The sequence below is a fragment of the Danaus plexippus genome, chromosome 4 (genome assembly GCF_018135715.1).
Source record: "Danaus plexippus chromosome 4, MEX_DaPlex, whole genome shotgun sequence".
NCBI lineage: Eukaryota > Metazoa > Arthropoda > Insecta > Lepidoptera > Nymphalidae > Danaus > Danaus plexippus.
This window is the reverse complement of record NC_083538.1, coordinates 4,040,805-4,329,162: the sequence shown is the minus strand read 5'-3', so window position 1 is coordinate 4,329,162 and position 288,358 is coordinate 4,040,805. Positions and strand designations below refer to the sequence as shown.

General features: G+C 30.8%; 12 protein-coding genes across 14 annotated transcripts; 6 read left to right on the top strand and 6 right to left on the bottom strand.

Moving 5' to 3' along the window:
- Positions 1 to 14,792: 14,792 nt before the first annotated feature.
- Positions 14,793 to 17,482, top strand: LOC116768483 (putative odorant receptor 85d). Its single transcript, XM_061526182.1, has 9 exons — positions 14,793 to 15,049; positions 15,126 to 15,281; positions 15,464 to 15,652; positions 15,724 to 15,901; positions 16,127 to 16,223; positions 16,299 to 16,400; positions 16,576 to 16,664; positions 16,891 to 16,957; positions 17,076 to 17,482. Exons 1-9 carry the CDS (start codon positions 14,794 to 14,796, stop codon positions 17,127 to 17,129), a joined length of 1,188 nt encoding a protein of 395 aa, XP_061382166.1. The 5' UTR covers position 14,793; the 3' UTR covers positions 17,130 to 17,482.
- Positions 17,483 to 71,757: 54,275 nt separating this feature from the next.
- LOC116768570 (leucine-rich repeat and fibronectin type III domain-containing protein 1-like protein) lies at positions 71,758 to 100,472 on the bottom strand. Of its 2 annotated transcripts, XM_061527017.1 has the most exons (5): positions 100,362 to 100,472; positions 78,179 to 78,221; positions 74,884 to 75,987; positions 74,388 to 74,610; positions 71,758 to 72,715 (listed from the first exon to the last, which is right to left on the bottom strand). In XM_061527017.1, the coding sequence occupies exons 3-5, from the start codon at positions 75,911 to 75,913 to the stop codon at positions 71,869 to 71,871; spliced, it is 2,100 nt and encodes a 699-aa protein (XP_061383001.1). In that variant the 5' UTR covers positions 75,914 to 75,987; positions 78,179 to 78,221; positions 100,362 to 100,472; the 3' UTR covers positions 71,758 to 71,868. The 2 variants fall into 2 exon arrangements, with proteins under 2 accessions (XP_061383001.1, XP_032515203.2); XM_032659312.2 differs by having other exon boundaries at positions 74,388 to 75,987.
- Positions 100,473 to 107,482: 7,010 nt separating this feature from the next.
- Positions 107,483 to 112,122, bottom strand: LOC116768628 (phospholipid scramblase-like). The gene is made up of 8 exons (XM_032659388.2): positions 112,035 to 112,122; positions 111,439 to 111,543; positions 111,140 to 111,238; positions 110,947 to 111,006; positions 110,688 to 110,768; positions 109,885 to 110,285; positions 109,395 to 109,522; positions 107,483 to 108,224 (listed from the first exon to the last, which is right to left on the bottom strand). The coding sequence occupies exons 3-8, from the start codon at positions 111,185 to 111,187 to the stop codon at positions 108,187 to 108,189; spliced, it is 756 nt and encodes a 251-aa protein (XP_032515279.2). The 5' UTR covers positions 111,188 to 111,238; positions 111,439 to 111,543; positions 112,035 to 112,122; the 3' UTR covers positions 107,483 to 108,186.
- A 4,661-nt stretch (positions 112,123 to 116,783) lies between these two features.
- LOC116768399 (putative protein FAM10A4) lies at positions 116,784 to 123,562 on the top strand. The gene is made up of 9 exons (XM_032659110.2): positions 116,784 to 116,922; positions 117,031 to 117,233; positions 117,791 to 117,876; positions 119,247 to 119,455; positions 119,992 to 120,101; positions 121,046 to 121,205; positions 121,636 to 121,788; positions 121,963 to 122,101; positions 123,051 to 123,562. Exons 2-9 carry the CDS (start codon positions 117,049 to 117,051, stop codon positions 123,116 to 123,118), a joined length of 1,110 nt encoding a protein of 369 aa, XP_032515001.1. The 5' UTR covers positions 116,784 to 116,922; positions 117,031 to 117,048; the 3' UTR covers positions 123,119 to 123,562.
- A 111-nt stretch (positions 123,563 to 123,673) lies between these two features.
- Positions 123,674 to 125,674, bottom strand: LOC116768398 (large ribosomal subunit protein mL38). The gene is made up of 5 exons (XM_032659109.2): positions 125,551 to 125,674; positions 125,287 to 125,478; positions 124,564 to 125,132; positions 124,069 to 124,227; positions 123,674 to 123,987 (listed from the first exon to the last, which is right to left on the bottom strand). Exons 2-5 carry the CDS (start codon positions 125,466 to 125,468, stop codon positions 123,713 to 123,715), a joined length of 1,185 nt encoding a protein of 394 aa, XP_032515000.2. The 5' UTR covers positions 125,469 to 125,478; positions 125,551 to 125,674; the 3' UTR covers positions 123,674 to 123,712.
- A 1,117-nt stretch (positions 125,675 to 126,791) lies between these two features.
- LOC116768406 (lysine-specific demethylase 5-like) lies at positions 126,792 to 131,227 on the top strand. Its single transcript, XM_032659117.2, has one exon. It carries the CDS (start codon positions 127,240 to 127,242, stop codon positions 129,682 to 129,684), a length of 2,445 nt encoding a protein of 814 aa, XP_032515008.1. The 5' UTR covers positions 126,792 to 127,239; the 3' UTR covers positions 129,685 to 131,227.
- A 98-nt stretch (positions 131,228 to 131,325) lies between these two features.
- On the bottom strand, positions 131,326 to 140,740 carry LOC116768685 (synaptic vesicle 2-related protein). The gene is made up of 13 exons (XM_061524105.1): positions 140,376 to 140,740; positions 139,956 to 140,115; positions 139,776 to 139,872; positions 139,540 to 139,664; positions 139,366 to 139,429; positions 139,007 to 139,132; positions 138,671 to 138,742; positions 136,138 to 136,277; positions 135,729 to 135,883; positions 134,668 to 134,776; positions 134,413 to 134,497; positions 133,999 to 134,088; positions 131,326 to 132,882 (listed from the first exon to the last, which is right to left on the bottom strand). Exons 1-13 carry the CDS (start codon positions 140,494 to 140,496, stop codon positions 132,745 to 132,747), a joined length of 1,482 nt encoding a protein of 493 aa, XP_061380089.1. The 5' UTR covers positions 140,497 to 140,740; the 3' UTR covers positions 131,326 to 132,744.
- A 5,675-nt stretch (positions 140,741 to 146,415) lies between these two features.
- LOC116768723 (uncharacterized) lies at positions 146,416 to 149,425 on the bottom strand. Its single transcript, XM_032659520.2, has 3 exons — positions 149,368 to 149,425; positions 148,414 to 149,179; positions 146,416 to 148,141 (listed from the first exon to the last, which is right to left on the bottom strand). The coding sequence occupies exons 1-3, from the start codon at positions 149,391 to 149,393 to the stop codon at positions 148,043 to 148,045; spliced, it is 891 nt and encodes a 296-aa protein (XP_032515411.1). The 5' UTR covers positions 149,394 to 149,425; the 3' UTR covers positions 146,416 to 148,042.
- A 5,681-nt stretch (positions 149,426 to 155,106) lies between these two features.
- LOC116768595 (cadherin-related tumor suppressor) lies at positions 155,107 to 228,242 on the top strand. The gene is given in 11 exon segments (XM_032659339.2): positions 155,107 to 160,622; positions 213,424 to 213,732; positions 214,218 to 214,451; positions 217,577 to 217,778; positions 217,892 to 218,079; positions 218,486 to 218,908; positions 219,045 to 219,546; positions 219,637 to 220,350; positions 220,353 to 221,024; positions 221,027 to 224,993; positions 225,098 to 228,242. Coding segments are annotated over 11 exon segments (14,967 nt in total). The 5' UTR covers positions 155,107 to 155,468; the 3' UTR covers positions 227,700 to 228,242.
- Positions 228,243 to 229,848: 1,606 nt separating this feature from the next.
- On the top strand, positions 229,849 to 234,430 carry LOC116768835 (inactive pancreatic lipase-related protein 1-like). The gene is made up of 9 exons (XM_032659678.2): positions 229,849 to 229,957; positions 230,168 to 230,275; positions 232,025 to 232,100; positions 232,419 to 232,506; positions 232,651 to 232,799; positions 233,143 to 233,394; positions 233,503 to 233,694; positions 233,978 to 234,149; positions 234,255 to 234,430. The coding sequence occupies exons 3-9, from the start codon at positions 232,058 to 232,060 to the stop codon at positions 234,319 to 234,321; spliced, it is 963 nt and encodes a 320-aa protein (XP_032515569.2). The 5' UTR covers positions 229,849 to 229,957; positions 230,168 to 230,275; positions 232,025 to 232,057; the 3' UTR covers positions 234,322 to 234,430.
- Positions 234,431 to 238,455: 4,025 nt separating this feature from the next.
- Positions 238,456 to 246,929, top strand: LOC116768606 (pancreatic lipase-related protein 2-like). The gene is made up of 7 exons (XM_061527193.1): positions 238,456 to 238,694; positions 242,764 to 242,908; positions 243,139 to 243,364; positions 243,736 to 243,916; positions 244,857 to 245,048; positions 245,543 to 245,711; positions 246,111 to 246,929. Exons 1-7 carry the CDS (start codon positions 238,637 to 238,639, stop codon positions 246,211 to 246,213), a joined length of 1,074 nt encoding a protein of 357 aa, XP_061383177.1. The 5' UTR covers positions 238,456 to 238,636; the 3' UTR covers positions 246,214 to 246,929.
- A 3,192-nt stretch (positions 246,930 to 250,121) lies between these two features.
- LOC116768442 (vesicular glutamate transporter 1) lies at positions 250,122 to 283,128 on the bottom strand. Of its 2 annotated transcripts, none has more exons than XM_032659169.2 (13): positions 282,809 to 283,128; positions 273,956 to 274,124; positions 273,515 to 273,621; positions 255,059 to 255,171; positions 254,667 to 254,806; positions 254,250 to 254,504; positions 253,297 to 253,490; positions 253,023 to 253,185; positions 252,847 to 252,954; positions 252,571 to 252,756; positions 252,185 to 252,370; positions 251,516 to 251,692; positions 250,122 to 251,320 (listed from the first exon to the last, which is right to left on the bottom strand). In XM_032659169.2, exons 3-13 carry the CDS (start codon positions 273,580 to 273,582, stop codon positions 251,132 to 251,134), a joined length of 1,779 nt encoding a protein of 592 aa, XP_032515060.1. In that variant the 5' UTR covers positions 273,583 to 273,621; positions 273,956 to 274,124; positions 282,809 to 283,128; the 3' UTR covers positions 250,122 to 251,131. The 2 variants fall into 2 exon arrangements, with proteins under 2 accessions (XP_032515060.1, XP_032515061.1); XM_032659170.2 differs by having other exon boundaries at positions 282,987 to 283,128.
- Positions 283,129 to 288,358: the final 5,230 nt, after the last annotated feature.

Genomic DNA, 288,358 nt, shown 5'->3' with positions numbered 1-288,358 from the left:
AAATAAAATATTATTCATCAAATACTATTTAAATGGAACGTTACAGTAATATAATAAGATTTATTTGTTTGTTTGTTATGTTATTGTATCGTGAAAAATGTCAAATTTATAATATATGTTTTTTTTTTTTACCAAAATAAGTGAGATTCCAACAGCTTCGTTTGCTATTAAAATTTCAAAGTAATTTTGTAAAACATTTTGTTTGTGTAAAAAAATAATAAAAGTTAGAAATTAATAAACGAGTAAATGTTAAAAGTATTAAAAATTACAATACCTCGATACAAATAAAAAGAACAAAAACTTGCAGAAATATTTTCTACAAGGCACAGTTCAAAGAAGTTTCCTTTGATAGTATGAGTCTCTTATTAACATTCTTTATTTATTTATCTAAAATATGCAATATTTTATTAATGACTTAATGATCTAGAGCTGATTATATGCATCCCGAACGAGAGGACAAAGGGAACTCATTATTCGCAACGCTTACAAGCAATCGTAATGGAAAATGTAAATTTCACAAAAACACATCATCATGTAAAGATATACCAGTATTTATATTTTATTATTTCTATATGATAATAATGAGTATGGAACTAATATAATATGCAAGAAGCATTTTCCTACGTTTTCTATAATTTTAAAGACTTCATACGGACTAACGAACTGAACCTAGGTACAATATTATACTGAAATACTCTTCCTATTTTTATCTTCAGAATCCAATATATCCAAGAGTTGTAATTGAATTTAACTCGCAATTTATTTTAAAAATAATATACAAATTACAAAGACTTATCATTATATAAACATTTAAAATATAAATTTAACTCTTAAATGGGTGTATAAAATCCCAAATAATATATAACGGATTTTCATGACAGAATATTTAGAAATAAGTAGAGCAACATATAAAGATCGGTATTATTTTTAATATAACTAATAATTTCTTAAGCGTTTTCAATATTTATTTTAAATAAAATAATAAATTATAATGCTTGTAAAATTAGTAACAAATCAAAGGAGAATAAACTTAGTGGATAAAAATTACGTTTCTGAATGGATATCATCATTTTGTAAACTATTTTTCTTGGACATGTGACTTAAATGAAAGCAAATTTTTGGATTTAATTTTCGCTTTTTATTTGGATTTAGTTTAATTGAGAGTTTTAAGCCCAATATTTCGATTACTTTTTGTTATTTGTCAAAGTTTTCCTATTTGTCGTCTACCGATAAAAATTTTATGAATTATCTTGCATCTTAAGTTCTTTAAGTATTTGTATTCGTGCGATTATCTCTATATTTTATTTTAAAGTTAGATTTTTTCTATCTTATGTTTGAAAATCTTTGCTATTTATCTGTCCTCGATAGGTTTACCATATCCATTCCATGGTTTTATTCTCTGATAACGATGTTTCTCTTTGTTTGTCGAATGTATGACAAGCCACAGCCACAGCCAAGTTTATGTACACCCGCTTTTTGTAAAGCATGTTATTCTAAATAGGTCTCTAGAATTGGTTCACTTTCTGTATGGTTTATACTTTTGGATAGTTTTAATTGATACACCTTGAATATGTTAAAACTCCATCCATGTGTAGTTAGTTATATGACAGTTTGTGGCTCAACTCTAAGTAGCTTAAAATTGTTAAGAAGTTCTGCCGAGACACAGGGTGATACAGGATGATGTAGTCGGCCTCTAGGTGTTCTGTAGCAGTAGAGTTTTTGAGATTCCAAAACCAAGACTTGGCAATACAGTTATATTACGGTATAATAAGTCATTAAAATCTTATTAACGTTATTTATGTATTTCTTTTTGCTTAAAATATTAAAATATTTCCACCAAATTCGTTAAAATTTTTTCATGTACAAACAATTTTATTTAATCAATAGAAAACCTAGCATAAAGTTCCTTTTAAATCGAACTGTAGAAGGTCTTACCACAGATTTTTATAGTATTGTTGCCCGATAGATAATTCTCACGAAATAGTTATAGCAGCACAAGGGCAGTAAAACTAATTGGCGACTGGCAGTTACTGGCTAAGCGTAACGTGGCGATGAGATTGGGAATATTCACCTCTTTCAGGCGCCATTATTGGTAGGTCATGATTAGTTTGTAATTTGTGACGGGTTTTCGGACATAAAACGTTTATTTGTGCTGAAATCCAATAATATAAATGTTATAATTAAACTACAAAAAAATCAGTAGAGGTTTTTAAATCTTTTAAACATAAAAATACGGAAGAAATTTTATGAGTATTTTTTCTGCTGTTTAATTTCTTTTATGTTTGTTATTGGAATTGAGAGTTTTATTTAGTCTTATGGTATGCTGGAGGGTAAATAGGTCAAAACATTATCATGTTTCTGATTTATACAAACTTTAATTAATCTCTTGAACTGCTTATGCATTGCAGCAATGAAGAAAATATTATGTTATGACGTCTAATATTTCTAGCCGTCGTTGGTTAAATGCCTGATATTTATATATAAGTATATAAAGTATAAAATTATTTAACTCTATGCATAATATGTGTTTGTTTTAATAATTAACATAAGAAACTTAACAATAAAATAGTTTTCTAAACCATAACAAGTTTAATCAACTTTGTCATTAATATTCTATGATGAAGTTTTCCTTCAAAGGTTCGTATTTAATTAGCTATTTTTAACTTTTGGTTATGTAACGGTCAGACGATCACGATCAGACTGAGATTCCAGGAAAACTACGAAAACTACTCAGACGTATAATATATTAAACGTTGTATAACTAAAACTTATCACTTTTAACTAAACCTACTAGATATATATATTTTTTATGCTAAAGGTGGCAACCGAGCAGACGGCCTACCTGATGAAGGCAGAGCCGTCGCCCATAGACATCCACAACACAGTTTTGCGGATGCGCTGCCACCCCTGATTGAGGAAGACGGAGAGGAAAAGGTGGGAAAGGGAGGGAAACGTGAAGGGGTAGGAAAGGGTGGGAAAAAGAAAGAGCAACTGGCTCTTTCACTCACCGGATGAAACACAGCCATTAAAGACTACTTCAAGCCGATTTTCTGTGAGAGAGTGGTGCTTCCCCGGTCGAGCCAGCTCATGTTCGAGCTACAGTAACTTGACCACAGCTAGACTCTACCACTTACAAAACCAGATAACTCGAATAATCAAAATGTTAGGAAAGAAATGACATAAAATTTCTTAATTTCTACGGGGAAAAGGTCTTAGCGTAAAGTCAGTAACGTCTTACGTTTCATAATATTTGTTTAAATTTTTGCTAAGCGTTTAGTTTCCCATTTTAAACTTAAGTTTTTTTTAAATAATATATATATATAATATATATAAAAATATTGTCAATATCTAAGTATGTATTACTGTATTCCTTAATTGTTAACGGTTTGGAGTCTCAACAAATTGGATTCGAAATCAATTATGGAAACATGCGTGGACAGTACCACCTTCATGTTATTTTAATTAATCAGTCTCTGACAATCATTATTATAAAATGGCAACAGACCAGGCGATGATACGATAACTTTTAATATTAATGTTTATATTATAAATAAAAAAAATACTAAACATTTTATAAAGATAGGTTCAAACACGTTTTCTCCATTAAATTATATAAATTAGATAGGAACGTCGAGCACTAAAACAATCCGCCTTAATAGATGCCTATATTTATAATAATTCCAAGTAAAATACTTTATGAGAATTTGTTTAAGAAGTAAGGAAGGATAAAAATATATTAATGTATTGCAATTAAGAGGAACGAATGAATATTAGCTTATTGTTATTGTAGATCAGTTTCGTAAATATCTATTGCTATTGATAGGTCAATAAAATGAGAAAAGCAATCAACGCGTTTATTACGTTGTAAATCTGAACATTTATTGTTTATTCGGTAACGCGATCGTTTTAGCGGTTTTGTTCTCCGCAATTTAGCTTTAGCCTTGCAATATTATTGTTATGTTGTTGATAAAAAATTTCTTATTTGTAAGTATGTTATACGATTAACAATTGATTTTGTTGAAACGATTTTCATAAACCTAAGATCTTAAACAAGCTTACTAGTGACTAGACCGTGGGGTTTTAAAACTTCAAATAGGATTTACGACAAGGCTTACGAAGTTATTCACTAGCAAAGTCTTTTGTTAGTATATTAAAAAAATATATAAAATTTTAATTTTAAAGTACAGCATACGAGGGATCGATTGTTTATGATTGTAATTTAATTCATTTAAATAATCGTCGATTCCGTTAAAGACGATTTTAATTACGGTTGACTATTTAAAAAAAATGCTTGTAAATGTACGAATAATTTGATTAGAAATCAAGCCGAAATTATTGATCATATGATATTTTTATACTTCATATATATTATAGCCAGCAATAAAACAATCTTGCCGACAACGGTTTCGGATCAAATGGCTAGAACTAACTTCGTTTAAATTTCAGACTGTTAACAAAGAAAGGTACACATTAGCTTCAGATGAATTTAAATTACACGTGCATTTAAAGTTATTCATTGGAAATTAAAACGTAAATGAAATAAGAAATAAATAATAATAACCAATTTAAATTTCAAAAAATTAGTTTGGTTTATTGTTTTTTTATCATTATTCGAGTTCTATCATCGATACAACTTCCTTTCACTTATACGATACTTAAAGCTATGAATATAATACTTTCTAAATATCCAAAGATAATATTCGACTAAAACGTCATTAGTTAGTCCCTAATCAATATAAAAATAAAAATCAATTAATATGTTATTAAAACCATTTTGTTAGATTTTTATCAAGTCACATATAGAATTTTCTTTTTCAATACCATGTATGTACATGTCTGGAAAATGAGGTTATAAAGATGTCTTTATAACCTCCGACCAGACATGTACATGACGTGTACATTGTAATAATTACCTTGTAAAAATACAACTTAGAAAAACCACATTTAAGAAAGCAAATACTTCTGTATTTGGTAACATTTGTTATTATATCTAATAAATAAAAAAAGTTAATCTATAATATACATTACACTGTCTTATAAACTATTTACATGTTTATATTTTTTATGTAAATAGAAATTAAACATAAGCAAAGTTACGTTAAAATTCATAAGTGATATTTATATTTCCCTATATAGTATTAATTTACATCATACATCTGCAAAATGTGTATATTAGTCACAGGTTTGTATTGATTATAGTAACATTGAAATAACCAGCCCCTTAGAGTATCGCTATCAAGATTACGAAGTCCATAGATGCTTAAGAACACCTTGTAAAGATACTATCTCAGCTACTCCAAACTCTGGCGGACAATACAACGGAATATTATCAGATAGATATTTAAATTTCAAAGTACCAATGGGTGCTTTCAATAATAATACTCACCTAAATTTAATTAATATTTTCTCATTAAAACCCTTCATATAGAAAAATCAAATTATTTCATAGCATTTGCCATACTCTCACAGACGTACATATACAGCGACAGACACATTTTCCTGTAATTTTTTAAATTATTATTATTATTTCGTAAATGTTATTAAGGAATTTTAGGATATGTGTGAAATTACTAATGCGAACCTGCAGATTACTCTGTGATGTGAAATGTAACATTATAAAAACGTTTTATATATAAAAACTAGATACCAGCCCCGGCTACGCACGGGCTCTTTACAAAAAATATAAAATTTAAGAATTATTAAACTTATATTATGATAACTTTCGAACGGTACGCCCGATTAACATGATTTAAAAGTAATTTACAGATATTAATGTAGGCTTGAAAACGAAGTAATTTATTTTGATAAGAATTAATACCATATTTATGTAAATAACTTTCCAATAGACGCTTTAGGAATGCCAATTTTTAAATGTTGTTAAATAGATATAGTATGTGATCCTTAAGGTATAGATATATACTATCCTGGAGTTTTCTGTTAACCTATATAAGATACAATATTCCACCATATATTATTTTGTTATATCTCAAAGACTTTAGGCAGCGTTTTCGTTAAAAGCTGTGAGATGGCTCATGTTTTTCCGTCACCTTCAACAAATATCGTTAATATACACTCAAGTAAATAGAAAAACTTAAAAAATTTAAATGAAACTAGTATTATTCGGATTTACTACGCGGATTTTATTATTTAAAAACTACATAATCCCGACGTTTCACGACGATCACGGGCAGACGAGGTGTGACACCTCGTCTGCCCGTGATCACGGTTGCTGCAAACTAACCGAAACTTCGGGATTATGTAGTTTTTAAATAATAAAATCCGCGTAGTAAATCCGAATAATACTAGTTTCATTTAAATGAATACCGCGAAAATCTTAGATCTCATAACTTGAAAAATTATATACTAAAACCTTCCTCAAGAAACACGCTATCGAGTGGTGATAATTGTATGTTAATCAGTGCAGTAGTTTTTCCGTTTATCACGAACAGACAGACATACAGACGCGGCGAGGAATTTTTTTATTATATGTTTTGATTCTATTAGAAAAATAAAAAATAAAAAATCAGAATAGTGTTTTTTTTATAATAAACTATATATTTTGTACAAATTAACTTAACTTCAACTTAACGTTAACTGCTACTAAATTTGGTCTATATTCTATATCTGAACTATATTTTTATCTTGGTTTTAAATATTAAAGCTGTCAAATAAGACCACAATAAAAAAATATTATTTCGTTCTATCTACGCTAAAGTTTAAACAACATAAACATGACGCAACAAAAATTATACATTTTATTTTAAGTATCTTATTCTCTTAGTTCAAAATTCAGTGAACAATTAACAAATACGTATACAAACGTGAGTTCATGAGACTGTAATAAATATTGTGATATATTAAAGATACCGAAAAGAACCTAAACCTCGTCCCTTATTATATCATCGCAACGATTTATGACCAATAAAACAGTAGGAGTGCAGCCGTCTGATTCATGTAGTATATATAAATAATATTCGATGTTATTCTTTAGAAAAAGGAAATACAGCCGACGGCCCACTTGTAATTAACTATATGCTTGCTGCTCTCTCTTAAATTTAAACCGTAAAACTGTTTACACAAAAGTTAAAACAACTCCGAAATAAAAGCGAACATTTAAAAGTTATAATTGAATGAGCGACCTGTTTTTAAAAAAGTATTTGTTAAAAATTATTTGATATTTCCAAAACGTATTCCTTCTCAACCAATGTAAGAAATATAAGCGTTATATTAATGAGAATTCTTGTTTAATTACAATTTTATATGTGAATTAATTGCAGCTGGAACTTGGTCCGCGCGAAAAACCTCATTTTAATGTAAATAGTAAGAACATAAATTTTATTTAAATAAAGGTAACCTTATTTCATCCTGATTTCATCGGTCAGTGTAAGTACAAAGAATTGCTCCAGTTGTCTCAGAGATTAGCCGGAACACACAAACGGAGACAATAAATTTTATTTATTTATAAAGTTTAAGAATAATCGCTTACTGTAACTATTAATCATTTTCTTTGTTCTTTTTTTCAATAGTATATTTTTTCCTCATTTAACCCTGTCTGATTTGACATTGACAAAATGTCTTCGCTAGCAAGAAACTAGGTCACAACATCCATTCCTAAATGCTAACACGATACTGAAGATATTTCGTTCTTAGTCAACATCAGAAACGTGTTTGTTTTAGTGGAATCATAAGACAAACGGCCAACGATTTTGGGTGCCCATAAATATAATAACTTCGATCATTTATGAAAATATGTCATTTAAAAATTTTGAAAAGCACATTTAATTTTAGTAAACAAACAATAATTTTTTAATTTATAGAATTTTCTTATCTGTAAAAAACAAACAAAAACTGCGCTGCAGATGTACTGCATCTATATAAATAAAATTTTATTACACATTCTACTTTTCTTTAACCTCACAAAAAAGTTCTAAATATTTATTATTGAATATTCGAAACATAACTTTCTGTTGGTTTTTCTGATCGTAATAATTAATATGTAAAAATTAATATGTAGAAGATATTTTTCGAAAAAGACAGTAAGTTAAAAACGTACAAAATACCTTTAAGATATTATTTTACCATGAAAATAAAGATAATATTATTTTTTTTGTAGGTGGTAGAGCCTAACTATAGTCATGTAACTATAGATCGAACATGGGCTGGCTCGACCAGGGAAGTACCACCCTCTTACAGAAGATCGGCGTGAAGTATCCTCTAATAGCTGCGTTTCGTCCGATGAGTGAGAGAGCCGTTTGCCTATTCCCATCTTTTCCTGCCATTCCCTTATTCTCATCCTCGCCTAATCCTAAAAAACCAAGGTTGGCTACGCATCTCCGTTGCGGATCTCCTTGGGTGACGGTAGCTACTGCCTATCAAGTAGACCGTCTGCTCGTTTGCCATCTTTAACATATACATCATATATATATAATTTAAATAATGGATTTCTAATACCTTACCTTATGCATGGTACCTTTAAGATTTTTAGACACTTATAAGTTTTTCTTTAAGTAATATAATGCTATTATACGAGGGAACTGATTTTTATTATGATTTATTATTTCATTTCTTATTATTTAACTGACGAAATAATGGAGTAAGCCATCATTCATTCATCGCTTTCTTTAAGGATTGTAATTTTGATTTTAATTTTATTTAAATTATATATTTCTAAATTTGTCTCATATAAATTTTGGAAAGAGTGTCCAACCCCAAAGTTAGGAAAACAAAAGATTATTTATTGTTTACTTAAGGATTCTTATGTTTGACCACGCATAACTCTCTATTTATAGTCCGATTTCAATTCTCTCTTTCTCGAGTAATCCGATTACAATTCTCTCATTTAAAAATAAAATCCCTCAAGAAAAAGTGTTGAAAGTACTTATGTTCATACATTTAAAATATTTTAAGAAACTCGTTTCAAAGGTTTAATAAAAACTATCATCATTTTTTCTTTTGTCGGTGGTCCTTTGTTTTTGTAAAAGATGTTTATTCCCAACATAGTCAGATTCAATACTGTATTTTATAGTATAGCATAAAAAAGTTATTTACTATAATTTTTTGTAATTACATAATTATGTTAGTATTTTTGTTCCTAAGGCGTTACTTTCAAGAAGTTCTATGAGCACCCTTAGTGCTTGCATCCACTCTAAAATGTCAAATTCATAAAATCCTTCTATAATGTTCATAGTAAAGAGACGTCTCAAACTATAAAGAGTATTTTCTCTTGGAGTAGTTTCCATACCAATTTAGCACTATTGGATAGAGTAATTCTCAAGAACCTATCATTATGAAGAGCTAACTCTATCCATCCAAAATCTTAGTATGTTTTACCTAGTATGTAACTCGTTAATATTGTAAATTTATTTGGGTAGCTCTATTCAGTAAAAAAATTCTGAAAAACCAGCTCAATTGAGTTTTATATTGTCACAATTTATCGGAAAACCGCAACGTAAACACAAGTTAACGCTATTTTTAATGAGAATATATTTCATCGAAAAGTAATCAACTTCTGAATAATATGAACGTGATTAAAATTTAAATTAAACATGAAAACTCTTAAGTTTATGAAGAAATACTTAAAAATATTACTTTATATTGTTACATGCTCGCATTAATCATAACGACCAAAAAAGCTTAATTTAATCTGTATATCTTTACTAACATTCATAACGATGCAGCAAGACAGTTGGTTATGTTTTAAATGATATAGGATCATATTGAGTTAGATTTTTATATTCAATATGGACTTATAATAACTATGAATATTATTATAAATGTCCTCATCATATATTTAAAACTTCAATTACTAGTAAAAATGATCTTAATTTGTTTTTAAACTCTATAAATTGTTATGTACTTAAATAATATCGTTTATATTACATAGAGAATGTTCAAAAATAGAATACTCATTTTAATTTATAATTATTTTTTAATATTAGGACTCGATAATCCTTGGCTGTCATTCCATCTGAGCGTTAGGTGCTCAAAGCAAAACTATCTTTTAAAAACTGCTTCCTTTTCTGCTAACTAAGGAATTATTTAAATTTTGTATTTTTTCATTTATCATTTTAAGAAAATGATGATATAGATTTTTTTAAATAAAAATAACTGTATTAAAAGATGAAAATGGATTCTATCTATGCGTTACCGGTAACTGCCAAATAATTTCATAATCAGGAACGGAATATTGTTTCATCATTTAACAATAAATTAATATGATTAAATTTATTTTAAATATTCTTCCTAATAATACTTTTTAACAGAATTTCATAAATGTATAACCACGAGAAGCTTTCCATGGATTTTGATTTCCTTGCGGGTATTAGCAGTGGCGTCTTCTGATTGCTTTAAGCTACAATTTTCATTTTCCAACTTATCCAAAAGGAATCAGACAGAAAGTAATTGAGTTTCATTTCATGGCAAGTACTCCAAGCTGTTTTTAATAAAAATATCTTGACAGACTGGAAGAAAAACGAACGGACACATGGTTAAGGAAAAGTCCTAAATGAACCCATTTTTGGTGATTGATGGATTATTGTTACACTTAGAAACCGGAGTCGTGAACATTAAACATACATGTACATATATAAATATATATATAGAGATACACTTATACAAAAAATATTTTTAGATTTATCAGCAGTTGTATAAAAATTATAACAATGAAAGCTTAAAATGTCATTAGTAAAAACAATATAAAATTTCAATCGTATACAATATGATGTTACGAAATTAAAAACAAAGATGAAAGCAACCACTTAGGAGATATATTTCTTTATTAAAATAAAAATAAACAACATGATGCATTACTGAATGAGGCACAAAGAAAAGCTTTAGAGAAACTTCTACTTTACTTTTATAAAGTATGAAAGAAGTCGCAACTTGATTAAAATCTGTTACATCGCTTAAGCCATTCAAGTAATTTATTTACTAAGAAGGTTTTATCTGCACATTTTTTTAATTAATTGCTTATTTTTATTATATCTCTTAAATCATATTGAACATATACGTTGTAAAAGATTTTGTTAATGACATTATATGGGTAATCAAGAGTTTATTTTTATTCACAGTCACAACAGTATCGTTTATTGTCATAAACACTTTAAATTTTCCTTTATTATTAATGTAGAAGAAGATCCAGTAAAGTTGCAACTGTAAAAAAGTTTTTAAGGTATACAACTCACGCATAACCCACGTTAAGTTCTAAATATAAATTGCAAATATTCGAAAATAACTTTAAATATCACTTGTACTGTGTACATATAGTTCTACTGCAAGAAAACTCAAGGATGGGGGTCTGCCAAAACAAGTGTAGATATGATTGCTGACAAGCAACTAACCAATTTAAATAAAGTGAGGTGGTGTAAACGACTCAATTGTAACAACCTGAGATTGGAGTACTAGAAGCATGCTGATAAAAACAAGACTAGGGTTTTATCTGTATTATTTAATTGAGATTCATGCATTATTATTTGCTTATAGGTTATGCTAATAGTAAATGTTAGCAACCCTCTGTTTTAACAGAAAAGCGGCTTCCATCAGTATAAAACATAAAATGAGAAATATAATAGCAGTGTTATACCATGTTATAATGTACGTAACAAATTTAACAAAATATTCATATAGGGATACAAAACACAAATTATCATATATTTATATAACCTTACCCATTCTAATTCATTTTTTAAATGGTTTGATAGCTATGGACTCGTTTCCAATTAAAAATTTATATATGATATAACAACTATGATCCAACTTTAAAGTTAGAGAATACTATGTTGGCCAAGAATCATCATCATCAGCTTATCAGACCCACTGCTGAGCAAAGGCCTCTTCTCACATGGAGAAGGTTAGAGCATTAATCAACCCCGCTTGCTCAAGACGGGTTGGCAATTTCAATCTTATAATTTGAAATTATAAGACCAGGTTTCCTCACGATGTTTTCCTTCACCATCCGTCAGTGGTGTCTAAATACTCTTAGAAAGTACATATGACTCGGAAAAGATCACATTGGTGCTTTCCAGGTTTCGAACCCACGCCCTTACGTATGAGAGGCGGGCCTTTAACCTCCAGGCTACCACGACTATGTAATAAAATAGGCCAAGAATAAACTAATTCATATGATCATGACCCATGATACTGAAGGTCTTAAAAATGATTTAAATATAGATAGTTGGGATAACGCTGGTACGTAAATTTTTTATGTCTAACACTGATTTAAAAAACACAATATCAGCTATCTGAACGATTTTTTTAACTTAAAGAAAGAATGATAGATGAAACATAAAAGATAAAAGGTATACGAAAGATTTATAAATTATGGTTTCATCTTTTAAGACTATAGTCAAACTACAGTATAGTTACTGCTTAAGCGTCCTCTTTTGATTACAGCACTTTTGCAGTCCATTAGGAATATTCGATACGGCCCCTGATTAACACTCATATTGCTTCTAGTTACTGCTGACATTATTGCAATCACATGAAAGAAGATTGCTCGGAAGATACACGAACATTATATTAGGTAATTACCTGTTAATGTTTTTTGCGTATGTCATAAATAACTTCCAAAAAAATTTATTGAAATTAGCTCAAACAGATTGGAAAATCGTTTAAATTTAATTCATTAACAATAACAAGATACACCAGTCAATAAAGCTTAAAATTTCACCACATTTTATAAAAACAATAAAAACCAATCAGTTATTAAAACACATTTTATTTGTGAAGGCATAAGTTGTCTTTTTAAAAAAATTATATGGAGACATAAAATATGCATAGTTTTTATTCCTCCTTATAGAAATTTCATGTACACGTCTGAAAATAATGTTATAAAATGATAAGTGACTATGATTAACTAATACTTACTTTTTTTTCAGGTAAGCAATTGTAAAAAAAACAACTTATTATAAATAGGGCAACCCTATTAATTCACCCTATTTTAGTTAAATTATTATTTATTTCAGGACATCTTAAAACACGTGTAGTGAAAAGGAGGCTTTGTTAGATACTTGACCGCTTTTTGACACGTTTGTAGAAAGAAAAATCCACAAAAAATGGAAAAGTTAAAATAAAAATTGTTTCCGTGATTATAAAATGCATTTTTATCTATAGATGCTTTCGTGAATTATATGGTTTATACTTTATCTTATATATGTGCGACTCCCAAACGGTTTCAGTATTTTCTCATATTCGCTTTCATTAACATAATGACATCTAAGACTTTCGCGAGTATTCAATTGAATGAAACTAATATTTTCGGATTATATCGCGTTTTATTATTATTTTTAAAACTGAATACTCCCGACATTTCAGTTATTTTGCGACTTAGCATGGTTAAAAAGTATAATAAAAGTCAGAAAAAATTGAAATAAAAGAGTCAGGTCACCTGAAAGTGACTACGGTCTGGTGTGGATACCCTTAGATTTAGGGCCAGAGATATTCTCACTAGAATCACTCTCAAAACATAAGCGAAAATATGAAAAGGGGTCTTGTTTTTCAGTTCTGTAATTCATCTAACGAATCATAAAACCCGATCTTTTGTCAGACATCACACAAACTTCGTCGCGCTATTAAAACCAAATCAAAACAAAATATTACTAGTATAATATGTGATATTATTAAATATCTTGTATGTAAGATAAGGAGAAATACATAACATAACTAAATAATATGTTTAAATAAAGTGCGATTGCTGATGGTTTATGATAGAACAAGATTAATAGTTTTGTGGGAGACATGCACATGTCGAACTCGATGACAAAACGTAAAGTGTATATTTAGCTGTAAATTGCAAACACCTCACTGTTTTATATGGTCATTACATAGGAAAGAGACCCGAAGGTTTTATTACACAAAATATTTTGTTTAAATAAGTGTAAATATTTGAAAAAAATTACATTTTCTATGAAGATAGAAAAATAAATTTCATTTAGTTCTTGATAGGTATCAGGACATTTTATTAGATAATTTGTGATTGTGACATATAGTCCGTTAAATATAACGGGCTATATGTCGGAATATAATATATATCTGAATGTTTCCTGAAGGAACAGCAGTCGTTAATAATAAGTATAATAAGTCAGCAAGACGCAGATATGTAAATATTTCTACAGAGATTGCATTATTCCCACATCAAGTTTCGTCACAAACAGTCTTAAAAGTCAATACAGAGCCGACAAATATATTTATTTCATTAAGCGCAAATTATACATTAATTATATAAGGTGGCAACCGGAGGTTCCAGGAAAACTACGAAACTTACTTATATGTATATTATAATAAAAAATTACATATTAAAACTTATAACCTATACCTAGGACTACATGATTGCCCCGATGTTAGGATAGCAATGCCATTCCATAGCTTGTGTGGTATCAGGAATCTTCTGGTTCACACGGCTTGGTGTTGGTTCCGCGGAGTCAGCGGCGTCACTTGTTATATGATATTTTATCTATACAACGATGTTACCCCGGCGATGTTCATTTATTTTATAATATGTAGCGCGTACGTAACACATTAGTGTATGTTATTTTATTTGTATTCTATTAAACTAGAACAGTTTTATTTTAAAATAATAATCGAAACATAAAACATACATAAAATGTGAATTCGACAAGTTAATATTCCTCAGAATTCCACCTATTAAATGTAATGTAAATTAAAATAACGTTCGTTCTTATTGACGTACTGAATTACCACATATATAATTCAAGGAACTATTGCAAAACTATAAAAGACCACTCTACATTTTTATTCAAGTTACACAACACAACTTATTTCACTAACATGGCGGATATGGCTGACATGATTCAGGCTGATTTACATAAATCATATGCAACAGTATTAAAATATTTTATGCTAACAGGAATCAACTTGTTCGATGACAAAAATATATTTATATCAAAATTCAACAACTTATACATTTTCTCATTCATATTATACCTCACAGTTTCCATATCCCATGTGATCTATTCGGTGAGACAATTTTTAGGCGGTGTTGATTTTTTAGAGACCATAATCGACTTATCTTTTTGTTGCAATTGTGTTCAAGGTAAATTCCTTTGCTAGGAATAAATCAATTAAATATGAGCTCCAGTGTACTTTGCCAATAATTTTTTTTGTTCTAGGTATCATCATGTACATTTATATGTGTGTGATTAAACATCGAATTAAAGACTTCGTAATGGACATAGATAAGCAATGGAGGGATGACAGCAGTTTAAAGCCTCGCGTCGCAATGTATAAGCGAAATGAGCTCAAAAAGCTAAATTTTACCAGCAATTGTTTGTATACAATTTTTGTTTATTTCATAGATTTAAAACATATCAATTGCAAAGATTGTAGAAATGCACTGTAACCGTAAGATATAGTGAAAGATCGCTATTTTGATATGAGATTTACGATATATTTTTAGTTAAATTCTTATGGTTTTAGAACAAATATAAATTTATTTATATATTTTCAGTGATATGCGTATTAATTGAATTATATCTACATGTATATATGTGTTATCCAATAACAAAGATACTAGTCAAAAAATATATATTCAATAAAACAGTTCCATACCATAGCCCTTTCCAATTTTGGGTACCGTTCGAATACAAGGACAACATTTTGAAATTCATTGCCCTTTACTTTGTTGATTATTTAATGGGTAAGTGAATTAATCAAATCAGTTTTATAAATTTTAAAGAGAATTTAAACTATTGATTTAATATTTTTCAGTATCTATTTTAGCACATACTATTAACTGCAGTTTATTAGTGCTGACTGTTTCTATCAAACAATTGAATATTCTATTTGTATTGCTGCAAGAAGACTTCAAAGATATAATAGAATTGAAAGAGGAAGGTATGAACATCAAACTGAAGCGAGCGATTCAGAGACATTCTATATTAAACCGGTTCGTTCACTTTATTATAACGCCTGTCACTTATTTCAAAAATAATATTCATATATTTAACCGCAGTCAAAAATAAAACAGAATTAATGTACACATTTTTTTAATTTATAGAATTCTTTAATTTTATAAAGTAGAATCTTGACAGCATGTAAGAACGTTCATTCACTCGCAACCTTTTATTATTATTAAGGTGTGGTTGTTTAATTTAAACATATTAATCATTAGTTTGGTCGTAAAAATTGGGAACACCTATGGCATTCTCTTCGCTATACATATAATCTTTACAAGCGCTACCGTATGTTTTTATAGCGTAACGGCAAAGGTGAGTTGAATTTAATTACTTTGTGATTTTTTTTTTTATTTTAAGCTGACTGATTAGCAATTTTAATATTCACAGATATATGGGAGACGAGAAGATTTTAAAAATTTGATTATATCTATTTTAACCTTCTCAAACGTCTTTTATTGTTGTGCACAAGGACAATTCCTTAATGATGAAGTGAGTTATTTTAAGACAACATTATTTTTGTCTAATTTATGAGCAATTTCAAGAGAAATAAGTTTTTTTTTTATAAAAATATTCATATAATTCCGTTGAAATACGGATGTATATCTTTAAGTACAAAATGCTATATAATTACTTCTCGTGTCTCACAATAACTTATTTATTTTAGGCAGAAAACGTAGCTAATGTTATTTACGAAAATTCGTGGGAAGACCAATCGATTGAGAACAGAAAACTGCTATTATTGATAATTTTAAGGTAAAACACCCTCATCCATACTATTATTCGTTATAGATTTTTAGTCGTCATTCAATTAAGGGACATATTAAAGACCTTTATTACTTGTAGACTCAACTTTTTTCATAAACATATGTATATATTTGCACAAAGAGGGTAAAAAAAGTGTACACATATATGTACATACATATATGTATAAAAATGTTTTTCTTTAAAAACTTTATATAATTATTTATTTATTTTTCAGATCTCAACAGACTTTTTACGTCACGTCTACACAGTTTCTAACCATTTCTTTGAATACATTAATAGCAGTAATTGTGTTTAAATTATTTATATAATGTTCTTGGACATCAAGTTAAATTTTTCCTGTAAGATTAATACATATAATCTGACTTGCCATATTAACTTTATATTTTCCTTATTTTTCAGATAATGAAAATGACGTGGTCTCTAATTTCTTTAATTGCAACGATGTATGACTAAAAATAATAAGACTAAACAAAAATATCTATACTTTTGTTTACCACTACAGCAGCTTCGAAGATGTTCATACACGCGAATAACCAAATTTTATATAGATTTTATAATTTATTAGTGAAAAAAAAGTTAAGGCTTCTTTAAAAACAGTTCTTATGAACTTATTTATAATTTTATAGTACACTAACATGGCCAAGTTAAAACATTGAAATTTACTAGGATTCACACGTATGCTTTACTGTATGTTTTAGTTATGAACCACTTTCTGCATCAAAGTAACAAGTAACATCAGTATGCCATAATTTATTACTACTTAATATTTTCGTTGATTATGTGAAATAAAGTTTTGGTACACTTCATTGTTAAGGAATAATTTAAGTAACCTAACATTTAAATCAAATCCACGTAAATACAATGTGCAAAGAGCAATAACGCAGAGCTTTAAAAACACTGGTTCAACCATAGATGATTACACTGGCGGCGAGCCAGGAACTGTTCTTATCTTACTTCTGCCTTCACAGATCATCATCGAAGATCAATATAAAATAATAACTTATAAGTGACAATCTTAAAAATAAATAATTTAAATAACAAACAAAAAAATATTCAATAAACTTAAAAATGTATTTCACGAAGATAAAATCTCTGTTTTATTATATGTGAAACATTGGATGTCACCTAAGGCTAAGAGGGTAGCAGTAATATTTGTTTTTTAATATGGATACTTTATGTTCATAAACAAAAACAGAAGTAATTTCGTCCTATTTAAAATGCAAATCTCTATCAACGAAACGAGTTCGCTACAGTGAAATATAAGGCATAAGTCGGCGAGATTGGCACTTGCATTCATTGACTTGAATATTTTTTAAAATGACACTTGTATTCCCGGAAGGATTTGTGACGAATTTATATAAAGACTGGAAGAGAAAAAGTCAAACAATAGTCTCCTTGACGCGAATGCTCGTAGAAAATTGAGATATTCAAGAAAAACGATCGACTTGCCCGCTGGAAATTACATTTCACCAACTTCAGCGATGCCACGACCCTTTTTTTGTATAGATTCTTTTATGGCTTCTGTAGTGTGAATTGCTTTTGTGTATGTGTGCGATTTCTATTAGAGTAAAGTTTATTTTTCTGTTTACGTTTATTAACATAGAGTTAAAGTATATGTCATTACATGACCTTGACATTATTTCATCTTTTTTATTAATTTACCTAATTATATAAAAAAAATCATATCTCGCTATCAAAATACTCAATTATTTTAAAAATTATAATACCATAACGCATTGAAATAATAATATTTTATTCTCTACAAAATAGTATCGTTGAATATTATTAAAATTTATTAAATATGCTATTGATATGCTGTTTGTGAAAAAAAAAAAACAAATTTATAACAAATAAATAACTTCTGAAATGAATTTCCAGTTGCAAAATTCATTAATTTCACTTATGCATAATAAACGTAGATTTCTTTTCTGAGCGCAAGTCTTTAATAAAACCCATAACAGATTTATTATTGCCATTGGCAACACTTTATATTACTTTTTTTTTTTTAAATTGCTTTACTCGTTTTTAATTTCCGTTGTCCTTAAGATTGCGTTCAAATGAATTCATATCGAAGATTTAAGATCTCTGTTTATTATGAATTCATCGTATTGTTTTCTTGATTTATACTTAATGACGTTTAGCACACTATATGGTCAATACACAATAAATAATATAGAAATTAAAACAATCTAGTTCTCGGGTGAAGTAAAATAAGGGAAAAAAAATAATTTGTATAAAATTTTTTTTTTGGTTCACAAAGCTATTGTATTTGTAATGAGATTGTTAAATAAACATAAACCTTTGTTTGGTATAATATAGGCCAATAATCAATATTTAAATGGAACCCAACATAAAAGAGAGTTCGAATAATTTTATGAAAGGTTATAAACATGTATAATATAATGGAATCTTTTAGGTCTCAGACCCAATCAAGTAAGGTCCATTTATACTCATTGAATAAACCGGCAATAAAAAATTTTTCCTCGTCGTAAATTTCACAACATATTTCGAAATATGAGTAATAATACAACTGTTGGCAAAATATAGATGTAAATTAAAATGTATTCTTAATAAATTGAAAATATAAATACACTTTAATTACAATAAATTCAATAAAAGCTATTTTAAAAATCTAAACAAAATAAAAAATTATTGAGAACGCTCATGAGTAATGAGCCTTTAAGGAATAAATTTTTATTTTTTTATTAAATTACTGAAATGTTTGGCATTGTTCAACTTATTTTAATAAGGTTAATATTAACTTATTGTTTACTTAACATACATATTTTAACTATAAATTTAGGTTACGAAACACATTGAATAATTCTACAATGCATTAAATGAAATATGATTGTGCTATTTCATAAACAGCCTGATAAAATCAATGATGTTCAGAAATTTTACTTTATTATTGAGAATATCAAACAATCATGTCTCTTATCATGAGTGAAGAAAATACATAAGGAAAAAACGAGTTATACGGCTAATTGTTCGCAGATACATTCCTAGAGAGGTTTTATAATTTAAAAATTGTAGTCTTAAAAATAAAACTTTATATAAGTATTCTGATTTAAATTGGAACACATGTATTGTAAATTTGAAATTGAATGAACGGAAAATGTTGGCAAAAAATACAAAAATGAAAATTGTTGTCGAAAAACATCATGCATTTCCGTAATCTCTATACAACATGCATCTTCCGTTAATTGTCCTCTAATCGTCGCCTTACGTAGCTCTAACTGTCAGGGAACTACATACTGACCCTGCATATTTCCCTAGCCGCTCGTGTAATATGAACAATATGCCTCACGTTTAGACGTAGAAATTATCCCACTGTGTTCGCAGGCGTAAAATTCAAATTTAAGAATTCAAAGTTTCACACGTAAGTAATCATATCTTATAACATTTTGAAGTTTAAACAACATAACCACAAAATTTTACAACCAATAATAATATATATATTCGGAGAAGTTAATTGTAAATCCACATGTGACGGGTTTTTTTGATTTTAGAAGAACATTTAGCTTACTTTCAGAAAAAAGTGAGCATTCTAAAAGTTTCTAATTTCAACTCTAAAAAAAAAATTCTCACCATTAATATAAAGCTAAAACATATTCTATTAAACATTGTGCAATTCAATATCAAGGAGTTGTGGCCTGATTGGTCAGTGTATATTGCATACGGTATTTACAAAACGTTTAGTTTAAATAACATCACTTCTTCATTTCGAACGTGACGTGCGCTCCCGAGAACACAATTTCCTTCTTCCAATTGCGCAATTTTATATATTGAAAATAAATTTAAAGGTACATTTTTTTTTTAATTTAACATTTAACATGCAAAAAATATATAAAAAAAAATACCAATATGAAATCTATCTTTATAAACATCGTACGATAAAAAATATACATTTGGTTGGCAATTTATATTTTATAAATCAGAAATAAAATTTGGTTTATTCTTAATCTTACTAAAATTATTTTGTTTTAAAAAACTAAGTATAAGCTTTTAAATATAATGCAGTACTGTAAATTTTCCCAGAAGAATTTGGTCTTTTCAATACAGATTTTCATAAAAAAAAATTAGCGATTTATCGCATTTTGAACGTTAGTTTTTTTTATGACAAAAAGAGCATTTTTCATAGTGAGTTAAAACGACGTTGTTAAATACTAAAAGTAATTTATTATCCGAGTAGTAAATAATAAAGATATTGCCTAAAGGCCGCCATTGTTCTAACATTGTGGTCTTTTTTATTACATTTTTGCTTGTATTGTGGTGTTCAATAAAGAATAGTTAGTAATAGAAAACTAAAACTAAGGGAAATATTAATCATATAATCAATTTATTGACAGATTTAAAACAATATATAAATACCTTTTACATAAATGACAAATGAAAATATTTAAATATTTTTCTATGTTAGATAAAAAATTAAAAAATTCAGACTTTAGTGAAATTAAAATAAAAAATTTCACGAAACTTGAAGTATTATGTCGGAATCGTGAATTATTTTGTGTCGGAGCCAGGCAGGTGCGCCTTCTCGTATGGTAACTCAATAATAAAGAGCGTAAAACCCCGAACCCTCGTTGTAAGTCACTCAGCTTCACGATTGATACATTGTTGTCGACCCTTAGGCTTTTCCGGTCGGTCATGAATAATTTTGAAATTTTCATTAAAAATAGACGAATACGCACAAATTGCAACGAAATTCTAAAAAGTTTTTTTTATCTTTACCATAATGTTATTTAAAACATTTTGAGCATTTATCAATTCAGTAAGCTAATATATTATAAAAAATACTATAAATGTTGGATAATATTTTTAATATATTTTTGAGAGTTTATAATTTTATAAACATTGTCTACTTCAAGAAATTGTTTTAATCTGCATCTAATAAAAGCGTTTTAACTACTGTTGTTGTCGTTAGCAATAATTAACCTTCCGTAATTTAATTACTGATTCAGCATAGAGTTATTACTTCATTCACATACTAACAAAATATAAAACTAAAAATCTCATAATAACTTCTGAAAAAAATTATGTTAAAAATAAAATATGTACTCTGAACTGAAATTATTAAATAAATTTTACTTTAAAAAACATATATATTATCAGATTTAGAAAGAAGTGAATAAATTTTGATTGAACAAGAATTTAATATAACACATAAAATTCTGAATTTGGCGTCAGAAGCTAATTTTACCGATCCAGTCATCTCGTTATCACTCTATGAGAAGTGTAAACCGCCAATTAGCTTTCCTGCTCCTACGACCCTATAAACTGTCCCCAGAACTTATCCGTGACACGGAAAATATTTGCATAAACAGGAACGGATTTTGTGATTTAGTATTCACATCCTACATTCGTATTTTAAAGGTAGCTAATATTATATAAGGAAACAATTATTGCAGAATTAATTCGTTTTTATATGGTTGACGGTAGAAATAAAAAAAAATATTGTTCTGAAAACAAATTACGAAAGATTGCAAATTATTTTATTAAGTAAATTTATGAAATGCTTCAATGTTGTCTTCGAAAGAACTAAATAAAAATGTACATTTCCGGTTCCAACCTTAAACTGTCAACACTAAAAAGATACATTGGAGTGAATAAAAAATTTTAAACCTCAAAAATCTTAAATCTTCATTAAAGAAAGACTTAACCTGAATAGTAAAACAAATTATACAGAACTAGTTTATGCTTTAGAATACATTTGAAACAGAGAGAAAAATATATGAAATACACCTATAAATAGCAAATGAGTAATAATATAAATAACTAAGATATAAGCTAAATAGCAAAGCTCAGGTATTGGTTCTTAGGCATAAATAGTCTTCAGAAAATGGCGCATAATAGGCAGATAAATAAAAACAACCTGTTTTAATGCTGAATTGTAGGCTATTACCGACAGTTTTTATAAAGCCCGTATTTAGAATTCATCTGAACGTAATTGTAAAATATTATTTGCAATTTTATTTATAACTTTGAGTTATTCAATAGTAAATTGAATAAAAGAGAATGGGCTTCATTTAACTGCCAATTTATAAAACATAAATTTAAATTGCATACATTTTATATAAAAAGTGAGAATCAAATTAAAATATTTGAATATTTAATTTTTATATTTTGTACCTTCATGCATGACCCTTATATTACGACAGAGAAGTTTTAATTTGTCGACTAACCTGTGTTACCACATTTCTTTCTAAATGTCAGTTTTATTTTGATTAATTTAGAAGAGATATAATGTATTGGGTAGTTATTATAATTATATGTTTTGAATACACTGTGATTTGAATCCCTTTCTATTATAAAACCAAAAAAAAATAAGTCATCTCGATAAAATAACTATTCAATTATCAATATTATATCAAGAAATTCCTTTTCTTGCTGTTAAGTATATTATTAGAAATTAAATTTTCAAAAAAATGTAAGAGAAGAACCAAATTATTTAATAAAAAATCAGACATAAAAGCTATTAGGTATTTAAGTACCTAATTGTCTAATAAGGAAATTAATAAAAGGGCGAGATTGATACACAGTGATGATTTTTACGGCATTATATTTTTTATTTGCCATTAAAGTAAATCACGAGTTTAGAATATCAAAATATATCATCTCTCTAAGCATCTTCTGTTAATATTGTTACTATTTAAACAGAATCACGCAATGTAAATCAAAACGAATTAATTTTATTATTTTCAGTATTTTGGTGACTTGAAATTCATTTATAATACATATAATAAGTTAGTTAACAAATTATTAAATTTAATAAATTTTTGTATATTGAGAATTAATTTTCTTTACGGTGTCAGTACAAAGTTAAAAATTTCATTTTTATATCATTTTGTTTCGGTTACATATGGCCAGTCTTTATAGTTGTAATTTTAATATAAATTATTACAACAGACTATACAATTTTTTTTAACATAAATTACAAACCCTGTTAAACAGTTGTGGCTGAGAAGTTCGGGTTTAACGGGTCGCTGCCCGGAGTTTCTACGAAAAGATTAATTTCCCAAATCCAATTCAGACGTTAAGGCACGGCCAGTTAGTGTCAGCCGCCAATTAACTTTAGCGCTTCTGCTTAACATTTTTTTAATACACATGAAACACTCACATCTAATGGAATATTTAACAAAATGACAAATGTTTTCAATCTCACAACAAAGTATGCTTGTTTCCTTTACGTATAGAGTATTCAAATCGAATGAGATGTAGTGTTGTCATTCTGCCTCAGAATTTTGAGATATGCAAATACATTTAGCACAAGTTTGACTTCCTACATAATAATTTACTAGATCAACGCACGCAGAGTATTTACGATTGAGCACTATGAATATGTTCAGCCTACTCTAACGAAGGATCATGCGAATCTATTGATTTTCACTAAAACTAACTTATTACTAAAAACGATATAAATTTCCTTATTAGTTGTTTTTTTATGTTTAGATGTCGTTTTTTTTATGATTTTATAAAATTTTAATTAGGATACTTAATATCTTATCAAAAAATATAATGACATCGATTTACAATTTTATATACAAATTTAAATTAACCAAATATATCATGAAAGTTATTTCGGCATTTAAATTAAATAGTATCCTACGGATATTACGGTCTAAACGGTGATCAATAAAAATTTTAATTACAAAAATAATCTTATTAATAGCCTTTAAATTACACTATATTCCTAAATATTTCCATAATATTATATTTAACTGCACCCTAGGTTCATTAAAATACAATCAAATCGGAGTAAATACAATGTACTGAGAGCAATAACACAACGCTTTGTAAACACTGCTTCATATCCAGCGGCTATTAGGCTGGCGACGCGCCAGCGACTGTTCTTGAAGTCGGCTTTCACGCAGCCCGGTTCCATTTTAACAGACTGTTGTAGGAATAATAGTGATTTAAACGAATACTTATCCTGAAATATTAAAAAATCATCCAGTGTGTTAATAATCATAATCATTATAATTAAAATATTTTTAGTCATCACATAAAAATGTAACTAAAAAGAAGCTATAACTCATTAAAGCAATTTTTAAATGGATTTTCTAATGAAGAGTGTTATATCATTCTAAATGTATAGGAATAATATCAATAGGTAGTCGTTATTTTAATAAAATAATTTTAAAATGCAAAGGTTAATACTTTAAAAAGACTATATGTCTTAGCGGTTCCTGGAACAGTGCAGCGTATTAGATAATATAATAGAATTGGAAACCAATCAAATTAATTCCATCTGTAGCAGTAACACGTTTAATGGAGTACCGATCCTCTTTGTGGTGTGTATATAACGTGCTTTAAACTGATCATCAGTAATATTAATTACCGATACTAAATCTTTTATTTCTATAATGCTAATTAAAGAATTGTGGACAATTGTATGGGAAGCAAAAACGCAAAAATAGTCCATCGGGGAACAGGGCACAGTAGTAGCAGTTTGCATTAAATCATTTTCACATATATATCTCTAAGGGTACTCTTACCCTCTAGATTTCTTACTTTATAATATTCTATATTAGGCCCAATTTTGAAGTAATTGCGAAAGATGTGGTGATTCGCCGCTGTAACACAATAAAATCTCTTTTCTTTTAAAGGTACAGATTATTTAAACTCCGTGTCGTTTTTCTGCCATCTTCACATTTGGATTGGTCTTCTTTTATACCTTGTACATGAATGAACTTCGTCGAAATATCATAAAAATGCTCTTTGAAAAAGTTTCACGTCTTTTTCTCATCACCAATAAAATCTCAACATTGAACTTCAATGTATAGCGGACCAATATTTGTATCCTCCGAGTATAGTATGGCAAATCGGTTCTGTAACCCGAGCCGAGAACTTTTCCCCTATAAGTGTCTGGCTTTGTGGATGCAACCGGTATCGTCGATCACTGAGGAGATCATCTAGTTGTGTCATGATTCGACAATTCAATATTGTTTCATAATTTTATGGAGGTAATTAAAAAGGGTCCCTAATAAGCTCCACGTTGACAAGTTTCGTGGCTTAAGCAATATCCCAGGGAGCACAGCCGAGTCAGAGGAGGAGACAATTAGATTGTATATATTTTTTAACACTGAGGTTGGTATATATTCCTGGCCACTAGCTTTTTTCATATGAAGAATCACAGAAATGAAGACAGAGCGGACGGTAAACACCGAAATAAACATGTGTTTAAACTATTGCCTACTATCATTCAAAGCATCGAGAATTTAAAGTCTCCCAGGTGACGAAAATGCGAACAGCAGATGTCACTGCAAGTATCCACACATCCCCTGGCCTAATGATGGAAATTATGCTCAAAAGTCTATTCTCATGTGGCTTATAGATTGTAAATCTCTAAAGTTAGCAACATGCATTTTGAGTGAGAGAAAGTGCAACCGTTTTAAAAACTTTCTTCTTATATTTAGATTTTTCTTTTTTAGGAGATTAGAATAAGATTTAAAGATGAACGAGGGCTTGAAATGAATACCCAACAAAACAACCAGACTCACTGCAACTTGGGTGCTTGATCTGAAATTCGTAGAGACACCCAAACTTACGTTTTAATTTTGCAATTGCCGTGTTTTATTACTATATAATATACTACATAATAAACTAATTGAACATTTAATTTTAGTATATTATATAAATAACTATATAATATACTAATATAAAATGTTCATAATATACTCGTATTAAATGTACTGCTTATTAAATACCCATTAGTTCAGTGACAAAAATTCATAAAATAAAACCACAAAATTAATTCTTATTTAATTAAATAACTTAAAAAACTATCTAGATGATGTAAAAATTAATTACTTTAAGAAAAAAAAATGTTTTAGTTCTTATCAAGAAGCAAGAACTGGTGATACTTAAATACTGGTGATAAAACATACAACACAAAAAATTTCAAAAGACAAATTTTTATTTACCATTTCACACATTTTTTACATTATAAAGTAGAATTAGAATACTTTTATACGAGCTCCCATAATGTATATCAGGAGGAAAATAATGAATGGAAAATTTTAATTGCCCTGGAGTCAACGGAGCATTAAGCCAAAGTGAGACAGCTTTGATATTATACAACTAAATAAGGGAACAATCATTCCTAATTTCTTATTTAAAAATTGTTTATAACAAATTCAATATAACATACATATTATACCAGGCGATGTCGGTCATAACACCGAATTAAGCAATGTTTAATTACTATAGAAGTATTCATTAAAAACAATTCTTTGGCTTGAAAAATATTTGTATTTATTCTTCACTACATCAGGTAAGATTTTAAGAGTGTACTCTATTTCTTAGAGTACTCTATTTCTTTATAATGCATGTATGATATCATGAACATGTACTGTTACTGTGTAGCAATAGACAAACAGATTCGAGAAATAAAATTATTAAAATTTTTGCGTAACCTTGAAATGATTTAATATAAAAATCAAGAAAAACGTTTCATTTATTGAAATACAAATGGAAAATTAATCATAGTTATGCGCATCTGCGTTGCACGACTCAGTCTTCTTTATCCCAATTTCAGCAGTAAATTTAATAAAAATATGTATTTCAACATTATTCAAACAACAAAATTTGTAAAGACAGTTGAAAAATTAGAACCTCTTATTCTGATAATAAAAGGGGACTTTTTGAATGTAGATTGTAAGTTTTATGTAACAAATTTTTGCTGTACCGAGTTTTATAATCTATATATAACTAATTTATTGTATTTCAGGAACGTAATACGTAGGTACAAATTCATTAACATTAAAAGCATATTATATATAGAAATAGAAATAAGATTTTTGTTTTCAATTAGTTCAATTCATAATATGTCATAAGTAAAAGGTATTTAAAAACGTGAAACATTTTATAAAGCACTTGATTGAAATGAATAATAATAACAGATAACAGGTCATTTTTCTGACGTAATGAAAAGTATATCTCGTTTATGCTCTAACTGGGACTAAAGTTTTGTTTATAAGTATAGTTAAAAAATCAGATAACATTATTCTAAAATCAAAAACTAAGCTCATCATCAGTTAAATTACTAGCATGGGTCTTGTCATTTTTTTAGTACTGATCATAAAACGCTAAGGACAAAGACAAGGAAATATATTGCTAAATTACATTTTTACAATATGCAATTCATCAAAGGCGTCATCCATCCTTTGAGGGAGGCAGACTGTACTTTGTCTGTCTTGATCTATCAGTGGTCTAATTCATTAATGTCTAATAGTTTAATCCGCTGTCAATGGTTAATCCTCGAGTCTTTAGTGGGATAGTAGACCATATCAAGCCATTATAAGGATGAAGCAGTAGAAAACGATAAGATATCGTTTGTCTATAAAGTATTCAAGAAATGTTCTTAATAGGAATTTTTTAATTTTGTATCAGTTTTTATAAGGAGAAAAAAAAACATCCAATAGATTTCTTATTCTCTCAGAATTGCATTCTTCGCGTATTGCAACTAAAGTGGTTTCTGCAAGACTATTGTGAGAGATTCTATTCATAATTGACATTCATTCAGTCGTATATAATCTTACATAGTTTGAAACAATCTCAATATGTTCCTTTATATCGGTATAACTTTTGCACATCTAATACTTTGCATTATAATAACAAAGGTGTGTATCTTTCTTTTCTATTTATTAAAACAAGTTTGATAAGTTCCTTAAATATATTCTTATACATTTATTATAGCAAAGGTGACAAATTTAAGGCGTATATCAATTCGTTATATTTTCAAATCTTTTGTCTTTTTCCAGCTGGATAATATAGAAAATAAACATTTAAATTATTTACGAATCATACATGTTTTGTTTTGTATTTCAAAACACAATTAAAATAACAACACTGTAAATTCATTTCAATTTACACATTTTATTATAAAACTCTTAAACCGATATTTAGGTGCTTAAATATATGCAATACTTTTAGCTTAAAGGAATCTTTTAAAAAAAAACAACTGGTGATTTTTCAAAGCTCACTGAAATTTCTTACTTTAAGATACTTTATTCTGAATGTTTGTAATTTGACTTTCCGTTTGCAATTTGTATGCACAAGCACAATATGTACTATTACATTTATAGCATTTTAAAGGACCATCTTAAACCAATTTAGATAGACCAACATAATGTTGGAGAGTCAATTTCAAACGTCTAGAGTCCTCATTTACGCTAGTATTCAAAACTGAATGACTTTAACACGTCGTTTGATTCTTTAGAATGATTGTAAAGCATTTGATACCCGGACCATTTCTTTTCAACTAATCTTAACTTTAATTTAAATTATATAATTATTTCGATATTCACAACAAATCTTTTCCATATTTCTTTTCGTTTCTCGGAAATTTGCTTCAAAATGCTCACTGGATCAGAATAAATTTCACGTTTTATCATACATGTCTTTTTCTTTGTCTTATCTTTGAATAGGTCTGAACTAGATGAGATTATTATTTAAAAAATTAATATTTAAAAACGCCTTTACTTCAAAAGAATTTATAAACCAAGGTATGACAAGTTCATCCTTTTCAGGTGCCATCAGAAAACCACACATATAAAGTCTTCTATCACATTTTCACATTTTTGTGACTTATATAACAGTCCTATTAGTTCTAGATAATTTCATCCTTGGGCTCATATAAATAAGTTTAATTTTGTTTACTTACAAATCCATAACATATTACCATAGTAACTTTAACCATTCGTTTATAATACAGTAATTGTGTAGAATTTTTAACTTTGGAGACAAAGCATGACAACAAATTAGGCCTTTTTACTACTTTTGCTGTCCAATTACTTTATATCATGAATGAATATCTTTTCAAACCTTCTACTTTTTCTGTTGATGGTATCGACTTAATATAAAATATGACTTAATTTAATATTTTATAATAATATAATATTATGAATGTATTTAGATTTTTAGTCTTTTGTGGCTGTTATAATCAAATTTAACTTTAGTTTTCTGCGATATGGTGGAACAACAAATGTTAAAAAACTAAGAAACCAAAAAATATGTAATTAATTAATAACATCGTAGTTCATTAGCCCACGTAAAGTTTTACAACAATTTTCAGCTCTCACATTGTACTGTTATGCTACAGTCAGGTTTTTTAATGTTAATCTAAAAAATGTTTTTCTAAGTTTCGTTTTATTTTTTTATAAGTAACATTAGAGAACTTTCGAAACAACGAGAAATTCATGATAATTCAAATACATGTTTCAAATACATAGTTGCATACCATAACATTTTTAATTACTTTACAACATCACGACTCAGTATTTCAATTTGTATTAAATGTAGTACATATCAGAATTCGGAATTATGAAGTATTTCGGCAAGCGTTGTACTTCGTCTCACAAATAGTACTAAAAGAGGATGAAAGTAACTGAACAGGCAAATATCCTCTTTTCAATCAAATATAAACATTCCTTTTCCAATACTTTAAGTTGGTAATATTTTTCTTGTAATTTTTGATATAATTTGTTATATACGGGAACTAGTTGAATTAAACTTATACATTTAATAAAAATGGTAAATATCTGTATGGAAATCTATATTATTTATAAAAGTAAACAACAAATATTCCACCTGGTCAATAAACATGAGTTCCCTACACAAGAAATGAGATAAATACTCGTAAAATATATCTTAGATTTAGTTTCATAACAAAAAATATTATAAAAATGTAAGTGTTACGTAAATGGTTTCTGTGATATCTTGCAAGCAGTGACTTAATCTTTATCTTAATCTTAAAGACATTCTCTGTTGTTTTTTTAATAGACCACACATAATTTTGAACTAAATATTGCTTAGTTACGATGAGTTGAACGGTTGTTAATTAGCTAGTATTTGATTTATTTAAAAAATACGTAAAAATATTTGCTCATTAAATAAATTTTTTATACAAAAGTGATGAAATATATGTATAAAAACTCAAAAGTGACGAAGATTATAGATTAGCTATTCGTATAGTGAAATCAGAATGTTATTTTCATTATAGCAATACCAGGTAACTGGAAAACTTCCACATTAATATACAGGACCTCACATCAAGTGTTCCATTTCATACATAATATATATACATATATACATATATACATTTTTCAATATAACATCATCAGTAACCATAGAACCGGCATAGCAATAATAAAAAGCAGTGAGACGACAAAATACAAAAATAAAATAGTAGATAATGTTCTTCTAATATCAATAAAAAAAAATTAAAAGAACAAATCTACGCAAATCTCCAAAATATATTTACCAATATATGAGATTATTCTGCTGGCAAAAACTGATAAAAGGGATCGAATGCATATAAAGGAACGATGACACATCCAAAATTATAATTAAAAATACAGCATTACTGAAAAGAAAAGAGCTGAATGAGTCAGAAACTATTAATGTAAACATCAATAAGAAAGTATAACATTTTAAGAACAGCTGTAATAAACATTCCAATCGAATATAAGAAGACAATCCATGCAGCTGAAACTATTGACTACAAACAAGGAATATACAAAATAAAAGATATTACAGTTTTTATATTATCAGAAAGATGAGAAGTCACACACAGTTTAATTAATTTAAAACTCATTTCACAAATGCAAAGCAAACTATGATGGAATTACAAAAAAAAACTTTCGACTTGTGCATGAAAAACATATTAACACTTCAAGAGAAGAGTATTATACTTTTCTTTGATTTAAAAAAAAAGGTTTGCTAAAGTCGTAAACACTATTTAAAAAGTAAACAATCTCGATCCAGAGCGAATAGAATTCTTTACATATTATATACCGCTATCATTTTTTGTAGAAATAAAGGTATATATACTTAAGTATTACATACACTACAAGATAACCTACTACTGTTCTCATAGACGATGAAAAACTTAAAACCACATACAAACAAACCAAACAACTAGCTTTAGTATATTAATAGCTTTCTCTTCAATAAAACCATTGAATACATAATAAATGCTTTTATGGAGAACTGCAGAGGGACTTAGATTTTATTATGTAGTTTTAATAATTTAATATTTCTGTCTTATCCCGGAATATTTCATCTTACAGTCGATGTAAACTTCTTAATTATTTACAGGCAATATAATGTTCATGTTCTTACAGCATAACTTTTCCGACTTTGATTTATGGCTTAGTTGTTATGAAAAATAATAATGGAAAAATGGGATGATAAAATTTGTACATAGCACCTGATGATCTTTTATACTGCGAAGTATTTTATTAAACCAACTTAAATTAAACATATAGAACCTTATAAAATATGTATTTGAAATTAATTGGCAACAGACTTATTCAATTAACATTATATGATCTAATGAAATGAAATATTTTTAAAAGCTTATATACAGATTTATTAACACATGTACGTGGAAAATATTTCGTATTTTTGAATTTTTAAAAAAAAGCGTTTTTCAATATTCATATGTGAAGAATTCAAAAACATTTATTACTACAATAACTATAAAAATCATTGTGAATAAATATTCAAATATAAATCATGATGTGTTTGTAAACAATTTATTTTAATAAAAATGTATAGTATTTATTACCTTTTCCACGTCTTTAAACTTGGCTTCGTCTGCGATCGTTATAAATCTACCTTCTGTCCAATTTACTGCATTTTACCATGGGGAAATATTTTTTAGGAACATGTCCATGAAGTAGTGACCTACATATAAATAAAAGCTGCTCTTGGTTTATTTCTTTTCACTCTAAACCCATGTCACTTTTTCTACCTGTTCTTAAAGTAAAAAAAATTTACTTTATTTAATTTTACATTATTTGGCTTAATACAAGTTTTCATCAAAATTAATTTGGAGATCTATTTTTTGTGTATTGAAAAATAAGAAGAGTAACTTTAGTTTGAAAATAGTAATATATAAATATTAATCCTATAAAGTTATTTAAGTTATTTGTTTTCTTACAGAAGTAAATATCTAGACAAACTTTTATGTTGTTAAAAAATTAATGATATTAATATTTTAACAACATCATAAGTCTATAATGGTGTAAAAATAAAAAATAATAAATGTAAGTATATGTATACACATGTACACGCCATGTTTAATAAAAACTCATGAAATACATCTCTTTATTGAACTCTCTAAAGTGCTATAACTTAAGATGTCATACGTCAAAAAAATATTTTGTTTTACTTAACAGGAAAATATTATATATCAATGGATAGATGACGAATATAAATGTTTACATAATAAACTTGAATCAACATTTGTTTATCAAATAATTGAATTAATTAAGATTGAAATTTTATCATTGGAGGTAACATCTTACTGAATAACCTAACAAAAAGTGCATCTGCACGAACAAGCACATCTTCAGCTGTTTTTTCTTACTTTCATACAGAAGTTAGATGCCAATTAAGCAATTTAATTCAATTTAAAGCAAAAAAGCAAAGTCTTAGTTACTCAAACCAACTTTAAAAATTTTAAATTTCCTAATACCCTGATAAAAATTAAATTAATTATTATAAAGAGTTAATTGTTTCGTGCTTTTGTAAAAGAAATGTAAACAAAACTCGTTTAAATTATGAAATAAAATCCAACATCTTTATAAATACTGAACTTGCGTCAACAATAAACAAGTTGAAGTTGCAATCTGTGTAGTTATTTTTATAATGAAATGATCACTCCTCCTAGAAGTTCTTAAGAGTACTTACTTACTAATAAAAATGAAATGAGAAGTCAACAGGAAAAAGTGAAATCTAGGTCAATTTACTAACCTGGAACCTAGTCGGTGAGCCATCCTTAAAAAACCAAATTAATAATCTAATAATGAGTTACAAATTTGAATGCTCTATTATCAATCTTGTAGGACCGGTTGATCTAATGTGTATCTAATATATAAAATTCTTGTATTTATCGACAAACTAAAAATAAAGTATCAATAGCTCTGATTAATACGTATGATGAATAAACATATAAAATTTTTAATTAATCTACTTAGAAATATTTTAACCCTAAATACTTCTTGACTTTCTTTAGGATTTTAAAAATATTAAAAGTTATTATTGATTGTACTAGAATTGCTACTTCGAAACGAAATATTCGTCTTCTTAATTTCGAACTTATCATTTGAAACAAAACAGGTTTTTGAAATAACTGCAATAAAAACCTTGATTAATATTGATGTAAGCTTATTACCACTATCCATTAATAAATAAAAAGTGTTGGAACAATCTTATAAATATCTGAGCAAGATTAGAAATAAATGCTTACAATCCGATTATTATATTTGAAAGGCTGCATTAATTTTAAGAAATATATGTATGTTTGGACTTATATTTTTTTTTTTTTAAATTGAAACTCGGAATGTAAGCATTTCTGTGTTTCTATTGTATGTAGAGTTGTTAGGAAAGTTCCTGAAATTAAACTTAATTCAACAATTATACATTTTCTTCAACAATGAAATCAGATGTATTTTCTACTTCTTCGCTCTCTTGACTTGGATTTTGAGGCTGTTCTTGTTCTATATATAATAAGGATTATTTGGACCCATCATTGTCTTTAAAATCTTGCGGTTTTTTTTTTATTTTTTGTTAAATATTATTATTAGTGTAGAAAATATGTATAGCATCAATCTTTTTTATATTTCACATTAAACTCTAACACAAGTTTTGTAACTCTTCTTTTTTTAGATAGACGGTAATTTAAGGCTACATGTTTTTCACACATTTCACATATTTAAATTATATTTGTCACAGTTTTCTAGACGTATATCATAGTCGTATAGGTAATATTATTTGACACATATAGAGTTTTCACATGTCCAAACTTCCAGCAAAAAAACCAAAAACGTCCACATCAAATATGAAAATATGAGATGGAATTGCGGAACTGTTAGATTCAATTGCTACTGTCTCTCTTTACTTTACCCAGTCGTTTGGCGTTCGTATCTTACTTATTATCACATTTATAATTCTTAAATTATCCACCCTAAATTTTTAATTTTTCACATGTCATAGATCTCTCATCATATAAAACAGATCTAATCAAAGATTTATTACTAACTTGTTAGGCATTGATAAATTTAATATACTAGGTGACTGTTGAAGTGGTTTAGTAGCTTTAACTTAAATTTATATAAAATACGGTTCCATTTTAATAGGCAGTTATATGAAAGGACTGAACAATATAATTGTAAACAAAATTAGGTCCTTCGTTTGAAGGAAACATAATAAATTGTTGAAAAGTATTTTTAAATTATAAAAAAGTCACATTATTTACAAAATGTATGGGTATTCAGATGACAGGTCAGGGGAGATAGGCGGATATAATACCTGCTATCACTCTTGAGACAGTTATCATTGAGTACTTTCTCATTATTCTTACCTCTCCAAACCGCATCAGAGCTTTCATTTATTGAAAAATTCTTTTGTCACCGTCACTTTTTTATTAACATGTACGGGTAGAGCTATAGTCCCCAGAATTTTATTACCAACAACGTAAACCGATGAATAGAAATAAATAAACATTGTCACATGAGTTAATAGAATATGTACTTGGGATCTAAATAATCTAATCTTATAACACAATAAAAACAGTTCATACAAATAAGTTGGCTTACTTGAAACCAATAATGTTTATAGAAATATATTACTTTATATCTTATGTTGGTAGTTTAGATCTTTGATAAGTTGATTTGATGTAACAATAACTATAAATTTATTATAAAAGCCAGGAAAATATGCATCTTATCAGAGATTGGAAGAACGTCATGAAACAGTTTCAATTTATGCATAATACTTACTTTAAAAATATATCGGATTTTATTACAAATTCATTGTTTTAAAGACAGGACGCCAGCTTCGCTGGCGTCTCTAATTTCACTTGTTTCAGTACGTTCCAGATATTTTAAAATGAAACTTCAATTCTTCTAAATGTTCTTGTATTTCTCGAAGGTTCTTCATAATCACATTCTTTATGATCCGCACTCGCTGAACTCTGCAGTCCCCTGTCGTGCGTCCAGACGTCATATTTAAACCAGAATTCAAACATAGTTCTATTCTCTTTGATTTCGTTTTACTTTTAACAATAGTAACGACGACCAATAAGGTGTTATAATAATTGGTGCCAGTTATTTTCATGTTGCATCCGTCATTGAAGCTGCTTGCGCCGATACGGCCATTCTGGCAGGCGGTGCGTGCTCTGCACCTGCCTGGTGATGTGTTCTCTGTTGCTTAGCTTTCGTTATGTTCTCGTACCCGTTGCAGGTCTCGTAGAGTAGATGGGCCAGGTTCAAGAATTGATGCTTCATCGTCCGAAGTCATGCCGATACGGTTATACTGATGCGTGCTCTGCATTGTTTTCTGTGATAACAGAGAGATACTTATGTAGTCTAGGTACTTCCACAGTAAACCTAGATAACTTTATATTGTTATAGTTATGGTTAACAAATTTGTTGTTGTCGTATGGGTTACGTTGTTTATTACGACTCATCGTGAGACGAAATCATAATATCAGGTCCAATTATTTAATCTACTTATGGCTTTGGGGCGTCACACGAACATTCATAACATATGTCATAGGACGTCTCCATCCGCCTACAACATTTTTTTTTTTTCTTTCTTTATTTGTTTGACGTAAGACGTCTCCACCCGTGTACAATATTTATTTATTTTTTTTTTTTCGTAAGACGTCTCCACCCGTCTACATATTTTTTTTTTTCTTTATTTGTTTGGCGTAAGACGTCTCCACCCGTGTACAATATTTTTTTTTTTTTATTTATTTATTTATTTTTTTTCGTAAGACGTCTCCACCCGTCTACATATTTTTTTTATTTTTTTTTCTTTATTTGTTTGGCGTAAGACGTCTCCACCCGTGTAAATGTTTTTTTTTTTTTTTTTTTCGTAAGACTTCTCACCCGTCTACAATATTTTTTTTTATTAAATATTATTATTATTATTTATTTATTTATTTTTTTTTGTTATGGTTCGGATCCGCACGCCAAATGCATCTTTTATAGTAATATATCTCAAACTAGGTGTTAGACAATCACATTACTAGCAATGATTTATGTAATGCGTTTGAATGAAGTAATTTGAACAACATGAAATACGCTCACCGGATAACTATTAGGTAGGCGAACCGTTCACCTAACTGCTTGCTTAGTAATTCTGTCTCGTCCCTCAGATGCTGTGAAGTCTCATCGTAGCTGGTCATGTGCCACATTTGTAGCTGGTCATGTGCCACATTTCGAAGTCATCCACGGTCTAAAATCACTTTACAAGATATTAATCATTCTCAATTATTTTCTGGATTTTGTATAGTTCACAAAATTTTAAATATAGGGATATCCGATTTCTGGGGTTATATTTTTATTATTACAATATCTCCCTTCTGGAATCTTTTAATCGTAGCTCGACCTCTCAAAAACCTAGCTTTGTATCTTCTCTCCGCCTCGACCATCCTGTTTTGAATGTGTTGGTGCATTACTTCGATTTAAACGGACTAATTGTTGAATTGTAATCTAAACTGTCAAAGCATAATTGACTTGTTCGTATGTTCAAAACATCGACAAGGATACTAAATTTTCCACCTGTATTCTTATCACGTTATAAATCTGCTCCGGTTAATATATCAGTAGTCGTTTCAAAACCTGGAACTATAGAAAATTATTTCTACATTAATAACTATTTAACTATTCATTGAAATAGTAAGGTTCGATCTCAATCCACGCAAATAGTTTATGATTTGTTTTCTACACCCAGAGATATCATTTGCAATTGATTCTTGTATAACGCACCACTGCGATCTTGCATTTTATTTAAGAGTACATTTACCAGTTGGTATTAAATTAAAATTCGGCGTGATCTCCTTATTCCCGTCGGAAACACGATTCAAACGCATGATCACGGTTAGCACAAAAGGAACAGAAATTAGTTATATTCGAGTCGAGTCTGCTTTCGTTTGAATTACAGCATCGTTTTTGTAGAGGCACTGCCGTGTGTTAACCAGACATGTTGCAAATATTACTATGAAGAGTATGTCTATTGTCGTATTTAAATCAAGCAATAGTCTCAGTAGTTTGATATTAAAATCATGTAAGTTCTTATAGATCGAGTGAGTACCTCTCTACTCAAGTCTTCCCAAGGCCTCCCTACGTCATCTCATGGTATTCTTAAGGATACAGCAAGGACCTGTGGTTAGCTCAAGAGTAACACGCGATTAGTTCAGAAGTACGCTCTCCACATCTGTGGTGTAGACTTGTCTTCTCACGGCTCCACAAGGCATCCCTACGGATACGGTTCTCTTATGGATACATCAAGGACCCGTGGTTAGCTCAAGGGTAACACGCGATTAGCTCAGAGGTCACGCTCTCCAGATCTGTGGTGTATAATTGTCTTGTCACGGTACCACAAGCCTTCCATACAGAATCTCATGGTTCTCTTGAGAATACATCATGGACACGAGGTTAGCTCAAAGGATAATAACAAATGTTAGCTATGGTCTCACGTAATGCCTCTTGTGTAGATGTTGTAACTAACCAATCGTCTGCACACATTCTAGCTCGCTCCTTTAAAAGACTAATTCGTCGTAGTTACTGATTTGGTACGTATTTACAGCCGTCAAGATGCGTTTGAATCAATCCCGAACACCCACACTATCACCGGGGTCAAAAGATGATAAAATTAATATGATCTTGTTAGTAATTTTAATCGTATCCCTTGTTTTTTTAGTAGCAAACGTTCGATCACGCTCTGCAATATTGACATCCTTTGCATGAAAGACTGAGGAGCGTTCTTCATTACACAAGTTGTCCGGATGATTATTTTCTTGAGCTGGATCAGGATTTATAAATACACTAAGCCCGGCAGTAACTGATCACAGGAGCGATCCCACTTCTGATATCGGATTTTATTATAAATTCATTATTTTAAAGACAGGACGCCAGCTTCGCTGGCGTCTCTAATGTCACTTGTTTCAGTACGTTCCAGATATTTTAAAATGAAACTTCAATTCTTCTAAATGTTCTTGTATTTCTCGAAGGTTCTTCATAATCACATTCTTTATGATCCGCACTCGCTGAACTCTGCAGTCCCCTGTCGTGCGTCCAGACGTCATATTTAAACCAGAATTCAAACATAGTTCTATCCTCTTTGATTTCGTTTTACTTTTAACAATAGTAACGACGACCAATAAGGTGTTATAATAATTGGTGCCAGTTATTTTCATGTTGCATCCGTCATTGAAGCTGCTTGCGCCGATAAATACTTTTCATTTCTTTCCTACGAATGACTTGTCAATACGTAGACTGACAATTAATCGTATACGTATATTAAACGAAAAATACATATGGCACTCATCAGCATAATAATTAATATATAATCAAAATTGGAGAGAATTTTTAAAATGCTAAAATAATTAACGCTTTCTTGACAATTGTAACGATTTTTGTAAATACAAACCAGATATTTTTTTAATATACTCATTTTAATCCAATATCTCGCACACCACAAATGTGTCTTATTTTGGACTAGATTGGTAGGATTGTAAACTTTGTTTCTTGATTTGTAAAACTTTTCAGCTTTATCCTCAAAGGATTTGTGACGAGTTTATATAAATCCCGGAGAGATAAAAAGTTAAACAATACTCGCACTGATGCGAACGCGTGAGGGAAATTGTAAGTTATTGAGGAAACACGATCCATTCACCGGCTGGAACCATATTCCTCTCGAAACTTACACAACACAGCTTATATTTTCTGAAGAACTTAAGTATGTTCTACCACAATATTATTAAATTACTGTTTCTACAAATATAATAATCAAGACAATTTATAATTTTATAAAGAACGAAATTACACAACAAACTTTAAGACCATAAACGATTAGATACGACAATTTTTTTTTTTAAATCATAACAGAATTTAAAAATGTATGTTGTATCTCTTTTAATAAAGTTATTTTTTAAAGGAAAAATAATTTCAAATAAATACTCTCATTTATATACAATGCTTGTTTTTAGTTTACCTCTGATACATATTGTAAATTTTCATTAATTCTGTCACTCGTCATATCATTTTTATTTATTTTAGTATTAAAAAATAGGCTAATTAAATCTCGGAAACCTGATTTTTTTTAATTTCTCGATATGAATAAATAATATAGGAATTATTTCTTTCAGTAACCTCGGTTAAATCCTATTAAAATTAGACCTTTTTAATGGACGTGGAATCTTACCCGCTAGAATGGCATATCAACTTGAACTCCACTATAACCTTTCTCTGCCTATTATGGAATCACTGGGAGCTCTAAAACTGCATCCAGAACTTTGTTCTGCTATGTCCCAGACTGATAATTCAGACACTTCCCGAAGGTTAATAGATGTGACACCCTGGTGAATCGTAACTCACTTTGCGTGTTCTAGTGGCTATTTTATGGAGAATTTTTCTTCAATCTTCGACATAGGATATTATCCACATTTTCTAATCTATCTGATAGCGGAACAGTACATGTGCCTTGTTCGTTTTTATCGATGCATATTTATGATGCAAAATAAACCTTCTTAAATTCATTAAAATCTGCTTTTTAACATAATATTTGATGAATTCCATTCAATTGTACTGACGTGAAGAAATTGTCTTTTCTGATACCTTAAGTTAAATGTACTTAATTTGTTACAAAATTCGCACGAAAACCATGACTACTCTCCCTTTTTTTGTTTTTTGCTTTTTAGATGGAAATTATCGTAATTTAAACCAAGACCAAAACAATAAACTTAACACTCATCTATATATGGCTATACAATATCTCTGAATTTTGTTTTTTACTCAAAAGGCTCCCTTGACGACCTAATCAGGATTTACACGATCTTTCTCTTCTCTACTCCGTATTATATACTGTGTACATTAAATCCCTTGTTAATTTAAGGCCATATTTGAATTACTGAGGATTAAAATTAACTTTAATCTTTATAAATTATATCAATGACATAAAATCATATTGTGTAAGCAAGCAGTAACCGTCCACTTAAGTGTAAGTATATATTACTACTTTAATTTTAAACTAAGTAGTAAATATTTTGAAACAAGTGTATCTAAACAAAAGCTATATTCAGTACAAGATACAATTAAATATGCTATTGATAGTAAAACATTATAGGACTCAGATAATATTTTATATTCTTTTGTTTGTTTTCATACGTTGCTTTTAATTAATTTAATTATTTGATTATCTTTTAAATATAATGAAAGATACTTATTATAAAGAGGGATATACATCACCAGAATGTTTCTGTTTTATACGTAAAATATAATATAACATGTAAATGCAAATTCGGCGATCTCATCAACAAACATTATAATATTAAAGTTTCTTGGTACGAAATAAAAAATATGAAGTTATTACTGTTCAAAATATAGTAACTAGAGTATAACTAATACAGAGTAAATAGTAAGAAGGTTAAAATAAAATATAAGTTAAAGGGTTTTATTTCAAGTTAAGTGAACTGAAAGCTAAAAAAATATTCAATAAATACAGTCGTGGGCATCAATATGAATACACTGTGTACATTTTTGAAATAAAGTAACTTATAACTTACAAAATTTTTCAGGAATTTACACAAATTCTTGAAAATGCAATGTCTGTGACATATGAAATGATATTTTCGAAATATACATGTTTTAAACGTATGCATTTATTAGACTTATATAAAATCGTAATGCTTGTCAAATATCTGAAATTTTCGATTAAAATGTTAGTTTTGTTATGTGATTCTTAATATGAATCTATTAAGTATTGATCCTGAAGAGCTAATTAGAGTATTGCATTTCTAGCGTAGCGATAACGTGGGAAAGCGGTTGAAAGATTAATCACATCCCATACTATTGATGAAATTCAAATTAGTTAACGACTTTTGTGATTTCTAATAAAATAACAAACTTTGAACCTTTTTTTTTTTTTTTTTTTTTTTTTTTTTTTTTTTTTTTTTTTTTTTTGATGACGCAGGGAAACTCTTTTTACGAGCCGTCTCACCGGCCTTGGTGGGGCCGGAGAGGATGTGTGAGACTCGACCTGGGCAGGTCCCTACTCACTAAAACCACTGCGAAAGCCATCGGCCGCTATGTTGGTGCACCCCGGATCTGTCAGCGACAGGGCACACCAGCGACTGGCCGGTCCTGGCAAAGACCGGACTTACTCCCTCAGAGAAAGGGGGCGATCCCGGCAATTAGGATCGCCCCGACGACGCCGGGCTTTCACAGGAGCCGGGTTACCAGCCCGACCCCAGCCCGGGGCGCAGGGGCGCTATTGGAGGAGGCGTTGATATCGCCCCCGGCGCGCCCCCGTCCGTCGTCTGCGGAGGGAGGGTGCATCAGCCGCAACCTCCCGTTCCCGCTCAGATGCCTCCTTCGTGGACATAACCGTCTCACAGAAGGAGGACACCGCCATCCAGGACCTGTCACTCTCAAGCATCTTCTCCGCGACACTCGAAAGCGACAAGCCCACTCCGCCGAGCGCCGCCACAAGGTCTTGGCGCTGCGCAGCCCATCTCGGGCACACCTCGAGGGTGTGCTGGGCTGAGTCCACCGCAGCGCCGCACTCATGGCAGCCTCCTCCCGGCTCTCTCCTGGCCACCCGACACAAGTAGTCACCGAAACAGCCGTGCCCGGTGAAAACCTGCGTCAGGCGGAAAGTAAGGGGTTTGCGTTTCCGCCTCATCCAACGCTCTAGGACCGGACGGAGCGCAGCCGTTGTACGTTTACCGTACGGCTGGCCCGCCAGGTCCTCCCCCCACTCCCGCATAAGGCGCGACTCCCCCTGCCGGCGAACCGCCTGGATCTCCTCTGACGAAGGGTTCTCTCCGAGAGCCCTCCTACCCGAGACGTAAGAGAACACCTCGGCGAGAACCGACGCCACCAGATCCCAGGGCGGATCGCCAGCAAGAGCCGTCGCTGCGGCCCAGGAGACCGTACGGTACCCCCTAATCACCCTCACCGCGGGTGCCCTTTGCGCCGAGCGCAGTAGGGCCTTGACCCCGCGGCTCATCGGTCGATCAGCCCAAACGGGAGCACCGTACGTGGCTATACTCCGACAGACCCCAGAGTATAGCCGCCTGCAAGCTGCGCTGGGTCCTCCGAGGTTCGGGAGGAATTTCCCCAGCGCACCTGCCGTCCTCATGACCTTCGGCCCCAACTCCCTGAAATGGGGCACGAAGGTCCACCCTCCGTCAAGGGTGAGCCCCAGATATTTCATGGTCGGGCTCACCCTGACCCTCCCTCCTCCTATGAGAAGGGTGGCACCCGGCGGGGGTCCTTTCCGCCCAGTCCCGCGGAAGAGGAGGGCTTCGGTCTTGTCGATTCTGACCCGAAGCCCCAACCTCTCTATGCGGCTGACCACGAGATCAGTACCGACCTCGGCCAGCCGCGCCGCCTCCTTGTAGCTCCGTCCCGGGATAAGACGAGGGTGTCATCTGCATAGCAAATGACACCCATCCCGGGGAGGAGGCGACTCCGCAGGACCCAGTCATACCCGACATTCCACAGGACAGGTCCCAAGACCGAACCCTGTGGAACGCCGTTTTCGACTGTCCACCACTCTATGGACCCCCTCCGGTTCTCGACTGCCACCCTCCTCTGGGAGAGGTAGTCGCCTATCAGCCTCCTCAGATACAGGGGCACTCCGAAGTACTCGAGTGCCACCTGTATCGCGCTGTGTGGGAGGCTGTTGAAGGCGTTGGCGATGTCCAACGACACCGCCAACACTACCTCTCCTCTGCGTTCCGCCTCTTCCGTCACCGCCCTCAGGCGTTTGAGGGCATCGACGGTCGACCGACGGGCTCGGAACCCAAATTGGGACTCTGACAGTCCTGGGCCCGAGCCTTCCTCCAGGTGCCGAACGAGACGGGTGGCCATTATCTTCTCCAGGGCCTTCCCCGCCTCGTTCAGCACAACCACCGGTCGCACCGCCGAAGCCGAGTCCAGAGGCCGGCTGCCTTTTGGGAGTAGGCAAAGCCGGCCTTCCTTCCAGGCCCTCGGAAACTGCCCGGACCTCAGACAGAGGTCGAACAGCTCCCTGAGGGCTTCCCCGAGGTGCACCAGGGAGAGAGCAAGAACTCTCCCGTGCACCCCGTCCGGACCCGGTGCGCTTTTCTTACTCTGGAGGCGAGCCAGAATCGCCTCCATTTCAGACTTCGTGACGGTGGGCGGAACGCGTTCGCCCTCTTCCAACGTCAGCCGGGCCATTCTGGGGGGAGTGAATCCCGCAGGAGCGTCGGGGAAGAGTTCCCCCACGATCCCCCTCAGAACAGCTGGCTGGAGCACTTCCGTTATGGGGGCCGACTGGGCGCAGAGCTTGTTCCGCGCCCGCTTGTATGGTCGGCCCCAAGGGTCTCGATCGAGACCCTCCACCAGCTCCAGCCAGGCTGCCTCCTTGGCCCGGCAGATGGCCTGCTGCAGGATCAACTTTTTCGCGACGTAGATCCTGTACAGCCGGCCATCTCGCTCCTCGTCCTGGGGGCGGCGTCGCCTACTCCGGGTATATGCCCTCCTGGCCCCGTTGCAGGCGACCCGGAGGTTGGAGATATTCTCCGACCACCAGTACACCGCTCCCCGCGGGGGGGGACGTCCTACGGGTGGCATCGCCGCTCTGCAGACGTTTTGGAGAACGTCTCCGAAGCGACTAGCCCCTTCATCCACCCCCAACTCCGCACTCTCCGGGAGACTCCAGCGGCCGACAACGGCCGCTTCTTCAGCCAGTTCCCGGTTGAGCTTTGACAGTGCCCAACGTGGGAACCGACTTCTCTCCCGGGGCGACGAGGAACTCGACGCTGGACTCCGGCGACCTGCAGGAGTGGAAGACACTTCGAACCGTATGTAGCGGTGGTCCGAGAGCGTCTCCACTCCTGCCTCAACCCTCCATCCCTCCACTCTGCGTGCGATGGTCGGAGTGGCGAAAGAGACATCCACCACTGAACCTCCCGACCGTCGCACGCACGTCTGGACTGTCCCCGTGTTGAGAAGGGACAGTCCGGCAGTTAGCGCCCATTCCTCCAGCTCCCTCCCTCTGGGTGTTGTGAGGGGTTTCCCCACGCCGTGGACTTGGCGTTGAGGTCCCCCATCACAACCACCTGGAGAGGCGCTAACTGCCCTACCACCGGCCCGAGAGTGTCGAGAAAACTCTCGAAGGCTGGCAGGTCGCGGTTCGGGGAGAAATATACCCCGACTATGGCAATCTCCCCCCGAACTGCCGCCACATACCCGTGGCCCCTCGCCTTGACTGCGAGAGGGGGCACGGCGCCCGGCCGCGTGACGATCGCCACGGAGCCGCCCGTGTCTCCCGCCCAATGAGGCAGGGCAGGGACATAGTACGGCTCCGCTATGACCGCCACGTCAACGGCCCACTCCACCATGGACTGCAGGAAGAGATCCTGAGCCCCGGCGCAGTGGTTACCGTTGGCCTGCAGGAAACTGAGATGTCCGGCCATTATTCGGACATCTCAGTTCCCGACGCCCGCCTCGAAACCCCCGCCCTTTGTGGCTGGGCCGGGAGTTTCCCACGGGTGGATGGGGGGCGGCACGAATGACCCCCCATCACATGGTCCGCCGGCTTGCTCGCGTCCGCGCACACAGCGCAGCGCGGTGACGCGGAGCACTGGGCGGACTTGTGGCCCTCCTTGCCGCAGCGGTAGCACAAACCGCTGCGGTCTTTTGGACTGGGGCACGCGGCCGCGACGTGCCCCGTTCCCAAGCACTTGAAACAGTGCTTGGGTCGTGCCTCCATGTACGAGAGCCGCACTTGGCTCCACCCGACCGACAGGCTGCCCAGCTGCAGCAGCTTTCTAGCCGCCGCAGCCGGCACCTCCACCAGGGCGGAGCCTGTACCGCGAGGCCCAGGTCGCACGCTACGAACACTGACCTGGGCCTCTGTGCAGCCCCCCTCCTGCGCGACCGCGGCTATCAGCCGGTCCGCAGTCGTCGCGTCGTTGAGGCCCGTTACTCTTACATCCGTGAATTTCACGGGCCTCGACACCTCCACCTCCTCCGCCAGTACGGACCTCAGCTTTGCGGCCAATGCGTCGGCTTTGTCCGCACTGGTGGAGCCGGGCACCTCGATGATGCGGGCCCCTGTAGCCGTCGCTCTGATTTTCAGGGGCCCGATGCCCAGCTCCTTTTTGTCGACCTCTTTCTCGGCCCTGAGGAGGACCGATAAATACGACGCCCCCTTAGCCGCTGCTTCAGGCCGTAACTTCAACATTACGGCCTGTGAGCGTGGGAGCGCCACTTTCTTGGGGCCCTCCTTAGGGCCCGCCTTCTTTTTTGGCTGTGGCGCCGGTGTTTTGGTTACCGGCACAACTTCCTTCTTTTTGGGGGCCTTGCGGCGGACCACCTCCGTCCACCCCGCCGCAACAGCCCCGGCCCCAGCTGCAGCATGTTCGACGCTTCCACTAGAGATGGCTGGGCCAAACGCGGTCCAGGCCACCTCTTTTCCTCTCTTGGGGTCCTTGCCCCTACCCTTTCCCTTGGAGGGTGATGGAGGGAGGGAGGGAAATTCGTCCTCCGACACCACCAGCACCGGCGCCGAAGACGCCGGTGAAGGAGCCGCCTTACCGGCCCCCCTTTGCATCCCCGCACGGCGGATCGCCGCTCTGGCAGCTACGGCGACGGCCGAGTTGTCGCCCGCCAGGGGGGGGCGTGAGACCTCTTCCCGTTTCAGCCGGGACTCCAGTGCTGCAAGCCTTCCATCCACCAGGTTACCCACCATCCTGGCGATGTTGGCCTCCAGCACCTGGAACTGGTCCCGGCTGGTTTGGCCGTCTGAAGCCGCCTGAGCCGCCGTCACCCTCTCCCGTCGCATCTCCTCAAACTGCTGCCGGTGAGCGCGCACTTCCTCCTTCAGACCCGCGTTTTCTCTTTGGAGCCTACCGATGTCGGCTCTAAGACGGCGGGTCTCTTCCGCTTCCGTGCGCGTCACCAGCACGTCGAGGACCTCCTTCAGGAAGACAGATGCCTTCGTTATTTTTGAGGCGTACCCTCCCTTCAAATTGGTACTTTTTCCTACCAAACTTTTGATAAGGTCGAGGCTTTTCTCAGCCTCGACCATTATCATTTCCGCCCCCATGGCCTCCAGCTCAAGCGGGACCTCCTTCCCCTTCGCCCTCATCTTCGCACCGTCCCTCTCTCTCGCAAGACTCCTTTCCATACAGGAGTCGAAGGCAGCCTCCGACTCCTCCTCTTCCCGCTGGCGCAAGAATTTCCTGGCTCTAGCCAGATTTTTACCCCGCCCTCGCCTTCCCGCCAGATCCAGCCCTCTAACTATCCCGCCCCCGGTCTCGGTATCGGAGTCAGACATCTCCGAAAAGAGTCGCTTGGCTCCTAACTCCGATCCCGGACGCGAAGACAGCGAATCATCCGCCGCCACACTCCCTACACTCGGAATACCCGGTATTCCCCCCGGGCACCCCCCCCACCATCATACTCTCTATCACCCATCTCCAAACACTCAACCACACTCAATAAAAACACCTTAAATCAACGAACGCAAGTGAAAACCAGAAACTCCCAATTGAATATTAGACCAACCAACAGTCAAGACATCCGATCAACAAACTTTGAACCTTTTCAATATTTCGTATGGATATAAATCATCATTATCAATTCAGTTTTCGTAATTACTTCAATGATTAACCATGAAAATTAAGTTAATGTAAAATTGTATCATTTATTTCAAGGGTATTTAGTACTTCAAAAATAACCCATTAAGTAGAAATATAAATTTTCTTGCTTATAATAAAATTCCCACAACATTAATTGTTGTGTAGGGCTTTTTCTTATTTTTATTTAAAATATTTGTCAATTATATATTTTTATTACATTACAATCATCGAATCGTTGTTATTAAAGGAAATCGATAAAGAATCGAAAGAAATTGATACTCATAAAGTTTGTATCCCTATGAAAAAATCCTACGAAAGGGCGAGAAAAGTAAGCGTCTTAATAACCATGTATCACTGAGTAGCTTAACCTAGCCGGGGAGTCAGAGTTTCGGACTTTTATATAAAATATGAAAGTCCTTCTAACTCTGAAACGAAACACAAGTATCTCATATTAGTTTTATCCGTGACATCCTTTGTCATATTTTTATCAACGTTTATCACGCCATATAAAATCTCTGTGACTTTGAAATATTTTGATGAAATTTGTCGGAATATTTTTATTTATAAATTCGTCATTTCAAAATAAAATGTTACAACATCATAAAAAAAATTTCTATTAATAAATAAAATACAGATTTTAAATATTAAAATTTTCGAAAAGTAAACGAAATATTATAATTGTCCTCATATTTAAAATATAAAGACTGAAGTAAATACATTAGGGTAATTTAAAATGTTACATTAATTTTGTCGTAAAACTATACTAAATTATGTATTAAGTTATGTACTAAATTATGTATTAAAATTATATGTCAGCAAAACCATTTTGCAGAAGACAAAAGAACCGCAAATCTAAGAAAATTTAAAATATATCTGTAAACAAATAGAATAATAATAATATTTAACAAATTAATTTTTCCAAACTAAAGTTATTTAAAAAGAATTTTATGTAGCATAGATGCACGTTTTAAAATACAACTAGAATTAATTCTTTTGAATAACCTTCTATAGTGACCGCGAGTAGCAGCTGGTGCCATTGTGTGCCAACAATTTTATAGACAACGTATGTATAATTTTACAAAATTCCACAAATTTTTTCCTCTCACATTGATAGAGCGACTAATAAAATATTATTTGCACAAAAGATGTACATTGCATATTTACATTTCAGAAAATATTTATGCAAGGGAATTCATGTTAAAATTTTAAATTATCGATACGATTACACCAAACATTAAATAAAAATGGTTGAAAAGTTTATAATGTAGATTGGAATCTTACATTCTTAATAGAAATATCGAATAATAAATCAGAATTTCCAAAGCTTATCTTCATTACATCTAATGTAGCGACGGCAGAACGAGACATTCTAATCATGACTGACACACGTTCGACGTCCTTAAACCACCACATACTGCATCTGGTGCACTGAATTATACGCCACGTGTTTCTAATTATGATATACATGAGGTTCCGTTGTGTCGTATATTTAAGACTGAAAGGCGTAAAAAATAGGTTTAGTTTTCACCTCCGACACAGTTATAGTTGAAAATCATTTTATGAAAGTTTTAAGAAAGGTATGTGTAATTTGTTTTTATTAATAATATTTGTTTTATACTTATTCTTCACTACCAGTGCAAACCGATATGGCTTGTTGAAATAATTTTGTTGCATTTATTTACATGTCTATAAGCTACCATAATCAAACAAAAAGATATAGTGGTCAATGCAATTTTATTATATTTTGGGAGAAAATATAGACGAATTGTAATTGTCACTATCAATTTATATAATATATGATACTATATAACAACAACGCGGAAAAGAAATCAACCACATTTATTATTAGAAACACTAAAGAAAGTTAAAACCTTTAAGATAATATTTTTTGAAGTTGTAGTCTACTTTCCTAAGAAAGTCTATAAGAGGTTGTATAGCTCTTGACCGAGATTTGTCATGTTAAGATCCTCATTTTGCAAAAAAAATTCAATTCATTGGTAATTCTTATTTAACTCGACTAAGAGTTTTCTTGATGATGATTTCTGTGTTAGTTTAAATTCTCATCTAATTCTGGGTAGAATTTTTAATATTAAGCAAAATGAATGAATTGTTTTAAATATTTATCTTTGGCTATTTACTAAAGCTATTTGCTTCTTTAAAGCTTTAATTGTCATAGCCAAAAAACATGCTACATAAGTATAAATAATTGATACGATTTCACCTCTAAGAACTGCCAGTATTTAAAATTGCATTTGGTCCCAGAGCACACGTTTAAAATTAAAATTATTGTCTGTAAAAAAATTGAACTTTTCAGATTAGACTTCCGCCTCGAAAAATTTATTTACTTGATTTATTTATCCTACATTAATGGCTTCTAAGATAAAAATAGCTGTAGTGTAAACACGGATAATAGACATTTATTTCATCTTATCTACACAGTGCTCAATAAAATCTAAGATTCTTAGCAAATTTTCGTTCTAATTTTCTGAATGTTCATATAAACATGCAAATAATCTACAGTAATAAATGTATGTGCAGTAATAAAAGAAGAAACGAGTATCGGCCAACAGATCTTCAATAGAAATACTCCAAATCCCCTTTGTCGACAAAATACGTGTCCGCTTTAAGTTTCCTGAATCATAGAAAATATTTAGAAATAATACAAATTAATTTATCCTTAATTTACACTTACACGTCAAATTTAATGTTCACATATTTCGTTCTATCCACATAATATATTTGCAAATTCTGTTAAATGCTATCAATATTATATAATTTTTGCGATAACTTTTTCCTCAATTATAAAAGCTCTTTAAACCTAAACAATTTTACTCTAAATGGACACAGTCTTTTGAATAATACATTTAGAGAGGTGACAACTGTGACAGGAAGAAGAGTTAGCCCCGATCAATAAAATTGTGGTTTTGTCTGATAAAAACATTCTATAGTTATCTGATTTAAAATGTTTGCAGACTATAAATAATCCTTGTCTTATACTGTATAGTTTAATGTTACAAAGTAAATTATCAAATTTAAATGAAACTAGTATTATTCGGATTTACTACGCGGATTTTATTATTTAAAAACTACATAATCCCGCCGTTTCTTAGATCTCATTAAATTATCAAGTTTTATCTATTTTCAGTTAAATGTTATTAGACTATTCATTTGTTTTAAAAAAGAAAGTGAAAATTATAAGTAAAGTGAAAATTATAAGTACGAGCAAGCAAGAGTAAAACAACAGCCTATTTTTTTTGTGACCGTACACGTCATGACAGAAATCTGTTATTATTTGAGATATTTTCTCGAAAAATGTGTTTTATTGTTGAAAATATTTTATTTTATTTCATTTGTAATTCTTTTCTTTTTTCAAAGGTTGTTACTGATTAGCGATCTTCCAAAATAAAGCACAAACCGCTGATATTTTAGTCTCTATCTATAAGAGGTCTTATAAATTCTCATTATTTTGAACGAACTCAAAGTTTCTTTTGTAATCATTTGTATATAATTTGCTCGGCCATTTTGAATGAAGTATAGCCCAGCTTGACCTTATCTTATTTAGTTGAATTCAATATATATTCCAGAATAATTTTCAATGATACTTAAATTTATTAATTTGTATTAGATTTTTACTGAATTATCTAAAAGGTCGGTTTCGTGATTATCGCATAAAAAATAACTATAACAAATTTAAATATAAGAAACAATACTTTAAGATAACTAACATTGTAACCGAAATAAGTTGGGATAATTAACGTGATTAGAAAACGTTCCATATCTTAAGTAGATGAATTCAATCTGATGATAAAAAGGATTTGTATAAAATTATTTTAGAATTATATAACACCTTCACATTATTAAGAAAATTACAAAATTATTCAAAACGAACCGCAAGAGCCCAAGGGTCGCGATTGCAATGTCTCAATTATGGAGCTGAGTAAGTTTAAGCGAGGAACCGGGTTTTACGCTCTTTATTACTCAGCTATAAACCTTAAAAGCAACCGCTTTATAAACTCCCAAACAAAACACAATCGGTTCCATACCGCCCTTAATATACTTTCGACAAAATTTCGTACATTGTAAGATAAAATAAAGTGAGATCTTTAGAAAATTACTTAAATCTTTCAAAGATTTGATCAGCGAAATACGGTTAACTTAAAATATAAATTATATAAAGTTGATCTTTACTTTCTTTGCCTGAACTTTAACCAAAATAAAAACCGTTTTTTGTTTAACTGACATTATCTCTCGTACAATTTTAATATTAAATCAAATATATATATATATATATATATAATATCAAAAACAAAATAGTGCGAAACAATTATTGCATTTAACGATAAATACATTAAACATTTTTTGTATTATTATTCAATTTTAATAGGGATCAAGCAGGAGATTTTGCCGACCATACTCAAATCTTCAAGCGTATACTAATTGTATTTTGTTTGGAGGATTAACTTCCGTATGTCAACGGCCTAATAACACATATCAAAAACTTTTAATCCTAAAGAAAGCAACAGTCACCTCTAACGGCAATAGAGTAAAACCTTGCTCCTACTTTATGATAAAGATAAACAATATAAATATTATCATAAAAGTAACTAACTTAACACAATCAGGAATCATAATTTCTCATTACAATAAAACATAAAGAGCACGGAATTAAATAACCAATTATACATCAAAATGTATTTTTCGTACTGTTGTCATATTAACAAGCATCAAAATTTAATCCACTCTTATTTATTTCAGACAGATTTAAATGAGATAAAAATTTAATTAAGACTCTTAGTTTAATGCAATATTGTCGTTCTTAGTTCATTCAACAATATATATATATATATTTTATGTCAAGTAACCTTTTGACCAATTACAGTAATCAATTGAACAGAAAGGTTTTTTTTTTTTTAATATTTTTTAAATTGTAACTATGTATAACAAATGGATTATAAGTTTTTTTGTACTAAAATTAAAGTTTAATGAAATAAAACCATGCTTTTTGAAATTAAGTGCTTAAAAAACATTAGGAACTTTAAATTATTTCTCATCAAGGATTAACAAGTGCACAAAAATAAAATTACATAACATGTTTCAAATCATGTAAGCAACTTGAAATAGAACTTTACCGTAGAATGAGACTGTTTAGAGTAATAATTAACTATTATTTTATTTTGTAATCAACTATTAATACACTTTTATATATGTCTGAAACTGAACCTTAAAATAAGCGATGTTCACTTTATTTTTAGCATATTGTTATTCCCTCAAACAAGCTAAAGGGTTGAGAACTGGGAACTAAAACTTTTAAATGTTAGAGTTTTGGGTTTATCCAAGAGTATATTTGTCGTAGACTACCTCTAATTAATCCATGTAACAGTTTCTCCTTTGCATTTTAAACGTACTGTTATTTATATAACGCCATTGTAATAATAAATCACATATAATTGTAATAAATTATTTATCGAATACTCATTATATTTGATAAACAAGGAAAGATTTCTTGCAGTTTATAGTTGAATAAACGTTTTTTTTTACTTTATTTGCTTATAATCTTTTACTTATCGTCACAACGTTTTAAGAGAAATCGTAAACACTGCAATGATTTGCAATCTAAGTGTGAATAAGGTCGTTTTTTACAAAGAGGAGGAAATATAGCATAAGGACATTTCATTTTATAGCATACTGGAATATATATCATAGCTAGAGCTTACTTTCGGTTCATTAATAATGTTCAAACACTTTGCGAGACTTACCTGGAACGTATGATCCTCAAAGCATTGGCGAATAGTAAGCCAATCCATTAACAATTTCTATTGTAGCACCAGAACCTAGTCGGGAGTAATAATATAGTATTACCTGTGCGGTTAAATAAAAGACAAATATTTTAAATGTTTTCACGATTTATATGAAGTATTTGCAAAGTTTCCTGATCAAATGTTATCTGAAATTAACAGATTGTATAGTAATACTCCTGGGTAGCCATGATACTCATATATGCTGTGGCAAATGCAATACATTACTGACTTGCACCGCTGGGTAACGATATAAATAAAGACGTCTGTTACAAACGTATTTTCGGGTTCGGTCTTGTGCATAACCACATTTCTACGATCCATGAATTGCCATGAATTCGCCTGGCACTTGCTCGTTCATACATTTATATACATACTGATATAGAATAGGTTTCTACGACGATATTGTTTGGTAGTATTTAGAATGCTATCATAATTCACACTTGAGTGATTGTTCTATTTTACATTTATTATGTAATCATGTAACAATTTATACATGGTTACAATATTGTGTAATTCAAGGTTCAATCTGCGGTTTGTAGAATTGCCAGTCGGAATTCCATCTGCGGAATATACCACTTGTAGCTCTCACGCCAGATAGCTGTCGATAAGATAATAAGAATTTACAGCCATTAAGAGCTTTATTCGCTCAGAAAACTGCACCGAACGTGCCAGTGGTTTATCTCAATTTTATCGAAAGTTAACAGAATTCAGTTTATTGTATTATATATGAATAATATTTTTTTATATAGCAATGAATATATAAATAAAAACTAAAATTTTTTATATAGATAAGTAATAATATACCAATCATTATATATAGAAATAAAAATTATTTTTAGTAAATAGAATGAGTCGAAGGCTGGCTACATGTATAGCTACAAAGTCTGTGATAAGTATAACATTCAATTTCCTGTTGGGACCATTCAAGGCAAAAAGAAATATCTGAGTTCGATACACACATTGAAAACAACTATAGAAATATAACGCTAATTCGGCGAAAATAATTGTAACAATCAAGATACTTCTACGGGTTCTGACTGTATAATCTTAACCAAATACAACAAATATCGCCCTATTATAAACAAAGGATTTATCTTAATTACCATACTGTAGGGGTTTTTAAACTACAATCGTTAAAACCAATTCCATTCAGCTATAGTAAAAGACAAACCTAATTAATCTACAAAGTCCAGATCGTTTATATGAGGCACTTACTCTAAAATAATTAATCATTTAATTCAGAAAATATATAACATAAGGACATTTACATTTACTTTCCCCCGAGAACCCTTTAATATACAACTCATTTGATCCAACAGGATTGTGAAACAAATTAACTCAGCCACTTAATATGCTAGACCACGCGCTCTAAATACATTAATAAGACAACATAATTGCTTAAAGAAATACTATATCTCCTCCATCAGTTGTAAGTCAATCGATATTTCTATTTTTAGTTAAATTATATATATGAAAAAAAAATATTTTTAAATTTCACTAATCCTTGCTGTTATTAATGTACGGGTGTGTTTTTAATTTTTCCATTTAACTAAAGAATGATTCTGATATGACAGTCATAAACAGTCAAATATATAAACATACATATGCATATATATATATATATATATACATATGTATATATATATATATATATATATATATATATATATATAATATTACAGTGAATAACCGATGAACCCACACAAAACATAGAAAATAATACTTTAATTAGTATAGGCAATAAATCCAATTGGTGTCACAAGTTAATAGATAGAAGATGTAAATAGATTGTATTAATGTCAAAACTTTTAAGGAATATGTTATTATTAGTATGTTCTTAACGAATATGCTTTTGTGGTGTTTCAGCTATGATGCAGTATATTTTTTTGTTTTTGCGGTGATGCAGCATGTGTTTGATATCAAAAAGATCAAAGTATTTCTGACCATCTCAACATCAAAAAATATTTTGTCAATGTGTTCCCAATATTAATTAAAATTAAGTAATATATTGGATACTTTAAGGAAAAAGAAAGTTCACACTGCAACAAAATCTTTAAGCAAAAAATTTTGTTAATCCAGTTAACGTGTATTACATGTCGTTCAATTTATCTTGTTTAAATGAAAAATATGTCGACATCCTAGCTAAATATAATTAACTATAATTACTACAAACTAACTATTTAATTCCTAAGGAAAAAATGTATCAAATAAACAAATAAATAGAGGTAACAAGTAATTAAGCTTTCACAACATTCAAGCCCACAAACACCTAATGAATTTTTTATGTTATTGTTATCGTTATACCTTATTATTGTTCGATATATATTTTTATATTTTCTGAAACCCTCTTTCCCATTGTTGTATATGTAAATATTATTAGTGCATATTTTTTTTAAGTTTCATACTAATATCTCACCAAGTCACAATACCAGAGACAGGGCTTCCAATAATTTGGAGAATAAAGCTGTTTTCTTAAGCTATTTCATATTTATTTGATGTAAAGAAATAAATAAAAATATTATTAAATAAAAAGTAGAACCGACTTTATATGTCTCAACCAGGTACGATGCCTCATTTATTTTTAAAATTTCTGCCTCCAATATGCTAACTTGGTAAGTTATGGGCATGGGAAAGAAATATTTTGCTTGTTTTTTTTAACCTATCATACACAGAAACTCTTCAATGATATTATATGTGATATGAGGTTACCATATAACAAACCACTAACATTAATTTAAATTGTAATAACATGGAATAGTTTGTAGGTTAATACCTAAATCATTTCTACTACCAACCATAAAATCATTAATACAATTCTGTTTAATTCGTATAAAGTTATAATTTACACCTAGAGTAATTCGATCCCAACAGACCACAAACAAATACTTGAATTTTTCAATTTATTTGAAATTGGCACTCGAAATATAAATTGCATATTTTTGGCTGTGGACATATAAAATTTTTATTACGTTTAACATCATGAAAATTAAAATTTTAGCTTTGCCTTTGGGTAAATAAACTTGGTAAGTTTTAAAGTAATTTAAAATTTCATGATTCAAAAGTTGCTGCGATATATGCTCTCATCATTCATTTATTACTTGCACATAAGAAACAATACCTATTTTTGTTTCTTCTGTGCAAGTTTTGGTGCAACTATAATTTTATATCTAAATGGTTTTAGGACATTTTTTACTGAAAAGCCAATCTCACCTGTGACATAAAGTTCTTTCAAAGTGAGTTACTGAAGCGAAGCAGCTGTCGCAACGAACGAACGCTTCCAGTATTCTAAAAATTGAACAGTGAAGTCATACTTGGCACGGAATTTTATGTGTGACAAAGATAATTTTAGTTCTACGAATGTGCATGTCCAACTTTTCATAGTACTTACTTACTCTACAAAACTTACTTACGTACTCTACAAAACTCTGGTTAATAGTCTTTGTAACATGGTTCTGACCATGAAAAAGAAAAGATTACTGTTTCTATGAACATAAAAATAAATGTCAATCTAACATTAGCTATTCCCAGAAATTGTAAGCACTGACTGGAAAGAAAATATAAAATGTCAATGAAGGCTTTGTAGCCGAATTGTCTTAGCCTTCTATGGGTCATTTGGACTGTCAACGTTTCCTCATTCTATTTTTGATGTTCCATATTAAAATAATTTATTTCGTGAAAGAAAACCTTTTTTAAATCGCAACAGATCAGTTATAATTTGATTTCTTTAAAAGAACTATATAAAAATTTTACGTGTTGAAAACCATTATGCTTTTAATGAAGTTTGTACAATGAAGACCTAGAGTTTATTGTTTGGAGAAATTTCATTATGAGTGACTAAATAGGAATTTAACAAACAAAAGTAATTTCTGGTACATGTTTTGTGGAATCCTCTCAGAATAAGCGTCCTTTGAAAATCTTAACAAAAGTTATATAAATATAAAATGCTTATTTCACAAGATACGTTATAAATAAGTGAAGATGAAGGAAAAGTGTATAAAATGAAATCGTTATTCAAAATGGCTGAATACCGTTCTACCTTGGGCTTTTTAAATCCATTTTTCTACTATTGTTTATGCTACATCCAACATTAACCGAAATTAAATCGGGAATTACGGGAACATTTTATCTAATATTTAATTCAAAACATTATAATAAAAATTCTGTGTTATTTCACAGCACAATTTCCTTTACAAAATTACTTGTTATATGTGACAGTGGCTATAGGCAAACAGTAATGCCAACTTTCCCCAACAAACCGCTGACCGTAACTGCTCGGATATTGGATCATTGTTCCATTAAACTGTCGTGAAACTTGATACTAATAAACATAATAATATACTTAATACTCACTTTCATTTTATGTCCGCTATGCAAATTGAAGGATTATGTTGAAATTTTGCAGGTAAAATTGTTGTCATTTAATACAATATTGTTTATTCCAATATATTAATGCCAATGTAGGGAAATATATAAAAAACAGTTGATATAAAAACTAAATAACTTTATTATTACTTACTAGATTTATTTTTAGCACAGGTAGCATTTAGCCTGGACATTTCACAAATCAAAGTCATTTTCTAAAAGCGGAAATAGATTGTAAACAGATGTGTAATAATTAGAAGATAACAATTTCGCACTAATGGTGTAACCATAATTGGATGATAATATTATTGAAGAGTCCATTTAAATATCAGTTTCCTGCCTAATACCTGATGGAACAAACCGCGGAACTAATCTTGCCCAAACAAACTATAACGTTTACTCCCTTGAGCATTTAGTATAGACAACAGCAAAATGCTTTGTTGTTAATGTTGCAAAGCTTTTATCTTGGTTCCTTATAAAATCTCGTCCTTAATAAGAGTTAATATAAATTTAAGCATTATTTTTATAGATAAATTCTGTGTAGTAGGTAATTTATCACTTTAAACAGCACACTAATTATTTACAGTATACGTTACATTTACTCCAATATACTTATTTAAATAATAAATACTTTTCATATTTTAGACGCCTTCACTTTTTATACTTCTTTATAATTTTCCACTTTTTATTTATATTACATTTCCCTCACTCTCATTTTTTTAAACTACTAATAATCATGAATAATTTATGGAATGAAAAGAATCAAAAACTAATTGAATTTCTTCAAGCGCGTTCAATGAAAATAAAATTTGATTACTTCACCAAATTGCAGATCCTCTGTCCTATTTTAGTTGGATTCTGTCCGTCCCTACTCTGAAATATACATAACTTCAAATAATATATTGCCCTACGAATTCACTGACGTTTAAAAAATGTCACATCATAAACCATAGCCACAGTAAAGAAAATAAACATAAGCCGGAGTCAACCTTACGGTATTTTCGGATAAAATTCTCATGTATCGCGGGCATTACAGGGAGTAGTGTAGGTTCTTTATGGCTGTATCGTCAAGCCTCCCCTCGCGACAGCTTACACATGAATTCGGGGATAGACAAAGAGTATACGATGAAAGAGCTTTTCATTCTGAGCCAGAGCAGTTTGGCTGTTCGCGTTTTGATAACAGTAACTTTACATGAATATGTTTTTTACACGACTCGTGAAGCGTCTTTATCAAAGTTACAACGTACACTAATAAAGACACTTTAGAAATTAATGTGAAGACGAGTTTCTTTAAAAACTTCTAGTTTTTATTATTTGTGAATTACTTTAATTGATGATTTGAATCGACACCATTTTGAGCGACATTAAAGACTTTTTTAAAATGACATTAAAGATTTCTCTGAATGATTTTTCAATTTACCAGATTTCCAATTGCATCATCACATATTTATTTATGAAGAGGTCATCAATAACTCACAATATTTCCTCTCAATTTTAAAAACGTCGCATATTTTTGACAAAAGTTTCCAAGTTCATTCAAATATAAGAATATTATTACAACGATATCGCAATCCGAGCCACTGAAATAAGTACCGGTTATTGTTATAGTGAACAGAAATATTATCATAAAACTTTCCTTAAGAGATTGCTCTTTACAAATCCCCGGAGAGATACAACATTAGGATCTGTATGTATGCAAATTCTATTGCCTCCATTGCTCAATTGATAGTATGGAATGCAAGTCAGGATCGGAATGATATGACTATTTTACATAATCCAGAATAGCAAAGCAATATGAAATGAATGGGATTTATATAGATAGTATTGATGCAGTGTCTGTGTGTTTGTTATTTGCGCCTGCCAGACCGACACTCGTTTAACAAAATGACGTGCCCTTTTTATCTTAGTCGAGCGGTTATTTGTTGCCCAGTATATTTCCCTCCGACCGCAACCAACGATCCTACTTTGAATATAAAATTTAACAAGACTTTTATTTTTATTTATGTAGCCATTAATGGATATTTCCAGATTTTATTTATGTATTTAACAATGAAATATTGCTTGGGGAACATCAAGAAAGAACTCGTTTCAATTAAATCTAATAATTTAATCTTGACTATGAACTCTCAATATTGTCCAAGGAAGGATGTATGAATTCTAAATTATAACTTTAATTTGGTTTGATTAACCGAACTACATTGAAATTTTTATTTTTATGATTAAACGAAATAGAACCAAAGGAAATGAAAAATTCAAAGACTTTTAATCCATTTTTTTCTTCTCCTTATTATAAAATAACGCACAAAAGTCATTCTAGTTTAAGCAAAATTTTTTTTATGTTAAAACCTCCTCGAGTTACTAAAAGCAAAAATAGATATATGTTGAATTGATTCATCCTCAATATAAATATAATTATAATTTGAAAATATAAGTGCAAAAACTCAATCATTTGCTCAATTAAAACATGAAAATTGTTAACTTAAAATAAAATGCGACGAATTTACATTACTGTGGTCTAACTCATTAATAAGTGTTTCAATATACGAAGAAAATTCTGCTTTGACTAAAAGTTACAGACTTGATTATTCATCTGGAAGCGAACGGCGCAAGAACAGCTTTGTCTTGCGCTGGAAAATTAATGAACTTCCTTTACTTTACCCTAAATGTAGCCCGAGAAATGTTTCTAGTTCAACTTACAATATTTCATAAACAGCGCATTAAAAGCATTATTGTTGTCCGTCGGAAAAGTTTATGAATAACATTTTTGTTTGTGCGCTCAATCTGGATACAGGAGGATGGAGTACTTAGTTTGTGGAGATATCTCTCATGAGCACGCTATCTCGCTCGACGCCATGCTATTCAGCCAAAATAGTACCTCAAGGAGTTTGGTAATGAGTTTCTCCGAGGCTCCACTTACTGGTCTACCGGTGAGGCTTAACCGGCGCTATTAATACCCTCATGAAAACCATCGTCATTATTTTAGGTTTGATAAAAGTTTCAAAAGAAAAATGTGTAAACCTTGTCTTAATTTATCCTTCTTGTGTAAACGTAGAATAGTCCTTTGAAAATGTATAATGGAAAATTTTGTTTATAAAAGTTAAACATAAAAAAATATAAACAATTTAAGTAACGATTTCGTGTAATTCTATATTTATAGAACTACAATATAAAATTTTACACTCATTTTTGTTAATAGGGTAGTTGCATAAAAAAATCCTGGTGTTTTTCCGACATCTTACCTATTTCCATACCATATTTCTTTAAAATATCTTAAGACATAAAAATAAAAGTAAAATCATATTTTAATTTAAAAATAGATAGTAGAAAAAATAAAAAATGTTTATTGTATTTCTGTGAATAAATGTCCAACCCAGTACTTTTAAGATTCAGTAAATAAAAACCTCAGTTTACCCTTTTTTATATAGTTGGGGTTAGTTTCAATTTGGGTTGTCTCACTTTCATTTGGGTTTTCCAGTAACTAAAACCTGAGGCACCGATTTCTCTCAGCTCGATCGCGGTTGATTTGACCTCAAATTCAATGTAATAAGAAGCAAATTACTTTACATGCAAAAACTTTACTTAGACTTTTGACGACATCACATAGCATTTGATGATGGACAAAAGCTATAATGTCATAACTAAATCGTTCTTTCTCGAAAACATTAAGTCAAATGCTATTCAGTTCTATATTGAACATGTTATTTATATATTACGTATCATGTATATATTTATTATTGTTCTCTCTATGTGAATAGAATAAAATCTTCGTAATTATATCAATTTGAGACTGAACAGAAATACATTGACAATAATTGATGTGGATTTAACTTGACTCTGACAAGACTCTGTCTATAAATATACGGAATTCAGCTTTAATGTCTTTTTTCTATTTGTGTTAACAGAGAATGCCTTAACTTCAAAATTCTGGAAAAATGCTGAATATTTTGCATATTAGATGAGATTCGATGACATTCCGCATTTTGCAGTACAAAGTTCGTCAATTGATAAAATTACTAGGAGAGGTACATTTTCTTGCTTACTTTGCTATGAGATGGCACCATTACCATCTTTAATTAAAGTTAAAATTATTTCAGAGACATTTTCTTTTAAGAAACCGCAAGCTTCATTTGTATATAAGTACATAGTAAGTTTAACATAAAGATGGTTAGAGTTCACAAATGACAGTTTACGACTTCAAGATTTTTTGCAAACGTAAAATTTACATGGTATTAGTTTTATTCTTAAACAATCTAAAACTCATATCTGCGTTTTCTTAATCTGCTTTTGGTTAATTGCTTTCGTCAAAGTACAAAATGTCACTCATCTTCAAAATATCTAAAAAGTGCTACTAAATTAAATGTCAATATTTAAGTTTAAATATTTTTCAAGTTTAGATATAAGTAACTACAACTCTACGATGACACGTGTCAAAAAAAAACCAGTTTCAAAAATTAGGAAAATGGATGTTTCCTCATCCAAATAGCTGTTTCTATATATCTTGAGTTTAAAAGGATATCGGGTTCTTTTTATGATTATAATTGGAAACCAAAGAACCCCAAATCAATAAGCAATTTTAATACAAAATTCATAATTAATCAGTAATGGCAGTTTTAAAACGAAATACTCTATTACACAATATGGTATTTAGCTAAATAAATAAAATGTAATTCAAATTTGCAATATATCACTTAACCTTAAAAAATAAAAGGTGAATGATAGTAAACTATATTTCAGAATAATTTTCGACTTACTGAGATAATTCAACGGAAAGTACGCAATAATCCCGAGGAATCGCAGGAACCAAGTTTAGAAAGAAAATAATATAGTATTCATGTCAAAAAATACAATGGTAAGAATGTCTGTGAATAATTTTTAAAACATTGATAAAAAAACACTATACAATCCTTGAACTTTTATTTTATCGCGGTATTCAAGTACGCTATCGCGACGACCAAGTTTAAGGCATTCAGCAATTTCTTTCACAACTCGAAAGATCGGCTTTCTTTTTCTTGAAAATATTATAGGAAACATGACATGAATTGAAAAAGTTCAAGCCAAAGTATCTTGTGACAACTCCGACTGAACTTGTTGCTAAAACAAAATAAAATATGCTTTTCATGCTCAAAGACATTTTTTTTTGAGACCATCATGAACGTCTTTAATGTTTCTGAAAGTAATATGAATACAATGTGTTTGTGGTACAATATTTGTTTAAGCAATAAATCTCTTTCTATTTTTTCGTAACGTAAATATAAAAACATGTATGAATACATATTTCGCGGTATCAAAAGAAAATATCGGTGAAAGATAGAATTACGTCACAAATAAGTTTATTATTTTAGTTTATATTATATATTTCTTAAATAATAAACTTAGGCTATTATAAGTAAGATAACAAAATCATTATCACATTTAGAGCTTTGATATGGTTTGTAAAATATCGCATGAACTAATTAATAATAATTTAATATGATGAGTTAAAGGAATTGGACCGGAGAATGTATCGCTGGGTGAGATCGCTGGCAACAAATTGCGGTTGGCTTAGATAAAAAAGGTCGGTCCGTCATTTACCTAAACGAGTGGCAGAACGGGGCTTGCGGTCGAAAGGATACCCGCGGTGCGAATTCCCCGAAATGTCTCGAAAAACTGATACCGCTGTCAATTCCACTCACGATAGTTTTAACTAGATACCTTTTTATACCGGGATTTGATAGTTACAGTATCCCCTTTCACAACATCTTTTCCAAATGTCAAGACTTTTTTGAGTTAGGTAAGCAAAAAATAAATAATGATATTTCTAATGAAATTAAGATCATGCTTTATTCATGTTTTTAAAGGAAAATAGGAATATCAAAGACGGATTAGAACTAATATATTTCACATTTAAGCGAACTAAGGAATGACATAAGAAGTGTTCTAAGAAAGCCAGTTAAAAGCCGGTTAAAAGCGAACCTTGAGATGCTTTTTCCTTGATTAGAAGTAAAGTAAGAGTCTTATAGGTCAAATGCCTCTCGTGTGTTCACGTAAGCCTGTATACTTTAACATATTGTATCCTTCATGGTACATTTTAATCCAATAAGGGACATGCCATTTATTAACATTTGTTTTGTATGCTATTTTCATTGTCTCACCGTACAAAATGTTCAGTTGCAGCTCATTAGTATTGAGTAATTTATTTAAATTTTAGGAAAAAACTTCAAATAATTTATCGTGATTTATCATGTATGAAGGATAAATATATACAAAAATGATGATAAGTTATATGCCTTATGAATATTCTTGGTACTACTACTACTTACACATTTTTGCCAATACTTTATTAGACTTTTTTTGTAGAATGCTTTGTATCTGTACATTTGAATTATATTCGAGAGCCAACTTGAGGTACATTCATTTCTATCAACAAATTTAAATACTAGCTTTAATCATATATTTATAAGTATATCTCCATTTCTTGGGCTTATTGCTTTTTTTTAGTGTACTGTACTGAAAGTGAAACTAATAAGTTTATAAGGTTTCAATACGAAGCAACAATTATCTTCATAGTTTGCATCGAGGGCAGCTCCAATAAAACGTTCAACAAAAAGCCTCTGGCTTCTTCATGTACTTTATATATATTAATTTTAATAATAAATTTTTGTATTGCAACAAAGAAACTTATGTTTTATATTTTTTTAACAAATCCTTTGATTAAATTATATCAGTGCTGAACCATGACGAATGGTTTTCAGACTCCTTATTATTTCTTTATGCGTTTGAGAACTTTATACATTTTAAGGCAGTACAGAACAAAATAACAAACCTTTTGAAAATTTGATTCAATATTTTTTTCAACGATACAAATAAAAATCGTGAGTTTAGTAAGTTATTTTTCGAAATGTTTGAAATAAAACATGTAAAATTGTTATAATGAAAAGAAGAGTTGTTGTTGTTGGTTTTGGTAATGTTTAAGGGTTAAAAAAGATGGCTCTTGACTCACATTTCGTTTTTTATTTATACATTTACAAGCAGTCAACAACAATCATTAAACGCAATTAGGTTTCGGACATCAGCATGGATGATATCCTCATTTTTAGTAAACTGGTAAATGATTGGTGAGAACGCTACAATAATTGGGACCGAGAGTAGGTTGAGAAGGAGATATGTGTTAGTTAAGACAGAAGGAGAGAGAAATTTAGATGTCGTATATTGAGGGGCAAGAGAGAAAACTGCGAGCACACATTTTTTATTTCACTACTAGTTACTAATAAAAAAATAATAAAAAGCTATTAATTCAACAATGAAAACACAAAATAAATTAAAATGTTTAACAGAAAAATATACTGCGTTATGGATATCTATACATTTATATATGTATATGTATATATGTATGTATATATGTATATAAATGGATAGATGTTTTTACATAAGTTTTACTTGAGTCGTGTGGTCAAAACCATACGTATTAGAACTCACTAATATTATCAAGTTAAAATAAACCTACGTGTAATTCTACCGTCATACATGAAACGGGTTTTCATCGATATTAATTTAGAAACAGTATAAAAGCAAAGCGAAACAAATATGTTTCAATAATAAATTCAAACTGGAAAAGTTTAATTGGTGGTATCTGTGACCGATATCCGGTTGAAAATGAAATACATCGGATGGTTCGTTTATATTCATATGAATCACTGGCTGTCATACTCCTGACACAAATGTCGATCGTATGGCAGTTAGCAGGAGGCGAACTAAATAAATGTAGTCAAAATACACCTGCAACAACTAGAATGAAAGTTAATTAACGTGGATTAAAAATGAAAACTTTTTTCCTATTAGATTACGAGAATGAATTAAATTTTCCAGTTGTGTTAATATATTTTATTTTAGGTTTTCAATCCTATTTCACAGCACGTATTTTCAATTAAAGTTACGCAATTTTATTGGTACGATTACATATCAACATTTACATTGAAATTAAGGTTTTGAACGAAATCGATTTTTCTTAATTTCATTCAACACAATCTAAGCAAATTTGAAAATAAATAGAATTTTTAATTTTTATGACATTTGTTAAATATTGCTGTAAAAATAGGTATACAAACTTTTATACCCGTATCAGTGTACCTTTATATGCCAAATACAGTGTTTAGACAAATTTTCTAAACAAAAAAATACAGTCTCATTTCTCTTACTCCTACTAACACTTTCAATTTCATTTAATAAATAGTATAAAAATTTCGAAACATTCCTCTCAAATCTCCTTCGGTCCTTACAAATCTGAACTATCGATAAACGTTTCTCCGTTTTAATGTGTCTGAAGAGTTTACGTTGAACTTGTAACAAAGTTTTGATGGGATTTATACAAGCCAATTGATTTCTTAAAAAGATTCCGTTTGTTAGTATTGCGTATACTAATTATAAAAGATTAAATAAAGATTTAATTCACCCATACACGAGGCGACTCAAATATTATATGTAAATACAAATCTACAACTATAGATTGTAAAGACGTTGAAATCTGTACCCCAATACGATGAGGCCAATAGAACCTCATTAATTTATTGTTAGAAATCTTTCGGAGATATCTAAAAGGATTTTAATGGAGTTCACAAAATGTAATCGTTGAGATCACAAATCATTTCAATCCGACATCAATTTTGATGATACGTCACAATGATTTATTACGTTACCAAAGACAATAAAATTGTAGATCACTAAAGACTTAGTAATAGACTCAATTTATACAGATATTTTACAATAGATTACTGGGTATACGTTTATATAAGCTGAGCTTTATACTACAGAATATCTTAACGTAATGTTAAAAATGTTAAAAATATGCTAATGGGCCCAATAACATCACGATTGCTTTAAAATGATTATATATATATTTTTTTGTTTCTCTACAATATTTTATAAGTTACGTTAGAGTAATATTAATTTTGTATATCGAAATTCGTTAAATTTAATTTTAAAGATAATAATGACATATAAATAAATTTAGAACAGAATTAAACTGTTATAACATTTAAAAAGTCGAATATTTACTTTACGTTCACGTTAGGCATAAATAACATTTCAAGGAAATGTTGAAGATGGTACTATTTTATATTCTAAGTTTTGTTTGTAAAGTAAACATGTTTTACTGTCTTATTAATATATTCGAGTAATATAAAACACCGACAAATTCGCGAAAAACATTGTGAACAACGGTCTGTTGTTAAATATTTGCTACAGAAATTGTCTGCTGGTAATCCTCAGAATCACGCTCGGCATTTTTTATAAATGTACTACATTTCATCTCAAAATATTATGAATGTATACGTATTTTTGGCAGTTCAAAATATACGCGCATTTTAAGGAACGTAGTGTATTGTTAATAAATAAAACAATTAATTCCATTAAAACGTATATATGAATGTTAAAATCTGTCTATGTATAACATTCATACGGGTTGATCAAAGTCTTCGATGTCGGTTCAACTACTTACAAACTACAGAAGGATTCCAAGGAGTAACAAAACAAATACCTTGCATATTTAAATTATAAACTCAACTAAATCCAAAATCCTATCCTATACTATACCAATTATGAAAGAAGATCGTAAATAAGACGAGTTTAATTCTTTCATACATGCAGACTTTCAAACCTTACACCTTTATAATGTAAGTAGGGGTATTAACTGTGATTTTGCTCATATTTTATGGTGGTTTGCGAGATACCTTGTTTTTTGCTTAAATTAATTCTTATCTGACGGTAAAAGTCACAGTGAAATCCGCCCAACCGTTTAAGAGATTGGGGTAAAAGCGAAAAAGAGACAGTTAGACTCAAAATTTAAAATTGCATTTATATATAATAATTTTAAACCCTGCAATAAGTTAAGGTTAGGATTATTATAAATAAAAAGACAGTTAATTTTTATTTACCTACAAATTATATTATATGTAATACATAAACAATACCTATTTATTAACTCATATTTTTGTTTCATAAAAATAATGTCATTCACTGAAATTTGTCAAACAATACGGAATTAAAAAAGTAAGGGCTCCGCTATTCTTCGCTTTATCACTGCATTAGTCGATGACATTGTGATGTATGTCAGGAAATAGTGCATGCAGCGTTCCTGTTTCGTGAAATTTCATGCTCGGGCCACAACGTAGGATTATGCGACACCTTTGTGAAGGATTTAACATTTAATGAAGTAACAATGCTCTGTGATTTATTTATTTTTTCTACTTTTTATTGGTACATTTACTATTGCAATAAATAAGGGCCTTTACTATTATTTTATTGGAGGAATAATAAATAAAGACATTTCTAAGCTTTTAAAAGTGGTTAAAACATTTGTCGCAACTGAATTTTTTTAATAAATACCATAATTATGATGTCAATTTTGCAGCTAATACAAGTAAACCATTCTATTGTGAGTTCTCGCCTAATTTATGTTAATGTTATAAAATTAATAGCTATGATTAAAGTGAATCATAAAATAAATATAAAGCAATAAATCCTTAGTAATTATATTCTAAATGCAACAAGCTTAATTCAACTTTCCATATATAATCACGTCATATATTGACCTCACAATCATAAAACCATTCGTGCAACCTCATTTTATTAACCATATAACATGCATTCTGTACAGGAAACACCGTGTATTAATATTGTATTATATATTCTGGTGAAAAATACATTGAATTTATGGACACTGCTATTACTAATTTCGCTTACTAACCGATGTTATATAAAATGTATCCAGACCTTTTACAACGTTATGTATAATATAAGTTATATTCCCTTTTTATGGAACAATAAAGGATTTTTATTTAAGCCAATAATTTGATCAAATAAATATTAAGCTTGCTTTATCTCATCAAAGAACGTTTTCCAAGCCGTTTCAAAGACTTATGGACAACTCGTTTCCTTAACAAAAAATATTTATACTTCTTTCTTTAATTATAACAAAAATATATTTTAAAACATTATATGAGTATAAAGTCTCTTTTATTTGTATTAAATCACTCATTAATAAACCAATTATCGAACTATTAAATTTATTTTACTAAAATCTTAGATAAACAAAAAAGGTTAATACTAATTTATTATTTGTTTTGCTTGAGGGAACGTAGGTTTTTAAGGAACTTCTTCTTTTTAAACATATATCGGATTGAAATTAATGCATAGGAAATATTACATTATAAATAACAAAGGTAATGTAAAACACTTCAGTACTTTTTTGTTGATTTAGGAATCAAAATATTTAAAATACATATACACTCAACCGCATACACAAGAGCTTATTAAAATTTACAAATATGTCCCATATAAAAGTAAAAATCATTTCGCATTGTATGTATGCAAAATCAAATGTTGTACCCAAGACTCAAGTTTATATTTACATAATGATCAAAGCTGTGACAATATTACAACAAACTTTTTCTTTTACGAAGCTTCGTAAGAATGTGATCAGCAAAGCTTTGCATCCTGAATTTAAACAGTTTTCTTATTAAAACTTATTTATTAAATTAAAATTAATTTCAGACATTAATCTGACGAATATTTTTTCTTTTAGTTTTAACTTCAATTGAAACTGTCCCTAATAGACTTTTGTAATTATAAGTTTTCGTGCAACAGATCTAAACATAAAACACGTTTTTTTCAAAGACAATTAACTAAAACCATTTTAGTATACTCCCGAAATAACGATAATAAAAAGAGTGTGTGAGTATAGATAACACTTGACTGGTTCGCTCCAACAACAGAGTCTCCCTCGGGAAAGACAATGCTAGGTTCTGTTTTTGTATGGAATACTTGTTATGAAAATACATATCAGTTTATTTGCTTTCATAATATTACTATAAACATGTAGTTAATATATCTGGAAAAGATGTTACAAACATGTGTGTAGTTTGTATTTTTCCGTACATTGACTAAATGTTAGAAATACAAAAACAAAATACTTGGTAGCAATTTGATCTTAAATCAAAAAAATATTATAGTAAATATCCCAAACCCGGGTTCCAGCTTTCACTCATTGTATAGGGAGCATTTTAGAATTTGACGTTCGTTATTAATACATTTTATCATTTGAAGAAGTGTTTTAAAAATTCTCAACTCAAAAGATGCTTAGATTGGACTATTTCATTAGTTACACTTCACCGAACAATAGACGTACTTTTCTAATACAGTCCATTTTTATTTCTCATAGACAGTTGCTATTTCTGTCTCTACATTCGTCTACTTATATAGTTACATATATGCCTCATTTATTGGTTTAAAGTAATGTGAATATAATTTAAAGGCATTTTGGTCATACACTACATTTTTGTCAACGTTCCAAGCTGATGGTAACGGTATTTAATATGCGGTTTTTTATAGCATCACTATATTTCAATAATAATTAATTTTCCTAAATATTTTTTAACATTTATATTTAAGATTTATTGCTTGTACCATAGATGTTATTAAATTTTTGCGTCTGTAAATTTCTATCAATATGTTATAATAACTTTTCAAATACATACCTAATATAAATTTAAATAGTTTAATTTTTTTAAATTTAACTCAGTAAAATATTATTTTTATAGAGCTGTGACTGACCTCGGGTTTTTATATTCTAAAAAAAAACTAATAATTTGTATTTTACCTACTGCTGTTGTTTTATTAAGTCGATTGTTTTTTTAAATAGTAATTGTTTGCTATTTAGTAATTAATCAAAAACATTGATGAAAAATAGTGCACGTCGCTTGCTACAGTTTAAATTTCATTGAGCATGTATTTCTACATTTTAAAACAACAAATGGGCGTTAGGACGCTGAATCACAATAATTCAAGTCTTTCGGAAAGTGTTAACGATGCAATAAACATGCAACTAAAAGGCGTAGTAATTTTATCCCTCTTTTGCTCACTTTAATCAGTGATTAAAGACAAAATTCTCTCTCATGCATGTATACAAAAAACCTTACAACATGCATTAGATCTAAAAAATAGATAAACGAAATCCAGTTGAGAAACTTTCTATGTCCAGAATTGCTCCTATCATCAACATAATTTTTGATTAATATATTTTTGTATCTCTGGAGATTTTGAATAAATAACTTTCAAACTGTCAGTACTAAAGTCGGTAACAAATACTAGGCATAGAATGCAATACGGAAGCGATGCGACATCGACACCAAGCTTACAACGGGTTTTAAATTTACAGCCACAATAAAAGTATCGTTTTTATTGTCAAGCACACAATTCGTTCGGACAGCTGTAATTGCAAACTCTAGCAATGTCTATTGGATCACTAATTTAACTTCAACTATTTTAACATCGTGTTTTACAAATAACACGGCCTGCGGTTGGCTTTAACCTTCGTTATAAAGTTGCTTTAATGTACAAAAATCTAGATGAAAATTTTTAGTATCATAAAAAAAATATAGTGTTGATGCTTGACGAGTGAAACCTAATTGATAAAAATAAATATTATGAATGTTTGTAAGATTTATTTCTCGAAGTTAAGTTTCATTAAATGACCATTTCCATGCACTTAAAAAAATATTTCGATTGATTTTATACCATTGAAACAATATTTATAAAAATATTGAAATAATTTTATTAAAAACTTAAATTTCATATTCATTTAAGTTTTATCAAAATAACAATAAATTAAGAAATAGGTCAATAATACCATTGGTAAAATGATTTACTATAGCAAATACTCTTTTTAAATAGAACTTGGTTCAAAGGGACATTTTGGTACATAACAAGTTTCTGCTTTATTTGAATAAAAATGTGAAGTGGAGATCGTTACTTTCGATAAAATTCCCCGACTTTGTAGCATTCCAACTACGAAACAAAGAGCCATGTCACGCTAATTGGGTTCAAATCTGCAGTCTCGTCATTAAATATCTTTTGCCGTCTGTATTCCCTGAAATAAATATTTCTTTTACACTAATAGATGAGGGAAAATGTCTAAGAACTTGCGCCGCTTGAGAATTGTTTTCTTTTTAATTTCTTCTATAGAATACCGCTAATTGAAATTTCACTCAAACAAGCAGTGATAAATCTAGTAATATTTCTTCTTTAGCTTATTAATGCATGTAGATAACGAGCGCTACTTCGCTTCCACTAACTTTTTACAACCACTTTTCATAAAAGTTAGCTGTTTTTGGCTGCAGTAAGGGTATTTTAGAACATACAATGAACACTAACTGAAAATTCGATGCCAATATTCGATGATAAATTTAAATAAAGAAAAACTGACTCGTAATATATTTAAAAAAAAACGACAACTTTATCTTGACTCAAAATTTATTTTAACTGGAAAAGAATGATACTATTTTATCACCTCGCTTACAAACAATTTAATTGCTTATCATTAACATCAGTTCAAGTATAATAATAAATATTTACAAGGATTAATCGTTTAGTTGCGGTATAGTAGAGTGGTCAACCATTCTGGCCTTGTGTGTTGAGGTTTATATTCTGATGGACTTAATGCCAACGGAGATGATGCATCTGCTAATGTTACAGAAGATGACGTTTCTGTCACTGCTATACTAGGTTTACCTTTGTGGATTGTTCGCAACTCCTCACTTTCAACTGCTCTTGTTCTTTGAAGATTTTCTCTTGTTTCTTTCATTCTAGAAAGTTGTTCCCTTAAACTTCTATATTCTTCTAGGAATTTCTCCAACTGAGATGCACGAAAGTCAAAATCCTCGAAAGGCTGACCAGTTCTCGAATAGTCTCGAAGGCCAGATAAGTCCAAAAGAGGTGTGGCGGACGGAACTGATGACTGCTCTCTGGATGGCGAGGCTGGCAAGCTAGGATTTCGACGCATTCTGTTACCACCGACCGAAAGATCTAGAAAACTATTTGACCTCCGTCCACTGGATCTTTGTTGACTTTTGTCATAGCTTTTATCAAGAAAGGTGATAGAATCACCTCCAGAGCTATTTCTTCGGCTACTTAATAGAGGACTTCGGCTGTCACCATCTTTTCTCCTGGGAATTGTGTAAAAATAATAAGGATCATGTTTTATATCACCTCGATAATAGGACGTCGTGCCCAAGGCACTCATTTCTATTAGATCCGGATAGTTCTTTTCACTGTCGCTACCAGACAGATCATTATCAAGGCGATCGCGTGCTCGTGGTCGAGGACATGAGCGAGCGTTATTATTAAACCTATTATTTTCAGATAAAATCTCAACGTGACCTGCTAAAAGCCCAGCCGACTTAGATGTCTGTATCGTTTCACTGGTAGCGTCGTTTCTGGAACAAATGATATTTTATTAAGTTAGGTATGGTTCATATTTAAAAGGTATTATTTAATTAAATATTTTTACTATAAACTAAATCGCACATTACTAAACATTAATAAAATAATGTAATGTATAATGTATACCGCAAAATATACAACGAAATTGTATTTTGTTTTTATTGAAAAGTATTTCAGGATTTATCTTTTAATTTTTAATGCGTTACTAGTGTAATAATAATATTTTTTAGGCCTTTACATGCGTTTCACAGAGGACTCAATTTTATTATCTAAATGCGGGGGGGGGGGTTTCTTTCTCTAAGATTAAGTTCAATTTCATGGAGTCCCCTTTTTTAACTCTCGCTACTATCTAAAAAAACTTGTACAAAAGGTTCTCTCGTTATATTTATTTAACTAGCAACTCTACTTTGTTTTTTATAAGACATTATTCGTTGTCCATTCAATTATCGAAAAGCCTAATTCTATCCGTTTTTTATCAAACACAGAAGAATTATAAATAACTGTTAAATTTGTTTAATTACATCTTTGATCTGAGCTTTATAGCGCTCTGAAGTTAACTAAGTTCTTGCATACGAGAAAGAATATGATAACAACGGACCATTAAGTTTAGTGCATCTTATACATTTCGTTTGATAATTAATAATATTGATAAAATTTTTATCTTATTATTCTTTTACTATCGATCTTTTAAACCAGCCATGTGGCAAAGTCTGATTGCTCGTACTTTTACGAGGTTTCTTCAGTAAGCTTAATTTCTTCTAGGCGAGATAATATTAAGCATTTTTTTTTTCAATTTATTTTCAAGGTATTGTTATTTTATTATGTGTTATGGTCCAGGCTGCAATTCAGAATCTAATTCAATATCAAAGGTGTATGTTTGCTCGTTAACGTTAATTACAATTGGTGTTATTGTAGGTAAATCATCTTTGAACTAAATTTTGCTTAATTTTGACATTATCTCGATGTTATTTATTTGCAACATATAAATAGACAGAAAAATGTTAGCTTACAATAGTTAGCAAATGTGGCTTGACCTTTTCATGTAGAAACAATGCTGTTTAAATAATTTTGCCCAAGCTATCATTACCGATTATATCGGTAGCATCTGATCCATCCCTAAAATTATAGAAGAAGTAAATTCTGTATGATGTAACCATGATGTCACCAGATATGAGATCTAAGAGATATCATATTTATTTAGATAAATTAATGAATTTAAACAAGTTTGTAGTAGAAAATATCTTTTGTATAATCCTCTATATCTTCATAGCTATGAGCTCATTTTATGATAAAATGACCAGGAATACAGTTATAGTGCCGAGAAGACGACTCGGTTCACAATACTTAGTAATTTTTGTTAATAATTCATTTTACGACAAGAGATACGTAAAAAATATTTGATATCTCTGAATACGTGTCCTTTAATATAACTTTTTAATGGATCATATAGACATTATATTTTAAATTTAGTATAGTGTATCTAAAATAAACTTGATTCAATAGGTCGAGATTATATAGGTCACTAGTACAACTTATTATGAAACAAGCGAATTTACAATATATCACTATTCATATACATACCATTTAAATATACCTTCTATTTTTAGAATTTAGATAAACACCTGTTTTTTTTTATTTATAGTTATATGATGAACCTTAACTTACCCTGAGTTATATTCCCTCAATCTTGGTATATGAAGGTCTTGAACTAATTCACCTGCTCTAGAAACAGGTGGGTCATATTCAATACGTCGCCATCTAATGTCTCGTGGAGGCGAAGACTCACTTCTTTTTCTATTCACTTCGTCTCTTCCATAACCTTCGTATTCGTCTTCTGGGTCGTCTGATGGTACATTTCTATAGTCTCCTCTTTTTCGACTGTTATTTTCTGAAACAACAACCCTTGAAACTTCTTCGGTTGTTTTTAAATTAGCTTCTATTTTTTCGTAATTATTATCGTGATGATTCGACGTCACTATCTGTTCATTCCATCTATCTAACTGACGTTTCTTACGGGTCTCATATGCACACAATCCTATTAAACATGAACTTAGTATTATTACTGCAGACACAGCCATCCCAGCCATGAGGGCTCTACCACCAAAACCTCTACTATGAGGTTTTTTCTCAATGGTTAAATTTAAAACAACTTCCGCCTTACCAGCTCTGTTTTCCGCATTACACGTGTACTGTCCAGAGTCTTGAATATCTGCGGACTTTATTGTTAAATTACTTGTTTGTCCTTCACTACGTAGTAAAAAAATTCTACCCGAATTGAGGTTACTTGATATAGTGGTATTTGCTAAAAGTCGCCCCGATCGAATCCATCTCACTCTTGGTGCTGGCACGCCACTTACTTGACATATGAGGGTAACTTCTTCACCTTCTATACCTTTGATGTTGTTTAAGGTTCCGGTTACTTCTGGTAAACATGCAAAATCTTCTAGATCCAAGCGATCCCAAGATTGTGATGTTAAACGCGGAGGTAACGCGCAGTCTGGCACAACAGTTGCGGGAACATTTTTTCTTATCATCCAATCTCGCATAGGTCTAAGTGCACAGTTGCAATCCCATGGATTATTTGCAAGTTCAAGTCCTTTTAATGACCTCAGGGGTGCTAATATGGCAACATGTAAAATTTGAAGTTTATTCTTATTAAGTTCCAAATATTCTAATGAACCTTCCAAACCCTTAAAACCTCTGTGTTCTATTTCAATTATCTTACAATCACTCAAGGTTAATTTTACTAAATGGGGTAGGGATAAAAATGCATCATCTTTTATTTTTACTATTGGGTTACCGCTCAGTCGAAGTTCTCGGAGTTCAGGAATTGATTCAAACGCCTGTGAGGGCACCGTCTCTAAACGGTTTCTAGACAGATCCAGTTCCACCAGATTGACTAGGGCACGAAATGCATATTGCCTTATACTTTTTAAATTGCAGGCAGGAATGTATAGACGTTGAAGATTCAGAAGCCCAGCTTCTGCAAAAGCATCATCTTTAAGTACAGATATTCGATTTTCAGCCAGATCCAAGAGCTGAGTTGTTGGATCTAAACGTGGTGGTATAGCATTCAGGCCGGCGCGAGCACATAGCGCGGATTCTTTACCACTCCGCCATTTGCACTCGCAGTGACGAGGGCATTCGGCACTGACGGCCACCGCCAACGCAAGCATCAGCAACACCCACATGCCCCGCGCCTGTTCAGCCCGCGCCACACCTACCGTCTTCACCGCAGTACGTCATTCCCTAAATAGCCACGTCCCTAGAACAAAAAGTTAATCTTAAATTTATCGCCTATTACTCTGAAGGTAAAAATCAGTAATCAGTCTATAATCCAAGGATTTCGGGCTTAGTGAGAAATGGTGATCGTTCATTCTGAGGCATACTAATTTTCCTCCATTTTGTATACAAAAGGATCGGGAGTACCTTCATTTATAGGGTAAATTTCCTTTGTCATCTCGAGTCTAATAACTCCGCTATTCTTGGATAACCGTTTCGTTATAAACGTTCCTCGACTATATTTAATTTCTTTTTATGTTTATTGCCTTATTTATTACATTTACAAAATATGATTCTTTTTGAGATTTCGACTTCATAAAATTTTATATTTAACTTTTTAGAACTGTTACGAATATAATTACACTATCTTAAGTGTATTAGCTTTCGAAATGTCACTACGATTTATGTACATCTTCATAAATGCAATATTTTAAATAGCCGCACATATTTTTTTATATTGTATTGAAATCTGTGTAGGTAGTTTGTGTTTTCCTAATTGAATTTCCTTTTGATTAAATAAAAAAAAATATTGACTTAATTAATTTTCAGGAGACGGAAAACCTCAGGATGTGTTAAAAAATCATAGAAAGTACACAATCAATTTTTTATGTTTATGGTTGAAATTTTTTATAATTAAATACTGGAACAAATATTTAGTGTTATTAATGGATCTAATAATTGAACACTGAACTGAAATCAGTATGACTGAAAGTTTTTCTGAGTTTTCAACAAAAGAATCAGGCCTAAAGGCGGTCAGCAACACTCGAGGTTTAGAGGCGCAGTGAATCAGCAAAATGTAAGCTCCATTTCATAAAAAGAGAAAATCTACACGGAATTAGCTGAATATTGGAATTAATACAACTTACTAGTGTTTTTTTTTTCGTTAATTTCATTTTCCGAATAGCATTAAACAGGTATCCAGTATTATATAAGTATCATCACTATTGTGATATATAACAATGAACCTAAAAACAAACCTTTAATATATTTTTCTAAATGAAGTGTATTTGAAAAATATCAACGAGAAATGTAAACTAGATTTACCAATTTTTCGTCTGCAAACCTTTATAAAAAAATTTAAAAGTGGAAATCCGGAAGCCTTGAAAGATTTGTTCCACCTGAATACTAAACATAACCATTTAGAAAAGTAAATTTATAAAATCAAATCAACTATATTTATTTCTGTTACGTATACTATTTTTACAGACAAGAAAGTTTCTGCAAATATGTAAAACTTGATAAATGATTATTATTATTATTTTTTAATTTCTGCACTAGAATGAACATGGATATTAAGTTTCAAGGCTTCAGTTTAATTCCGGGCAAAGATAAAAAATGTAACGAACCGTAGAACAGGATAATCTTATTAATCCGAGAGCACGTATGGCTGAAGCAAACTTCTTCGAAACAATTTCATGCTAGATAGTACAATAATCTAGTTCTAATGGTAACAATAATCCAAATATCATGAACAACAACAATCGCATTGTAAACAAGAGAATAAACGGATTTACAGTGCCCATTCAAGCTTATCATCGATCAACTCTGCCGCCCAATGACGGCCCAATGATCTTACCTTGCGGATATATGTACCGGCTTCATTTATTCTCAAGAGACTTTAGAAATTCAATTAGTCACTAATTGTTCCTTAATTATAATTTAATACGACACCGTGACAGACGACATCTTTAATTAAATTTCGACATAGCTAAGACCATTTGCAAGGAGGTTACCAGCGAATCAATACCAGCTTAATGTCGTGATAGTCATATATTTTATTGTTATTGTTTTGGACTTATAGTGAAACTTATAATGAGCATATATTTTGTTTAAGCCTTGTTATACAATCATTGTAACAGAAAATTTCTAGATTTCAATAGATAGTATCAGATTATTTTTCTGACACGTTATTTGGAAATCGAAGGCAATTTTATATATTTTAAATTAAGCCGTTACCATAAGAAAATACCATCACACCCTGTTATACATAAAAATCTATTTGATACATCACCCTGTTATCATACATTTTTATTAAATTTACATAATCCTATAGATTCAATGTTGTGGCACACATTCCCGTTATCCATCATTCTTAATTACTTTTAAATATATCTTGTAATTATTTGGAATTAATCTGAGAAAACAATGCAATAACGAATCGAAAGTCAGCTCACCTCAAATTTTCATAGTCGTTGACACGCACCAACTTCATTCAATCTGTAAACAAAACAAAACTCTTTATAGTCTATCGTTTGCTGAAAAAATAATATAAATATTTATTAATTTGAATGATTTTATATTTAGTTGGTAACGAGTATTATGATAGTCAATCTATAATTTTACTTTACCCAATGTAATAGTATAATATATAATTTTGTCGATATTATCCAAAATCATAAAGCACAAATCATGGAATAAAAAATAGCTTTAGGCAATCATTTATCTAGTCTTACATATATAATGTGAACAATTCACATAGCTTTATTACTGTTAGTATAAACATAATATAACAACAATTCCCCAGACAAAATTACGATAAATTGCAATACTGAAATGAATAAGATAGGAGAAGCTAACTTTACAGTTGATAGATGAAAACGCATTAATGAAGATGCTATCAATCTTATCTACACAATACCCTCCCCTTTATATAATTCCTATAATAAAAGCTGTCCATAATGTTGACTTTATATCTTACGTTATTTAAGCAATTAAAATGATTCTAGAGATAGCGTAAGCATAACTTTATAATATAAGCCATTAACATACAGATAACGATTGTGTGAAATATTAAAAACTAAAACAAATTTATTACGAGTAGGTATTAAGTGGGATATTAATCTTCTTAACCTAACAGTGTATAATTTATTTTATTCCCCTGTCGGCGTTTTGGGGAAATCTCATTTATTCTTTCCTGGATACATGATTTATACAGTCAGTAGGGATTTATGGTTTAGTGCCTTTGTAAAAAATATTTCAAAATTAATTAATTAATTAGAAAACCTACTTGATTTGATTTACGTTACTGATTACTTTACAATGGTGTTTATTTGCTACAAAATTTACGCGTTGTCTGTCAGTAATCACCAAATTATTTTAATTATTTTTTTTCTATCAATAATGTATAAATATAAGTTAATATTACTGTTTTTTTTTTGTAATCAATTAAAATTAAAACGAATCAGTACATATAAATTTAACTCTTAATATATGGTATCATATAACATTTTATATTACCATTTTTTATACGTAAAAGCTTCCCTTGTATCACAAGGTACAATCTTATGATATTAATTTTATAGCAGCCAAAATAATAATCTTTTATAATCATGATGGCTTGATGAACTCTGACCTAGTTTGAGCACTTGAAATTACTGTGGAGATAAAATTTAGCTATCTTGAATATGTTGAAAAAGATGTCGCCTCCCGGTAACATAAAAAATGATCTTTATCGCTAATTAAAATCTAATCGTATTTAACTTAAAGGGTTGTGGTGAGTTTTATTTAAATTAGTAAAATATTCATTATTTAATTAATGTGAGACATTTATTTACTTTTTTTTTAATTTAATATTTAATATATTTAATGCTAAAAAGTATACTGCAAACATGTAATTGACACATGTTATGAGTTGAATAAAATGATAATTTTATATTTAATATTTATACCTATTTGGTATAAATATAAATATAAAATAAAATACGATTTAAATGTGTTACATAATATTATATTTATAGCGCCGCTTAATGTGTACTTCCTTTGATAAACACAATTTGCAAGATATAAAAATATTTCAAAAGCTGGATTAATTGTCAACCAATAAGAAAATCTTTTTTATTTCACTTTCTCTCGTTTTGTTCATAGGAACAGCGTTCCCTTACTTTATTTAGGCCTCTTAAAGAAAGGACGACTGGACTCGGTTTTAGTATATTTATTTTAGCGTTTTGTTTATTTCTTTAATCTTCCAATTTCTAAGCATTACTTCGTTTATATTTTAGGATGAAAGAAGATATATTTATTCTGTCTAACAGTGAAAACATGTTTAGCCTTTGTTGTATTTTCAATATAACGAAATTTTATATTTTCATCGTCAACTCTGTACTCGTACATTCATAATAAATTTGTTTGTGTAAACATAAGTTACAAACTTTCTGACAGCCTAATATGTTGTCTCTCAGAAAGCTTAAAAAATATATACAAACAGAAGATTATTTTTATACAGTATAAAAAACAATTCGGGTCCTCTTTTTGAAAGCAACATTCGCGTGTAGATAACCTAAGAATAAGTGGAGGTCATTCCGCGTGTAATTCTAGTATGCCTTTTTGTAGCACGCGATCGCGTGCTCGACCTAGTATGGTTAACTATCGAGGCCCGTATCCACTGGTTTTAATATAAACTGCCTAACCTCCAAGGAGAATTTTATTATTTTTATAGCTCTAATACATTGATATGAAAAGCCTGAAAGATAAATCATTAAGTCTACAGTAGTATGTAACTTTTATGTAGCTATTGATAGACTTATGAAATAATATCTTGAACAAATTACAACTTCGTAATTCTGTTTATCTAAACTAAAAAAATATATTTTATGCGATGCTTAGAATTAATACTGTATCGAATACAAATTAATAGTTGAAATCGATTATCATTTAAGATAAAAATTAAGTCTCATGGTATGATGAACAAGCTGTCACACTTAAATATACAAAATTTTACTAATATTTCCTATTATTACAAAACTATGAGATGTGAGAAATAACATGTACACTTTGGTTTCGTGACATCACAACATTTTCTCAAACTTCTATTTATAACTGTTTGTTGAAATCAGAGAAAAGAAAGATTATGTAATACTAACTATTTACTAACAATTCAGATAAATAGATCTTTAAGAAATTAAAATAGGTACAAATTCTCAGTTGAAAAAGTTGGATGAAACGTTACTATCGACCTCAAATCCGTATACAAGGTGGCAAGTTATTGAAGACCTACAGAAATTTATAGGGTTTCGGCATCTTTTCTTTTGTCACTTATGATTTTTAAACGATATAACGCTTACGGAAACTAATAAAAGATTTGTGAACGTACACAAACAAAAGTAACGCCACATTTAATATCGTATGGGAACGTATCTTTTTCTATGGAAGTTATTTTCTTTTCCGTAATCACGACAACGTGTATGTTTAAAAAAACATATAAATCATCTATTACTAAGGTGTAAAAAAAGTATTTCTGTATTTTGTAAGCAACTAACTAGTCTTTAAGTAAATGTAATATAAAATTATAAAAATGTTATGCTTAACTTATGGTGCAATAATATCAAATGTAATTACGTATACGATTACTCTGAATTGCAATATGCAAGTGTTATGTTGCGTAGCTCCATTTGAATAATTTACTAATTATTTTGAAAATGCAATGTCCGTGTCCGTGTAGGAATAACTTCTATGATATTATATGTATTCATTAATTAAATACATCATCGATGTTATTCGACTACTCACAGAACTGCTTACGATGCTCACCATTAACTTATGTATAGTACTTATGAATACTCCATAAAAATTTAAAATGATTGACTGATATAAAGGATTATTTATCCTGTTATTATCAGTTGCTTATGAAAAGCCTCTAAACAACATAACTCAACATCGAAATTAGAATCACACGCTAGTATTCTCTCATAAAAGATCACAGTTAATTGTTAGTAATGTAATAGTTTTTTTTTTTTTGGTTTTTAATCGCGCAAAGCGAGTTACGTGCCGCCCAAGACTTATTTGTTTTTACCTTTGTACTCGTCCCGTTTTTCATCAAATTCCTTTTTAATACTAAATGGTTTAAATAACCGCTAAACTTGATGCTAAACTCATATAGCAAAGGTCTCCGCCCACGAACAGTGACTACTTGCTCGTTTGTCATCCTAAACACAAAAAGAACAATGTAAATGAATTTCAATGTTTAACAACTGAAGCGTGAAACGAAACGAATAACATTTTTCGCATACAGTTCATAAAGTTTATTGCCATGGGACTTTTTTAATCGTATTTGTACTCAAACATGAAATCTATACGGAAGTCATGGACAAATTCTTGTATTAAAGAATGCAAGTTTGTATTGTATTTTATTTTATTTTACAACACTGTCAGTTATTTTGAATGTTATTTCGATGTTAAAGCGAACGAAAAATCTTTGAATGTTGGAAAGTCTATTTTTCCTGTATTATATGCTTCGTAAGTTTTATGTCGGTTATCCAAAAATATAAAATAGTGTTTTACGTCTTTGCTTTATGGTCGGGTATGGGTGGCTCGGGCTCACATTATAGAAACGTTTGAGGCGACTTTCAGTATAAAAGGAAAATAATACTGCCCTAGCTCATTGTTAAAAAGCCATAAATAGAGAATTTGTTTTTATATTAAAAATAAGTGCACAACTATTGTTTATCTTTGTTTATCTATAAGGTTATTCTTAATAAATATTTCAAATTTCAGTTTAGTTAATATGACACTTTTTGCATTCACCTTTTTATAGACAGTATTGGATAGGTAAGCTATTGGGTTTCTTTAATTTTATTTAGTTCCTTTATTTAGTTCCTATCTAGTCTACTTCTGGACATAATCTGCTTTCAACGTTTTGCAGGCTAAAGGGTCATGGAATTCCAGATCTTATAGATTTCGATGGTTTTGGCAGACAGATCAATTGAAGTAGATCTACTAACTTCTCACTTACTTACTCGAGAGCTTTTAGGACCCAACGGTCAACTGTTCTCAAAGCAATTTAACCACAGTGTACCATTTTAAAGTTTAGCTATGAATCCTACAAAGCAATGCGATTCATACTAATCCTTGTTGATCTGAGAATTAGCTTTGGATTTTTGCACATGATACTGTTAGGGTCCATGTCTCATATCCGTAGATTTCCCGTAACAACAAACGCTGGTTAAAAAATTATTCTTTAGACAATGTGATATTCTAAATCCGAAAATGTTTATATTCTTTATATTAGTAATTCAAAACTTTATCCGAATGCTATTACGTAGTTGTAAAAAAAAATGTTTCTGTTCGTAAATTAAGATCAGTAGACTGCGCATGGATTTTTTCTTCCTTTAACTTCACTTTAAAATAAATGCAGTGTAAACTCAATGTAACGACACTCAATTTAACGACAAACTCTCAAAAGCGTCGAAATCAATTGACTTTGGTTGGTTTTGCTTATCTACCATACAATGATACACTCTACAAAGCATCACACCCACTCTCAATAAGGACAATAATTAAGTTGTCAAAAGTGCCTTTTAAGTTGCTAAAATTAGTAAAAACTGCGCAAATATTCAGGTTCTTCTGTCGCTTTGTTGTCCTAGCCCGCAACAAACACGACTGCCATATAATGAACTTTATAAAAAATTCGTTCTTTTGTGTACACATTGGGATTGCTTGCACGTGTAGACTGTTTTTGACCATTACTAATAAATAGGGGTCGTCTATACATTATCATGTTCTCAGTTGCTCGCAAACTTTCAAATTTTAAACATGTAAAATAAAAGAAAATAACTGTGGATTGACGAAGTTTTACTGATACTCGCAATTAAATTCGGAGAAAACATAATTGATGTTGGCAAACGCTTTGGATTTAGACGTTCTACCGTGTACACAATGTGGAAAAGCAAAGAAAAATTCTCCAAGCTGAGGGCGAGGGAAAAACTTCTAAAAAATTTAAGAGATCTAAATATGACAAGGAAATTTTAGATGCAGTGAGAAAAACTGTGGATCAAGAGGAAGGAGATGAAGAAAATGAACCTGAGCCTCCGCCGAGCATTAAAAAATCTCGTGGAGCTGCTCAATTATTAGAAAATTATTTGCTTTATCAGCAAATGCCTCAATATCGCAAGATATGAATAAAATAAGTAAAAAAATATAACAAAATTACTGGTGTAGCAAAAGACGTCATCCAAATGCAACACACTATACGCAATAGCCTTCAAATAAGATTATTTTTATGTACATAACTACTAACGCTAGTCTGACATAAACTTTTTATTTTTTTAATTCTGATTTTTCTTCTCTCCGTTTAACGACAACTCTCTATAACTCCATAAAATGTATAGTCTCTTTATTGTCGTTATATAGGGTTTACGCTGTAGTTTCAGGAGTCCTGTTCAAATCTTCGTACATTCAGGTAAAGTCTTCCGAGACTACAGACATTACAGTAACATGATCGCCAAGCCAAGGTGAATGATGAACTTGCTATTACAAATTTATCTTTCAGATCTAGAAGAAACAATTTAGAATAGATAACATCGATTATAATTACTCGCTGTAATCCAGATAGGTTTCATATAAAGTCTTCAATAATTCACACATCTCCGTCTCCGAGGTAACTTGCCGACAATATTTCTTATTTTTTTTACACTAAAACCTCTCAAAAAACTGACTTCTTCGTGTCCCAAAAGTTTGTTTTTGAGTCGATTAAGGCTAGGTACAAACTGATAAAGCTATTTAATTCTGAAAGCTCCATACAAACAAATTCATTTTAATATGTGTTTCAACACATGTACGACTTTTATAAATATCTGGAACACGAAATCAAAAAAAGTAGGAAGCTAAAATCAGAAAATTTTACTAAAATGGGAATATAATTCCTTCAATTAAAATGCAGGAACCCTTCGAACAAAGGGCAGTTGGATTAGTAGGGAGCGCTCGGACAAATAGACTGTAGACCCTTATCACATCAGATGGACAGTCGCCGACAACATTAGCGCCCTGTCACCATTTGCTAGTAGAACTCAAACGTGTATATTGCTCATTTATAACTTCATGTAATTGCTTCGTGACGGAACGCCCGCAGTCAAGGAAATGAAAACGGGAGAATTTCGAATTGACTTACAGTCGCTTTGCAATTTATTCAGTAAACAATTTATTGTAGAAGATGTAGACATCTTTCTCTTAATCTTCCATTACACAAATATTATATAAATATGGAAAAAGCAATATACAAAATAATTTCACGAAACCACTTCTATTTGGAATGGCCAAAGGGAATCCTATTTGACACGTCATTACGGATTTATATCATGTACATAATATATATATGTATATATATATATTATTCCGTATATGTAATTCATTTCGATATTAAGATAATATTAATAACGTCATTTAAATAATGACAATTTACATATATACATATATATATATATATATGTAATAACTCGTCGCAGGAATTATGCAATTAAATAGCAATCCAATTGACAACAAAACCCAGAGTTGAAACAAAATCGATAATTATAACAACCATCGTAAATAAATGTAACGAATATTTGATTTTTTAATAATAATTAATTAAATTGTTTTAATCGACTCGGTTATTGTTTGAAAAAAGCTTGAGATACTTTAAACTAATTTAAATAAATGCAACGATCCACAATGATATCTAAATGAAGTTATTTGTAAACTCATATAGCATATCATTATTATAAAATTTGTGACCTGACGTCGTTGTAAAAGTTATTACAATAACAAAAATTATATAAAAATAAAACATTCAGAGTAAAGCTACAACATAACTAGAAAATGTAAAAATATATACATTCTTTTTTAAATATGAAACACAACATACGTGTTGATTTAAATAAAAAAGAACATTATATTGTAATAGAAGAAACAAACTTCTTCGAATTAAAAACAAAAAGTATTGTTGATGAATAAAAAAAAAATATATTTTAAGTTTGAGTTAAAATTTAAATTAAAATAAAATGATAAAGATGAATTATTGCATCACAGCGGCGTTTTGATGGAACTGAAAGTAATAAAATATTTTGTGTAAATAAATTAAGTTACGTACAAATATTCAGTAACCATTCGACATTTGAGGAAGCTATGCAATATTTAACAATTCACTCGGTTTTAGAATAAAAAAAACAGAAATGGTTTCATATTCCGAACTCATTTAGTGAAGTAAATGATTTATATACTCCAATAGAAAAAACATGAGAAAGTTGAATTTTAAATAAAATTATTTCACTTTTATATCTATAAGATATTTGTATGAAATGAAATTTTGACCCTTTCTTTATAGCAATTGATTTCATAAAGTGACCATGGATTAAATAAGATACTATAGATATCACTTGTTCAAAAATATAGTTTCTAATTTTAGAAGGTGTTTTAATAAGTTTTGCTAAATACTAGTAAAAATCAATAATTTTAAATTACTTCTATATGCTACTGAAATAACCTTTTATCACTTATGATTTCTTACTCTGAAAATAGAGTATTTTAATTTTAAAATAACAGGTACATTAAAGGGGATACATACCTAAGAAGAGGTCCCTATTTTTCTGTTCCTTTTTTTGTTACAAAATATATTTATTAGTTACTTGCAAGCAGTTAAAAGTAAAGTAATTAAGATCAAAGCAAATCAGAAGCTTGAGTCTTAGATTGTTCCGTTGATTGATGATTACAAATTAAGTTACTTGTTCGATCGGACGCTCCAGGAATATAGAGAACCTATCAAAGGGACCTTTCAAAACTATTAATTCTGTGCCTAATCATTTATATTCAGTCCACTGAATACCTAAACCCCAATTAGGTGGTTTGACTGTCATCCCAAAGACATATTATATGAGGGTCATCTATGATATTGAATTAAGAAAATAATCATTACTCAACTATATAGACCACTTTCATTAGAATAATCAATATCCCAGTCGTATTTCGTTTGTTTTATGAGAAAAAAATATTGAAAATATACGATATCCATTCGCTACACGTATAACTAAAACGTGCTTGGTTTGCCAATATTTGAAACAATAGGTATGACATGGAAACATAAATCAAATGCAAACCTTTTGGTAAGATCGTCTTTTGTAAAAAAGTGCTTCAAAATACTTTTTACTGCGTTCAATAATGCTTTATGTTACTTACAAGTTTATTTTTTCCTAATAAGTCTTACTAATTCACTCTGGGTTTAGAACAGTAAAAAAATAAATAATCTTTAATGAACAGTCAATGTCTTGCTTTATATGTATTTATATATCAAGGACATTGATATATATGTACATCTAACGATGTACAAACTCACCGTTTCGTTGACCTGTTTCCAAATTGAAGACAAATTTTAGACGAAATTATATCCACACATGCTTACTTCAGGCTAAATAATAAGTTATTAAACGTATATTTTTGCGCTGTATTTGCGTAAAACAAATTTTATCTTCCTTAATCACAACACATAAAACACACATACACTCACACAATAGACAAACTAAAAGTATAACCGGATATGTTTCAGACATAATGTGGAATTTAAAGTTAAACGTACATATAAAGATATGTATTATTTTACGGAACCGTTACGAAAATTAGAACCGCATGGAAATATCTCAATCGTGAGTACGCATATGCACGTTGCCAAAAAATACAATAGCATTTGTTGGCAACATGTGGCCGCTCTACAAAAATTGGAATACAGTGAAATTTATACAGTCTGCTTTTTATTGCCATACGTAGCAGTTGTTTATAAAACTAGATAGGTGTATTAAGAATAAAGGAATCCTCCATTTTGAGAATGAAACTTTTATGTTCATCCTACATCAGTTTTTTCAGGAAAATGTATCGACAAAGTAGGTAATTTATTTTGTCACGTCCTTTAGCGTCAAGAAAAGATGCACCAAGTCTCTCTTATATTGAAAATTTTGTATTTATAATTAAATTCTAATATTCTTGTGAACAAATTATCTTTAAAGCTATTATTTCAAGCTAAAACAATCAACAATTTTGAAATTATAATACTACATATGTATTTGAAGAAATATGCACCAAAGTTTTTCGTTATAAATATGAAAACAAATATGGAAGCCGAGATATCCCGGCCCAGTTTCGGCTTTTGTCCTATCAAAACAGTTGTTCCTGTCGTCACTCTTTGGACACGCGTTTGTTCTCCCACTCTAATATAACACAAAGAAAGCCGTAATGACATCTCAACATCTCTCAGACTAATAACGGTCAACTATTCTTACAGCAGCAATCTTTTACAACTTTGTTTACTGCCGTTTGTGAGACACATGTTCGAGAACGTTAATTAAAACTAAAATCATCCACAAGCTCCGTTTTACACCAGCGACTTTAAGAATATGTGATAAATTGAATACCACTGCACCACTTATCAAGGTTTTATATAAGCTAGAATATTTTAATCGTAAAGCGAAGTTTTTAACTAAAGGGAACTAAAAAATGTTAACAAGACTCGGCTTTATCTTCGCTTGACTTGCCATCTGCTTTGAAGGCAGGTACTGTAGGAATAGATTAAAAGTCTTTTACCTTTATCGTCAATGACATAAAAAAAATATCTCTTTCACATTTCAGTAGCGCGCTTCATTAAAAATAAAATGCTAGTAGAAAGTAAGTCGGGGATACATATAGAGTATCGCTGAAACTTATAATTACATCCAACAAACAGAATTAGAGCTCACGGAAGGCTTTTTAACAGAAAATGCAAGTAAACTGCATCAAAAAGCTACAAGTGACTTTTTTAGATAATAAATCTATTCTTGTTAATTTTGTTTTTTATTACTAAGGACTTCTAAGTTCTTCAAGTACAATAGTTAAGGTACGCAGATAATTAAAAACATACTTTTATACGGATGTTTGATAAGAGAAAAACTTGCTGTAATCTAAGAAAATTAATATTTTGTGTCATAATTTTGTTTATATTAATAGATAAATATTGAGTTTATTTCATTAGCAATAAAAAAAAAAATCGCTCAAATATGGTCAGTGTTCAATAACACTGCACCATCAAGCACATGCACATGCATACAACATTTTAAAACTCAATAAAATAACATTTCGTAACGATTCATATAATTTAAAGAAACACGTACAATTTAACATATTTTTGAAATTGAAATTTCTATTAGTTCACCGGAAGATCATTCGATCATGTGTTTCTAGAAATGTTGTAATACTGGTTTATAAGTTCATGAATACTGCCTTGATTTTCTTAGTTTCATAATCAAACTAGGAACCAGCCCCGGCTTCGTACGGACTCTACAAAAGATATAAAATAGCCTATTTTATTTTGAGAATTATTAAACTTATAATTTTATTGATTTAAATGATTTAAAAAAGTAATTTACAGATACTGATGTAGACTTGAAAACTAAGTCAATTGAACGAATAAATGCCAACTTTTAAAAGTTGTAAATTGAATATAATATGTTATCCTTAAGTTATACATATGCCACCGGGGATTTTCCTGTAGACCTATATAAGATACACAATTCCACCATATATTATTTTGTCATATCTTAAAGAGTTAAGGCAGCATTTTCGTTAAAATCTCTCAGACGGCTCATGTTTTCCCGACATCTACAACAAATATTGTTAATGAACACTCAAGTAAATAAAGAAAATAATAAATTAATACTAAACCTTCCTCGAAAATCACGTTATCGAGTGGTGATATCTGTTTGATAATCGGAGCAGCAGTTTTAGACAGACAGACAGACGCGGCGAGGGACTTTGTTTTATAATATGTATTGATTAACAAGATCTAAAATAAATACTACCAGATATATCCTGCTATTATTATAAATGCGAAAGTTTGTGAGGATGCATGTACATATTTACAGAAATACAGATGTACGAGTGTAAGGGTGTACGGATTTACGGGTGTATGAATGTAAGCGTGTACGGATGTATGGGTGTAAAAATGTATGGATATGGGGATATATGGACATATAGACCATAATAAGACAGGCTATAATTTACCCGAATCTTGTGTAGTCTCCGTAGGGCTATGTTTGTGGTAATTTACAAGAAGTTACGTGACAAACACAGATTGTGCCACTATTAGTTACCATATCAATTGTTTTTACACATTATGCATTGCTCTCTGACAAGCATTCCGAAAGCACACGAAGTTAGGAACAAAAAATTTACTAAACTATAATGTATTTTATTTAACTTAGTGTACATGATTCGTAAGTGTGTGTGTGTGTGTGTGTGTGTGTGTGTGTGTGTACAATAACAAATACGTCATTAAATAAGTACTTAATCTTTGACGTATAAAAATTTGTAATTTGTAAAACTCGTACTTAGTAATAATATTGACAGCGTTTAAAATGTCCTTTGTTTCGTTACCGGAACCAGGTTTCATAGAATTCATGAAACTTCAATTAAGATAGATCTTTTATGAGAGTTTTAAAATGGTTGTTAAAAATATGTCTGCATTGTAAAGCAGACTTAAAACAAAGCGGTATCAAATGCTCTATAGTTTACGATAATGACTTGATAAATTGGAATCAGGACATGCTATCCAGATTAGATCATAAATATTTTCTTATTACTAGAAAAACACTGTGCAGATTCTTTGTGGTAAAAGAATTACCCATGAGCCTGAACAATTAACAAAAATTAATGAAAAGAATAAACGTGTATAAATAAAACAATTTTTTAATAAAAATAATACAAACGTATAGTACTATTCAGACGGAACCAAAATAAAAAAATCTTGACATTATAAAAATATTATTAATAATAGAACTAATAAAGAGATAAATAATTATACTGATGAAAACTGGTAAGAACAAAAAATATTATTATGTTTAAAAAAAAACTACGCATTTAATGTCATTTAATGATCCTATTAGCATGCATGAAGCTTTTAATCGAGTAATCATACGCCAAAAAATGCCTTCCATCATTTTGGAAAACAGCTGATACTCTCACACGAACAGATACTTACTTATACACACACGCACACGCACACAGCATCAATGAGCAAATAACACTCCTCCTTTTGCGTAGGGGATTAAAAATATGAAAACTTTTATAAAAGATTTATAGAATATATAAAATCCGATAACAACCTATTCACGAATGTACCCGATTTTTCATTTCAGAGCAGGATATTGTGCAAAATAAGAATATGTTATTTAACCTGCTTCCATTGCAATATAATCCGTTAGTGCCTATGTAATTTTAGAGAGCGAGAACTCATCATTTTTCCCTTAAATTCAATTCAGCGCTCAGGTGAGATGAAAATGTAAAACATACAGAAGCACGAGGCACCAAATAAAGAACATTTAAATCCGTTCGGTAAAGGTGCTAGACCATGGGCTGGCGTTTACTTTTTCATTGTTTTGCATCGGATCCTGACGTCTAGTTCTCTCTCAGGGTGTCGAATAAATGTTTTTGAAGACTTTACAACTTTACCTCATCAAGACCACCTTAGATTTTAATTAATGTACAAACAATTTTATCAACTTCTTATTCAGATTGACATGCGGATCCGACAGTTTTTGACAAATCCAATATTGGGAGATGAAAAGCGGACGATCATTAAGATTGAAATATATAACAGAATAGTGGAAAGGGTTTTAAAAAGCTCGTTACGAAAGGATGCGGCTGCAAATGATCACTTTGTGTTCTTTACATAAAGTAAATTAACAGCCTTTTGTTGATTACTGTAACATTCAAAAACAATAACGGTGAATAAGTTCTTAAGAATGATTACCTGGACAGATTATAAAAGAATACTTGCACTTCTGAAGCATCATTATTGCATCAAGAATACTGCATTACAATGAGAATATTACAACAATTTTTCTATTGGAAACTTGTAGCTAAAATTTTATTTTCAAATAAAATAAAATTAATAATTGTTATAATTGTGTTTTTATTATTTTGAATTGAGAGTTTAAAAAAGGGATATCTCAAAAAAGAATACATCTATACTTAATTTTTTTTCCTGTCAAATAAAAATACAAAGATATAAATGACTGGCTCGATGATCTCAATTCAGATAAGTTCGCATCAATAGCTTTTGAGAAAATTAATGCTTTAGCTTCAGAACTGTGAAATAAATTGTTTTAAAATTTTTATTCAATTACAAAATTCAATTACAATATATCGATTTATAAAAGGCAAAATAGGTCTAAATGAGGTCTAAATAATTCATTACGTAGAATAAAGCCTATCTTAAATAAAACTGCAGTTTAAGATGTTTATTGAAAAGTTTATTAGGTTCCCTTCATACCTCTTTTCCTTTTTGTTGCAGAAAAAAGAAATCAATGAATAAGTATTCTTTAATTCAATTAATAATATGTGGGAATAAGATTTTTAATTTATCACCAGCAAATAAATATAATTGTATGTTTGTCTTACTGTTATGCGATACGTATAAAAAGATTTAAAAATTTAGAAATTTAAGATCTTCGGCTAGGTTGTTTAACGATATCGTAACTGGCTTCATTATAGAGGACTTCATTACTTTTATTCAGGCTATAACATATTTATTCCGGTCAAAATAAAAAAGACACAATCGGCCTCTTTCCTTGGATTTTTTTCACCACATTTGTAAATAATGAGACGGTTGACTGTATAGTTGGAGTCATCATTTACGATTCAAAAGCGTGTCTACAAATCTAATACCTTGGTACAAATAGTAACAAGTCAGTCCTATATATGGATATCATATAAGTTCATTTAATCCGACATCACCTGCGTTTGCTGAGGCGGAATTTGTCCCGTATCAATAATTCAGTACATTGATTATATATGTGCATTATTTTGCTTGAATCCACTTAGGACGAGCGTGATTGCTTTGAGATGAATAATTTTAGGCTAGAATAAGTGTTACCTTAAACAATGCTTTACACAATTGCTATAAAAGTTATCGTCGTCACGCGATCAGCTTCCATGTTTTTATACAAAGACAACATTCCGAACCTTCCATACTTATTACTTATCATTTTATTTACCAGTATTAGTAAAAGAAACTGAATAGAAATTCAATGAATTACTTTTAAAAGCAGAATTAACAAACACAATAAAATAAATCTTCTGATTTAAAATATGTCACACAATTTAGTTTGCTTGAAAATAAACTTCAAACCAAAACGGAGACTCTGTAAACTGTGTAAATATAGAAGAATAAGGTTCATTCAGGTGAAATGTGGTTACTCCAAGGCAATGCGACCTACTTTTCATTTCATGTCCGAATAAATATATTTGATTCTACAAGAGTAACAAAAAACTTTGTAGAAAAATATTTAGTTTCATTAATATTTTTTTATTAGCCATATAATATTATTAGCATTATATAGAAATGCAATATTACGTTTTATGTGTGTCTAAACGAGTGTGGATCAGTGGTTTGATAAACCAAATAGAGTGGCTTGGCCAGTCCAGTATGTTCACGGACTGCTAAATTCGACACACGCCTATCTTTAATATGTAAGCTATGTTCGGTAACCCTCGTACCTTAGCTTATCTTCGTTTGTCCAATGTATGACAAACCTCGGTCCAATCGAAACATGCGTAAATACAGACGTGTAAATACAAATCGTTTAGAGAAACCACAAAATAAGCCAAGATTCCGCAAGGCTATTGAAATATGAAATAATATTTACAATGGCTGGCAATTGTCTAACATCTGAGATGTTTAGGAAACTCCGATGTCCTTTCCCATACTACACCTAAGGACATAATTACCGTTGAATGCACAAATGAAAAAAACTGAGTATTACAAATGACAACAACTATAACAATTAATAATAATTAATAAGTCACTGCAAAGTAGTCAAAATATCAAATAATAAAATATTTGAATTAACTATAAAAACCTAGTACACACGAAAGACTTAGATAGCATTAGTGACTATAAAATTTTATTGTCAAGCTATGTTAAATTTACCCTCATTATCAAGCAATTAATAGTTGCTAGTAGTATTTTAAAACATATATGACAGTAATGCTGAAACGTAAGTAGCATAGAAAGCACTTATTATTATTGGAATGAACATTTATATTGAAATTAACTTGATATCTGTTATACCAAAATTCTTATAAACTTAATGTATTGAGCATTTGGTTCTACAAAATATCTTATTAAAACATAACTACTATTGGGTCAATTAGCAGATAAAGTATGAAACTTATAAAAACACGTTTTGACAATCATTAATTTTAAATTATATCATTATTTAAAAAATAGGTTATTTGCAAAAGTTTAAACTAAAGATACTTTATTTATAAACAGGGATTCTTGCTTACACATATCATAGTGTTTAAAAAGAAAACTTAGAGGAAACTAAAAAGGTATATAAGACTTTTTTTTACATTAAATGTAATGATAAAATCATAGAAAATAATATATCAATTGATATAAATGACATTTAAAACAATATCTACATTTACAGATTGGCAAGGAGAAGATTGCATTGACGTCTCAGAAAGCAATTAGTTTAATTAAAGGTCCTCGATTGACGCAAACAAAGTAACGTCCATGTTTGGCCGTACCGGTAAAATTCTTAACTTTCTATTTAAAATAAATGAAGCGGTAACAACTTGACACAGATAACAGTCACTTTATAGTGCTCTTTCTAGAAGAGAATCTATTAAAATATGTTAAAGAATAATTTGCTAAAATAGCGATAACTGTACAGTTCAATTAAGGTGCTATGACAGTTAAAATTTCACATATGTAAATTTGTCAAGTTTAACCAGTGCATTTTCTAATTTAAGTCTGGACTTAGAAATTTGCAGTGACTCTTTAAACAGCATAATAATTTTAAATTTGTAATTATTTATTCATATCCATTTGAACATATGTATGTATAGCGATTGAAATTGAAAATTATTTAGCTAGAATACCGACAATAATAAGCTAACGATGTTATCCACACCCCCGTAGTGAAATACAAAAGAAAATTAAATTTAAAGTGTGCGTCCTGTTAATTTTCTTTCGGGGTTCATGGAAAAAGTGGAAATTAACTTATAACGAGCGTAACGAAATAAAACCCGATAAAAATAGCCAGTAACTGAACCCCGTAATGACATTGGAAGATCAAAAGTAGTAATAAATATTCTTCAACCGTATAATTTTTTTATAATTGAATATTAAAAAACAAAATATTTATCCATTTCATTGGTATGATCGAAAAACAAATTGTTTTATCATTAACTTCATTGTATTTTATCTTTGTATTAATTGATTCTTTTTTATAGTTTCCGATATTGAAAAAGCACAGAAGCACAAGTAAGAAAGTAATAGACGCGAAGACCTACTTATGTCCACAATGTCACATGGCTTGCAGTAACATGAGGACCAGAACGGTGTTCTCAAGGAAAACTAGCGAGTTAAAAACTAACTTGTTAACAACTTGTCCCGTCTTTCTCTTTGAATACACCCAGCCCAGACGTTGACATGAATCTAAAGAATACAGAAACGGTGTTTCAAACAAATCCCACAAGTAAACATAAAAATAAATTAAATTGTTCATTCGTTCCTTGAAACGAAATAGCTATTTTATAGCGCATGACGTATATATGTGACAGGTAAAGCAAAAATACCATTCTATATTTTATTGTCAATCTGCCGGTCTGTTTGGTCCAGTTAAATTCTGAAACATATTGTTTTTATACGTAACTAGTGATCGTTGTTATTATAAGGTTAAACAAGACCAGTGCCAATAAGAAAAAAGGAAAAATAACCATTATATAATGTATATGATGATTTTGTTAAAGAAATTTCAGTTAGTTTATTCTTTATACATTTATACGATTTTAAAATAAAATCCAAATATAAACAGAGAACATTTAATTTAAGAATCTCAACATAGGAAGATTAATTTAAACATATTATATTAAAATAAATACAACATATACTTTCTAACAGTTCAAAAATCTTCATAATGAGAACAATATTTTTTATTAATTATGCGAACATATAAACAATAATGTTTATCAATACGTTCTCGAAACGTCAATATTTGTTATAGAAACTACGTAAGTAAATGACATCATATTTATATTATATAACATCGCATCAACTCATAGATGCATGAACTGTTACGCAGTGGTCGACTCGGTTAGTTACGTTAAGCCTTTTAGTGGATAACGAACTGCCAAGGTACTTTCAGATAACAAGCCATTGAACTACACTGTGAAATATATTTTATAACGAATCACATTCAGTTTCCTTAATTGGTCCCAAATTCGATATCAATATGCCTTTTTATAATTGTTCTATTCAAATATCACGTTACATCGTAATGAAACCAATTGTCTCCTGTGATTTGCTCCAATTTAAATGTTTATGGAATAAAATTGTTCTCTATTATTCCTGATTTGTTTTAGTGGGGATGTTATCGTTGCTTACCACAAAGGAACACACACAAACAATGCAGGAATAAATTAGAATTATATAAAGCAAATTGTGAAGAACGAAAAAGCTATTAGTCATTTGTTAATTTGTTGTCCTTTTAAGCAAAGTTGTACATAAAGCTGATTTTATGATGTCACATAAAATAACATAGCAACCATAAATCTCGTAAAGTAAGTGCAAAACACCATTAAGGCATTGAAGTGTGCCATGAGATATCGATGTCATTGCACACCTCTTAAGTTATATATGATACTAAGATATTCCGTATATTTTACGTCGGATCTTCACGCATTCACAAACTTTTATATAGGTGTTGACTTGTTACCTTTATTACTTTTAACGGACGATCCAGTTTTCTAAACTACTCCCAAACAACAATATTTAACGAGTCCTGAACTTATTTACAAAATGTTCTATTAAAATAAACTTGTAACGTATTTGGTTCGAATAAAAGTTATTACAATTCTAAAATATTTTCATATACGAACTGTATTCGGGACAGAAAAGTTTCTAGTTAGCAGCCGTCCTGAAAGCGACGTGTCACTTGAATGACACGGCATTTCGACATTCGTTTAAAGAATTTAAATGTTCTTGCCACGAAAATTTACTATTTCATATACCTATTGTTAAAAATGATAAAAATAAATTCAATTCAATTCTAAAATTGTAATAAGCATTGTTGCAAATCGTGATTCTAATTCTCATTATATTCAAATAAACTATGTATACCTTTATTCTTATATTACGCTACAATTTAATGTAACATTTTTACAAAAGAAAAAAAAAAACGTCATATTAAACCTGTATCTATTCTGACATGAGAACTTTTGTTACAGTGATATTGACATTCAAAAAGCTTTTTCAACGATTCCATAATGTGAATAAATGGATATTCTATTATCTTTGATGAGTATTGTGTAGAAATATATATTTTTAAGTGATATGTAACCGGGTTTTGAACGGTTTTATTCGATACATAAATCAAATATATTTTTTATTCGAAAATTAAAATGTTTACATTTACACGTTAATTTTCCTTTTACTTTTAATTGATTATCGTAAAAATTATAATACAACTAACATAATATATATCATTTTACGATCCAAGTCCTCTTAAGTAATGCGAGTACTCAGTTTTTAACGAGGCATTTATATCAAAGGGACTTACAATTAATAATTAAACTCAATAACCATTTTAGCCTTTGTGTGATGTGAGTCCGCATTGGAGAACTTAATTTGTAATAATTCTGTACTTGTTATAAATGAGCTAAATGGAGCCAACAATGTTTTTCGTCCCTTAATTAAATTGTCGAAATTCGATGAACAAAGCGTCACAATAAATATACGTGGTCTGAACAATTGAACAAGTTCAACACATACGTGGGAATTGTATTGAATTTCTGATAATTTGAATACGCTGCAACGTTTTGTGACCGGCTAATAATTTTATGGTGGCAATTTACCAATTAAATGTCTCTACTATGATGTAGTTTTGCGTGTAATTAATATACGTGTAGTTAATACATATTGCATACATGAAATCTTTTTCAAAACTAATATACAACGATTTTTAATGTAGATTTTTCGATTCTTATGGAATGTTTAGAATTATTTCAATTTTTTTTTACGACATTTCTCGTTGAATCTTATTCTGGTACTTTAGGGTTTATGTTCTCATTGTATATATATCTTAGTAGCTTGCATTCATCTTATTCACCAAAATTTTCCAAGTTTTTCCATGAAAAATTAAGGCGAATGCCATTTTTCTTCTGAAGGTACTATATACTATAGCCTCAAGAACGTCTGTTTGGAATAATGTATTGTGGTAGTTTGAGAAGTAATAAATATTCATACGCACATTTACTTCATACTATTATTTTGACTTCCCAATCTTTTATTGTTCGTGCCTGGAATAAACTAACGGTTTTCTTTCCAACGTCAATACAACCACCATAACGTGTAAGTTAAACAGACAGTTAAAACATAATTACCAAAATCTTTCACATTATATTTTAACAGGAATATAAAGTTAGAAACTACGATTTGTGGTTTTCTCGTTAAAATTAAACTCCTAAATACTTATGATTTATTTTAAGACGCATCCGCAGCAAATCCTCTGAGACAACAAGCCGCGACGCCCGCAAAGTTACTATTGCTACATTTAATTATTCTACATCGCTAAGAGTATAATGCGTTTCTTGTTCAGGTATGAAACTCAGTGTAGCGTCTTCCTGAATTTATTCCATTGCATTTGCATGCACTTTATACATTAAGATGTAGCGAGCACATCTCGATTTACAAACTAAAGTAATATCTCTTATCTTTTCAAGGTTTTCACATAAATTATGGTGAAAGTAATTTTCAGATTCTACAACCCCTCCATAAAGATAATTGAATATGGAGTCAGTCAGAACGTTTTGGAGGCAAACACGACGGGATGGCGGATATCAAGTTAAGCAATTACTAGCAGTTAGGAAATTCGTTTGCTATACAGAAGTCTGGTGATTTTCAAATATTTAGACTCAATCTAAATATGTATATACATATATAAGTCATATATGTAATCCTATATAATAATCACAAGGACTGAAAGTAACAACTTATTATTCGCTCGCTGCGGACTTGGTCGGTACAGATCGTTAAACTTAGCTTAAATTGGCTACTTGAGTTTAGTCGGTACCGAGTTTAGCGTAAAATAGAAACTAAGCACTAAATAAACTCGATACAATTTATAATATTTACAAAAGTTTTCAGTAATTGAAATTTCAGATTTAAAATACAATAGTTGGTATATACTTTATCGCAAAAAAGTGAAGGTCGGACGATATTAAAATTTACCAAGCACGTCATCTAAACCGTCTCATTTGTAGAATAAAAATGAAATTTATTTTTACTTATTTAAATAAAATATTGCATAAGTCAAGAAGCCTGATACCTTTTGGATACATAAATATTGCATCAATACTTTAACTCTATCGTAAAGCTAAAAGCCTTTACATTATATTATCAGTAAACAAAATTGTTTTAAAGTAATTAAAATGTCAGAATTTTCATCAATGGCTTAGATTACATAAACAAGGGATTCTTTTTTTGCTTATACTCTAATTGGCTCGGGCGAACGATTGGATTCAGTTAATACTATCCAATCAAGTGGATTGGAATTTTTACACTTTTCATCTAGCTTGTACCAATTAGTGATACCAGAATATTGCTTTCACTTAATCCAGATACAGATTCTTCAATTATATTTCCTTAACGCGACCGGGAAGCAAATTAATTTAGAACGTATCCTACAAGTATACAGAAACACTTCAAAGAAAATTTCCCATTTTTAGCATTAACTTTCATCATTAATTAGGCTATGGATGGTATAAATATTTTAATTAAGTGTTATAATGTAACAAAAATTTTTATGAGAAAAATATTTTTTTTTTATAAATTTTCATTTATAAGAATTGCCTTAATTTATGACAATTATGAATTGGATTCAGTTTAGTATTCAAAATCAAGTATGAGTTATTCTAGGTGATATAATTTTAAATCAAAATATCGTTGATGTTTCCTTTAAAGGATTAGAGTAAATAAAGTGATAATATACATTTTATATATTTTCATTAAAAAGTAAAAATATATAAACATCACTATTCGTATGCGTTACGAGAAAAAGATTGTTCAGAGATCTTAAATTTTCTTTTCCTTAAAGAATCTCTAGAAGTAATAGGATTGACTTAACATTTACTGAACATTTTCTTTTTATATATTAAGTCATATCATAGCCTTCATAATATAATATGTTTTATAATAAATGTGTATTTAATAAAGAAAATAATGTACAGTCTAAAAACTTTTTATTCATATTTATTAAAACAATAAGAATTAATCAAAGTTATAAACAACTATGTACCGTTGGCGCAGAAGTTTTTTTAAGGGTTTCTGTAACTTAGTAAAGTTCCACTAACGTGGATAACTCACAATGAATATATTATGGCTTCGCCCTCAATTCTCGTAGTTTCCTCCCTTAGAACCCTTTATTACAAAATGCAAAGCCACATGCAAATTTTATCACTTATATGCACGCACACCTTTGAATTAAATACTAGTTAGAATTTAAATGTTACCACCTTTTTTATGAAACGAATAAATTAAATGCAAATAATAATTTTACATGTATTAATTTAAAGAAATCTTACCTTATTTTATTATTACTATAAAACCACCCAAACATCATTACCGACGAATTTAAATCAGTAATTAGATTCACAACTGTATAAATAACACTCTAATACACTTTATTACACATAAAATATTCTGTATGACGTTTAGGAAACTTTCCACAAAAAACAATTATTGTTTATAAATTTAAATTTTAAGCTCAACGATCTTACACAGTTTTTTAACAGACGTTCAACGTAACGTCAGTCCGCTGTCGGTGTCTTCGAAAACTGAATTTCCGCCCGCCCAAAGGACCCGAACCGAGCCGAAGTAAAACGAACATAGCCGAACACATGCTATTCTATGAAACCCACTCGATGAAGTGGTAAGTTTTTACGAGGAGCAGTTTGTGAGTGCGATGGGGACAAATATGAAAAGATTGTTTGACACCTGTTCCCTTCTACTAACAGGTTTCTTATAAATTCTATTAGTGTCAAAATATCAGCGAGCACTTTCATTGTATATTAAATTTACGATACAATTTTCCAATTACTTATTTATTATTTTGTCCCTTGCTTCAATAATATTGTCGAAATTCATATTTCCATCATAATGTAATATTAAATTTCACGTTAATTATTTTATACTACATACAGAACATGTAATTTATTTACTTTCTTACCAGTGGTATGATACAATTAAATTAAAAATATAAGGGAACTATGACAAATGAAAATGTTGCTAGATGATATTCTTTTTGAAATTTTTATTCTTTGATTTCAGCTAGTGAAAGGTATATCGAATAGAATAAGGCTTATAGTCTCACTATAATCTAGCTACTGCAGCTCGGATAAGACTCCCCTATTTCAGAAGATCGGCATAAAGTAGCTACTTTCCTAGCTGCTTTGAATGAGAGCCGGAAGACCTAAGTTTCCTTCGTCGATTCCATAGCTTCCTCCATTTACTTAGCAAACTTTAACCTTAAAAGGACGTCGCATCTATAACCACGTTACAGGTGACGGTAATCACTTTACATTAAGTGGTCCACGAATTTAACATCCAACAAATTTATAACAAAATATCATTTATTTAGAGTACTACTACTTAAGAACGCTGTCTGTGGAAATTAATGTATATATGTATGTTGAATACAAAACCTTTTGTTTATACGACGATTAAAAATTACTTTTTACTCGCTACGTTTATAGAGTCTTCGTTTTAAAAGTAATAAATAATCTTCGGTGTATTTTTCAAAATATTGTAAAAGAAATACTTAGAGTTTATTTTTAATAATTACTACATTAGTTATGCTTTTTATCTTTAAGTGATAAAATAGTGAACTCACTAATAAAAATGCTTTATTATTATACGAGTTTTTGATTATGTTTTATTTAAACGTATGATTAAGTTTTTATTTTTAATACATTCAAAGGTCAGGAATTTTACCTGTAAGACTGTATTAATACGTAAACAGATTAAGACGGAAAGTTTAATTTTATCAGTGTGTACATTTACAAAGCACAAAGTTAATTTATATTTATTTTTCTTTTATTTTTGCAATACAAAGAAAACATTATTTAAAATAAAAATCCAATTCCGAACGGAATCTGTGAAATAATATCCTTGAATAATAATCGAAACGACATAAACAGAAAAATAATTATATCCACTGCAGATATGATACTTGTATGAACTTTATTGGTACCATCTGCTTCGTAGATTTATATAGTCGCATATTGCATCATGGAGCACTGCAATAAAATCGGAATCTGCAGTTACGAGTTCTCTTGAAAAGTGTAACAATAGTATTATATGGTCCGCGTTTTATGAACTACCATTGAAAGCTGGCGTTGACATCGTCTTCGTATATACTTTATAGTTCTACGACGCTCTTTAACCATTTTTTACTTATTTTAAAGTTCAAAGACATATTTAGATTATTTTTTTTTAATAAATAAACAAATATTTAAAATGAAAAGGATATAATGTTGAATAATAATCCGAACTTTTCCTTGACATTTCAATACGTATCTTTTGTTCAGTTTTCATTACGATATTCGTATATCAAAAAGGGGAAAATACTTGAAGGGTATTTCTTCATTTCAAGCTTACACAAAGAGTAAAACTTTATAAGCCACACAACATTGGGACCATTTGAATTCGAAAACGGGAAAGGGACCGGTCGCTTTGACGCGACAGACCTCAAATCTCTAGTAACTTCGCTATACTTATGTCTCTGTAGAATGGAACTTACCCAAGTTTGTTACCGAAACTCCCAAACGGCCGTTTGATCGCATTTAGATACATAACAATTTGAAAATCAAATGTTATGGATACACCTGTTCAAATCAAGCGTTACACTGCAATTAATATACAGAAACATTAAACGTATGAGCCTTTAGAAAACAATTACAAACATTAAAACTACTATGCAAAATGCTATTGTTGTATAATAAAATTAAAACACACAATAGACAAATCAGGCCACTTCATTCGGTATGATAAACCACAGATCCTCCTTGATGAAGACAGGTACATACCAAGATTAATCCACGAGGCTATTAAAATTTAAAAAAAAAAATTCAATAAAGAAGTTGACTGGAATCTTTCTGACACCTGTGAGCCCCTTATTAAAAATATAAAATCTCATGTCCGTGACCACACGGCAGGACCTCGAGACACAGTGAGCGCATTCTGTAGGCGTCCATAGCCGTACGCTAGGAAATTAAGAAGTGACAAACATTTTCATTTCGTCTACCCGTGATCATGGTTGCAGCAAAGTAACCGAAACATCAGGAGTATGTAGTAAGGTTATTAAAATCGCGTATAAGATGCTAAAATATTAGTTTTATTTAAATAAATACTCGCGAAAATCTTAAATATCAGCGTGATAAAATTATAAAAAAAAGGTAATTTTAAAACTTTTAGGAAAAATTAAATCAAGGTAATGGGAAAGTTCCAACAATTATTATGGAAACATAACTCAGACAACTTCATCTCATTTATTAAATGAAACTTTGAGATATATTGATTATTTAAATACAAGTTTGAGTAAAGTTATTAAGATGTAGTACAATCTTAATTATAAGAGTTTTGGTGACAAAAACCTTAAAATACTTTAATGGAGATAAAACTTGTGACGTAAACTGACTCATCTCAGTGTTAAATTATAAAAGATTTACGCATTTTTAACTGTTATAAAGAATCAGATTAATTTTCACAGTGAAGCGATCTTGCCGCGGAGTCAGCCCCAATACTATACGATATATTACACTGGCTACGTTACTTGTCTTACATCTTCAATACCAGTAATGCAAATGAAATATTTAATTTTTTGTAAGTTATTCCTTTGGATATTTAGCATTAAACAAATGTATACGAAATTCACAAAAAACATACCCTCAATTGTAAAACTACATATGTAAGGGAGGATATTTTTGCTTGAGATAAAAACTTCAAGTTAATTTTAACTTTCTTTACCCAGGTGAACCATGGAACATTGAGAACACGATAATTCTGCGTCAGTAACACTTCTGGTAAATTTTAGTATTGTATAAGTGGCTTGAATATCCATACTGTTCGTTAAAATGTAAAAATCTGAAAATTATATTTAAGTGTATTAAATATTTCCAGTATTCTCATCTCAACGAATATATTCAATAAATAAGAACAATGTTCCTCAATATAATAACTTTCTCATCCCATTCTTATAAAGAATTTATAATAAATAAATCAATATATGAATATATAATTATTGCTATTTATAACTTTGTTAAATTACTAAATGACTACAAATTGAATCAATTAATTGTGAAATTAACATATATAAAATGTCTCTGCTTAAATTACAGAACACATTTCTCTTGACCATTAATATTATATTTGTATTAATTCATGAACTAGACGGAAGTTAGAAAAAAAATTACGTTTATCCGATTCTTCTACAAATGCGAAGTTGACTTATTTAAGAGACATGCAAAAAATTTAATTATTTTAGTTAGCAGGAAATATTTAACCTAGAAAGAAAGAAACAAATTAAAGAATTTTCTCATAAACATAATAGAAAATACAACGGGAATAGTTTAAGTACAAAACAATTTGTTTTAAGGCTACAATTTATACGTCGAGGAATCTAAGTGTCGTTAAAATTCTCCTTAGGGCGACTGTGAATATTGAAAGGCCTTCTTAAAGCCAGGATTCCCGAAGGAAAATTATACCTTAAGTCAACAGGAATCCGTCCACATGAGGGATGCCGTTTTAATTGTGTTTACGGAGACTTTAGTCAACAAACATTGAGCTTGCTAATTCAAGGATTTCAACGTTAATTCCTGTCTTATTACTTCGGACGAAATTAATTTCGTTTACAACAAAAAGTGTAATTATCCTTATTAGGTTTCATAATTATTATTTCAATAAATTAATAACAGACTAGACTCATAAAACATGCATATGAAAATCTTAAAGAATACTGTTATTAAAAACTTTATCAAATTATATGCAATTTCCCTATAAATTACTGAACACAGCAGTTTATAAATACATAATAATACTTAACGAAATTGCGATGAACTTACTCATATACTCGTTACTTAAAACTTCATGCTTTGTGGCGAACATTGTGAAACTTTCCTTTTATTTCATTTCTACTTACACGTTCCTACAAAATGTAATATCATGAATTTTTAATTTTCGTTCTGGAACGCTAGTTGATGTTGTTTCAACATTCAATAGCTTCGTAAATACTATCTTTCATTCAAACAGATTGACTTCTTTTAAATATTACCTACATTCATTAATTAGTTTAAGAATAACAATACAAATTTCACATAATTTTAAATAAAACTTTCTTGATTTTGTAAGCATCGTCTCCAACTAGTCAAGTTAAATGTTATATGTTGTTAAATTTAAAGACGTCAGTTATTGTTATAAGAAATGTTTAACATGATTTTGCATACAACATCACAATGCATACGAAGAGTTTCCCGTCTCTCATTCAATGACGTGCCTTAATACTGTTGTGTGCGCAGATTTTCGAAGGACAAACAGTTATCAAACGATTACTGAGATTCTCCTAGGAGTTGCTGATAGCTGGTTAGTAGTTAATATTACAGATCAACAAGAAACAAAAAAGTTTCTCAGTCACCCCTAAACAGTCATATACACTGCTCGGGTAGTCATAGCACTCCAACTATGGTAACGTTTTCTACTAAAACTGTCAAGGTAAAGTTATATATAAAACCATAAAAATAAAACTATTAACTTCGGACATACTACTCGTTTTTTATTATTGTAAATTATTTATTTCATACATTTTCATCTCGTCCGTCCGTGATCACGGTTACTGCAAAGTATACGAAACGTCGAGATATGTCGTTTAAAATAACAGAAAAACGCGTTGTACATCCGAAAATCTAAGTTTTATTTAAATGAATACTCGCCAAAGTCTTAGATATCATTTTAAAGCAATAACGAATATCCTAACTTTCAGTCTAAATACTTTTACATTTACTTTAAGTGGGGCTCTAAGGCAGTGTATGGCACAACAAGCAATAATTCAGAGAAGTCAGTAAAATAAGTTTTAGATATTTATACTAGATATTTATTTTATATAGGTTTTTAAAAATTTCTTAGTGGTATACATATAGCACTATGTATATTATTTTTAGCATTTAAAATTGTTTATCATAAGCATTAAAACGTATATTTATAAAACCAAATATATATTATTTCAACTATCTCACCTGAAAGTTATTACGACATAACTTATCTGCTCCTTAAATATTTCTGTTACATTAAAATTATTGTTAGAAACACAACGGTATTGTAGACAATATAAACGCCCTCAGACGGCTAGATTCACTCAAGGGTGCTTTTACACTCCCGCTATACCCATTTCACTTCACCTTTTTGCCTCTTAGCACCTCTTACCTTTTTCATAATCAAAGAGCCGATTGCCTACATTTATTGAACACGTTCCTGAGAATTTCTATCGAAATTTTATAACGAAATTAAGATACGCCTCAATTATCTAGTTTATATAGCGACAGTTATGGATTACATATTTATTAGTTATGTAATGGTAGTTTTTATATATAAATATAATTGATTCCATACATATTAGCTAGAATTGTGATTGTCGAACTTGGATCGTTATTTTAACCGCAGCTCTATAATTTCAAATACGAATCGCATATAGCTAAATGCTGAATAGGTTACGCATATCATACACAGTTCAGAGACAACTCTGTATTCACTGTAAACTAAAATTAACTTCAAAATAAATAATTGAGAAATAACCTTTACGTTAAAGGCCACATTTGCGTGTTTTTAACTAGGGATTACCGATAATTTGGTGTGTCATATTTTCATCTATATTGTTACTAATAAATTTTTTTACACACTACTGAAAATCCTGTCAAAACAATTAAAGAATGGGGAATAAACTAAGCACACGAACAGTGAAAAGACTTTCATAACTAACAAAATTATGAATCTTTTTAAGCTACACTAACAAGACACAATAGTCACGTGCTCATTTATAGTTTTCACGTGTTATGTACACGTTAAAATTTTCAGTTCTACAGTTCAAATTTTGTCCTACATATAAAAAAAAACATAGCCACAGAATGAGTACGCCACATCCTAACTGTAAAATCAAAATCCTGTATTATTATATGGTTTCCCTGGAGATAAGCATAACGACACTTTCGATTTACCGATTTGACAATAGCTTGTAAACGTGCGCCGCTATCACTCTCACCGCAGCCTATTATTCCTCTTTAGATAAATATTGCTATTACGCTTATCGACTTGACAGACAATAGATCCGTTTTATTTGCATTAATTGTATATTTATAACCAATTTTATTGTATCTTATCCAAATATTAGACATTAACTAAACGGCATTAGTTTTCAATCTAGACAATGCTTCTGTAAGATACTTTATAATGTTGGAAGTAATTCTTTATGACTCTTAAACTCACTGAGGTTGAAGCAACATGGTTAAGGATTTGTTGTTCTACTGCGTCATTTTTTTCATATATTATTATAAATTGTCATTTTTTCATTTACCAACAATGAGTGGATACAGAAATTCGTCATCTTTATGATTTTATGTTTTATAAATAAAACAATTGATAATTTCGTTAATAGATATTTTAATACAGTTAAAAAAATAATAGATTCTTGTTATAGTATATAAGTATATAGAAAATGAATATATTAAAAATACAAAAGGTTTGTTTTACAACATTCTTAATAGTAATTCGAAGTTGCAACTTAATGCATAATTCAATGGACAGTGGAGTACGCTTAACTTGTTCAAAATACCTTCCCCAGTTTAGCTCGTCAATAGAATAAAACATAAAAAATATTAATTTAAAGCAAGTCGCTTAATAAAACCGAATACAGAAGAATATTCCGAAGCTCATTAGTTAATTAGGCCGTGATACGTAATCAATGCGTTAAATATTAACAATCGTTTCCAAATCAATGCGACACGTTGCGAATTACAATTAGACGTAAAATATTCATTAATGATAATTAATATGGCGGATATGTTTCAAGTTTGGACGATTTTAATTTCGTTTATGGATATGTCAATAATTGTTGTGTTTTGTAATGTATAGTTTTTGTCACACAAATTAATTATGTATATGTCAATCATATGTCATATGCCATATTTTACATAATTTTTTTTGGTAGCTCCTGTCAGTTAGATTAAATAAAATGATTTTTTTTTCATTTAATGTTTCTTTTTCATTAAATGTTGTTACTAATATAATTATGTAATATTTATGATTATTTAGTTATGTTTGGCATCGTAAGTTTATATTTTTTTATACAGTTTAAGCCAGATCAAATCAGCTCGGACATGTTCCATTCCTTATAATTTTCACATCTGAAACAACAGACACATTTAATATGGATATGTTAAGAACATTTTTATTTACACTATTGATTATTAAAAGTTCTCAAGTACTCATTAAAATGTCTACTATACTGCTAAATAAACCGTCTGTTGTACACATTTTTCATGGATTCCTTTACTAATAACGCAAATCTGGCAATGCCGGGTTCCTAACGTATATTATGTTTCGTGTTATTATAGTTGTGTTGTATGTATGCCGTTTGTAAATTAAACATAGATCCCTAGCACGCCTCAGTTGGCACGTTAATCCATCAGCATAACCTAACATCGATTACGCTATAATTACAGACTGTACGTGTAAGTACTGTACATATTACTTAAGATTTGTTTCATACATTTACTTCTTGACTTTACTTCTTTTAATTTTATTATTCTCTTCATCTGCTGATATAAGTTTTTTCATTCATCGAATCAGATTAATTCGAATTATTAAATACGCGACCAATGTTTTAAATATTCTCATATACTCATCCATATACTCAAAAGTAATATAAAATGAGTAGGATATAAGAATATCTTATTATATTAAATATTTATTAGATATTCCGTAGCAGAATCACAAACATCCTCATGAAAATACCTTAATGTGTTCCATATTGCCTCTTACTGTAATGTCTACAAGTTTAATATTCTTTCAAGTAGCCTTTAGAGTAAACGATAGTAAAGAACTCCAATTGTAATGTAGATCAATACGATTTCACTCAAGGGTCTACGTATAAGCCATCGGATTTATCATACAATAGATTTTGATATTCCAATACTGGCTGAAGCCCTTACAGAGTGTATAATTTTGTCACGTAATATATACTGTGTCATTAAATTATATTAACATAATAACCCTAAAATCCTTTATATATATATATATATAAATACTTTATATAATGTACGTTATAATATTTATACATTCATAATAGCAATATACTGATATCGTTAAACCTACAAATTACTCTGATTATATAATTATGTAAATGTATATCACACATACAAAATGCACGCTAGAAACAAAATGCATATATCATTAAAAATGCAAATCTCTGGACGGTGCAGACGTTGAACAAAAATGTAGGTACATTTTAATTTGTAACACATGTCATTAAAACTAAGTGTGTTCGTTAAATAATAAAACATCTATGGACTCACCGAAACCGCATTTTAGGGAGCATTGGAATTTCTCCTCGTTAAAATATGTCACGTTATCACTTCCACAGCGCGGACTGTAGTCGCTGGTGGTGGGACAGTCCTGGACGCATTGTTTCATCCGACTAGGACTAAACGTTAAAACTTAAAGTTGTTACGGTAATTTTATGGACTAAAATAACTGAAACCGCTAACGCAAAAAGTTTTTTTTTTCTTCCATATTTAAAATAGAAATGGAAATATCAATTGTTGAATATAACTTGGTTTAATTTGAAACAAGCGCGTTCTCTATTCGTATTAAGTCGCTAATAACATTCGTCCGTGACCTAAAATTTTGCCTTCATACCATGCATGACATCGTATTAAAAAGCATATTTTCAGTTGAGTTTCTTTTAATTTCAAATACAAATACATATATCAAAAATTACTCGTAAAATATAAAAAATTAATATTAACAGAATTGAGATGTTTTCACCAACTATTATTGTTTTACCTTTTATGTTGTGATTGTGAGGATATATCAGTAGGAGCTGCTGAAATTGTTACTTTTTCTGTCTTATTTTGTCGGTTTCTATTCAAGTAGCTATTTTGAGGGTCGGGGTAATTTAAATTCTGGTCAAAGTTTGGCGTGTACTGTAAGCTTGGTAATTGATTGTTTAATCCATTAGGACGTTGGGACGGATTAAATAAGCCACCATTTTGAAATCCTGGTCTGTAATTGTGGAAGTCTCCCGACGGATATTGGATCGGCTGCCCTTGATTTAAGCCGGGGTTACGATGGTCAAACCCTGGACGGCCGACACCCTGTGTCTGCATCTGGTTTCCGGGAACGTTAATTGGGTTTGGATAGCCATTCGGATATACATTAGGATTCCAACCCATTACTTCAGGTTCCTGTAACGAAATATTTCTTCTTTACTTATATTTAATTTCAAGAAGAACGAATTTAACATCCCAAACATTTGATTGTCTAGGACCGCGAAGAGATATTATCAGATTTCCTTTATTGTTTTTAACTTAACATGCCATCTGCAAAATCTGACGTAAATGACCATGTTTATTTTGGTAGAATTTGCCAACTCTATTTCGAATACAGCATTTTATACAAATTAAGCTAGTATTTTGTTCTCACGTTTAGTTCGAATGACAAATCACTTTTGTTTGTGACGTCAACATAGATCCAAAAAGCGAAATATCCAAGATGGCGGACTTGATATTTTTGAGACACTCCTACCGATATGGGTATCAAAAGTAAAAGTTTGCTAAGAATAAGTTAATAATTTTTGTATTAAGTACCTGTACATTAGGATCATATTTATTATTTGGTTTTCCATTGATCCAATTGCTACCCATTCCCGGTTTTGGACGATAATAAGCCTTAAATGAAATAAAAATTACGTTCGTATCAAAATTTGTTTCAGACCAAACCATTTATAATTATCGTATATATTTCATTTTCTACTACTTTTCTTTTTCGATTTGTACCGAATTATAAAATTGTACATGCCATTAGCTAATTGTAAGAATATTTCATATGTGAAATTAAAAGCTATACCGGAACTCCATTAGAGGGATTTCCCGTGAAACCGCCACCTGGTCGTTGATATTGTGGATTCTGTAAAAGTGTTATATCACTGAGGTTAATGTGAATCAATAACTATTAACATAATAATATAATGGCTTTTAAGTCGTACAATAGAAAATATGACCTGCCCTCAAAAATATATTTTGAGTAATGGTAAATTTACCTGAGCACTATTGCCGGGGAAAAATGGCGTACCACCTGGATAATTCATTCCCGGATTCTCATTTGCATTATTCCATACATTTCCTTGGGGATTATTAATCTGAAACATTTGGAGAAAGGGAAAGTTGAATTCCGTACGCGGTCGTTTTTTGTAATAGGGACTTTTCTTAATTAAAGGCTCTAGAAAATTCTATCGAGCAATGAATAAACAAATTCGTGATGTTTCGTTCCATTTTGATTATTTTTACACGTGACTTAAATGAAGAACGAAATTATAACAAAATAATTTATAATAATAACCTGATTTGGTCTAATTTGATAGCTTCCAGGGCGACTGTAGCTGGGATTATTTCCCAGGTAAATATTATTGACACCATTTGGCCGCTGGTATTGGGGACGGCCGCTCTGAAAATGATTTATTGTTCAAAAAATTACACATATAACATATACACATATAGAGACAAACATACACACACACATACCCAGAAAAATTCAAAACCAAATTTCTGTGTTTTTCATTCACAATTGTAAGTAAACTTACTATAATAATAAAGTATAAGGTCTTTAAGAATTCTGCTTATGTATTAAATCTAATTCATAATTAGTATCTGATTCATAATTACTTCATGATCCCTTATCACCAAATCCATACATCCATCCGTACAGATGTACCTATGTTACGAATAAGCCAAATTTATTTAATATTATTCATATATTTATTTTACCTAAAATACGTTACCGCCTTTATCAAAAATGCAAAATAATTTTAACATAATTGAGCGAATTTTATGTGCACAGATTAAATTAAGACGAAAAATATGCTTTGACTTTAGCATGATATTTAAATTTGTATTTTTTTTTTCAGAATAAATAGTCATCTCATATAAAGATCACACCTGATAGTCATTCGGTGGATATCCTGGATAATTGTCTCCAGGATTAAAATTATTTAAAGAATTTGATGGTTCCTGATACTGCGGCTTCCTCTGAAAACATAAAGAAATAATATTTAAAATTAAATATAAATAAATTAAAAGAATGACATACATATTAATAAAACAGAATATATATCTATGAAATATTCTTGTTTATTATTGTCGTATTTATGCCAAAATAAATAATAACAGAAGAAGATGTATACACAAATGATATATAACTATTATTTGACAATTCTTACCTGATCACTGTTTGAATAGCCTTGCGAATTCTCTGGGTAACTTCTGTCACCATTTTGAAACATGTTGGATATAAGGCTATCCAAATCGAAGTTTCTAGTAATATTTACCGCCGTCGAAATCTTTCCAGATAAAGCTGGAATGGTTAATTCAAGGTTATTCCAGTTCATCAAAAATAGAAATTTTTAAAACACCGGTAACGTACAAACCCATGACATATGTAAATCGCTTAAACGACGGCCAACTCTAATGTTAGGACAATAAGCAACAGAAGTTTGATAGAACTTTTTAATAAATAAAGAAATGAAACATTTATACTATAACCGTCAGATTTCAGCAAAATTGATGTTATATCTATTCTAGAAGGAAGTTCACGCTTGCTATGAAATTAATTTAGTTAACAACGGAACATTTCACTTATCCAAACTCTACATTTTCAAGTATATAAACTCCTTAGACTTCATGGTATAAAGTTCGTATATGAAGTGGGAGAGATTTAATTCATTACATTAGTAAGGTTAAAACAATAAAACAACGTGTAACAAAAAAAAAATTTTTACAGTAGATTTATGCTTACACTACTTAAAATTTTCATTACTGTTTCACAAGGGAATAGATTTTCAACTGTATCTTATTTTGTATATAAATGTTACCGGAATTAGTCTCATCCGAAGCCTTTCAATATCATTTGAGCTTATTCTTAATTACCGAATTTGAGAGCAAGCAAAAGTTTGTCTTTGATATCTCTCTAGATTAACTTAACTTTATGACTTAACCTAATTTGTAATGACAAATTCTTCCTATTGAAAAATTCTTCAATGTCAATGGCATATTGTGTTTTAGGGAATCTAAATTATAATGGGTTTTAGAGCAAGTTGTACTTTATTAAACTGGACATAAATAATAAACACTAGATAAAGATCAGGACTAGATGACGGCCAGGATTTAGCTCTGGTGAAGTCCGGAATGTTTTATCTAACCAAGATTGGGGAATTGAGCTTTACGATCCGATGCCAAGCCTTGCGAAAACAATCATTCTTGGTTATTGGACAAAACAATGTTAAACGGTTTAAATAACTTATCAAAAATTATATCTAGATTAACTTTTGTCGCTGTTTTGATACTTTTTTCATAAAAATATGTCTGAGTCACTCTTCTTAGAAAAGACGCCACACAAAAACATGACCGAAATTGCGCAATATTTATATTAAAGTTTGTTTTGTAATTGAGAACTAAAAACTACATTTTTCTCTTTTAGACTGTAAATCCTAAGCCACCTGGTAGAATACACGAAATGATTACTAGTGCTGTTTTTTTTATATAGAGATAAATACTTCTTATTTGACAAGAATTCTTTGAATTCTTCCCCTTACTACTTTCGTATACTACGTAGAGGACTAAATCTTTTTCGGACATATTTAGAAGAGGTTTTATTGTATGTATCGTTAAACCGATATAGAAACATTTGACTAATACAAATATAGGGTATTTTGAAAGCTATATTTAGGACCATACCTACTTTATGTATCGCACTCAAAGGCATTCCATTCTCTTCATCGCCCCACTCTTTTGTAATATCACAAAATATTTTAAAATAAATTGGCGCCAAATGAATAAAATAATTAACAATCATAATTAACCATTAAGAAACTTTACAAAATCAAAAGTAATATTTTCTTCACTTTTAATTTTAAAAATATTTATGGCCGGACTAAGTGTATAGGTCCATATACCTATATTATTCGTAAAGTTTCTTTTGCAAAATGTCTCATATAAATTTTCTTAAGATCGGATGAACAAGTTAGACGTAAGATCGAAAGTTACCTCATATTTCTTTCTTCTTAACATATTTCGATTTTTCTTTCGGTATTGAATGAAACGTTGAAAGAAAAATAAAGTTTTTTGGCATGAAGATATTTTTTATCACTTATTTCATACTTTTTAGGCAAATGTATGTATAATTTATAATACGTAAAGCGATTTAGAAATACATCATGTTAAGTGATACATTTGAAAACATGACATTATTTTTATATATACATATAAAAGATCAAGAACCAACACAGCCACATCACAATAATTTATTTAAAAAATAAGTGACTCACATATTTATCAGAGAAAAAACTACTCTAACATAACTACAAAAACAATTCAATATAAAACTTACCCCACATTAGGAAACACAATTTTATTGCTATTGTCTTGTCCATTTTTCAATTGTTTTATTTCTTTAAATTTAAACCATGAAAAAGTTGTTCTGACATCCACAAAGTAGTCGACTAAAACAAATATTGTAACACATTTCTACCCTACAACCAATATAATCTCAAGATATAATTACGTCACTGCTAACCACACTAATAGCATTGCATATTAACTCATCATTAGAAATCATTAAATATACCCAAAATGTTATATAGAAGGTCATTATTCAAATTTTTATAAGAAATCCCTGATTTTAACAATTTTCCCTAACATTGAATATTCCATGAGAAATCTGATCTACGGCAACATTACGGAGAAACGAAATCAAATAAAAGTCGAACAAACCCCTCAATTTCAATTATTGTATTTTTATTCAAAATTATATTATTATATGCGACTCATACTATATACATACTGTATTTAAATTATTTAACCTTTGTTGAAAAAAATATTTGTTCAATCTCTATAAGAGTTTATTGTTTCGACCCGAGTATGAAACCAAAAGTAGCTCTAAAGAAAATGTACAAAATATAAAACAACCATTTTCATAAAATTTTTGTCCATATCTCTGTCCTCCCGTTACCACTATCGTCCTAAAATGTATGAAACAGGATTGAAAAATATTTTAAAATACGATGACGCCTCAAGAAATAGCTGGTAATAAATAAGTACATGTCGTCACTCCTAAAAAGGTCACCAGAAATCTTAAGGAAATGGTTTAACTTATGAAAGCCATGGATACATCCTGATAAAAACCCCGTCCTCATTTTCAGTAACAACAGCTTTGTCATTCCAACTCAGTCAGTTGATTTGTATGATCGGCCAATTCTATGGCAACGAATCAGATATCTAGGTGTCAACAAAACAGTTTTCTCATCTTACCCCATAATATAAAGTAGAAGCGCTGATCACCAAAACAATAAAATCACCGTCTCCAATCCTCCCTCTAGGGAAAAAATCCCCTATACCCTTAGACCCTAGACAAAGTAACAACTGACAATACATACACCCACACTCCATGTATCATCATACCCACACCTTCTTCACCGATAAAGAAGACATCTCGATTTTCATAAAAATCAATAAGAATGATAGCTATATACATCCAAAAGACGTTCTTTCAGCTCAGGTTAAGTTTTAACCAGGAGAAAATGGATTATACAATAAATTAATACCGAAATCAGGATACAGTTAGTTTTAGTTATCGGGCGTTCCGGGTAAATTCGCACAGTACTGCTAATAAACTAACTAAACTTACGAAGCATGTATGTTGTTTATCACTAGGGTTTTTTAATGATTGTGTCCCCAATATTTTTGATTTTTGATGCCATGGCTTAGTATCAGATTGACCGACAGTATCAAATATTTTGAATATACTTAAGGAATTAGCTTCACAACTGGGACCAAAATCATTTTTTTTATTGATTTTAAGATTTATATTATTATAATATTTTTAACTGAATAAATATCCGATTCGTATGTGTACATTTCATATACTCATAATCACATTACATTTGGCATTAGATAACTAGCACTCTCAAATATTAAACTTCTTTTTTTACTAGAATTCTTTCACTCGCATTTTTGTAGGTAGTGGAGCCTAAATGTAGTCATGTAACCACAGATCGAACATGGGCTGGTTCGACCGGGGAAGTACCACAATCTTACGGAAGATTGGCGTCAAGTAGCCTGTAATGGATGCGTTTCGTCCGATGAGCAAGAGAGCCGTTTGCCCTTTCCCTATTCACTTTGTCCTGTCATGTCCTTTTTCCCACCTCTCCTTATTCCTAAAAAACCAAAGTCGGCAACGCATCCGCAACCGAGATGTTGCGGATGTCCATGTGCAACGGTAGCTACTGCCCACCAAATAGGCCGTCTGCTCGTTAGCCACTTTTAACAAAAAAAAAATCTCAGGACGCTTCAAAGTTATACATCATGCACAACGTACGAACACCCCATCCTATACGTTTATTATGATATTCTTAGATAAATCCAACAGGAAGAGCTATTAAATTACTTTATGACTCTGACCATACAGTATCTTATATCAATAAATTACTTAATGTCGATTAGCATCGACATCCAATTATTTTAAAGCAATAGCAATGTCAGGTTTTCCGGTTTGAGTGTAAACTCTATCATATCATTAATTCAATATCACTTATGAAAATCTAATATCTCTGCTTATATTGTTTTAATTTATTTTTTTAATTTATTTTAGAATTTGCCTTTTTTCATAGTTTTCAATATCTATTTTAAAAGACTACAACTGTCAGAAGTCAAATGACAGTTGCCAGTGCAATTGCATTATTTGCTATATTAGTTGACATTTTTATTACCCCTGTCGAATATAAGCGTTTTTCTAGACTAATCTTGAAGTCAATTGTTATTCCTGTTGTTAAGGGTAAGTCTCTATTTAAATGTATTTTCTAAAAAAAATTGTATATATCTAGTTCTTACTAGTTTGCCGGATGCTTTTAAATTTTATTCTAATAAACTTTTTATTTAACAGCCAAAAACAAGAGTAAAAATGAATTGCCCATTTAATGAAGAGCAGTTAACTCAACTAAAGGCCTTCGTAGAGCTTTGCAAGAATCAACCTATGATACTGCATCATCCTAAATTATCTTTCTTCAAAGATTATTTGGTTTCACTCGGCGTTACACTCCCCACCGCTACTTATAATACCAAAAATTTTACCGCTTCCGGCGATAGGTATGTATATATTATAATAAATTAATTTCCAATATCAATTATCAGCCGCTTGAAAATTCAATTTATTTCATGTTATTCTATTTATAATTAAACAAGAAGTAATTTTACTTCGGTTATTACTCGCCTTAATGTTTTCTAGATTACATCTGTTAAACATTACAACAAATAGTATTCTATTGAGATTTTTCATAGAATATTTATCTATTTTTTGTCATAATCTGAAAACAATTTTATTGCACAAAATATAGGTGCTGAAACCTACAAGAACATGTCAGTATTAAATTATTTATTCATTAAAATTATTTAAAGTAATACAATTTCTTCCCTTTTAGGTATAATATCCTTTAAGCTTAAGGAATTAAAAGTTTTAATTTTTATTTTTTATTTTACTGGAACAGTTCTATATTTCTTGTTGAATTAACTTACTTGTTACTAAAAACGGCCTTATGCCAATAAAAAACTATCCTGTGCTTTGTCTCAGAGTATAAATGTAAATATGGAGCAATTATATCTAAATTGGATTAATCATTTTAAGAGTATGTATATTGATATTCTAGTAATGCTGGTGCTAAAGTTGAAGAGGAAGTTCCCGCAGAAGAAGAGGAGGAGGATATTGAATCTGATGTAGAACTTGATATGGAAGGTAAGTAATCAATAATCACAACTAAACTTACCTTACCCTTACCAATTACCATAAAATTCCATTGTCAAATTACATACAAAATGTTCCTAGAATTTAACACCTGAAACAAAATGAAAAATGTAATAAATCTATGGCATTGTAACTTTAAATGGATCAACCACTTATCTTTTAAACTTTAAAGCAATGTTGAATAATGCTTAAATTGTTATCATTTTTTAATAGTTTATTTCATCTGACTGCCAGTTACATTGCAGTAGTTATCAGATATATTTAGGTAATATTGGCTTAATTGGTCCAGCAGTGTGATATTCAACATGGTGTAAGGCTTCTTGGGCATATGACTCTATTTACTATTATATGCTTCACTCGTATATTTTTTTTTTAATTTAATAGACTTTACTTATACAGCCGAATCCATGCGAATACTACAATCAATTTGATTAATGATAGGATTTATAAATAAAAAATATAAATGTTTTTTATTTTGTTTTTTAAATTATTTCCACTGTCTCATAATGTTGTTTGTTTTGTTGCTTCCAATAATAAAATGTTTTAAAAACAGTATGAGATGTTATCGTCCACATACTGTCAACTTGAGATATTTTTGTAAACATATGATTATATTATCTTTGCTTTTAGGTTCAAGACATAAATAAAACTAATATTTTCGGATTACTACTCGTTTTTTATTGTTTTGAACTGATGTTTTGGTTACTTTGCAGCCACCATGGTAACGGACAGACGTGATGGGCATTTATTCTCATCATGAGTATGTAGTTCAAAATAATAAAAACGAGTAGTATTATCCCAAAATATTAGTGTTATTTAAATGAATACACGCCATAGTCTAAGATTTCATTAAGATCCAACATATTTAAAATAATATAATGTAAAATATGATTCTGGTGTAGTTTATATTAGTATTGTTTATATTTTTGGTTTGTTCACTTCACAGATGAAAGTTTTCCTAAAATGTTTAATATTTGATAATCTGCAATGTTAATGTCCTGGTTACATTTGTAATTTTTTTCCTAGTATATATAATTTTGCTCTTAATATTTCTAATTACAAACTCCCAAGTTAAAATAACTGTGGATACCATTCTGCCCATTTGTTTTTAAAATTCGAAATAATTTATTGTTATATAATCTGTATGCTCGCTATAAATAAATATATACTTTAGTCCATATGTATATAATAACTTGAAGACAATAATATTGTTAACTTTCTTGGTTATGTCATAGTACAAAATTAGAAAATGAAATCTTTATTTCTAGCGTTTGTACTGTGTACTGTAGTAATTCAAGAAGTGTTCTCAACCAAATAACTTATTTCTGTTAAGTTTTAATAATGTTGACCTGTTTTTCCAGGAGTAATAACCGACACAACTCCGGCTGATCAGGAAATGGGTGATGATACAAAGGAAGTGTCTGATGAGGATCGGGATCTGTCTGATGAAAAGAGGTCAGAAGCCATGCGTGCTTTCTCAGAACAGAAATATGATGAAGCTATTCAGATATACACTGAGGCGATTAAACTTAACCCTCAAAGTGCACTTCTCTTCGCCAAAAGGGGTCAGGTTAGTTAATACAATATATGACTGTAATAATTATGTACTAAAATTTTTTTTCAAGTTTGCGTAAGTATTTAATTAATCATATTAGGATTACTTCATTAACTGTTAAATTATGTTTCATAATTGTGTTTTTTTAACTTCTGTTAATATTTAAAGTAATATTACATTCTTTTTTTTTAATTATTAAAAGGTAAAAAAAAATGTCATTTGAAATGCTATATAACATAAGCATGTTAAAGATAATGAAGACGTTCTTTTATAATTATTTACTATGGCAGAAATAATAGCTGATTATTTGAAAAGATAACTCACAATGAAATTAAGTGTGTTTAGATTGTATATTATATATTACTCATGATTTATAAAAAAAAATTGTTAAATAAACAATATTGGGGCATTTTTATTTTATATCTTTATACAAAAAAGCTTAGGAATGTCTGCTTTTTATTTCTTTGATTTATTATTCTTACACACACAAACACACACACATATATATGTGTGTGTGTGAACTTAACTGTTATTATAATTATACCTCGCAGGTCTTCCTCAAGCAGAACAGGTTGCATGCCTGTATCAAGGATTGCTCACGAGCCCTAGAACTGAACTGTGATAGCGTAGCTGGATACAAATTCCGTGGCCGCGCTTACAGGTACTCGGTCACATTAATTTGTTGATTACATATTAAAAATATATTTAGTATATTGATAATAATTTATGACTTACAAATTTTTATTGCGTATATTCTGATGTCTTCTTTTTTTTTTAATATATATTTTTTTATTTTATTATTTTGAAAATGGAACTTGTTTACATAAGAGATGTTTCAAAATATTTAATAATAAGCAAACAGTAGAAGTATAGTTATTTTTAAAATGTAATAAAATGTTGGTGGGTTTGAAGATAACATTCATATAAAAAAACTGTAAGGACTTTTATGTAATATTATATTTAATAGTGTTTCATCTATTTACACGATGGAAAATAGCAAACGTGTCGTCTATGAATTAAAAATATTCTTAATAATATAAGAAGACAATGAAACATGGGCTTAAAAAAAATCTTTTAATATTTTTCATTTTAATTGATCATCCGTGTCTCTGTTTTTTTTTTTAATTATCTTTATTTTAGCTTCAAACAATCATAGAAATATAAGAATCATGTAGCACTACCTTGCTTGAGAGATTTTCACTTTAATCTACCTTAAAGCTTTACTTAAGATATAAATACCTAAAAATAGACAGTGAATCAAAATACGTATTTTTTTATAAACACTAACAATACAAAGTACTTATTAGAATTTCACAATTAAACATCAGTAAAATAATTTTATGCTTTACAGTAAAATAAACATGTCAGCTGTCAAAATAACTGTGATTTAAAATTATTTATTAGTTGAACTATTGTATGCTGTAACACGAGTTTGTTTCCAACTAAAAACAAATAGTCTGCAGTTTTTTTAAGTATCTACTTTAATACTATCACAGATAAAATTTTTGAATGGCGAACTTTAAGAGACGATGCAAACGCGTAATAAGTATTTTGAAAAAAAGCTGAGAACTTGTATTTTTATATAATATATATTTATATCTTAAGGCTGCTTGGAAAGTTCGAGGAGGCCGCTCATGACCTGTGCGAGTCACTCAAAATTGATTACGACGACCAAACAAACGAATGGCTGAATGAGGTTAAGCCAAACGCTGATAAAATACGTCAGCATAATATTAATGTGCAACGTCATAAGGAAGAAAAGGAGGTATTTTTTTTTTATTCATTTCATTAAAATAAGGTTTTGATGAAAGAGTTTGTATATTTAGATTAATATGTCCCAGTGAATTTTGATAACGAAATTGTTTAAATTTCTTCTCTCAATATTCAACATTCATATATTATATAATTTAAATGAGCTTTTACAACAACATAAATCAGCGTTAGCTCTTTATTTGACTTGTTCGTTATAATGAAGTTATACAAAGCTTATAAGCTATTTTGCTGTTTTTTTTTTTATTTATTATATAACTATATCACTAAGTTTCGTCTACTATGCCGAAAATCAGTGACATAAAGATATATTCAAAATTGTTTCGTAGTTCTTGCCTACAATAAGGAAACATTCACACAGCTTCAAAGATGACTTGTAATGTATGATATAAAAATTAAACGTGTTCTCAATATTTTAATTGAAGCGTCGCGAGAAATTAAACCGAGCTCGCAAAGCGCAAAAAGCAAACGCTGAAGCTGCTGAGGAACAAGCGTTTACACAAGGACTTCCTAAGTTCATGGGTAAAATAGATCTTGAACAGCTTCTAAAGGATCCGGAATTGTTGGCTGCCTCTCAGGTATATTAATATACAACAACATTAACTAAATGCAATTTACAGGTTTTTTTTTTCAGTTTACAGACTACGCAATATATATATATATATATATAATTTTTAATTTTAATATTTTTTCTTTGAAGCTCTAATAAATTTATTTAATAATCATGCATTAATACAACAAATATCTTTCAGGATCTTGAGATATTAATGGCTCTGCAAGACATTTCATCGAATCCAATCAACTTTTTGAAGTATCAGAACAATCCTAAAATTGCTGCTGCGTTGGAACTGTTTGCAAGGAAATACAAGTGTGAATCTGGTGCTGCTCCGGGTAAGTATAATGATATTGGAGACTAAGATAAAATCTGTCATAAATATCAGACATCAATGTATGTACTCTATACACTTGTGTAGTATTTTTGTGTTAGAAGTGTGTGGTTGTGAGTATACTGAAATAGTGTCTGAGCTGTCATAGAGAGATGGGTCAGTGGTGATTGGTCACTCTTGCAGCCTTTATTATTATTACTGTGCTACAAAAAATAATATACAAAGAGAATGTTTGGCTAAAAGAGTGAACTAAAAAAAGTTGAGAGTGAGTTGTGGAATGACTTACACATATAAAGTATTATAAAGCAATGAAAACTTTTCAACTGAAATATTTTTTTGAAGATACCAGAAATTTTATATCACTAATACTGTAGGGGCAACTTGTTTTAACTTTTTTTATCTGCTTAACTTTGAGAATCACTGTATAAACATCCCAATTAATCTGGTAACCCGAGTACAAAAATGATGTCGTCACTTTGACAATACTGAAAATATAAAAACGTGTCCATACAGTGGCTGATGCAACATTTAGCGTCATACAACACAGTGTCGCCATAAACGTTGCAATTTGAGACACTCGATGTATACACTAAGTGTACAATATACAGTGTCGTAGTGTTAACTTCCCTTAACAAAAGTTTTTATTAATAAATGATGCAACAACAAAAAAAAAACATGACATCATTTATGATAGTTTCTTAGTTATATTTGGCTAGAATATTCCGAGCATGAATCAATGAGAGAGCTAAATCTAGAAATCCTTTAGTAAACTAAATTTATTTACTTTTTTACATCTCGTCTGTCCGTGATCACGGTTGCTGCAAAGTAACCGAAACGTCGGAAGTATGTAGTTTAAAATAATAGAAAACGCGTAGTAAATCTGAGAACATTAGTTTTATTTTTAATATAAATTGGTTAGTTTCTTTATAAGTAATGTTATATTTTTATTTCAGAACCACAGGCAGATACAAAACCGAAGCCAGCAACCAAGACGCCCGATGACGATGTAGGCCTGGATTAAAATCTATTCACATACCATACTATTAATAACTATTTAGAATATCTTCATACACATTAAAATTTGAGATATTGTGTCGCAAAAATTATAAAATGCAGATTAGTTTCATTATTAAAAATTCAAATTGCTGTTCATAAAAAGCTTCCAAATCATGTCGTAGTCTGCAATACTTCCGCCCACCTCTGCCTTAAAATTAAAGTCATTTTCATGATGATCGATAGCATTTTGGTAGCAATTTATCATAATTATTAAATCCAAAGTCTGGAGTTCCCTTTAAAGTGATCTGGAACTGGCATTTATTTTATTAATATTAGTATTTTGTCAGACTGTTCCGGGATAGGATACAAAATACGTAATCAAACAATGTTCTAATAGCTATTGTTTTTATATTACTCGTAACACAAGCTTGGTGTGCTGTTAAATGCTAGTAATAAAATATAAATAATTTCACTTTGTTTTAATACCTCAAAAGTGAACTCATTCCATAGAATAGGGAAGTAAATTCTGTTCGCCAAATAAAATCGTATTCATGATTCGTGTCAAATAAAAGTATACAGGCTAATTCGAATCTAATTTAATTCTATATAAATTATTAATTCAAACATCGTTTATTCTTCCCCATTTGAGTCTTATCTTCTGTTCGTGTAGTTTCAACCATGATGGCATCGTTTTTGGGAAGGGATGAGCATTTGGGAATTGGAGTGGAGGTGCTGGGCTTCTGAACGGATGCTCGTTTTTAAGTTTACGTAACAAATATTCTTTATTTATTTGCTTTGGATCCCTGTATTTGTCCATGTATATATTAAATGGTTTTCGTCGAGGGAACCATTCTTGTGGACGTATGTATGGATCGGGGAAATCATACTCGTACACTGAAATGAAATTTTTTGTGTTAAAATACAAGTTAGTTATTATAATAACATGCTTAGGAAATTTTGGCATGAAATAAATACCTGGTTCTTTCATATTTAAGGTTGTGTGGAAGAAATCTTTTACTGTTTTGTCCCAATCGCTTTGAAAGAATGCAAGACCAATTGGTGTTATGTTGTCTTGATATTTCTTATACCATTCTCTTGTTTGAAATGTTCTGTCTTCCAAGGATGCTGATGAAACTGTTGAACATGTGAAAAGACAGTAAAACTATAGTTTTCTCAAATCCTAGTTATAAAATGATACAAATATTATTTTTTTCATAAAACCTATATTCTATAACAATATTCACTGCAGTTGAAAATGTATAATCAATTTATACAGGACCTTACACTCCAGTAATAATTTATATACAGACAGAGTAACAGATTAAATATATTTATGATGTTTGATTTAGTTGCAACAGTTGGGAAGACAAAGCTATAAGGACAATAAGTAATCCTAGCACTTAGTACACAAGAAAACACAATTTATTTAAACACATTTGCTCAAAATATAGACTAAATCATGTTACTGACCTTTTGGCAAATCATATTTCATTTGCACATCTTGCTTGTATAGTACAAAAACATATCTATGGTAACCAGTACCTTTTACAGGAAAGGGACGTAAATAATCAAAAATGACGTCTCCTTTCTCTATACAGTTACCAGGAATATTTGAAACCATCCAATGAACATACTCCTTTTCATTATCTTTCAAATGCCCATCAAGATTTGTCAAAACAAGAGTCCATAGTGAATTGCCATCAGATTCGTAGCTAACTATAGGACTTTGTGAAGCCTCGGCAGGTTTTACCACATTACCATAATATACAGGTAAACAATTGCCATCTCCTAGGTCATAAAACACTTCTAAATTTAAATGTGGTACAAAGAAACCCTCTCCATATAAATGTTCAAATATTGCATAGTGGTCTGCTATCTGTTTCTTATGCAAGGGCCCCAAGGACTGCAGCCAGTCCTTTCGTGATTGCTCCATATTAATTTCCAACTGTAAATTTCTTGCTAGTTGTTCTAAGTTTTTATCACTTTTAGCTTTCTGAACTTTAGCAATACGATCTTCACGGGCTGACAATGAATTTTTCCTGAATTATAGAAGAATGTTAATGAAGTATTTTTAGTTCACACCAATTAGTAATATTATTATTTTTTATAATTTACATGGTCTTGAAAAAGCAGTGCAAATATTTTTATTATTGATTTTCTTCACTTGAGAGTGAATATGTTTTTAATACTTACTTTTCAGACGGAAATCCGATATCAATTCTCGTCGTATATAACTCATCCTTATAATTGAGCTCATCTATTCTTTCTTTAATAGTTCTACAGTATATTGGTGCTTTTCCTCTGATTCTATGACCTAACCTAATTTGCTGGAGTTGTATGTTGTTTAAGCGCCAAAGGCAACGTATAGAGTTCATTTTTTATGACCTAAAAATAGAATGTCACTTATTAGAAATAATAAACACAAATTCTTTATATCAGAAAAGATATTTTTCTTACTTGGTTACAAATTAATTTTATTTAAAATTATGACATTATTATCATAGATAAATGTCAATCGACAATAGAGCAAATAGCAATCTCTCAGCCAAGTTACACTTTGTATTGTAGGATTTATTTGTATTCATCAAACTTAAAAAAATGGTTTTCAATTTTTTATATTTTGAAATAGGATAGTGTTTTATAAAAAGTATATTTATGATTTCAATATATAAATTAATTTGAAATTAAATCACGTAAGTCGATTATGATAAATCATTATTTAGAATTTAAAGTGCCAAATATTTTGTTTTCTTCATGACTTCTTTTTGATTATAGTAATCATAACAGACTTTTTTATCATCATTAGAAAATAATAATGATAAAAGTTTATATATAATGTTTTAAATAGGAAAAATAAAATTGTCTTTTTTAATGACAAAAAAAAATTGTCTCAAGTGCTATTTTAATATAAATATTTCAGTAAAAAAGGTTGTTCTTAAAGAATTAGACTAGAAAAACCGATTATTAAATTTTTTATTGCTTATATGTAATTTTTTATCATGCCTTAGTATAATTGGGTTTTTAACTCTTGCGCTATTTTAATAAAATTAACTGAATTAAGAAAAACTGAGCATGAATAAGATATTTAAATGGGAACGATTATTTTTATCGACTTGCATAAAATAAAAAGATCTAATGTTTTAATAAAGTAACTGAATATTATTTATACTCAAAATTGTAAGTTAATTATCTGAAAAGCCGTAATATTCTTCGCATGAAATATTAAATGTTTCCGTTCTTTTAGTCTTTTAATTGATTAGTACTACCAACTTAAATATGTTATCAACTTAAATATCTATTTAAACGAAAACAACCAATGAAATCACCGTACGACATGCGTAGATACAGCGAGCATTACACCTACATTAACATGTCGCATTTCTATTTATCATTTTAAAATAAGTTATAACACTATAGAAATAAGCATGCAAATGGCTTGCTCGAAAGAAACATAACGAATGTGTGCATCTATTAAATTATTATTTAAGTCGGTTTGACACCTTCAATATACTCGTTTTATACCATTTGACTTAAAAAATACCATTGTTTAAAGTTGTTTAAATGTAATAAAACAATTATTAATGTTTTAATTATTTATGTGAATGGATTACAACTACAAACTCAATCTATCACGAACTTTAAAAACAATCAAAGATATTATTTTTAAACAAAAATACGGTTTTAAATGAACTTGTCAATTATTTCAATATTGATCGTCTAAGGGCACCATTATAGTGTATACTAGGATGTCAAGTGTCGACTGTCCAGTGTCGACCGTCGAATCTAGTGATGTCGGATGGTCTGACATTAGTTGCAATCGTATTATTGCCTGTTTTGTACCGTGGTGACTAAAACGTTGATTTTGCGTTTTTCTAGTGAAGCTGGTGTAACATATAACTGTCGAAAACATTCATTATTATTAGGTATAACGTGCTCCGTTGAATATAAAATAGGATAAAAATGGTATTTTCTATACTACCATTGGGCTTTAATTCGTTAATCCAATGTTTAGTTCCCCAATCTTTTTAATATTAGGAGCCATTTACACATGGCGAAAAGTCACGTAGGCATTAGTAACTTTTTCACCGTGGATTCATGATTGCAAGTTTTATTTACTGTTGTGGCTGTTAATGTAGTGCGTACAAAATGGATAGCAAAAATATTCAAAAGAATGCTATGCAAAAAAGTGCTGAATTTACTTTCACTCCGCCACCCGAGGCACCCGTATTTGAGCCTACGCCTGAGGAATTTATGGATCCTTTAGGATACATTGCTAAAATTCGTCCTGTGGCTGAGAAAACGGGAATTTGTAAAATAAAACCCCCTGCTCGATGGCAGCCTCCGTTTTCATTAGATGTCGATAAATTAAAATTCGTTCCACGGATTCAAAAAGTTAATGAATTGGAAGCCATTACTCGTCTTAAGCTTTTGTTTCTTGAAAAAATATTAAAATTTTGGGAACTACAAGGATCGCCACTTAAAATTCCTATGATTGAAAATAAAACTCTGGATCTTTATTGCTTAAAATTCTGGGTTGATGAAGAAGGAGGCTTTGAAAATTGTAACAGCCCAAAAAAATGGCGTAAGATTGCTAACACAATGGGTTATAGTCAAAGCACAATCACAATGAATTTTCTCAAAAGTAACTATGAAAAGATTCTTCTTCCTTACGAAATATTTGAAAAAAGTAAAGCTGATATTTTAAAAACAGTCAAAAAGTCTGATTGTAAAGTAGAAGTTAAAGAAGAGAGTGAAAATGGAAAAGAGATGTTTAAAGAAATTTGTATAGAATCTATAACTAAAATACATAACAACATTGATGATGAACAACCTCACACAAGTATTAAGAAGACAAAGACTGGCTCAGATATTAAAATAGAACCAGGTTGTACAAAATCAAAAATAGACTTTGAAAAGATAAAACGCAACAGAGAACTCAGGAGATTGGCTTGTTATGGACCTGGCCCAAAAATGCCAGGTCTTAATGATGAAGAATTTGATATAACAAAGTCACGAAAGAGACCTAGGTATGATTTGGATCCATTGGCCATTTATATCTGTGCTATTTGTCAGAAAGACCATAGGGATGATTTGCTTCTCATATGCAATGGCTGCTCGGATACATATCACACATTCTGTCTGAAGCCACCACTCAATGTGGTTCCAGATGGTGACTGGCGTTGTCCATGTTGCATTGCTGAAGAAGTACATAAGCCGGCTGAAGCTTTTGGTTTTGCACAAGCTGAGAGAGAATACACCTTACAACAATTTGGAGAAATGGCAGATAAATTCAAATCTGACTACTTTGGTATGTCGGGACATCTTGTTCCAACTAATGTGGCTGAGAAAGAGTTCTGGAGAATTATATCTTCTGTAGAAGAGGATGTTACTGTAGAGTATGGAGCAGATTTGCATTCAATGGATCATGGATCAGGCTTTCCAACAAAGTCTTCTTTGAATTTATACCCTGGCGATCAGGAATATGTTGATTCAGGCTGGAATTTAAACAATTTGCCAGTATTGGAAGGTTCAGTTTTAAGGTTCATAAATGCAGATATATCTGGCATGACTGTTCCTTGGATGTATGTTGGAATGTGCTTTTCAGCATTTTGTTGGCATAATGAAGATCATTGGAGCTATTCAATTAACTATCTACATTGGGGTGAAGCCAAGACTTGGTATGGTGTTCCAGGAAGTGGAGCTGAACTTCTTGAAAATGCTATGAAGGCAGCTGCTCCAGATCTTTTCAAATCTCAACCCGACCTATTGCATCAGTTAGTAACAATAATGAATCCTAACATATTAATGGCAGCCGGTGTCCCCATCTATAGAACTGATCAAAATGCTGGAGAATTTGTTGTTACCTTCCCAAGAGCATATCATGCTGGTTTCAATCAGGGCTATAACTTTGCTGAAGCGGTTAACTTTGCCCCTCCAGATTGGCTTCATATTGGCCGTGAATGTATAATGCACTATAAATATCTGAAAAGATTCTGTGTGTTCTCACATGATGAACTTATTTGCAAGATGGCTTTAGAAGGTGACAGGTTAGATTTGGAGACAGCTTTAGAAACACAAAAGGAGTTAGTGCATGCAACTGCGGAGGAAGGTCGTTTACGGGCTTTATTGTCAAAAAATGGTTTAAAGAATGTCAGAAGGACAGCCTTTGAGTTGCTTGGAGATGATGAAAGATTATGCGAAGTCTGCAAAACAACTTGCTTCCTATCATCTGTATCTTGTTCAGAATGCAAGCATATGTCTTGTTTGCAACATGCAACAACTGACAGTTTTTGTTCATGCGCATTGGAAAAGAAAACCTTATTCTATCGCTATGATATGGACGAATTACACATTATGCTGCAGACTATCGACTTCAGAGTGAACAGTTTTGATAAATGGATGACTGAAACTAAAAATATTTTGCTACCGACCGCTCCAGACATAGGTCGACTCCAAAAACTGAGAGTATTGGTTGATGAAGCGGAAGAACTTAAAATACCAAAGTGTATATTACTGACGCAACTCAAGGATGAATATACTAAGGCTACTGAAAATATAGAGCCTATTGTTATAGAATTAGATGATGATTAAAACTAACTGTAATGACTAGCCGGTAGTACAAATTAAGGGAGTTGATTTTATTTGTTTAAGAAATGGGTCCTCAAATCTAGTTATGTAGGTTCAAATTGTTCAAACATAGAGTGAAATATTAAACAAATAGGATACCAATACTTAAATATAAAAATATGACTAAATAATAGTTCTCAAACAAAACTTTTGTAAATTTTGATTATGTAATAATACTCATGAAAAATAACTGGTCATTTTCATTGTGTCGTTGTGAGGATTTAGAGGCCCAAAAAAAATCACCTCTTTTATTTGTAAATATGTATATCCTTATATACATAAGTCACAGCTTTAGATTTTAAATATAAATGTATTAATCGGTAGGTATGAAATTTTTTTAGTATCATCACACTATATGGCAGCTTTACCTTATTATATTTTCAATATAATATATAATTTTTATTGTAATTCATGTAAAAATAATACATTGTAATGTTAATACAACAAATCATTATTGAAATGTGTAAGTGATTTATAAATTAAAGACAAAAATAATATACAAACGCTTTATATAACACCGGTTATAGCCAATTGGGTGATTTATATGGTAATAGTATCCCACCGTTTTTAAACTTTGCATTAGGAACTGAGTATTGGAAGGATTTAGCATAAAACAATACTTTTGCCAATATTGATTCATTATTATGTGATCTCAATTGATTGTATGAAAATTATTGTTTAAATAATGAATTTAAACAAAAATATTAAATAGGTTACATGGCATATTTTTTTTAACTTCTACTAAACCATGAGTCTTCAGTTAATAAGTTCAATAACTTTATATCATATTTACTAGTATCTCTGATTTATCTACAATAAACGACTATCTTTGCTACCCCAATATTACCTTGTACAAAAGTTTAGTAACAAAATGTTAAGTCATATTTTTAAATATAAGATAGCGTTTAAAGTAAACACTCAAAAATATAGTTTAGAATGAGAGGTTAGTTAAGTTAAGGTAATTACTAGGTACCTTACAATGAGTAAGTATAGAGGCTACAAATATGTCTGTATATAATGTGGAAGTGATTTTGTTTGTTGAGAAACTTAGCCAGTATTCCTATTTATTGTAATATTAAATAAATAAAGGACATATAAGAATTAAAATTCTATTAAGATTTATAGAAATTTAGGCCATTGTTTGACTGATCACATACTTAGTTCACTTTATAGGTAATAAGATACATAGGATAATTTTTATTATTGACACCTCCAGTGAATTTAATTTTAATTGTGATTTAGATTTATCGTTTCGGTGAAAGCTTCTTGGTTATGTATCTCACATTTATTATCTCAACGGTCCAGAGGCTTGGGATTGACTTGTGTAGTATTAAATTCAATGTTTTGTTTGAGCTTTCAGGCACTAGCATTTAAATTTATCTTACAATTAGTGTTGTTTGTGTTCGTATAATGTATTGAAAGGAACGTGGATTATTTGAGTGACTATCTTCTGATATTTCGAGTATGTGTTAACTCTTAATAAATCATTATAGATTGTGACACAAAATTTGTTTTAATTAAACCCGCCAACAACTACGTTCATAGATTATATTGATTTCCTTTACAAATATTGTAGATTTAATATATAAGGGTCAAAAGAAAAACTTGATAGCAGCAGTGAGTTTTATTTGTATGCTATAACATATTAGATGCTTAAAAAATAACATTATATTTGGTGTCAATATTGTTTGTAATACATCTATACATAACGAGGTTACCATTACAACCATAGAAAAAAAATGTTTTTTAAATAAATGCAATGAAAATTAAAAAGAATTATTACTGTTCTAAACAGTAGAGCTTAAAATTACATGAGATTTATTTGTAAATTTTTTGTTGTGTATAATATTACGGTATACACTCAAAAGAGCAGATCACAATAGTTAAGTACACGGCCGATGGGGCTTTAAAAACTTAAGTAAGGTAAGAAACAAAAAAATTAAATAAAATCACCAGATGGCGGCAGAACAATGAATAGTTGAGTATACGAATATTAAAACACGCCATGATCCATTTATTAGACAAAATTTCTTCTAAATACTTAACATAAAATTGGTTCGTCTGTTCTTGAGATTCAGCTTATTTAAAGTTATAAAATTATTATGTAAAGCTACGCTTAAGTAAGTTTGGATTAAATATCACACTGAAAGTATAAAATTAGTGAAATGTTATGTTTGTAGTGTCATAGCCCTATAAGGACGGTATCGATCAACCCTAAAGTCAGGTACGAATGCAAATAAATAAAAATATCTAATTTAAAATTATGGACGATATAAAATGATTGTAATTTTTTCATTTTAAAATGTAATTATTGCATTTCTTTTCTCACATACAATATTAATAAAATTCATCCTTTGTTTATATTCGGATATTTGAATTTTAAAAGATTTAATAAAATATTCTATTTCTAAATCCCATATCAGAAATTATTGTAAGAAAAAAGATATCAGGTCCTATGCTGGGATACAATTTCTTTAAAATACACTTGCATTATAATTATCATTTGGAAGACATCTACAGGTTCTTGGACGCTATTCCTAGCGAGATTAAAATTTATTACAGTCATATAATAAGTGGTCACTGTTACATAAATTAGTAAAGTATTTGAGTTTTTTTTTATACACTAACATAATAAATGGGCAAAACATAATAAGCCAACATTTTTTACTGCGACAAAATGCTTATGATACAACACTATTAATATCAATATATTTTTAATATTTTGTGCTCATTAAATAACAATTAGTTAGATACAAGTCGGGAAGCAGTAACTCGATAGGAAGAAAATTATGTTCATCAAACCTGTATTACATCAATACATTAAAGCTTTTAATTTAAATCTTAACGTTTTAAATTTATGTTAAATATAATTCTTCTTTTAATTTACATATATGTTAACGTCAAGTAAAAGAATTGTGTGCTCTTTACATCTACCCTCCACAATATAAATTAGTGTCAAATGTCAATATGTCCGATATCTGTCAACCACGACATACTGTTTAATGTCAAAATGTCATCTGTCTGTCAGCCGGTGACAGTGACAGTATCCTTCATTTCTCTGCCTTTAGTCTCTATCGGCAGAGCGAGGCAGGCAGCAGCTGCTAACAATGCAGCCACAGAGTATACAGCGGTGGCTATTAACACTGAGTTCCTTAACAGTACCTGAAATATACGCCTATTATAATGTATTTTGTACTAAAATGTCATATGTATGAGAAAGACTTTTATTCGTTAACTTAAGTAGTAATGGAAAATATCTATGTATATATAAATGTTAAGTTGGTTTGTGTATCCTTGAAAAAGTCAAAGTGTTTTGCACTGATTCAGCTGAAATTTTGACACGATATACCTCACGCCTGTAGGAGCGTGCGAGTCGTGTGCCGTCACAAAGTTTTGTAACAGCACACGACTGGCAGTTAAGAAATTAATGAACAACATAGTGGAAGCAACGATTTTAACGGAGCCTTTCAAAGGTGAAGATGTCCTCATTCTTCGAATTCCCATGATCCCGACCGATACACCATTTCAAAAATTGCAATTCCCAATGCGATGGGCGTCCGCAGTCACGATTAACAAAGCTCAAGCTCAATCTCTAGAAACGTGTGGTCTAAATTTGGATGTGGATTGCTTTTCACAAGGACAATTGTATGTTGCGTGTTCCCGTGTTGGAAAACCAGAGAGCTATATATGTACACAAACAATGAGAAAACAAAAAGTGTTTCATATCCACAAGTATAACAAAAATAAACTTAAATAAAACGTATGCTGTCTTTTATTGTTCACAGCGAAGGCTGGCAGGGCATTAGTAGTATGTGTATATATATATATATATATATATATATAATTGTCGATTTTTTATAAATAAAACATGATGAACAAAAACATAGAAAAAATTTCCGTCATTTTATAATGATAAATCATTATTTACATAACTGAACTAGTTTAAAGCTCTTGATAAAAAACTTAGATTTTTATAAAATAAACTAATGTATAAACAAAACAAGAAATACCTCTTAATGGGAAATACTAAGACAATATTATAGTTGGCTGGTGTAGTAAGGGTTAAGAGTAACTACAAAAATATTTAAGTTATCTCACAATAATTTTCCATAACTCCCGGAATTTTAAAAATGATTGTTTATTTATGTCATAATTTTTGCTAAAACCGATAAAAATAAACTATGCCAATATTTAATAAACGCTCAAATTGTATCTTCCACATCCAAAATATATTACATAATGATACTAAATTAATTATAACGGACTGTAATTGTTTACCTGTGCTACATATGGTGTAACCATGGCCCCTAGTCTGGCAACACCACTACAAGCACCTACGGCCGTTGACCTCAACGCTGTTGGATATACCTAATAAAAAAAATTATATATATATATATATATATATATATATATATATATATACGTATGGGTATATGTGTATATAGGTATATGTAAGGTTTAAAGCAGTTGAAATGATGTGAATCTCACTCATCCATCATGGAAAAAGTTCACAGAATATATATATGGGTTTAAAAACGACTTATAATCATTTTGTGAACTTTTTTCCATGATGGTAGAGCGGGATTATTTCAATTGCTTTAGAAATTGTTTTTTTTTTGATAATAAAAAATATAGTATGTCAAGTAAAATATAAATATTACCTGTATTATAATTAAATATAGCGAACTTTACCTCCGGCGTGTAAACGTAGGCAGCTTGGAACAAACCAGCGATTATTCCGCGAGCCAGGAACAATGTGCAAGTGAGGAAGGTACGGCTGAAATTACAAATAAATGTATTTTAATTCTCATTTTATTGTGGCACTAATTATTTCAACAAGTTATTAAACTTGATGCAGAAAAAAAAAACAACAAGCCAAATCCAAAAAGGTCAAGGCAGTAAAAAAAAAAAATTAGACAATTTATTGTTGTATTATATAGAACTCACTTCGCGTTGTATGTTAATACGCAGACGCACATGGCGAATATAACGAATTGAGATGCCATCGTCTTCTTGCGTCCAAACTTCTCGATTATAAATATTGTGGCAAATATTCCTGAAAATGTAAAAAAAATATATTCATAAATGTTTTTGAGCTGTGATTTATTTAAAATATCATACTTGCATCAGCACCGGAGCTCTAAAGCTAGGGAGGACTGAGTTATGTTCATCGATTAATTGAATTAAAAAATATATTGTATATAATAAAACTTTATGGATATCATTATCATCATCGTCGCAAGAGTCTTTGCAGGCTGGCCTTGGTCATCACGTATCAGTGATCCGTATACATGATGACTTTCATGGGAAGATAGCCGCAGTGGCCCCCCCTTGCCTTTTCCCCAGCACTTTTTTGGGGCTATTTAGACCCCAAGTCTTACTGTAGCCTGTTCCAGCCAGTGGTGTCTAAATACTATTAGAAAGTACATATGACTCGGAAAAATCACATTGGTACTTTCCAGGTTTCGAACCTCACGTAAGGGAGGCGGACCTTTTAACCCCCAGGCCACCACCACAGGATATAATAATAGTAAAATTTACTAAAATAAGTTTTATATTAACTAACGTTGCCCAAATTATTGTTCCTATTTAAACGATTAGAATTTAGACAAAAAAATATCGTTGAATAAAAATTAAATGTAAGAAATCACCAAGAGCTGGTTCGTGAGCGAGTTTGTTCTTTAAATATAAAAAAATATATATATACACAATATCTCCCACAGTAAAATCACAGGAGGCGGTATGTCTAGAGGTACTAGTTTATGCTTATATTGTTATGATGAAAGACCAAGAATATGAAGTATAATAATGTTAATGTTTTAATTGGTGTTTATGTAATTACAAAGAATACGAAACATATATATGCTTAAATATACACAGCACACATACTACGTATGCATTCGTTCAGTTTTAATTGTACCTACATATCAACAAAAATAAAACCGCATAACGTTAGTAACGCTGTCCTTCCTTAAATCCTTATTTGTGATGTTAAAATCGGCACGAACCGGGGAATTCTGCTAGTGTGGTCCACAATAGGTCCATATAGTCTGTGGTCTGTAACGGACGGCAGTCAGCGGCACAGGGTTCCTCGCCAGCATCAGTCTCGAACAGTTCCGTGGTCATCAGCACTAGACCGTAGTAGCAGAACGCACAGGACATCCTGAGAACAGAAATAATTTAACTAACAGATCTCATCTGTGGTCATTATACCAAACAGAGTATTGGAGAGAATAAGTGTCCACTGCAGAATATGGTTTGAACTGCTCATGCTTGTTGTTTGTCAACGGTTGAATTAAAGTAACATAAATAAGAAAGTACCTTCATTAACTAACAAGCGCTGTATTATCTGATAAATAGGTATAGATACAAACATATCTCGACAAAAAGCACTACCAGCATAAAAGTGTTTATTACCAAATAACCCAAAGTAGCAGACTGGTGTTTCTAAGCTGTGGTATTAGAAGATGCTTAAGACGTCCTCTTTGTCCGATACCCACGGAGTCATCGCAGACAAGTCTACCCAGCAACATAGGACGGCCGTTATCCCGGGCTATCTGTGAGGAAATAACACATACATACATTTAAAAATATGACTTCACTCCAAGGTGGAGTGGATCATAAGTATTATTGAAGTAAAACCTCTTACGCGACTTGCAACAAGGTTGCGTTAAACGTTTAACGCGCGGTCAAAAGATACAGCGCGAGACGGAATGCGTGGCGCTTGAACGCATGCAGGCAATCAATTAATGTGACTTACAAGTAATATTAAAAAAGTTTGTCTTGAAGAAACACAATAAAAATTCCTTCAAAATCAATTTCTACAACTTCCTGTTTTCACTCCAACATTACCAAGTTTTAGTTACTTAAATTATTATATATAAATATAAATAGTTACTTAAACTTCCTTAATATGAAACTTTGAATATTCTTTATATAAAAAGACTTATTAGTAAATGGGAAGGCGAGAACATTTTTACAAGTCCCTATGTGTTATATAAGAATGCTATACAAATTATGTCAAAATATTATTTTACAACTGAAATGTCGTCATCGGTGAAATATGTTAGGAATGACTTACGTTTGTGTTTGAACTGTATCTGTTACTAAGTCAATTAAACAAACTATATATAAAAACAATACAAAAGTTTCTACGATCTATCTCAAAAGTTTTCGCAAATTCAATAACCTCCTCCATCCAACCCATTCTTCTCCAATATTCCTACTTGTCCAATACCTATTTAGTTTTAGGTATGAATAGAAACTTAATAATTTAAATGAAACTAGTATTATTCGGATTTACTACGCGGATTTTATTATTTAAAAACTACATAATCCCGACGTTTCGGTTACTTTGCAGCAACCGTGAACACCTCATCTGCCCGTGATCACGGTTGCTGCAAAGTAACCGAAACGTCGGGATTATGTACTTTTTAAATAATAAAATCCGCGTAGTAAATCCGAATAATACTAGTTTCATTTAAATGAATAAAACTCGCGAAAATCTTAGATCTTATTATGAGAAACTTAATTAATTCAAATCACAATTTCAATGTAATCATTAGTACAATCTATCTTGATTTTACTACTATATATAAAGACGCATATCATTGATCGAAAAATGGCAATATTAGAGGAGAGTTTAGGATGAAAAAAATATAGGATTATTCTTCAGCAACTTGTTGAACACCATGACATAAAAAAGTGTATTTTCATCTGTCTTACAAAATTTCCTACGAGCAATAGAAATAAGCCATTTCCTGCTAAATCCAAATTTTTATCATATTTCAAATTCGGGACATATTATATTTCTGTCAAGGAAGGTAATATTATTTTGGGTTTCAGGTCACTCTCTGGTATTCATTTGTAAATTTCTCACAAAACTTACTGAGGTTTGTCCCTATGAACTTTAAAGTGTTGTTTACAATGCACCTTATAAATCAAAATATTCTCATTGTTCCCTATCAAAGGTCGTTAAGGGATTATAAATCTATTCAATCGCCCATTCTCCTTAAACCTTGGTTTGACTTATACATAAAAGCCGACTGCTCTGTAACACCTAATAAGTTGCTAGGGTCTGGCCATGTTAGTACTGCAGTTTATTTGGCTAAAATTTGAATATGGAATTACCATGAGTTTATGCGGTTTGGACGAGGGATTTATTTCTCGTATCTTATTTTCTCCAAAAACGAATTATCTCTTATATGATGCTGTCCCTTATATACTCCCACCAATTAATATTGAGTATTTTATGGTTGCTCTACAGTTCTTGTGTCTGGTTTGGGTGTAAATTCATTAAATCTTATAACTTAAAAATTTAGTGGTTTCTTACAGCAATGTATTATTATTTATATAATTTTCGTGTTTTTCTAGGTGTAAATAAAAATATAACTGGCGCCTTAAAAATACCCATGATTTCATTCGACTAACTCCTTGGTGTTTTCTGCCCTCATTCAAAATTATATCATAATTCATAGTTCGTTCAACAAAAAAAAAACAATGGCAACTTCATAACGTTCCACAGTGATAAAGAAGCCAGAAAACAAAAAATAGAATAGAAGAAAAGAAAATAAAAGAAAAATAATTAAAAGCATAATATAAAAAGAAATTACATATGCTTGTGTGGAATTTATAAAAAATCTTTATTATATATAATAGGATTATTATTATTATTATTTTATTCTAACTGCATATGTTTACAAGCATATGAAAGCCATAATTAAACAAAAGTGTTCTGCTATGACAGCTCATTATTTCAACAATGTGAAAACCATTAATTATTTCTCACTGACTTTAAAATTAAAATTGATTATATAAAATCACGCGATTTATTAATTTCATCTAAAGATATGCACGAGATTATTTTTTTATATTAAAGTGATAACAATTAATTTAGGTTGATTGGAGTGTGCAATTTTTTTGTATTATTAAAGTAAAAAAAAAGTATTACCTGATCGAGTGTTGCTAAAGCTTTGTCAGGTTGACCACTGGCTACATGGAATCTGGCAGATTCAGGAAGCCACTGTAAGAAAAAATAAATTATTACCAATTAGGTAATATAGACTTTTTGGTAGGACATACATAGAAACCTTAAAAAAAAAGAAATGAAAAATGTTTAATTCTTCAGATATTTATCATCTCACCTTTGATTATCCAAGATAGACTGTAAAAATTTATAAATATTAATCAAAATCTACAACTATATATCTATGTGTATTTGATATTATATCATAGATATAAAATCTATGGAGTAGAAAAAATTTGTACATATATTTACATAACTCACCGGACATATAAGTGCAAATATAAGCAACGGTACAGTAGATAATGCCAGAAGCCAATGCACACCTAATGTTGGCATCACAACCAGTGCCAAAGCTACTTCCAAACAAGCTCCGAGGGCCCAGAAACACTGAAATGGTATTGAAAAATTTTGCATTTAATAATTCATTTGTTTGTTCATACATATAAAATTATTTCTATTGTATCATAAATGTATATGATTTTTAATATTGTCATTCAATTATAATTAACTTACAACTCATTTATCTTTCTAATGTCCATACAATAAAGAAACCTTACGCAATTTTAACACAAAATGTCTTAATTATGTCTTTAAAAAATTTCAGAGTAGTTAACACTTACATCCAAAAGCACAACACATTTTGCCCTCTGTTTCGTTGGTAAAAATTCTGCGTATAAAGTCACTCTGAAATAAAATTAATTGTTTTATTTACTATTATTTCATTTAAATATTTTACTAGTATATATATATATATATATATACATATAAATATATATGTTTGTATCTGTACTTACGATTGTGGTACACATCCTATAGCAAAACCGACTAGACCCCTCAAAAATAACAACCATAGGAAATTTGGAGCTATTGCACTTAACAGTCCATAATAAAACAACAGAACGCCACACATACTTAGCGCCTGTAAGAGGAAATAGCAGACATATAATAAAGAATTTTACTTCAAACGTTAAACTTATATTGTAAAACATTTTTTAATAAAATTCTATATATCTATAAAAATATATCTTACTGTTTTTCTGCCATAACGATCACTTATATTTCCCCAGAATGTTGAACTCAGCATCATTCCCATGAAAACAACTGTGGTTGTAAGGGCTTGTTGGTACCTAGAAGCATCATAAATATATATGTATTATAGTTATACACAGTAAGGCTTCCTCCGACTACATTTCAAATAAAATTGACCTACTTGCTAATATTCCATTCGCAATGCAGGGCGGGTGATAAAATACTCAATATAGTCATTTCCATAGAATCTGCCATCCAACAGAGGCCCGTATACAAGGACAGCTTCACTTGAAACCAACCAAACCCTAGGGCATTCACCGCCTGAGTGACTGTGAATGTATCTGAAAGCATAAATAGGGATATGTTAGTCTTATTTTAATTGAGATATACAAATTATGGTTTTTATTTCTTTTAAACTTTAACATTTTAATAAAATAAAGATGCTTTAAAGATAATAATTTTATCGCCTCTTTCCCTGATCAAATGGTGTCATTAGTTGGTGCAGTTGACGCAGAAATAACAAAAGGTAAGGAAGATATTTTTCTTTAATTTATAAAATAATAGAATCAGACGAACGAACAAACAATTTAATATTACTCACCGTCGGGAACGACGGAAACCGATGCCATTTCGATTTCCTGAGGAGGCGGCATCGGAGGCGCCGGTTGACGTCCATCACCAACATTTTCATCAAGATCTTGATATCCTTTAGATCTACGCATCTTATGATTTACTTGAGCGATTTAATACTGACGTGGTATGCTACGAATAACGGGAAACTAAGTTACTGTTACTATTACATACGATTTCCTTAGAATATATTTTACATGTTGCCTTATTATCTTATAACAAATATAATATTTAAGAGTAAAGTAACAACATTAAGATAAAAAAATAAATGTTAAATTTGTTATTGTTTTGAATTTGAAACCTGTATAAAATGTTTTGATTTCTGACGTTTGAAGTCGTCAAATTGACAACTTAATTGTTTTTGAAATTGATATTTACAGCACTCCTACTATGAACGTTCAAAATTACGATTAATTCAAATAATGTACATTATAATTCATATTAAAATTTTTCATTACAATAATGACTTAAATTGAACCAACATCTACTACCAATAATTGTGTTTGCATATCAAAAAATTTTTACTAATGACTTGTATTTACATAAATCAGAAAGGAAAGTAATTAAAACATAGACAATTTAGCTTGCTATACGTTATACAGTGTAGTTTTTTTAAATAGGTTAACTGATAAAAAAATAACCTTACAAGGTACATCTATGAAGGAAAACTGACCAAATATTTTTTTTAATTTTATGGTAAATACTACCTCCTTCCTATATCGTTATGGATTTTATATTAGTAATTCATATTGATTTTTGAATTATGTTTCATTATTTAGAAGAAGAATTAATGATTTATGTTGGCTCGGGCAACGTCACTTATTAATGTTGCTAGTTATATTATATTTAGTAGAGTGGAAGAAAGAGGGGAAACAAAAAAGTTATTTTTAAAGGTTAATTTAATAAGTTTATAAAGAACTGATAGATAGCAACTTCATCACTTCGACGTATCACTGTAGATCGGTTGTTAAGGTTTCGAAGTATTTTATAAATTTTGCAAATAGGGTTTGGTTTTCGGTTCAGTAATATACCTTTAGTGATCATTAGTGTTCGAATTTTTCAGTAGAACACTTCTGAAAGTATAATTTAACATCCCTTCCTTGAGGAAGTATTTCCAATAATTAAAATATTTAATAACTTGAATTAATTCAATTTTGTTATTGTAAAATAATTTATGTGTCTTTATTAAACCCCTATAAAAGCTTTTATACATTCTAAAATATGGTTACTAAAAATGAAAGTTTTATCCTATTTGAATAAGTAGTTACCTATGGCGTTGTCACTGGTGTTATCGGTGATACGGAATATCTAGTTTATAATGGTTGTCGTTAGTACACCACTTGGAATACACAACTATTTATTTTGCTCACCTCACATAGATTTTCGATTTCCTAATTGTCTTACTGAAGTTGACTCAAGGAAGATAAGATAATCAAATATCCAAAGTTTTTTCTCTATGGCAAAAATTGTCGTAGATGTAATTCAATTAAACATATGGGCATTTAGTATACCTAGCACGAGGTTGCAAAGTCTGTTCAAAAATAAATCTTCACGCATGATATTATCAACTAAGTTATTTTTTATAATACACATATTTTTGGCAATAATGTTTGGAATTAAATTTACAATTTAGTAAGATAAAGGTATTCTTTTTTATTTTTTTGACTAAATATTTGTTTCTTGAAGCCTCTTGGCATAAGATTAATTTTGGTAGCTTGTTCTTTTAAATTTTATTTAAAATTCTTGGTAAAGAAAAATGTTACGGCTATCGAGATGAACACCTTAAAAACTCTTTATATTTTGGAATGTTCTCCATATATATATATATAAATATGTGTGTGTGTATACCAAGAGAAATGAATTAATTATGAAATTTAAAATAAAATACTAAATAGATATAAAAAGGTGAAGACTGTGCGAGTATTCCATTGAGATTTTGATTATATTAAATAATAGGTAACAAGGAATTTACCTGATGTACAATAATATAATAAATTTATGTACCTAGTAATTATTTTAAAATTAGCTTGCACGTCACACTGTCGCGTGCCTCGATAAATAGTTAATGATACGAACCGTTCTGTATCAATATGTTATTATTGTAATTTTAAATATTATAAGTTAAAATAACGAAGGTTATATATTTTTAGCACCACTTTTAATTTTGTATCGAAGTTTTTGAATTAACCATATGAATATCTTTATATTTTTTTACTCATAAATCTTTGCTCATTATAGTATTAACGTGTGTCATTAAATGAGAAACGCTTCGTATTTAGTGTAACGATGCAATCTTGTTCTAAAATACTGATACATGAGAGTCTTTGAGTAATTCTTTTTATTATATTGTAAGGTTCTATCGATATTCTTATACTTAATAAATTTTAATAAGTCTTCTAGGATCTATCATAATGGACACATGTTGTTATTATAAATTTAGCTTTAATTTTTTTTATTAAATTTATTGTGTTGTTTCTTAAATATGGTTTTATTATCATAATTCATCCGGCTTCTTCGGTTTTCGGGTAGATAACCTTAAGGACGACGGCAAGATAGTGTGTGGGCGTTGTCTTATGAAATTGCCTTTCTTAGGAAAGGTTAAAGGTTAAATATATGCTTTTGCTCTCAGTTTAATGATTATTTACCATTTTCTTTAAGAAACAGTTTCTATTTATTTCAGCTGTAATAAATACACCTACGAATCATTTGTAAAGAAAATTATAGTTAGGTTTAATTAGGGTAAATTTGAATAAATTATGTTATGATATTAATATATTTAGAAGAAATTTGCTGGTTTTCGTAATTAAGAACATGTCAGAATTACATAAATTACATAATATTCATAAAAATAAGAGAGAGACAATGTATAAAGTACCCCACAACTAAAAAGAAGGGTTGTTTGAACAAAGATCCAAAGATCCAAAGAACAGCGGCTTCGGATTGGACTATAATGATGGATACGTATGAGAAACAATAAAGAATCCCAGAGGATATTTGTGCGTCGTCCTTCAGACCATATTTTTTGTATTCGTAAATTTTAAAGCGCGTTTTGATAATAGAGCTCACTGTTCCTTGGGAAACCAACATCCACAAAGACCGTGGCATTAAGGTCAACAAGTATTAGGTACGAGCTCACTAACGAACTCACTAAGAACAGGTTCATTATAAATTTGTATGCGGTAGAAGTAGGAGTGAGAAGTATCACAGCCAAATCACTTTATAACATGCTATAAGACTTAGGCCCGAAAAGAACTAACATCAGTTCATTCTTGGAACATGCGTCGAAGGCAGCCCTACTAGGTTCGTTTCGAATTTGATTAGGTAGAGAGAGGAGCTTGGACAGTGGAGGTGAGCGTTTAACGCGCGTTTGATAGGGGCACCTTATACCTACACCTGGTTCGTAAGTCCCAGGCACTGTTGAAGCTCTCCCTGCAACGCGATGGACGGTGATTCCATAGAATGCTGAGAGGTTTCGTCTGTAAAATATTGGAATACGAAGTTGCTAATGGTTAAATGAGAGAGACAATAGAAAATATACCCCAAAAATAAAAAGAAGGGTTGTTTTAACATATATCCGAAGACAGAACTACATATTTTTAAACTGTATTTTTATTGAGGAAACCGATTTAAAATTTCATCGACACCCTTTTTTGATATAGAAATAGTAGCAAGAGAATAATGTAAATGCATTAGTAGATTAGTACTTAGGCATTCTCGAATCCAGTTATAATGAAGACTAAAACTGTGTGCTTGTATTTGGGGAAAAATCAATATACTTAAATAGTAACCAATTTTGTTAATTTTGACTATAGTCTGTCGTGTATTGTCTATAAAATTACAATTAGGGGATATAAAATTAAATAAAAAATTGAAATATTTTTATACATTTTTCTTATTATCATGTTCTATCAGTTTCTATCAGTATACTAAATAGAAATTGAAATGTTATGAATTACAAATAAATCGATATCTCGTATTTATAAGGTGCGGGCCATGACACCACGAAAATGACGAAATTGAAATATAATTATGTATATTATTATAAAAATGACATTTCTCAACCTTATAAATTATGACTTACATATCTCAGACTACAAGTCAACAGAATTATGTAGGGTGGCACCAGAGGTTCCAGGAAAACTGCGAAACTTACTTATATGTATATTATAATAAAAGATACTTATTAAAATTATAACCTATATCTAAGACTACATGATTGCCCCGATGTTAGCGTAGCAATGCCATTCCATAGCTTGTGTGGTGTCAAGAATATTCTGGTTCACACGGCTTGGTGTTCGTTCCGCGAAGTCAGTAACGTCACTCATTATATGATATTTTATCCATACAACGATTTTGTCCGGGCAACGCTCACGTATTTTTTTAATATGTTGCACATACGTAACAACAGTGTCAATATGTATGTATATTTAAAGTTTGCATCGTCACACAAAATACGCATCGTTCTCCGTTTCTCATTCAATAACTTATTTATTATAATACTATTAAAATAATGTGTGAAGATTTTTAAATGAAAAACTATAAATGCGTCGTATGAAACGTGACGAAGCCAACTTAAAAGAATCATACAGAAGTGTTCTTATTCACACAGACCGGTGTTACGTTATAGCAACCTCACTCGTTATACTATGAAATTATCCATACTATTGTTGACACGGCGACTTTCGTTTAACTTTTAATAAAGGTTTCATTTACGTAATTTTTATTTAAAATTTCCTTTATTTCTTATGTATATCGTTTATTTATGTTGATAGATTAAACTGAATAATGGACAGTAGTTACGTCATTTTTAATTTCTAAGGCAAATTTAAATTTGGTTCTATATTCTGAGTTATTAATTCAATTTATTAAGATTTTGATACAAATAAACAAAATTTTTAAGACATGTTGAATTGGGTATCATTGAACTGAACTATATGAAAAAACATATACCCTAACTATATTAGAAGATAAACATGCGATGCCTAAAAAGGCTCTGTTAAGTTGATATTTACCCTAAAACTTTTATTACACTGTTGTCTAAAAGTGCTCGCTGTTGTTACAAGAAAAAATTTACGAAGCATTTGAGAAAATAAATGATTAATCTTTAAACTTTTAATTTATATTTTTTAAGAAGCATTCAGCATTCTTGATAATTTGGTAATAAAAATGGTCCCATACATTGAAAAATTCATTTTAAGATTGAACTCTAGAAACAGCGGCAACTGAAAAGTATGTTATTTTTGATTCACGCATTATATTTGAGGAATATTTATTTCATGATAATATTTTCTAATTAGATTAATATTTAAAGGAAAAGCAACCAATTTGATGCAACAATTTAAAAATTTCTTTTTTATGTATTAAATTTTATGTTGTTACGTATTTATGTATATGAAAATCGATCGGAATAATATTGATGGCATACCATCCCGAAGATCGTTGATATCAAATAGGTTCTATCATTTTATTGCTTTTAAAGTGAATATTTTTTTTCTTACATAAGCCTGGAATTTGACAACACAAAGTAAAAAACAACACAGACATGATAAAAAATTAGTGATAGACAAACGAATTTTCATTAAATAAAATTTGGACATTAAATACATTTATGTTTGAATTTTCGGTTTTTGGACATATTACTGAAAAGTAAGAGCTCTTTGAACAATTAAATATTCTAAAAATATAGGACATGCCGGAAACATTTTGTCATTGATATATAGAACTGAATAACTACGTACTACCATGCTTGCAATTAGCATCATCATAGAGAACACGGGAAACGTTTAAACTGAACACGGAGAGTTCACAGTATTTCATTCATAGTTCGTGATGATATAATCAACTTAATGTTATTGAGAACTGAAAACCTTGTGTATTAAATTCGATTTTTGAAACACGTGGTAACGTTACACATGTACACAGAAAGATCCATGTAATTAACTATGAATTCATCTCAATGAGATATAAAATAAAACATCAGTATATTGAATATATTTTATTATAATTTTTTTTTATATTTTTTTAAGGATACAAATATTTTAATACTTCTCTAATAATTTACATGTATCCGTATTTAGTTACACATTTCATTTAATTTAAATAGGACAAAATAATACCCTAATACATTTTCTCTAAAATATATATGGATGTGGGTATGTAAAGTGATATTGAGCCAGACATTACCTAATTAGGCTCAGATAGTTTATACTTTACATGTGTTCTATCTATATAATGGGAATCATTCATGAATATTATACCATTGACATTTGACAGTATGAATTTTAAACATTGACTCTTAAGTTACAGGGTACAAAGAAAACATTCGTCGTTGACAATAATTTTAGGATAATGGAATTAATTTTATCTTACCAATGAAAATTATTTTGACATTATTATAAACAGATATGTACTTCAGAAAGATAAATTTTATTAAATTTAGGATGAATCAATTACAAAATATATTATAAAAATGATAATAAGATGTTAACGATCAATGCTTCGTTTATTATGAAAAAAAATAGGAAATACGATCGGGGAACATTAAAAATAATATAGTACAAGAAGTATTTTTATATAAACCATAAAATGGCGCAGTTCGTATATATTTTAACAAGGATCTCATAGACCGACTGTTATAAACATTAGTTAAGAAGCTGTAAAGCTAAAATATCACCTAATCCTCTTCCAGCCGAGAGAATCATTTCCTTCTTATTCATTAAAGTATACTATATCTCCATTCTTTTGCTTTGCAAAAAGATTTTATGCTATTGTCTGCTTAGTCCGTAAGAAAAAAAAAGTAGCACCTGATACAAAAATTACCAAAAAGAAAAAAAGAAAAAATAGTATAGATTTAGAAAAGTTTAGAATGAGCGTTGTTCAATACTTATTTTTTATTGCATGTTTTTTTGTATATCAAAGTTTATTTAAAACATGAAACAGATCTCACTAGGACACTTTGTTTTGGATGTATACCAAAACAGTTTTTTTTATAATACATTTGTTGTGTTCTTATTTCGTTTTTAACAAAAGTATTATTCAAAAACGTGTAAAATAATTTACAAAAGTAAACATTTCAATGTATTTTTTTCTATCTAAGTCTTAGAAGAAGGATACTTAAAAATATTATATTTACAACTGCACAGATTTGTGCGACATTAGCTGCCAAATGAAGGGAACCTTAACGAGATCTATTTAAAAAACTATCTTTCTCGTATTATTCAAACATCAAACATATCAGGAAACGTGATTATAGTCACATTTTGTACGACAGTTTACATTCGTATATATAGGATATTTTTTAATACCTACTAATAAAGAATCAAAAAGGATCTAAGATCTGATATACTTACGTATTAAATTGAGTACTTTTGTAGAATTATAGCCATTAATTATGAACCTTTAAAGAGACACATAATGCGAGATGCGAATTAATTTAAGTGGTTATACAATGATCAAAACGTGATGACACTATTTGATTCACACATGAATTACGGATATAATGATGGAATATTATTTTAATTTTTTTTTGTATTTTGTATGCCTCTCAAACTGAAGTCAAGGGAGCGGATGCCGTAAGTATTCTATATTCTAAAATAATACTCAGTCTCATAATAGTTGGCGGTAGTCAGTTGCAATAGTTTAGGTGGCGATGCGATGTTTCAATCCTCGAAGTTCAACCACGAGATCGGAGTCGGATGAGACGAAACGTTTTTCAATTTTGCGTCCTTTCGAGATTTTCTGTAAATAAAGATATAGTTGAAGCAGATTTCATTCATGTTATATTAAGTAGGTTAGCTGAGGCGATGATTCCTGCTGATATTGTTGCCCCGCATACCAATCCCCTCTCCCCCGATTGACCCGACCTCAGAGCGTGTCACCCACCGCCCCCAACCCGGCCAAGCTATTTTTAGACTTCGGGGTTTCACGATCCATATAGAACGTAGTATATATTCTATTGAGCAAAAGATAAAAGTTTTACACCTATATATAAAATAATATATATAACTTACGTGTCCTTGTTTTTCTAAGTACTGCGAGATTGTGTTGTAGAATGGTGTCTTTTTGTTGTTTTCTTTATCTTGATTTCTTTGACGACTATGTGGTACTGCCGGACGTAGCATAAGAACTTCCTTTTGACCAGCTTTAGGTGTTTGTGTAGTGGTTGAGCTTTCTGTAGTAGTGAGACTTCTCTTATTTCCGTTCCAGTTGATAAAACTGTCGGGATCATCATCAACGTAATCATCATCTTCTATTCTAGGGACCGTTTTCGGAACGTGGTATAGAGGTTTACCAGCCAATGCTTTTAATTCTCTGACATCTTCGTCTTCATTTTCTTTTTCCTCGTATTCCATATTTGAAAATGCGGCACGCGCGTTTTCGCGCCGTCTTTGAGCATCTTGAGCCATTTGAGTCAAAATTAAGTTATCTAAGAAAGCGGCATTGACGTCATCCATATCATTAGATTTCCATCGCGGAGTTGAATCGCTTTCAAACCATGTCTCCTGGCCTATAGGCAGAGCAGCCAGTCTTTCTTCTTGCCGTTTTGGCTCCTCATTTGCGAAATGACCATATGGATCATAAAAATAGGTGTAGGGAACTTGACCGTAAACTTCAGGTACATTTATAGCTGGAGCGTCATAATAGTACTGTACTTTAGGAGCATAATAGTAATCATCTTCAGGATATTCTCGTGATGCCTGAGGATATACAGGCCATCCTTGTAAAGGGTAAGTCTTTGCTTGTGCTAATAAATAGCATAACAATACCACCCACATCCTACAAACAATGAAACAATTTTTATTTATATAATTTTATATTCTGAATATATTCTACTTGTATATAAAATGTACTCCTATATTTTAAGCACCGAGCATCGAATAAATTTTTTTAACCGTAACAAAAGCCGGAGAATCTGTGTAATATTTTAATAACACTATTTTAAGAATATAAAATTATAAGCTCACCTTGATCCGGAGAGAATTTTGCACATTTTTACACAGTACTGTCTGTTACGGGGTTTCGGGCACAACTATGACGACAGGGCGACCCGAGGGTCTTTATAAGCTTGCCGCCCACGCGCCGCCCACACATTCTCAATGAACGTCTCCCTTGCACCCCCCGAGGGTTGCCCCATACTCCATTCTGCCCCCGCATTCGGCTATCGATCGCGCCCACAGATTATTCATCTTTTCAACGTACCACTGTTTTTGTGGACGATACACTGAAATAGTCATAGCATGAGCTATGACTTCGTCATTATAAATTTGATTCATTATCAAAATAATTTGGCACTGATTATGACAAATCTGGTTAACTATTTTTTAAAGTAATATAAGAATATTAACATCTAAACTTGTATAATATTAAAACGCCTACACATGACTCGGGATGGGATTTCTAAAAAGATGTATAAGGTATACTATACCTGTAACATGTAGGCGTACGTTTTCTATGCATTGAATGTATCTCATAAATATAGTAATATAGCACAGAGCTGACGCAAACAATCCCATTCATTTAAAGAGACATGGAAGTTTACAGTCTCGTTTATAAGGCTCCTGTATCCATGGATGGAATTTTAACTAAGGCCGAAACCTTCGAAGAGACATTTAAAATTTGTTGAAAGGCTATTTGTTATTCAGAAAGTTTATATATTAAACTGAAAATGTAATGCTTCTCTTTGTAATGTTAAAATGTTTACATTTTTTACTTATAAATTACTTTTTAACTTTATCATATCGTTTGATATTGAAGGTTTGTTTTTCGTAATATTTTTCTATTAAGTCGCTGAGCATCAAAGCCCTATTAAAAAAAGTATGTAAGGATAAATTTATTTCTTTCAATGATAATTTCATAGTTTCATACTTGATTTTTGGAATTATTCCGTAGATAATAGATTACAAAACAATGTGTTAATACTTATATTGAAAACATATTTGGCAATTATCATTCTATGGATTCTGCTTACAAAATAAAGATACTTGTACTAACATTAAAAAAATAATTTACAGTGAATCAATCTATCTAAATAAATGTAATTATCAAAGCCTATTCGAAAATCCTGAATTAGGGTAAAAAAATTACGTCAAAATGATCACAGATAGTACAAAAGAGTAATTGGTTAATATTGTTTGAAGCATTTCAAGGAAACCAAAATTCATTAACTTAATGTATTTCTGCTTTTTCAAATGAAATTAATTTTCCTTTTATCCATTAGATATATATTATGGAATATTGGTTGACTTTAACTTTCTGTCGTTTATTTAAGATGAATATTACTCCCTTTTTTTGCTATGAGTGACACGAATTTAAATTAATTTAGGATAAAAAAATGTAGTATATGATTGAGAAATATATTTATTTTTCTTCTATCGTCTAGATTCATCGAGCTTTGTCATTTAGACCTTAACCTCTACCCTTTAAAATTCACACAGCACCAACATGCGTTATAGTTGCGTTGCGTCTGTGTGTACACTAAATATAAATACAGATATTAAATAGGGAATCGTTCGTTTCCCAATAAGGGCATTTCTATATTTCTTTTCATTTTAAGCAAAGACGACACACTTGCTTACTATATGTAAACTGACCACACGTTTGTATATCATAATACTAAATACCGGTAGTTTTTAGTTTTCATTTGTATACCTTAGTATTAGTATTAGTTGATACTAAAACGTGCGAAGATTTATGAATGATAATTGGAAACAGACTGACTTTAGTTTGTCCATTGAAACTCATGGTAAGGGTACTGTATAGTTTTTATTGTTAGGACATTTTTTCCAATTGATTAAAACTATAATAAAAAGTACACAAAAGAAGATATCATTCGGATATGAAAGCAATATTTTTTTTAATACCTCATAATTCTTTTATTAACATAATTTTTAAGGACACTAATTATTATATAATACGCGGAACGAAATAAAAGATCAAAATGATTTCTTCTAATCGCAACGTTAATTAAGTGTTTTAATTTACAAATAAAAAACTTTTAAATCATTTAAATAACTAAAATTATTATAACTAACTCCAATCAAATACTGAGGAATCTTATAACATAGACAATTATTGACGACTGTGAGCTTAAAATGGGGTAGGTCGGGGATAATGGCGGTGTAAGTGCAGTTGAAATGCAATGTCAGTTTTGGTATCGGAAGTCACAAATAAGAGGTCGACGACCGACTGGCGCCAAAATGTCGTCGTTGCAAGTCAATATCTAGGATTTGGACCTAGGTATGTAACCTGCGCGGTTGAGGTCTGGATTTCAACGGGCGTTCTAAATTCGTTTCAATAAAACATTTATTTATATAGCATATTCCTATCCACTAAAACTCGGTATCCAAGTCAAATGATCAAATGTCAATTAAACGAAGTGCAGTCACTTAAACGACGAATTTAAATAGTGATGAGTTACTTTCTGCTTATAAAGAATTCCTGAACAATTAATGTAATAAAAATTGATACGATAAATCATCATTATTAATTAATAAATAGTATTGTGGTTTCGTTATTTATAAACAAAAATGCATATAAATATTTCAAACTAGCGCAAATTATATAGTGGCAACCGGAGGTTCCAGGAAAACTACGAAACTTACATATATGTTTATTATAACAAAAATTACATATTAAAACTCATAACCTATACCTCAGACTACATGATTTCCCCGGTGTTAGCATAGCAATGCCATTCCATGGCTTGTGTGGTATCAGGAATCTTCTGGTTCACACGGCTTGGTGTTCGTTCCGCGGAGTTAGCAACGTCAATCGTAAAATGATATCTTATCCATACAATGATGTTGCCTCGGCGATGTTCATTTATTTTTTAATATGTTGCCCGTACGTAACACGCACATACACACAAACTTGCATGTGTATTCATATTGAAGGATATTTTATTTTCAACCCAATCCCTATAGCAGTACTATATGCATACCAAACAGTCCCATTCTCAAATAATAGATAATATTATGTTAGTAGTTAATTAAGAAATATTATTATTTAGAATTTGAAAATAATCTTTATTAAAATAACAATAAGTATTATTACGAACTGTATAGCCCTTGATATAATTTTCCATTGTCAACTCAACACAAACAACTTCAGAGTTTTCCATTCATAAATCGCCTGGAATACCAATGTGTACCATGATTTATTACTGACTAAAATTGTAACTGTCTGTGTTTGTGTAGACAAAGAATACTCGTACTAAAGACACAGCTATTTTTAGTTAGCCTTTCAAATTGCTTCGTCCTTCTGTTGAAGACATTTCAATTCTTATATAAAGAATTTTTATAGTATTATATAACTTCATCGATTTTAAAATTATAATCATGTTACGTTTTTAGTATTTTCCGTCAACCTGATATAATGTCACGACTCATTTCGGACCCGGTGAAAAATAATAACTGTCAAACGTATTATCTTTGTACTAAGTTCTCTTCGCGGAACGACGCTTACTTCGTGGAACATTAGCTTTATTTGAAGACATAAATTGCATCCACTAACTCATGGTTTACATAAAAAAAATAAAATTTTACTTCCATACAAAGGATTTTTGAATGTAAATATAATGAAATTATAATAAATTAATGTAAGAAATATTTATTTCAATTTTTATGTTGAAAAATTTAATTATTATACAATTAATGAGTCAGGAAATAGATTTAATTTTATCAATATCGTTATATAAAACCCTCTCAAGATAAAGCGTTAAAATAAAACAATGCATTTAAATTTTTGCAGTCTGATCAATTTTCAAATACAATGCAAGCGATTTGAATGAAAAAAATAACCGTTTATGACTTTCTCATTGTGACAAAGCTTTGCAGTGGCTGTAGGCGGTGGCTATTTATAGAAATTGATTTACGCCGTAGATGCTTCTTTCAGACGGTAGATTACAAACAGCGACTGATTTGTTTTGCTCCACGTGTGTTCTTTCAAAATGACGTTACTGGATACTGAGACAAAGGATTGCACTTTTTTTTTATATAGAATCGTTTATGAGTTTAGAAGAACACTATTGTGCCTGTTGCTCGTGTGGCATAAGCCTCGGTAATTGGATATAATTGATAAATTATTCAAGATATTATTTTCATTGCAAAGAAATTCAACAATGTCTATAACTTTGTATACGATATGCGTTAGAATTGTTGATGAAGTATTCTTTTAAATATTCGCTGTGGCTGTTCACAGTCTCAGTACATAAAAAATAAAACAGTTTCAGCAATTTTAATATTAAATCCAGATCACTATCCGTCTCAGAAAATAAATGTTATATCACTATACTTTTACAGGGAAATGTATGACGTAATACGTAAAATTGTATTCTGTATGAAAGGCTAGTCAGCAGAGTTTAGGACTCTTCCATTCATGAGTGTGGGTCTTTACGTCAACACCCACATCGTCCCACGAGGGGGCGCGGCCCCTCAGGGTGGAGGGGAAGTGACGTCAAACAGTTTAAGCAACAAGTGTTCCGATAGAAGTATAGCCGCAGTGAGCTATTTTTAAACTGGCATCGAATTCAGACCCTTTTCTAGAATCTCAATTTAGACTGTCATTATACAAGCTATATGTTTTTACATATTATAATATGGAATTTGTTTTGTGTACCAAAATACATCTTGAAATAATATTTATAATTTGATCACTATGATATAAAGCAGTTAGTATGATAACATATATAAACTTGATCTTTTATTATATTTGATTTTTAAGATGCTTGATATCGTATTAAGTATAAGAAGTTAAGTATTAACCATAAGAAGCTTGTTACAATAATTTAGGGACAGCGCCATCTGTTGAAATAAATCAGAATCTGTAAGTCAGTTGCGTCTTTGTGAAAGCTTACTTGTTTGCTAGAAGGTTGTTCTATCTCGTATCGATATGTCCTTTAGATAGATGGAGCCTGAGTGATATATACTTTAATTAACCAAGCGTTTACCATTGCTATATAATTTTTTTTGTTGAAAAATTTATATATTTGCTTTTCATTATAATAAATGAAGTATTAAATACTCAGACACATATTTTGTGATCATGATTTATATATATTTTTTAATAACGCTGAAAGTAATTATATATTATATTAGACAAAAAAAAACCTGTATGTTATTGGGTGTAAATCATTTTTGATTTATATTTTTGATTAACTAAAATGGATTTAAGCAGTAAATTATTTTTAAATGTACTAAAATATGTAGTTTTATTCATATAAATGTTATATATTTCATGTACATGTCATTTTAGGTAGTCAGTATAAAATTACATTAACGGTAGCGGGTCTGTTCGAAAACACCAAACAAAAGATATCAACGCGCTTCTGTAGCTTTTTTAAGCAGTTTATGAAATAATATTAAATAAAACTATTCAAATATATTTATATTTGAAACAATTATATATTACAGGAAATAATAATATTTACTGAGACGCTATTTTTTTAATTATCATCAAATTATAATAACATTAATATTTGTATAAAATACGTTAGGTCATAAAATAGTATAAATATAGCACCCTTTTTAATAGTTAATGGTTAGCAACACTCAGGTAATAAATACTAGATTCCTTGGGCGGCCATTATCTCGGCATCATCGTCCCAACTACGGCCGGAGCTTTAAAGCTGCGGGGAGTGTCGGCGCGGGAGGGTCGCGGGGCGGCGAGAAAGCCTCCGCCCGCTAGTATCGTGTCGAGCGGCCGACTCGAAGGCTGCTACCGCTGTAGCCACACGTTACTATCATACATATTAATATTTTGCGTTTTCAACTGTGTTTTCGTTAACAATTTACATTTTTATACAAAAACGATCAGTGAAAATGTTCATATAAACTTATTGAGGCTTGTTATCTGTGCGGTTTAAGTGTCACGTGTGTTTACGAATGAATGTGACGGTGTAGGCGCAGCGGGTCGCACTCTGTGAGATATTCATGCTCGCGCTGGTCGCGGCCATGTTGCATACCTGAGACGAGAGAGCGCTACTCTGCGCGAACGGGACGCATTAAACTTTGTTTTGTGTGACTTTTATGTTGAAGAAGGACTAATCTGCGATGTTGTTATCAGCATCATGACCGTAATGGGGCGGTGGCACGTGGTGCTGGTCGCGCTGGCGCTGCTCACCGGCGCGGGCGCTGGCGCCGCCGCCGAACAGATGCAGTCCCGCGCTGTGGATACCGGTGTCGATCTCCGTGTACCCGAGTCTCAACCTATTGGAACCAATGTCGGAAGAATACCTATTAAACCTGGTTTTACTTATCGTTTTAATGAGCCACCTAAGGAATTCGTTCTAGATCCTGTATCTGGTGAAATCAGAACTAATGTAATTCTTGATCGGGAAAGTGTTGATCGTTATGCTTTTGTCGTTTTATCAAGTCAGCCAACGTATCCTATCGAAGTGCGTCTTAGAGTTACTGATGTCAATGATAACTCCCCAGAGTTCCCCGAACCGGTGATAGCTGTGGCATTTTCAGAGAGTGCAGCTCCAGGGACTAAGTTGTTATTAGACGCGGCTACGGATAAGGATTTAGGTGAAAATGGAATTGCCAACGATTACAGAATAGTCGACGGCGATAATGAAGGAAAGTTTAGATTGAACGTTACTGTCAATCCTAGTGGACAAACTTCTTATTTACATTTAGAAACTACAGGAAAATTAGACAGAGAAACAAATGATTTTTACATTTTAAATATCTCTGCACGTGACGGTGGTAGTCCTCCAAAGTACGGGTATCTTCAAGTGAATGTTTCAATTTTAGATGTAAACGATAACCCTCCTATATTTGATCAAAGCGATTTTTCAGTATCACTTAATGAGAGTGTTCCTCCCGGAACTACTGTCCTTAAAGTGACCGCAACGGATAGTGATTTGGGTGATAATAGCAAAATTACTTATGAAGTGACTGATACAGAAAAACAGTTCGCCGTTGACCCAGAGTCCGGTGTTATAACGACATTAAAAAAATTGAGTTGTCCAAAATATTGCAGTAACACAACTTGTAATATGACGTGTGTTCTTACAGTTATAGCAAAGGACCACGGAGTACCACGTCAAGATGCCAGAACATATGTAACTGTCAATTTGATCGATGCTAATGATCACGATCCAGTTATCACTTTTACTTATGTACCATCGACAGCTAACTTTGCAACAGTGGATGAAAATGCTAAAAATGGATCACTTGTTGCTGCTATTACTGTAACAGATTTAGATGCTGGTCTTAATGGAATAACGAGCATTAAAATAGTGGCAGGAAATGAATTAAATCATTTTAGACTGGAAAACTCAAGCAGTGTGTATATAGTTCATGTTAATGGTATTTTAGATAGAGAGGAAATAAGTAAATATAATTTAACTGTAGTAGCTACTGATAAAGGTACACCCCCACGTACTGCTACTTCGTTTCTAGTAATTCACGTAAATGATGTCAATGATCATGAACCTGTATTTGAAAAATCTGAATACTCTACAGTTCTTAGTGAATTGGCTCCCATTGGAACATATGTCGCTGGAATAACAGCAACAGATGAAGATACGGGAGTCAATGCTGAAATTTTTTATGATTTTTATGACGGTAACCAACAACAATGGTTTTTTATTGATCACTATACGGGCCTAGTAACAACTAGATCAGTTTTAGACAGAGAGATCCAAGGAACTGTCGAATTAAATGTGTCAGCCCGTGATGGTGGGCCAAACCCTAAATGGGCATATACAAGGCTAAAAATTACTATATTAGATGAAAATGATGAGGCACCTAGTTTTCCTCAACTTCAAATTAATACATCACTACCAGAAAACGTGAAACCGTTAAAAGAAATTCTTATTTTAACTGCTTCCGACTACGATCAAGGAACAAATGGATCTGTGTCATATTACTTGTCATCAAATATTGAAAGGAAATATCCTAACACATTTATGTTGGATCCAATAACTGGTCAATTAAGCGCTGTTACAGAATTAGATAGAGAAAGAATTCCATTGTATGAGATACAGGTTATAGCGAAAGATCAAGGTTACCGTCCACAATCATCTACAGCCACAGTTTTCTTAAGAGTAATTGATGTTAATGATAATGATCCAATATTCTATCCTCAGAGATATTTCGAAAGTATAAGAGAAGATTTGGCACCAGGATCTAGGGTTCTACAAGTAAAAGCATTTGATCTTGACGAGGGGGACAATTCTAAAGTAGTATACAAGTTAGAAAGTGGTGGTGAAGGCTATTTTGATGTTGAACCTGAAAGTGGCAATGTAATATTGCAAAAAGATTTCCGTAAGGCACCCAAGTCACTTTATTCGTTAAGAGTATCTTGCAAAGATAAAGGAAATAGAAAGGCTGTTGAAGACGCTATAGTTGATATTATTAAGGTTTCTTATAGAAAAAACTTAGAGTTTGATGGATATAATGGTTACAATTTTAAAATAACTGAAGATGATGGCTTATTGAAATCGAGCCCTGGCCGGATTGTAGGAAAAGTTGGTACAAGAACTATAAGTGATAATATATCATATTATATTATAGAAGGCGATCCAAAGAAAATTTTTAAAATTGACGAAAAATCTGGAATAGTCACTACAGAGTCAAATCTTGACCGTGAAGATAAAACTACATATCACCTAAAAATAATGGCAAGAAGTGGACAAGCTTTTGGTTTTACTACTATGAATATTTCAGTATTAGATGTAAATGACAATTATCCAATTTTCATTGAAGGAAAAGATGAAATACATTTACCTGAAAACATGGCGGTAGGACATGAAGTTTATTTTGCTAGGGCCACAGATCATGATTCTGGGTCAAATAGAACAGTTACTTATACTTTAAGTTATAACGCTGACAATACTTTTAGAATATCCGAAACAACCGGTGTTATATATTTGAATAAAGCAGTAACAAACGAACCGAGTACAACATTATCTATTGAGGTTACAGCTTCTGATAGTGGGAAACCTGTTTTAGCTACGAAACATTCAATAGTAGCTATTATTGATGATGTAAATGATCATACCCCTGTATTCGATCACACATCCTATGAAACATCATTATTTGAATCTACTCTTGTAAATAAAAGATTTTTCGCGGTATCAGCTTCAGATGCTGATTTAGGCCAAAATGGAAGAATATCCTACTCAATAGTAGAAGGAAATGTAGATGGAAAATTCGGAATATTTCCAGATGGGTATATTTATGTTAAGAGTCCTCTCGACAGAGAAGAAAAGGATTATTATTCATTAACTATCGTCGCATCAGACCACGGGAAACCGTCAAGATCATCTCAAGTCCCAGTAGTTATTCACGTTCTTGATGAAAATGACAACAGTCCACAGTTCACGAATACTACATTTATTTTTAAAATAAAAGAAAATGAACCGCCTGACACTTTCGTGGGAAAATTAACTGCTACTGATAAAGATATCGGGCGTAATGCAGAATTAACTTTCAGCTTACCAATTGCTCAAAATGATTTCAGAATTGATTCGAGAAATGGATTTATTAAAACATTAAAGTCATTTGACAGAGAAAATTTATCCCAGAATAGTGGTCAAAATTATATAACGTTAACCGTTACTGTAAGTGATAATGGAAAAGTAAAACTTTCAGATTCTGTTAGAGTTACCATATATGTCACAGATGTAAATGATAATTCACCAATCTTTACACGTACTCCTTATGCAGTCGAAGTATCTGAAGGAGCAGTTGTTGGTGCTTCAATCATGAGGGTTTATTCTTCGGATGCCGATGAAGGTCTAAATGGTGACGTTTATTATAAGCTGATAGGAGGTGATGAGTTAGGAAAGTTTGTGCTTGATGAAGCTACAGGACAACTTTTTATAAATAAGCCATTAGATAGAGAAAGTATAGACCATTACGTACTCACAGTTATAGCACATGATTCGGGACAAACAACTCGGCTTTCTTCAACAACAATAATCACGGTAGATGTTCTGGATGAAAATGATAATGCACCCGTATTTGAACAGTCTCAAATGAATGTGTCTGTGTTGGAAACAGAGCCTGTTAATAAAAAAATTATTCAATTTCATGCCAATGATGCCGATTTGGGCATTAATAATGAATTGCAATATTCAATTACATCTGGAAATAGAAAAGAGACATTTTTTATTGACAGTTACTCAGGGGAGCTATTTTTACATAAGCATTTGGATTATGAAGATTTGACATCGTACGTCCTAAACATAACGGCGACTGATAACGGAAACCCAAGTCTATCATCTAGTATCACATTTACTGTCACTGTTATAGATGCAAATGATAATGCTCCAATATTTACGAATACAGCTATAGTACGTCAAATTAGGGAAGGAATTCCTATGCATACTCCAATTGTCACTGTTACTGCAGAAGATCCCGATTCTGGATGGAATGGAAAAGTTTACTATTCAATTACTCATCAAGATCCCAGTAACGGAAAAAGACATTTTGCAATTAATAATGTCACAGGCGTTATATACACTTTATTGCCTATTGACAGAGAAATCATTGACACCTTTAGAATAACTGTAGTGGCTTGCGATAAAGCTGAACCTGCGTCCAGTAGATTGTGTTCTGAGAAATTGGTAACTGTAATTGTTGAGGATATCAATGATAACGCCCCAGTATTTGTGTCCATGAATGCCGCTGTTATTAACTCTGAAAGATTGGGTAGAAGTATGAGTCGAGGCAAATTCATTATGAATGTTTTGGCTAGAGATTTGGATTCCGGGACTAACGGTCTAGTAACGTATAAGTTAATTCATGGAGGGAATGACATGTTTGATCTTCATAGGAGTAATGGTGCGCTAAGTCTACGTTATCCTCCATCAATGCCTGATGTAAGATGGAATTTAGTTATAAAAGCCACAGATGAAGCAGTTTTAAGTGAACAGAGGAGTACTGAAACTTACTTAACCGTGATCATGGGAGGAACTGAACTAGAAGGTATTATGTGGACGAATGTAGGATCTATTTCCGTAGCTGAAAATGAACCAGCCGGAACTGCTGTGCTAAACATGACTAACAATTACAAAGGTGGTTTAGAATACTATATAGTGAATGTGACTGGTGATAATAAACAAGTGGATAGGTTATTTGATATAGATTCGTCCTTGGGCATTTTATCCACTGCTGTTTCATTGGACAGAGAGGCTGGTGTCGATCGTTACGAAGTGGAAATTTGTGCTGTATCATCAGGAAGTCCTTTGCAATCCACAACCACAAAGGTAATTCTTTAATCATATTTTATTTGTAGAATAAAAACAGTATACATAAAACAAAATTCAACAGATGTTGATAACAAGGCATATTGGTTTGATTATGGATTGGATTCATTTACTTATTTTAAAATGGTCAATCCAATTAACTTCGCACAATCGTCGGTAGAAGACAAAACATCCGCACCATACTGTTGCTAAAATAAAAAAAAAATATATTAAAACGAATGCTCGTTAGCGTACGTCGGATGGCGAGCTCTAATCGGAGACTCTAAATTAACGATAAGCTTCGTCTCGCAACGATATCTCAACATTCGTTCTGAAGCCTTCCACAGATTAAGTGAAACATGAATTTTGTTTGTAATTTGTTTCGCATTATAAAATGTAATTAATAGTTCAAATAAGAATTCTTACATGCTTTTGTCGTAAAAACATTTTCGTTTCTTAAATATATTTTATTTTAAAAGTATTCAATATCTTGAGTAATCTTATGAAATCAAATCTGTTGTGTCTTAAAGTATAAAAAGTATTAAACCTGCATGATGTTTATTTCAAAACTTCTTCATTAATTTTATTGGGTTTATTGTTTTCGCGATGGGTCATAAATGTAAAAGAATTTTGTATAGTCCAATATTCTGACACCTAAAAAATGTATTTGTATAACAGATTAAGGATATAAAAGAATTGAAATTTTGCTAATTCTTCGTAACATTGGCATATTAAATAGTTATTACAATTGTTCTAATTTTATTTTAACTAAGCATAACTTTCATTTATATGCAAAACAAGAGTAAAAAAAATTAAAAATAATACATATGCCATTATTTAATAATCAAAGTTTAAGCAAAATAAACGTAAGATGCTGCAATTGCTTGTCTCATTATTTATAATTATTGTGTGCATTGTCGGTGAAGTTTATACTGTTCGTCTTTTTGTCCTTTCAAAACATAAAGCTATAACATACAAACATTTGTTCCAAAAATATATATAGCTATAAAGTTTTGGTGACATCTTGTTTATAGTAGTGGTGGATTTTGCTTAACAATATTGTTTTTAAGCCATAAAAAGGGACAAGATTTTTATTAAGTTTTACCAAAATAATAAATTACGGCGATACCATTTCCTTAAATACGATTCGAATTTCTTGTTTTATCGATTATGGCTTTGAAACGTTGAGAGTTAAGTGCCATTTTAATTTAATTTATTTTTTTGATGTAGTACTTTAATTCGCACATTGTAGAGACGTTTAAGAAATTATTTTACTTTTAAAGAGTCTGGACTTCTCATGTATACTGTGATTTGTATGTAAGTTTTAAAATATGATATATTTCATTGTCATTTTTAAAGCATTGTAATATAAAATGTTTGAACACATATTAATGGGGTACGGTTTTCTAATTGTTGTTTACCTTAAGGCTATGTTCATTGGTATGGAAAGTTTCTCTTTTCGCAATACATTGTATTATAATTAAACTTCTTAGAGAGGCTGTTATTTTAAATGCCGTGTAGCTTAAATTGTCGCAAAATTACGATAAATGTTTAAACCTGTCTAGTAGGGACATCTTTAAATCTCATTGAGGTATCTCGGGAATCTTTTGGCTCACGTAGGAATGTTAGCAAAGCCGTCTAGAAATATTATGTCTTGCTTTCATCCAGACAACTTGATTATAGGTTTTTTAAACATCGTTTTATAATACGTAAGAAGATGATTTCCTATTTGAATTACATAAATTTCGTTATTATGTGTAGAAATATTGATGGAATCGTTAGTAGGTATTATACTATAAAAATATGTTTTACTGGACCAATTCATATAATTTTGATAAATCAATGAATAATAATGTCAATAATTTAATTATAAATTTATTTTAATACAAATATTTAATATAATATAAAGTTATTGTTGAGTTGATTCATCTATGAAATGATTCATAGATATCCGATATGCAGATTCATTGTGTGAAAGATTGATGCGCAGTGTTGGGGGTAAATATCACTGACAACGAAAGCGCATTAGGGCGCCAGACTGCATTACCTCGTCTGATTAATGCAAGCTCCTTCGGCCATCGGCTCACCTTAATGAACACACAACTAACATTATAACGTGATATACATAGCTTTGATTATTTCACGCCAATTCCTGTTTATATCTTCCAACCCTGTGAGAGTTATCTCATGTACGTATATAGGATCCGTTTAAGAAGTTAGCAGTACTTGAGGCGGTTCAATAAACCTTAAACTTATTGGCAAACCATAAACTTGATACAGGTTGAGTTAAGTCTAATGTATTATCCCATTATTCTTATTAAAGATTTGTTATACAAGGCATTATATTTATTATTTTTAATACATTTTTTCTTCGTATACGTTTCTGATAAGTTTTTCATAGTGTTTTTTTAATAGCGTTCAACAGCGGGAGGGACATAAAAGCGTTATGGTGTTATAAATTTGATGTTAAGATATGTAATGTTATGTTTTATACTCGTAACATTGTTCGGTTAATTGTGTGAAAAATAAAAAAAAGAAATATGCTGTCGTAAACGGAATCGTTAAAAGAATAATGTCACTTGGAAAATATTAAATAAACCAAAATGTTTTAGCATCTACCCGATGTTATACTTTCGTGAATATTACTTAAATTTAAAATTAAGTCACAGTTTAGTTATGTGAATTTTTCGTGTAATATTTATTTTTATGATAAAAAAGAAACAGTTCTCTTGTATTCATCAATGACTATCATCTGCTCACCATGGGCAGTATGTACTCGTTAGGTATATGTATATATGTACATATGTATTTACTCTGTACTCGATTGAGCGGTAAATAAAACAAAAAAAGAAATATAATTCTCGAAGTTACATTTAAAATTTACTTTGTTTAACAACATACATATTCATTTTAATAATTTCATACACCTCAGACACTTAGAATCTAGTTCATTATGTTGGGTGTAGGTTATTTAATGTATTGACATATATTTTGTTATCAAAGAATTTATTGCTTGGGACTCTAACAGAAAACTCTTTATGTTAAATCTACTTTATTTCAACATGTTATTTCTAATGCATTTTAAGGCGTAATTGATAACGAGTTTGGGTGGCGCCCTAAGAGGTTTATCGTCAAAAGTCACTTACATACCTAACACTTTTCATCGGATAGCACTTACATACCTTAGAACTTGTAAGTCTTTGGCTACGACTTAAAATATTTGTTTTGTATTGAAAATTCAGTGCAAGTTTAAATGTTATTACACTGAAAGTTTTTAAAATTTATGGATATTCAATAATTAAAAAATGAGAAACTATAAAAACTGATATTAAGGTGTGATATAAACTTATAGTAAGCAATACCACATCAGTCTAAGTACAACATGATAAAATCATTTCATCGTGTTTCATAGTGCGTTTGTTTCTGGGGAACTATAATATTTCCAATAATTATAATTAAGGTTTTATAGTTCGTATTCAATTATAGGGATTTTATGATATCATAATAATTTAATGTACTTGTCCATCATTAATAATGTATAACTACTACAATATTAATAATATGTCATTATTGTTTTATACCACACTAGCAGTGTCCGTGAATTCGTCTTAACGGAACACTATTTTATTTCGAAAATGAAATTAACTTGAGATTCTCCATATCACACCATATATAGACAACAGAAAGTCCCGCAGAAATCGGTCCAGTCGTTTCAGGGATAATCCAGAACAAATAGATAGACACAGAAATGTAAAAAAAAATCTATGAAAATACGTTGTATATATATGCATTTAGTAAAATGGGGTTATTTAAATATAACAAACAGCCGGTCAAAAAATTATATTTGTATATATATGTACCTGCTATAGAGACTAGACCAGATTAAAATGGCTCCAACCTGTTCATTTGCTTTTGCGAGAGTTTATTTCTGTTCCCGAGGAAAGAAAGTTACAACTCCATGACGCCTTATATTGATTGCATGAATTGTAGATCAGTTAAATAGGTGTTTTTATGCCCATAAGTAGGCTCACATGGGAATTAATTTGTCTTGCCATGTCGATTTTACACTGATAAGGATAGAAATGATATTTTTTTTAACACAACCTTCAATTAATCTTGCGAACTGCTTGTTTTAACAGAAAACACATTTTCTTTTGGTCCACATAAAATTCTATAAAAGTGTAGAGCTATGTGATATTTCGTGTATATCTTTCAATTGAATATCTTAGAATGAATTTCTAAATATTGAACTATATTTAAAATCAAAAGTTGTAAGAAATAAATTTTAGTATATTAGCTATACATTAATGCTAATATTTTAATTAGCTATATTTTCCCCTTTGCAATTTTTTTCGTTCACTAATACAAATAATTAGATTTGATATAATTTCTATAGTATCAAGAGCAATCACAATATTATAATAGATTGCTCCCCGTGGGTCTGTCTACTGTGGCCGCTTTCTTATCACTGTCCAGTGAAGCGTGATCCGCCTCGCCTCTGGACGCCCTTCGCCTCGAGCCTGCCAGAGACCGGTATCACAGACTGTCACGGATCTCGTTTAATTGGACACTTGTATGTGTGCATTCATGTGAAGACGAACCGGTTTCTAGTCGGTTTGATGCTTTCTACGTCATACATCGATGTTTATATGCGGCTATAAGTGTAGTCTGCAGTTTATAAGTACGAACTTGTATGAAGTTTATTATGATTTGTGTATCATTGGCAAGGGCGTGATGGGAGTTTAGTCGAGATGGTCTTGTAACTGTCGTTTTTATTATCTAGTAATATTAAATCACGGATTTGTTTAGTATATGAACGGTTCGTGTATTTAATATGAGTTTGTTCATGTGAAAATATGTTTTTATTGGTTTGCGGTACGCTTATATTAATATTAATGGCGTTGCTAGTTCAGGAAGTTTTATATTAAGTATCTACGAATCGCGTGAGGAGAAAGACGACGAGTCTCCAGTGTATCTGGCCTATTAATTTACCGCATTTGCGATTCATGGCAGAAGGGCGACAGTAAGAGGTTTATCAAGCCACTGATAATAAATACAGTCTTATTGCATACCCAGAATTTACATTTTACAATGGTTTAAGTAGCTTAACAGTGTAGTAAGTATTTTACGAAAGTAATATATATCGGTCCGTTTAATTAAGCTTCGTTAATATATTTTTAGAATTAATCTCCATTTTCCTGTAATATTCTTATAGTTGGAATAAAAAATTCATCATCCAACATATATTATATGAATATATATAAATTTATTCGTCCGCGTTAAGGTTGATGGTTATCAAGAGAAAATATTTCATTGTTCATTGATATCTGGCTTGATTCACGCTTTGAAAATATTAATAGTCTTTGAATATTTTATTGTCCATCCTTAAGATATCCATTTTTTGGACTAAGTAGTTTTTATTTTATAGACAACCTTTTACTGAAAAAAATTAACTGGTGCTCACGATGCATAGTGTATTTGGTATTTTTAGAATGTTTGGTCATTAAGTAAAAACTTGCTAAAAGTGTAGATTCAGAATTTCAAATATTTGTAACAAAATGTCGTATTTGTAACAAAATTAAAACATCACGTAAGTGACTATTCCATATTTTAAATTTCGCTATGAAATTATCATGTATTGGTGTGAATATAAAAAAAATAGCTCTTATCATATAGATTGACTACAATTACTAACTGATATGCCACCTGTCTAAGTATCTGAAACCTACGCCACCGACACAAAATTGATTCCCCGATGCTATCAGCTCTCCCCAAGGAAAAGTGGATAAATAAATACTTCAGCGTAATCTTCGGATCTGAAGCAAGCCAGAATAACACTCCGGATATATTATTGCATTTTAATACCGCGCCCGACACACCTCCGTGGTAACGATTGCATATGATTTAATATTTATTGTACAGACTCAACGATAAAGACTTATTGATCATTCCGATAAAAAACTTAATTCGGATATATTGAATGTTAATTATAAGTTAAGTTTTATCGAACAGTTATATAGACGCTATAGGTTTCTTATAAATAACAATATTACTCGACCGGAGTAACTCAAAGAGCGCTTAGCAAGCTCTGGATGACTACGGAAACTCTATGTTTGATAAAAAAAAAAAATTGCTCCCTTATTCTTTTATTGGGTAAAGTATTGTAAAATTATTCGAAATGGTTATTTACTAGTTTAGGTTTTTGTTAAATTCATTGGAACAGATATAAATATTAAACTACACGCAGAGCAAAGATTCCAATTATTGAAGTGCCCAACTTTCCAGGCATTATATAAATTTCTTTTTACATACGTGGACAGCACATGGACCTTATTTTTTTAATACTTCAAGGAGTATATTTACTTTTTGTATACTCATTTGATTACGTAGTTTGCTATTAATTGAATGGTTGGAAGGGATGTAACTGGTGTTACCTTCGTAAAAAATAGAAGTTGGTCAAGTGGTTTTGAGTTACAAAATACGGTTTTACTATTGTGGTAAACAACGATCGCTAGGACACTTACTATACATAAAACTGTCTTTATATTTTGAATCCTAACTTCATATAATAATATAAAAACCAATTGATCTATCATTACTCTTTAGTTTTTATTGAATATTCTTCATTTTTCACAATCAAAAAATTAAATTAAAATATCTATCTTTTGTATTATAATCCATTAATACCATTTAGTACAATAGAAGCAATTCTAGATGTTGCACACAATATGAAGTAACATTAAAAGCTTCGCATGCGATCCTGTGCGCCATATTTAATTTATAAGACCGCCCTAATAAATGGGCTAATACATGCATTTACAATGTTTCTAGCGTTCGTGCCGATCTTAGATTTTCAATAGCCATGTTGCATAGGGAATAAGCGTCTTGACTTTAGGCCTTGCAATTGTAAATAATGAGAAGTGAATTAATTATTGAACATCCTAAGGCTTAGTTTTAAATAATACCGATTAGAATACTGATACAACTCCATGTCTATATCGGGCTTCTTCTTAATCTATAAAATAATATAGAACTTTATGCTATTGTATATATGTTGATTTTAAAATATCTTATTTCAAACGAGGACGTGTTTTTGAATCAATCATAATTCTATTTCATATTTGTATATTTATTTTTATTCGTATTATAACACGGTTGCAGTCACTTGTTTCTTCTTAATTAGCCGTTAATGACTCAGTTCACGAGATAAAATGTAAGCAATATTGTAGACGGCGAGGCATTCAGCCTTTTGCGTCAAAATCTCGTTTATATACATCGATAAAAGTTGTAAGATGCAAATGGCTGCAGTAAAATGTTGAGAATCTTACGCCCACTCCAACATTGCCGTTAACTTTTAGACTACACTACAACTAAATAATAATACCATTCTAATTGTCTGACAATAAAATTTAACTGCGACCTTAGATTTTTTTTTTTTAATTTTTGTAAATTCTAAAATTTATAACATTTAGTTTACGGTTCAGTTTAAGTTTGTTACGTCTTAATTAACTAAGAAAAATAGGAAGCTTTTTTTACGATTAAATAGAATAAGTCTTAGATTAAACTTATTAACACTTATTGGAAAACGCTGCATGGGAATCCAGAATGTTTTTTTTTAAGATAAAGAATTTTATTCACGTGTTTCCAATATTCAGCTTAGGTCGTAATAATTATTTGATAATAATAAAAATATTCGACAGTTGAATGTTTCTTGTGATTGTTTCTCGTAAATAATGAAACCAATTTTTATTTTGCATTAATCCTTTTTGATTTGAGGCTTTTGGGGGAGTTTTATCTAAGTGGGTATAATTTCTCGGGAATCAAATTAAGTCGATAAATTTTGAGCCAACATTGTAATCAGGGTGTATATAAATATTTATGAGCAATTATTCATTATGTCTCAGTCTTATCAACATGATGTATTCTATAGAAGTAGATTTTTTAGCAATAAAAATTCCGTTGGTCATTAATTAGTCAGTTTTTAAGCAAAATGTCATCATATTTAAATTTCAAATAAAGGAAATAATTTTATAGTTTAAGTAATATTTTATAACGTTTATTCATTATTCATTTAGTTATCATTTTATATTCTTTTACCAAAACAAATGAAACTTTTAGAGTAGAAACTATTTCAAGTATTAAGTTTAAAAAAAAAAGTGATTCACGCTTTTGTTTTCGAAGTTTAAATAACACCTGTTTTATGAAATATTCCTTTTATCTCTAACAAAGATGCATCTGAGATTATCTGAGAACAGGTAACAGTCTTTATTCCGACAATTTTTTACAAGAAATCACTATCTCACCTCTTTGTGTTACCTTTTCGCTTTCTCCAATACAAATTTAGCTTTAAAACATGTAAGTCTAAACTCCGATTAGTAGTTAATAATCCTGTTATTCTTAAGGTACAAAAAATACACCTACATATCCATTAATAATTGGAATACATAATTTAAAGAGAAGGCTTGAGAATTTAGCAGGTTTAACAACCTACTCTGGTGTTACGAATAAATCAAACGAACGTTTACGACATTTAGGCTGTAAGCTATTATGAGTTCAAGCACCACGTCTGACACTTCATCAGAGCAATTTATATATGAAAATATCTTTAAATTATAACGATGAAACAATACACTTTTATTACGCTTCAAAACGCCGCAGTCAGTCGATTGTACAATTGCTTTGATATCTGTATCCGTTCATTTATGGCCTGTATTTTATGATCAGATTTACATTAAAATTTATACATAGGCTATTTTTACACCTCATCTTCCACAAACAGATGGGAATATTGACATAAACGATGCAGATGCTGAAGGTTTGAATATCGCCCCTTTACCAACAGTGTTAAAGTGTAATTCAAAAATCCATTTTAAATTTACTAAATACAATTTCTCCCTCTTTCTCCGTCTTTCTTTGTATACATAAATATAAAGAGAGAAAGTGAGACAGAGAGTGAAAAGGATCCATTTATATGATGGAATAATTTCATAATAGATCCCGGAATTGTTTAGTTAATCGAACTAAGTCGGGCTGTCGAGTAATGTACCAGCTCCGTCGAATCGACTGAGACGTGGCATCCGCCATCCATCCTTACGCACCCCGCGGCTATAAAGGTGCGCCATAAAACGGGTCTCATTTTATGACCATTTGACGAAGTTATACACGTTTTTGAAGTCATTTCTTAGACCAGCCGACCATTGTGGCTGCGTGACCAGTCCTCTTTATTTTCATGGTATTCATATTATAATAAAATATTGCGCAACGAAGTAAAGAGCTTATTTTTTTTGTGTATGCTAAGCGTATTGAGGGGATAGTGCTGAGCGGAACGTTCATAGAAATATGATATTATAACGTCTATAGCCACTAATTTTTAATGTTCCTGATCCTATAGGATCCAATACCGTCTTTGGATAATCGTTTTCGGATAATAGGTTTCCCAAACGTGCTCCTAGAAAGTAGAAGCTAAGACTATCGTTGGTTAAATCTGCAATCTCGACAATGCTGTATCAATATTCATGCTTACGGTCGCGACCCCGACCATTTGCATAACTGCACATTGCATTCGCGGTTGCAACTGTTCTATTGTTTTATGATCTAAATGACCATTCGATATGGTTGCAGTCACGATAAGAATGTAAACATACATAAGTTACTGATATCTAGTTAGATATTTTTGGTTTCATTCTGAACCCAGCCTTGATTCGACTTATCATGATTAACAAGTACGTCCGATCGAGTCACTGAAGCTTTGAATCTAAAGTCGTAGCCGCCGTATAGGAAAGGACGCGGCCGGTAAGTTATTAGATAAGATCTGTTCCTACAGTGAACATCATGTCAAATCCCTACTTATTAGTTTATTTGTCTTTAATATCAGATATAAATAGCGTTAAGTTATGTATACATGTATCATAGATAAAATATACCTTGTAAAAAACTCAACTGTCAACTGAAACCTACACGTTGAGATGAGATTTAAACATATTTTACTTCGTCCATAGACACGGTTACGGAAGTCATTTCGTATTTAAATATTAAGATTGGGAGGTAATTAATACACTTAAAAACAGAATTAAATAAAACACTATACCTAATTAAATATATTTTGAAGATTTTGAATATATAATATTAATAATGTAGGCCAGAGCCTTCTAAGACTTACCATAATACTTTAGAATAACTTATATGCATACGGCAATAACTTAAATTTAATGACCATTAAGGTATAATATATATGAAAATTTACATCTATGGATTCGTTTAAAATATGCCTACTTATCTTAATGTACATATTATTATTAGTGTTATAATAAAATGTCCACTATATTTATTGCTCAGAACTCTTTTAAAAATTTTACATATTTTTTTTTTGTTGATAAAACTATAATTTCTTATTGCAAAATAAATAAATGCGCGGCATTTTGATGAATAAATCGTGAGTATTTTTGTTGGTCTGCTCGTCCAAAAACCGCGCGGTGTATTGTTCTCATCTTTGCAGTATGTTCACTTTTACTCATTTTTTTAAGAACTTTAAATACATTACTATGTATTGATTTGCATACAGTTAGAATAAAGTTATAGTCATATTTGTAAGTTAAAATTTTTGCAAAAATATTTAATTTAGAGAAAAAATTATCATGTTATTATTTTGGTGTTCGTACTGTTTTATTAATTTTCACTTTTATTTATAATGAATACATTATAAAATCTTAATCAAAAATCTTTATAGCCGATATGCTAATTTAGAGTGACACTTATCTTAGAAGCTAATTCATAGACCACTACGTCTATCTCGCACATTAAGATATGCGATAAGCGAAATGCGTTTTTGGTCATTGACGGGACTTCCTAAAGCCAAGCTACGATATACATACATGACATAAGATGCTGTTGCGTTTTGTTAAGTCACGAACGATTTAAGATCGGCACTTATGAGTGACGAAGATCTCTCCGAGATAACCCAGCGACCCGTCTGGAACTCGCAATAAAACAAACCATTTACCTCAAAGGTTATGTTTAATGCTGCACTTTTAGGATTCCGTATTTAACTGGAATTTATAGTTTTACTTGACTTATATATTATGTATATTCAACTTTTAAAGTTACATTGCAATCACCTTTCACGTTTCAACTATTAATTGCTACACGTTTTATTTCATAAAATTTGCAAAATAAAATAACATACAGAAAACAATAAGACAAATCGTATAACTAGGGATTTAAAAATAAAAATATTAGCCGTTCACAAAATTTAGTTGTTATTTATACATTATAAACAAACATTTTAATAACGTTGTCAATGTACATCGTTACGAGATATTGATCGTAAATAAATAATGATTTATGACGAAACATAAATTCTCTGCCTAGTGCAACGTCGTCTTTGTTCTTCTTCCTAAATGAAAGTATTCATACATGCTCCAATATAATATATGGACAAAAAAAGTTCTTGTATAATATTAATTAATTAATTGTAATGTACATTCCTATTCATTCCCATATCTAAGGTTCATAAATGTGTGAATAAATGTATGGAAATATTTATACTTTAACAACGGTATAGTAGTAAATAATCATAATAATAGATTTATTAAAATCTATGTATTGAATAACAATTATGGGAATATTATACCATTGAAAAGGTTGCGATCTCCACTCGAAGCTGATTTAGTTTTCGACTCGTTTAAACACAAACAAGATAACCCCAGTAGTTTTCTAAACACCTCAACAGAACATGTGTTGTGTTCACATCTCGTCTGCACGTGATCATGGTTGCTGAAAAGTAACCGAAACGTCGGGATTATGTAGTTTTTTAAATAATAAAAATCCGCGTAGTTTATCCGAAAAATATTAGTTTCATTTAAATGAATAAAACTCGCGAAAATCTTAGATCTCATTATTTTATAGTATCCCTTTTCTTACATCCTCTTATTGTATTTAATTTCAAACTTTTAATCAATTGCTTTAGATTTATAAACGTAATTACAAAGCTTCTTATCGTCTGTAAATTTTATAACACAATGTCATTGTGTAATTTGATACAGGCTTATATACTTGAAATTCTATTGGGGTAATTTAGTTATATTGATTCAAGTACACATTGATATTCCAACGGCCGATGGACTATTTAATGGAAGCACTAAACGCGAAATGGGACTATAAATAAATAAAATACAGTTTTCCATTAAAACATCACCGTACAGTTATAAAAGCATTTTCATTATATTCTACATATTATTGTTACACTTGATTATAAAACATACTTAAATATTTAAATTTTGCGGAACTATTCAGTCATACATAAAATATTGTACAGGCGATTGTTCTGACAATGTAACTTGACTAACATTGTCTCCAATTGCCTGAATAAGGACGCGCTATAACGTTTCGACTTATATCTTTATTGACCACTAATTACACAGATCATTGGCTCGGATATGCACACAAATCCTTTTAATAACACTACATCATTAGTAACTTTATTTGCTCGTCATATGTCTACAAATCTTAACCATTATTCGTATCTCCGTGTGACTATAAAGCATTATAATTTAAGTAAATTAGTATTGTATACTTAAAGGGGGAATTTTTTTATTAATTTGTTGATAATTGAAATTTCCTTTCCAAATTATTTTTTATACATATTCATTGTGTCATTTTTATAAAAGTTTCTAAAAAGCTCGCGAAAAATAAAACGCATCTCCGTATTATATTTTCAAATGTTAGATAATCAGGATCTTACTGAATGAACTTCCACCCATTGAGTAATTGCCAATGAAACTTATAAACGACTATTTAATCACAAATCCTTATATATAAATAAAATATATATTTTAGTTCTCTTTACTTATGATGTGGTAACAGAGTTTTTGTTTTATATACAATGAAATGCTATGTTTAGTATTCAGTGCAGTATCAAACATGCACTTCAATATCTGATTTGTCTGACAGTGATGTTTTTGTTTCTTGCTAATTAAGTCAGATAACAGATAGCTGTCAGGAAACATTTATTCAACAAATTGTCCCATTGCCTAAAAAATTACTTTAAAATTTTAATGCATATTTAGTGTATACGTATTTATAAAATTCATTTAAAAACGAAAATGAGATGTTTCAATACTTTTTGATTAAAAAAAAAAGGTAACAGATCTTAAGTTTCACAATAACAAAGACATTAATGTACTCTAAAAATGAATTATTAATAAATTAGTTGCGTAATACGTGATGATGTCGAACTCTTATGATAGCAATAAGCATAATTGATCAAAATAATTTAAAATTGAATGTACATACTTTTCGATATACAGGCACAAAAAAAAAAATTTTATTCATATGTACTGTATACTTTATCATACAATACATTCATATATAATTGTTACAAAAATCGTAAATCGTCTGTATACACCAGCGTATTTATTAGGCAGAACTAAGAATGCCAATAGCGTGAGAACAGCCAGTGACCACATCAAAATTATTCTAAATACGTTCGATTCACGTCCTTGATCCGTGAGCTGTTAGCAAAACAGCCAGCGATACATGGAACTCACTCCGCACGCATTCATATTAAGACTTTATAAAAATGCATTGCCGATGACGATCAACTGACGATACTTATATTTTTAAACAAATAAATCTTATAACTCGGTGATACAGAGGATTTCTAACATCTATCTTAACCACAGTTTTTACTTAGCCGAACAAAACCGTACTACACCGGTACATCGTTGCTTTTGCTAAGTAATTATTGCTGTCGTCTAAAACATATCAGTGTTTTGTTAAGCTAAAAGCCGCTTGTTATGTTACTGCGCACCACACTAACTACACAGACAAATGCTATTACTTACACTTTCATGAAAATCTAAGTTACAGTACTAAACTTTCCATCATAAAGTAAGACACGGTTGTTTAATTTGCAAGCAATAAATTTACGAATGACATCTTTATAAGAGTATTTATAAAGATGTCATTGCAACCATATTAATGATTCGTTTGTAATTCAATATTAGCCTGTTCCATGCCTTTGATGAGTGGAGGGTTCTTAAGATTTGGCGACTCCGAGGTTGAGGTGTATAATTAGAGCAACGGAAGCCGGGTAGTTAGTGCAAGAGGCGGGATGTCGTCACGATAAATCATAAGTGTGCTACACTCGCTGGGCGTACTGTGGGCGGAGCGAGTGATTTTTAAACGATTTTTTGAGTTTCAGAACGGCCAATGCCCGAATACATTCGGGCATCCTTTTCTGGTACCCCGTCAACGTGGCGACACTTTTTCATTAATTAGGTGAACCATCATTAACCGCTATTTCCCGGACTAATAAAAGCAGCTTTAATAATTTTCATGAAACCTTGTTTGGCTCGCACGCCAGCCGAATAAGAGCTATTTACCCCATACATTTATTTTAATATGTTTCTTTACACCAAAACATTAAGTTTGGATGATTGTAGAATAAATTATGTGGAGTTAATATACATGACGTTTCTCCAGTTTTGAACATTAATTGTCACCCTACAATTACTAATTAATAACCCTGAGTCTGGCAAGCACAGGTATGTTTCGGGTTTCGGGATGTATTTGTGCTTGCGTGCTTGTTTTTGTGAGGTACCCTTTCTATTGTTCTCCGCCGTATCACAACATGTTGGCCTTAATTCCTTCTCACTGCCTCATGAGTTCTGAATACTGATGGCTATCAAATTTAGGCGGTACTTCTTAATTTTATGTCGGTTGTACTTTACAATCATGTTCATTAACCTTCAAAAGGTTCTGATTGATTGTAAAATTCATTCGTCTTGGCCATTTTGTGTATTTTGATAAACATATTGTATAAACGCTTCAAGTAGCAAATTCTTTTATGTATCATTTTAACGGAACTTGATTACAATGAGCTTGTAAAATGAAATTATTTTGTTATGAACTCACAAATACGTATACAGCTAAAACCTACTGGACATATGATATATTATTTAATATTTCAACTTTTCCGTCCGGGGCGTTACTATCTACATATTTATATTAGATAAATTTAAAACCAGTTTCATCTCACAGTCGGTTCTAACAAGAATTTTTGACTCACACAAAAATAAATACTGTTTACGAAACATGAGAAAGCTATCTATGATAAATCGCTATCACCAATTTGATCTGAAATTTGACGCAAATAAAGCCTATTTTTGGTTAAACTCGGTCGGCAGTCAAGTTGGAGGCAAGATGGAAATGAAAAGCTGTATAACAGTATTTATTATGACACTGAACAGTAAAGTTCAAAATTGATTCCAGCCATCCCAGCCAACGGGGATAGTTTGAATATCTAAAATATTAGGTATGTTTTCTTAGATAATTAAATTCCATGTAATCATTTTAATTAGTGACATTAATAAAAGTTAAGTTATAACATGAGTTTCTTTGTTTAAATATATGTAGTATAGTCCTCGTTTAATTCAAAATATTTTAATCAACTTGTCATTCGTTTTATTTAGAAAACGCGTCTTCGAAATATAGCCATGTTCTTGGTCTTGGAATGACAACTGTTTTTTTATCAGGCTTATCTGTTTATATATAGCCAATTTAAAGTTATATACAAATGGATAGTCAAGTATTTGGAGACATCAGATAAAGTTGTTTATAAATAAACAAATAATAAAGTTGTTGATAAAGAAACACATAACATAATTTCGCCATTTTGCGTTTTTATTAAGCAAACAGAAAATAATCCTCTTCAAAATCATCAGAACCGTTGTACATTTCCGCTACAGGGACTACAAAGAGGACACAGGGTATTTATTCCTTTGAAAATCTACAAAAGCAAACTTCGTATATCTGAGACTGATAAGCAACAATATATTTGTAGATATTTTAATATAGCAAAAGCGAGAATTTGAAATGTTTTAGATAGTATTTTTGCGAGAAACCTTACGAGTAAAATAACCCACAAAAACAGATTACACTCCCCACAACATTTTTAACCACAAAAATGGTCGATTCATTTGTTTGATTTACTATTTGAAGAACAATAAAGTACTGAAAGAAATGGTTGCGTTTTCATGAGGGGAATCTGAATGTTGGAATAATAAAATTTTATTGAGTTATATAATAAAAAAATAGCAAATTCCGTAGATATTTGTTCTTATAGACATGAAGATTTTTAGCATTCATGTTTATATATGATCAATCTTCTTAGTCCTTCTTAATCTTTTATTTACATAGTTCACATTTCCCATAAAAAATGAGACAAATAACTTTCTATGTACATACGAAACAAACTAATATAATTTGATATTGAGCACATGATTAAATACATTTATGCAAAATCAAATATCGAACAGAAAATATTTATTAATATTCATTACGTGTACACCTGCCTTTGGATTTTTATTCCGCTACCAAAATATACTTAAAATTATTCATAAAATATAAATAATAAAACAATCCAACATCATTACAATATCAATAAAAATACAAAATTTAATCTTTTAAACACAATATGGCTCCGTGTAAGTATAATTTTCCTGGTCATAAAGAGTATAACCCATAAGAATGTCACATAAAGTGGGCACTTTGTTCCAAGCTCAAAACGAACAACACCTGATAAGGGCGAGCTTTTATTCTTCCGATGTACTTTGAATAACTGCTCAGATACTTGCTATCTCACTTAGTGCTCTTCAAGTGATTTTTACCACCAGCCCGGCGTTTCAACGAATTATTATATATATATTACAAAACGAATACATAATCCACATTCAATTCAGATTATTTTAGGGTGTTTTTGAACAAATTATTCAATCTTATTTATATACACTAAGTGTTTATCTTTAAAATATAAGCTTTAAGTTAATTAAGCTACGCTAAGTAAATTGGTTACAATAAATCACGGTGCCAATAAATTGTAACTACTTTAAGTTCGTAAAGTCGTCATCATATATATAAACTCCCGGGAAGTTAAATGCGGGCTTTTTAAGTGCGTGGACAATGAAAGCGGGTACCACGTTGGTAGAAAAAAGAAACGTACAAAGATACATATTGGTACGCAGAAAATACTCAAGCCTTCACTGCCCACACGCTAACCCATGGACACTCCATCGTTTGTATTCTAGCGAGCAATGAAACCATAGAGTCGCTTATGGCTTCCTATTATTTATATCAAAGCTCGTTTTTAATTTAATATACGTCATTTTTTTAATTTCCGAGCAAATAAATATGATTTTTATATCATGGCATTAGGTTGGTAGTTATAATATTAAGAATATTGCTAAACCAGGTGATGATTTCATTTGATAATGTTTTTCATTTGTTCTAAAAGAGTTGTCTGACGTGGTTTTAAAATAAAACTATTTTAATCTTCCAAGAACATCTCCAACCTTTGTTATGTCCCACACTAGCCGTGACGCAGCGAACTCTGAAGAGATACTTCGATTCTTTAGAAGGTAACTTTAAGGCTTCGCTAACGAGGAACAGGCGACTCAAGTGTTTTTTAAGAAATATTTAATAGAGTTACTTCGTATTTCGTGTTGATTAAATAAATAATTGTCTTCATATTCTTTTATTTTATGACATATTGAAATTTTATTTACTTATCTCGATTATTGTATAAACATGTTAAAGTTAATGTTTAATTTATTTCGTGTTTTAAATTTCAAATGCCCTCTCGAGTAAGGTTCGTAACGCCCTCTCCCGGTCTTACAATTCAAATTCATAGGGACGTCTATGTGAAATGCCTCGGTTGTTTACATTCCCATTTGTTTATATAACAATAGTTAATTTGAGCTTTGTCACAATACTCACTAAATTTTATTCAATAATTTATGACAATTGTGTTTTATTTACATATCATAACTTAAATAATTACATCACTATTTACTTATGATGTTAACATTTCTACATTACAAAAAATATATCTTGTTTATAGTTATCTTATCTACGCGTATAATAAATGCGAAGTTCTGTCTGAATAGATAGTAATTTATATGTGATATGTATAAGAACAGGTAGACGTATTTAGCCTCGCACGCATAATTTTCTCTCAGTATATTTATTACAATAATTTAATTTATATTAGTTTTTATTTTTAAAACACATTAATAAAATCATTGTCTACAGTTAATATGGATGGCAATTAACTCAAAATATAAATATCATTAAATTGTTAGCAAGACCCAACAGTTGCTTTTGGTAATAAGCTGTTTTAAAGTACATTGTATCGATAAGGAATGTCCACAATTCCACTACTATCAGAACAATACATTGGCTACACGATCCGAGGCTAAAACCTTTCAAGTCAGATTAAGTTAGGAAAGGCTTGTTATTAATAACGACCAATAACTTAACCGCGGCTTGAAATATCGAATCTACTTTTGCTTAAGTGACAACCATATATTATCTGACCTAAGAATGTTTTTTTCCGGATCGAAGGGCTTTATCCGTGTGGGATTTATTTTCTGAAACGGAGACATACAAAGTAAACTTATATTTGGTGGGTATTTGTTGTTTTAACCAATTACGACCTTTCACGACTACAATCTAGCCTGTCATATATAAGTATATTTTGTGCTTGTTTGTCCGTGATGTCGGTTATACTCTGTTATTTGATAATTTTTTAACCACTTTTTATATTTATGAAAATTATGACAGCTTTTTTTTTACAACGAGACATTATCAATTGGAATGACAAGGGTCTCGGGCATGGAGTATTTTGTAAAATATAACAGTAACATGCATTCAAATTACGCGCTGTGGGTGGAAACGTGCAAAGAATGAATAAAAAATCAAAGAACATAACAATAAATTAAATGAAAACGAGACATTACCAATACGATTTGTTGCGTAATTTTATAAATTAAATGTGAAAATTATAGCGGTCATTAAATATTAGGAATGTGTTTTAAAATTATATTCTGTAAAAAACGGTTACCAAATAGGTAATTTATCAGTTAAACAAAGGCAAGATATTTATGGCAGAGTTGTATCGCTTGGTTCCCATTTTATCTTCATTCGGTCTTAATGCTTTGTACGGCTAAAGAAAGCTTTTAAAATGCCCCTATCCCTTAAGCTACGGGGATCATTGTAGTAAACGAATTACGGACGTTTTTTTGTGTGTGGTAAGCTTTATATGCATGTAGAAGCTTTCAAGACAGATTAAATAATACACACAAAGCTATATATAACCTTCTTGCTAATAATATTTATACAAATCATGGCTATGTAAAATATACTTTTTCTATTTTTTAGCACGTGGGTACTTATTTATTCAAAAGTTTAAATAGTTACTGTAATATGATATTATAAGTAAAAGTAAACATTATATTTAACTAAAGGTATAAAATGTCAAGTAAAGTTATTTTTCACACAGCATCCCTCATCTATTTCATTATTATTTCAAATAAATGCAAGAAATATTCATTGACACTTAGCCGGACTATAAATAAAGTGCTAAGTACAATAAATTAAGATATGCGGTTGCATTTCTCATATGGAATCTGAAGAAGCATTTATAAACGTTTAGCATACATTTAATCTCTGAAACTGTTGTACGCTAGAGCACTGAATTCATTATCAATGCTATTAATACTATATTAATTAAAAGACTTGTAAAGATAAAAACACGATTTCATATTTGTATTCATGTGTATATTATTAAAATTATCAATAAACCACTTTAGTAGACTAATGGTTAGTTAAAATATAATTTGTGTTTGAATTTTTCGTTTTACTTTATGTTAATAAATAAAAAAAACAAACTAAGATTAATTATCAAAATTGAAAATCTACTTGAATTAAACACTCACTTGATTATTTCTAAATTCTATATGAATATGAATAAAATATAACCCAAGAATTAAACCGGCACAGTGATATAGAAGTGTTCGGTATGTCACACCGAACTAGTTTTGTACATTCAAGGTTAAAATCCCAGTAGACCATTGACAGTAGAATATAAAGTGCAAAATTATGGTATACATAGTTTGTTAACAATTCTAATTTTAACACATTTACCGAGCCTCAGATGTATTGGCGCCGGTTTGAAATTTGAATGGCGGCTTATGATTGGCGGGCGCCGGGTGCGCAGGCGCCCGCTTATTTGGGTCACAGACCACAGTGTAGGCTGAATTTAGCTAATTTTGCAACAGCTAGTTACCTACCCAAGTCTTATATTACAAGAGTTTAGGAATCTATAATAATGTGGGCTTACTTAATAATTTATTTACCCAAATGTCATGTTATTAGTAACATAATGCGTTTGAGTGCTTGTTTCTTTAAAGTGCAAGGGTTAATTGAATATCTTTATATGGATAAACATTGTTTAATGTTGCATTAAACAGCTTTTTGTTGTTTTGATAGTGTGTTAATAATTATCTCTAAGTAAATATATTAAGGTAATAGATTGTTTATATATTTCTACAAAACTTGTGATATGAGTTCAAACCTATGTACGTAACAAGTGATAAATTGATTTGAAGTATTGATGACTCTCTAATACAATAGTTCATTACGTTAGAATTGCTTTCAATTACCGACATAAAATTTTATGAGGAGCTTTTCATTTTAAACGTCTCGAAAAATCATAAATTAGGTTTATGTGAGGAACGCCAGATTTATTTCAAGTCGGAGTCGTAAAATATAAAGTTAAAAAGGTCCTTTAGTAGAAAAATGCAAGCGGCTGAAATAATCATAGGAGGTCTGAGTACAATAGAGCTGGCTCGTCTCAGTTCCGAGGGCACGTATGCTCGTAAATACAACTTTTCTTATTATTAACAGCCATTGTTCAGGATTGCTGTTGTACCGTCGGAAACGATCAAACTGTGATTCGCATTACAGAAACACCACCAAATATCAAAATAATGATACCATATTCGTGGATCTGATCATTAACTGACGATATAATTTTCTACTACGGTTAACATAAAAAACACTTCTAACTTGTGAAAATCATTACATGAAAACATAGATTTATGTTTTGTTTTTTTATGGACTTAAAATAATATTAATGAATTTTTCTACCGTCTGTACTTTCCTTTGCACCGGACATTCGACACTCGTAGTTTTAATATGCAGCCCTTGTCATCTTTCACAATTCAATTCTAAGCGCAATCGCCATAATTAGCTATGGCATTGATGAATTCACTATCCAACATTTATGTTACTCAACGGCGCTTAATTAAAAGCAAACTTGCATGCATTCCTTTGAACATAACAGTTATTGTGGAAAGTAAATTCGTTATTCCGTGTGTTTAATATATTAAATCGGTGGCGTGGCAGACGGGAACGCAGAAATTAAAATCATTCATCTTATAATCTGACACGTTCTATTGTGGTCGAAACCTACACAACGTTCGAGTCTTTTAGTTTTTGTGCTCTTGATATTCGTTACCTGTTTCTATAACATTTAGTTTCGTACACAAATAAAAGATACCATTTTTTTGTTACCATCAAGTTTTCTAGACTGTCAAGTTATTGCTACTTATAAAAATAAATTAACATTTCATTAAAGTTTATTTTGTTTAATTCACCTTTATATTTTTTATTGCTTAATTGATAGTGATAAAAATTTTAGTTTTATATAAAATTTCATATAGGATTGTTTAATATTATCGCCGAACGATATACAAACGGTTTGAATTACTTAAAGCATGTCGGTTAGTATGTAGAACGCTGGGTCGGCAAATGGACAAGCAGTGTGAGTAGCTATGTTGGAGCTTAATATCGATCCATCAGGGCAGGCGTAGATAAGGCTGGCTTGACACACTGATAAGTAATAAGACGGACGTATTAAAACATTGTAATGGGCCGGACTTAAAAGTATGCAAATCATTCGACAAAGCTCTTATTTGTTTATGACCGGCCTTTATTTTGAAGCCGATAGATATAACATGAAAGTATATGATGGATTTTTGGAGATAATTAAATGACTTACGTTATGAAGTGTAACTATAATTTTTTATACTAAAATGCCATATTACTTTATGTTCATTTAAGCATTTGATGTAATTATAAATCAGTTGAATTATTTCATTACAAATTCGTGACTTGTTTTTTCATTGCCCGGCTTTTTTGTTTGTTATGTCATAGATCACATGTCACTGCTACCAATTGCATGCGTTGTTTAGTAATTAGAAAAAAAAACTAATTTACATTCCCCAACATTTGTATCTATTAATATTAGAATTGTAAAAAAAAATTACATGTGTATAAAAGTTTTTTAGACTACCAACAACAAATTATCAAAAAAACTACGAAGTTATTTTTTTAACAGGATTAAATACATTCCAAACAACAAATAAAACTATATATTATTATTATATTTTGATTCATTTGATAAATAAACAAGCCTGTTAATAAACACATCACAGGTATTCCGTTCACCCCAGTTAAGTTTTTAAATACATTTGTATATACATATTAGGTTCGTGAGATTTCAATCTTAAACCAACTGCATAAGGACCACTAGAAGGGATCTACTTTTATAGTACAGGTAATGATCAGATAAAATTGTTTAGAGTGACAAGATGGGGCAACTACCTGCTCAAGTAATCTGTTTGACACCGTACAAGCCTTTGACAATTATTAATAGCTGTGCTTATTTGAACAAGAAATTTTTAGTATGCAAGAACATTCGTTACAAAACGGAACATGAATTTGTATTGTAACTGTTATAATAATGTGTACTCTTAATTTTTATTTTTATTCGATACTTTGCAGCGATGACTTGATCGGAGAGCATTATTAGGTTAAATTCATTTTATATCAATACAAGTCTTTATAAAAATCTGGCTGTTATTACCCACTTCGTATGCCTTTTTTATATTCTGTTAAAATTAGTTTTAATCAGGAATTGTCCTTTTAAAAACTATTTTATTTAAGATAATATTTTGGTCACGTTTTTTCATCCGAAATAGACAAGAAAGCCGTTATGATAGTGTTTGTAATGTTTATGGTAGAAAAAAAAAAATACTCAGTATACCTATTATAAGTTATTAAATAATTTTAATTTGTATTCATTTGTAGAGATTATAAATTGTTTAAAGATAATTTAATTACGTTGTCGCGAAACTGGGTTAAGTTAACAAGTTAATGAAACACGAAAGAAAATAAACAGGGTTAATGAATGTTAACGCAACGGTCTCTTAGTGTTTCGTTTCGATACATTCTTCTTTTTTTAAATCAGCAATGTTCAAACTTATCTGATGATGAAGAATTGAAACAGACTTACCTTGTAGTCATCCACATAAATACCTATTTTATTATACGAATAAATCAATTTTAAATTAAATTATACAACCAATCCTATAATAAGTAACAAAAACATGACATATACGATGTGTATTAAAATATCTTAATCTATATTACGATACATTTTATTCAGTCCTCTTTTAATAGTAATTACATACAGTGCACATTTAAGTTTGTTGGAGCACGCATACAAATAGGTTGTTATATGAAATATTGAGAACAGCCGTGGGCTACGCAGCACGAATGCGTCGCCGCCCTTATCTCTGCAGATACGATTTTATACGATATAACATTTTTATTTTTCTGACTTTTATGGATCGGTCGTTGGCGGTGTACTGATAATTTGAGACGCCTCAAATATATGTTCCTAAAAGCTCTTGATTTGTGAATATCAAACGTTGTATATACGATTAACTAGAAATTGTTAAATCTATCTTGAGTTTGGTTAATACATACTTTATGTTTACTGTTTAACGACGTATGAGTTTTTCTACAAAACAACTTTAAGCTTTAAACCGGTTGCGGTGTTCAGAGAATGGTTCTTCATAACTGGCTACTTTATGCTATTGTAATGATCTAAGGAGGTTGCTATCGTGTACAAAAACATTGGCATTGTCTCTAGTCTTGTTACCGTATAAAGAGCTATATTTTATCACTTCGCGCCTCTTCATGTGTCGACTTTGACATTTCTGGTTGAAAAACTATGAGCTATCTTTAAAGAGTTTTATTGAACACAATTTACGATCGACATTTGCTTATTAATTGTGATGCAAAGTCTTTAAGAAGTTTTATTACATAGTTTTAATTATCACCACCTTTATATAGAAATGTTGAAGTATGTGACGTATTTATAAAACACGCATTACAATAACACATGAATTTCTTGAATTATATTACTTTAATCCATTAATGTCATATTTATAGTCATCGAATTATAGTCATATACAAACTATAACTCCCTGAATATAAAAATAGCGAGCGCACTTACATTTATAGACCCTTTAAAGACGGGTTCACATTTATTTCTCTCACTATAACGTCAGGGAACAAGGTAATGTAAAGAATTTAATTGACGTAAAGGCTTAATGCGCCCGATACTGTCCATTGAAAGAAGCCTTTTTAAATTTTCTTTTGTATATCCATCAAATTCAATTGTATGCATTTCTAATAATTTCATGAAATTGTAAATAGCTCCAAGATGCAACAGTGTATAAAAAATTATTCAATAAAGTTTAATGTAATATATTTAAGTCTCATCTAATATATTTAAAAACAAGACAAATAAAAAAATAGTTTTTAGTCACGATATGGTCAGTGGAAGCCACAATATTTTGTGGTTGTGGCTAGTGTGACATATGAGATGTTTATCAAATATTAAATTCTCAATATAAATTAGCATATTGAAGTTACATAAATAAATGTAGGATATTTAACTTATTACTGCATTTTTTATGTTTAGAAAACATGATATTAGTCGATTCATCAAAAAGCTGATACAATTCTTGTATGAGAGTGAATTTAATTTAACGAGAATTGCATCTTGAGAAACCTGGTTATATTAATATTGAAACTGGAGATGTGAACTATTATGAATGGAATAACACAAATACAAATAAAATGTACACCGCAAAATATTTTCGAGTAAACCAATACAATATTGTAATCATCAAGAAATTGTCTTTGTATCTACATCGCATATGTTGGTGAAAATTATATAAAATAGGGTAATAAGTAATGGCAATAGCTTTTAATTATTTTACAATATATAGATGCTTGATAACATATTTACAAAAATACCACGAATGCAGATCGTTTCACGTAAAACAAAACAAGATATCAAAAAAAAAAAATTATAAGAATAGTCGCTCGTGACCCGCAGCGCTACTTCATTCCCAAAGCACTAACAGGAATTGCTATCAAAAATAAATAAAATATTTATCACGTGTGTCGGCGTAGTTGTCTTGTCATAACTTGTTGTACCCTGGTCCGTTTCACATAAGTGACGCAACACGACAAGCAATCGGACACCTCGGGTTGCGTGGGGCTGGTGTTTTGGGCTTCAACCTGATGCTGGAGCCACTTGCTAGGTACAAAGTGTTTTGAATAAAACAAATTCAGAACATCGTCTTTGAACGATAATAAAAAAAACATTGGATTTAATATCGACAAAAATACTAGATAGGTAGTACCTATCATACTTTGTGCATAGAGTAGGAAGAAATAATTATAAAAAAAAAAACAGTATTGCCAGCAATATTGTCGAGCATTCCTCTATTTTTTTAATATATTTGATTCAAATATCCTACTTCATAACATTTTGAAATCTTAACATAGATGTAACATGCATTCATGTTATCTCATGACGATGAAAAAATATCTACTTTTTATTTGCAAATAACAATATGGCGAGTCTGCAAGAAGTAAGTAGTACTAACTTACTGCGTATGAAATTTAAAATTGTATTTATATAACTACAATACACCTTCCCGATTCTTGTTAGTTATGCCTTTACTATATTTTTTACTCATAAAAACTATGTAGGTAATCTCATTCAACGAAATAGAATTATTTTATAAAATTAAAAAAAAAATACAAAAGTCTGCCAGTCATATTTTTATGCAGTATATGTATATTGACTAATTGATATCGTTTATAATTGCATACACTTTAATGAGAAAATTAGCTAATTTAACAAAGTTCTTTACACAAATGTATAACAAAGGTATAAGTGATTCAGTTAAAACATTTAATAAAGCACTAAAGCCTCCGGAGGAAATACAAACGATGAATTAACAACAATGATGCGGACGGTTTGTTTAATCTGTCATTAAAGTAATAAAAGCTGCATGGATTTTTTTTCGATTTGTGAACAGTTTGAGGAACTTTTTTCCATAGTAGTCCTCACTACATAACATATTAATGTATCAGTTTGAATTTAATAGAAACCCATAATTTTTTATATCAAAACTTATTAATAAGAAAAAAATAAGTTTATTTTAAAAAGCCTAAAAACTATAATTATGAATGAAATCTCATAAGATCTTTTCAAATCTTATCTCGCTGATGTCAAAACTTTACAAATCTTTACATATAATTGGTATTCGATAAGGTTTGCATACTATTGCCATTGCTTTAAATACTAGTTTCTAATTAAGAAGTATTAAAGTTGTTATAATTATCGTAGCAAAATATGCATATATAATATGAAATGACATTCGGTTCACATCTAATGCGACATACAATGTAAAGACTATTGTAAAACAAATAACTATAATTGGGTGTGGTAGATGGGAATCATTTTTAAAAATCACATCTTCGATGTTTAAAAATAACAAGGCATAACCGCCTAATCGTATCGCGCTGCCCCCGTTCCTAAATCCACCATGCTGCGGAATGCTGGCGAACGGGTTTTCTATCCATCCTTTTCTTTTCTAAGTTATATTTCTGCCCGTCCTTGTCACTCGCTTGTCATTTTCTATAAGTTTTTCTAACATTCTCCGGACTCACCGCCCCGTCCGTTTCAACCTAACGTCTGAGACCTCAACGATAAATTTTGTTTGATCAGCAGTTGACTCCATTGTTTGGGACACTTACGTTGTTACGCTTGGTTACAGTTGACCGCCCGTTTATTTACTAAATTGTAACAAAGCTCTATTACACCATTTACGGATTAATCTTTGGCCGTTTACACGCACAATAAATACATTTCCTATTGTTAATTTATAGAATATTTACTGTAAAGATTTTTAGGAATCTGCCCAATTTTATTATGTTTTCTATGCGATTATTGAGTATTTTTAAATTTTAACCTCTGACCCAATCAAAACAAATATAACAAAACATTTGAACAACCAAAATTGTAATTAAGAATAATTCATACACTTTACTTTTTTTGCTTGAATTTTCTTAAAAGTTATTTATCCATACAAATGATGATGACAAATATAAATTTAAAGAATTCAATTTTTAATAACACTCACACTTAATGAGGACATCTGTAGTATTCAAAATGTTAAGATAAGTCAATCTATTAAGATTCTATAGAATGATAAATAAGTAGGTACCTACTAAGAATGAATTTTTTCAAGTAGGTAGTTGAAAAGGTTTTTAATTCTCATTTTGTTCGACTGATCTAAACAACACTAAATATTTATACAGGATCAATTGGGCGATAAAATCTATCGAAAAAGAATGATCAAAGATCAGTTCAAAAATAAGGAAGTTTTGCTTGAGCATACTAAAAAAAATATCGGATTTTTTATTGTCGGTTAAAAAGGATCCAAACGGTGGAAATGTCAGCGGATTATAAGTTCTTAATGTTATTGAATGGGCAGTTGGGAAGACAGTCGTTAAGAAAACATTCATTTAAGAAGGAAACATTTATAACCTTATCTTTTATAGGTTCTTAAAAACTACAGGCTACGCCGTAAGAAACCATAGGTGCCTCTATTAATATTGTAAATAGAACTTATAGTGAAATAAACAATCATCCCAATTTTAATAGCCATCTACAGATCGTAATAACTCAAACTGGTAACAACAAATTTCAATTGAGATATTACTGGAACAAATAAAATAAATACAATTTTCAAATTACTCGTTGCTCGGTGAAATCTTTATCTAAAGTCAGCTCGGACCCAGAGCACTACCGGCTTAACACTAACGACTTACAAATTAAAGAGACCGAGACGTGTGCCATTGGTAACTTTATGGGCTTTGCATGTCTTATATCAATAAATTATTAACTACGCGCCTTGTTTGATTTTATATTGTTACTCAAATATTTGACAAATTAAAATGTACTTTATGCCTTCTATATATAGCAGACAATTGTTTACGATGGCGTCACGCGTCGTTATTGAAATTTAGCCTTTATAGCTTATGCCGAATGCTTAATTTGTATTGGTGTGAGTGATTTTGAACATGTATAAATGGTAGCGGGCTAGCCTATACCGAGCGTAAGTGGGGAGAAACGAGAATCTTTAATTTTAATTAATACGCTAAATCTAGGGATTGTATTTGCTATTTACAATTAGGGATCGGCGCCGGTAGCGTGTTTAGAGCTATGTGATTTAATATAACCCTGTGCACATTTCCAGTATGGTTAATAATGTAATACAAATTTTGAGCCGAGGTCAGAGCATGACAGGAGCGAATAACTTATAGCTTCTAATAATAAGTTAGAGGATTACGGTTTACGGATATCCAATTATTTTACATCGTTAGGACTAACTTGATTTATTTTGTATGTGTTTAATGTTGCTGAATAAAAATATGTTGTGATTGTTGCCAGATATGACACATATATATTTTTTGTATAAAATACCACAACAACAAACTTTTACTATTTATTTATATTAATAATTCAGACATTCATGAGTGATTAATGTAAACGTTATCCTATCGCGTGTAAAGTGCCACTTTACTCCTCATAAAGGTAACTCATTTTACACATTTCACATCACAATTCAAATAAGACTACACCAGTCTGTATCTGCTGCATCGAACCGTTTTAAAATTCAACGAGTGGGCACATTACAGACTCGGCCAAAGGAGTGCCACTCAAGCCTGAATATTTTGTCATTTTCGACAACTGTGACATATAAACATTGATTTGTATTGATTAATTTTATTAATGGTAAATAGATGCACATATTTAGTTGAATTAAAAATTCAAACAAAATGTATGGGTTCCACGACCTCTCAATAAAAAGCCATAAACTTTTTATGGCCCGGCCAGCTTTTTTCTGTATTATTTAATATTATAGTTTTATTTCAATCCGGTGTCACGGCCCCATGAGATATCGTATTATAAATTATGACCGATTATATTCGTCATAATTATGTATTTGTAGGTTTACTCTATTAGGATAAATACCTATATTTTTGGTTCTGTTTATCTTTACATTTTATACGGATACATTTTCATACTAAAGCCTACAAATGTATATCATTTGTAATTAAATTGTACGTGAAAATAACAAAAAAAATATGTACATACATTCTTGTTACGCTGTTTTTGATACACAGAATTCCATTCAATATATTGAAACCAATGTCGGTATTATTTATTCATATAACTTAGTACTGACACAGTGCTTTTAAAAATACAAAGACAATCTCTGTATGATAACGTAATATATATCGTGAAGTTACTATTAACATAAACAAAATTAAATATGACCAACGAAAATAACTAATAATATAAAAAACTAAATAATAATGACGTTCTCCAGAACTTTTTAAATAACACCTAGAATACTTTTATGAAAATTTTGTCATCTAGATATATGGGAAAATATTTTCAATTTAAATTAAACAAAGGATTCGAACTTGTGACTTTCGGCATATCTTTTGCCAGTTAAACTATAATACAAGTTAATGAGTTTACTACATTATTTTAATCAATTTATGTATGGATTAAGTTATTTTTGGGTAAATTGTTTTATAATAGCACGATCTTTAAAAATAAGGTAATGTCAAAACATTTGCTATTGATGTTTTTTGTATTTAATTAGCTAGATGTTTATTTAATGTTATAACAATAATTTTACAAGTCAGTATATAATAGCAAGTTATGGAAGTCAAAATCTGAAGAGTATTAAACAAAGAACATAATAAACAATAAACTGTGATATGAAATGATAATGCAAACAGTTTAAATCGGTCCTTCAAATTGGTTTTTTAATCGGAATGTCGGGTCATTTCCAATATTTATAACCGCGTCAATACCGTGGTGTTTGTTTCCTCGAGTAGATGGGTTACATATTTCTCGCAACAGCGGGGCGTCCCAGCCAATGCCAGCGCAGGAGTCGCTTGGAACACAAACGTAATCACGCGCTATTAATGTTAACGTGTCTTAACTAATTAAAAAATGAACTTCGATATTAAATTTATTACGTGAATGCGAAATTACAATGCGACAACAGAACGCTGTTGCGACAGCTTTATTAACAATGATGTATGCAGTTTTATTATGAGTGTAATTCAAAACACCCGGGGCGTTGAGACGCTTACATCCGTTATTGTCATAGGCGAACTTGTTTTAATGTTATTGATAAATTTTTGCTGCTCCCGAAGCATAGTTTTTATCGTCCTCCGTAAATTATGTTTTGGGCAGGCTTACCTGTGGCCTCTCTCGAATCGATTAGTGCGTTTCAAAGATATTCGTTGGGTTCCTGATAACTCGCCCCGAACTTTTGTCGCTTGATTGCTTTTTGATGCGGCGATAAATGTGACTTATGTGGCTGTGGCCTAACGGCGAATACATTTGTGTAATGATGGGTTTTTGGCAGTTAAGGCGGGCACCGTTTAATGTGTGAACGTTATTATTATGTTTTTTCATGGTGCTCCGTATACCGCTTAAACGATATGGACATTAAATATAACTAAAATTAATATTTTTATTCTCTTTGCAGGTATGAATCGGACGGTTGATTTTGATTTGATTACTTTAGATGGCAACTGGCAAGTAAGCAGTTTATATTGAATTTTTTTTTTATTTCCAACCTCATGGAAGCCTAGAATAATAAATAATTTCAATGATGACATTGAAGTTGTAAAATAATAATAGTATTATTTTACATCTTTTTATTCTAAGAATTGGTAATCAATTTTGCCCGAGTTCAATGAACGAAGCTTATTTTAAATAAGGCGACATTTAATATATGTACGCTTGTTCAGGGACATAATTTAAATATTTATTAGAAATTAATACAATCAAGTTTCCTCTTATTTACACATTCCGTTCGATAACTAAAGCTTATTTATAAAAACTCTGAGATGCTTTTAGACGGCAGTAAGTTTACTAGCAATCTCGAAACACTTATCATCAAACAAAAAGAATTTTAATTTACCTAGAGTTTCATTCCATGGTAAGTTGGCCTCAGATAGATCGGCTCACTCCGCGTCGCCGTTGGCAATGCATGAAGCTACTAGTCAATCTTAGGAAGGCATGCGGCAGCCATTTTGTATGTGCTCCATGCCAAGCGAACTCAGCAAAAATCTGCCTTAATTGGAATCTGTATATATCATTCTGTTAAATTACACACAATTTTAGAATAACAACATTTTTCAAATAATTTAAAAACATTTATGCTTCCGCTATAATGTGGTGATAATCTGAAATATTGAGGTTCTATTTAGGTGTATAAACTTCGTGGCGTATTAGATTTTATCCGTTGTTATGTTAGGCACGTAGGATTTCCTTAGATGGTTTGTAATTGGAGGTGCATGTGAGAAGGTTTTTGTGGCCATGATTACTGTCACAGCATCTGCAAGCTTTTTATTATAACTGAATGATATATGAATCTATGTGGATTTCAAAGCCTTTAAACTACTTTATATAATTCAGCCCTGACACCCTTTTTATGCTACTATATTTATAACCTTCCATGATAATCATTTATAACGTAATTAGTAAAAATAAAACCATGAATAGTATTTGTAAATTGTTGCTAAGTAATTGAGGATATCCAGATAATACAATAGTACCTACTTCAGTGCATTAAGAACCGTCTTAATTTTAAATTAAAACGAGTTTGGTTTAAGATAGCCTAAATTATAAGAGACTAAATATTTTTATTTTATCTATATAGTATTACTTAGGTCGTAATTGTTTATCATGACTTAAAGGTATTTGAGACAGCAAATTTAAAAATGAATTGATATAAGTCGATAAAAAAAAACTAGATTTAAGATTATATAATACTTTAGACAATGATAGGTTCTATTAAATCATTTTATTATAACCCACACAGAATAGTTTCGCTATATATGAGACTCACATTTTATGAGTTGACATTATTTATTGATGAATAACAAAACAATTGACAGATTGACATTTCGCATATATCATTGTAATAAAACATTTGAAGTCTTCATATTAAATGGAATTATTTGAATAAAGAACAAATTACATATATTAAATTATAATGACTATATTTATCAGTGTTAAGTAGTCTTGACAAAATAATTAAACATAATAATGTTAGACAGTGTTTTTTTTTTGTATAATCTTTGCAATATAAATATTATTATCTTTATATTCTATTATACTATTATAAAAATCATGTTTGTGCTAGCAACACTTTTCCCCGTGAAACGGGTATAAGCTAATGAGTCAGTGTGGTTTATTTTAGACGTCTTAAAGAAATATTTGACGTGTAACCTGAAACTGTTTTGTATATTTTACGTGAGGCTCGCGGGCGATAATTTCGATACGAGCCGACCGTCTGGCGAGGCTAACGTGGCATTTATGATTTATAATCTGGCCCCCGACGGGTCCCCTCTTCTGAAAGACAGCGGACTTAAAAATAATTTTGATTTTAAATTGGAAGCAACTTATTAAAGGGTTTTATGTTATGGGTTAGTAAATGAGACTCGAAATATCTCAAGTGTTTCATAATAAAATTGTATTTATTATTATTATTCAAACTTTTGTCATACAATGAAAGTTTAATTAAATATTTCTATCCCAAAGGCTTAACTAGGCATCTTAGACCAGCAGTTCGTCAACACGATCGCTCTCACTTAATTACGACAGTCACGCCTCGCCTAAGAAAAATCTTTTGTGCTCTTTTTCCGTACGGTAAGAAATTTAACAAAATGAGCTAAGGATTTTTTTCGTTGAAATGACTTTAGTGTCACGGCTTCGAACGTTGACGTTTAATGAGAAAGCATTGTGATCACGAAGCCAGTCGGCGCTGTGTCGAATTGTTGCTGCGATGCTCTTTACAATTTTATTTAACAAGGATCACATAAAGGGCAGGAACTCGAGCTGACCTGTAAATATGTATTGAGTTGAATAAATGTTGAATACTATAAGCTTACAGTCTCAGCTGTGAGACGTGGTTTATTGGTTAAAGTGTTTGCTTAACGAGGCGTCTTTTAGGTCGTACTCTTGTTCAGAGATGTAAAGAAATATAAATGATAAATTTAGATCAACACAGTCTTATTAGTTCATAACAAACTCAACTTAAATCGTTTGTTTAAAGAAAATCGTATATCATTCAGACTTATAAATATATAAATAGCGTCCATTTAGAATTCATAATCGGACGTTGCACTTTGTTATTCAAGATGCCTTTATAGAGAGTTCAAAAGCAAAGGGAAAAGTTGAGATTTTAAAATATTTCCGTGAACATTGATGTAATATCAGCAAAATTGCTGCGTAATCAAAATAGAACATAAGTTTTTATGATAAATGTGTTTAACCATAAAAAAATACTGACATTGCAAATTACCTCTTATCGAAATGGCAATCAATTATCAAGCTAACCACGTATTTAAACCCAATATAGTTTTTGTTAAGGCAATTATATTTCGCACCCAAACAATTAGAGGACTGAGTTTATCAGTAACAAATAAATGTCACTGTAGCTGTTATTTCTAGAATTAAAACCCTATCTATTCCCGCTTACGTTATCTCAGTACAAATGTTTATGAATTACTTCCAGCTTTAATTGTTATTGAAATGCGTTTGCTTATTGAGAACACCGTAAAATAAGGAAAGTAATGGACAAAGGCCTCGCAAAGAGCTTGTTGAACAATTTTATTGTGTTTAGTTATAGTACTTTTAGCAAGATTTATTGCGACTAAGTATACATAACCGTGCGTTGTTCTGAATCACAGAGACAATTAAAGGTTAGACAAACATGAAGGCTAAGGCTGAGGTCAAACACGGAACCGTTTGTTTTCTTCAGCCTCGATGGCACTATGACAAATACCTCGAAGGAAATGTATATGTTTATGTTATTTGTCAAATGAAAGGTTAATAATTGTATACTGTGTACAGCATTTATTCAATATGATTTTTCATTTTTTCTCACTAATTATAAAGTATATGAATTTTCATAAAAATTATAGATCATGATTGCAGCTTTGCGGTAAAATCCATCATGAAATTGGCTATTGTATTGGGTGAATTCACAATTATCCGCTCCTTAACCCCTCTTGCTTCGTGATGTCGCCTCGACCCCGAGCGAATCTATTCTGCCCATCATAACAGTTTCAATTTAAGGTGGTTATTCACTATGATGTACGAGTATAGCGGTATAAAGTGCCTGCTTATTGTTTGCCATGTAACCGCTATCGAGACGGATCAAAAATTACTCTCCATTTACATCTAAAAATATATATAAACTGTAAATTTTATTAAGCTTGGAATCTATGAATCGGGATATATATAAAATTTTGTTTATGTATCTGTTAAAAAGGTTTCAAAAACAGTATATAGCATTCAGATATTTGAAAAATAAATACAAATGCGCTCGTTATCATATAACATACGATTGTTACACGCGTGTTATAAATTTTAAATCGAGATATCCCTGTACCTTCATATAAATTACGTTAAATAAACTCAGAAGCATTCCAGCTTACACGGGAAGTATGGAAACCTTATCAATAAGGCAACGGGGAGTCTGATACAATCGCGGACACAATATCTTCAACGGAGTTACGAATAGTATCGAACATGACTTTGTTGACTTATCTTGACTTAAAATGAATCAGATTTATTTTGATTATATATTAATCTTTTTAAAAATTTGTTATACTACTTATATACAATTATTAAATAGATATGAATGTGCTGAATATTCTTTACATTAATTGTGTAGTTCATTTGCTTTACGTGGCATTACTCGGATAATATATACACAGGCGTATCTATTAGAATCCACTAAAACTTCCACAGTGATTGTAAGTGCGTTGACATAAGTGTGTTGTTATCAGATTTTCTATAAAACTTTATGAAGGAAGATGTTCAAACGTCCGGTTTTATCGCATATATTTCTAGCATCGCCTCTAATCAATGGTATGTGTCAACCTTACTAATACTCAATATTTGCAAATCTTAATACTTTTAAAGTTTATATATTCTTTGACATGATATCTCGTTGATCTTTTAATGTATTTATGTCCTGCTTTGTTTATTTATATTAATTTTGGTGATTGTTATCAAAAATGTTCGCATCTCAAAAATTATGCACAGAACTTTTGTATACTTTGTAAACTTTTATTAGTGTTAGTTGAAATTTATAGGAATGTTTAATTTAATTTAAATGTGATACTTTTAGCGGTTGTTTATTAAATGGCCTTTATAAATAAAAATTGTGGGTTAGTTTTATTACTCACTGGCGAAATCGTGAACAAAGATGGCGACCAAGTTTGATATTGTTATAGGTAATGCTTTCCTTAGCCGTAAGCGACTTGTTTGTTATAATATACAAAGTCACTAACAGTCATACTCTTTGTTTGTTAACATTTAGTTATCCGTGATAAGTTTAAAAGTATAACTAATATAAAATAGTATAAATATTAAAATAACGTATTTTATTACTGTAGTTCTATATTAGAAGAAATATTTTTAAAGGTCTTCATAAATTTTTGTACGGACAATGGTACTGTACTGTTTGTTGTGTATAATCGCAAAGTCTTAAGCCAATAAATATTGTGACTCACGCTCAGTCTGATACGAGGTGGTGGATCATATGAAAGTTTCGAAATCACAATTATTATTACAGGTCGAATAAACTAAGGTAAATTAAAAGTAAACTAAGTTAAATTAATAAACTAAGGTAACTTCTTCCATTCACACATCTTACTTGATAATAATAAAATAAACAAATAAGTTTTTACTACATAAATGTTGATCGTTATATTATTTCCTTGATAATTTTAATGCTTTTATCAATCTAGGCCTTTCTAATCTAAACTAAAACAGACTGTCAACACGCTGACCGCTGACTTGATACGCAACCGCTTGTCTATAGTCTCAGACCTCCTGTAAACTTGCAAATTAACAAGATCTTACTATCACAGTATACGGATAATTCAACATTAGATACACTTACTTACATAACGTGAGAAATAGTTATTATTCAATAAAATAAATAAGTAATATAAATAAAGGAGGAGTCTTTTGTACAAATTTTAGAAGACATGAACCAGAATTTGGTTATTCGCCATGTACTTGACAAGATTTTATGAATGAGAATTAGATATGTCTCATGATTATGATATTCAGTTAGAACTTAATACATTTATATATTAAAACATCGATATGTATGTATCGTTGAGAAATTTAATATCAGCTAAAAGAATTCACTTGCCAGCCACAAATCGTTTTTTTTCTTCTCACATTGCGTGCACACTCTACACCAACGATGCGATAAATCCCGTCGCATCGTTAAAAACACCATTAAAATAATAATTGGAGGATCTGAGACGTACATCGATCAGACTTTAATTGACTTTTAATATGGAGACAACCTTGTACCAATAGAGAAAAATTTATGTTAGATAAACCCGCGTCTGTTAGTACAGACATTATGAATTACGGTAATTAAACAAGAGTCCTATGTGGTGTGGCCATGTCTTCACCATGTCTTGTCCCCGATTATACATAACATGGGCTGGTTTTGAATATATTAATTCATGACTCCCATATCGAAGCACACATTCTCCTTACTGCTACAAATTGAGCTCTGCAGTTTAGTTTTCTATTCTATTATAATTTTAAAACTTTATAGCCATGTCACATAAATTAATTTATTTTAAAATTTAAATAAACTTTTTGTTCTTTATTAAATGACTGCGGAAGTTGATACAGAAAATGATTTAGGCAGCGCGTTTAAATTAAACGGCATCCAGTTTTTAGCTTCTTTAAACAGGTAACATCCGTCCTGTAACTAGTTTGTTGACTTGAACGTTAGTTGACCTGATTAGGAAGTTATGATCTATGATCGAGATTAAGATATCAGGCGACTTTTTTCTGACAGATTTATGTGATATCATCTGTGCTACTACAATAATAACGCTGTTAGCCAGGTAAATTACTGAGGTAACAGTAAATTGATTGGCAGTTTCAGCGATATCCTAAATGGCGTATACTTTCCAATAACTTTGACAAACGACAAAGCGTCTATTAATAAAATTAATGAGTTTACATTTTATATCGATGTAATAAAATCGAACTGGTAAATAGAAATCGATTTATAAACTACCGGTAATCTGGATAACGTATAAATTCTTGATGTTCTAGAATCATAAGCGTTTGCCTTATACGTAGGGTCAGGAGCTAGTGCAGTACGCAGATGATATCTAGTCAAATTCCAGACATCTATGAGGCTGAATGCCTAACGGATGTGTCGTACTTCGTGTGATTGCCGCTGTGCCTGTTCCGTCAGTCAATCCTGGAGATTATAGGTTAACGGATAACTGTACCTATATGTGCATCGTTTAACAAATGTTTAATTTCGTTGTTGAGATACTTCAGATTTTTGTATTTAACACGATTTGTAGGAACATTTAACTTAAAAAGATTAATTATAATCAATATTTTTCAACGGTTTAATGTTTTTACGAAAATGATTTAAGTAACGACGCAAAGGTGTTCAGTAAGAGATTTTATTTGTCTCAGGAATATAATTTTGAGCTTTATTGCTACCTATGCAATGGATTCTCTGCACCAAGTTACTATAAGTAAAAAAGTTTTTATTACTTAAGTAGCTTTTATATCTGGTCTTCATACCAACGCGATTATTGCTATATAATCGAAAGGTCAAGTTATAAAACCGTAAAATATGTGCAGCTAATCCTTAAAAATAATTTTATTTCGTACTTAGGAAATTGGCAATCATGTCCTTATAATGTTTTTGTTTTTGCAAAATTCTACAAAATAACGTGAAGGAAAAGAATTATTAAAAAAACAAATATATGCAGATTAAATTCAAAATGTAATTGGAATATATATTAACAATTTCTTAGATAGCTAGTTAGGCAACTTGTCGTGAGGTAACTCGCTCGTTTCCTAGAATTAAGACATAGGTTTATTTACTCACGGACTGTTGAAGAAAATTGACATCGTTCTTTGTTCATTTGACCCGAGTTCCTGTTATATTATTTGTAACAGGATATTCAGGTTGCTTTTGCGATAGTTCAAACCACACGAAAATTATTGTTTTATTTTGAAAATATAATTTATATTTTAAAATATTTCATTATTACATATTAATGTAGAATAAATAACAAGATGCTCCCGCGTTGAATATTCCGTTAGGAATGTCCAAGCAGACCGTTTATAACTAAAATGGTAAGTCCTGTTAAAAATATTCACTGTGATGTTGTTTTTGGATTTATGTGAATCGCTTTACCCAATAAAGTAGGAGACGTCTCGTAAATCGTTTGAACATAGGGACGAATCTCACACTCGAGCAACACCTGGAGTGGGCGCATCCACCGTTACTTAGACCTGAGCAGTGAGCACACAATCTAAAAGCCTTATAAGCTATGAAATCTGACTTATATTTTAAAATTAATGGTTTTTTAGGATTATCTGGAGATTGGAGATTATCAATTTGTCATATTATATGAAATATTTCGTCTATATTTCCGATCATGTTAATAAGCAAGTACCTAAGTGTCAATGCTTTTTCAAACTAATATCGTTATCTAATAAAATTAAGTCCATTAAACAACAATCAAGTTTTATAGATTAAGAAAGCTTAAATTGTTAAATAGTCTTTTACTGTATCATATTGTAACTGACCAGCATAATTAGATCTTATTGAGATATAAAATAAAATGTATTCTAGAAAGACGTGTCTTATTTCCAAGTGCTTGGTAAAATTACTTTCTATTGAATTGAAAGCAGCTAACATATCGTATTATGGATATCTAATTCCAAGTATGAACGGTACAAATGGTGGGTAAATGTGAGTTGGTGTCGAATCCATAAAAGACGGTGTCGGGAGGCGAGCATAGTGCAGTGGGGTCGAGACAGGTCGAGGAAATTGATGTCGCCTTAACGAACAGAAACGGTTAAACATATTAATTTTAATTAGTCCCCTGTTGGTTGTTCTTCCGACTCCTAGAATCCTGGGAATATTTAAATAGCTCGGATCATTTTCAAAGAATCTATAAGATTTATTTTGAAGAGCTAATGAAATAATACGTTTGGTTTAATTGATGTCTCAATAAAGGCATATTGGAATGCATTGGTTAATGTTATCTTGAGAAACGTTATTCAGACAACAAATTGACGTAAAATGTGAAACAACTCACTTTATAGTTAGTTAATATTATTTATTAGTTCAATGAGATTATGTAACATTGTTTAGAATTTGAAATTATCATAAATAATATTCAAGACATAAACAGTAAGGGTGCTTGAGATTTCATCGTAAATACTGGTATTAGGTCATATAGTAGGCGGCAGATGTAAGGAAAGCAAATCCATCCCACATAAAATCTATCCAATAAATCCCCAAAAAGCTTGTTTCCGAGCATTCCTCGTCCATTGTCCCTTGTAGATATATCTTGCGTAAGGCTTGCTATTTTCGCGAGACTCAACCCACGTTCGAAGATCTTCGGCTACTATCTGCTACAATATATCCAATACGCGTTGAAATGGATAATTCTATGGACTCATGTAGTGTAAACAGAAATGGATGAGCAACAATGCGAAAGTCCCGTCACATAGATTCACGTATAGACTGCGAGCAGTTGCCTAATGCAATACTTGACAAATCGCTCAATTGTCCTTCGGTAGGATGTTGGCTAGCAACTGGGTGGCGGTTGCGCTACTAGGGTCTAGCCCAGTCCGTTTGACGAATGCCGGAAGGCATTTAACTTTATGCGTTTTATTGAGATTGCTGGTAAATTGATGAAACTGTCTATATGCAAATAATTTTGAAAACAATTGAATAATATTGTTTTGTAATTTACGCTTTTTGATTTACACTGTATGGTATATGAACGTCGATTGAATGTCTATACTAGCGTTTACCCGCGGTTATGTCTAAACAACATATTTTCTTTGTATTATTCCGGCACAGATTCTAGGAATATCAAATATCAGAGAATGTAAAATGTGTAGTATTGAGCATGTGGCATACATTCATAAATACAAAGTCACACCTACGTACATGTATGTTATAAAGCTTTTGTAAACGGTATTTCTACTATTAATTTTTGTGAAAGAAATAATAAACAAAGAATAATGTTTTCAAATTATTTTATGAACTTAAGTTGTTTGAGTAGTAAGGATAAATTACATTTATCATGTAGGTACTTGTGATAATAGACTTGCTTATTTCATAAATGATAGGACTTGTTAATAATCTGTAGGTCATAATATCACTTAGATATTATATTACTTTTAACACAAAGGTACACGTAAATGTTTCAAGAAATCATTTATCTATTAAGGCAGAATATAAGAAGTTTTTTTTATTTCACCAGTCTTATATGTATACTACAAATATATTTTACAAATTCAATTACTACGTAATATTTTATAACACAATATACACATAGCTAAAATCAAACCCAAATCAAAGAAACCTTCGAAGATTTGTAAATCATTTCATTTTTATCACTCAATTATTAATTTCTTAAAGTTTTGGTAAAGGGCGCAGTAACTGACTAATAAAAAATATTAAAACTTAGGTACCAATAACGTATTCAGTTTAAATTCATTAATAAAATTGTTTTGTAATTTAAAACTGTTTATGATTACAATTAATAAATCTATAGGGAACATAAAATCAGCAATACGTATCGCAATAAAGTAACTAAGCTCGAATGGATTGACAACCGTTTAAAGAGGTAAGAAATGCTTCGTAAAATAAGAATTTACTGTTAAACTTATAACGGGATACATTAAATGTCGTTTACCAATATCGTTTTTCTTGAAACTCTGCGTAGGAATTCTTTATTATTGAAATGGAATAACATAATATCAAGAAATAACTTAGAGTTAATAGTTATAATCATTATAATGAGAACAATATTTCCATACAAATAATTCATTGTGAAAGTGTACTACTTTAAATAACATTAATTCTATCGATCTAAGCATGTTGCATGTTGCCTAATTAGCAACATTCAACTTATAGATGTAGGATGTAATGGACCATTAAATGAATTTACATCTCGCTGTTGGACTTTGTAAATTGTTAGAATTTTTTTTTGTTTTGTTTTTTAATTCCTATTAATGACATATAACGGATTTAGCAATCAATTTGCTTATCTTTGTGTACTGTTTTAAAGAGTAAAAATGATTTATGAATTAATTTTATATTTAACCGATGTTAAGTTAAAAATGTTGTTGTCACAATTAAGTATAATGTATACTTCAGACAACTGTAAATAAACTACTAATGTAACATAGCTTATTTCTGGTCTAGGACAATGTTCATGGCAATTATTTCTTATAAATACAACAGTGATACAATCAATGAACAAATATCTTAAAGCTTATATTTGGTAGCTGATATAACAGGAACGGAATCGTGTGAAACAAAGAAATCTCGATTCAGCCAGAGCACACCATAATTCCTTAGTTATATCTGAGCGAGTCGGATCCTCTATCGAGTCTATGATCGCCTCCGACGGGGTCACGCGCGTTAAACGTAAATCAACATATCTCGCAACGGGAGATCTAACAAGCGCCTTACATTTTTAAAACTGAATTTTATTGCTGTAATACACCTAAGGAAAAAAATCTATTGGCTCCTATATAGCGAGCAGCTCCTACGCTACTAACATATGATATATGATATGCACGTTCTTTATTCAATGTAAGTATTGTTTTATTTTATATTATTGAACAGTTCGTATATAAAAACGATTATAGATATCAATAATAAAATCGTTTTTGAAAGACTTCGAGTTGTTGCCAGTGAATGGGGGTAGACTGGATTAACTATGATTAATATTTCGATATGAACTATGAAATGTCATAGACATATATTTGATTTTGTGTCGAATTGATTAATATGTATTTTGTTTGTATAAAATTTCTACACGCTAGCAAGAAAATCCGCAAGAAACTAATCTTATACAGTCGATGTCAACATTGTCATATTTACCAACAACTACCTATTGACTATGACATTGCTCTTTTTCGATGACGTCATTACTCTTTTTTCGCATGACGTTGCTTTACATCACTTATTGAACAAGAACTTCAAGCCTAACACGTTTAAACGCAGATAGTGTACGTCGCATTCATTAAAGTTTTCTAATAGTCGGATAGTCCAGAATGTCAGGCAACTGTCCGACTGGACTGGAACGGGGCGATCGCTATCTCCCAATAGATTCTTATCGCGACAGTTTTACGCGTCGCGTCGCGATTTCACTCGCAATCCGTGGTTTGATATGGGGCGTAATGTGTTCATGTTTTAACAGAGCTATTTTAATTTAATATATACATATATATACTTTGTCAACGCTTACCTAATTCGCGTGATAACAATGTGATAGAAACGTCTGCTATGACTTTTTTGTGAAGAAACTTTTTTAATATTGATATTAATATTACATTAAGAAACTGTTATTTACTGAAGGTGTTACTTTTATTGCTATATTTACTACTTTAGCGACAATTTAATTTTATGGGTCCGTTTTTATACAAATGCAAATCATTAAGGCGTGAACAAGTATTTGAATATAAAAATTAAAATTTGCTTTTAAAATTAAACGGACACTTGAATTGAGTAGAAATAGTATCCATTATAACAACAGGTTTATAAAATCTATGATTTGTTACGACCAAAATAATTTATAATATTTGCTATGTATTTATATAAACTTATTGATGATAAATAAATTATAATAAACAAATCTTCTTTAATTATTAAACTATTACTTTTGCCATTCATTATAAATTAATAAAAACAATATGAAAAACTTCTAATTTTAAATTTCCACGCAAATAAATTCCGTGGTTGAGTTAAATGAGAATTATAATATATATATAAAAAAATTCCCAAATTTATATACAATATAAGCTTCTATATAATGTAATTAAAAAAAAAAGCTTACGTGTTGTAAAAATACATCAGATATTAAATTGCTATTAAAAACTTTCGTTAGTATTTTAAACATTGTGTTAACTGGGACTCAATGAAAAACAAAAAAAAGATATGAATCTAAAGCACTTTTTTATACAAATACAATGTTGTCACTGGTTTTAATTTTAAAGACGCAATAGAATTTGGCTTATATGGACAAAACAGAAAAAGCTAGTCTATCTGCTAAATTTCTGCGCCAATCGCTCTTCATGTTAGTAAACATGTAAATGTGTGCCTTATATGTCTTACGTAATGACTGAAAGGCGGTAGGTATTCTTTTTTGAATTAAAATAACTTCTGCGGCTAGTCATTCCATCGTTAAAAAATATAGGTGTATGAACTCATCAGCGGCAGACCTGCGTGCCTTAATCAGTCTTACAAAGCGTTACAATGCTACAAATTCTCTAACACAATTATCCCTTAGTGTATTTTTTTTTATGAAAAAACTTTTAAATAGTTCGTTTCCTGATAAACGTTCTATTTAAGTCTTCCGATACTAGCTGTCAAGTTGAAATTTAAACATCTGAGGAGGAATCTCCGAGCTAAAAGCTTCGAGAGATAATTCTTGCATACAATATCGGCTCCGTCGTGATACCGCTAATGAACTCATGTTGCCGTGACAGTGTGAATACAGGATTAAAGTCATGTGACCACCCCATTAAAAGTTTTGTTTTTCCTAATCTTTATTTCGTGTCGTAACTTTGAATGATTTATGAACGATTAAATAGAAATTTTGATGTTAACTTGAAAATAGTCCACTATATTTAAGCGTCTTGTATTTTCATTAGTTTTTTATTACTCACACCGTAAAGCTACGAATTGGTTCCCAAAGGGACAGTGAATAAATGAGATAATAACAATTTCGAATAATTTCATATAATTAATTTATATTCAATATATTTATTTGCATAATTAAATTACGCAATACTATCACAGGAACCGCTAATTAATAAATGAGTTCCAGGCTATGGTACATATAAAAAGGCAGCCATTCCGTCGCACGGTTAGTTTTTGCTTATTTAAAAATGTCCCCTACATAAACCAGTTACAAGACGTTTAGACATACAATTTTTTATCTAGCCGCTTTGTAGGAAGGTCTATTTTAGCTTGATGTTAAAAAAATATTTAATAAAACAACGTGATCTACTGTACACACTACAGATCATTTGGAAGATAGCCTTTACGGTAATATTAAATGCAATACGCACGCAACTTATTAATTAGTCAAGTTTAATTAAATATTACAAATATAGGAACAACTATTACGCCATTATTGCCGTGGATATGTTCTGACGTTGGACGATTGTGTTATGAAATATTGTAATAGATATATAAGGATACGATATCGCTATGATAGGAATCTTGAACGCGCGTCTATGATTGTAATAACACAAAAAAACACTTTCATTGCCATGGCCATGAATGCACACGGTTATGTTCACTTTTTTATACAATGACATTAATTAGATAATTGTTTTGAATCATCCAATCAACATTCTTATCCAGCAATTTGTTATCCGATTATGATCCGTTTCACATATAAAATAATTGATAGTGTCAATATTAAGTTTTAAATAAAGATGTAAATTAAAAGAAAAATTGTTGAAATAAAACGATCGAACAGCCAATAAACGTATAGTATGTTATTTTATCGAGAGAGAAAAAAAAACGATAAACGAATATAATAAGATACAAGGAATATGTGCGTTGGTGACGCTGGACATGTTTATTGTTACATCTGCATTAAACTTCGTATCTTTAAGTAGGCATCGTGTGAAAACTAGTATAGATTCTTAACCTGGGTCAGGTATGTGGAGGGTTTTTAAGTAGCTGCCACTATCCTCATAATAAAATAAATGCAGAAATGTTTAAGTGTGTTACTCAGTATATATAAACTTAATACACAAAAAAGGTACATTGATGACTGCAGAATACAGCTTTTATTTAAGTTACTTTTAAAGCAATTGCCTAATAGATGGTTAGGGTATTATTTATATTGAATATCTCTTGACTTCTTATATTATTCTTATTCTCTAATTTAAAGTACATATAAAACAAAAAATATATATATATCCTAATAATATATCTATTAATCTATTTAAATAGTATTGTTGTGTATTATCTGTGGAACCCTTGTTTATGCAAGCCGACACGCACATAACAGGTTCTAGATAGCTAAGTGTAAAACAGTCAATAAGTAAAAATTGATTCAGAATTAAGATAGGAATAATGTTGTGCACTTAACATTCAAAAACCTTGCGATTTTAAATTAAGAGTTATATTTTATTGTACCTACTCAATATTTTTTTTTAAATAATACAGTTCCATTTTCATATCAAATTGATTTGTAGTAATACTATATAAGTTAACATAAGTTTTCAACAACTTTTTATGTTTCTTAATCAAGTGTATTGATTTATTCGTGACAGAAAATGTAATTATAGACACTGCTGTCAACATTTTTATTTTTAAAACCATGAATCTTATATTACACGTAGATTACAAGTCAATTAACAAATGTGCTAAATGTTATAACGTTTACAGAGCTAATTAAAAACATTAAAATTATTCACGTACAATAAATATAAAACAGCCCTTAACATTGAATATTTTGTTTAACGCTATTAAATTTTTTATTTGTTTGCTGGCAACTTCCTTCGCGTGTTTACTGTTTAATGTCTCTATTTAAAATTTCGACATATATTTAATTAAACAATTTGACAGAAAATAGCCTACGCAGTTTTTAATATAATTTCACTGTAATCTTTATACAAAACATTAAACAAATCATTCGTGACTTACACATAAATGCAACTTTTGCCACGTTACTCTGTTAATACGATATTTCAAAAATTTTCGAAGTAATAATTAATAATAAAAACATGAGACTGGCAATTAAAATAAAGAAACCTACCAAGTGCGTATCTAATTGCAAGAAGGATTTACGTTTTGTGTACACGCATAAAGGAACCAAGAATAAAAAATGAAAGGTGAATTGTACATTTTTTTGCCCTAACAAATGATTGAAGGATCCTTAATGAACTGCCTCAAGCCCTTAGGTAATACAACACGCTGAATTAATTCCCATTCAGACTTTTATTGTCGGTTTTAAAGTCTTAGAATCGCTCAACTATTTGGTCTAGTTACTATAGTGTAGATATGAATCAATATTTTTTTTTATTCCAATTACAGTGTTACTTCTTATAAGTAAGTTTGTAAATTTTTTATATGTCAAAGGGGGCAAACGAGCAGAAGGCCTAACTAATGGAGTACCGTCACCCATGGACATCCGCAAAAAATTTTGCAGTTGCCTTGCACCCCTATTTTGGGGAAGAAGGAGAGGAAAGGGTGGGAAAAAGGAAAGGGTGGGAAAAGGGAAAGGGCAACCGGCTCTCTCACTCATCGGATGAAACGCAGCCGTATAAGACTACTTCACGCCAATCTTCTGTGAGAGGGGGCTACTTCCCCGGCCAAGCCAGCCCATGTTCGAGCTGTAGTAATTTCACTACAGCTAGGCTCTACCTCTTTAAATTTATGAACGTCAGCATTCTTCATTTAATTAAATTACAATTTTTGTTTAAGTCACTTTTAGACTGAAATATTATAAGAACACGTCAATTATATATTTGTTTTTCGATTAAATTTAGGTAATACAGAATTATTTATGTAATAATTAAGGTTTAATAGTATTTCTGATTACTTAACATATGTCCGTATAAACCGACCACTAAGCAGGCAATTGCTTTTAGATAAGCTACATACATTATCATTACAACTATTTATTGCTTAAATGATTTTTATATAAAACATCTATTTTGTATTAAAATTTTCTAGATTCGTATACCTAAGTCCATTTTATTTTAAGTGCGAAAAAAGATCAATACATTTTCAAGCGATATTTGAAATGTCTGAGTAAAAGGCAATTTAAAAAGGTATGCACAAAACCTACCTAAAAGGTATTCGAATTTATCTAAGGATCCGTTCGTTAACCTGGTTTCTGAACGTTGCGAACCGAACCGAACTTAACCGTCGTCGGCGTCGTGGCCCGTCACTGACAACGATCTCGCTCCCATTGTATTCTATACACAATTGATAACACTTCGCTAACAGATTTTTAACGTAAACACCACAAATTTCGAAGAAAAATGTATTAGCTCTTACATATCTTTTTTAACTTAGATTGCGTTATTATTAAGCGTGGGTTTAACGTTCTTCTGCGCATAATTGACGACATTTTTTAAAAACTGACATCTGACGATAATTAGTAAGATGAACATAAATATCTGTCTCGTCTATACACATAAAAAAAAATTATATATACCAACTAACGAAAACTTGAATCACAAATATACTTATTTAAATAAAAACGAGTTGACGAAAATACCTATTTAATCAGCTAATGGGTTGGCATTGTAGACTGATAAGGTTTTTATCGCGAAACCTTGGGACACTTAAGAAATGTCCAAACTTAATTGATACCCCCTTGTTTTTATAAAATTCTAATAATTCAAATTACACATTATCTACATTCTTGAGACTTTAACCAACCGTAAAACAATATCATTTAGGCGCCAACGCGTTATGTAATGACTGGGTCAGTACAGACGGTTCTTAAACAATAAGCAATAACTAAACTGAATGAGTAATAACCTGAAACTAGTTAGCATTTAGATAAAGCATTAATTTTAACGCTGTCACAATACTAGCCACTACGAAAAAGGTATTTATTATTCAATTTACGCACAAAATACAGATACATATCTATTACGTCTTACTATTAGTACGTAATTCGTGGGAATGTTTTTAGGGTAAGGTTCCGTACAAAGTGAATTTGTAACTTCTTATTTCGTCATACTTTTATAGATACAAAACATTGTTTAAAAGCATATAAAATTGAGTTTTTATTTTTACTTATAACATAAAAAGAATGTTGCAAATTGTCTGTTTTTCTTTATGGAGCTTGTAATTGATTAAATTATCAAGTGGTACAATATATTATTTTCATCCTAGACTGGTTCTTCACACAAAAATACCTTTGATAAAAGTCGTAGGTATGTGTATTAATATTTAACAATAACTTTTGTAAGAGACCATTCACATTTATTTCATCTGTAATTTGTTACAGTTACATAAATTATGATTCTGATACAGCGACAGTCTATTTTAAATACAATGTAACACCGGAGTTGAAATGTATGAATTTCATTTTAGCTGAACATGAGTAGAGCAACAATAGTATCGACTGCAAGGAAAAAGTCGTGACTGGCTTTCAGGTCAACTGGATGCTGGAGGCGTAAATAATTTTGACGTCCGATCTTAATTATCGCTGCATCGTTAGAGATGACCGACGGCCGAAATCAGCGCTGTTGCAACATCGGGGCTGAGTTTTAGTCACTGTATCAACGGGTACATCGCCCACCGTAACAACTACAACCACCTGCGTGATATTGACGTTTGGCAGCGGACATTGTAATTCTTTTGTTACTATTGCTATTGTTTTCCCAGCGATGACTTGCTGTTTCTTACCTATAATCGATACTGCAGATAAGCCAGATGAGATATATTTATTACAATTCTCGAGACATGAGTCATCAATGGACTTTGCGATGTGGAAGAGTACTATCATTAGTGGTATCGTAATTTATATCTCATACGCCTACATCTTTCCACGGCTAAAATTGTTAACTAATATGTAAAATAACATTATTTATACTGCGATAAAGTGAATAAAATACAACATAAAATATATTTCTTAATTAAAAAATAACAATACTGTCACGACCGGGATCGTGATTACAGTGCTGCATATAATTCGTTATTTTCAATTTGATATAAATAACAAAATGAAACAAAGATGACATAGTCTCATTTGGTTTTAGTTCTTTAATCGTTAACCGCTTTGTAGTCGCCGCTGTGCCTGCGAACATCTCGATCCGAGGGGGACGTTTGAAAAATTCAGAGCTCGTGATTTCGGTTCGTGTGGTTCATTTATTTGCCGGGAGACCGTGAATATTGTTTACGTCAAGATATTAGAAGGTTTCCTTCTATCCATTCAACTCGCATTATATTGTACTTATTATAAATTCGCTACATCCAATAACGGTTATGGCTTGTTCACGGACTGACGTTCCATAAGTATGTATTATGTTCTTTAAACCTACGTAATTCGTATAAAATTTATATACGCAACCCTTTCAATACATAGATAAAAAATAATTATAAACATTTATACCGTGTATGGCCATTGCACAGAAACATACATCAAGAAAGTTGTGCTTAAATTGTCTTTATTAATTACGCGTATGTGTGATTAATTTAATTACGTCACAAATTGCAGCCGAAATCGTACAGCGTACTTTTCAATCCTGATAGAATATTCAAATGCATATAATTCGATATGTAATTATGTTTTCTGTTTTGTTTATCAGAATTTATTTGCCACACGCGATTCGAAATGCAAGCTATCTCGAAAATGTGAGATACTTTGAAAATTATATTATCGATCAAGGAGAAATACGTAAATGCCCTCGGGATGCAAATTTAGGAGAAATCAAAGGTTCTTAAGTACCTGCCCTCTGGGGTTTTGATATGGACTTTAATGATAAGCATTACTAGCGGATTCATATGCCACAAGGACAGTTTTTATATAATATATAAGAAAATTATACTATTTATCATCCTACTACAACAATTTTGATAGACTCAATATTGTTCCTAATTTCGTTATTATTCAGGTGACTGCATAATATCGCTTCTTAGACTGTAGATTTCTGTAAGCTATTTTGTGAGCTTTGTCAAAATCTTTATAAATATTTTGACGAAGCAATTAGTTGTTCTACCACTACTTGTTCTATAACATAATATTTGGGAACTATTTGGCGGAAAAAAATATGTTAGTTATGTACTTAAAGATCATGTACAATACAAATTTTATATATTGTTAAATCCTTGGTGAATTTTGTAATTTGCAACATTATCAAGCCATCTCCAAAAAGACGTGGGGCTGCTAAGTTTTTTGGTAAACATAGGGCCAATAAATGTGCTTAAGGCGATTGAAACTGAGTATTTTATTATCGGTACACTTTATCCGGAATACTTTTCTCCTTATTTTTCTGCGTTTTGTAGGCAACGAGTAACGTGCAGACCCCCATCAGCATACTAATGTATTCATAGGAAAATATCTTATATAATAAATAAATCAATTAAAAATAAAATTATTAACGCTAAGATTACAAAGAGACCTTTATCGTATTTGTATATGGCCGATTTTTGTATTTCGCAAAGCAGATAATATAATAAAATGCATGAACAAAAACATTGAGTCTCCTGTAATAACTTGAAGATCAACATAATTGTGCTAAGTCTCCGGGGTATAGCGGTTAGTTTGCGGTCACGAAGCTCTCTAAACACAGTCTAACCCTACGCTACCATATCTGTCGACGGTCTCAGACTTACTCCGGGTTCATAACTCCATCCGCACCTACATGAAACAAAGGAACCATAAAATTTCCCATCTACTTCATTCTCACTGTGGTAATATTAAAATATTCCTGCAAAAATAATATAACTTGATCACCGCTATACCAAATTAGTGTTACGGATCAAAAGCACAATCAATTTTCACAAGTGATAAATTACTTTACGATACCCATAGTAACTAATATCTTTTGAAAGAGGTGCAAGGTGAAATAATATAAAAATGGGGAGAGGCAATCAAGGCGTGACGTCAAGATTTTGGAGGTAAATGACTAGAATGATTGATGTCCATGAATTTACATTGCGCTGTGCCAAAACGACAAAATTGTAAGGTCATTTTTTAAAGCTAAAGCGATCCGCTGGAATTCGATCCCTAATAAAATAAAAGTAAGACCACAGTACCTTATTTGATTAATTACTCTTTAGCTTTAAAGCCTACATAACTTTCACTATCTGATCTCAACGATATATTATTTTAAGATATATTCATATAATATTATTTTACATATATATTTATATATTATTACAATAACCTAATAACTCAATGCTTTGGATAGGTTTATTATGGATATAATTACATAACGTTACAGCTAACCTATTTTTTAAACTGTGCTTGAGGTTTTCCTTTTATGAAATTTCCATATTGCTAGTTTATTAACTTATAACAATAGTCGAGAAATTCAACGTTCGCAATTAAAAGTCAGGTAAGCGTAATCAATGCTTGTCTTTCTTATATTATTGCTATTAATATTGTTAAATAATGTATGCGTTAGACATTGGAATCATCACGAGATAATAAATGCTCGATATATCGCATTAATCGAGTAGTGAAACGTAATCAATTATCGAAACTTGAATAATTGAGGTTTCGACTAAACCGACGTCTTGTCATTTCTCTTCCCTTAATCGATTACTTCAAACATGAACTCTAGGGGGTCCACTAGCAAAGCCGTATAACTTCTAAGTTTTTTTTATAATAAATCTTATGTCATTTTTTTTTATACTTTTCAAACGGTTTTTTCTTAGTGATTCTTTCCTATTGGTTCCCCTTACGTAACTAAATGCGCTTCATTAATACAATTAGTGTACATCATTTACTTATTCAGTTCCTATTCACAAATTTATACATGCGCTGTGAATTTGTACCGTAATATCAATAAAGTGCTTTATGTTTACAATCGGTCTTAACATTTCTCAAGCTTTCTTATTTCTTGAACAATAAATTTTATTAACACATTTCAATTTATTCCCTAACTGACACGCTCATACAATCAACGTTAATTGCTGCTTCTCTTACGTAAAATCTCGTAGGCGTCGTGAAGTTTTCTTCTCGAGACGGCACCCTGTTGAACACAAAGAAAAGATTGAGTCATCATAACAAATGCGCAGCTTCTCTTGAGCAAGGGCAGAGAACTCTCAACAATCGGTCTCATCTTATCTGTGACGTCTCCGATCATTGAGCTCCGAATTCTCTGTGCCTCGGCGGATGACGAAACTATGGCGGTTTAAGTCTTTCGCTCCCCCGTCCCTTTGTTGACTTGTCGAGTTTTGTTCGAACGGCTTTTTGTAAAAGTTCACCGGCTGCATTTGTAAAGATCGACTCCGACTTCATAAATCTTATCTAATTCATCTTATCAGGCCGGTATAAAACTGTATACCTTATTAAAAGTCCACAAATAATTCTTTCAGAAGTGTTGCACTCTTTTAACCAATTAATATTATTTACCATTTTTACATAAAAATTTGTATTTCTAATTTGTAATAGTTTTTAGATTTAATTACGATATTTGTTGATATTTTTAGCAATTCGATAATTTAATATAATAATTGACGCCTGCAAGTGAATTTTTGTACTAACTCTCCAATACAACATTTCGCTAGGATTGGAAAAAATACGAAATAATCTAAACAATATAAGAATAATTTACTATTGGATTTATTTTAAAACAACCACATTAAAAAAGTTTTACGTGAAATACCCTAAATGTATTTTATCATCCTGTCAGTCCGTAGATACACATTTGTCGAGACTCGCTCGCAGGCTGCATTTTTAGAATTATTAATTTCGTTCGTGTTCTTATACTGTGTTAAAGTGGCCGATTTTCTGCCCGTATTATAAATAAAACATCAGATGTTCTGAATCCATAATGTTTTGTCGATATTATTGTTACTTTTGTTAGGGATTCAAATTTAGTAAATAATCGAGATATAACTCAATGGGAAGAATATACAGAAATAGATTATTTTATGTCGTTTTTTTACGATTGCAGGTCGAAGTGGTCATTTTAGATAAAAATGACAGTCCACCGGAATTTAAAAACATTCCACCAGCTTATTTTGCCTCCGAGGATTTGGCGCCCGGACAGCTGATAGCCACAATTACCGCAGAAGATCCCGATACTATTGGAACAATAACGTATACTATACAAACAGACGAAGCAACACCTTTCGCGCTCGACGCTCAAAGCGGACAGCTTTCATTAAAGGAGCCGCTGGATCGAGAAACGATTTCAGAATACCATGTGCTGATAAGAGCTGATGATGGAATGCAGTTTACAGATGTCACTATTGTTGTTCAGGTAAATTAATACACTTAAACTATATGTCAAAGATTAAGAAACTGTGATAATTAAATTTTATATCATTATTTTGTTCTATAAAACTATTAATTCTAACTAAGGTATTGTAAAACAATTTAGCAGTTGGGTTAGGATGGTCAAGTTAGCCACTACAAAGCCTTATATGTTTTTTTCTTAAATTAATTAAAATACATTTGTATGAAGTATATACTTTTCACGTGATTGTTAAAATAACGGTCACAATAGTATTATATTGATTTATTTCATGAGAAAACTAACACAACTGACACGTACATTACAAAATTTACACGATCATTTAAACTATCGACGCTAACATGGACTTTCTTTTAAAAAGGTTTGACACTTCATATCAATAACAGCTATCGATACTGAGACATCAAATAAGACCATTCGTCACACATGCGTGGGAATGGATTGAAATTACGAAATATTTTGTATTGAAATCGATTTTGTTTTAATTCAAGGTCACCGATACGAATGACAATCCACCGATGTTCAAAGAGAGTGCTTACTCCTTTGACATACCAGAAAACGCAGCCCGGGGTTCCGTGGTTGGTACAGTGGCGGCTATTGACCTCGACTCCGGACCAAATGCTCAACTCACCTATAACGTCATATCGGATTGGGCTAACGATGTTTTCTCACTCAACCCGCAAACAGGAATTTTTACGTTGACAGCGCGCCTCGACTATGAAGAGGTAAGAATTATATTGCTCTGATTATATTTATATACATAAAAAGGTAAAATAAAAATAACTTAAGGTAAGTTAATGGTTTTTTTTTCTGAACCAGTCTGCATAACGTGGCTCTTTTATTTCTCATCATTATTTCCTTATTAAATCATTTATTCCTTAGCTTATGTTTCAAGTAATTAAGTCTTTACTTGCGAACTGAACATGGGTGTGAATGTTTCTTTTTGTATATTTATGTCCAACAAACAGATAGTGAGAAATAAAATCACTTTAAAAGGTTAAGTGATTGAGTTTATTTTAACATTCACCGGTTAAAATAATAGCCAATTACTGCGGTTGTATTAACGAAGATATGATAATAAGGGCTTTTGCTGATCATAATTCGTGTTCTTACAACTCAATTGAGATTTGAAAAATTGTTTATATTATAAGTATCCGTAAATTACGTAATAATATTGGGTAATACACCAACTGTTTTAGATCAGTTCAATACCTTTATAATTTGTTAAACTATTTAACAGAGATGTTTCTAAAAAAGACGAGTGGGAAGGAATTTTCGAACGAATACTTTAATTAATTGTCTGCCACTTACCACAATCGTTTTTCTACTCGATAGTTCTCTGTAATTAAACACTTCACTTGTTGTAATCAGATCTAAATATAGCAAAAATGTTAATTGAAAAAAAATTCTTGGCACTTGGCTGTAAAATATCGCTGATTTTTTAATACGATAATACGATACGATTGTTTTTCTAATAAGATGAAAAGGAAGAAAAAATATAATTTATAATTATTAAAATCAAACTATTAGAATAGCTCAATACTAGCATCTTCGTATTTTATAGTGCAAGATTTCCTGAACCTTCGTTCAAAAATCGTCTCGTGCACTTTTCGCAGAAAACGTGCATCTTAAGTTATTACGTTTGGCCGGAGGATATGAATTTCCCGACAGAAAATCAAAATAGAAATATTAATCTTTTAAATACAGATTAAATCTATTTGTTTACTTTTTCAAGTTTATTATTATACAATCGTTGCATAGTATAATTCATAATAACTATTATCGTTACCAAGAGAAATAATATGTTATTAAAATAGCAAATGAAAACTGTTTTTATTGATAATAGGAAATGTAATAAATATTAAGAAAAATCTAATTTAATTCTTCCTGATATTTGAAAGCAATATCTGTGGTCTAGCCATCGTCCACATCAGAGCAGTTCGTGTACTTGTATCGGTTGAGACAATTATCTCAACATAGATCTTAGTCGGGCCGTTGACCGCTCAAGTAGTTCTATTGCACGACGCGTTACGTTCCAAAAGTTGAACGAAATTAAGCAACAATCTTTGTCTTAGTCTCATAACGTATGACTCATTATGTATTGAACCGAGGAAGAACACTGTATTATGCTTATGTTAACAGATTTATGTCAAAATGAAATACATTTAAATTTTTTGCTCAAAACACATTTTTTGGTGAAATTTTATGACGTAATTATTAACATTAACCGAGTAGACAGATATATGCATGAGTTCATTAATTATTTGAGATCATCAAATTTGCGGTTTCTTAAGTAATCTTGAGTTCTCTGAAACGCTTTAAGGCTCAAAAATAAGATAAGGGTAAGAAATATTTATTGCGAGCTTTATAAAATATTGCGGGTTGTAGAAAAGATGCGCAACTTTGAAGGACAATGATGCCTTTAAGCAGATCTTTAATATAAGTCGGGTTCATAAGACTGACACACCTATCTTGTCAGTTTTTAATAACACTCCATGTGGATTATTTTGAATATAAAATAGTAACATATTACTTATTTTAAAAACAGCTCCATTAATATTTTTGATTTATGATTTTGTGAATACATAATGTATTAATGTAATATAAGATAGGTATGCTGTTTATTGTCGCTATTTAATTTAAACTCTTCGAAGACTTATTTGTTCTTTTTTCAATATGTTACGGCTCCCTAGGCGCGCCGGAGCAGAATACACACTTTACGGGTTTTTTGCCTCTCCTTCAGTTAGAATTTAACCTGCTTTTTATATTAAAAAACTTTCAAATCATTCTATTTAATTAACGTAAATCATTATGTATTAGCTTAAGCTCCGCTGCGAAATTTAGTTGGCAATTAGTACTGGTTCAATGAAATAACGGCAAATATTAAGCATTAGTATATTGTTAAGATATATGTACAATATACAAATTGAATTAGTGGATTACAATATGTTTTGCAACATCCTGTTATTAGGAGTCCACGTGAGGTATTATTTAATCCCGCTATTCATGCAAACCTGTCTGCCACGGACCACGAGCGTGGCAAACACTGCTAAATGTTGCCGTTTAGAAATGCTTTCATTTCACTTCACCAATTGTAAACAAAGTGGTAGCGTACAATAAAATATGTTATATCTTATAATCTCTGTTCGAGTTAAAAAGTTTTGGTAATTATTCTATATACCTAGTACTTGTTTCATATTATGTACCGAGCTGAGTCAGTACATATATGAAAATTAAGATTCTTAGTCTAAGCAACGGTCTAACCACATATTTCAGCAGAATGTATAAACAAATCAAGTATCCCTCTTGTATCAAGTCAGTCGTAACTGCTAATTAGTAAAAACAATTCGCCGTACATTCGTTTTCTCGACCGCCCGCCAATTCCGCGTACCCCTCTAGAGAGCTGCTAATTTTATCCCGGTACAGTTTTTTCGCGTCGCGCATCATATTCGGCATTTGCCCACTCGATCCTCCATCGAAATTAAGGCCTGAACAATGTCTGACAAAGCGACCGTCGGCAAAACATTCAAAAGCCGGATTCCGAGAGCGCTGCTTGTTTTTAAATCGCCATCTCGCTTCACGATCCACGAATGAGTGAGTTTGTCATAGTTGGAAGTCTTTGGTGACCTATTATATGGAACATTCGTCTGGTTGTTAATATATATATATATATCATATTTTTGTAAAGTAAATCTTAAAAAGCAATGAACTTTTGTATTATAGATATAACAATAAAAGACAACTGTTATGTGACAGTAATCTTTAACAAAACATAAGACAAAAAAAACTTATAATACATATAGGTACATCATAAGATATGCCTAAAATAAAATCTAAATTATTTTTACAGACTCAACATTATATAATAGTTGCGCAGGCGCAAGATAATGGACATCCTTCTCTTTCTGGTACAGTGACGGTTTACATAAACGTTATTGACTTAAATGACAATGCGCCTGTCTTTGATCCAATGAGTTTCTCGAACGAAATTCTTGAAGATGTCCCAGTTGGATCATCTGTGGTGACTGTTAGCGCTACTGACATCGATTCAGGTAATTCAGGTTTATCCGATGTTGAACAACTGTTATCTTATACTTAAAATGTGGTTCCCGAATATGTTTTATTTATAAATAAATAAAAGTAACATATAAAATGTCTTTTACAGGTTTTAACGGGAAATTAACATATAGTATTTTTTCGGGGGATGATAACCAGGATTTCAAAATATCTTCAAATGGTACGATCTTTACATCAAGTTTATTAGACAGAGAAACTATACCAATATACAATTTAGTAATTACTGCTAAGGACTTAGCAAAGCCACCCGAACCTCGGCTATCGGCTACAGTGCAGGTAATGTTATTTACTGTCATAAAATCGGATATATATTAGTTTTGACATTTTTACGACGGTCTTTTTCTACATATTTGCTTTTGTACCAACAAACTCGTGTTTGTTTTCACATACTGTTGATATTTTCCATTGGAGTTGACTGAGAAGTATTGATTTTGTACCATAACCTATGAAAGCTTTTGTTTCTGTATTCAATGTTTACGAAGTAGTTTAATTATTATTATTTGGTGTCAATGTATATATTATACTGATTAAAATGTTGTAAGGTGAATTATTATCGTATACCTACTCTTTTTTTAGCAAAGACTTTTAAATTTCTTGAAGTTTTAATAATTTCTCTCAAAAGTTATGTACGGTAGAGTTTTTATATTTTAATTTTTGAGGTTTATTATTTTTTTTCCTTCAGGTTACAATACTCCTAAAAGATGTAAATGATATGGCCCCTGAATTTATTTCTCCAAAAACCACTGCAATATCTGAGAATATTCCATTAAATACTGTAATAATGACTGTAAAAGCTATTGATAAAGATGAAGGTAGAAATGGGTATGTTGAATATTTTATGGCGCCAGATCCTGAAGTGGATGGTTATTTCACATTAGGAAATGTTGATGGTATATTAAGAGCAACGGGAAAACTTGATCGAGAGCTAAAGTCTAATTTTACAATACTTCTGACTGCAAAGGATCGGGGAGACCCACCCAATGTTACAAAAGGCAAAATCTTTATAAAAATATTGGATGAAAATGACAATAGTCCTGTGTTTGATCCAAAACAATACAGTGCTTCCGTGCCTGAAAATGCAAGTATAGGAGCAAGTGTATTACAAGTAAGTTTTATGTTATATATTAATTTGTGTATTGGAATACCCTAAAATGTTTAAATTAAGTTTTAATAATATTTATTTAAAATTAATTCTCTTGAAATTGTATATGAAAGTGTTTATTTAATAATGTCTGTTTCAGGTATCTGCAACTGATGTCGATGAGGGTATTAATGGTAGAGTAAGATATTCCATTGCATCCGGAGATGAAAATAGAGATTTTAGTATCAGCGAGGATACTGGAATTGTTAGAGTAGCTAAAAATCTAAATTTTGAAAGGAAATCCCGTTATATTTTATCAATAAAAGCTGAAGACTCTGGCAAAGACGATATAAGGTTCGACACTGCGGAATTATCTATATCTATTCAAGATATAAACGATAACCCACCAACCTTTCTTGATACTCCATATTTGGCTTATGTTATGGAAAATGTAATTCCACCTTACGGAGGATATATTCTAACAGTACAAGCATATGATGCAGACTCACCTCCATTCAACAACCAAGTGAGATACTTTATAAAGGAGGGTGATTCAGATCTCTTCAAAATAAATGCTTCTTCGGGACAAATATCTTTATTACGGACTTTAGATCGTGAAGCTCAAGATGAATATACACTTTCTCTTGTAGCTATGGACACAGGTACTGACACAAATTACCTAAACATGTTATCTAAAATTGTTTTATTATTTTTTATATAATTTATTACTTATATTTTAATAATTTTTTTAGGTTCTCCCCCACTCACTGGTTCTGGAACGGTCAAAATTATTGTACAAGATGTTAATGACAACAGTCCAGACTTTCAGAGGCAAAGTTATAAAACAAGTGTTAAGGAAAACTTACCACCAGAAACTGAAATACTTCATCCCAAAGCAATAGATAAAGATATAGGTAATAATGCAAAAATAAGATACAGTTTATTAGGAGATAAATCAGAAAGATTTAGAATAGATCCTGTAACTGGTGTTGTTTATACAAATGCAACATTGGACAGGGAAGAGTGGGAAGTCTACTATCTTATAATAATGGCACAAGACTCTTCTACTACAGACCCAAGAACAGCTACCGCGAACCTTACAATTATAGTTGAAGACGAAAATGACAACACACCAACATTTCCTCAATCACTTTATGAGGTTTATATATCTGAGAGAACCGTGCAAGGTGATTTTGTTTTTGGCGTGAAAGCGAAAGATAATGACATTGGAGATAATAAAAAAATTGTATATGATATAAAGGGAGAACATCATAGCCTTTTTACCATAAATAAGGATACAGGAGTAATAAAAGCAAAAGAAAATTTAATGAAATACAAGGATAAAATGAGATCGACTTTTAATCTTATAATTCTAGCAACTGATAGTGGAACTTTTCCTAGAGAAAGTTCCGCAGAATTGATTTTAATACCAAAATCAGGAAAGAATTTTCCAAAATTTACCGTGAATAACAAATTGACTTTTCATTTTCTGAAGATACTCCAGAAGGTGTATTAGTAACTAGACTTTCAGCAACATCGCCAAAAATTGGTCCTACTGGACTCCTTCAATATTCAGTAGCGGGAGGAAATGTAGGTGATGCCTTAAGGGTTGAGCCCATGAGTGGTGAAATTTTTATCACAGGTAGAGGCTTTGACTACGAAACAATGCCATTATATGAGGTTTGGTTTGAAGTAAAAGATTCTGATAATCCACCATTAAAATCTTTTATTGAAATTGAAATTAAAGTTACGGATGCTAATGATAATGCTCCTATTCTTGAAAATTTGTTATATAACGCATCCATTCCTGAAGAAGAATCCCCACCACAAACGGTGATAAAGATTGAAGCTCATGATGATGATTCAAATGAAAATGGAAGAATTTCTTATAGACTTGTGAATGATTACGAAGAAACTTTTGCTATTGATTCTGATAGTGGTGAAATCTTTACCAATATTGCTTTAGACAGAGAATCAATACCATTCTATGAAATTTTAGTTGAAGCTGTTGATCATGGAATACCGCAATTAGTTGGCACATCTACTGTTCTGGTGTCTGTTTTAGATAAAAATGATAATCCACCAAGATTTACTCGACTTTTTAGCGTTAATGTAACTGAAAATGCTGAAATCGGTTCTTTCGTATACGAGTAACAAGTTCTGATTTGGATACAGGTCCTAATGCTAATGCTACATACAGTTTTGTGGAGAATCCTGGAGAAAAATTTGTGATAGATCCAATCAGTGGAAATGTTACTGTCGCTAAGCCATTAGATAGAGAGCTACAAGATGAATATATTCTTAAAGTTGCAGCCATAGATGGAGCTTGGCGCTCTGAAACACCTTTGACTATAACGATTCAAGATCAAAATGATAACGCTCCTGAGTTTGAATATTCTTATTATAGTTTCAACTTTCCTGAACTTCAAGAGAAAAACAGTTTTGTCGGTCAAGTAATAGCTACTGACAAAGATAAACAAGGTTCGAATTCTATTATATCTTACTCCTTACAACAAAGCTCGGACCTATTTTCAATTGACCCTGCCACTGGAGAGATAGTTACTAAATTTATGATGAATTACAAAAGAACGTCTGTTAATACATCCCCAGAAAATACATATTCTGTTATAGTCGTCGCTACTGATAATGGAAAGCCACCCATGTCATCTGAGTGTTTAGTCACTATAAATGTTGTAGATGCAAATAATAATAAACCTAAATTTAAAGAGCATGAGGACTTAGTACCGGTTCCTCAAGATGCTACGGTTGGAGAAAAAATAATACAACTTCAAGCCGAAGATAATTTAGATTTCGGTATAAATGCTGAAATTGAATATAATATATTTGGTGGTAATGGCACGACTTATTTTTCTATTGATAAACTTAATGGGTGGATTATTATCGGGAAACAATTTTATTATACTGGGCAGTATTACCAAATCAAAGTTAAAGCAATAGATCGTGGTGTACCACCACAATGGGATGAAACAACGGTAACATTTGTCGTTACTGGAGAAAACATTTATAGCCCACGATTTACAGCCTTGAGTTATCAAGTGATAGTTCCAGAAAATGAACCAATAGGTTCACCGATATTGTCATTGGATGCTAAAGATGAAGATGAGGGACCCAATGGTATAGTAAGATATACAATTACATCTGGCAATGAAGAGAAAGAATTTAAAGTAGATCCAGTTACTGGTACTATAAGTATTCTAAGATCACTTGATTATGATGAAATCCAAGAATATCGCCTAAATATTACTGCAAAAGACTTAGGTTTCAAACCGAAAGAAACGACAGCTACGGTAACAATTATTTTAACAGATATAAATGATAATGCTCCCCGTTTTAATCAGTCTCAATACGTTGCCTATTTAACTGAAAATTCACTGGCCAAGAGTTTTATTTTTAAAGTGAAAGCAACAGACATTGATTCACCCAAAAATGCTATTATAAAATATTACATTAAAAATGAAATGTCCACCTTGTTTTCCATAGATGAAAATTCAGGTGATATTTTTTCTAATGAGGTTTTTGATTTCGAAGAAAAAACCGTATATAACTTACAAATACTGGCTGAAAATCCTGATTCGGTCATGCAAAGTACAGCAGAAGTTATTGTTTACATCACAGGCATAAATGAATATTACCCGAAATTCATTCAACCGGTGTTTCATTTTGATGTTTCTGAATCAGCTGAAGTTGGCACAAATGTTGGTGTTATTCAGGCTACTGATCAAGACAGTGGAGATGATGGAATAATATATTATTTACTAGTCGGTTCAAGTAATGATAAAGGATTTAGTATCAATTCCCAAACTGGGGTTATAAGAGTTGCAAGATATTTAGATAGAGAAACACAAAATAGAGTTGTACTGACAGTGCTTGCAAAAAATTCAGGTGGAATACATGGAAATGATACTGATGAAGCTCAAGTAATAATTTCAATTCAGGATGGAAATGATCCTCCTGAATTCCTAAGGAATTATTATGAAGCAACTATATCTGAGGGCGCTCAAATCGGTGAAGAAGTTATCCAAGTTAAAGCTGTAGATAAAGATGTTCGATCACAAAATAACCAATTTAGTTTTTCCATCATAGACGGAAACTTAAACCAAGATTTTAAAATAGATCCTCAGGGTGGAAGTATTGAAGTTGCTCGAAATTTGGATAGAGAAAAGGTATCAACTTATTCTCTTATAATTGGCGCCATTGACACTGGGGTTCCTCCTGAAACGGGTACTGCCACTGTCAAAATAACATTGACAGATATTAACGATAATGGACCAGTTATAGACACTGCCAGTTTTAATGGAGCTGTATATGAAAATGAACCTCCGAATACAAGCATAACCACATTATCAGCAAATGATCCTGATTTACCGCCTAACGGTGCTCCCTTTACCTATGCCATAATTGGAGGGAGACATGAAAATTACGTTAAAGTACAAAAACATACAGGGGTACTTTTGACAAATAAAAGAATAGATAGGGAGCTCACTCCTTATTTAGATATAGTTATACAAGTGGAAGACAGTGGAACACCCGTTATGTACTCTAATTTTTCACTTCAAATTAAAATATTAGACAAAAACGATAATCCTCCTTCCCCTCGATCAGCTCATGTTTTGGTTTACACGTTCAATAATAAAATACCTAGTGGACCAATAGCTGACGTAAAGCCTAACGACTCTGATATAGTTGGTGACTACGAATGTAAATTAATTAAATATTCCACATCTGACACCACTCTATCATTATTTAATATAAGAAAAGGGTGTGATCTCTACACAAACACTGTTAAACCTGGTCAAGGATATTCTTTCTCAGTATCAGGCAACGATGGAATTCATAAAGACGTTGTATCCTCAATAAGTGTTGAATTCTTTAGCTTCACTAATAGTACTGTCGAACAATCAATCACTGCTAGGATAATCAACATGACAGCTACAGATTTTCTAACATATTATTATAGAACAGTTTTAGAAATATTTAGAGATGGCTTAAAAAATAAAGAGATTGTTTACTTGTATAGTATAAATGAAAAAATGGAAGATATAGATTTGTTGATCGCTATAAAAGATAACAATTCTGTTTGGAGTAAGGAAAACACGGAAAAACATTTAAAATCGAAAGAACTCGAAATTCAAAAAGTATTAAAACGTCAAGTGATAATTCCCTTCTATCCATGTTCTGCTCATCGATGCCAAAATGAAGGTACTTGTACAGATGCTATAGATGTACTGGATGGTACCAAGATAGTAGAAAGCTCTAGTTTAATACTTTCATCGCCTCTTGTGCGTCACGACTATGTGTGTCATTGTATAGATAGATTCACTGGAAGTAATTGTGAAAAGCGTCAAGATCCATGTTCACCCAATCCTTGTCAATTTGGAGGAGTATGTCGTAAGCTAGGACATGATTTTGTTTGTTCCTGTTCATCAAGACGTCATGGAAAAACTTGTGAGTTGGAGAGAAACGATGTCTGTAGTAGCAATCCATGTAAAAATGGGGGATCATGTAAGGAGAGTGCTGATAGAAACTCCTTCTTTTGTTTATGTCGGCCTGGTTATCGAGGGAGTCAATGTGAAGCTTTGGTTGACTCTTGCAGACCTAATCCATGTTTGCATGGAGGAATATGTATTGGTTTGAAACCAGGTTATAAATGTAGTTGCATAAATGGGCGTTATGGAACACATTGTGAAAGCTCAACGTTTGGATTTGATGAATTGTCTTACATGCAATATCCAGCATTAGATGCATCTACCAACGACATTACAATAATATTTGCAACTACAAAGTCGGACGCCCTTCTTTTGTACAATTATGGTGCCCAAACGGGGGGAAGATCAGATTTTATTGCAATAGAAATACTTGGTGGCAAGCCTCTTTTCTCATTTGGTGGATCAAGGACATCTATTACTTCTGTGGCATTGATGGATACTGACAAAAATCTTGGTGACGGTAAATGGTACAAACTAACGGCTACAAGAAACGGTCGAGTAATATCACTCAGTATTGGATCTTGTACCGATCATGGAGATGTCTGCACCGAGTGTGAACCCGGCGACGATTCTTGTTATAACGATGATACTGGACAAGCTGGGTGAGTAGTTCTATGTAATCTTAATTTATTTTTTGAAAAAATAAGGAGACATCGCTGTTTATTTTGATGTTTGTAACTAATGATATTTTTACATTTTGTTTCAGAACTTTAAATTTCAATAATGAACCACTACTTATTGGGGGTCTTCGTAAGGCTGATCCAGTGTTAGAACGGCCAGGACAAATTCATTCTGATGATTTTGTTGGCTGTTTGCACAGTATTACGATCAATGGACGTATTCTAAATTTAACAAATCCATTAGATTCCCGAGGAGTTCATCCTAATTGCGCCAGGAGAGAAAAAGGAGCATGCTTTAAACAAGAAATATGTGGATCTGGTCAATGTATTGATAGATGGAAGACTCACTACTGTAAGTGTGATAATAACATCATTTCAGCAGATTGCTCAATGTCGCTTCAAAGCATTTCTGTTGGTGAAACCGGTTTCATATCTTATGTTATAACTGAAAAACACAGAAGAATGCAATTATTAGATTCATTTTATGGTGGAAGTACTATGTGGGAGCGAAAATTATCTAAAGGAAAAACTATACCTAAACTTAATCCAGCAAAGTACCTTTCATTTTTATTCAGAACATATAGAAAAGAAGGTGTTCTGTTTTACTCTGCTACAGATAAGTATTACACATTAATTGAATTACTCGGTGGTAAAGTCACTTACACTTCGAAACAAAATACTATTGTAAATATGAGCCAGACAGAAACATTTGATGTTTCTGATGGAAATTGGCATAATATAACGTTATTAGCTCATGGAAGAAGTATAAGGTTAATTATTGATAATAAAAACATAGGAGAAGAACTAGACGCTGCTGGAGTTCATGATTTCTTAGATCCATATTTAACCACAATCTCTTTAGGAGGGATAAAAGCTGAATGGATTACAAACTATAACAAGTTTGAAGGATGTTTTGCAAACTTTACTGTAAATAATGAGATTCAACCATTTGCTGGTAATGGTAGCATTTTTAAAGAAGTTACAAAAACTGGAAAAATTTTACCTGGATGTCACAGTGCCTTTGGCGCGGGCTTAGTCCAAAATCCTGATCCATTAAATATTGGTCTGATACTTGTAATATCATTTTTCATTATTCTTTTGGTAGCAATAGCAGTTTCTTTTCTCGTTTTTCGCCTAAGAAAGCAGAAGAAAGAAATAGGAAATACACCGACTAGTAAAGGGAATATGAGTCACACGAAACAAAATGGTGGACCTGCTATGTTAAATACTCCAAATTTAATTGCTGGTACTAATGACAGTCTGATAAATAGAAATATTCATAACAATGATACTAGTTTAAATAGTTACATTTCTGAAAATGCAGATATTATGCGCAATGTTGGCCATATAGTTGGCCCTGAATTATTGTCAAAGAAATATAAAGATCGTGATATAATGAATTTAGATCATCCAAGAAGCCAACGTCCTGATATAATAGAGCGAGAAGTGGTCGGAAAAAGTCCAGCTTTAAGAGAAGATCACCATTCTCCACCGCCTTTATCAACAAATACGTCTCATCATACTCATGATCATCCGAGTGGAATGGATATGAATTCTGAAGTACCTGAACACTATGATCTTGAAAATGCTAGTTCGATTGCACCATCAGATATAGATATTCCTTATCATTATAAGGCTTTTCGAGAAGCTGCTGGTGTCCGAAAATACAAAGCAACTCCTCCACCTATTGCGAGTTACCATCATAAGCACCAGACTCCTCAGCACAGACATTCACCACATCATCCGAGTGGGTATCCGCCAAGAGTATTATCACAGAATTCACAACCTCCACCTCAAACGAGACAGCATCAAACAACTCCACTTGCGCGGTTATCACCCAGCAGCGAATTAAGTCAACAACCTAGAATACTAACTTTACATGATATTTCTGGGAAACCATTACAAAGTGCCTTATTAGCAACAACGTCAAGTTCTGGCGGAGTTGGTAAAGACCCTTTACATAGTAATAGTGAACGTAGTTTAAATAGTCCAGTAATGTCACAGCTAAGTGGACAAAGTTCATCAGCTGGAAGAAAAACACCTAGTGCCACTCCCCAAGTTCCTCAGGTTGTATCTGTAGGAACGGGAGCAGTAGGACTAACTGCTGAAGAAATAGAAAGAATGAATGCAAGGCAAAGAACTTCTAGTCTTGTATCTACACTTGATGCTGTTTCTAGTTCTAGTGAAGCACCTCGTGGAGGTGGTGTTAGTCATCATATGTCACACAGACAGCACTCTCCGCCAGTCGATAACAGAAGTTCAACAGGATCAGATGATGAAAGCGGTAATGATAGTTTTACGTGCTCAGAAATAGAATATGATAATAATAGCATAAGTGCTGAAAAACCAGAAGATATAAGAAGATCAAACGTAAATAGTGGTAATAATAACAAAAAGCCAATTTTACCGCCTCCTTATGAAAGTTTCGATTCTTCATTTCGAGGTTCACTGAGTACCTTAGTAGCATCTGATGATGATTTAGTTCCTCATGTCGGTTCAGCTCTTTATAGACAAGCTAATGGATCACCGGCAGCAGCAACTTTATCGTGGGATTATTTACTAAATTTCGAAAGTATGATTGGGGTCTTTAAAGATATTGCTGAGCTACCTGACTCAGTAAATGGCCGAATGTCTTCTTCATTACGACTGCCAAACGGAACTCCGAAACCGTCCGAAGAATACGTCTGAGTAATCATGTGCATTTGTATATATTAAAATTATTTTGTACAATATTGTTTGGATCTTGTATCAAGATCTAGGTAGTTTCATGTTTCTTGCCATATATTGTTCAATTGAAAGTGATAAGACTTAAGTTAATACGTTGAACCTCATTGTAAATATTTATTAAATGTAGATAATTAATTAACTTTTATTTTAAGATTAAAACATAAGATGAAATGTTAGTTGTAAGTACAAAAAGTTGTAACGCACTTATAAAGACAGGAGTTAAAGATAACATTAAAATAAAAGTTTCAATATTTGTCATGTTTGCATTGCATTTATATTCGTTATTTAGTAATTTCTCTCAAATACAAAATCATTAATGTTATAAATGATTCAAAGTGTACATTACAATTTACATTTGATTGAAGCTCTTTATATAATTGTAGGTGCTATGATGCAGTTTTGTAATGAGCCATATTAATTAGTGAAATACGTGCCAAATGCGTCTTCTTTTCAAACGAACTGACTGATTTTTTACTTATTTGAATAATAAACCGAATTAAATTACATTGTGTTTGTTATTTGTTACCTTCCTTATAGTTCATAATTATTAGTATTTAATAGATTGTTACAATAAAGAATTTTAAATAGACGAATTCCTTAATATTCATCTCATAGACAGAAGTACAGTAAGATGTCAAAAGAGAATTGTATTGATATACGTGACAGATTTTTTAAAATTTAAATGAAACATGGGACTTTAAAAAATATTGAAAAATAATCGTCTTTAAAACAATAAACGTACATTAAGCCTGTATTGTGAATATTTGTAACTACAGTCTTGAACTTAAACATTTTGTGTTTAAACTATATACACTTTAAAAAAACCGATGTGTGTTCGGATTTTAAATAAAACTGCCCCTTTATCTAGCACCAGGTTCGAATATTATACCTTAATTATGGCAACTCCACATGGGTCCACAAAAACCATTCAGGACCTTAATTTTCTGAAATAGTCAGACATAAAACAAAGCAGTGACAAGATACACTCATCAAATTCAAAGAAATGAGCAGTGACAAGATTTTTTTTTATGTTACACTTTAACCATTAATTACTTATAAGACATACGTGGATTTTTTATGGGTTTTGGTAGATTTTACGAGAACATTTTTTATACTAATTGAATTAAATAAAATATAACATTAACCCAAAGGGTAAATTTGCCATGACCCAAAGAACTTGCAGGCCGAGGCTACCCCCTGCCCTCTCACTTTATTATAGACTCATTATTTATAATTGAGCACTATTAATTGCTACAACATATGATCCTTAATACATTAACCTCGATAAAACATTTAAATAACTACAATTAGTTATCAGTAGTAATTAAATACATATAGAGATAACCTTCAATTTACATGAAAACGAAAAAATAATATTTCATACAGCATACTTAAAACAACAGAGTTATTTATGGTGAAAGAAAAATCACTTTCTCACTAAATACCACAAAAACAAAATGTAATTAATTCAACCTTTATTTTGTATATACATTACAACTGTCGCAATTCCCTTATCGTTAAAACTCTCAAGACTAATTATAAAAACAATGTTAACGTTTCAAATTATACTATAGCGTTATTATCGTACCCGTACCTTGACAATATTTCCGCCACTTACATATTTTAAACAGAGTAACCATGAAGTATTCCTAATAAAAAAAAATATATATATTTTTTTTTTATATTCCTTATAATTATTTATCATAAATGCTCTCCATCTAAATGACGTAAGGTTTAGACATTTATTTATAATTTTAGTAAAGTAGATATTTAATAACAAATATTGATTTGATAGTTCAAAAATATTTTAGGGATCAAATATTAGATCCAAGAATTTTTTTTAAGTTTTAAAATTGATGACTATTTTGGAACAGTACGATCTGTACGACCTAATAGTTTTTTCTCCACAACAGCTAACAGCATCCATATAATGAAGTATGAATTAATAAGATTGAATTCGTCAAGATAGATGAATATCAAGCAAAGTTTCAAAAAAACAAAGAAAAGAAAATACGTCCCTTGCTGTTAAGTGCAAGCGTAAGAAAATTATCGCTATTACGTTATCGAAATTACTATTTAAAAATAAATATGATAATGTTTTCCGAGAAATTAATTTCTGAATACGTGTAACCGATTAGGATAATTTTATTCGAGTCGTGCATACAGTCACTGAGCAGCTCTTAAATTTATGATACCTTATTTTTGATACCACACAACAGGTATGATATTTTTAAAACAACAAACTTGTGGCTTATAAAATAAATTGTCACGGGTGTTTGTAGTATGATAACTTATGATTAATATGCCTGGGCAAATAAATATTATGGAAAAATATTCCTTAGTATATTACGAAATGATAACAAATTTGGGACTCAGATCGCCCATTTTATATTATTTATAATTTGCCCGACATTTTGATTCCTTTTCAGGGATAGTGATCACTTGAAGAAGAACAGTCAGTATCAATAAGTAATATTTTTTCCAACTACCGCAAAATCTGGATGTGCAAAAAATACCAACTGTGTCTTTGAAGTCGGGTAGTGTATTCAGTGTTATGAGATTTAAAATTTTGGTACGAGAGCTCCCAGGTACTTTATAATTCCCAGCCATGTGCTCACCTCGCCGAGTAATCTTCATAAATTTTGGTCTACACGAACGAAGAGATGTGGATTGTACATGTCGGTAACTCCCTTCATGTAGCATCATACGGCAGGTTGTATCAACTGACACTCTCATCTCGCCTCCTTTTAATCACACGTACAATCTACTGCAACATATTCCTTTTTGTCAGTGGATATTTACAAATTATGTTATTAGAGTTCGCCTGTTGTCAGTTCTTTAGTTAATTTTATTTATTTTTTTGTTTCCTTTCGTAAATTTGGAAAAAAAAATTTACGCAATTTGCATAACGCCTGATTGGAACTTATATTATTTTTTTGCTTTCTACTTTTTATTTATACATAAATAATAATTAATTTTAATATAAATAAACGAAACTCATAAGCTTAAATCATATTTGATTATTGAAAAACATAATTTACGTTAGTATTAAATACATTTTAACTTTAGACTTTAGATATGTTTTTCATCTAAAGTTCAGTCAAAACTTATTCATTAAAGATATTTATTATTTCGTCACTGTAAATTTCCATTACTTGGTTTATAAATTAATCCATAAAAAACTTATTTTACCTTTATTTTCCTATATATTCTTCGAAATATTGGACACGAAAATCATATTACAAAAATATAATCATATGACAAAATATAAAAAATCACGAGTCTTGTCTGTAATGTTCCATCTTGGTTTTATTACTTAACACTAAATTCATAAAAGCCATTAGCTACTTAGGCTAAATTCAAAAAAAGCTTGACTATAAAATTTAAGCTCTATAACATAAGTACAAAAAAGGTTAATTTAAAATCATGAAGAAATAAATGAGTTTGCAAAATTTTTGCATTTTCATATACTTTTTTGAAACTGAGACTAAGTCCAGATAATTAAAGTTACGATTAGTTTCAATATTATAAAACATTCTAATTTTGTTTAAGTTTAAAGTTTTATAAAAGTATGGGTTTATATAATTTTATATTGTTTTTATATTTAAGTTGAAACCTTTATCTTACTTAGCCTTACTTTTTTGCTCTTGTTTTTATTATTAAAAATAACCCCTAAAATAACTCCTACATGGAGATCATAGACAGATCCATTTTTAGGTTATAAAAAAGACATTTTCCCCAAAAAAGGTTCAAATTCATTATCGACTGAAACTTTCAAGACTAATTATTACAACAATGTTAACAATTAGCAGTATACGTGTACGTAATAACGTACCTTTACGTTAACAATAGGTCCGTCATTTCCATATTTTAAAACAGACATACCATGGAGTATACATTAAAAAATTTTTTTTTTGAAAATAACAAAAAAAAATTAATTATTTTACCTACCAATACATATTACATGTATACCAATACAAATATTATAAGATGAGGCTATGGTTTAGTAAAAAAAAAAGTTTATATGAAACATTACTTTGAATATTTTTACTTAATAAAAATACAATGTGAGTCCACGTAGTTACCCTACAAGTAGGAACTTGACATCCTACAACGGACCTTCAAAATGTTCCCGATATATTTTTCGAGAAATTAGTTTCTTAAAACTTTACTAACACGATATGTTGCCACAATAAGGACGGAGCCAAAAATTTTTATCAAATACATTTCGTTTCTTGGCTGCTTTTGATCAAGTTTTCAGTTCACAGTAATACTTTTTATTTCAGTTCGTTGTGTATTTCATTAAAAAAAAAAAAAATATGCGAATCTCCATGGTGATACTCCTTATAATCAAGAATATATGTAAGTTTTTGTTTTTATTTGTAATAGAATTTTTAAAATTTAGGTTTAGTGAGAATTTTTTATGATATTTTAATGCAAACAAGATTTTGAAATTTCCGATGTAACTTGCCAGTGACATTCAAGCCTTTATTATTTAAACATATACCATTTAAACTTTATTAAATATTTGTTACTGGTTATTTGAAAGAGACCTCTATATAATTGTGGTTTTCTTTATTTTGTAATAAGATTCAAAAATATATTTATAGCATTTCTATATTTCAAATTGAATTATAAATTTTTTTTCAGATAATATTAATAATTTATATTTAATTTCAGTGGGAATTTTGACACTTTTCAGTCCTAATTGCGTGACACCACCAATGGAGTGTCCAAACGATAATATTACCTTTTGGTTATACACAAGGTTAGTAAATCATGGTTTAAAAGTTAAAAGTTTCTTTTAATTCCTTCTTGAATATATTTTACAATTAAAGGACTTTAAATCGTTTTAAGGGTTTCAATTTAAATGAGTAGTTCTAGTGTCTTATTATATTTTGTATTTTATTAGAGAAAACAGCAATAATCCCGTGGAATTAAAAGCTATGAAACCTGAATCGATAAAGACAGCACCATGGGTGAAGGGCGCTCCAATTAAAATTCTAATACACGGTTACACAGGACATAAAAATTTTTCACCAAATACGGAAATAAGACCAGGTTTATTTCACAAAAATGCACATTATACGTTATATTTTTTGTAAATTAACATAACATACCTTGGTTATGCAAAATATAATATAATCCAAACTATTTTAAAAATTACGTGTATAATACTTTTAAAAGATTATTAAAAAAAACTCTTCCAATTCTAACATAAATTATACATTTTTTTATACATTTCTTTATAAAAAAACATTTTTATCTTGAAAATATTTAAATCTACTTTCACAGGCCTTACTTTACGGAGCATATTTTATCTTACCAGTCTATACTTGTTAAAACTATTGCTCCACATAAATATAAATAAATTATGGATAATATTCAATTTCTCAATTTTCAGCATACTTAGAGTGTTGTAATTACAACATAATAACCGTTGATTACAATAAAATAGCATTAGAACCCTGTTACATAGAGGCGGCTAGAAATACAGAACTGGTTGGAATGTGTACAGCCCAGTTAATTGACGAGATGGTGACCAATCACGGATTTAGGCTGACTGATTTTCATATCATAGGCTTCAGCCTCGGCGGACAAACCGCTGGTTTTATAGCAAATTACCTCAAAGCGGGAAAATTACCAAGAATATCTGGTAACATAAATTAGATAAGAATGCACTAAAAAGTTCAACGTAGTGATTTGTATTGTTTTTGCTTGAGTTTCACTTATCATAACAATGCCCGTGTAAACAACTTTTTAGCCTTGGATCCCGCTTTGCCCTTGTTTGCAACGATGGATAACAGAAAAAAAATTGACAGCGGTGATGCGGATTTTGTAGACGTACTACATACTAACGCTTTAAGTAAAGGTAAATTGGAAACTTGTGGTCATGCAGACTTTTTCGCTAACGGTGGTTACACTCAACCTGGTTGTATGCAGACAGAAAATCAAAGTAAGTTCACAGATAAATAAAATGCATGTTTATTAGATAGATATCCCACTCATACTCTCTGACCCTCCAGACATAATTAAACATCACCTTATTGACTAAGCAATATCATGAAAATATTACTAAATGCGTCTCTTCACTACTTTTTACTTGAAAAAAAAATTAATGCCTGTCTAAGGTAAATAGCAATTTCTACTTAAAGGAAACAATTGAATACCGCAAGTTTTTGTTCCTTTGTTAAAATCTCGTTGCTGGCGTATTGTGTTCTAAGTAGTTTTTTTTTTAGCAAAATCTGGCTGTGACCACGCCCGCGCACCAATGTACTTCGCAGAATCAATTATAACCAAAACAGGCTTCTACGCAACAAAATGTTTCTCTTTCATAGCATACCTACTTGGATGGTGTGATTTAATTTCATTGAACGAACAAGTTCTCTACGGGGAGTATGGATTGAGAAAGTACGATTTAATGTATTAAATATATTGTTTATTGCTATAATTTTACACTAGGCGTATTTTTGTCATTTCGTCTTTCTTGTGCATAATGTTTCGTTTTTATTTCAGTAACTCGGGCATCTTCTTCTTTCGCACTAACTCTGAACCACCGTTTGCTAAAGGGAAAAGTGTATGAAGTCAATGATAACATAAGATACATTTTTATGGCATCTTTTTAAGTCACAGAACCAAAAAAATTGTTACTTATATTTAAAATATTAGAATAAGAAAAACAACAATCTAGTCGTTTTATTAATTTCTGTTAGTAAGAAAACAACATGTCAACTACTTATGAATGATGGAAAAAATCTTATGTATATTTTGAGTAGAAAAAATAACAAAGTCGAGATATCTAATAACTTTCATAACATCTTCTTTATTGTTGTCTTCTTCTTTGTCTTTGTCTTCTTTATTGAATACATGTTTATTCAGAAGTATTTAAAATACGATGTACGTATTTCGATAATTGCGTACAGTTTTCCTGCTTTTACAGTTCTTCAATATAAACAAATCTACAAATATATTCTGTTTTGATCAATTCCACATAATTTGTAAGCCTACAATTTACTATGTATGTATATAGCCATAACTAGGAGAAAAAATTAATAACTGGACACAATATTTTTTTTATTATATCATATGAAGGCAAAAATTTGTTCCGAGTCGATTTTATCTTGCTGATATAATTTTTTTTAAATAATAAATCTCGGAATCGATTTATATTTAACATTCAAAATACTTAACGAACACAAATTATATGACATGATGTGGACGAGATAATATGACAATAAATGTAAAGATGTTTAATATTAGTACTTAAACGAATACTTAACAACTAATAATAACTTTAATGTATGATTCACTGACAATGTGTTAACGTAACGAAAATCATATCGGTGTACTCCGAGGCTGCAAATAAACCGAGGCATTGACATTCAAAACAAAATGCTACTGACACAAAGTATATGTAAGTAAGAGTCTAATGTACATTTTTAAAGTTATTAGGGAGTAATAATCTAATCGAAACCCACATCTAGCGACTTATACGGCGCACTTTGAAGAATTAGTTGGCAAATACTTAAAAGAACAGATCGTGTGACATCACAGGATCACGGCTACACCTACTTATCTAGTTTGAGAGTTGACAGATTAAGTACAGGGGTATTTTTTGCATTTGCATAATACTTTTTATGACAAATGAGTGATATTATTTTAATTATGTAGCAATTGTAGTAAAATTGAGCTGGCAATGTGGTATTTACACAAAGCTTAAAATTTTAGAGGTTATCATCAATTTGGTAAGGGCGTAATAACAAGTATAGGTTGTTGAAACAATGAAAAATATTGTTTAGTAACAACATTTAGAGATGCTTAAAACATTTTTCTATGTAGGGTGGTTCGTATATTGGACAGTTAAGCGGGGGCACAATTATTATACTATTGTCTTGTCCACATTTAGTAAAAATATAAACTATAGCGAACGTTACTTAAAATTAATGTGTTTGGTTGAAATAAACTGTGATAAATCTTGTTAATTACAAAATTTTGGCTTTACATGGAACTAATCAGAGCTACACATGTCTAGCGGAATTATTACAGCTGTATTTTGTTTGATCAGTGAAGGTGTGAGTCCTAAGTATATTCCTTTCCTTTTGTATTATTTTTTATAACTTCTGGAGCATCATTACATATGAAAAAGTTTATACCTCTTATATTTTCTAAATCCATTTTACTTCTGCAGAAAATTAACTATTGGAAAGCCCGATTTCAATACAAAATCGTTTATAAATTCGTTAGGTATGAACAATTTTTATTTTTATAGTTTCTTTTGTATTGTTGTTGACTACAGAAATATTTTTAATACATTGAATTTTGATATCCTGCTTGCTACTTTTAATTATATTAACATATCTCCTGTCTTTACTGACTGGTTTCAGCTGTGTGTATAGACGCCGGCAGAGGGTTACCACAAAAACTCCTACTCTCATTTGTCAATAGTTACTGCTGGTGGTCGACAGGATGGTGTCTTATGGTTTCAAAATGCGTTAGTTAAGGAATATCTTTTGTCTCCCACTATTATGTAGGTGACCTAAACATTTACACAAATTAAAAGATCCTTCGCAAACAAAACAATTGAAAATCGAGAGAAATACGTACTTGGTCCTATTATTACAGCCTAAGTGTACTTGTAATATTTATATTTCCCTACACCTTAACACACTCCTCTATCTTCTGTGATATTCTGTTCTTTATTTACTTTAAATGGAATACAAGGAATCATATTCTATTCTATTTACTTCATAATTTTAGTTTATATATTAGTAAAATATTTAACTATAAACTAAATATCGTAATCAATAAAAAAATATTTTCACAATATTGAGCCATAGTAATGTATGTATCTTAGCCATCAAATATTTTTAGTGATGCAGTCAACCACAACAATACACAGTCAATTTCCTTATGGCCATCCTCAATTTACGATTGCGAAAGATCCCATCAAATAACCCAACCATTTTTCATAAGACTTAAGGTTCTATAAGAAAAAAACACTATTGAAATAGTTTTAACCTTCCTCTAAACCATAATTTATTTGACTCCTCTAATCTTAGTGATCCGCAACACAATAAAAATAGTTAAAATATATAGTATTATCCATAATATCTCGCTTGTTATACGCGCCTAATAAATAAACTACTACGAAAATACAAATATGTCAGCTTGGAAGATTTTCTATTGTTAAAAAAATAATAATAATAAAAAAAAACTTGAATAAATATTTTAAATACGGAACCATTTGTGACACAGCGCTAACTTAGCAATTGTTTAATGAGATACATTTTGCAACGGGTTATATTAACCAACGTTTATCGTATCCATAGTTCAGGGTCCATGCGCTTGTCATGGTTTTATTGCGAAATAGAAGAATGTTGTTTAATTGATTTTAAAATAAAATGTTCTGTAAAATACAAATTTTGCTAGGTCAGATTTTGAAAAGTATCCTTCTTAAGAGATCGATTAAATTAAATGGCTATATTCGTACAGAATAAAACAACACAAAATATATATTTTGTCACGTATTTAACATACATGAAACATTTACTTTATTCTTTCGTTTCTCTAATGTAAACCAAAGTTATTACGTAATGTATTACGACCCTTATTATGTCTCAAACAGGTATCAGCTATTCGTAACTATTACAATTTCAAACCTGTTAAATATGTTTTGAAACAACAGAATTATGTGTAACAATAACACTATAGCAGTTGAACTCTTTTGGTACAACAAGTATATACTATCTAAACAATCTGTTTATACGATCTCACACTAAGATAAGCTCTGTCGGTTGCCTTCAACCTGCTGATCCGGGTTCGATTTGAATGAAATATTTTGTAGACGGGATCTCAGAATATTATGTAGGGTTGGTGGTGCAAAATCCACTACACGTGAAGAGTTGTGCTGAAGTCAGAGTTGAATATAATTTATTGTCCCATTTTAAATTAAATAGTGGAACAAATTTCAAAATTATATTCAAAATATAAACCAGAAGTCAGTCCGCGATCTAAACGATTTTTTTAATATTTCGAAACAAAGTGTCAGTGTGTTTATATAATCATAAACCGAGATAATGAATAGTTGATAGAATTATATCTTTTACAAATTCTCAACCTAGGTGTGGCATTTTTTTTTGTTAATTAATATGGTGATTGTAACTTTTAACATATCTGTATATAAAAAGATATACAAATATATTAAAAGTATATGAAAAATCTGACTGAAATGAAGCTATGAAATTTTACTGTTCTCAGTATGGTTCAAAGTATATTATTATAAAACATATGTAAATAATTAAATTTTATTATGACTTTACTGCTCCTCCGGAAGCTTCGGCAATGAGTTTCTAATTAGATGTGTCTTGTCTCGCACGTTTCCTGACTAAATTATACTTACTATTTTAAATCAAATATCAAAGAAATTTTTGTAGTGACCAATTGGGAGCAAATCGTGCAAGCTGTATGACATAATCAACTTTTACTGTCTATTATTCCAAAGTTACTTAATATATTGATAAAATGACTCTAACAATTTTAATCGATCCCCAAAAAAAATAAAACAGATCCTAAAATTTTGTTTAAATAAATCGTCATTACATAAATTGCTGTAATTTATTATAATGGACGTCGGATTCGTCATATACATTGTTTTGTAAACCGAAATGTTGTTCTTAAAACCACTTTCGCTGTCAGTAGCCTAGTCGTTAGCGTGGATCACAGACGTGCGAGTGTTCCGCATACAAGAAAACTCACGTGCCAAAAATATTACGATCATAACCATGTTTTTAATGTGATTTATATTTAATGAAATAAGAAGAATATCATACACTTTATTATTAATTTAAAAAAATATTTGTTTACTTTAATTGAATTGTGATTTATATATTTTTTTAAAAATGGTGACAAATACGCAGTGGCTCTTGGTTATTGGAATTACCGCACTACAATTTTCTGGTAAATTATCACAATTTATTAATAACAAAAAAAATATTTATAGAAAATTGTTAAATATTTTCCCAACTTATAATAACTATCGCAATTAACAAAAAAAAATTTAATAACGTATTATTTCGAACAAAATTATAATATTCTAAGGAAGAAAGCAAAATTCACGTTTGCTATATTTTTATGCAAATAATAAATAATGTTACATTTGTTACAAACGTCTTATTGTGATCATCCTTAAAATATTAGTAAAAAAAAATAATAATTAAAAGTCAAGTAAGCCAAGCGTGTCAGTATGCGCGCGCGCACAATGCGCTACTTCCGAGTGGGTTACGTTACAAAACCTCGGCCGACATTTCGTTGCGTAACATTTACTCTCTCAGTGTATCTTTGGTTTTTCCTTAACGTCTTTTAGTCATATGTTATATACAAATATTTATATGACAAAATATTCTACATTTGACGACAACTATATTTTAAATAATCCCAGTGATTTTTTTTCTTGAAATATCTTAAAATTATTAATTAGATCTTAGTTATATTACAACATTACAATTAAATAGATTAAGAAAATTTAGTTCATAAACATAGGTAATATAACGCACATGAAAAATTGTGGAAAAAAGTTATTCTCTTTAGAATTCGGTGAAAACAATATTTTTACACATTTCTTTTAAAATAAAAATAATGACTCCGTGACGGACGCTTATATTAGTTTGTTTGATTCACTTTTTTACAAACGCAGTACATGTAAATCTTTTTTTATGCAAGGGGTTAAACTAAATTAATTTTGGGTTGTTTTAAATTTGTCATATAAAAAATAGCAACGAACGCTGGAAGGCACAAATGTAATTTGTATGTTTATAAATCATATATTCCGTATATTTAACCAACATAAGAAAATATATCGTATATACTCGTAGGTATAAATAACTATGTGGATAATAAAGATATTATCCCACGGAGATTTTCATTGAAATTAATAAAACTCCTGCATATATTGTTAAAATTATTTTCCACCTATTGTTTAGTATTAAGCAATTACTGTTTATTCATTTCCATAACATTTTAATATCAACAAAAAGTCCATGATGCTCCGTCCCAATACTCACGTGTCCGTCACGTTAAATATTGTAACTGTCAAACTTCAGAATACTAATTACAAATGACATTATGTACACTTTACATGCGTTGCAATGTTCGACGAAGTTGCAAGATTCTTTTTTTCTATGACTAATCGCTTGACTACGAAACAGGACACTAATATTTAACTCATTAGATATATTATTAATCGCCCTAACATGTGACAATATTTATGTAATTCTAAAGCTCCTCAATTACGGCACCAAATTTGTTTTAAATTTATTTGGAATGTACAATTTAATGTCTTCATTAATTACTTTTTGACCGATCAAAACATATAAAATAAATAGTCCAGGTAAATCTTATTATATTTTTTTTAAGGTCCTGTAGCTAAAAAACTATATTATTTACTAAATTCGTTACATATAACTACTAGAGTTTAGGTCCAGCTTGAAAGTGAATCTGTAGTGAAAGTAATGAAACTTATCACAGTCTATCATATCATTTAACACCCAAGAATAAAAGATACTTTGTATCAAAGAGGTAAAACATCTACGAAGTTCAAGTTAGGCTGGATGGATGTGAGAAACTGAGCCCTAGTTGTATGAACTTTGTTTTTCGTTAATCTTCTCATCAGGTTTTTATTGTTACGATGACATAATTAAGTAATAAGCATGACTCATTATAATTCTGATTAAATAAACATGTTTAAGAACAGGGATGACATGTAACGGAAGAGACTAAAGGTTGATAAGTTTTCAGAATCCTCAAAATTTCCAGTACAATTAGTAATATAACAGAGAATTATATAATATTTCCTATATTAAATTTGTGATGACCATCCTAACATAAGAATTAATGTTTATGCTAGTATTACGTTATTGTTATCTCAAAGGTATAAATGACTTTCATGCGGTTGAGAGAGTCGGAAGCATTTCCATTCCATCTTTCTCTTTTTTTTCAGTCCAAAGTATAATTCCTTCTCATATTCCTATACTCCTTTAAGTGACAGCACACTAGACACTAATGTACCATCCATTTCAGCCCTTTAAGGTGATCCGTCCGCTCGTTTCTTGTCCTTTAATATACAAAATATTAGCATATTTTTAATGTGAGCATTTTATGTTGGTAAATATATAAATTAGACTTGAAATGATACATCGGAATTTAGCTGTATAGATACTGATTGCATAATCTTGGATACCAATAAAATATATAAAAAAACGATGTGTAAGATTATGTAAAATTAATGAATGCACGCATATTACACAAAATTTAATGCAGATGCCGTAAGGACCTGTGGCAACGCTTCAACGATTTTCTTACATCATTCTATCCAGTACTTTCCAGAAATAATCAGCCTGTATAATATATTCATCACATTTCACTTCGTTACTTTATGCTAGGTATATGTCATACTTATAATTTTAAATATAAAAAGGCTGAGTGCAGATTGCTTATTTTAAATGCACTGTTTTATGAAGAAAATTCGGAATTCTTTTTCCTTTGGACATATATATATACATATCTGAGAAACATTTCCTTAAAAGTATTCTGAATCAATACAGAAAAATAACCATATTAAAATATTTCTTGAAATCCTTGGTAATTTGATTACGTTGGTAATGCCAGTTTTTTTTGTATAAAAATCCAAGTCAAAATTTTCCAATCTATCCGTGTTGGAATACAAAAAACATATCACACGTCTATAATATTTTTTGTTATCATACGGCGCTTCCGGATGTAATAGTTATAATTATTATTAATGTATTATGAAACACCGTGTCTTATATTAATATCTATGCACGCAGTCACCTTGATGGCCAATGTTAAGCAATACGAGGCCGGTCTTTACAACCTGTACTCGATTGCAAAGTTATTTAGAACTGGTATTATTAGTATAATTTACGTTTAGTAAAATAACTTTAACTGTAATTTTGGACGGTTTAAATTTTTAACTGCTTTTGTATACATGATTGACACTTGTTCAAAACATATTCAAGTGCCTTGTATGGTCGCAACTTAGACCGATATATATGAGTGTGTTTGTGTGTGTGTTCGTATAATATCATTATCATTACCAAGTAAGAGATCCAATACTTATTTATTATATTTTTACCATTTCCCACAAGTGCTCCTATAATCTTGTAATATTTAAAATTCTGCTAAAACGGATATTTCTTTCACGTTGCGATTGTGTACGAACCAAGAACTTTTTATTTTACGGTCACAGAACCTCAATTATAACAAAAGAACGTGATTACTTAAACACATAGGTTTTTTGCTTGTAAATGCAATGCGAGCAATGTGAAATACCTGTGCAATATTTGCATTGAAAATGTGCCCAAATGATAACATCCACAGATACCTCATAGATAAATAATGTTTATTATAGAAATATATTAGACTGCACTTTTCATTCGACCTCTTTACAGATTAAAAAAGTAATCTTAATGGTATAACTACAAATGTATGTGATGTCGTGGATATGTATTAAAAAAAATGTGTTAATTACCATTAAACAGAAATTAAGAATGCTAATCTCTTAAAAGATTACCTTAATATAACAAAATTATGATAAAGATTTCAAGATATTTTGTATCAATCAATCAAACAAACTAATTTATCTATGACTTAACTTTTGATTTTAAAGTTCTTGTACACCTTAACTATCCATTTCTTTTTAAATAAAAATTTACATATCAATTGTAACAAATTATTAAATAATTTGTTGATAACACCTCTAATTATGACATTCATGTCTGACAGACCAATATTGTTCATAGAGGTTCTCAAGAAAATCAGTCCCAGTTCCCATAGATTGTTAAAGATATGTTCTTGATGTAATATTCGTTGTTTGGTTGTATGATACATTTTTTTTGTCAAGACTAAATTTGTTAAAGCTCTTACATAATATATTATTACTTATTAATGGAGAATTAATTATATTATAAAAATTTTAATGTTTGACCAAACTAAGTTTAAATATTTACAGCGTTCCATATGCAGGAACAAAATTTTGTGAAGGACGAGCAGAGAAAAAAACCTCAATCTGTACGAGATCTATTGAAGACAGGTTCCTGCATACCAGCCCCATACAGATGTCCACATCCTAAAATGCAATATTATTTATACACCAGGTAATTCACCCAGATTTACTAACTCCATTGCCCTGATTTTCTACGTTTTGAAATCTAGTTCCATGATCACATGAAAAAAACACGAAACTTTTCAACGATTTAACCTAAAAAAATATTTTAACGCTGTCCAATACTTATAATTTTTTACTTGTTTTTTTTAATCGTGAATGTGAGCAGTAAATTTTATTAACATATATGCATATTCCATTGAAGGTCAATATTTTTTCTAGAACGACTCAAGAGAAGGGAGAATTATTAAATACACTCGACAATGAGTCTTTAACACGCTCAAGATTCAATACAAAACACCCAACCAAGGTGGTAGTCCATGGATTTGGAGGGGGTAGAAATCTGTCACCCAGCACTGATATGAGGAATGCTTACTTTGCAAGAGGAAACTATAACATAATAATTGTGGATTACGGATCCCTCGTCAAGGAACCTTGTCTCAGTCAGGTTAAATCATATATTAAAGCCTTTTTTTGTACGGGAAGCAATTATATATAAAGGTCGAGTTTAAATTTTTTGCGGTTGTCTAAGTAGGTCTGGTAATTTATCGACAGAAAGGTATTTTTTATGATACATATTCATTTACATAATAAATATTCAAGGTTTCAGTTTATTATGAATATTTATCAAATAAATATTTACAATCTTAAAACACAGTTTTAGTAGAAATTAATATATATATTGTACAATATGGTTTAACGTTAGTAACTTATTAAAGCGTGACATTACCCCCTGTCTACAAGAAATTCCTTTGCAATGACCAATAAATCCGTCGGCTTTCCGAAGTGCCAAATATCCAAATATTATCATGCTTTCAGATAGAATGGGCCCCTCGGTTTGCAGCCACGTGTATTACTCAGTTAGTGGAGTATCTTCAGTACCACCCAAAAAAAGCTGTGCCTCCAGAAAAGATCCACACAATCGGCTACAGCGTCGGAGCTCATATCCTCGGCCTCGTTGCCAACCATTTATCTGAGGGAAAACTCGGCAGAATTACTGGTATGAGTTGTTATCTTATAGTCTACATTACATTTGTTTTATTCAGGAACAGTCCATTTTACCTTCTGTGAAGCGTGAACAAGTAAAACAGATAAACAAGACTTTTAAGATAAAGAGTTACTCGTAAGCAGAAAAATAAACAATTATTCGATAACTTTTTTTATCTCTTTGTTAACATTTAATATCCTTTTAGTTTTCATTCACATAGTATTTCTAAAGTTAATAGGCATGACGAAAACATTGCCCGATGTATTTTGCAATAGATAGTTTACGATCTATAATTAAGAATATTGTACTTATAGACGGTTTCGTAATATATTTCTAAATGGGTTTACATTACTATACACTCTTGATGGTAAACATTGCTGTTTGCAGAAATTATAGTTCAAAACAAGACCACTAATTATATGTATAACAGTTTATTTATAATAACGAAATAAAAGAAGTTAGTGCTAAAATAAAAAACGTACGCTGTCATAAGATAATAATGTCTTCAACATACGACACCTGTTTTAAAATGGGGACAAGGTGAAAACGAAATGCGGAGTTTGAATTTTTTTGATTAAAAAAGATTTCTCGTCGATAAATATTTATATGTAATAGTGTCAATGATAATCTCGACCGTGTGATGTTCTATATTACAAATTTTAAATCATAAAATATGTGTGAAGGATAAGTAAATGTGATATAGAAATATGTCGTCAAAAGAATTGTCAACTCTCACTTGTTATCTAACATAACTGCAACGCAGCGAAATTATTATCTTTCTATTATTATAAGTAAGAAAGTGTTTAAAGGTAACGGTGTTTATGTAAGGACATACATTATATCAAAGATTTCTATTTTGTAAAATAACAGTTTTTTTTTCTTATTTCGTAGTCCAAGTATTTTATAAGTATGTAAGTAATTTTATAGCCCAATGTAAATTCCTATATTCCAGGTCTTGATCCAACCATTTTCTTCTACATGGGGAACAATAGGTCCCGTGACCTTGACTACACGGATGCCCATTTTGTAGATATTTTACACACAGGAGCAGGAATACTTGGTCAATGGGGCCCAAACGGTCATGCAGATTTTTACGTCAATGGCGGATCAAGCCAACCTGGATGCGCCCATGATACTATTTTTCGTACGTAATTTTCTAAATATACTGCCATCTACTGTTTTATATTAGTTTTGGATTAAAATGACAACTACCTAAATTACCTAACTGATGAAATTGTTTGAATACTTGCTAAGAGTATAAAAAGCGCTACCTTTTTTATGGACTAAAGTCGAATTACTTTTAATGAAGTTCCGCTTCATCGCTAGATGGCGCTTTCACACACAATTCAAAGTTTAAAAGATGTCTCTGGTAAAATTTTGATTGAGACAACGAGTGCATTATTAAAAGAAAAAAAAATTCAACTACCTACACTACCTAACTGATAAAATTGTTTGAATACTTGCTAAGAGTATAAAAAGCGCCACCTTTGTATTTATGGAGTAAAGTACAATTATTTCTAATGAAGTTGCGCTTTGTCGCAAGATGGCGCTTTCCAAAAATTCAAAGAATTAAAGATGTCGCTCGTAATATTTCAAATGAGACGATAATTGTATCATTAAAAGAAAAAATACTTTCAGAAACTTTGTCCTGTGATCACACGAAAGTAACCCCATACTTCATAGAATCAATTACTAGTCCAGTTGGTTTTTGGGCAGGGCCTTGTCCCAACTTATTTTCGTATCTGATTGGATGGTGTGAGCCAAAAGATACTCAATATGTTCTCATGGGTGAACACGTCACACATAAGTAAGTTCTAGATACTCTAAATCAAAGAAAATATAAATATATAATAAATAGGGACCCCTTAAACCTACACCTGGGTCGCAAGTCCCAATTAATAGCTGTCTCAAAATTATGTTCTTATACTTCTAGACTTTACGTCCGGTTGCGGTGGGATTTTAAAGATTTAAAATTTTGTCCGAATCATTAACTTATTTTATTATCATTGTGTAACAGGCCAATACACTAACTCTTATAATCATATAGTCTCTTATTTTAATATTATTACAATAATATATTATTATCTTCAAATACTTTTTATAAAATTGACAGCCACGTGCTTTTGAAATAAATTTAGACCAAATGACACTCATGGCTCAAGCTACTATATTTATTTGATGATAAAATCTTTTCACGTTCTTTCAGAGCTCGAGGAGTTTACTATGTGACCACAAACGCTAATCCTCCCTACGCTAGAGGATTCCCTGGAAAGAACAGGAAATTGAGATCCATCTCACCTTATAGTTGATTGAAAAGAAATATTCAATATTTAATAATGATTTCGTTCCATTACACGATTCTAAGTTGTATTCGGTCTAAGTAACAATAACATCCTACTGATTTAAGTCATTTCTTTCAAAATAAGAATGTAAAAATAAATTTTTGTAACAACTTTCTTATTTAATGTTATATCAAATAACCAATCAATATAATGTGATGTTACGAGATATTGTCATAATCAAAAGTGAATAGAATATTATATGTATATAAAAATAAAAATAGGCTTTAGGTCCTACCTCATATTTTATTAAAATAATGCTAATATGAATATTTTTAACGTGATCACTCAGCTGTTTCATTACAATTATCATTGTAAAAAATATATGAAATTTTATTGCTTTAAAAAAATTATGACCTCATGACGTAATTTACGAACACGATGTATTTATTAAAATTATTATGTCCTGAAAATTTTTTTACCATATTAAGAAAGATAATGGATAATGGAAAAAGAATTTTAAGAGAGACAATTAAATATGTATGTATATTATTTTAATTATATTAGATTTGAATTTCTAAACTTACCTGAGGATCTCCAACATTTGTCTGTTGTGTTGCTCAATAGGTTTCACTCAGTAATAAATTGCCATTTCGTTTGTAACTAAGTTAAGTTAAGTTAGCATAGTAACATGGTGTGATTTATTTATTAATTTCAATAGAATATAAATATATATTAAGTAATTATATGTTCTTTATTTATATTGAAATCTCGAAAATTCTTTTCAATTCATCTACCACTCGGCGAAGAAGATATCTCAATGGTTGAATTAATGTATCGTTTATGTTAGTGATATAAATAAAACAATGTACATTTTTAAACATGTATTAGGGAAGGTATTTAGGGAGACTTTTGTTTTTTTAACAAATACCTATTTAAAGTTATTTAAACATTAACATATGGATGTTTTCAATGAAAATCGTTGACAATTTTAGTTGAAAACTAAACTTCGAATGCCTTCAATCGATTACGGAAAATGGTCGTGAGTCTCAAAACTTACTTTAATTACTTGACACCATTAACTCAACATAATTAACGAAAATATTACAATTATAGAACTTTTTCTAAGATACAAACAATTAATATTAAGAAAAATTATTCATTCGCTGTATTTATGCGGATTAAATTATTTATTATATTATCATTTACTTTCATACTGATCTTAATTTTAACCCGTAATTTGAACTATTTATGGACTTAATTAAACCTTATATCTACTGAACAGAACAAAAAGTTTAATGTCTTTGTTGTTATAGATGAATTACTAAAAATCTAGAGGTGGCAATTAACACATTCTTAATGTAAGTAGGCCTGTTTGGAACTTGCCGCGGTTGCTATGGCAACGATAAATAAACAATATATTCACCCAAGTAACGATTATTTTAGAAAATATTTAATATATATATACAAATTTAATAGCTTAATGTACAACGTTCCATCTAAAGCAAACCGAATTTACTAGTTTTTGTATTAAAAAAAAACCCTTAACTATAAAAAAATATATAAATTATAATTATTCACCGAGCGTTTGTTTTAATTTATGTCGGCTGTTGCAATGAAAATATTCTCCAAATTTTTTGTATAACAAAGACGATACAGGTCGTTACTTATTCAATATTGATATTATTTTACAATGAATACAACTTTCAAATTATTATAAAATCTGAACATCTGTTGGAACCTAATGAGAAAGCGTTTTACAATAATGAGTATACAATTAAGAGAAAAAGCAAATAATTATATACAGCGTCTTGTTGTAGGGATAACATGAGCTGTCCCTAAACTCGATTCTAATCAGTAATTGACCAGTCAGTTCTTGATAGATTACTTAATTATAATATAACTTATACAACTACATATCATAACTTTACATTACATATCTTATTGTCTAAATATTTACATTGAATGTAAATTTTATTGTTCTGTTATTGCTATGTCAATTAATAAAACAGAAAATAATATTATAGAATGATTTGAACATTATTAAGATAATTATTAAATGAAAGTTCCAATGTTTATTGATTAAATAATATAAAAGATGAAATTATATGAAAGAATTCGTCTTGTCTAATATTTTACAACTATAAATTTACAAACTACGTTCGCTTTAAAAAGCTTTATTGTCGACACAGCCTTATAGAGTGCGATCACCCCATATCAAATAAATTATTGTCTTAAAATTATTATTTCACTTACATAATTATTTTTTTAACCTACATTACATTACATCGTATCGTAAAGAGAAAAATTAAAAAACAAAAAAAATCTATAATATTTGTTGCACAAAAAAAATATAAAAAAAACACTATAAAATTATTATAAAAGTTAGTTTTTATGAAAAATTTATATTATTCTTTCTTGTATCAAAAAAAAAGGAATTTGAAATCAAATTACAAACTTTACAACTTTTGTTAAACAACAGATCGGTCGTACCCAACATAGAATTTTTTTTAATTTTTAGATCTTTAATTTATTTACACTTACATAGCCAATACAGTGCACGTCCAACAAGTGCGAGGGGGATCATTACCCTTTTCGCCATAGTTTTGGACATAGTGAAAATTATCAAAGGAGAATTCACTCTAAAAAGGATAATACTGGCCTTATAATATAAACTACCATGCACAATCCCCGGCTCTAGAAAAAACCTACTCTGACGGTAAAAAAAAAATAAAAAAAATTGATAAGGCTAATCCAATTCCCGAAACTCATATTCCATCTAAACGTTTAATAAGCAATTTTATTTACGTGGTATTTAACCTATTTATATTTAACAATATAGTAAAATTTCATTATGAAAATGAAAATATAAAAAAAAAACAATGACATCGGTGTTATGATATACATACATATCTCATAAAATTTTAATGAAGGTTAATTTAAATAGTTCTTTACAACAGAGAATTGACGGCGTAGAGATTCATTCAAACAATATCATAAACATTATATTAAAATTCTAAAGATCTAGCCACTTTAAACAAACGTCTAAAACAGTTACTCTACAAATATGATTTTAATGGATGTGGGGAACGCAAAACAATTTATAAAAAAGATCGCTTTATCTGTAAACAGTTCTACTTCTATATACAAGAACATTTTAATGATAATTCTCACATGTCCAAGTTACGTCCTATTTGTCACAGACTATATATGATTTTTTAATGAAAGAGTTGCTACCAGTTAAAAATGATCATAGATAATGTGAGGTATAAAAAAATAAATAGATAATGTTTTTGATGAAAACGCAATGAAAATCTATATCGCCAGAACAAAATACATCTATATTTCTGTCTAACTAAATATTTATATTGTGAACTTTTAACGAGTTTCTTTTATATATGATCGTACATAAATGAAAAATATCAATGACTTTGGAATCCTCGTTCAGAAATTAGTTTTTGACCGCACTGTTTCCTTAAATATTGAGAAATTCATTACCTCTATCCATTATATTAAATATAAATGATTTTGTTATTTGAACTACAAGTAGAAACTAATTTAAATACCTTTCTTCTAAATCGATATAAAATATTTATTCAATTTATACAATAGTTATAATGATTTTCTATTTGGAATAACTACGTCATCAAATCTGATTATTTACATAGGATATAACTTTCTTATGCTTATTGTCATTAAAATAAAAATAATTTTATTATATAACTTTTAATAAAAGCATATAGTAAGAATACATTGCACCTTTACTTAGTAATGATACATTTTATTTAGGTATAAAATTATAAAAAAAAAAATATTAAATACTAAGTAATTCAGAAAATGTAAAACAATTGATACAACAATTTAAATTACATTTAATGTAAAAAAAAAATCTAACAAAATTTCTTTTCTATTAACTAAATAACAAATGACTAGAGGATTTGTAGAGTCACGACCATTTTCCGTTAGGGATAATTAAAAATAATAGTAACAAAGGTACATAGATCAAATAATTAAATTAAGACTAAATTTCAAATATATACAAATAATTATAATATAATGTTTCAATTCAATTGCTTTTATATAAAATTTATTCTCAATTTTCAGCGTTCAAATAATATTGATGATATTACCTACCACTGATTTATCTCGTGAAACTACATACAGAGAGTTTCCGGTTTTCCATTCATAAATATTTGAGAACGATCTCAACAGTAGGTTTATAAATGAAAAATTTGTGCTAATAGTATTGGTAGTTTCAAATTCAAATAGTAACACGTATGTTTAAGCTGGCCAGAATATACAGATTGACAAATATATTTATTTATATATATAAAAGAAATCTTTCAATTATTAAATCCCAAACAGATAAAATATTCGTTAATATTGAGTAAGGACAGAGGCTTTGAAAGTAAGCATATACCTTCCCTTAAGTAAGTAACATTTTATTTAAATTCCTACACCTATTATACATATAGTTATGATTTCAATTACAATTGAAGTACAATCCTTGAATTATTAAATTATTATTTATTAAATATATTTAAACATTTTACAACAACAAGAGATAGTAACGGGGCGTAATGCGATCTAGACAGTGTCACAAACTGCGCAGAACTCACTCAGCCGTATGCCCATAACATCTAAATTTCATTATACATTCAAAAATTTTAGAAGCTACAACAAACCTAATCACGACAGCATACGGACAAACGTTCCTTCATATAGTGAGTAGCCTACAAAACAAAAACTATAAACAACTCTGATATGCCAATGTAAGTATATACATCTGTATAAAATTGAGCAAATAAAATATCACGAATATAAAAACAAGCAAAATATCAACGAACGAATAGAATTTACAACTGGAAACAATACAAATTGAATGTAAATTACAATTTACTAGCTATAGTGCGAGAGCTCACCGACTAGCACGATTATAATAGTTAGGTTAATAGGTGCCGTCGTCGGTGAGGTCCTGGTAATCCTGTGCAGGGGGCTGGATTGGCTCGGCCTGGTAAAGTGCTCCAGAAACGAAAGGATTGTTGGGGACATGGGCCTGGGGTGCCGGAGGACGAGGAGGCACAATTGCTCCATAAGCAGGCGGCTCTGAAGCTTTAAGAGCTGATGTGTTCTCCGTCTAAAAAATATAATTCCTGTCTTTGTCGATACTTCGTTGTCAGTTTTTGATTTAGGTATTGATATTATAATTAAATAATTAATTGTTGTGATTTAATTTTAAGATACCTTGTTAATTATTTAAAATGTTATATTGTGTAGGTTTATAATTAATATAATATTTGAATTTACGTGTTGAAGACTAATTTATACTCACAAAAGTGGTCTCTTGATCTAAAGGCTTTAGAGGGGCTTCGTAAGCGGGCGCTGGTTCAGCCCAAGGTTGCAATTCTCCGGAGGCAAAGAAACCATATATGGCGATGCCGATAAAATGTACAGTTGCCCCCATAAGAAACACAGCACGCCATTCTGTTATAGCTTTGTCCGGTTTATCCTGCGTTAAAAAAGTACTGAAGCTTTAAAATTGGCAAAGTTTTTGCCATTTTAAATTTTGACAGAGAAATATTGAGATATATCCGGTATTCATTGTAGCGAAAAGCAACCTATAAAAAAGTGCCTTCGTAATGTAGCTGCGTAACGCATCGGCGCCCACCCCGAGCATTCATTTCATATTCACACCGCGAAGCAAACCGAGCTCGATTTCCTTTTTAAAATTAGCTACGACCCACTGTCCTTTTTGTTTCGCTTCTGCAAGAAAACCTCTGGCTGCGAGGGAGCGTCATTTCAGAAGTTTGATAAGAACGCACGGATAGGTTTCAAAGAAATTATTTCTATTCAATACAGTACGCATTGTTTCGCCCGTTAGAAATAGGACTATATAATAATTAACTTATTCAAATTATTATACAATGGAAAGACAAAAACTCTTTTGTATCTCACTTTCATTTTAGGCTTTTTAAATTTGGATAATATATTTTAAACTAACCTTTTCCTTTGTTATGTTATCGATGACGATCGGAACAATGAAGCCAGCAATAGTACCAATACCGTTGGACAGTCCCATGAGGATGGAAGCATACCGTGGAGCGATGTCAAGATGGTTGACGTTATAACCAGATATAGCAAAACCACTGCAGGCCACGCCCAAGGTCATCTCTATCGTAGCTATGTACTGTGGTTAATAGTAAAAAATTTAGTAAAAATAAACTCTTAGTTATATTTTCCTTGGACGATCTTATTATAAAACATTTTATAACAACATGTGCAGATCGCGTTATGGTTATCAAATTAACAGTAAAAAATATTTTTCTTTTAAAGTATTTTACAATAAATTTTGTTGATTATCCTTGAGTTTAAATTTTAATTTATTACCTTATTATCAGCATATGCAATAAGAACGAAGAAGAAAGCTTCGAGACCAAAACCGCCGCAGTTGAACAGTTTCCGCACATTAGTCGTGGACATTATATTGTTTTTTCGCAAATAATCAGCCATCATTCCTCCAATTGGTACCAATGACGTCATGATCAAATGAGGTATAGCTCCGACGAATCCAGACTATGTTATTACAAAATATGCAATCAGTACTATATCAATACTATATGTAATAAATAAGAGAATCGTTGTATGAGAAACTAAATAACTGACCTCAGTTATCTGCATATTAAACCTGGTTTTAAAATATGCAGATTGGAAGATAACGAGTAAACAAAAATTCCACGTTCTGCAGAAATTGGCCACAATTATAGCATACACCTGCGAAAATTTAACAGTTAAATAACCTAATATGCAATAGACTATTGAAATACAGAATTGATAAATACAGGTTTTGAAGTAGCAAATTCCTTCCACGGTGTATTCCAGAACCCAGGCATAGCAGCTTGCGACTGTGTTCCAAGAGATTGTTCAATATATGTTAGCTCCTTGCCCGATATATGAGGATGTTTGCTTGGTCTCTCAAACACCAACCAAAGCCACATAAAATACCTAAAACAACCGAACTAATTACACAAAGAGTATTTTGTTGTACTGAAATTAAAATAAATAGATAATAAATAAAATACAGACAATTGAAACTAGAGGAGTTTTGTTTCTTACCAGATAACACCAGATATTCCATAAAAGTAAAAGGGAGTCTGCCAAGAAATATAATCGGTGAGCAGACCTGATAGTGGCATGCCAATAACAATACCAGCGTAAGTCCCACAAAAAGCCAGGGTTGCCAAACGAGATCGTTCTAGAGGTGGAGCCCACATTCGCCAGATACCGTGGCATGAAGGATAAGTTACACCCTACAAAGTATATATTTTAAAGTAATTTCATACTTTATTAAATTTTACTTCATATAATATAAGTGAAAAGCAGTTTAACGAATTATACTTGACATCAAAAAAAATTCGTATCAGAGTTTCCATACCTTTTATAATGGATTAAATATACGTATGTGATTTATAGAATCGTTTCGATATCTCAGTATAAGATTTAATAGGATACCATGCCATTGACGACACAACTAAGCCGGGTACAGGCGAATAAATACGTAACTATGGTAACCAGGGGCTCAATAATCCTAAAGAGGCTTTGTACTTTAGGAAACGATTTCGACAGATTCGAGTACGATTTACTAAATATCTTATATTCTATATTAAATTTGTAATTTAAAATTATACCCATAATACTCCGTACTTCGGTAATTTAAACAAGATTATTTTATAATTCAACGGCATCATTTGTAGTTTTTGTAGTAATAACAATTTTGTATATATGTTGAAATTCTCCGAAAATAATCTGTTTGCTTTTGCACAATCGACACAATTTAAAGTACAAAGGGAGTCGTAACCAAACGTGACGCTTAACACTTGCTGGGAGACAGGGATCAAAATTTTAACATCACTAATAAGCTTGATCATGCCTCGTCACGAACTGAATGCCAAATTTACAAATTCTGTGCATGTATTGTTATGATTGTTACATGTTTACTTTATCTTACTCCATCTTTATGTACATGAATGTTAGTTTGAATTTATTTAAATCAATTTCAGTTCACTTACTTCAACGAAGCCCTGTGCTACTTTCAAGAAAACAACAGCCACAGGTCCTACGGACATTGCTCCTGGAATAGCCATGTTAAATAAGGCGGAAGCAACTATCGCGGCGCCGAAAATCTTATTAGCCGGGTACATAGAGGCTAAGAAACCACCGGGCACTTGAGTGATCAGATAACCGGCGAAGTAGGATGAATCGATGGATGATTCAACTTCTACTGTCCAATTAAATGGCGTGTCTTCTACCACACCAGATGACGTCTGAAACATTCCTGGACTTGAAACTAAGCTTTGATTAAACAAAAAAGCAAATAAATCTTCAGTTTAGTTCTTATTCACTAAATTAATGAGCTTATGTCAAAAAGTGATTGGCTATAGATTGCCAATGTATATTACTGGATGTATTAAGTTTGAGAGCATTACGTTTTGTTTTTCCATCATCTTCAGTTTGGCCATGCTCATGTTGCATCTCATTCCGAACATGATACTGAATCCGAAGCAGGCCAGCAGAGCCACGGTGTACCGAGCGCTCAGACATGGGCATTCAGCTTTGACGTACTTATCTATATAGAAATAACTTCAAATATTTTAATTGTAAAATGTGTACAGGGGTCGCTATGATAAAACTACTAGATGGGTTTTATTGAATTTGATTTACAAGAAGATAAATAGATATTCACGTGTGTAGTAAAATCTGTATGTGTACAAAAAGCAGTACACGAGCTCTAAACAAAATCTTATTACATCTAGAGAAAACAACAACGACAAGTTGAAAATCAATCAATAATTATTCTAACAAATGTTTCTAACAGCACCTATTTGCCGAGGAGGAGGTCTCTCTGGAGATGGAGGTGTTTCAAGGTCTTCGCCATCATACATCTGATCGTAACCCTTCTGTTCAACATGGAAATTTTCATATTGACTATTTCTGAAACAAAAACAGTTGCTCAATAATTTCTACATGAAAAAAAAAAACTTTAATACATAATATAAAAAATGCACACAATATCGCTGACTGTATAAAAAATCTCAGTAATAACCATGTTCCATTTAAGACTGCATACCTGTTAAACGATTCTATTTTCCGATAATTAAAACGGTGAGATGGGAATATAAGGGAATGGAATTAAAATGCGAGCAAAGAAGAGACATGCAGGTGTGTAGGGAGTGAAGTGTTCGTTGGAGGCAATTTAATAGCACGCGCGTTCATAACAACATTATTATCAATATCTCGGTATCCTACAGTTTGAAGAATATTGTTTTTAAAGTTAAATTGAACGTACTTAGCTTACCATTTATATGGACATTTTAATTTATCTAACAAATAACGGTGTGTTCCTGATTTTAATATCAAACACAAACGCTTTTCAACGGTCATGCATATTATTTCATTTGGACATGTATCTCCTTAGTTTATTTTAAAAATGTGTTCAAACACTTTAAATTTCCAAAATGAAACATTAATGGCGTTCTTAACGCAATCAAAGCTAACCACCATCAAAAAAAGACATCAAATCTTTTTAAAACATTAATAAAATAAAGGTTACTGGTGTGTAAATTCATTTTTCCGCTGACAAAAGTAATAAATGTGGGTATCTATTCCCCCTACAGTAATGAATCGTCGCATAAAAGGCATAACCAAGTGGAAACGACGCGACGCTTCGACTACGCTAATGCGTTTAGTTTGGGCTGGACGGGGTGACACGTCAACAGTCACTACGAAGCTTTTTTTAAAACTGCTTCTAACACAAGCTGTTTCCACCAATAATAGTACAAATAATGACAAGTTGACGAACAATTAATTATTGTATAACCTCTTCAGTATAGTTTGATAATCAGTATCTATAAATATTTAGCGTTGATAATTACAGATTTATTATCTGGCATTATACTGCATTAAGGTCACATTATCTGGTTCTGACAATTAAAACGCAGAATGAGTGAATTAAATGCTAGCCACAAGCTTTCGCAGCCCACATCTATTTAATGGACTTATCAAACTTACGATACTTCAACAGTCATTTAGATTTATATATATTTTATAGAAATAAAACCATATCATAATAGAAAACACTTTTAAAATTAAATTTTTATAATGATTATAAATGTGATGAATTAAAATAATTAAATAAATATATATTCATGTTTCAATAAACGTAAATAAAACTGAGGGTAAAACAGAGATTATCTTTTCATATAGCTCCCCTCATGATCGCTTACGCATTGTTCCGCTAATGCACCAGCGTCTGTAATTATGTGACGTCAAAAATGCCATAATTATAGCTCAGGTCTGATATATTTATCTGCATACTCTAATGTCATTGTACTTTGTCTCGGAGTTTAATTTATAATATAAAGTCGAAAAACATTTAATGCTACACATAATGTATGCAGTATTTTAAACTGAAAACATTTTTTCTCATACGTCCCATTCAATTCGAATGTTTTCTTATTAGATGAAAATTACTTATGATAACTTTTAGATATTAATTACAGTACACTACTTATAACTTGTCTATGAGAGAATAAAGAGGATCGCAGTTAATTTCGTATTAGTATCAGAGCTGACCAAGATCCACTCAAACAACTAGTGAGTAACTAACTTTATCGTCTGTAGCGGTATGACTTTACGAGACTTCCTCTTCCACGCTGTTAAGACTTTCACTTACATCATAAAACTATATTGTATTACAATATAGCTTTATTTGAAATAAAAAAATATTAAGCAAAGACTGATACAAGATTTATATTAATATTTTGATCTAATTGTTACTTTTGAAAGTGTTCAATTATTGTCTCGATTTTTACTTTTCCGTATAAATACATATAAATTATATATCACATAATTCTTTGGATACGTGTACAATTAACATGTTCTTTATAATTAAGAAGAAGTAACATACGAGTAGTTGTACAAAACAATGACAACCTTAAATTCATTGTGTACACACAGAACACATGCATGACTCTAAATGTATTATATTCTATGAAGTTGTAACATACTGTAATTAACTCCGTTTCTGGCTGTTTTCTCAATTCTCGAAGACAACTCCTGGGCGAGACGTGAAGAGGGCACGAGGGGTACATTGCGTACAATATGCACTTGAACACTCCTTACTATGAATACTTATAAACAGGGACGAACTTACAATTTAAAATTAATTAATTTTTAATATTGATTAACTGCTTATCAAATTACAAAAATATTTAAATACTAAGTTTTGTTTTTTTTTATTTTGGATATATAATAATTAGGTAATATACAAGTTTTTTACTACAAATTGTCTTTCACAAACGTAATATATTGAATATACTTGGAATTTTTGTTATACGAATTCACAATTGTAAGTGAATGATAATTCGTCGATATTTAGTCATTACAAATGATTCGATTTCAACCCTGGTGAGCACGTGGGAGGGTAGCCATTACACCCTGCGCCACCCTCTCTAATTGATTTACAATTGTCGGTTAAATTTGTTTCCCGACCACCCAGCGATCGGATCGTAAATGCATAACCATAGAAGTCACCAGCCAAATCGTGAACGAATTCAAAAACAAAAAGCCATTTAAATCTTTCATTTAAACAACCCAAAAAATTTATAATAACTATTATATAAAAAAAATCTTCTAATAAGTGAATACTATAAAAAAGTGTATAGACATAAAGAAAATTGTAATGAACAATCGTAGTGAAACTATTCGTTAGACTTCGTTTAAATGCTAATGGCCTGAATTAAAAAGATCTTTGAAGTTACTCGACTACTTTTCCGTTTAAATGGAAATAAATCTGGAGTTGTATAGAAAAAAATTTAAGTGATTCGAGCCTGTCCTGTGAGACGTCTGGAGTGAATAAAACATGTAATAAATTTAGACGCTCATTAGGAGGATGCGATAAGTTTTTCAATAAAGTACCATCCATTGTTATGGCAGTATATAGGCGTACAAAATGTATATATATTAATAAAGTAAGATAATCCATCATATATAATTTCTTAGTTACAATTCTGAAAACGTTAGTTAAAAAAAATCAATGATTTATTTATAACGTTTATCGCATTTCTTTAACATAATAGAGTTATGACAAAAATGGCGATATTCCGGAGAAATATAAGTCGGTGAACCCGAGACGCTTGTTAGCGTCTTCCTTTTATTTATGACCAGATTTATTTTATGACCGGGGCTGGATACAGAAATGAATGAAACGAAAGACTTTGAGAACAATATCAATCCATAAATAATATAATGATTTCATTATAGTGAAGAATTAGATATTTGTGATATGAGAGTACAATCACATCAATTAATTATGCTAAACTAACAAGATACGCTCTCATCCGTCTCATTACGAGAGCCGTTTGCCCTACATAAGTAGGTTACTTTGCTAAATTAAATGTTTTTTCATAAAAAAAAATCTTACCATTAACAGAATGAGATTGTTGTGGTGTAGTCTAAAAACGTGCTTCTTGATATCTGTTATACCGAATGGAAATATCATAAAAATGAAAGATAAATATTCGTATTTGCTGTGATATTTGGTTCGCAGATTCTTATTTTCTTTGTCGTCTCCTAATCTGTCCGGGGACGCGGCGCTCACGTTCCGTTCAGACCGTTATTGTTTCTTGAATTTCTGCGATCAGTCGCATTAACAAATACATACAAGGATGATTGTTTTATAGCATACAAACCTAGTAGAAATTGTACGTAAAAGTTTTATTTCCAAATAAATAACTTGTCATTTTTGTCCGTGAATTAAGTTGCAACTCTTAATTGAATTTGTATATTGTTTTGTGATGTGTGATTTATAATGAAATTTATTTTTTTGAGGTTCTCCTTTATTTAATCATAAAGTTACTAGCTCATGCAATTCTTACTTGTGGTACAGTTGTTGCGTGTTGTGAATTGAAAACACAATATCCTGTTACCCTTAAAGTAAATAAAAATAAAATCAATTCAAGAATGAAGGGAATACAATCTGATTTAAGTAACATAGTCTCTCAAACTCTAATGTTATTAGCTATTACGGCCGCCTTTAGAAAGTACTCCAAGGCAGAAAAGCCCAACAAATCTCCGCTTAATCCCGAAAGCGTTTGAAATCCAGGTTAGTTGTAAATATCAATTACGCAAATACCCTGGCTTAGGGTGTAAATGCGTTACACGGGAATCAAACGAATTGTGTAGTCAAGGGGTGAGAGGTATCATCGACTACACCGTAGAGCTTAGAGACTCGTAGCATCTCTAGTGCTCGTAGCAAGTACTACGTCGTAGACCTTATATCTATTATATATATACGGAATAAGATGAGATTATATAATATTGAATATCATCAAACCTAATTTACAATATTATAGTATTTACCAAATTAATCAACTACATAAAAGACATTGTTTTCGCAGTTCCACTGGGGTTTGTAATTAAAAGGCTCTTGGCTTCCTCAAGAAGTCCATTTACAGCGTCGTAATTAGTGCAAAGCCATACAGAGTACGGGGGATTTTAAAATTTAACAACCTTCAATAATTCACTAACTTTGGACAGTAACTTTGCTTGCTTTAATTTTGAATGAATTCAAACTATTAATACACAATAGCATACAAATGTTCAAAATTATAATAATATTAATTTTGTTACATTCTTCTATTGGAATGAAAATTATTTAAGGTTTCTTAAAAGTATTTTTTGTCAATGAAAATGGAAAGACACAGTTGAGAACAAAAAATTAATAAGAAAATGATGAACGGGAGAATAATGAAATATACGGAACAGGCAATTGGTGGAGTCCCCCGAGTATTGTTTATTGTACCTACAGTTGTATTGAAATCGTCTTTCGGGGGCATCCCTAATACTCGCTTTTCATCGATCTGTCCGACGCTGAAATTGATTGAATTTCATCAATGTGATTTTAATTTTAAATTCATATATACGCCATGTTATGCTAAATAATAGTTTGTTTTGTTTAATTTGGTCGAATACAAAATACAGCCAGATATTGTAGTGTAAGCTATGACGCCAACATCGTCATACAAGAATCATATGTTTCATATATTTTTATACACATAAAGAGAATTAATACATTTTTAATAAAATAAATAGCTCATCTAACATATTTTTTTATATAAACCCTTCTAAATAATAACAAAATATGTCCATAAAAATAATCACACTAAACTAAAACAATTATGTTGTTATTTGTATGTAATTACAATTAAAACGACTTCATATAATTTAGAATTAATATGTTACAATAAACAAGAATTTAGGTCAGGGGAAGCCGCGAGCAGATGCTATATGACCAGAAACTATTTCCATACCCAAAATACTGTGATTGTACTTTTTTTACATACCTATTATTGTATTATGAATACAACTTGATAAATATTATTACGTAACTATAGCCATATCATTATCATATCATATATTCTTATCATTACTCCATGTCTAATAAAAGGAAACCTAATGACGTCATACCATATATTTAAAATAAAAAGTTGTCTGGCTTAATATGTACAATGAATATAGAAATAAATGTGCCCAAACCTTAGATTCATGGTGGTGTATACAAGTAAGTTTATTCCCAGTCAGTTGAATCATAAAAACAAATTGGCATGACCGTCACTGTAATACCGTCTCTAGGGAAAATTGCGTAGGGCACAATATGTGACCGAGCCACTCATAAAGGCTGTATGACTTAAGAAGTAACAAGGGTCAATAAATTACTTGATAACTTTTGAGGACACTTTGGATGATAATTGTGTATCATTCTACCGAGAATATGATTGTGGAGATCAGTTCTGTACTAATGAGAAAAACTTTTAAATAGAAACAAATAATTTAATATTACATATAGCCTTTATAGATATATATGTATATATATATATATCAATATTTTTTAAATAACGTAAAAAGTATCAATGTTATCCACTCATCGCTTTAAATTTAGTTAAAATATTTTAATTTACAAACAAAAACTCTTATTTATGTATATCAGAAGGACTAAAGGCTTTATTATTTTTTAATTGTTTTGCTCCAATAACTTTCAAGGCACTGTGTCAAATACCAAAACGAGTGTTTCTTTATTATTTAAAACAAACTAAGTAAAATTAAGAAATTAAATATAAAAAAAATATGTATTGCTTAATATATATACAAAGTCCATATAAGAATTGTATTAACTTTATACAATTCATAAAGCGCGGAGTGCAATACTTACATTAATCGACGCCAAAACATTTTCCCTAAGGATTTCTTCGCGACGAATCAACAGGTTATAGTAGAAAATTACACCCTTCGTTTTATCTTAACAATTTACCACCTTAACCCAAACGCTTAGAGTTGTAATTTCACTTACAAATCCCACGAGTGATACAAACAACCTGTGGATTTTATACATGGAATAGTCTTTGCGAAATATCTGAGAGGAAACACGTTTTCCTTTACGTTTCTAACCTATAAAGTGAGTATCACTGGCACTATGGTGTATGAAAGTTTTATCGACTTCACCCACTTTATAAAGCCGCTGAGTATATTATCGTGTCAGGAGAACGATGGAACAGTGGTGACGTCATGGAAGCTGATATCAAACTAGCCAGAAATGCGTGCAACGCTCCCTCTGTCCTCACTCGGAGTTAGATTCTACAATAATTACGTTATTTCGGTCCATTCACTTTGATGGAAATAATGAAAAGAAATAGGTCCTAGGCCAGTCTGAGAACAGCGTGATGATAATATATAAGATACAAAAATAGAAATTTCGTTGATATTTTTTTTCTAATAACGTTGTAAAGAAATTTAAATTACAATATCTTAGAATAATTGAATATCTAAAAAATATTTCAATGTTATATAATATATAATGATCATTGTTTTATTAATATGAGATTTTTGAGATAAAATTATTTCGTAAATACGTAAAATGTTGTAGAATCACGTCGCTGATTGATCCTATATTCCAGCGATAGGATCTTATCACGATAACGTGGTGAGACAGAAAGAAATAACAGTAGCGTCAGAGGGAGAAGACAAAAGGTTCATTCAAGATCCTCAGTCACATTTCACTCCTAATACGAATCGGTGATCGCTGAGTACTTTAAGAATATATCAAATAAAATTCTCTAGACACATGTATTTAGTTCTTACAAATATACAAAACATTCAAAACAATTATTATTAATAAATAATATTTGCCATTACCATAATTTACGTCAAATTTTATTAAGTAAAAGCCTTAGATATATTTCATAATTAAGAATAGATATTTTGCAAGCAATTGCAGAACGGCGTAAAAAGTCTTGCGAGTGCTCTAGATTCACAGACAATGCCCCAATTTATATCCAACTCACTTACTGGAGTCAGACGAGAGTGAAAAGGATAAAAGATATCTCTGTCGTGCTAACTGTAGTTTTAATATAACAATATTAAGTAGTAGACATGAATCTAAGTTCGTAATGCCTAGTGATGATAATTTGACACTAGGGTAAGTGATAAGAAAAAATATATAAGTGAAGCCCTCCGCATTCTTTAAATTATATCACTTGTATATATATCTTTTATTTTAATTATATTTTAAATAAGAACTGTGATTATCCTTAAAATCGTTCAACGTTCAATACAAAGGATCCATTTGGGTTAATAGCTGAAAACCGATACACATATAATTCAAAAAAACCGGTCACAAAGCCAATTACATTAAAACATTCGGAGCAGGACAAAGGGCGAGAGAACAATGAGCCTGCAAAGAACCCGCGATATGTCTTTCAATGCTTTTAACTTTCTGATGGCGGAGGGAAAAATGGTGACGTCCCACAAATACCCGTGAAATAGTGTTGGGACTATACGTTATCGATAACTTTTAAATTTAAGGATCTTTTATGAAATAAATGGAGGAAACTGTAATTGTTGACAACTTGTGCCATGATTAACTATGTTATTAATATTTAAAAACATAAAATTTTAATAAATATTTATTACAAACTGAAAAATTATAAGTACCATTTGTTATGTACGAGTATATGTTTGTATTTTTGCGTTATAAAATATATCGTATTCAAAATTAAATATTAAAATCAGATAATTCAGATATAAATTCAGTTAGAATATGAAAAAAAAACTTAGTCAAAAATGTATCGATTCTTCACTAAAACAGTAAGATGTAAGCAATGGGGTGTAGGGGTTGATTGCACCGCAAACTCATTTTATAAATCGTTCGTTCGCTCGAACGGAACCACGCGTCATGTAACCCCACTCTAATAATACTCCCGACTAAAAAACTATTAATATAACTTATATATATATCCACTAATCTAGTAATTTTTATAACAAGTTTTACCTGACTGTGTGATAATAGGAGCATATGATGTAAACAATAATAAAGAGAATTAATTATGGTGTTTTCATTGCTCCCAGAACGGTTTTTACGGATTTTTATAGTGTCTACTTTACAAAGATTTTTCAAGTGAAATATTTTTTTTAAATTGCAAAACAATAGGTACTATTCTATATAAAAATAAGCATTAACATATGTCAGCATACAATTGGACAGAAAACATAATTCTTCAATCTAGTTAAAAAGCATTACTACTTTTATCTGTATTAAGACAATGATCTCGTAATTTTTTTCACAATCAAGTTATATGTTGCTGTATTGTATAAGATCCCATAGAAAATGTTCAAGGTATATTCAATATACTGAAAGGAGTTTAAGAGCTTTTAACACAAAGAAATCGGCAAGTCCAAGAGATACTTAACGAGCGGCCAGAATTGAAAACATCACATTATTCTTTTATATAAACGACGGTCGCGAACCACTCGCTTAATAGACAGTATCAAGCCAAAGATCTTAAGTAAATCAAATCGCCCCATGAATGGGAATGAACCCGGGGCTTTTCACGGAGTTTTCTCAAGATGGCTATCACAATGACCGGGATCAAGGCAACTTATCTCCGAGGAGGCCAAAATGTATCTTAATGTTTTTTAAGTTACTTCAATCTTAATATAAAAGTCACTGGGCTTGTTGATTACAAGTCTATACTTTAAGGATATTTTATCGAAACTTACTACTTCTAATAATAGTTTACGTTTAGATTCTTTCAATAGAAAATTATTGAAGATATTTCTATACAACTATATAGTAGTACACTTAAAATATAAGAATCCATGCGCATAATGGTCGATTTAGTGTCTAATAAAGAAATAACTGTCAAATGAAACGGTTAAACAATTTGTCTGTGAAGCATCATAGCGAATTCATCACAATAAAAAAGGCGCACAAAGAAAATGTTTAGGATAAAATTTACATTTTACGGGTCCTAAACACTCAATAAAAGCGACCACAGATATAAAAGCGAAATCGTACAGGAGAAGATCTGTCACTGAATGAAGCCAAACCCCTTTTTAGTTCGGCGAAACATTTCAACGTTCGTACGCTTTGGAAAACAACAATCCCACCAGCATCCGTATGTATGAGGATACGCAATATACTTTAAAAGTTCTACCAGCACAGAGCTAGAAATCATAGATGCACCGGTTAATTATTTTGACATATATATTAATAAATAATGTATATCATTTCAATGACAAAAAAAAGTTAAACAATTATATACTGTTATTTTAATTTCATAAAATTAACATCCTCCTTGTAAATCTGATTTAATTTGTGATATTTTCATTTTCAAATTCCTCAGCTATATTTGTCTTATATGCACAATTTATTATTATGAAAATTAGACATTGAATTCACGTCAAAGCAATAAATATATTATACCGGTTGTCTCATGTAGTACTTTATTAGGTCTTTGGCAAACCCCTCTCTGTTTAAGAGCCACGCTATTTTCATGTTTCGCGACTACAAATGGGAATCCATTTAAATACTGAGTCAACGTTTTAATACGACATCATGTAAATGACGAAAATAAAATATGTCCTTTAAAATTACTCTTAATGTACTTTCATTTAGATATATTTTTATATCTTTAACTTATTTCCATATGTTATTTATTAACAGAGAATAAAAATCTAAATCATTTTTTATCAAATATATCAGATATATAATTAGTGTGGAATGCACTATGATCATGTATATATGAATATTATGCTATATAGTTTGTAACATATTATATATATTTTACGCCATTATACTTGTACATCGTAAGACATCTTTTGCATAAAAATCAGTCTGCTTCAGACTTAACAAGTTGTATTTCAATATAAAACCTTTTTAGTTGGAGCGCTACATTGCAACCAGTCAAAGCAGCCTGTGATGTTCAGGCTTCTCTTTGAGAGTACGTTGAGGGGCTTACATGAAATAGATTCGATTGTGCCAGCGATATACTTATTTGTTTGCCATTGATCGACTCGGTCTGTAGGGTGCTATGCGCGTATCGAAATGTAATTTAGGGTGCGACGCTTCATAATAAACTCTTACGACAGCTATATTTAAACAGAATTTTAATATATGTGACAGTCTAAGCACTCCCGGCAAGTATTATTAATACTTTATAAGAAAATATTTAAATGAAACTTGTAATTTGCATGTCATTAATATATTTCCTTAAAATTTTGCAGTCTCGTATTAGATTTTTCGTCCTTTTTCATTATGAAAATATATCATGCATCAATACAGTTAGTGCGTTCAATTGTAGTCGCAATTAAATAAGTCAAAATAGAAACGTTTTTACCGTTCGAACAAAATAAACTTATGTCGTAGATGGCCCGTTGACAACAAAGGGTTGCGGACTGATTGCTTAATGGACAGTGAAGGCAGATATGGGAGCGTGATAAATCACCGCCGTGATTACCCAGCCATTATCTAAAATCCAATCTTAGGGGGCGACATGACGGAGAAAGTAAAATTCTAATGACGTAATTAACATGTCTCTTCCAAGAATATTAGTACGCCACGGATATCTATGAATATTGTCATAGACTAAACGAAATTAAGCTTTGAAACTTACACTCAGATGAATAGTTATTTCAAATATTGTTTTCATTTAATTCCTGTTGAGCTTTTTTTATAATTTTCCACATCGGTTTTACAAAATTGCCCAAATTGGAACTTCCCCTTAAATGTTTGTAAAACGTAACGTAATTCTGCGAATATTTTAGTAATAAAGTTAGGAGCACAATTGACATGCATTAGCGGTATTTCCGGCGACGTCCGGGCCGCCTTGTCGTCACGATCCGGAAATTCAATCGTCTCGCAGCCTCCGTAACGATACTTGACCTAAATTGATGATTAAAATACAATTCATATACATATCTTCATAATAGCTCATTTTCTCATTTTAAATACGTCAAATTTTCCGTATCAAAATTTCAGTATATATAAATTCGAACTTAATACACCCCAAGTGTTAAAAGACAAGAGAATTGCATACACAGTGTGCTTACAAGCGCTTGAAACGCGGTGGAAGTGGAGTGAAGTGCGGAGCTGTCATGATCTGCCTCCTGATCGATAAGTCTTGGAACTCAAATATTTGCACACGAGGAACATTAGTGGCGATGGCGTGATTAACGAAATAGGCCTGACGTATTTATTATACTGCAGATTAATTTACTCACAGATTCGTTATTCGAAGATACGTTATACTTTTATTAATATAAATAATAATTGTTTTACTATGTCACAGTCATATCATATCATTTATCATAATCACATTATATATCATAATGACTTACTTATAGTAATGTTAGCACTATCATTTTGTTTTAAATTCTTTAAATGGATAGAGAGGATTTGTCAAAAACTTTCTCAAATAATTAATCGATAATTGTCTCTGTAAGGCAAAAGTATTAAATCTGCATACAGAATCCTTATAAACCCGCTTTTCACTTAAACCCTGTATGATAATACGTAGAAATTTAAAGCAACATTACGTATTTATTAATAAAGCGTTTAAAATACATTACAAATCTGGAATATGAGTGTTTTTCACTATCGATTATCACTACATACATACATGTATGTATATTTGTAGAAGTAGCACAGACTAAATGTAACTAAACCTAATCCCTAAAACCTATATCTGAATGCCACTGGATACTTTATTAAAAAAAAATATGCTTCATCTGTATCAGACTACTCTGTGGAATTTTGGGTAGGCGCCTGAAAGTCTGTTTCAACATGGCGCCAGACACCCATTTCGTAGTCTCGGAGAGGAACCCACTGCTTTTATTACAGCAAATAAAAAAGATAACTCAACTGGATCAACTCGCTGATCGTTTATCTTATATTGTTATTTTCTTTTCTTAGAGCTTTATCAATTATTGGAAATCGAAAAATTTTATCAAGCATCAGAAATGACTCTGCCTTGTTATTATTACAAATACAGTATAGTATTTGGAAACAATGCAAAACTTAAGCAATAAATTCATTACTTGTTTTAAAGCCATCGTTACAGGAAAACTTCTAACTGAGTTTCAAGCCTCCTAATATTGACTAAGTTATATTCAAGTCTCACAATCACCTCATACGATTATAAAAACCATAACTTAATCTTTGTTAGTACAAATTTATTGAAACCATGTCAAGTCTGTGTATGTGCTAAGTAATCTTAATTATTCTCCTATTCAATAACGCCGATTGGTTCTTAAGAACATTTTTCAAGAAGCTTGTTACAGAACGTAATAAAAATAAGGATTATGAATTAAAACTTCCTAAGCTTGAAGCTTTCTTTCTTTCATTCAAAGGTTTATAAAATAGTAACACATATAAAAGTAACCAATGATTTTTTTTATTTGTAAACCTAAATAAAATCAAGTTATATTTTTTTCAAATATCTACTCAAAATGTCTTTAAATAAGTGTGAAAGTAATAACAATAACTTGTTCAAACTACTAACTAATGATTGGATATTTATTATTCTTAAGAGTTAAAAAATCAGGGAAGAACATTGAATGGAACTAGAATAAAGATTTGATCTTTGCAATCTAAATGCCATTCTTTTACAAAATTCTTTAAAGATCCCTATTTATATCATCCCACACATAAAGTTTTATAAATAGAATAATTTTGTATTATTTAATATAATTCTTCATAAATTCTCCTAAATTATTATAAATCTTTTACACCGACAAAAATTTCAATGATTAAATATAACCAGTTCACAAAATCTATTTTCTTTTTTCAAAAAAGAGAGCTTCCTTCATCGACGGATAGATCATAATGTAGAATTAAAAATTATCAATACTTATGTATGCATACATCAATGAGAGTGTAATTTCAGTTTTTCCTTTGATGTTGAAATTAATCCGGCACAGCACCGCCCTCTTTGCATCCCACCGTCCACCGCAAATTAAATCCTGTCCTTTTAGAGGATTCTCATTATATCCAACAATTAGTGAGCGTACCGAGCAAAAACAAAATTGAACTTCATTACAGAATTCTGATTACTTTCATTTTTAATCATCGATCTAAAACAACGATGAGGCTTGCAAATGTTACTTCTTATACATATCTCGTCTTATCATACAGAACCGTTTCTCCTGTGTACGATTTCAGCGATATTCCTTATACCGTTCGTGTGTTATAAATGTGTTAAGGCGCGACCCCCTGACGCCGGGCGCCGCTCTGTCCCGCCGGGCAGACTCAGCGGCTCCACTCATCGATCCCGCGGGATGACAATTGCCAACATAATTTATCTGTTATCGCAATGTTTTTAGGGCGTTCGTTACACTTTACACCGCAGACGTCTAGACCGTCACTTACGAATACTTCAACTTCATATTTCATGATGAATCTTACACATTTTTTTTAGATTCAATTGCCATTTATTTTAAACAGACGCTGAGTGTTTGTCATAATAATTTTCTCAATTAGCTTAAGCGTGTTCAGTGGATATGTCCATTAATGTTCGCTTAATATTTTGTGTTATTCTGTTTCTATTAGTTAACATCCTTTTAACAGTTATTAGTAAGTCGGTAATGCCCCTCAGCTGCTCGGCTAATTGGCCATCCCGCCACAAAAGGACCGCCGCACGCTCGTTAAATTTAATAAACAACCTCAGGCTAAATTCAACAGCCATCAATGAGAAATGTAACACCGAATGCCGCTCAGAATCACAGTCAATGTATTCAAACCGTTTGATTGTGACGTATCTTTAGAAAGAGATGATAATTAATATAACATTTTAATACAGGAAAATATGATATAATATTATTATTTGATAATGAAGAAGAAATAAGACGAAAAAAATAACTTCCAAGAAAATATAGTATAAACAAATATCCGGTCTTACTTCGCTTAATGACAGGATGTGATTCGGCTTCTTTGTTGAGGGGTCGAAATTGAGGAAATATTATTTACACCTCAAGATTCAACAGTTGATGGACGATTTTATTTGTTGAAATCATATAGTTATATTATTCTTATAGGAAGGTTCTTGCTTGAAAGCTCCACACAGTAGAGACAAGAGAAATGAACTTCGATTTTTGTTTAAAATTTTGCCTTTTGTTCAAGAGCGTTATAGGTTTTGTATAGGGAGTAAAACAAAGTGGCAGAGAGCAATTAATTTAGGGCTCCGCTGTACTCGCCTCGGGCTCCGGACCAATCCGTTAATTGTCGCCGGCAATATTCAAATGGCGGAAACAATTATCGTGAGTGCTGTGTACGTATTAATCTGTCTACCCTAAAATTAAGGAAAAACTGATGACGATGTATATGAAAAAATTACTCTTTCAATGATAATTCCTCTAACCGATTGAATGAGATTAAAATATAGTTTTCTTAATTCTTGATTTAAAGAAGTTATTACTCGAATTATTAAAAATAAACTACTTTAGTTCGAAAAAAACATAGATCTTTGAGTTTACATAACGACAAAGAAAAAAAATTAAAACTTATATTCATATTTTTTCTTTAATAAAAATTTGAAATAAGAAAAAATATAAAACCTCTTCATAAATTTCCTTATAAAACATAGTATAACATCAAAGTTATGACCGTAGAATATAATTATTTGAATTCCATATCTGGCAAAATAAATCCGACTGAATGCAGACGTTATCGAATCTCAAAAGCGCATTCAAATACTTTAAATGAATCTACGAATTTGCAAGCATAGAATAATCCCTGATACAGCTTTATATTTATACCGTGAGATATTAAGTCTCATAATTGACGGGAAGCACCCCTGTCTGTTCGTTGAAAATCTCTTTTGTGTACTCCGATAACGATACAAAGCCTACTAATGTCTTTTAAGGACTTAGTGATTTAAACGGACTACATAATGAACTGCTACCCTTTCTCTCTGGCAATTTATGAGCTTAAAACAGTAGAGCGCTGATATATGTCGATATTGAAATATGAGATTTAATATTTTATTTTATGAATTGTAGGAATTACTTTTATATGAAAATATTTAAAAAATACCCTTCAAATGGTGATAGAAATGATATTTCTAATTAATTTATTTCATATCATTGATGTAAAGGATGCAACAATCATTGAATTGCCGAATGAAAAACACGAATCACAAATTAATACTTAATAAAGTTTTTTGCAATTATATATCAGTACTACAATTTGACACTTGTAGTTAATTTGTATTGTGTTCGTAGATATACCTAGTAGTAAAGATCCATTATGCTCTGCTCTTAAATCAAGATATAGAAAAAATACATGCATTGGTTCCGTTAATAAATTATCAAACTAGAATTATATTTGTGTTTAATAAGGTTTCGTAAAACGGAAAAAAAAATACAAAAGATTTTCTGTTACGGTCTAAAATTGATCCAGAATAATATTAAATTTTTTACATTTTCATGTATCCATTATCTTTCTCAAAATATATTTCCAGAAACTTGAAGTTAAGTATTATTTCTTTATAGCTTTATTATATTCAATAATATTTTCCAATCATAAAATTTTTGGGAACTCTCTAAACACAGCATAACACCGAGGAGTTTATCAACAACATAACGAAATACATTATTCTTAAAACGAAACCTTGAAATGTAAAATTTCACTGAACCAATATTATATACAAAATAACAAATAATATTGAAAATAACAAATATAAAACAATAAACAATCCGCATGAAGAGATAAATCCGGATCTGTCCGTATGTTATCAGCAGAAAGCAGTTCTAGGGATGCGATCAGGGGAAAATCGGATTAGTGCTTACACTCCATTCGGTAATGCCGATTGCTGAGCATCCAGATTTTATTAGATTTGACGTCTCAGACATTGATGAATGAATATAATTCAATCACAAAAATATCTCATCAGAGATAAGTTCACATCTACACACACACCTTCCAAATTTTAAAGTTTTCAGTAATTACTAGTGACTATAAAAGTACTATTAATAGAAATCGACAGAATTTGATATAGACTGTATCCCTTTAAATAAGATATTATTATGAGAAACCTTTAATTAATTGATAATCAATATTGAGCTGATGCTGCAACATTCAGCGCGCGTGAATTTCTAAGAAAAAGAGCTAACATTACTTATATCTGGCTCTAGTATTATGAAAAATAAATATATATTTATATATATAATTAAATAGTTTCTAAAATTAACTTTTATTAAATATTCCTTTCAATATTATTTTAAGTTCCTGTCATGGACAGCCCTGCTCTCTATTCGTCCGTGATTCCTCCCTTCATATAGCAACATGTATTATCCGATGTCAATATTGTTGACGATCGACTTGCAGTGCCCAACTAAATTGCTTCCTCTTCGCGTTTATGACGTATTGTATTTTTAAAGTTTGAAATTCATTTGATTTATGTCCACTAGAATTGTAACTGGATTGATAAATAGTTGAAATTTGGTATAGTTATCTTTTAAGGCGGGATTTGATGAAAAAAAAATTTTAAGCCAGTCAAAGCAGTTGGAAATAATTCACATATAATAGGGACATTTTCTTATGTACTGATATTTAGCTAAATTTTGCTGCCATTGAAGATTGAAATCCAGGAATCTGTTAACAGTGGTACAACAATGGCTAGTTAGTGTAAAATACACACACGTATATATATTTTTGAGAGACGAACTCTTGTATATTTCGACTTGAAAGAAGAATCTTATTACAAAAAAAAAGAATTAGTGACGTATATTATATATTTGTTGAAATATAAATTTGTGGAGATTAAAGTTATTTAAAAAGAAATTAACAAATAACAAGATTTATTACTATTTTATATAATTAAAATGATAAAAAAATCTCATTGTCCTGTCCTAATTTTTCAATTCGACTTACGAGTACATATCTAGACTCTGTAGAAGATTATCGTAATACATTTTTGGTTTCAAATAATTTGATAAACATAAAAAAACGAAATATATCTTAAAGCACGGGAAAAAAATGTGGTATGTGGATAATATTCACATAGTCATTGGCAGTGTGGATTTTAATGAGTTGAAGTCAAAACATCGAGATATACAGATAAGAACACCTAAAAATAATCGGATATAATTTAATTCATTCGCTTATAAAATAAGATATTATTGTTTCATAATCGATATTGCTTCTTCAGCTTTTATACGATTCGTATCGTTATAACCTCAAGAAGGATTGTTTGTTCGGTACTTTATGAGAATTTTTTTGACGATGACGATGACTTGAAAATATATGATCAAAAAGAAATATTCAAATAATTCTGATTGCTATAAAAACGTGACACAAAGGTATTTTAACAACTTACGTTAGTTTTGTTAAATAATGTATAGTAATTGACTTGAATAAATATGCCTTAAGATGAAACGTAGTAGTTGATGACGTCAGCAAAAAATATAACAGACAAAAGGTAAAACTTAAAAAGTTATAAGACACATTGAAAATAGTTTTAAAATAGACAAAGGCAATTTAATATTCTATCCTGTTGAAATTAAGAATAATATAATACATTTACAACCAAAACTAAGCCTTGTGACTAGAGTCCGACGGTTCTTTTTACCTAATTTGGTATTTAGTATTCCTTAGTTCCTTTCCAAGTTTTATATTCGTCTTCAAAAGATATTTAGGTTAGTTTTTGCTTCCCTATTCCCATTTCAATTTAGTCCATAGGTCCGACGCGAATACTTCTTTGTATTAAATTTTAACCCATCCATTACTTTTAATAAACGCAGTTGAATATATTACGTAATGATTATTCAGGACTATATTATTAAATGTTCTAAATTTGTTAAAATATATAATATTTTTTAAGCCTTTGGCCATTCATAGATTTTATTCTACCTTGGTCTGCTCATGGTGAAAATCATTAGCTCTTTTTAAATGTAGTCAAATTTTTTGTTTGTAATTGTACCTGAAAGGCCTTATGGGTAAACTTACTTGAACAGAAGGGGTTTGTTGGCGAACAAACCAGAGGCCTTCTCCTTCGCAGCTTGCAACCCCTGCATTGTAACGCGATGCTCTTCATGTAATCACTATACTAACACCTGGAACAAAATTAATGTCAATACATCATAGCACTATTCTAACCTACAAAGACTAGTCTGTGCGTGGTGGGTTACACATTAAAATCGGAGCCCAATGGGACTATAATATTGAATTCCCGTATATAATTAACAAATACTTAAACAGTACTTCTTTCTTTAGTCTTCCAACATAGGTGAGCTACTGTTACTGATGTTACGTAACACTCGTTTTCTATATAAATCAGTAAATAGCTGTAATTATATATTCAGTACTTCAACAACATAGTTCATTAAAGTGTTCAAAGAGTAAAATGAAAAGTAATTTCATATATTATTATTAATAAATGTTACTTACATTTCTGTTCCTAGGCGTAGCAGGTCCGTCGTAGCGTCTGTCGATCGCGTAGCACCCCGCGTAGCACCCCGCAACGAGCTACGAGCTGTCTACGGCTGCGCGTAGCCCTTACCGCCATTGGCCGCTACGTTTACGGAACTAGACGTATTTCCTCCAATCGCTGGTTTTACTGTAACGGGGCGTGGTTTCGTAAGGTTTCAGAATATTTTCAGTAACACCAAAAATACATAGAGCTGGTATCGACCCAGTTAATGTTGATATTCAGATATGGGAGAGACTAAAACGTTAAATACTATTTCATGACAAAACAAAATGACATTAGGATTCTCTAGTACATATGTATGTTAAGTATAAGTTATATTGAACGATATTACTATCTAAAACGATTTTCTTGTCTCATCTATAACGCCTAATTTGTTACCTATTTCTCAATATCTATCATTAGTATAATACCCCGTAACTCAATTTTCTCATAGCAGTTTCGTTAATGGTTAGAAAGGATGTTACGAAAATATACTTTCTTTGTTATCTGCGTTTCTCAACATTTTTGTTGATTACGTAAATTTAATGAACTATGCGATATAGAAATATTACAAAAGGTGTATTTTTGTTAAAGATATAAAAAATATACACATTCCCTGAATAATGGATAGTGTTTCATGCAAATAAAAAAAAGTTGCATTACTAATAATTTTTTTATTAAATTCTCAACTATTAGAATGAATGCAAAAGAATTCATGCAAACATACCATAGACAACATTATAAATATAACTACTATAAAACGAGTATCTTTTATTTAAATGTAAAACAAACTGCCTTTGAATCTTTTATCTTACTCTACTCTTGAATTTACAAGTGATATATAACTTTAAAATCCGAATATATTATTATCCATCGGAACAATCCTGGTACATCAAAACCGCTGACTCCGCGGTCCTCACTTCATTTCACGGCCAGAGGATCCCACAAATGAAGTCTCCGCGCTTCAATGAACTTGAGGCTATATCATCGTTTACGTCAAATATTAATGGATTATGAACGAAGGGTAGACTCAGACTGAGACTGAGACTTACACTGAATTATACATTTATTAAATTTTATAATTTTAGTAATTTAATTATTTTGATTTTTATAAAGTCGAAGAAAAAACATAGTTATATATATTTTTTTAGAAATAACACGTATGAATAACAGTAACTTAGAATAAAGATATCTTTAAAAATATAGCGAATATATTGAAAAAGTCTTCAAATAGTTTTCTGTTGAGTTTTAGAGATAATTTTAAACAAAAATTGGATTTATGGTTTTATTAATATATGTATATAATAGTATTTATAATACTCCCAGCTCCATGTCATGTCACAGTCGGCTGAATGCATCCGAATCGAATATCTGCTCATCAGACCGTTCCCGCTCTCGCTTTGTGTGAACATTCAAACAGAATAATTAAATACGAAATATATGAAATCTTTTTAAAGAGTATATACGTCACAAATAATTGTACATAATATTGTCTTTTATATATTTTTTATTAAGTATTTTAAAACTCTTTAATGATATATATATATAAATTTTTCTGTATTCGATGAGGAATATTAATTATATTTGTGAAATTCTGACGAAGCAACCAGAATGAAGGAAGCAAAGCCATTATTTCTGATGAGCTATGACCGAAATATCGTTTTTATATTCGTCGACGTTTCACTGCCAGATTGCAAGATACTAAGTTTCTCCTACTAGGTAAGAGATGAGAAATATGAGGAACAGAATTTTTTATTAATTTCGCGATTTAAAAAAAGGTTCTTCGTATTTTTTATATATATATAAATACATTACTTCTTTTCTTATATTTCAACTGATGACAGTAACTTGAATTCCTAAGACATACGTGATATATATTTTACAATATAATATATCCCTAGGCTGCACTCGCTTCACAAACCACAACCCTCCTCTAGATTGTATTAATTCTCACATAAGTCAAAACGTAAGCGAGGGATAAACTCGATCTAGTTAAACGCTGAGTTAGTATTTTTTATGAATAAAATTTAAATTATTAAAACTTTAGCGAAAGCGATACCTTTATTTGATGTCCCCGAATTATAATATACGTATAGGTTGTAGGGATATAACAAGAAGTATTTAGATTACAAAACATATTTTAAATCTATTGTTAATTGTGTTAATATTAAAAAAACATTATTTTGAGCAATGAATTCGATTCATTCAGTTGTTTTATTATGGAATAAAAACTAAATAATTTTAATTATATTGTATTCTTTATATTGAAATATTAAATTATACTTATTTCGTATTAAAATTGCAAAAGTAAAAATGTCACTAAGGATATAATATAAACAATAATTATTTAATTTAATTCTTTTAAAACTAAAAGCGTAATTGAGCAAAATAAATAATAAAAAAAATAAACATCTTAAAGATAAAAAACAAATATATCTTTCAAAATTTTTGCAAACGAAAAGTTAATTGAAATTTTGTTCTATAAATATTAATTCTTTTATATAAGTACTCTAAAGATTTTTTTTTTTCTGAAAATAAAATAGAAAATTTCGCAATTCTATCATAGTTTCATCTGACCTCGGGTATTGAAAACTGTGAAGTAAATAGTTCCACCAAAAAAACCTCGTTAAGAAGGAAAATGTATACCTTAAATTTTAAATAGTTATTTTTTGAAACAGACCTTGATTACTGCATACAACGTTCATCCAAAAAGACTAAAGCACTTGTAAACGTACTTTAAAGAAACATTTTAAAAGGTGTGTACTATATATACATGTTAAAGTGCCTTTTGCTGTGGCTAAAGAGGCCTTCAAAGCACTTAACGACGATCGCCCACTTTTCAAAAAGCGTATTCAGCGCTTATCGGCCCTGACTACTTTATAAGGGGGTGATAAGATGAATATCTATATTGTAAAGGTAAGTTACACATCTATAGACAATTCATAAGCATTTGAATAAAAATTTTGACAGGTTTAAATAGATTTTTTTTTGTCAAAACTAATGAAAAAAAAATTAAATCGCTATATATTGATTTAACAAAGTCTAATCTAAAAAAAATGGCCTTTTAATAAAATATAAAATAAGTAAAACCATCTTAGTTAATTTCATTAAAAAAAAATAGCAAATTCAAAAATAAATATTTTGTAAACCTGCATCTATGAAACCATCTCACAGAGGCGGATCGCAAAAAACACGGTAACGTGCTTCAATGGAACCAAATATCAATACATACAAAGCAATATCCTATAAAATATTTATTTGAGTTTCATATAGGCAATCAAATTGATAGAGATCAAATATGGTTAAGATATTCTAGAGGAAATGAGAAGTAATCCAGCAGTGCTTATAAGGGAAAGCTCTGAGACCATGGTTTTCTATAATGCGAACGGATTTTCAGCGTTATGGAAAACTATGCACTAGACTTTGGAAAATGTAATTTTATGTCCGTTAAACGGGAGACGTTATATTTTTAAACTTTAGATTCATTTGAACAACCTGATTTGTGACCAAACAGGTTAGTTTTTAAGAAATCAGTGTTAATTTTTGGTTGCTCAATGCAATAAATAAATTTGTATACCAATAACATTTTTAAGATTAAAAAACAAAATGAAAATGTTTATGACAACTTTCCCATAGCTTAATGAGATTTTTTATTCTTAAAAATTTTATAACTGCAGACGAGAATATAAACTAAAAAATATACTCGTTATAGTCTGTGATAAATTCAAAATGTACATTTTGAATTTACCATAAAATCTTTAAATTTCGAACACTACCAACATTAAATGCTAAAATAGTATTAAAGATCTGTTGTTGCATTGGTTGAATACGTACTTATTATATATGAATTCTGATAAAGGAAGTTATTCTAAAAAAAATTGTTCTAGCCACAACTCTTTATGCCCTTCGATCTTAACATAATTTATATGATACTAATATATGACACAACAAGCAGAGATTTGTTAACGTCGTTAACCATAGACAATGTTGGTAGAGATGAATAGTTTTTGAGACATAAACAAACAATAGTGAATGTTCTTCTACTTAGGTGGAAATAAATTAAGTTACCGCTCATATGTATATTTAAAGAATAAATAAGAATAGCTTTGGTATATATACCGACCTTTTCTTAAATACACAGATATGATTATACTATATATTGTCAGCCGCACAACCATTATTACAAAATAAAGGTTTTACTTCTATTAAGAATTTTGCTGTTTTTCGATTTTGATAATTCACTTGTCATAACGATAGTTCCAAAGAATATAATAAAAAGCCTTTTTAATTAAAATATTCATAGTTCTATATATCTATAGATAAAAAATAAATAAATAATAAATTATAAAAAAATATCAAAGGTATTAGTTACGGCAATAAAAATAGTTTATATTAAAGAATCTTTTAAATATATTTTTTTTTAACAAAAATCTATAAATCTTTTTAATTGATATACTAGCTTTCGACCGTTTTAACATTTACAATTAAAGATTGTATTATAAACAAATATTTATAATAAAATTATACGATATAAATCTTTAAGCGTAACTAAAAATAATAAGAAATGAAGAAATGTATCAAAAATGTAGGCCTCGAATTTTGTCCCGCGTTGCGTCGGAATGTTAACAAAATTATTCAGTTACGCGACATTTTTGGTTTTCAGCAACTTTTAGCATACAAAACGTATTTAATAATAAAGAGGTCTAGAATGATTAAAAGCTTGAACAAAATACCTTAAATATAATATAATTTGTGATATTTTACAATGGAATATTATACAACCTATGTTTTTGCAAACTATAAACATATTGATGTTTATACTACGTAGCAATTTAAACTCATTGTTTTTTTAGGCCTCGAAGGATATTTATTAATTCTGTAAATGCTCTGTCTGCTTGGTATTCTTCTGCATCTTTATAAAATAGTACTTAAATATCAATAATATCACTGAATTTTACATCATCTAAAGTAAAAGAGAGTGTAAGTGGTTCAACAGACAAAGGCGGTTAAAGTGAGCAAATATTCTGAATAAATAACACAAGATATATTAGAAAAGAATATTTTTATTTAGAAAATAGGTCCTGAATTTATTTTTATCGCTTCTAAATTACTGAACCGGTAATCTAGTTTACTTATTCTGAAACATTTTAAAAATACCTAAAAATGAATTATTTGTTAAAAATTGTTAATGGCTTCTGTAACTGAGCCATAAAATCATCTGTAATACGATCAAACTACAGGGAATGAAAAAGTATAATCAAAATATCTTTGCATCAAATCAAATATAAAAAATTAAAAATTGCTACCATGCAAATATCTATTTCTTGCATTCCAAATATAATGTTATGACATTTGATGTTATCAAAAAATTATAATGAAAAGATATTAAAAAAGTTATTAAATTTAGTTTTAATCAGGCAACACTTTTTTTGAATTGACAAAGCACCTTTTTCCACTCGATTGCCGTCCACCTGGGGGGTAGCTTCCCTCTCTGTCACACGTCAATAAATCAAAATTCACCTATCTCACTCCCTCAGCTATTTAGACTTATTAACTCCTCCAAGGTATCATAGCAACCCGTCGTTCTCAAACGCTCTTCGGTTTTAATATAGAAAATTGTTAACTCAACCGAAAGTTGGAAGCAGTTTATTGAATTCGGAGGTATATCACGCCCTGTTTAACATTTACCAGCAAGTGTCAGCAAATTAAGCCATAATTAAATATATTTCATATGGCAATTCTTTGTTAGGAACGTCAATTTTGAAGTAATTATCTTTTTTTATTTAATTTATGGCTTCGTTCATATTGAATTTATTAGTTTTAGAAGAAATATAAATACAAAATAACTAACTGTATGACAATATACATTCATGACAATGAATAATTCAAGAATCGAATGCTTACAACGCGTTCTCATTAAAACCATAGAGAATTATCTACTAACTGAGAATTGGATTTCTTACATTTGTCTTTCGTGACTAAATTAATAAATCAAAAAAATTACATTGCAACCCTCAACTAGTAACGTTCTCTGATTTTAATATCTTTTAATATTAGCACACAAACGTAATTGATTTTAGACACAGGCTATATTCTGCTTAATTGCTCTGCAAATATATGTATATTGTATTTTCTAAAAATTCATTCTATATTATATGTATCTTTTCAGAACGTCACTCCTGATATTAATAGAAGAGATAATAAAAGTCATCCTTTTGATTCAAGAGTAATTTGAAGAAAAATACATAAATGATTTAAAAATAGTGATGTCTGAGATTTTCGGCCGTAAGTTAACATTTAAATAAATTAAATTTGTTTGAACAACTCTGTCACAGCTAGTAGATTCTGCTACATCCAGAGCTGAGAAAATAAACGAATATAAGCAATCGATGTTAGAAACCAAAAAACAAATGCGCGTATAGATATTTTCATTTCATATGCCCTCGATGACAGTTACTAAAAAGTAATCGAAACGTCGGCAAAAATGTACAAAAATGGCAACCTTAAATCCCAGAATCATAGTTTTATAAGAAAAATATTTAATTTCATAAATAAAACAACCAAATCAAACCAAATTGTAAAAAAATATATGATTTTTTCTTAACAGATTATTTTATACATTAAAACACCGTTGTGATAAGTTGCTTTTAATTTTTAAATTTTTACCTGTCAAAATCAAATTACTGAACGTAATCTAAAAACAGTATAAAATATACCCGCACATGATTATGCAAATATATTCTAATGAGTAGTAAATTATGTTTAGACTGTGGCTTAAATAAAAAAATCTTGCAGAACTCGAATAGCCTGCAAACAAATAAAGGTTGCAGAAGCAATAACCGACGTTTATTTTAGTTTCGTATCAAATATATTAAATCCGCGAAGGTAGCAATACCGACGGAGCGCTGTTTGCCGACCGATCGCTCCTGGGGGACGATCACAGTTTATAAGACGGAATAAAATCACGATCATGATACCGATGAACCGCTAAGAGATTCTTTACAATCGACATGTCTACTTTATTTGATATTATTTATATTATCTCCTTTGTTTTTGTTGTCGCTTGATTTAAATTAAGTTTATTTTGTAAGATGTTCACTTCCTTATATTTAGGTGATGGAAACTTTGTTGGCTTTTGATTTAGTATCTTATTTAATATTCCCTGAGATGTAATATGCCTTGTGTTTCCCATAATAAATAAAATTAAAATTAAAAATATTTATCTATATCATCTTTAACATAGTTTTTCCTCATAATAAAGGCATACTGGATTTTTGTTTTTATAAACATGAAATATATTTATTTTTAACATGTAATTAGTCCGTTACAATACATCTCTATGCCATACTTATTAATTTATCCGAAAATTATAATAACCGCGTACAAAGTATTTATTATAACCCAATACCACAAAATAGGTCCGACAAAATCAATTTATCCGATTGATATCTATAATTCTGACATAACATAGCATACTCCTACAACTATATATCTATATAGAGATATAGATATAGATTATATAATCTGAATAACAATTAATGGTAAGCCATATTCATAATGGAATTCAGAACGTTCCATAACACACTCTATAACTCCGGTAATGTATTTACAGGTGAGTAGAGACGGGCGGGCCGCGTGGAGCTCCGCCCTTCATTGTCTCTCGCAATCTCCCAAATTGAATAAATTAAAGCCGAATTTAATAACTCTATTAAGTTTGCTAGGACGCAAACAACTTTTGACGTGTACTGGTCCAAGCTATCTGGGGAGGTTTATTGAATTAGTCGGATGCTTAGTCGAGGGTTGTTGAGAGCTTTTTATATTGATTATAAACATAATAGCAATAATACATTCCGTGTATCAAACATCTTTAATATGTTGTGACAAAATATACACCTTTTTATTTCTTTTAATTTTGTCTTGTAACTATAAAAAAATATGTAATCTCTTTGCTCTATAACAAATTAATTTGGAATAATAATTCAAAGACACTGAGCCGTGTGTTATTTTATTCCAGGTAATTATATTTTTTTAATTTATTAAAAAATAATAATAACAGCTATGATTTCTGTCGAATATCTTATATTGTATGAATATTGTTATTACGTATCATAAAGTGATACTACTTTAGGCGTAAACACAAAAGTTGCATACAAATAACTTAGCTTTGTAAAAAGAAACAAAGTTTTACATTTATTAAAAAATCAAAGTAAAAAAATGTACATATATTAATAATGTTCCAATCCTCAATACTTTGAAAAACATCACTTGTATAAAACTAACTTTCCTTTATTCTAGCCGTTATTATCGGAAATAATACTTTATTTAAAAAAGCAATACGAAACAAATATATATATATAGAACCATGAATAAATTTTACCCTACCCTAATAAATAAATCTGCTTTCAAAGTTTTAAAAATATCTAACGATTGCCTTTGAAATGTTGTAATTTAAAAAGTTTTCTATAACTTTACATTTATTCATTACTAACACTCTGTATACCAATCTATATTTTTTTGGCAGGCAGATATATACTTTTTTTATTAGAGAAACAAACAAGTTTTGTCCGTATTGAATTATTTTTAAATTATTAAGAAGCATCCCAAAAGATCTTTTACATATTTTTTTAAAATTTAAAACACACCGCAAAATATTTGACAACAAAAACTAATAAAATAACTGTTATTATTTAACTTAGAAACAATCTTCAAATGAAATTTAAAATACTGAAGGTAATAAGTGCATTTTATAAGATAATTAAGAGTAGACATTACCTGCAACATGCACATGCATTCAAAAGGTGCAGTGTCCAAATATAATGATAAACACTTACCAAGATAACAAGAACTTCTCGTATGAAGACGAGAATAACATTAGCTCCTACAACTATACTATAATATGTCCTAGATATGATAGTTTTAAATTGATATGTTTAAAACTGATATTCTTAAGATTGGTTTTTATCCTATTCTTATAATATTTCCATAATTAAATAGTATAGTATCCCGTACCTACTATCTGTATTCTGTTCCGGAGGACATCACTCTTAAGGATTGTATACACTTCAACAGTCCTGGTGTTTCTTGTAACACTATTAAGCTGCAGCTCAAGCGATATCGCCCTTAAGAGTGATGCGCCCCCGGCGAACGCGCCACGTGACTGCCGGCTTTTCACAACCTTTGTGTTTACATCCAACCTCCCCCTTCCCCTCCCGTCCAAGCTTTCCCCCGCTTTCCTCCCGGTTTTCCATCCCCCCCACACTATGCTCTATCAAAGTGCAAAATATAATAGTACATTATAACGTATGATATTATTAAATATCATATCACTAATAATAAAATACGCAGTTAGTGTTACTTAAAATCGTTCGAAGGCAACACAATCGTTATTCGTTTTATGTAAATAGATTAAATCTTGTCAAAGTACAAATATCTTATAGTGAAATTTAAATACACTATTATCCTTAAATTTATTTTTTGTCAACCAACTTTCGTTTATAATATCCTAAATGATTTTACTATATTACTTTGTTAATACCAACCGGGTGGAAACAGAGATAAGGAGCTTTGCGCCATAAAATAGTCCTGAACGGAGGGAACAAAATGGCTACCGACTAGCCAGGGATATTATATTTGTCAAATATGACATATCTACAATTGGATTGCGAATTCATTTGATAATATTTATTGCTTAATAACCATTCTTATAAAAAAAATATAATAAATACTATTTAACGCTTTTACGTGAACTATAAAAAAAAACTCGTAATCTAGATTTAAAACAAAAAAATTAAAAAAGTAAAAGAAATATGTGCCAGCAATATTAATTATCAGTACACGTTTGCTTGGCTTAATTGTTATTACACATTACTGGTTAAAATATTTTGCTGGTACCAATTTTTCGATTAAAAGATAGCGTTCGGAATGATCACATAATGGATTCCAACCATAAAGCAAAGTTATAGTGACACATAATTATTGGTAACACGCTATAAGTCACCACGAAGGCCGTATAACAAATTTCTGCTTCTATTAAAAAATATTTTATTATCTTTGTTTGTAATGATTGATGTATGAATATTAAATGGCTTATATTTTGTATTTTTCTGAATTCTTATACGCTATTAAATATTTTAAACATGTTTTGTTTTAATTCAAAATATGTCGCTCTGTTGTAAACTCGTAAATCATGACAATAATTAAAATTAGAGTCGGGGAGTAGAATTTCCTCTAGAAAGATGCGCACCCTTTTATGTTTCCTGCTGAGAGGAAAAATATTTTCATGTCCATTTTAATTGTTTTCTGATTTATCACCCACATATTTTGTTTTTTTTTTAAATTTTTTACAAGGAGATATATTGTTAAATGTTAAAAAATAATGTGAATTTCATGAAAACTTGAGCTCTTGATTGATTTTTTTTTACTTAAACTTCAATGCACTTTAAAAACAACACAAAGGAATAACAGAACGTAAAATATTGAACTCGATGCTGAAAATCTTTATATTTGTTTTGTTGTCAGGTAAAAGATAACTAATGACCTAGTTGTATCTAGTCGTTACTCTCACTCTATTTGATCGGCTTGAATATATAAAATCTCTCCAAAATGCAGACTGTTTTAAAGTAAAAGAAATACTTAGACTTAAATCTTCAATAAAATCTTTATTTAGAAGATGTTTAGAAATTGTTTTATACTAAATAGGACTTAAAAATACAAAGAATGAAATTTGAAAGCAAAAACTAATTTTATATAAATAATTAATATTTATTTATAGTCATACTTTATTTCTTTATCGATATGTGCATATAAAAGATGTATTGATAATGATTTTATTCATACATCCCAATAGACAGCCAATTACGCAACTAACGATACCAGATATATTTGTGACTTACCTTTTACAAAAGTTTAGATCACCTGCGGCGGTATTAATATGTATTCATCACGGAGGGCATTGAAAACGAATGAATGACCGAAAATAATCTCAAAGGGTGGGGTTTGAGGGGATGGAACAACAGCCTCGTTACGCGACATCCGCAGGATGTCGCCTCCTGATGTATTGTTGAAGGACATTTTGTTTTCGTCGTTGTAGATGATCATATATATGAATATTCTGATGGACATATTTTCTACGAGCGCCTGTTAGGTTGCGATGCTTTGTGACAAATGTAACTTTACATTACAATTTACAATCACAACTCCATACGAAAGTATTTTATGAAAATGACTCTAATGTTTCTTGTGGATAATAATCTGAAATAACTTTTGTTTTTTCTAATAAACTTTACAATTAACCTTCATATTTAAGAAATTCATAGATGACATTACACAAATAGATTACATTTATTTATTATATAAAGTTTTTATCTTTTTAAATCAATTATAATTATTAAATACTTAAATGGTTTTAAAATAAATTGAAGTAATCATGTAGGTTAGATATTTTGGGCTAACCACAGCCTGACAAGGGTTAAATACACGTCAAATATGTATAGATAGTAAATAATTACACAAGTCGCCACATCTGTATGAAAGTAATAATGTGAATGCGGAGGTGTCTTTTAGGTCAGATTCCCGCGGGAAATCACCGTAATCCGACGACGCGACGTATCCGAACGCTAGTGGTGTATGTCGGATTTCACGGATTAACAGCCAAGGGGGTAAACTACGTAAGTATTTTGATCTAGATTTTTTTTTTGTTTTTAAATAAACTATAGAAATTGTGTCTTTTTTCATTATGATTTTAAATAAACAATTATTTTTTGTGCATAAAATTATTTTGAAAATTTAATAATGTCTTGTTACGTATCGCATTTTTGTTTTATTGCATTCTTATTACAATCCGTAAAGAAATATTATATATTTATTATAACATAACATCTCCAGATCATGTTAGTATATTTTATATTCTATAAATAATCGTATCGTATATGGGGGTTAGAAAAATAAAAATCCTTTTACCTCTATCGTTTAAGCGTCACTGAGCACAGCACTTCTCTATAAAAACCACTGAAACCAGGGACTGTGATGAATCATGCTCGTCCAAACGGAACGATGTACAACACATTAAGCCCCGATAAAGACATTCAAGGGGTTTTAAATGTACCAGACGTGAAAAATATGCTACATTATAAGCCTCAAAACTTTTGCGGCCAGTTTTACAACGTTAAGTATATTCCACTCGCAATCTCCTTAACGGAAACGTGGATGAATGATGAGACTAATTAAAAAACGCTGCAACATCAATGTGTCAACGTCTTGACGGTAACGAGCGTCTCTAATAACCGAAATGACAATTATAAGTAAGCTGACAGCTAGACTCATAAGTCTTCATTATCCCTCGTCTAAGTTCCGTCGAGAAACTTTGATGGTCCTGATATTGAACGAGCTTAAGTATCATCCAGTAAACTTATCCGCTCTCTACATTTTTCCCTCATGAAGCTTGTCTCTCGTCGTTGTGCATAAAACCTTTAATACAAATATAGAAAGATTGGTTTAAAACTTTACATGTATTAAACATAAATCGTTTAAAATCTGGTTATGAGTTTTAAAGTTCAATATACCCAGACACTGCCACAAGTAAAGTTTGCTTAGTAGGAACTATGTAAATCCAAATATGTGGAATAAAGTTTTAAGTGCAAATTACACTTCGACTGACCAAATTATCTTACTTAAAAAGGTGACATAGAGGGAGACTATTCATCTAATGACTAATAGCTGCTACAGGTGTGACGTTACCTTGAGGACTATAAGAATGTGTGTCAGAAAGATAAAGTTAGCAGAAGTGATAGAAGGGCACTAAAAATCCTGTACCATTACTCAATTTAACTACATTCAAAATTAACAGAATAGTGGTCGTGGAAATATATTGTTAAATATGATATGTTAAGCTTGATACTAAATTCAAATGTGTATTAATGATACATATTTTATAAAGAAAATAAATACAAAAGCTGTCGGACTGAGGTATCTATTTAGTAGTATTTCTTTATAAGAACGTAAAGGAACGCATACAACGCTTCATAATGAGTGTAATCAAATATAAAGATCATTATTAAGTTCTCAAACAAAATTAGGAACAAAGAGGAGGGAGGTAAAGTTTAAAGTTAACAAGACATAACTAACTCGATAAATCATTAATAAAGGAAAGACAATAGTATAATGTTACCCATTACTGTGATACATCAACAATTATTAATAATGTTTTAAATTACTCTACATTTTCGACTGTTTAGTCACAATGTTCTATCATAATTTTCGCAAATAACAGCAAGGATTTTTTGAAAACATTCCCGGGTTATTCTAGAAATCAAACAATGATGCTCAAATTATTTTCTATGCATTTATGTTTTTTGTTTTAATTATCCACAAACATATAGAACAAAATTTGTCTTGTTCAATTTAGATTTTTAGCTGTTACGATTTTTGTATTTCATTGATAAAATATGAGAGAGAAAAAGCAAATCAAAATTCTTACAAAATACATACAAACATTTTTTTGTTTCACTGTATGTCACCGGTCCAAAATATAAATACATTACAACGTCCAAAAATTAACATCACGTCTCAAAATTTTAATTTCAAAATTAACAACAACTAATAAAATTTTAGTTCATATGAAAACAGAATATAAATGGCATCTTGGTAAGTATTCTGTTGTGAATGCTCCTATTTGCCCAGCGCCCCATTAGAAGTCCGGGCAAATTGCAATAAATCCGACACAAAGCTGTTTGAAGCACGCATCAGCAATCACTACAGTAACCATCATTATCATATTGAGCGCGATTGAAATACGGAAGCAGGGCTCGCCGGGAGGCACAGCGATATTGCTGTTTGCCTTCAACAAATATTTGGACGGCTATCCTGCCCCGCTACTTACTGGAGTTAAATCAATATTGAAATAATTTCAAACTTTGATTAATTTGCAGGGATATTGTTTGTACTGATGTCTACATTTAGATTATTAGAATATTAATGTTAGGATAATCCTTCGGAAGGTTTAACAGAATTTAATTCCTCTTATGTGTGATTTAATAGAGACAAAAGCTTGGAAAGGATTTTGTTATTGCTCAAAAGCGACAAATATCAAAGTTTCTCAATATAAATGTATTTATTATTCAACCTAACATTGATACATGTAGATAGTATCTAAACTGTGGCTATTAACGGGTTCGGGGCGTAAATGTTTTATGCGGCTGGTGTCATCCCTATCCCAAGGGAGGGGTACATACTAAACTCTACTAGCACTTAATTAAGGAGAAGCGGAGACGCAACGACTATTTTAATTAAGACCAAGACCTTACTTATCTGCTTTAAATTCAATTTGAAAAACGGTATAAAGAAAACGAGAAACAGATAAGCTTATTTGAATGCAAAACGAATAA

Bases quoted from the DNA above. Each gene is read 5' to 3' on its own strand.
- LOC116768399 (XM_032659110.2), top strand. From the start codon at position 117,049: ATGAATTGCCCATTTAATGAAGAGCAGTTAACTCAACTAAAGGCCTTC. The intron at 117,234-117,790 runs GTATGTATATAT...TTGATATTCTAG, and splicing joins TTTACCGCTTCCGGCGATAG to TAATGCTGGTGCTAAAGTTG. The intron at 120,102-121,045 runs GTACTCGGTCAC...TTATATCTTAAG, and splicing joins TTCCGTGGCCGCGCTTACAG to GCTGCTTGGAAAGTTCGAGG.
- LOC116768606 (XM_061527193.1), top strand. From the start codon at position 238,637: ATGGTGACAAATACGCAGTGGCTCTTGGTTATTGGAATTACCGCACTA. The intron at 243,365-243,735 runs GTTAAATCATAT...TCATGCTTTCAG, and splicing joins AGGAACCTTGTCTCAGTCAG to ATAGAATGGGCCCCTCGGTT. The intron at 243,917-244,856 runs GTATGAGTTGTT...CCTATATTCCAG, and splicing joins AAAACTCGGCAGAATTACTG to GTCTTGATCCAACCATTTTC.
- LOC116768835 (XM_032659678.2), top strand. From the start codon at position 232,058: ATGCGAATCTCCATGGTGATACTCCTTATAATCAAGAATATAT. The intron at 232,507-232,650 runs GTTAGTAAATCA...GTATTTTATTAG, and splicing joins ACCTTTTGGTTATACACAAG to AGAAAACAGCAATAATCCCG. The intron at 232,800-233,142 runs GTTTATTTCACA...CTCAATTTTCAG, and splicing joins AAATACGGAAATAAGACCAG to CATACTTAGAGTGTTGTAAT.
- LOC116768406 (XM_032659117.2), top strand. From the start codon at position 127,240: ATGGATAGCAAAAATATTCAAAAGAATGCTATGCAAAAAAGTGCTGAA.
- LOC116768570 (XM_032659312.2), bottom strand. From the start codon at position 75,913: ATGTGGGTGTTGCTGATGCTTGCGTTGGCGGTGGCCGTCAGTGCCGAA. The intron at 72,716-74,387 runs GTAAGTTAAGGT...CATTTGTTCCAG, and splicing joins TTGAGGGAATATAACTCAGG to AAACGACGCTACCAGTGAAA.
- LOC116768483 (XM_061526182.1), top strand. From the start codon at position 14,794: ATGGCTGACATGATTCAGGCTGATTTACATAAATCATATGCAACAGTA. The intron at 16,665-16,890 runs GTAAAACACCCT...TTTATTTTTCAG, and splicing joins CTATTATTGATAATTTTAAG to ATCTCAACAGACTTTTTACG. The intron at 16,958-17,075 runs GTAATTGTGTTT...CTTATTTTTCAG, and splicing joins CTTTGAATACATTAATAGCA to ATAATGAAAATGACGTGGTC.
- LOC116768398 (XM_032659109.2), bottom strand. From the start codon at position 125,468: ATGAACTCTATACGTTGCCTTTGGCGCTTAAACAACATACAACTCCAG. The intron at 125,133-125,286 runs GTAAGTATTAAA...TCTATAATTCAG, and splicing joins ATCGGATTTCCGTCTGAAAA to GAAAAATTCATTGTCAGCCC. The intron at 123,988-124,068 runs GTATTTATTTCA...ATTTCATTTCAG, and splicing joins CTTAAATATGAAAGAACCAG to TGTACGAGTATGATTTCCCC.
- LOC116768723 (XM_032659520.2), bottom strand. From the start codon at position 149,393: ATGTGCAAAATTCTCTCCGGATCAAG. The intron at 149,180-149,367 runs GTGAGCTTATAA...CATTGTTTGTAG, and splicing joins AAAATTCTCTCCGGATCAAG to GATGTGGGTGGTATTGTTAT. The intron at 148,142-148,413 runs GTAAGTTATATA...CTTTATTTACAG, and splicing joins ACTTAGAAAAACAAGGACAC to AAAATCTCGAAAGGACGCAA.
- LOC116768442 (XM_032659169.2), bottom strand. From the start codon at position 273,582: ATGCAGGGGTTGCAAGCTGCGAAGGAGAAGGCCTCTGGTTTGTTCGCC. The intron at 254,505-254,666 runs GTAATGCTCTCA...GGAATGTTTCAG, and splicing joins AGATGATGGAAAAACAAAAC to ACGTCATCTGGTGTGGTAGA. The intron at 252,955-253,022 runs GTATTTATCAAT...AAATTTTCGCAG, and splicing joins AATTTGCTACTTCAAAACCT to GTGTATGCTATAATTGTGGC.
- LOC116768685 (XM_061524105.1), bottom strand. From the start codon at position 140,496: ATGCGTAGATCTAAAGGATATCAAGATCTTGATGAAAATGTTGGTGAT. The intron at 139,873-139,955 runs GTAGGTCAATTT...TGATGCTTCTAG, and splicing joins TGCGAATGGAATATTAGCAA to GTACCAACAAGCCCTTACAA. The intron at 134,498-134,667 runs GTGAGTTCTATA...TTGTAATTTCAG, and splicing joins GTATTAACATACAACGCGAA to CCGTACCTTCCTCACTTGCA.
- LOC116768628 (XM_032659388.2), bottom strand. From the start codon at position 111,187: ATGAATTATCCAGGTGGTACGCCATTTTTCCCCGGCAATAGTGCTCAG. The intron at 109,523-109,884 runs GTAAAACAATAA...TTTAACGTTTAG, and splicing joins TCACAATCACAACATAAAAG to TCCTAGTCGGATGAAACAAT. The intron at 108,225-109,394 runs GTGAGTCCATAG...CTGTTGTTTCAG, and splicing joins CTCCCTAAAATGCGGTTTCG to ATGTGAAAATTATAAGGAAT.